Source organism: Camarhynchus parvulus, chromosome Z (genome assembly GCF_901933205.1).
Source record: "Camarhynchus parvulus chromosome Z, STF_HiC, whole genome shotgun sequence".
NCBI classification, from domain to species: domain Eukaryota; kingdom Metazoa; phylum Chordata; class Aves; order Passeriformes; family Thraupidae; genus Camarhynchus; species Camarhynchus parvulus.
The window spans coordinates 1,545,273-1,794,913 of NC_044601.1; the positions used below are offsets into that span (position 1 = coordinate 1,545,273).

Here is a 249,641-nt window from a genome sequence, read left to right on the forward strand (position 1 = left end):
GTCCCTTCGCTTACTTGTTTCGTTAATTATTTAATTAAGGCCCGGGGTCGGCCTCACCGCAGCCGTGCGGCGCCACCTGGCGGTCGCGCGGGGGAACTGCCGGGGCGGGGCCGGGAGCCTCCCGGGCCCTGCATCCCGGGAATTCATGGAATACCGACAGCTGCTGCCCGCGCCCCCGCGGCAGGCTTTTCCTTTCCTCACCTGGCAGAGGGAAGCACGCCCCTGCGGCAGGCGGGGCCCGAGCCCGAGAGCGGCAGGCTCTCAGGAGCTCTCTCTCGCTCGGAAAAAATATCTTTGGCCGCAGCTGCAGCGCAAGGTTGAGGCGCCAAAACAGGTGCTGGTGGCTGGGAGCTCAGCAAGAGCTGAGCCCTCTTTTTCTCCTGTGAGCCGCAACTGGATCTAAGCCATGTTCTCCAGATTGTGGGGTTTCCTCCTGCAGCTGACAATGTCAACCATTCCACAGCTGCACCCGCCACAGCCTCTAAGAATTGGTCTAGGGGCAGCCCGCACCTTTGCACCTCTGCTGTTCAAGGACTAAGACCTATATATGCTGCTAAGTATCTTCATCTGTGACCAAAACCTCACAGTTTTGTCTTATTTAATAGCTGGGTGCTTTGGAGCATTTTGATGGTCTGTAGGCTGTGTCAGATCCTTAGACTTATCCCTTAGTATTAGCATTCCTTCTTGTTAATGGCAGGGATAAAGTGCGTATGGAGACTCTGCTAGAAACCTTGACATAGCTTGCTAACAGGCCCATTAGGCAGCAGTGCAATTCACCCCCTGATCCTCTACAGATCTCTGCTCTAAGTGGGGGGATAGACTTTCAGCACAATAATTGGCTGCAATTTGGACTGAAGTGCACAGGAGGGTAGCTGACCATTAGTGTTAAGTTGTGGGAAAGCATTGCATACCAAATCCTTCGAAAAAAACTCTTCCATTTCTAAAATTTTATGCCAAGCATATGTGGGCAATTGCCAGCTGACGTTCTTCTCTTGTGCTGTAAGAATGCTCCTCTCTTGGCTCCTCACCTTTACACTGCAAGCTCTTCAGGGCTGGGACAAACACTTATGTTTCCTTTTGTCTGAAAGAACAGAAAACATAAACCGGGTAATAATAGATACTAACTATTGCGCTATGATATTTGCATATTCATACAGGTGAAGGAAATGCAGGGCAGAGATGCTTGAAATTCCTCTCTCTATCTCTCTTCTTAAAATATCAGTTTTTCAGAATTAATGCTTCCACAGAAATGTCTCTTTAGGAAAAATGCATTTAGAAATGTATAATATAAGGTAACTGAGTCATAAGACAAAACTGAGAAATTCCATTTTGGAATTTCAGCTTTTAGCTTTTTTCTGTTTCAACAGCATATTGCATTATTTAAAATTTTTATATAAGAAAGCCCCTAAAAGCTGGAAATATACACTGGTTTACAAACCATTCAAAGTCTTTACTCACTCACTTTTTTAAGCTGTATAAGCTATTGCTGAAAGGAATTCCAATGAACTTTTGCAAGCAGAATAGATCTCCAAGGTTTCTTCCATGAAATATTTCTCAAATGAGTATACACTCAGATTTTGTTGTTGATGTCTGCAAGTGTTGTGAGAGACTTCATTGTATTTTATTCTAACTCTCCTTGTAATAGCAGGCTTCACTGATTTCTATGTTCACTTTGAACAATAAGGTCCTAAAATCTGTAGGATTATCCACATAAAATAATGTCATTATATTGTCTATTATTTATTTTAACATAAGATATAGGATTAGGGAAATTCTGCAAAGCAGCCTGCTGTGTGATTTGTTGATGAGTTTCTCCCTAAAGCCGGCAGAGAGCCAGACCACTTTCACAGTATTTATTCTCTGTTTACGTATGGACAGTATCATTGGATCTCATTCCTTAATGTCATCTCTGGGCCATGAAGGTCTGCATCCTGCCTCTTTAAACATGTCCTGTGGTACAGCTTCTTAATGTGACCTGACTGGTACCTTTTCCATGCCTACATACACAGTATGTGGAAAATATCTAAATTTGTATATTCATAGAACAGTAGAATGGTTGTCAGTAGACTTTTCTCCTTTAAAATTAGATGAGATGTTGCTGCAGTGAAAACATCCTTTCACTGTTTATTTCCTGGATGATACATTAAAATACTGGTACTGAGATAATCAACACAGTATATTTGAAAGTGAATAGAAACAGTAAAAAAAGGATGAAGAAAGTTGGGCATAATTTTGCACATTACAGCAACTGTTTCTAGTCAGATAACTGTGTTTTGTATAGTTATTAACTGGCTGAGTTTGAATAAGTAATCTGACTGGCCAGGGAAGATTATGAGCTCAATAAATAAAGAAAATTCAGACTGTTTATATATGCCGCTTTCTTTGCCAGGAAACAAATTAGCTTGAAGTGTGTAACAGAATAAACAAAACAGACTTGGCTTTCCCAGCATGATCTGTGAGGGTTGCAGAAACCATGTATAACTTTTAGATTCTGCCAATGATCTCCTGATGTCTCACACATAAAAGATATGAACACAGCCACCAGATTCTAGAGGATAGGGAAGTATGTAGCAATCAATAGCATAGTAGATTATCAACAAACATAACAAGGTGGCTTGATTTAATATAGGTCAATATGTACATCCAATTTAATATTCTCCAGTTGTCCTACACAATGACTGTATAAAAAAATCAATCACTTCCCCCCCCAAAAAAAAAATTTAGCAAAGTTGCCATCTGGTTTGCTAGTTACATCAATAAGATCTTGCAGGTGCTGTTACTGAAACAGAATGAAGATAAGTAGCAAGATAATTCCTATAATAACTCCTAGGTTCTGGTTGCTGAAAAATCAAACTCTAGCAAATGCTTTATGCAATCTTATTTAATCTGGAATGTTTCCATCCTGAATTTTCAGTCCCTCTGTTAATTATGTTGTTTGTACCATGCTTAAATCAGTTGTGCTATGAAGAGAAGAACTGATGGGTCAGGCCTCCTGTGGATGAAAGGACTGGTGCTGAACAAACATAGAAAAGTATACTGAAGAAGTGAAAAATAGATTCACAGCACTCCGAAGTGGTGTCAGTGAGCTGGATGGGGATTCTTCAACTTCAATAGTTTAAGATGGAAAAAATCCCAGTTCACTCATAAGAAGAACAAATTTAAAAATCAATTCTCTGTGGACATAAACACATATCCTCACAGGGGAAAAAAACCAAAAACAAACCAGGCAGTTTTGAAATATGGGGTCATTTTGTAGTACTTTCTATATAAATATAGCATACAAGGGTTTGAAAGACATGCTTGCAGCAGCTATACAAGTCATACAGTTATTTTCTTTCCATTTTAGGATCAAGTTTTCTTCACCCATAGCACCTAGTAAATGAAAGAGTAGCTTAATGCATTAGTCTCCCTTCTCTCATGCAAGATATTCCATCATTTCAAGAAGAGAAGGGAGTGGCTTGAGCATTTGTGTATTCAAGTGTGTCAAAAACAAAAAGGCTGTAAGGGAAATTTGGAACTTGGAAGACAGTACAGTAATTCAGACTTTACTGACAATTACATGAATACAACTCCCTGGATCATACTGTCTTTGCCAGAAATGGAGTCAGGAGTAAAAAATGCATCAATGTTGTCTATTCTTCAACCTGTACCTCTGCACCTAAAAGCAGAATTTTGTTCAATACTTATAAATACATCTGTCAGATCAATAAGCTAAGACAAACTCCTCTTTCGTTATGTTTTTTGCTAAAAGGCCAGGCTGAGGACTGGAGATTCTGAGACACAGGAATGGTTTTCCTTATGACTGCTTGAGAAAGGTAAGCTTTATCTTCCCCAGGCTTGGAATAGTAATCTTTTTATTCTCTGAGCAGCAGAAATCCTCATGCAAGTAAATTCAGAAGGCACTTCTGTTGAGCTTTTGAGAAGCTTTCCAATATTTTGTCTCTTTGTCCTTGACCAGGCCAGGATTTATTTTTAAATTTAATCATTACCATTATACCTATAATGACAGCATGGCAAACCTCTTAACTTACCTGGGTCCTAATGTATTAAACTTGTAGGATATCTCTCAGGCTTTGAGATCCCTTTCAATAAACAGTAGCTAGTCCTAAATTCCAAATTTGTTTCTTTGTGACAAATCAGTTTCCTGGAGTTGCATTGGGCACAGTGAGGCTTGACTGCTCTGGAAAGGAAGGCAAGCCAGGAGCCAAGTGTGACAGCAAGTCAGGTGGCCTCACTGACAAAATCACGGAGCTCAGAATTAAGGTCAAGGGCTGCTGACCCCAGTTAGGTACAGCCCAGGGTGAGGCTGAGCTGGGAAGTTCATCCCAAGGGTCCAGCTTCTGGGCCAGATAGGGGAAGGTCCAGGACTGTGCCCAGACCAGCTGTTGCACAGCTGTGGCACCAGCAGTGAACCCACAGCTGGAAATGTCCCCTGGGGGAACTACGGGGGCAAGTGCTTCCCTCCAGCTTTCGTCACTGCACGGGTGGGAGAGGCCACCTTGGACTCTAACAGCTCTTCACCCTTCACTTCAACTTCTTTACTCTGTCAACTAAATACCAAAGATGTTCAAACTCACAGACCTGACAAATTTGACTTTGTGCCAGAATTTGGAGATGTAACACACATACATAGATGTACATGCTGTACTTCCATCAGCCTCAGAGAATAATGACAGAATTGCTTCAGCTACTGTAGGCTTTGATACCAAAAAAAAATTATAATTCTGTTCTGAAAAGCAAAAGTTATTCATTTTGGAACAGTTGTTAGGACTTCCAATTAAGCTGGTTCAGTTACTATAAATGGCCAAAATACAGACTTTTGAAACTAGTGGCTGAAACATTTTCCTATATATTTATAAACTAATCCCAGAGTCTCTTCAATTTTTTTTGGCTGGAAAACCAAATCAATCACTGTGGCAGTTTTCATTTCTCTCAGTGTGCTTACAGGATGCAGTGTCACTATTTTACTGTGTTACAGTATCACACTGACACCCAAGACATTTGGAAGAGGGGAGGATTCTTGCCCGGCTACAGGCTCTTATTTCACCCAATTTTGTTGGAACTTTCGTGACTAGCTTTAATGTTGTTGCATGCCTACAACTTAGCAAGTTTGAAGCAACAGCTGTAGCTGCTACAGTAGATGAAGAAGAGGCACAAAAGCATTTTTCTTTTAACATCCTTTTGTTCAGAACAGAAAAAGTTGGCTGCTTCTGTTTAAAAACACTGTCATTTAGGAAGGAGGTACAGGGTGAGATTTCCACAACCATAAGGGAAACTTTGACTTGTCTTGTGCATAGGCCTTCTGTATCTCTTTAAATACTTTCCTGATGAAGAACATTTTCCTGACTAAAGCCTTTTGAATTGCGATCCTAATATGTGCTGTATTGATGGATTAACAGGATTTATATTTGTATATTGATTAAGAAAGCCTCAGATCTATAACTAGTAGAGTACCTGTTTGTGTAGCAGCTTTCTGTGAAATTTTGGAGGGTTTTGTGGGGGTTGTATTGTTGCGTTTATGACCCTATGTGCTAGGGTCTATTCTTTGATTCAACATATCACTGCCAAATGAATTGAATTAATCAGAGACCTTGTTGGGAATTCAAATTACAAAGAGCTTTTATTTAGAAATTTCCTTTAGAGATAGACAGATTGCATGCAATATTTTTTTTCATACTTAACAGCCTGTGTATATCCTGATATAATAACATGAGATACAAATATATGTAGACTATTCTGTCTCTAATGAAACTTTAATTTGTTATGGTTGCCTAGGGAATTTTTCTTAGTTAGTATTTAATTTACTAGTCTGAGTTATCCTGCAGAGCTCAGGTTTTGCTACACGATATCAACAGGTATTTGAGGAGGTCTGGATGATAGGAACATGGCTGAGTCTGTAATCCATAGTTTAACAGGTACTTGTGCAATGCCCTTCATAATACACTTTACCTGTTGGTCAACCTGAAGGGGTCAGGCAATTGGACAGGATGATCATTTTATGTCCCTTACAACTGAAAATTCTAATTCTATTCTATTCTATTCTATTCTATTCTATTCTATTCTATTCTATTCTATTCTATTCTCTTTTTTTCTATTCCAATATAAAAAATGCATTTATTAACTGTGACAGTGGTCACAAGGGTTCTTGAGTTGGGGAAGAGACGAGAACGTTGACTCCATGTTCAGAAGGCTTGATTTATTATTTTATGATATATATATTACATTATAACTATACTAAAAAGAAATAGCAGGAAAGGTTTCCAGAAGCTAGCTAAACTAAGAATAGAAAAGAAAGAATGATAACAAAAGCAGCTGGCTCAACCCAGAGCGAGAGAGCCAGCTCTGCCGTGACTGGTCACCGGATCCAAACATCCACCGGAGACCAATCATGGATCCACCTGTTGCATTCCACAGCAGCAGATAATTATTGTTTACATCTCGTTGCTGAAACTTCTTGGCTTCAGCAGGAAAAATCCTAAGAAAGGATTTTTCATAAAAAGGATGTCTGCGACAATTAACCAGTTAGTAATTGCTATGAATAACAACCCATGTTACCAATAAAACAATCATTTAAATACTGTTATTCTTTCATGCCTGGTTTAAATGTCCAGCACAAATGAGGACTGTCCAAGCAACATTTTATATCTTATAGTTGTGTTTTAGCATCCAAGTGGATTATCTAGATAATGTGACCTGGAATAAAACCATATTTCATTTGTTACTTTTTTTTCTTTGTTTTTCAAGGTGTAAAAGGATCTGAAAGAGTAGCTAGTTTGTCTGAAACAGCAGTTTGGTATGCTGAGTCCTAGTGCAATGCAAAGGAAATTACTTCAGCTGTAAGAAAGAAAAATAATTTTTATTAAGCTAGTTTTGAGTATTTGCAGGACTATTTAATTGATTTTAATAAAGGAATTAATGTTTTGTTACATAGAAATTGCCATAGTGAGTGAAGGAAAAACTTAAATCTTGTTAAGTCTTTGTTAGAGCAGCTGGAATAAAAGGACCTTGGGGAAGTACTCTGAAGTACAAGGGCAGGAAATAATCCAATCATGGAGAAATAGTCTTCTTAATCAATTAAAATAGTTTGAAATCTAAAATTCTGGACACAGATTTATAATAATTCCTTCCATAATTGTTAGTATGCATGTGTTATTTATACTAATGTAAACTTAGATGTTGACCTTATCTCCATAATTTGCAAAGTATACCTTATATTCTGCTAGACACTTGTTCTTAATGACAGTTTTAAATAACACAATTTGTAAGTAATACTTCTTTGCAGATCTCTTGGCTAGTTTTACAACATGTCAGCTAAATTATTTTAAACAGTTCAAAATTTTCTACCTTTATTAAACTGAACGTTTCCTTGTTCTTGTGTCACATGGGATTAAATTTACATTATCTGTGTTTTAAACTGGAACACAATACGCTTTCCTAAACTTACAGCCATCTGAATGTTCTGGAGACAAGATTTCACTTGCAGTTTTGTATTTGTTACTGGTATTTTTTCATCTTCATGTGCTGTAATTTCAGAGTTTGGTGGATGCCTCTGAGTAACTGTACTTAAATAAATCACTTTTAGTGTGTACATACAATAATTCTCATCCTTCTAAGAAATATTTGCTCTGCTGTGAAGTACATATAACATCTTGTTTGCTCAGAAACAGCCTGAAGTAACCAATTGTGCTACATTCCTAACATAGAACAACTCCAATTGAAGCTGCTGTTCATGCACACTGTAGGGATACCAAGCACCCAAGCACCTGAAAAAAAAAAACAAAAACCCACAAAAAAACTTGAAAGCTACTGGACAAAACTTCTGCAGAGAAAATGAGACACATCAAGAAAGCACATAGGCATGACAGTTAATGGTTTACAATAGAATTTTTTTTACAGGAATTGTATTTTCATGCCTGCCTTTCAGTACTCTGTCACAGTGTTCTTTGAAATCCTCTGTGAGGAAGGATGCTCATAAAAATTTTTTCAATCATTATAAAGAATTATAAGCTAAGGTTGGAAAAGGAGGTGGCACTCCTTGATACAGTGATCTTGTTATAATATTATGTATGCTTTTTCTGGGTGCAGCATCAGTATGAGAAGCTACAGTTTGGCTTCCTGAGGAAAAACCCACATGGTCTGAATACTGGAAGATTTTAAAAGTTATGAAATACTAAATGCTTACCTGGACAGATCTTTCTATTTATGTGTTTATTTAGTGCTTTGAATACAACATGAATGATAGCATGGATGCGTCAGTTGCATCACAAGGGTCTTATGCAACCATTAAAAATTCATTAGAAAAAAATTAATGGACTTTTGTATTTTGTTTTTACTGGAGCGTAACCATCAATCAGCAAAGCAAGTCTTCAGAAAGAATTCCCACTTGTTCCTCAGCTGAAGATACAGCAGCAAGGTGTTTGCACAGTAGTAGCATTCCTCTATTTAGACAGACATTTTCAGCCAAAACTTCTTGTATTGCCATGGAATGATGAGTCGATGCACCATGATGAGAATTCACAGGGGATCATTTTAACCTTTAGTGCCTCATTTCTCCTGTTTCCTTTTATGCCGGTCTGTGGGTATGGGGGGTTGATTCCTTAAGAGGATGTTTTTCAATAGAAGCCTGAGTTGAAAAGTTGTATCCTTTGCTGCTGAAGGATTTAGGCTCTACTAATAATAGGGATAGTCTACAAACACTAGTCTATCTTGACCGTTTTGAATAATTTTCATCATTGCCTCAAAGCATCTGAATTTGGCTTGCCTTTCTGCAAGTCTGTCTGCATACATTCCTGTAAGCAGCCCTCTCTAAAAGTTTTGAACCATCAGCTGGTTCCTAGCAAAAGTAATTTTAGAAAAAAAAGAACTCTGGAATAGAATAGAATAGAATAGAATAGAATAGAATAGAATAGAATAGAATAGAATAGAATAGAATAGAATAGAATAGAATAGAATAGAATAGAATAGAATAGAATAGAATAGAATAGAATATGCCTCACCAACAGAGAATACAGCAGGACAAACCCCTCTGTTGGCTGTTGGGCTGTGCTGTGTCTGACACACCCCAGGATGGGGTTTCCCCTCCTGCTGACTGAGGGGGAGCCTGCTGTCCTCCAGCACCCTCAGACCCCTTTCTGCAGAGCTGCTGTCCTGCCAATCCTCTCCCAATTACCAACACCAGGATTGTGCCTGGTGTTACCTGATCCCAGGGTTTCAGTTTAGTGTCATCAGCAAATCTGTCAATTCCTGCATCCAGATAATTGATAAATACATGGAATAAAACCAGCTCTAGAACTGAGCCCTGAGGCACAGCACCAGCAGCCAATCAGACACATTCCCAACAACCCTTTGATCCCTGCCCTTTACCCAGCACAGCTTGTACGTTCTCTTTGGACAACTTGTCCAAAAGAGGGACAGTTGTGAGGGACAGTGTTAAAATCCAAAAAAACCGACATGCACTTTGGATGAAGCCTTCCCTTCATCCTCTGGGCAGGTGACCTTAGCACAGAAGGATAGAAATTAGTTAAGCAGGACTTTCCCCTTCTGAGTCCATGTTGACTGTGCCTGAAGATTGTATTGCTCTTTGGCTGTCTTTCAGTGGTACCCAGTATGTTCTTCTCCATAACTTTCCCAAGTCCTGAGACCCCAGGTCTGTCATTCCCTGAGTCCTTCCCCACACCCTTTTGGGTAAACTGGAAAAACACAGCCAACTTCCAGTCAGTAGGGACATCCCTGGTCTCCCAAGACCTCTTAGATGATCACAAGGGGTCATGCCATAACATCCACCAGTTCCACCAGTACCTTGTGATGAATCCCACCAAACTCCATGCACTTGTGGACATTCACCTCATACAGACCATCCCTTACAAATTTTAGTGTCCAGGAATAGAACGTGACTGTTCCCACACTGGTGGTACTAACTCAGGGGACCAGGCCACACAGTTTGCTAAAGGGCCTGTCAGTTTACTAAAGACTGAAGCAAAAAAAAGAAGTCATTGAATGGATCTGCTTTTTATTCATCCCTATTAGTCAGGTGACCAATCTTCAGCACATGTAAACTTTTGTAAGTTCTGCAAAAAATTAGCCAGTATGTACAGGAGAAAGAAAACAAATTCAGAATTTGTATGGAGCATGAATTCCCCAGTAGCTGTTCAGGAGGCTGGCAGCTGGCATTGCACATACTGGCCAAGGTATTAGAATCTATTAGAAATTAGCTGCAGTGCATCCTGTCACTTCTCTTGCTTAAACTGGAAGGACATGAAAAATTATGACAGAAAATACAGAAGAGCAAAATGAGTAAAAATGAGATCTGAACTGATAATGTAAGGGAGGAAGGAAGGGGTTTGATTTTTTTACTCTTTTTGCTGAATGGCAGCACAAATATGGGCTACATTAATAGAAATCATATTTCTTTAGGCCCAGTGATCACTTGTATTCTTCTTTGGGGATAAAGTTTGTTCTCTTTCATGGTTTCTACATTTCAATAGGTAGATATTGGTGTTCCTAAATTATTCACTCCTAACTATTTAGAGTGTACCCAACATGGTAATACTGAACAGCGAAAAAAATTTGATGTAGATGGAAGCAGGTTAGGGTGCCGTTATCTAATACTTTTTTCTTTTTCTATTTTCCAATAACTGATTTTGTTTATCATCGGAACAGATGATAGGAATCAGATGGTAGGAATACTTGTGCAGATAAGAGTGTCAAACAGTGTCAGCTTATCTTAGTTGAAATATTCCACACAAAGGTGACATTGAGAGATTTCCCTGATGAATGACTAATACTAATAAAAATTAACAGTCAAGTCTGTGCTGGTTTTGACTGGGGTTCAGGTAGTTTTCTTCACAGTGTCTAGTATAAGGCTGTGATTTGGTTTTGTGCTGAACACAGGGTTGATTATTCAGGGATGTTTTTGTTGTTGCTGAGCAGGGATTGCGCAGAGCCAAGGCCTGTCCTGCTTTTCACATCACCTCCCTGTGGAAAGGGCTGGGGGTGCCTGGGAGGCTGGAGGGGACACAGCCAGGACAGGTGACCCCAGACTGACCAAAGGGATATTCCAGACCATATGGCATCACAGTCAGCATAAAGTGCGGAAAAGAAGGAAGGGTGGGATGTCTGGACTGATGGTGTTTGTCCTCCCAAGTCACCTTAGTGTGATGGGATGTGCTCTGCTGGAAATGGCTCAACAACGGGAAGCAAGGAATTCATTCCTTGTGTTGGTTTGCTTGTGCGCAGTCCTTTTGCTTTCTCTGTTATAAACTGTCTGTATCTCAACACCTGAGTTTTGTAGTTTTCACCCTTCCAATTCTCTCCCCAGTCCTGCTGGTGGGGAGTGAAGGAGCAGCTGCCTGGCGCTGGGCTGCTGCGGGGGTTGAAGCACGGCAAACCCTACAAGGCAGCGGTGAGAAGCGGCAGCGGTGAGAAGAGTCAGTGATGAACATCGGTAGGTAGCGGTGAACGGCGGCCGAAGGCCCGTCCGGGTCGCCCCAGGCGCAGCGTCCCTCACTGCCGGCCCGGCCCGGCCCGGCCCGGGTCCTCGCCGCGCCCCGCCCCGTGCCCCGTTCCCCACTCGGGATTGGCCGCTGCCCTCCGCCCTGGCTCCTGATTGGGCGGCGCGGGCGCTGCTGGCGGCGGGATTGGCCGCGGCGGAGGCGGCGGGCGGGAGGCGGTGTCAGGAGCGGGCGGGGTGAGTGCGGCCCCGGCCCCGGCCCGGCTCCGCGGGGCGCCCATAAAAGGGGGCGGGCGGGGGCCGGGGGCATCGGGCAGAGCCGCTGGCAGTCCTGGGGACGGTCGTTTGTGCTGTGGAGCAGCCGCCTTGCTCCTTCCCTCCGGGACGGGCCTGCGGCCGAGGGCGGGGGCCTCAGCCGGTGGGTCAGGACGCACCGCGGGTGGGCCGTGGCGGCCCCGCGAGTGCCCGTCCGTGAGGGGCCGGGGCCGTTTGTGGGCGCGGGGCAGCCAGCGGGGCGCGCAGCGCAGAGCAAACACGGGCAGGCCTTCGGGGGCAAAGGGCTTGCAATTAATTTCTTTTCTTGTTGCTGGTTTGGTTTGTTCTTGTTTGGTTGGGGGGGTTTGTTGTGTTTTGTAGTTTCTCCTCCCACACCACCGTGGCGGTGATTCAGTACCCCGGGGAAAGGGGAAGTCCCGGCGCGGGGTCTGCGCTGTGCCATCCAAGCACCCGCGGGTGTGAGGAGAGCCACTGGCGGAGTGACATCGCTGATGGCGCTCCAGCGAGGTTGTGAAACACTCACACTTCTCTCTTTGCTTGGGGAGAGGATGTCCGAGCCAGCAAAGCAACCCTCAAACGCAGGGTCAGAGGGAACGTGCTTTGGGCCCAGGATCCAGGGGAGATTTGTCAGTGCCTTTTCCTCCGCACGAGTGAAATTAATTAACCCGTAGTTACACTGCCCGGGATGGTTCTTGCACCTGTGGGAAAGCAGCACCTCCTGCTGCACCTCTGGAAGTTCTCTTGAATGCTCGTGGAGAGCAGTGTTGGCTATGGTGGAGCTGAGTGTTCTCGGGGTGCCCTGTCCTGCACATGGGCTTTACTGGGTACTGCTGGTCAGTTAACACTGAAACATTTGGCTTACGCAGCATGTTACTCTCTGTGGTGCACAAAAACTTAGGAAGTTTATTCTAAGTTTAGAGGCTGTGTACTTCAGGAGATGTGTTTGAAAGCTTAGAGACTGTGTTTAGGTCCTTTTTCTATACTGTAACATATTCAGCACATTTTTTTTCAGTGTAGTTCTTGATTTGCATTTGTCTGTGCACACAGTTAAGCAGTTTAGAAGAATGACTTTTGATTGGATTTTTGCCACACTATCTAGAAAAAAATGTGTACTGTAGCAATGAAGAATGGTGTCAGACTGTTAGTGTTCTCTTTAATGCAGAAATGAAGAATACATACTTTATGGATTGAAATTTCATTTGGGAGAAGTATGCTTATTTAAAATTGTGTAAGCAAATGTACGTAATAAAATAAGTTTTCTTGTAGCTGAGTCAGCCTCTCACAGAATTTATTTTTCTCTCACCCACTAAGAAAGGAAGAAGCCTGGAAAAAAGTTATTAACAAAAATCTTTATTTTGAAGTTGCATTAAAATGCAGGATGAGAAAACTTCTGTGAAATAGGCCTGTTTTTAAAATTTCCTTTGCTGGTAGAGTGAATGGCAGTTTAGTAAGGTGCAAGAGTTCTTGACAGATCAAAACCGCATCTAAATAAGAAATAGCCATGAGTTGTTGCCTTGTTAAGATAACTGATCCTAGGAAGATGTGTGCCTTTACAAAAGTAGTTTAGCATAGCAAGTGAAAAGCACTGATAGGGTGTACTGAATGACTTCCACAAACACTGTAATGGGTATTTGTTGCAAAAAGTTGATCTGGCATTGCTACCATTTTTACACAGTAATCTCCCTGGTGGCCCATGGTATTTGTTGAGCTGTGTTTGTTTTGATTCTTGGATTCTTAGGAAGGCTTGAATGAAACCAGAAGTATTACTGTGCTGTACAGCAGTAGGGCTGTTTTTGGGGCAGGCAGGTGGTTGCGGGGTGAGTCACATTCATTTGGTGTCTGAGGTAATTGGAGGTGTGGATGTTGTTTGGAGCTGTGACTATATAACTTATAATTCTCTCAAGGCTTGTCCTAATAGTATTTTGAAAAATATGGGGAACAAATTGGTTTTAATTAATTTAATTCACTGATACAGTAATAAGCCCCCTGCATTTTAGTGGCTATGTGTGTAAATCCAGTAGAGCCCACTTCAGTTGCAGTGGTGCTTCAGCAATCCTGTATCTATATGTTTGATAGTGTATGTTTATAGGTTCTAAAGGGCTACTTTGCATTTATTTCAGTTGGAAAATGTGTTTAAGGCTTCAGTTACTAATGTGAAATAAACACTCAAGTTACAGAAACAACTTGGAATGTGGAATAAGCAGATAAACCCTGACTACTAGAGAAGGACAATGAGCTCATCTCAGCCTTCTGTTCAGAACATCCATGGACAGGGGGTACTGTGATTGTCCCTAAAGGAGATACTCACTTGAACCAGTGTCTGGAACTTCAGCTTTTGATAGCCTGGGCTCAAACAAAACTCACCATGCCGTTTATTAGGGTAGTGTCCTGAAGCTCTTGTAGTGGTGCTGTGCATGTTTAATAGGGGGGCAGTTATTTGAGTTGTCAAGGTGCAAAATGCAGTAGTTCTTACAAGAGCCTAGGTTGTCATACAGGCCATACCTGGCTGTCTGTTTATGTGGAGCAAGGCAATGACTTATTTATATGGGAAATTGAGGTAATTATTGATGAGCTCGTAGTAATGAGTGCAGTACTGTGCTAGGATGACAGAGTGGATGGTCATGTAAATTGCTAAATGCTCATGTGTTGTGATGGGAAAAATACTTATAAATTCTGCTGCCAATGGCATTAATCATTCTGAGTAGTTTTAAAACAGCTTTTCAAATTTGATTAATTTACAGTGTGATGTTTTTATTATGCAACATTTCAGGTAAGTAAATATGTGACTGTGGAAGATGAGAGAATTCCATGTGGCGTATGTGTGTGTGTGTCCTTAAAAATTATTAAAACAGAACCTGAAAAGTTTCTGGTTGTTCAGATTCTGAAGTCCCCTGTGATTTTTATGTATTGCTGTAACATCATCAATATCTCTCTGCCAGAAGCAAAGCAGGGAAAAGAAAATTCAAGATCATAACAACTTTGAGATTTAAGTTATGCTACTAGTTGATACTGTAGAAAAGTGTAATACAGAGAAATGATCGTGAGGGTAGATTGTGGATTATTTCTTAGGAGATTAGTGATATTTGGTTATACCAAAGTGTCCTATCATGTCAGCTTAGTGTCAGAATGTTCCAAAACATTCAAGAGAAGTTTCCCTAACCCAGGTGCTTTTAAGCAATAGCAAAGTCTGCCTTTTGTTTTGGTGGTGCTATAGTCAACTTCATATGTTAACTAGATCTTTATTCATTATGTGTCTGGTGAATCAGATATTTATTGTTTGGAGCTTAAAAAAATTGTGGTGTAGGGTTCTGAGAGTACTGTCAGGAACCTGCAGCAGTATTTCTGAGGCCTGAAATTTGGCTCCTAGGTAATGGATCTGTAATATGCTTCCATGATTGTAATAAAAGTGCTTTAAGTGCAAAGTGTCTTTTAAAAGGAGATGACAAAAAAAAAGACTTGTACCACACCAAATAAACCCACTGCAATTTCATACAGCGTGTTAATTGTGTAACCTTTCAAATATTTTTGAAAACAAAAGAAGTGTAAAAGTAATAAAAATTAATTTTGCTTTATCTTCTGTGTGAAAACAAGCAAATAGTTATAGGTAGTCACGTTGTAGCACCCAAAGATTTCCCACTCCATCTAAAAGTAGGTATGTAGGACTGTGACTCCTGCCTGGGGGCAGAATAAATATCTGAAATTCTGGTTAGGGAAATGACTGTGGAGCTGGTAAGGACCTCAAACTTGTCAGGCTTATTCTCTTTCCCAGCCCTTCCTCCCAGGGATTCTTCACCCGATGTTTGTTTGTTTGAATACTTTTCTTTGGGCTGTGTTTCTGCTGGATATTTTTCTGCCTCCCCAGGCATTCTGTTTGTGGGATACAATGTCCTTACTGGTAGAAACATTTCCCTTGTGTCATTTCCGTGTGTTGTTTCTATGTGTCAGGGAAAACAGTGATCTTTTTAGAAGCGGGCTGTTTAAAAACTATATGCAGAGCATAAGATCTGATTTACATTGTTGGTCAGGATACAAGTGTTACTTTTCCTGTCCCGTAGTTTTCACTCTAATGCAGCTCTGTGTGTTGCTATTTGCCAAAACGGAGGGAAGCAATGATTTGACTTTTGTCTATTGTGGTCCTCTATAATCCTCCACTGCCTTTCTGCTTACCTGAACATTGCCAATTGTTCCCCCTTTAGTAATTCCCTCAGTTGTTTTTTCCTTTGACAATAACCTCTCATGCTTCTCTTTTTGAGAATGATTTTGCTTCTTCACAGGTTTATTGGAATCACTTCAGATTCTGTTTCATGACACTTCAGGTGAACTCTCCTGTCTGTTGATTGGATCAGAGGCTTTTGTTACCCTTGAATCCAAGATAAAGAATTAAGGTTATGAAAAAAGAAGAGTTTGAAGTGCTGAGACCTCACTGTTCTTCAGGGAAAAAAACCAAAACCAACAACAAAACAAAACACCTCCAAAATTTGAAAAAAAGGTTTAGAAGTTGCTTTTACTGCTTCTAATAATGGATAAGGTTTGATTACCTGTTTTAGGTTAATTTTGCTTTAATAAAGACAGTTATAGAAGATGATAGCAATGCAAAAACACATCTTCTGGTCTTCTAGTCTGATGAATTATATCTCTCCATCAAGTAAGAGTTTCCAGGGCCTGTACTTCCACCTTGGGATTCTTTTGTCATTTCTAGTTGCAGTGTTTATCGGGAGGAAAGGAAGTGATTGTTCTGGTTTCTTAAAGTGCTTTGGGGTCATCTGCACTGACAAAAGTAAAAGTGTACCTTTTCTGCTTAGAGTGTAGACAAGTTGGCATTTTGGTGATTATTCGCTTCTATTTGAAGTGTTTCACCTCCAGAGACATGCTTCCTCCTCTGGGAAGTTTATAATCAGAACTTGAATAAGAATACGAGATGTGAAAGTCATAAGAAGAGAGGAGAGATATGGGGGTGGGGAGTTGGTGTCTGCATTTCTGTATGTCTTCCAACAGGTAGCAGGTAAAAATCACTACTTCTGCACCCTTAGTTTAGTACACCTACTTAGAATACAAAAGCTTCTGATATTGGGGAAGGAGGGAGATAAGAAAGCTTGCCTGATGATTAGCAGCACATAATAGTGTTCTGTATTAGCAGAATAGATTGCTACAGGGACTACTGGTGAAGTTAGGCTTTTTATTCTCAAAGTTACAATGCTAGCTTTCTATGGGAGGATGGGGCTTGCTATTACTTGGCTAGTGCATGGGCATACACATTGTCCTCATCTTTAAAAGCTTCTAGTACTGCAGTTGCTTAATCTTCCCTCTTGAGATTTAATGTGTAATTTCTGCTGAAGCTATTAGTAGGATAAAAGCTGTAAAACTGATTATTACAGTGGTAAGGCAAAGCTGTCAGTTTATCAGATCAAACAGAGGATTGAGGATTTTCATCAGGGGAGATGAAAATGATGCATTCAAACTATTTACAGTTATGTGTAAGAAAGTAAAGAGAACGGGGCTGAAGTCAGAGCAAGTCAGTATAAAAAACATGGAAATAGTGCAGGAGTTGTGCATAGCACTGAAGGAGATAGACCCTCAGAAAATGGTGTAAAATCAGTACTGGAATGGCTCAGTTCTACCACCTCAGCTGTGCTAATGCAACAGCCTACTGAGCTTCTTAAAAATGAAGACAGACTTAGACTCTCAAAGAAAAGGATCTGGCAGAGCTGAGTAAGTTAATCCAGGCTGCTTTAGAGCTTGACAGCCAGCCATTGCAGTGACACCTGAAGCTGCATCAGAGCAGCCACCCTAACTCTGGCTCCTTGGCTGAAGTCAACAGATGGCATACATCAGCCTAGGAGGATTCTGTGCTCTTGTGGTGGTCAGAAGAGCCTGGATGAGAGGAGATGTGCAGGATCTTCAGCTGTAGGAGGATGTTTAAGGACAGAAAGGAACTGCCTCAGGTTGGTTGGTTGTTGGTTCAGACACCACCGTATGGAAGGTGATGGCTGGGCTCCACTTATTAAGGGAGTTCTGGACTTGAAGAATTTTTGTTTCTGCTTCGTGACTTGTCCTGTGAATATATCCAATGCATTTCTTCTTGTCCTGTGAATATAACCACTGCATATCAGTGATTGCATATCAGCAGCCACTGATACCTTCATGTATACACTTAATTCACTCCTGTTTGTATAGTGACAGGACTTGCTCCATTTCAAGTCTGGCAAAATTTTTTCCTAACTTGGGTAGAGTTGTGAATTGTTTATGGTGTTTATAGGAGGTCATTATTGAGATTTGGAGTATATAGACAATGTCCAAAATAGTAATCAACTTCTTTCTTTTGGCCTTCATGTTGACTAATGCTTTGGTAAATGCAGAAATTTAATTATTTGTAAAATTAATAGTAATATTAATAGACTGTCATAATTCAGAACTTCAGTTTTGCATTTATGGCACAAATTTCATGCAAAACTGCAGGCTTTTAAGGAAATACAAAACAGAAACCATTTAGTAGTTAAGTGGGAGGAAGCTGCTCATTGTTTGCTGGTGATCATTTGCCTCTTTTGGGAAGAGTCTCAGATCACTATCAGAATATTTTGATATGATCATGGCTTTTGGAGGTCTATTTCTTTTTAAATGTAATGTGAGAGGTAAAAAACACAACTAAACAATATTCTAATTTAAAATTAAATCAATAGTGGACCAGTGTGACAGCTTATTGAATTTGGGCTACAGGCTACTTGCAGCCTCAGGCAGAGACAAGGAACTAGATTGAGTAAAAATATTGACTTGGTGGAATCTGTAGCTCAAAGGAGAGTTCAAAATGACCTGTAAGGTTGATGAAAAGACAATGCCTGGAAAGTATGTCCCTGAAGCATATTCCATTTGTCAGTGTACTTGTAGCTGAGCTGATACTGCTTATGAAAATAATTGCTACTGTGTTCTCAGATATCCTAGTCAGGAGACTTAAGTCATTTCTAAACCAGAGAATTTGAGGAAGGAAGGTTGAATGGATTGGATCCATGAGAAAAATATTTGATTTTTGCTTATCATCCAGTGTACAGTTTTAAGCTGTGATAGAGCTAAATTTCTATATGAGAGTTTGCATGGGATAACATTCTGAATGTTTACTGAAAACAGTGTTGATAACACAGGGATGTTTTTGTAATTGCTAGCTGAGCCCTTTTCTGCTTCTCACTCCACCTGTGAGAAGGTTGGGGGTGCACAAGGAGCTGGAGGGGACACAGCCAGGACAGCTGACCCCAACTGACCAGAGGGATATTTGAGACCACGTGGCGTCAAGCTCAGCTGGTAGCGGGAGGAAGGTTGGCCAGGCTGCTGTGACTTTGTAACTGTCTGAGCATTGTTGGGTTGCTGGTGAGCAATTAGGGGTTATTTGTGTTGTTTCTTTTCCCTTGCTTTCATGTCTTTGTCTTCTTATTTATTGTTTCCCTAAAAAACCCCAAATTCCAAAACACTTTATCACAGCCCATGGGTTTTTTCATTTTTACCCTTCTTAATCTCTCTCCATATCAACTGGGTTGGAGAGTGAGCACCTGTGTGGTGCTTAGCTGCCTACAGGGGTTAGATTCTGGTATATGGTTTTCTGAGGCTGAGATTAATACCAGACCACAAAAGTAAATTTTAACTGAATATTCTTTGCTTTGAGTATTAATCTGCTAGTGTATGTAGTCTGAAGCTTGTAAGCATTGTAAAAAATTTAAATAATTTCAGTGTTAATCTGCCCATAGAGGCAAGAGAAGAAAATTGTGACAGTAGTATGTTGTTTCACTTATTTAAATTGAAATATTCCTCTCATTTTTGGGATTATTGTGTGCCTTTGTTCTGTTAACTGAAATGAAGTAATGGTGCTTAGCAAACTGAAAATTCTCCTTTCTAATTATTTTCTTTTTTAAATTCATCTGCACTTAAAAGCTTTCAATACCTGCATGGAAGAAAGAGATGTAGAATACTGGTTCCATGTAAAAAAATTGGATAATGCAGTTTAAAAGAATTTGAATACTTTTCCTGCAACATTTATTTGTGTTGATCAGAGCTATGATTTCATTTTGATTCAGAAATAGTCAATTAAGGGGGAGGGTGTGAAGAATATGAGTTGGTTTTAAGTTTTGCCCATTTGACAGCCAAATGAATTCATATACTTCTGGGAATAAATGCAGATGTATTTTTTTTAAGATGGTAACCTAGAAAACAGTAATCGTGTCAGTATAACATGCATTCCCTTTTAAAACTTTGAATGTGAAATTCTGTTGTTGCCTTGTAGGAGAAAATATTTTCTGTAATTCATGGATATAAGAGAAAAAAGAGCAATTTTGGAGGATAAAGGATTTATTTTTATTTCTGTGTCAAGTGTTGAGATTGGGTCCAGAATGTGCATGCAAGTTTTTTTACAAATGCTAGGAAAATCTGAAGAACATTTTAAAAAATTATTTGTTAAAACATTGCAGATATACTTCTTAGAAATATTTGAGGCTAACTTCACATTTCTTAAAAGAAAAAAAAAAAGCTAGTTAAATAGTTCCGGCAGCAGAAGGAGAAACTTGGAACTGTTTCCCTCCAACTTCTTGCCCAATCCCCTCTGGGCCCTTCAGCCACATTCTGCCAAGCTTTTTCCTTCTGTGTAATAGGGCTACTGTAAGAAGTCCCTCTCCAGCTCTCTTGTAGCCCCACTTTAGGTTACTGGAAGGTTGCTGTAAGGTCTTCCTGGAGCCTTCACCAGGCAGAAGAGCCCCAGATCTCTCAGCCTGTCTTCATAGGAGGGGTGCTCAAGCCTCAGATCACCTTCATGGCCCTCAGTCATGCACTCCTTGACCCAAGAGAGCTGCTGCTCATGTCACTAGTGCACAGGATGTGATGGAGTTGAGGAGACAGGAGGGAACAAAAGGTAATGGAGAGGAGAGTAAAGGGAGGTGACCAGGTTTCAGTGGGTGAGGACAGGATCCTGCCAGCATCCATCTGAGCAGGAAATTCCAGTCCTACATGTGGCTCTGTAAATCGGTTTGAGTTTTGGGGGTTTTTTTGTAGTATTGTGGTCAAGAACATGGATGATTTCTGTAAAATAAGTTACAGTGCTACATTGTGAACACTTGAAGGCATGCATCTACTCTAATCTTGAACACTTACATCTGGAAAAAGGGGGATTTTCCCCCCCCCCCCTTTTTTAAATCTGTGGAAGAGGACAAGTTGGTTAGGATTTGATTAGATTCTGGGGCTTTCTGTGCTACAGCCTGTAATTTGCTGTCTCTAGGGAGTGGTGTCCTTAGTGCAGTGTTGGTAGAAGTAGAGGAAGCACACGACTTTGTCAGTCATTAAGGCAGTGCCTGTTAAAGGCTGGACCTACGTGTTTGTGAACTGTGCATTTTATGAGACAATCACTCTCATTTTTTAATCAGTTCTGGTAATCCAAAATGCTTTCCTGTTCATGATCCTTTTGAGGAATTCAGGTGGCTGTAATAATGTTCTGGAAGTATGGAGGTGTGTGTATAAACTTCTTCAGCCAGAGACATGAATAATCACCTCATTTTCCCTATACCTTAGTTATTTGTTCACTGGTGTGTTGCTTCTCTAAGACTAGTCAGTTTTGCAGAAATGCATCTTGTCAGGGACTATTGGGTGAGCTTTGAACAGGTCTAATGAGCAGACCTTCTGAAGCAGTACCCATTCCTTAGGCTGAGCTAGCCTGGAAGAAATACCTGAGAGAGGATATTGTGTTTCACAGCTTCATTGTGTGAAAGGTTTCTTGTAAATTGGTCTCCGCATTCATGTGGCTAAATGCTGCTCGTTTTAGGCATGTAGGTAAATAAGTGCATGCCTCCATCTCTTATTTTTTAGATGTTTTGTATTTAGCTAGAAGTAAGCCTCTCCTGAAAATCAAATGTGACAGCCATACCTCCAGTAAGTGGTGACAACTTCCACTGTCTTGATCCAGTAAGTCTTCCCCAGGACAGAAGAATAATAACTGCCTGCTCTATCTTCTAGAAACAGTTGAATACATGATGAGAGACTCTGTATGCGAGAGCATTATTTGGAACAAAAAATGTAGTGCATTAAACAGATTTTGCACATTGTGAACATCAGTTTTTTAAAAATGAAACATTTGCATTCAGAGAGCTTGACTCTGTTGAGTGGACATCTGGTTTTGAACAATACCGATGTTTTAGAGAACAAAATGACATTAGGAGTTATGCAATTTTGTTGTATTTTTACCTTGTTTGTTTCAACCACTTGTTTGAGAACAGATTTCTGCATTGCTACTCTGATTTACTAATTTAACTATTGGATTTTATTATGCAGATTTGGATGTGGCTGCTCATTGTCAGCTCCTTCTGGCAGTCTGCTGACCAACCATGTTGTAATGAAGGGAAATTTCAGAACTGTCAGAGCTTGGTTGAAAATAAATAACTTGCTGGTTGACTTAATAAAAATATTAACTACTGGCTGACTAGATAGCAAAATGAATTGTCAGTCCTGTTATTTGTTGCATTAGTTGCCAGGATTTTTGTTTTGCAAAGATGCCAGAGTTTTCACCTTTCTAAAGATTGCAAAAATGGTATAGTTAATAACAAAACAAACAGGTTCTGGTTTTTAATGTAGGATGGGCAGGTCTGGACAAATACTCAAAAATATTTCCAGGGAAAATTTATGTGTGATCAAATTACATAGAGCTTCATAGATGAATGAGGAAAAAAAACCTCAGATACCTGCTAATTTTTTACCTTCTTCCAAGGTTCAATTTCTTTCATATGTCTCCGCACATAGATACTCTTTTTAAGTGTAATGAAGAGATTAGTTGCACAGCCAGGAAATAAAAAAGCTTTCATATTTTTCTAAGTTCATAGTACTCTATATTAATGGTTGCAAACTTTATCTTCCTTGTCTTTAATGTTAACTTTTTAATTTGGTGAGTTTCAAGAACAGAAAGTTTTTAATTCCGTATCTACTAAAGATTAAAAGTGACTTAGAGGGACACAAAGAAGTCAGTGTATAACTGAAATAGTGAACTTCTAATTGCATTTGTACAAGCAACAGCTTTTGGGCATGAACCCTTGTGTTAGATTATTAATCCTGATAATACTGCTGTATTAAAATCTCTCTTTATTACAATATTGGCAGCCTTTTTCCACCTTTTCTCAAGTTCCTTTTTACTCCTTATCCCGTATTTTCTTGGTAAAAGCTGTAAGTTTCATTAATATGAAAAACTGCTGCAAGAAGAAGCAGTGTGTGGGCAATGCTTTGTATGGTGATGCCTGAACATACTACCTCTAGCAGTAAGAATAAAGCCTTTCCTCTGGGACTTTCATTTTAGAAGGTGTGGTTTGATTAATTATACTTTTCCAGTCACAAAGATAAGCTAGCTAGAGCTGCTTGAATTGTGCTGTATTAACTGAAGGATTTTTCATTGTAGTGATTGCAAATCTTTTCTGCAAGCTGATTTATGTGTTGCGTCAGATTTATGAACAGAGTGGAAAAAAGAAAAGCTGAGACATCTGGGATTGATTTTTAAAAAACCAAATTATTAAGTCTCTGTTATGTACTAAAAACTTGTTAAGATGGGGGTACAATCAGTGTTTGTCAATATTATTGTGTAGATGAAAACTTAGTTACAATGCTTTCATAACATATGGGCCCAGAGCACTCTATGTTCTTAATAATCATGTTGTAAATGAAGCTTAAGACTTTAGAGAAATAGAAAATTCCTAGATAAAAAAGTGTATCAAAGTTCTAAGGGAGAGGGAAACTGCAAAGACATATTGTTGTTTAACAAGTATCTCTGTCTTTTTCTTTCCTCCATAATCTTGTGTAGCAATGGGCCAAGGACTTGGCAAAACTGCCTGGCCCAAACCTGCAGGAGCATATCAGACTACTACAGGTGGAAGAAGACTTTCCTTTGTTGGGTTTAGACCATTTTTGAATAATCAAGACATAGATGGACATCAACAGAACGACAACTGCAAACAATTAGGATTGGAAGATGTTCAGAAAGAGAATTCTTTATGTATGTATATATCTTTGTGTATGTGCCATTTTGTTGCAAACTGGGATGCTTGGGGCTGGAGGAGAAAGGTACCCTGAGAGCCATATAAGTGGCTCATGTTATTGAGCCGCTTAAATAACATGAAAAGTACATTTCCTGTGTCTTTAATTTGCTTTTATGCTAAATTTCATTCTATAAAATATAAGTAATCTAATAAATCTATATTAGGCTATGTAGTTTTGCTTGAAGAACATTCATAATGAGTTAATGTGTTCTAGTAAACTAGAAAACAATAACATTGTTTAGTTCAAATTATTTTGTCTCCAAATTAAAATTCACATTTGGAAGAAAATGCCTATTCTAACCTTCTGTTTAGAATAAGGCTGTGAAATATTTGATGCATCATGAACCAGGTTGTTCTCTTTGTCAACCATAGTGAAAATTAGTTTAAGCCTCTAAAACATCTGTAAAAGTTCCTTTTTTGTGTGTGCATACCAGTTAGACCACTTCCCTTTCTTGTTGAATGCATATTGGATGTTAGTATTTACCAAAATGCCTTCTGTGACATTAGCATCTGAATAATTAATAGAGGAATACATAATACCTTATTGGATTAGAAATATGGTCCCATTTCTTTGCCTGAGGTTTGCAGCTTAAAAAACCTTATTTGATATAGCCTTAGGTCTTCGAAAGTGCCTGGAGGGAAAGGACCTGGGGGTACTTCTCAACACTGGCTGAGTATGAGCCATCAGTGTGCCCAGGTGGGCAAGGGCACCTGGCCTGTGTCAGCAATAGTGTGGCACCAGGGCAGTGACAATCCCCCTGTGCTGGGTACTGGTTAGGTTACAGCTCAAGTAATGTGTCAGGTTCTGTGCCCCTCAGTGCAGGAAGGACATTGAGGGGCTGGAATGTGTCCAGAGAAGGGCAGCAGGCTGGGGAAGGGTCTGGAGTACAAGTCAAATGAAGAGCAGCGAGGGAGCTGGGGGTGTTCAGCCTGAAGAAAAGGAGGTTCAGGGGACCTTCCTGCTCTGTACAATTGCCTGAGTGGAGGCAGGAGTGAGGCGGGTGTGCTTCTTTCTGCCCAATAACAAGTGATGGAACAAGAAAAAATGGCTTCAGATTGCACCAGAGGAGGTTTAATTGGCTGTTAGGGAAAGTATGTTCACCAGAGGGTTTGCCTGTCATTGGAAGAGGCTGCCCAGAAAAGTGGCAGTTGTCAGTTCCTAGTGGTCCTTAAAAGGTGTGCATACATAGTCTAATGGTGGACTTGGCAGTGTTAGATTTATGGTTGCACTTGATACCTTAGTGGTCTTTTCCAGCATAAGTGATTCTATTGCTCTACTAGGTAGCTTTCTTCCCCCTCCTTCCCTTATAGACTATTTTGAAACTGCTTTCTTATTCTAATTTTTTTTTCTTTTTAAATGATATTGGTATAGTGCTGTTTTAGCTTTGTATTCAAGGGTGGTTTTAATTTGTTGCAATTGAAGTGCGTTTACTGTTGTCCATGCTTCATACATTTTCTATACTTTCATCTAGTTAAAGTCTATATCCTGTAAGGCAGTGTTGAGTCTGGAGTGGCGTCTCTATATAATGCTACCACATTTCTGTTTTCAGTTACACAGAGATGCATGCAGTTATTTTATGGGTCATTAGATATATGCAGTTTAAGGGTGTATTATTTCCCTGTTCCTAATACAGTTGCTTTGTATGTAAATTAGTTTAATAACAAAATGCCTTTCCTTTACATGTGTTTGTATGTGTGTTACAACTCTTCAAATTTATCTTACAGAACCATTTTGGATTGATTTACTTTCTTTGTCTCCACTAGGCTACGTTTTTCCCCATCTGTTATTATATTTGGGTGGATAGGTATTACCTACTACCATATTTTCTAAATTAGAAGGAGCTCACAAGCTTCATTGAGTCCAATTCCTGGCCATAGGACCCCAAGAATCCCCAAGAATCACTCTGTGTGCCCGAGAGCATTGTCCAAACACTTCTGCACTCGGTCAGGCTGGTGCTGTAACCACTGCCCTGGGGAGTCTGTTCCAGTGCCAAACATCCTCTGGGGCAAGAGCCTTTACCTGATACCCAGCCTAAACCTGCCTTGACTCAAGTTCAGGCCATTCCCTTGGGTCCTGTCACTGTGTACCCCAAAGAGATCAGGGTCTGCTCCTCCTCTTCCTCTGTGGGGTTCTTGAGGACCCCAGTGAGATCTCCCCTCAGTTTTCTCTTCTGCAAGATGAGCAGACCAAGTGATCTCAGCTGCTCTTTGTGTGGCTTCCCCCCATTGGTTCTTCACCATCTTCTTGGCCCTCCTTTAGACATTGTCTAATGTCTTTATATCTTATATAGTGGTACCCAAAACTGCCCCCAGCACCTTACATGAGGCTGCCCCAGAGCACAGTGGGACAATCCCCTTCCGTGCCCAGCTGGGGATGCTGGGCCTGATGCCCCCAGGACAGGACTGACCCTCCGGGCTGCCAGGGCACCGCTTACACATGTTGAACTTCCCATTGACCAGGATCTCCTGTGCTGCTTTCCAGCATCCCAATTTAGTGTCATCAGCAAGCTTACTTAATGTACCTTGAGTCTTATATCTTAGTTTTTTATGAAGATCTGAAGAGCACAGGGATGAGGATGGAGCCCTGTGGAATTCCACTAGTTACAGGTCACCAGTGTGATTTCACTCCATTCACTGTCACCTTTTGTGCCTGACCCATGAGCCAGTTACTCACTCATCACATGTGTTTTATGCATCTGTGTGCTGGGTGTTTTGTCCAGAAGGATGCTGTGTGAGGCAGTATCAAAAGCTTTGCTAAAATCTATAAAGATTACATGAACTGGTTCCCTTGATCCAATAGGTGGGATAACTTGTCATGAAAGGAAATTAGGTTTGACAGGCAGGACTTGGCCCTTATGAAGCCGTGGTGGCTGTGACCAGTGGCTGCATTTCCTTCAGGTTTTTCACTGCACCAGAATAGTCATCTCTGTTATTTTTATCAGTGACTGAAGTGGACTGACAGGCCTGCCTTTCCAGGGTCATCCTTGCCCTCCTTGAAAACTGGGACAGCATTAGCTATGGTCCAGTTAGCTGGGACCTCTACAGTTTCCCAGAATTGTTCAAAAATCATGGAGAGAGGCCTTGCTGTGATATCAGCTGACCAGTTGACTACCCTCAGATGAATCCCATCAGGCCTTATAAACTTACAGAGATTCAGCAGGAGCAGCAGATCCCATACAAGTTCAGGATTGACTGAGAGTTGATCATTCTCCAGCTCAGGTACTGGGACCTGCTTGGACATCCTCTCTTCATCAGTCTTGAAGATGGGCAAAGAAATCATTTAACAATTCTGCATTGTCTCTGTCCCTGTCTGTGAGGTGACCATCCTCATACTGTAATGGGCTAATGTTATTCCTGCACTGCCTTTGCTACTGACATACTTAATAAAACTCTTTTTATTGTCCCCCATGTTTCTGGCCTGCATCAACCCCAACTGAGCTTTGGCCACATTAATTTTCTCCCAAGCGTGGCAGCAGCATCTCTGTATTCCTCCCATGTCACCTGGCTTTTGCTTCCACTGGCCATACACCTTCTTTTCTTGCTTTAGCTCCAAAAGAAGATCCCTGATTATCCAAGCCAGTCTTTTGCCTCACTTGCTTGACTTGCAGCATTTTTGGAATCACATGTTCCTGTGCCCTTGGGACATGGTCCTTAAAAAGTGACCAGCACTGACCCTAGCACCTTCCAAAGCATTTTCCCAGGATCTCACTAACTAGTTCCCTGAACAGCCTGAAATCTGCTCTCCTTATGTCCAGAGTTGAAGTTTTTACTTTTTCTTCTGTCACCAGAGACTTTGAACTCTATCACATCATGTTCACTGTGGCCAAGACTGTCACCAGTCTCTGCTCTATTATCAAGCAATACATCAAGGAGGGCACCTCTCCTAGTTGGCCCCTTTAGTACCTGTGCCATGAAGTTACTATCCAGGTGCTTTAGGAGTCTAAGAAACTATAGAAGATGGGTAGAAGGAAATATTATTTACAATATTAAAAATATGGCTGGATTTGGTCCTTGGTAGCTTACATATATGTGACTCTACTTGAGCAAGAGGAGTGGAGTGGATGATCTCTAGAGGGGCCTGCCTACCAGCCTTGGCTCATAGCAATTTTGTGGAGGAGCTTCAATATTCTAATTAAAATACAGTATTATTTCCTAGAAACCAGACTCCTAGTGCTGAGGAGCATAGCTCTCATAAGATTCCAGTGCCAGGAATTCACCAACCTAGTAATGGAGCCTCATCTAATGATTTAGATGAGATTTTGGACAAAAAAATCTCAACTATTGCCTTGGTTAGGAGCTAAAAAATTACTTGAAAAGTATTGATTTTGTAGTAGCAGTAGTATACATGTTTTTACCTTCTTTAACTCTTGCTGCTAGATTTGATATTTATTGTCCTTTTATGCAAGAGGTGTTCAGGTGTAATATAACCAAAATGCATTTGTGATGAAGCAACTATTACCTGTAATACCACATTCAACCCTGCTATTTTCTTCTTAAGAGGAGTTGCACTCAAGGTGCAGGTAAAAATTACAGGTCTTTTAGTATGTAATTTATAGTAGCAATAAGTGACTTTATCTGAGTGTGGCAGAAGGCACAATTTAGCCAGTTAATGAATGATAATCCAGTATGGAGAGAAATGTTCTTTCAGTTTTCCTGTTATCTTATAATTCCCTTTTATATAAACAATGTAAAAATTCTGCTTGTGTATGTGTTCCTTTAATATTTTTTCCCTATCACATCTGTAGCTGGAATTGTATAATTTAGATCTATTTCTGTAGGCTTAGTTTGTGTAAATGAGGAAATAATTATATTACTGAAGAATGACTGTATCTCTGATAAATGTTTCTATCACTTTGTATGGCAGTCCTAGTAAATTATCCCTTCTTTTTAAATGAGCAGTTATTGTAGACAAGAATATTTGTTGGTTTTGATTATTCCAGTGCATTCTTTCTTACAGCTTTCTCTGAAGATTCTAGTCCATTGGTTCAAGTTTCTGAGCCTTTGTCAAAAGATGCTGGCACTAGAGAACCTGTTTGCCAAAGTGCATCAAGCCAAACATCACCATTTTCTGTATTCTGTTATGGCCTAGAAGGCAACCAAACCTCACGGGACCTGATGAATCCTTATGAAAAATCTGAGGATGTTGCAGAATGCACGTCTGGAGGGCATAATGATTTGAATGGTAAAAATGGAATTGCTTTTGTAAACATTGACTCCTATGAGCCAGATAGCAGTGATGGAGAGGAAGAGGATGCTCTAGACAAATATTCTTGGATAAGAGAAGCAGCAGGTCTAATTCAGGGAAGACTAGATAACATACTTTCTCAGTGTGAAAAAGACATGGAGTCTATTAATGACTTACAGTCCCGACTCTCTGCTTTCAACCACAGTGTTTATAAAGAAAGTTGTGAAGAAGCAGGACCAATGCCTTTGGCATGTCCAAACAATAGGACACCTAAATCTGCTGAAGATGAAGCTACACCAAAAATTAGCCTGGGTGATGACAGTTATGAAACACAGCAGATAAAGCATATAGTGGATGTAGGAATTGGAACCCCTGTACCAGTTGCTGATGTATTAAACATCCATGATGGAGACTCTGACCAAGAAAATTCATCTGAACTAGTAGTGAGACCTAAAATTAGAAAACAAAATACTGCTAAACATCTCCCTAGTGATGATGAAGAGGAAAATGATTCCTGGAGGAGAATTGGAACTGCTGATGTCCAGCAGTGCCATCCTGAGTGTCCCTTCAGAGGTGGCAAAGATGAGATGAGTTCTGGTATGTTCTTTCTCTCAAGAATGCACAATCAAAAGAACATAGAAATAGATTTAAGAAGAAATGCACTAGCTCGAGAGCAAAACAATGTTCTAAGTGACAGTGCTTTTTGGAATGAGTTTGAAGACCACAACACACATTACTTAATGTCCCACAAAGATGAAGACAGGTAAAGTTTTATTTTTCTATCTGTTTTAGTATTGAATCTTTTGTGTAAATAGTATGTGAAACTGAACAATATGTTAGCAAATGAAACATAAAAACTTAAGGCATTTCAGAATATGATCAGATAACAAGATGCCAACTTTTCCTTTCAGTTATCCTTCACTCTTCTGGTAACGTAAAAAGCCTTTCCTTATGTCTGCAGTCAGAGCATCTTATCACTGAGGAATATTACTTGTTTATTTTTATTTCATTTTTACTGAGTAGATGGAAGGTAAAGACTGAAAGCCTTGTTCAGCTTTGAAAATTTCTTTCTAGGCTTACTCTTCAGAATTTGTTTTTCTGCTTCTAAATCTCAGTATTCTACATGGCAGCCTATTTATGTTATTGTCTCCAGCCTTTTGAAAGAAATTGTTCTTCCTTGTAATATCTGAAGAATAACTTGATAGGGTTTTTTAATTCCATTTTAATGGAAATTCTTCAGACTACTAGGTGTTTCCAAAGTAACTATTAATTATGACAGTTTTAGATTTACACATTGCTCCAACCTTGACACAAGAAGCAGTGTTCAGGTTTCTCCTGCTTTGAGCTCTTCAGCTGTCCTGGTTTAGGGCAAATTTGGGAGGAAACTCCAAAAGCGGTCCCTCTAGAAAGCAGATCCAGTGGCCCTGCCCCCAACTGATTCGGGAAAATATTTCCTTGGAGCAAAGTGGAAAAAACTTTTTAATTAAGAAGAAAAGTATTCACAAGAATAAAAAATGAAAAAATACTAAAATTCAGAGAGTCCTTGTTGTGGAGTGTAACTTGGCTTATCCAGTCTCAGTCCCTCCGGCGCTGGAATGCAGCATCCCAGGCTCTGATGGGCCACAGGTGTGAGCTCCTGGTGTTTTTCTGGGTTTTCAGTCCAGAGCAGGCTTGAACAGTTCCAAGAAAAAGAAAAACCACAGTCCAGGGAACTTCTCTGCTTTAACTAGCTAAAAGCTACCTAAAAGCAAAGGAGAGCTCTGTCCTGCTGTCTGTCCATCCACAGACATCACAGTCCAGGAGCAGGAATGTGGAGGGGTGAGTGCAGTGTCTGAAAACAAACTGCGCACTTCTTCTTCACCCCCCTTCACTCTCAGAACCAGTCTCAAAGGCACAGAACTTAATATTCAGCATAAACAGAACAGATGATTGGGGATGCAAGCACCATATAATCACCCTAAGACATCATCCAAAATACAAGATAATTTGGATAAACCTTATGTTGATTAACTTCTATTCATAAAATGTTAGCTTAGAACTCTTCACTGTTAATTGGAATTCTATAACTGAGCTATTTGAGGGTAAAAATATTTCTAACCTTATGAGATGTAGTAGTGTTTGAGATGGCTTTTTTCCCTCTTTTTCTTGCAGTTTGCTTTCATCTTGTTGATTCTGTTCCCACTTTACAAGACATGTCTTCTGGATATTGATGTGGCTCTCTGTTGATGTACATGTGCTTGTCGTTCATAAGCTTACCTGCTTAGTAGATTGTATGTCCTGTATTTTTGTAGAGAGAAGAGCATAAAAATTAATTAGCATAAAATCTTGTCTTTAAAACTTAAAAGTCGCAGACTTGCAACTATGAGAGAACAAAAAGCATTTTAAAATAGTAGACTTAGGGGCTTTTCTTTTTCGAGGTGTTAAGTGTAGGGTCCTGCACCTGTGGGGGGAAGACACCCAGTAGCAGCACAGGTTGGGGGCTCACCCACTGGTGAGCAGCTCTTCTGGGTAGGACACTGTGGTGCTGGTGGGTGACAAGTTGGCCATGAGCTGGTCATGTGTGCCCTGGGGGCCAGGAGAGACAGTGGTATCTTGGGATGCGTGGGGAGGAGTGTGGCCAGCAGGTCAGGGAGGTGATCCTGCTCCCCTTCTTGCCCTAGTGAGGCCTATCTGGGGTACTGTGTTCATATTTGGTTTCCACAGCTGTAGAAAGAGAAGGAGCTACTGAAGAGGGTCCAGTGGAGGCTGCAGAGATGATGAGGGGTCTGGGGCATCTCTCTTATGAGGAGAGGTGGGATCTGGGTCTGTTTAGTCTGGAGAGGACTGACAGGGGATCTCACTAATGCAAATAAATAGCTCCTAGGTGGGTGCCAGGAGGATGAAGCCAGACTCCCTTCAGTGGTGCTTAGTGACAGGACAAGGAGTAATAGCCATAAACTAAAACACAAGAAGTTCTACCACAGCAAGAAGAGCTTCATGTTGAGGGTGGCAGAGCACTGGAACAGGTTGCCCAGAGAGGTCATCGAGTCTCCCTCTCTGAAGACATTCCAAACCCACCTGGGGCCATTACTGTGTCCCAGGTTGGACTGCAGAAGGGTTGGATAGCAGGGTAGCAAAAGGGTTGGACTTGGATGGTCTTCAAAAGTCCCTTCCACCCCTGGCAGAGTGCCAAAAGGGTTGGACTGGATGGTCTTCAAATCCCTTCTAAACCTGACAATTTTGTGATTCTTAATAAAGGTACTTGCAAATGAATCCATCACTTCCTTGTAAGGTTTGCTTTTCAAAAATTTTTATTGATGCATAGTCTTTTCCCTTTTTGAAATACTGCTGCTAGAAAATTAAAATGCCATGAAGGAAGTGTCATGTGTTCTACAATTGTAGCATCGGCTTCCATGATGCACGGTGATGGGTTATTGTAGCATGACAAAAAGAAACATGGATTGATTATTAGAAATGTTCTTGATAATGACAGTAACTGAACCAGTAAATAGGAATCATGTATTTTTAACTTAGAATCCCCATAATTTATGTTCTAAAACCTAAAAATACTTATGTTTATGAAATAAATTGTCAATGATTAGTCTGCACAAAGTAATATGTTCACTCTTGAAAGGTGAAGTTTTGTGTTTAAAGATTTAAACTATATTTTGTGTTCATGAACATAAAATAGAGCTGAATAAAAAGTGTATTTGACATACATGTCAAACTACATCCTTCAGGTCAGTTTTAGCTTATTCCCAACCCAGGGAGAAATTCAGCTTTTGATTGCTGCAGTGTGGGCCTCCAACTCACATTTTCTCTTTGAGGAGGTGCACAGCTTTTGTGGTATTAGCATGTGGAAGCTGTGTGGGAAGGAGAAAGTCTTGCATGTTTCTTAGAACCATGTATGTTCGAAGGGTGATGGAAGGTCCCAGGGCAGGGTTGGAGGGAGGAGGATCATGTCCATTAGCTCCATCCATTTAATTTTGGACTGTGTGCCAAGTACAGGTTAGGAAGGTGTTCAGTCATGGAGAGGGACTAGTGTCAGCAAATCCACATGCAGATGCTAAGTTCATGTGCTATGCTTTTGGCAAGTGACAAGTCTGTAACTCTAAACATTAAGTAATGTTCTGCACCCATGCAGAACTGAGCACAGTTAAATCCTGGGTCCTTAAATATGTAATGTTCTTCTGTTGTTTAGAGTTAGTGACTTCAGTTATATCCTTTTCTGGTTTGAATTAGTGTTTGTGTATAAACGTTAAATAGAACAAATTTGACTAAAAGCAAAGTAGGAGTGTTTTAAAGTGTGTTGGAAGTCATTCTCAGATTGTAAAATAGAGACAACTGAAACAAGGCATGAGTATTTCAGCTATATACAATTTTACCTATATACAATTTCATCTAAGATGAAATTGTATAATATATATTAAAAAACTTGATCAAACAACATAAAATCAAACAACATTCCAAACCAAACTCCCAACCCAAAACCAAAGAACCAAACAGATGAAAAGGTTAAAAAAGTCAATATTCAGCTTTAGATGGTGTAATGCATTAGATGAGATGCCCAAAATTAATGAATATTCTCATTTCCATCACTTTTCTTAGTCATCGAAATTGTGGTAGAAAAATTTATTCCTGCCTCAAATTAAAATGCTTATATATAATCATTGTCTTTAACTTCTTTATTCTTGTAAAACTTGCAGTATATACTATGTAGTTTTTCAAAAGCACTGAAAATTCCTGAAATTGAAAGTTCTATTGGCATACATTTGTGATTTTCAATAAAGGGAGGAAATTTAGTGTGGTTGTAGGTGGGGGAATAACAATACACTTAAACATACTGGGTTTAGCAGATTAGAGAACTATGCTGTGGGTGTTGTGGATTGCTTTATAAAATGAAGTTCAGTAAGCAAGTTGGCTGTTCACATGTACGTTTTCTCTAACTTTTTGAAGTGACATAGCTAGTTGACTTTTTTTGAATTTTGATAATTGTTACTGTAGTGAGTGAATCATCTAAGTGCCATTACCAATGGTAGCAGTAGTTTATCCTTCATAAGATTGTGCTAGCATTACTATTTTGTTTCAGCTGCTCAAAGCTTATTTATTGCCCTTTCCTATGTGGTGGCTGAGCAAATTGTCTTTTCAAAACTCCCTGCCGTTCATGTTGTTTGGGGTAGTGAATCAAATAGTTTGAAGTAATGCATTATATCTTTCTATGATAAAAATGGTCATTCTATATGGCTTATATGTTCTGAGATCTGTGACTTTATATTTGTTTGGCTGAGAGGTAAGGCTAACATAGATTATTATTTGTTAATCAAGCAGATTAGAAAAATGGCAGCCACTGCTGCCATTTTTCTAATCTGGGAGAAAGATGTGTATAGTGAGACTGGTTTCTGTTTCTGAGTTGTTTCCTGTACTCCACATATGGGGCAAGGGAAGAACAAAACATTTTTGCAAAGTAGGATGGGTAGAATGTTTGAATTTTTTTTACAGACTAATTTTCTTTTTTAAAAAATAACTCTATATGCACTTGATTTGTAATGCATCTGTAGATAGCACAAGATTAATTTCTCTTAGAAAAACAGTTGCCTATATTGAGAGCAATGTTGATAGAAAAGTAGGAAATTATTTTCTTTCCCCTAAAGCTGCATTTGAATTCATACTCTGTTACTTGTTTAAATTGCAGCTCAGAGTGCAGTGATGGAGAATGGTCTACATCTGTGCCTTCCTATTTTACTGCTGTGGAAAAAGAGCAGTCCTCAAGTGATGAAAGCTGGGAGACTGTCTCGTGCAGGGAGGAGCGTGACCCTGGTGTGCAGAGGAGCGGTGGTGTGAAAGAGGAGAGCACGGACTTCTCTTTCCAAGAAGAGTATGCCTTTATTTTATTGGCTAACTTCCTACAGCTTCTAGCCTCGCCAGTAGTGGGGTATTCACATAGAACTACGTAGAATAACATCTAAAAGCAGTTACCATGCTGGCAACAATCATTTGCCTACATCACAATAATCTGAGTAGTGGTATGTATTTCAAATCAGGGAAAATATGACATTTCATGCAAGCAGTTCTTTGTCATGAAACATACAGAAACAATGAGAGTGCATTGACATGTAATGTCAATATGGCTAATAGACTTAATATTGACTTTGAAAAGCCAGTTAGACAAGTTAATTGTTAAGATACACACACATGTTACATACACATGCTTTGATACTGCGTAGGACTCCTGGAAAAGAACTTGTTTATCTCTCTGCTTCATTGCTTCTCCAATTCCGCTGCTGCTCCTTATTTTCTGCAGCCCTATCTGTGGTTAAAGAAAATGTGAATTTCTTGCTTGCTCTAGTAACTTAAAACTTACTTTATTTTTTCAGTCATTCAACTGTAGCTGCCTTTGCTATAAGGCAAAATTTGTAGCTATATACAGCTAAGAGGAATGTTCTTGGCTTTTTTCTAAGCATCTAATATTGACTCTAATTTGGATCTTTATAAAGCAAAGGCCACACTTGAGTGTTCTTTCAGCTTCTTAGGTGCACAGTACCTATTGCTAAGCAGTCCTGTTTGTCGTTAATACTTTTTTAGTATTCTCCACATTCTTGGGTCTTGAAGAACTAGTGTGACTTTATGAAAACTTCATAACAACTCATCTCTTTCAGAACAACAATAATGGAGGTTTTTAACTTTATTTGATATGAACAGCATAAAAATGTATGCATCTTTAACATAATTTGTGTTTATTTTCCCTTCTATAAGGAAAGTGGGCCTCACAGCCCCATGAGACTCTGCATCCAGGTGACTTCTGCTCCTCTAGAATATCCAGGAATGAGAGGAGTCTTTCTCTTGCAAGATAGCTTCTCTTGCAAGTAATAGCTCTTTGCATCACATTCAGGCCAAGCTTTGCCATGGAGGCTGCTCTGGGTGTCAAGACAATCTTTCTCCTTAATGCCTTTAGGAACTTGTAGATAAATAAGATGTTTAGTACCAAATTTATTAACCCTGGCAGGGATGCTGTCTGTACTAGGGGAAATTTGAAACAAACTGCTTACTGTACTGCTGGCCTTGAGCATTAGACAAAACTGCCACAGAATCGTGGGTGTTATTAGATTGTGAGCTCTGTGAATTTATTGAATATTTATGGCAAATACTTAATTCCTAATCTGTGACTCTGTAGTCTGGGAAACATGCCTGTTTAGTCTTTGTGTTTTGTTTGGCTTTTGTTGCTTATGTGTGTTTGTAAATTCTCTTAGCTTTTTAGTTTTAGCTTTTTATTTATTTATATAAAGGGAGCAGGCATTATTGGAGGAAGGTGAAATTCCTTGGTTACAGTACCGAGAAGAAGTAGAAAGTAGCAGTGATGAGGAAAATGATCCAATTCGTGATTTTGTACATCTTGGATTCTTCTTGTTGGATGGAAATAACAATCTTGAGGATGACTCCAGTGTGAGTGAAGACCTGGATGTGGAGTGGAGGTATGCATTTGATAGTTGTCTTTCATTTCAGAGGTTTTGTAGGTACTATTTTGTTTCCTGTATAAGATGTCAAAAGTACCTATGGCTATCAGTATGCAGTTGCTTCAAGGACTAATAATCTTCCATTTTAAAGTTAAAGGTATTTCAAGTGCTATGTATCTTCTAATGAGAGAAAAGGGAATACATTTGCTAAAACAGGCTGTGATTTGAGAAAATTTTGGTGCCCTAATATGCAAGGCACGAGTTTATTTTCTAATTTAATTTTCAAGTGGAAGCGTAACAGAAATAAGGCAATATAAATGTAATCAGCATTCAAGTCAGTCCTATTTTATAATTGGTCTTTTCCTCCTTTCAAACTGGTGTAAGTTAGTCATTATAGATCTATTTTATTTCTCTTTGAAATGCCATACACTTACCCAATATTATAATAATTTTGAATGCTTCACTCCGTTTTCTGTCATTAGATTACTGAAGGATATTGCAATGAATTTATTATTAAAATGCTTCAAATACCAGGAATAAAGTGATTGGAGGCACATACAAAATAGTATAATGTATAATAGTATAATGTGTTTGTTTTAGAATGTGATAGACAAAAGGTTTTCCAGCGAGAGACATAACACATGCTCTCTTCTGGTTATTAAAATATAGACTTGAGTGCAGACATACCAACTCTGTTGTTTTCTCCTTGTGAAGTTATGTTGTAGAAAAGCATAATAGGGACTAATGCATGAGAGTCCAAACTAGAAGTAAGGCCTATATTCTTACACTGTCAGGCAGTAAGCTAGCAATGGAATTGTGTGATAGGGACAGAAGCTGTCTTTTAAGTGTTGGAGGTTAGCCTTGGTAAGCTTCTTAGTTACTAAAAACAGGAACAAAGATGTTGATGGTCTGTTAAGTTTGATCTGCTGAACATATGCAGACCTGTACATCATTTCACTTGTGCCTGTTTTAAGATTTAATTTCTGAATTTCTAAAACAGAGCTCAAAGGACCTGCCAAGCCATGAACTGTGACACATGATGTAATAAAAATCTGATTGTTAGTTGTAAAACAACCTTAATAGCAATACATATGAAACATATTAGCTGACCTTATACCCTTTCACAGTAAGAACTCACATCAGGATGTTCTGAAATATATACTGTGGGAGTGTGATACCAATGTGCTGGGACCAGAACTGCAGAACTGCCTCTGAGAGGCTGGGGCTGCTCCATGTGGGACAAAGCTTGTTCCAGCTGACTCCAGTGGACCCGCCATAGGGTGGGGCCTCTGGGAAAGTACTAAGAAAGGATAAAAAATGCTGAACAGCAAGCAGTGTGTGAGAGAGAAATGAGGATGATGTGAGAGAAGCAACCCTGCAGGCACCAAAGTCAGGAAAGAAGGGGGAGGAAGCGCTCTAGTGCTGGAGAAGACTGTGGTGGAACAGGTAGGAATTTGCTGATGGAACTGTGTCTGGGGCAAACCCATGCTGGAGTAGCTGACGGAGGACTGCAGCTTGTGGGAAAAACCCATGTAGGAGCAGGGAAACAGCGTGAGGAGGAAGTAATTGCAAAGAGGAACTACCCATGGACAGACCAAACCCCCTGTTCCTTTTCCTCTGCCCTGCTTGGGATAGGGAAAATTAGAGGTCTCAAGGATTAAGGAGTGAAGTTGAACCTGGAAATAAAGAGAGGGCTAAGAGAAAGGTGGTTTAGTTTTTTCCTTTGTTTCTTACCATTCAAATCCATTTTTATTGGCAGTAAATTAATAGAATCGTAGAGCAGTCTAAATTGAAAAGGAACCTCAAAAGATCATCTGGTTCAACCTTTCAGTTAAATTAAGGCTTTTCCTGAATTGAGTCTGTTTTGCCTGTGGTGATGATTGATAACTCATGGCCCTTTTTCTTGACCCATGAGCTTTTTATCTTATTTACATGTCCAGTTGAGGCAAGGGAGGGGGAGATCAGCTGGCTGGGTATTGGGCTGTTATTGACAGGTGATGTGCAATAATTTGATATATCCAGACTTTGTGTTGTAACTATTAATTTTGAAAATAAGACCATGTTTCCTAACCCATGTTTTTCAGACTACTTGATGAGTTTGGTGATGGCCTAGGACTTGGTCAAGCCATTCCTTACATGGAACCTCAATTTCTCACATATATGGCACTAGAGGGACATTTAGAAGCTGTGGAGGTATTAAAATATTTTTGATGGTCTTATATATTTGATGTTGTAACATAAATATTTATAGTTGGATCCTTTTTCAACTTAATCTGAAAATCAGGAGATTTTTGAATACTTTCCTGTGTTAGCTTGAACTTTTGGGTCAGCAAACATGAAAATACATCTTGAAAGTTCTTTTAAAGGATGTAGTACGAAGTCATTTATCATTACCTGCTCCTTTTAGTATATGCATTTATTTCCTCGTAAGGCAAAGACGTTACTGGTTTCTACCAGTGTAAACATATGCCATTTAATTCTAAAGAATTTTACCAAATTCTCTACATAACAAAGGAAAGCTTATGCTTAAATCTATGCCTGTGAGTTGTCCCAGCTTTTTTTTTTTCAAGAGTATATTTGGATTTCTCAAATTTTTATTTATTAGTAGAAGACTCCTCTGTGTTTGAGTGTCTTACTCAGTATATTTTAAATTAAAAAAAGTTTTAAAAAACCCCATCGAGTAACAAACAAACAAAAATCTCCAATCAGGAAAAGAAACCACCTGAAAAAAAAAAGTCTTTTATCTTTAACCTTGATCTATCCCATTTCACTTGTCTAATTTTGGATATAGACCAAAGCATTTATTATCAAGAACCAGCATGGTTATGGTCTTTTTCTTTTGTTTTTAACTTCAGGTTGGTCAATGTCAGAGTGAATATAGAGCTAGCTGAGATCCAGTTTGATGCAGTGTGACAATTCTGGCACTGCCAGAAATCTCCCCTGCAGGGTATTTCTCAAAATAAGAGCTAAATGATGTGTAAATATAATATGGTGTTACAACAGCTGAAATGAATGTTTTGCAGGTTACGTAAGTTTAGGGCAGCAAGGGGCAGTTTGACTGCTAGCACCCACTTTAAAGGGGTGAACTGGGCAGGCTGTATGTCATAGTGTGCTTGCAGACAAAATATCAAGGGCACTTTGAAATGCTCTCTAAAGCTGGCAGACAGTGGAACAATCTAGATAATGGGGTTTTTTCCCATGAATATGTGCAAAGTCAGTGATTTTCTGAATATGGTTCCCAGGTCTTTTCCAAGTCAGTTGATGGGGCCAATCCTGTAAGTTGGCAGTCATGCAGTTTCCAGGCTTTGTACGTCCCCCAAGGTATATGGGAGGTCATCATTCATGATCGAGTATCACAGGGCCTTCTCCAGCTGTGTAGGATCTTCTTAGCATTCCTTATTTAGACACACTTCATTAATGTGGAGAAGGTCTGTTGATACCCTTACTGTAAAAGCAGTGTTTTGAAACCGTGTAGAGAAGATTCTTGTCTCTTTCATAGTGGCTGGTTCTCACTACATCAAAAAAAACTGATGAACTGCAAAAACAGTTGACCTCCTCCTTTGCACCAAAGTGAGAGGATCTGTGTAGAGAGGGGAAACTAATCCCATCTTTTTTTTTTTTTAATCTGCACATTAACACTTGAGGAGGAGACTGAGTTTATTACGACTCTTAAGTTTTTCTTTCTCATTCCTGTATAACAACATTTGCCTAAGTATTCTGTCAGAAGAAGTGTGTGCAGTCCTGTCAGAGTGACCTGTAAAAGTAATCCTACGTGATTACGTGCATGGCTGGTTGAGGAAGTGCTGTAATTATGTTTGTGTCACCAGGAACAGAGTGTCACTGAACACTGTTAGCAAACAGGCAGATGACTACAGAGGTACCTGTGGTACAGGGCACTGCGAATGCGGAAAAGCCGATTCTCTCACGTAGCATTTGTGCTTGAAAGTAGCACACAAGCGTGTGATACTTTATGGTGGGCACAGAAGTCTTGGCCTACTTGGAGTTAGTCAGCAGAAAGTGATAACTGAGTAATAAAAGGAAGAGGACTGTGTAGACTTGCATGGATTGTGACCACAGAGACAACACAGGTTCTGAGTAAGAATTCCAAATATTCCCTTCAAATCTCAAGCAGAATATCGAGCACATATTTTTACGGTATGAAGTGGTTACTAAAATTGTTCAGGAAATATAAGCAAAATCATTTACTATTCCTTTGAAATACTTGAAAGGGATGTGATGCAATAAAGCACCCAAAATTCAAGTGTATCTTAATTGGAGGGGAGGGGGTGGGAGAGCTCTATCCCAAATAATTATGACATTTGGACAGGAGAAGTAGTGAAAGTATTAGATACTTGTTTTGAAAAGCTATGTTGTATAGCTTTTTTAGCTCTCTGGGTTCCTAAAACTTAATAGAATATATGTGTGATTTTAAATATTTTTTTCTTCCATCTGTTAGAAAGAAACTACATAGCTGGGAGTGTCTGGTTTACTTCATTATCAGTACAGAACAGGCTAGTTGCCTCTGCTGCATCAGTGACTTAATAAGTATTTCCTGTACCATTTCACAGATGTGAGGAGCTCAAACCCTCATAGGCTATAGCACTCTTGTTTTGTAGCAAAATGTCCAGCATTTTGTTTTTGGTACATGGAGGAGTAAGCAGTCATACAAGCAATAAGAGGAAGTACAGGTATTTTGAAGATACATCTTATAAAAGTTATAAAACAGACACTGCTTTGGATTTGAAAATGTGGCTTTCAGCCTCAGAGTAAGTGTGTATGGCTTTGTGTCTATAATGTTTCTTTTGTGTAGGTTTCAGAAGCAAGCAAGTAATACAGTGCTTTCTGTTTGAGAACACTCATGCTGGATATAAACAGAGAAGTTTGACACATAAATAATATTGCAACCTTCTGTATCCCTGCGATCTTATCTGATTTTTCCAGGTGTAGTAGTTACTCTGATTAAGCGTAGTATTTTTACCTACTGTTTATTCTCAGACCATTGCAATTGGAGCAAAAACCAAATACAAATACTAAAATCATCTTCATGTTAGTAAAGTAGTACTGTCTGCTGTACCAGAATTTGATGGGTATTAGCTGTAAAATTGGAGCAATATACTTGTTTTGTAGGGGAACTTGCACACAACACTAAGAATAACCCCAAGTTTTCCCTTAAACTGACAGATTTCTTGTGGCAATAGGAGCTGTAAATATTTCTTGCTCATGCTGCTCTCTCTCTGCCCCAAAGGTTTGACTGTAGGTAAAAACCTGCTAGTTTAGGTCTGTGGTAGTGTGGTAGCTTGAGGTACCTTGTCACTGTGATCCAAGTCCAAGCATGTTTTCAGGTAGTCCAAGCATGTTTGCAGCTGTAGTAACTTCAGTGAAAGTTTAAGAGGAAAGACAACTGGAGAGGTTTCTGTATAGACCAGTGTTTCTCTAGTATATAGAGCTTTTTAGTAAGTGTATTCCCAACATTACAAAAATATCACACTATCTTACACTTCTTACTAAGAGAGTTTTGTAGCCAATGGTGCGAATAATTTTCAAGCTGATTAGAACAGTAAGTAGTTGTATTTAAATGATGTGACTAATTCAATCAGGGTGTGAACCCAGTGTTTCTGTGTTCTTGGTTCTTCAGTTTGCATGCTGTTCAAACAGGTAGTACATTTCTCAGCAAATACAACCAAATATTCTGAGTTCTGTGATTTTAACATTTTTTTTCTTCTGGATATCCTCTGAGTGCCTTTACACAGTTAAATGTATGATGTACACAGCAAATACACATGGCAAATATGGTGTAGACTTATAGTCTTAAAGGTTTTGTATGGTAAAAAATTGAGTTTAAAAAAAGTTACTTCAGAGCATTTGGTCTGTTTTAGGATTAGAAATATCTACATAGATCTTGGGTTTTTTATTTCTTGAAGTTTACACTCTTAGTGTAGCCAAGGTACTTAATATTTTTTGTTTGTGCCTGAGTAATTTAATAATTGAGGCCAGGAAGCATATTAATGAGGCATTTATTTTCAGAAACACAATGAAAGGACAGTTTTAGATTGGCAAGCTTTATTACATTTTCAACTTGCTGCTTTTTCTGTAACTTTATAAAATTAACTAAAGTTCACTGTAGATTAAGTTGTGACTCTGTCCTCATATTCTAAGAATGCTTTAAAAGCAAGGCATTGCTGTTTTCACCTTCAGGATCATCTCATTCATTAAAAAAATAAAAATGGTGAAATGGTTAGTTTGAAAGACATATCTTCCATTTTAAAAAGTAACACTGCTAGAATTGGATTCCTTTTCATGCTTGTTTGTTTGTTTTGTATGAAATGTTACATTTGTGAATAATAGAACTTGATCTCTGCTTACCCCTTTCAGACTGCTCTGGCACAATTGGAGTCTCTTACATTTGATGTTGAACAGACTCATCCACCAGCTACAAAAGAAACCATAGATAGTCTGCCACAGATTATTGTCACAGGGGACTACAATGGTATGGAAAAATAAGGAAAAAGTAGTTTCCACAAAGTTTGTAAGAACAAGTTCAACTTTCTCTAATACCATAGATGCAATATTTAAGTATACTTACTACATAATGCTGTCTTAAAATCTTTTGAATCTGAGTATAATTTTGATCCATTTGGAAAAGTAGTCTTTAATGGAGTTACTGTGACTGTATTTTGTAACCATTAGTGATACTGTTGATAATATATGTATTTGAATCTGAGCTCATCTGAGATGTAAAACAAGGTATTAACGCTTTTTCTTCATCATGGGTTTAGGTCAAGAGCAGTGTTGTACTATCTGTTGCAGTGAATATGTGGAAGGTGAAATCATAACAGAGCTACCCTGTCATCATTTGTTTCACAAACCTTGTGTAACTCTTTGGTTACAGAGAGTAAGTACTACAGGATTGGTGGAGGGTTTGGGGGCAGGGGGGGTTGTGTATATTGTGTATTCTGCTGGGAAGAACAACTTTTAACTCTTTGGAAATGTGGGATGAAATACCAAGTATTTATGAAATATTATTATTTGAATTTATGCATTTTAGAACCAAATTCTAGTGCAAGTGAGGAAAAAAATTTATATTTGTACTCTCCTGAAGGTCAGTTGCTTTAATAGAGGGAATATTTCTGTAAGGGAAAACATGTTTTCCTTTACTAAGAATGAAAAACATGGATGAGTTATAACTTGTTTTGGTACAAGAAAAGCTTTCTTTGCTATACTCCTGTATTGAAGTAAAGACAATGGAATCATTTTCTCTGAGAAGAGCAAAGGGTTTGATCTGTCTTATCACAATGTCAGGCCCACTTATTGTGACAGAGGCTGGCAGAGGAAATAGTGAAATGCTTGTAGATTAACTTTTTTAAAATTACCTTTATTAATTCTATACATTATTAGATTTAATTTTCATTGTCTATAATCACTTTGCTTCCAAGTGTCTTAAAAAGGCTTGCACCATGTTGAAGCTAAACTAAAACAACCATAATTAATGAACTGGTATGTTTTTTTTAGTTGCACTTCTGCTCTCCTTTATGTGCAGTACAAGCCTGGACTTGGTAGTTCTCAGTGAGCTTACAGTGTAATACAATTTCCTCAAGAGTATAAGAGAAAGATTAATTGGTTTTACCATTGGGGTAAATATCAGAATACCTCTAGGATGGAGGCCTGATGGATTTCATTGATGGGTTTATAATTTTTTTACCATGATAATGTTGATTACCATACTCATTTTTCTTGTTTTACACATCCTACCTTTTCTGTTGTCATAGTAAACAGCTATTGCTGAAAACTAGGACAAAATACTTCATCTTAGATTTGGGCTGTACCTAACTTATTTTTAGTCTTTTACCTCAAAAAAAAGAAAAGCCCTACCTGTAAAATCAGTGCTGTGAAGAACTTGCAGAGAACCTGATGCATTTGCTATTTAGCTGGTGTAAAAGCAAAACAACTCTTTCCTCTGAGTTTGTTAGCTCTAGGTAGCTGTCAGCTCTAGGTAGCTATGCAGTCAAGTTTGAGTTTGAGGTGATGCTGTAATGGAGACCCTAAATACTTTATAAATAATAACTTTTAGCTTTTCAGTAGAATTGAATGCAAACTGTGCAAATGACTTGGTTTTTTTTTCTCTTTTTGTAGTCGGGAACATGCCCTGTTTGTCGTCATGTGCTTGCACCTGTACTTCCCGAAGCAGCTGATGACACTGTTTTTTTTATTTGATTGATGATTCAGCATCTTCTGTTAACATTGCTACAGGATCCTCAGACTAGGGTCGAAAATAAAATCTGCCACCAAAATAAAAATGTAAATTTTGCCTGTTTTAATTATAATGTGAAAAAAAATCACTATAAAATATTGATATATAGTCATGGATTGGCTTGGGTTGGAAGGAATTCTAAAGAAGATCTGGCTTCAACTCCCTCTGCTGTGGGCAGGGACACATTCCTCTAGACCAGGTCGCTCCAAGTCCCATCCAGTCTGGCCTTGAACACTTCCAGGGCTGGGGCATCCACAGCTTCTCTGGGCAGCCTGTGCCAGGACCTCACCACCCTCACCATAAAGAACTACCTCCTAATATGTAATCCAAACCTACTTTCTTTTTGTTTGAAAGCATTCTCCTGTGTCCTGTCATAAGCCATTGTGAATAGTCCCTCTCCATCCTGCTTGTAGAGTCCCTTCAGGGACTGGAAGGGACCTCAAAGCTTTCTCTTCTCCAGGCTAAACAATCCCCATTCTCTCAGCCTTCCCTCACATGAGAGGTGCTCCACCCCTCTGCCCACCTTGGTGCCTCCTCTGGGCTCTCTCCAGCAGCTCCGTGTCCTTCCTGTGCTGGGAGCCCAGGGCTGGAGGCAGCTCTGCAGTGGGGTCTCAGCAGAGCGGGGCAGAGGGGCAGAATCCCCTCCCTGCCCTGCTGCCCAGGGGCTCTGGCTGCAGCCCAGGACACACTTGGCTCTCTGGGCTGGCAGTGCCCATGGCTGGCTCCTGTCCAGCTCTCACCCACAGCACCCCCAAGTCCTTCTGGGCAGGGCTGCTCTCCATCTGTTCATGCCCAGCCTGGGCTGGCACCAGGGATAGCCCTGACCCAGGGGCAGCACCTGAGCTTGGCCTTGTTAAACCTCGTGAGATTCCCATGGGCTCGAGCTTGTCCAGGTCCCTGTGGATGACATCTGTCCCTCAGGAGTGTCAGCTGCACCACTCAGCTTGGTGTCATCTGCAGATTAGTCAAGGGAGCACTTAATTCCTTTGTCTGTGTCATTAATGAAGACATTAAACAGTTCTAGTCCCAATAGGGATCTTCAAGGGCCACCAGCTGTTGTTGATCAGGACTCTGAACCATTGAGCACCACCCTCTGGACACGGCCATCCAACCACTTTTTAGCCCACTCATCAAATCCATTTCCAATTTAGAGAGGAGGATATTGTGGGGGATGCTGCCAAAGGCTTTGCTGAAGTCCAGATAAATGGCACCCCTAACACTTTCTTTACCCACTGCTGTAGTCACTCCGTCATAGAAGGCCACCAGATGGGAAAGAACGTGAAAGCAAATGGAAAAAAATAAGCTTGTTTCTGTCCAAGTTTCATGTTATCTATACATGCACTAGTACATTGGAAGCATTCAGATTCTGGCAGGTGTTTATAAGTTTGTTTTGACCGTTAGACAAAGAGGTAACATTTTTTTTCTAACTAGCCATAGCAACACTAATTAACATAGTATGAAAAGAATTTCCCTCAAGTCAAAGGGAAAGTTCTAAGGTTTTTGGATAAAGTTACATGGTAAGCTGCCTCAAAAGTTGAAGCTCTGTAGATGCCTTCCATGTTATACAAGGCAGAAAGCTCCTGTTTTCCCTTCTTTCCTTATTCTGTGCTTGACTGAACACCTGAGAGAAACAAACTTTTTTAATAAAGTAAGACTGCAAAATGCAAATACTCTCTGTCTCTAAAAAATAACTCCATACAAACCACATAACCTGCTTATATAAACTGTGAAAGTGTTTGAATCAGAGTGTCTGAATTGAAAGAGCCCTTACACATCACCTGGTTCTAACCCCCCTGCCGTGGGAGATAGGTTGTTCCAAGCCCAGACAGCCTGTTCCAGTGCTCACCACCCTCACAGTAAACAATTCTTTCCAATATCTCATCTAAAACTTCTCTCAGTTTAAAACCCTTAGCCCTCCTCTTATCACCCTGGTTAAAAGTTCCTCTTCAACTATTCTATAGCCCCCCTGAAGGCTGCTCTAAGGTCCCCCTGGAGCATTCTCATCTCTGGGCTGAGCAACCCCTAGCTCTGTCGGCCTGTCCTCACAGGGCAGGTTCTCCACCTCCCTGGATGTTTTTGCAGTTCTCCTCAGGTTCTGCTTGAGTATGTCTATGTCTTTCTGAAGCTGAGGGCTCCAGAGCTGGACATAGCTCTCCAGGTAGGGGAGAATTCTCCATGGGAGTGAAGCAGGAAGGCAGAATCATCTCCCTTGACTTGCTACCCACAATCTTTTAACACAGCCCAGGACATGTTTGGCTTTCGGGACTGCCAGTGCATGTTGCAGGGTCATATCAAGCTTTTCATCATCCAGCATCCCAAGTACTTCTAAGTGCTGTTCTCAATCCATTCTCTGCCCAGCCTGTGCTATATGTTGTACTTGGAATTGCCCTGACCTGGGTGCAGGACCTTGCATTTGGCTCTGTGGAACTTGATGAGATCCACACAGGCCCCTCTCAGGCCTGTCAGGTGCCTCTGGGTGACATCCCCTGCCTGCAGTGTGTCCATCACACCACACAGCTTGGTGTTGTCAGCACATTTGCCGAGGGTGCTCTGATGCCCCTGCCTGTGTCACTGACAAAGGCGTTCAGCAGGGCCAGAGCCAACAATAACGCTGGAGGAATCTGCCAGTCTCTGGTCTCCACCTGGGACCATCAAGCCATTGACCACAACCCTTTGAATGTGACTGTCCTGTCTGTCAAATCTATGTCTCTCCCATTTAGAGAGAAGGCTATTTTGTGGCCCAGAAGTCAAGGACTCCTCTCAGGGTGGTGGATCCTGGATCCCAGACTGGGCTTCTGTTCCCACTGACAGCATGTCTCTGCTTGAGTGCACTGTCCAAGCACTGTGGCCTGTCTTTCCTTTCCATTTAATTCCCTTTTGTCATCTTGTAACTCCTCTGTAATCTTACCTGCACATCTCTGCAACTCATCTCACTCCTTGGACTAAGAATAGAAACTGATCCCCTTGAAGAAAGTCGTCAGGCAAAAAATCCATTTCAAAGCCACCCTTTTCTTTTTGAAATCTCTACAGGTTTTCTGCAGTTTACCTCCTCTGAGATACAGCTCTAAATTGTCTGTGCACCATCACTTCCTATTTTCCTTTTGAACCTGCTTCCTTCCTTTCTTCCTTTGCAGACTCTCCAAGCCATTCACATTTCTTCCTGGTGTTTCTTGCTAACTTTCCCTCTTCTTTCAAACTGCATTGTATGCCATATTTGGTTTATGGTGCTCATTCTACATGTTACCAGACCTTCACCCCTCAACACTGGAAATTCCTCCAGGGCCTGATTTCTGCAGCCCAGGCTACCTCCTGTTTTGGTGTCCCTCCTAAATTCCTTCATACTAGTGAGAAATGAGTCAAGAAATTCTTCTCCTCTGGTCTGTCTTCATCATTTGGACTAGAAAGCTACCCTCGATGCTCTCCTGTATTTACCTGGACTGCTTGCAGTTGGCCGTGTGATTTTCCCAGCAAGAATCTATGTGGCTGAAGTCTTCTATTGGGATTGTGGCCTGCAAATGTGATTCTTGCTGCGGCTGAAGAAAGAGCTCTTCACCAACGTCTCTCCTTGATCAGGTAATGTGTGGTAGACACCAACCTCAAGGTTTCTGTTGCTGGCTTAGTCTCTAATTTGCATAAGCTCTTGACTTGCTCATTGATGTTCTTCAAAAACATCTTTGTGCAATCAATCTCATTTTTGGCATAGAGGAAAATTCTCCCAACTCTCTTTTTTGCTTGTCCTTTTTGAATAGTTTGTAGCCATCAGACAGCACTCCAGTTGCACAATTCAACCCAGCAAGTTTCTATGATAGCAACCAGGTCATGGTTATGTCTCATCTTCTGTAAAGAGGTCGGTACCAGCTGAACTTTTTATCACTTTCATGAATTCAATGCAGGGTCACAAATATGTGAGACTTTGGAGGCTCTTACACCAACAACATTCAACTAATAGTACCTTTGTGTTTGCTTAAGCAGTTTTTCCTTTTCCCTGTTGGATTTGTCAAACCTGTGGGATCTGAAGTAGCTTAATCAATCTGAAGTTGATTCCTCATTTTATTTCTTTTCTTTATTTTTTTTTAATTCCTCACAATTATTTCCTCATTATATTTCTTTGGGGATTTTTCTGCTTTATCAGTTGTCTCTGGTCTTGCTTTGGAGTGAAAGTGTTCAGCTGAAGCTCTCGCTATGGGCAGTTTTTCATGTGCCTGAGCTCACCAGCTGTGGCTGTTTCAGAACTGTGCACCACTGTTCCTGCTTTACAGCTTGGCTCTTAGTGAGCTGTTACCTCTGGGGCGATCTGACAGCCTTGGAGCCCCAGGATGTGATGCTGCTTTGGCCCTAGCGTTTTCCTCGAATTTTCATACTCTACATTGAAAATTATCTGCTACTGTCTTTCTGCATGGTGTCATTTCCCCTCAGAATACATTTCTGGGGCATCAGTGTTCTGGCTCACCTTTCCAGGCTTAAATTTATTGATCATCAGATTGACTTTAGAACGCACTGAAAGTATTTTCTTTCTGCTGCTTTTAACATCTTCTCTTGAACTTATTTGTGAGGTAGGTGATCAGACTTTTAGGGACAGCATTTAGGATCAGTTGTTAAATGTTTAGCTATTTCCAAGATACTACCTTCTTGTTGTATTTTTAAAGATATAAAAATTCCTGTGTTATTCAGTTTGTTTAAAGAATTGCAAGGTTGGATTGCACAAAAACTAAGTATTGCAACAAAATAATTCTTCTGAGCATGAAGAAGAGAATCGTTTTTGAGAGCTTTTTACTCCAGAGATGGTTTACCCATTTTAAATTAAAATAATGATAATTAAATACATTTCACTGGAGAAGGGAAGTGGCTAGAACTTGCTGACATGATGTTATGATATGATTTGGTATTCGTGCCCTATTTTGCAAAGCACAGAATTTTCCTAACTTTGGGGGATTTGGGGTTTTTTTTGTTGGCACTAGCAAGGCCTACTGAGTGAGCCTTGGAACTCTTACTTTTTTCTGGTTTTTGGGGTTTTTTTTCGGTTTTGGGGGGTTTTTTTGTTTTTGTTTGGTTGGTTGTTGTTGTTTATAGAAACCTCCCCTGTTTCAGAATTACTGCTTTACAGTTTGAATCCTAAAAGCTGTATTAATACTGTAGTGATGCTGCTTGGCATGCTGCATAAATACTTTGGTGTATTCTCCGAAAATTCCAGTTTCTCTTACTTGAACAGAAAAGGGATAAAAATGTGACTTTCTTAGGCTTTTGGACAGAATTTGTTCAATACAGGGCTTCCTTGAGTCGATTTTTAGTTATTAAAGGTCAAGAAAATTTATTTATACTGTAACCTCCCTATAAGATGCCGCTATTTCCACTGAACAAAATACAATGCCGTAGTTGGCAGGCTCGTTCTTTCTCAGAAAGCCAAGGCAAAGACTGGAACAAACAAAATTCAGTTTCCTCAAACACTTGGCTGCTCTTCTACCTTGAAAATACATTATTTTCTTTCCAGTTGCTTTTTGTTGAGACAGATGTAATGAGGTTTTGTTGGACACTGAGGGTATACAAAGAGAGCCTTCTTTACACTGAGGCTTGATTCATTATGGAGTAGGGCTCAATTACTGAATTGTAGAACAGCTGGCAAGGACTAGTAGATAAGGCCCCTTGTCTTGTGTTACAAATAGACAAGTGGGCTGACAGTCATCTCTGCACAGCCTTTGGATGTACAGACCTGGTAATGAAGGCTTAAGCCTTTGTTTAAACCTTTTAAAGGTGTTCAGGAGCCTTGAGGTTCCCCTGATTTTTGCTGTCATGTCATTGAAATCCAGTGCAAACTAAGCCTGGTACTAGTCAAAGCCCAGGAAGTGCAAGGGTTCATCATAAGCTCATGCCACATTCCTTAAATGCAGTGTAAACAATAATTGAAAATAAAAGTTCTCTTCCCTAAGTTTGAAGCAAAGTTTTTCAGATGACTTTGGGTGGAGAGAGAGGAGCATATTTTGCTGAGAATATGGTATATTTGGCATGGATGCAATTCACTCCCAAAGCATATTTCCAGGTACGTTATCTTTCTCTTTGAATTTACAATAGAATCATTCCTGAAAAGGCCCATTGTGGTTTAGTGAATTTAAGACTATTGCCATAAGGGACACATTTTAAAGCAGCAGCATCAGAGTTGTTTATTTCATAAAATGAATTCGTGCAACTGTAATAATCCTGCTCCACATTTTCCTTTTAATAGGACAATCTCTCTGTGATGGTGCACTAACATGAGCACATCTGAATTGATTCAATGAATGCAGTAGGTATCCTATTCTGAAAAATGCCAATGATGGAAAAACAACCCTGGCTCAGTAATTTCAGTTTTATTTTATCTGCACATTTTTACAATCCATGCTTTTTCCCACTGTATTTTTGCTTTTTTTTTTGTGTCGGTGAGTGCTTTAGGATATACATAATCGAAAACAGGAAAATATGTTTGTTGTCTGCAGTCCTTTGGTCAATGTGGTACACACGGACAACTAAGATGCATACTTATTTAGACAAGAGAAGTAATATCACTATGTGGAAAATAAGTCCTTTTGTAAGTTAATAAGCGAAATATGTATTTCCAGATTTTATTGTCCTAAAATTCCACATAATTGTAATTTTTTCCCAGTCTTAAGTCTCTGTGTAGATAGACAATTACTGTGCTCTGAGCCATGCATGATAAATAATTACATACAAAACAACTAATGATGGTTATTAATGAGTAAGTATGAGGATTTAATGATGTATTGAGGCCAAAATGTAAAGGGCATGATTTTCATTTATACTGGAGTTGCTTTACCCTCCTGAGGCAAAAAGAAAAGGCTCTCCAGAAGATGTAAAAGACGATTAGGTAAATAGGAAATAGGAAGGAGGATTAGTCTAGCTGGTTTCTTCACCCACCTTTAAATCACGGTAAAAACAAGTCCTCCTTTCAGTTGTGAAGCAGAATTGTCTTTAGCTTACCAGGCAGGAACCTTTGAAAATATGTCAACAATGAAATTTAATGTGATGATGAGAATTACGTTTTCCAAGGCAGGTTAGGTATTTTATGTCAGATTTTTTAATTGACAAGAACCAAGGGCTACAATTTTAGTGTTGTAAGTGCTACTGATTAGTGATAGTTAGGACCTGGCTGATCTTTCATAGCTTTGTATTAAGAAAACCTAAAGAGGAAATAAATTTCTTAATAGGATATAAAAATCATTGGTGAAAGTATTTCTTTATTGTACATTGAGTACTATGCTAATATGTATGACCTGCTAATTTAGAAGATTGTCTCTGTCAATGGGTAGAAGTGTTTCCCTGTGGATGAGTGGAATTCCCTCCTCTTACTAAAAGCAGAAACATAAAAAATGCTTTCCTAACATTGCTTTAATTCTGCAGTAGGAGGATGTCAGCTGCAGAAACACTGACACAGATTTGAAAATGCTTTTTGCATATTCCAGACATCCTTTTATAAGGTGTTAACTTGCTTTGCTAGTCAAGGAAGATGTTCTTGTCAGCAATACTGTAAATACATACCTCTTAAGCTATTTTAGTGAAATGAATTGGAGCCTGGATACTGCACATGCCTTCGTCTTCTTTATTGTTTTAACTCCCAGAATCACAAGTCATGTAAGAAAGAAGTTTTGCTATAGAGATTAAAAATGTGATTTAGTCCTCATTATTTACATTAAAACTCCATGAGACTGTTAGGCTTTTCTTCTGATATGAAAAATGACTGAATGGACCAACACAAAGCAAATCTAGCATCTCACACACAAATAAAAAAAAAATAGCCTGACTAAAGAGTTTGCTCCTAAATGGTGACCTTTTGGGACATGAATGAATAGCACCATTTAAACAGAAGTGATGCAAGAGAACAAGGGATCCTCAGCAGTGTTTGTGACCTGCAGATAGCCACAGTCGTTCAGTTATCTTTCTCCCTGTGGCACAGCAAGTGTCTTCCTTGGAGCTTTTGAAACAAATTTCTAGTTTCCCAGGACTTTTGGTGAAGAAATGCCCTTCAGGTCCGTTCACTTCATGCAGTCTTCTTTTGAAAGTGGCCAGCAGGAAGGGGAGAAACAGGAGCAGAAAAAGTGTGGTCTTTCAAGTATCTAGGCAACCTACAGTATCAACCAAGACCAAATTCAGTTGTGAGTAGAGGGAAAGAAGCCAAAAAAATGAGTGTGTGGCACAAAAATGCTTTTGGCAGCTGTGTCCCACAGCAGAAAGTATGGGAGCTCCCGAGGCACTGCTGACTGGCCCACTGCACTCCTCTAGCTCTTCAGGAAATGTGGAGCCAGATCACTGAAATAGATTCAAAATCTCTTGGTCTAAATCTTACATGACCTATGAGACAGTTTTTTTTCTGACTGAGAGGAATAATTTGCATTTATTGGTGTCAGGGACACACAAAGGATGCCTGTGTGCCCTGCAGGTTAAGGGTGTATTCATGAGACACATGTGACTTGCAGAAGGGTCTTTATCTTAAATTATCACTTCAGAGTGTGTCACTGTACACTCTCCTGCTCTGAATCAGTTATCATACCTAACTGGAAAAAAGAAGCATCAGTTAATTTGTAGAGAAAAATTAATTTATGTTCTGTCACTGAAAGTGATTTGATGAATGACAGTAATCAGAGGCATATTATTGCTGCTACAGTCAGTGTGTGTTAGTGGGGAAGTATCTGAGGGTAGCATTTTCTCCTTCTATAAGAGGGTGCCTCTGTGAGCATAATTCAAGCACAGAGCACCAAGAGCAACCTCTGGATGTTTCATTTTCATAATAAATGCATATTCAAATTGTAACTTATATTCTAAACAATTATAGATTATTTTTATGTTTTAGGGTTTGTACTTGGAATGCCAGTACCTCTAGCAGCTGTTCTTCTTCTGTCTTGTGTTAGGCATGACATCATGCATATGAGGGAGACAACTAAATTTTTCCCCACCCACCTGCTGCATTTTGAAGTTATCAGAAAGGCAGTATAATTAGTTAACTTGCATTAACATTCTGGTTGTCTTGTTATGCTGTGAATTGGAGCACAATGGAGAGTGCAAGGTAGCCTCAACTCCTTTACAGTACCAGAACAGATGCACTAGGGAATGTACTGCAATGCAGGGTAGCAGCTTGTCAGAAAGACTTTAGACAATATTGCCTTAGAAAAAAAAAGGAGGGGGAGCATGTCAGGGCTGATCCGGTTTTTCATAGATTTTTTTGCATAGTTTCAATGTTCATTGGATAATTATCTGAATACTAAGAGTTGATACCACAGGGCTAGACTGAAGTACAGTATCTGAATAAACTGTTTGGGGGTTTTTTTTACATAATTACCTGCCTTGAAAACTGAGATCACAGCTATGTACAACATATGGTGGAATTTCTAGTTCACTTTAAAGCTCCAAAGATCAGTTAGAACTCCTTTCAGGCTTTTCATTATCCAAGTAAAAAATATATCAAATATTGATGAACTTCTTGAAGCATTGTGATCTGTCATTACATCATTTTAATTAAAAAACCCTGGTCTAAAAAATAAATGTATATATTTATATTGGATACAGTTAAAACTGTTCTCGTGCAGCTTTTTGCTATCATTCTTACGAATGCTATTTATGTCTTCCTGTATCACATAAATTAAGCTTTGATGAAGGTCTAATTCTTCAAATTCTTGCTGCTCTTTCCATGCATAAAATTCAAATATATTTGCAGTTCCCAAATGCAAAACTCTGTTGCTGTTATATGACACACATACTCATTCAGATGCAAATTAGTTTTTTTCTTTCCTGAGGTAAAAAAGGAGTGAGAAAGCAAAAAAGTAGCTGAGCCTTTGTCTGTTTCCTTAAGTGAGTCTCTTGTCCTCTGTATGTGTGACAATTTGACATATGAGGTGATGACTAATTTTGCAAAATTTCAGGAATATAACTTAGAATGGCAGAACTGGCTGAAAGATGTTGTGAAAGTTCAGTTTGAAATTCTAAAATACATATTCATTGCAAAGATGCTTACATGCCTGCAAGGATTTGCATTCCTTTCTGTGCTACTTAAAAAGCTAATGGAGGATAGTACTAGATGCTCAAGTGTTTATCTTTCAGCCTTTAAATGTCTTTATTATGAGCTTTATTATGTTTTCTTAACCATGACCAATATCCTTTTTTTTGTCCTGAGCATCTGTGTAATACAACTGGGAAGTGATTTATAGTTCAAAGTAGGGAAGCAGAAGATTGAAGGCTGTCCCTCAGTACCTAAATACAGACTGCAATGTGCAAGGGAAAATGAAAAGCTTGGTTATTTTCCTGAAATCTTAGTAGTGACATCCTTTTCAGGCAATATTCCCACTGAAATCAGTGTACTAAATTAATATTAAATAGATTTAATTTTTTCTTCACAACTGTATTATTCAATGCAGAAGCATCTGAGTTCTTCTAAAAGCTTTTATTTGCTACTACCTCAAGGCATATGCCATTTGTTTTCTTTAGCTATTCATAAAACTTCAGTTTGTGGCTTTTATAATTTTGACACAGTAAATTCTAGAGCACTTGATAAAGCATTAGGGGTCATTGTAAGCAATGAAAAGAAAAAAAAAGAAAAGAAAAGAAAAAAGGAAAGGAAAGGAAAGGAAAGGAAAGGAAAGGAAAGGAAAGGAAAGGAAAGGAAAGGAAAGGAAAGGAAAGGAAAGGAAAGGAAAGGAAAGGAAAGGAAAGGAAAGGAAAGGAAAGGAAAGGAAAGGAAAGGAAAGGAAAGGAAAGGAAAGGAAAGGAAAGGAAAGGAAAGGAAAGGAAAGGAAAGGAAAGGAAAGGAAAGGAAAGGAAAGGAAAGGAAAGGAAAGGAAAGGAAAAAAAGAAGGAAAAGAAAAACATTGCATTTTCTAAATGCTTGTATAATATAGTGTGGGATTACATGAAGTGCTAGTAAGAACTGTGCAGCAGGAGTGTATGGTCTATTGGAGACTGAAATGTCGGCGAAATAAATGTATTTTAGATACAAATGGACAGTCTTTGCTTGGCAGCTGTCTCAGCATGATCAGATTACAAAGTGGTTGAGTGATCTCTGCAGAGCTTTCATAAGGGTTGCGAAGGAGGACAAGGCAGAGTCTTCATGGAATTTGACAGGTAGCATTGCAGTGACACTTTTCTTCCCAAAAGCATCTTGGTGCTGGGGACAGGAGGCTCTCTGGCACTTCACACTATTGCAGTGTACACTATTGCTGCACTTTGTCTGGCCAAATATTGGATTTCAGAAATCATAGTGTAGCCATAACTGTGTTGTTAAGTGTGCTACATCCTGCAGAGAGGTTTAGACAAATTAGAGAGACAAGCAATCACCAGCCATCTGGAGCTCAGTGAGGGAAAGTGCTGGATGCTGCACCTGGGATGGGCAACCCTGCATGTATGAACACACTGGGAAATGAGAGGTTGGAGAGAACCACTGTGGAAAGGGACCTGGAAGTCCTGGTTGGTGGTAAGTTGGATCTGAGTCAGCAGTGCCCTGGCAGCCACAAGGGACATCCCTGTCCTGGGGACATCAGGCCCAGCATCACCAGCTGGGCAAGGGAGGGGATTGTCCCATTCTGCTCTGGGCAGGGGTGGCCTCACCCTGAGTGTTGGGGGAAGTTTCGGCTACCATAACATAAGAAAAACATTGAGCTATCAGAGGGTGTCCAAAGGAGGGCAATGAAGATGGTGAAGGGCCTTGAGGCAAGCTGTATGAGAAAAGGCTGAGGGCGCTTGGTCTGTTCAGCCTGGAGAAGAGGAGACTGAGGAGGAAACTCACTGCATTCACAACTTCTTTATGAGGGGAGGAGGAGGGGCAGACACTGATCTCTTCTCTGTGGTGACCACTGACAGGACTCAAGTACATGGCCTGAAGTTGAGTCAGAAGATGTTAAGATTGAATATCAGAAATAGGTTTTTTTCACTTGGAGGGTAAAACCTTGCCTGTGCGTATTTGGGCACTGAACAGGCTCCCCAGGGCAGCAGTCACAGCACCAAACCTGCAGCATTTGGACAATGCTGCACACATGGTATGCCGCAGGGTATGTGCAGGGCCATGTCTTGGGGCATCCCCATGTCTTGGGGATGGTCCTGTGCAGGGCCAGGGGTTGGATTCAATGATCCTTGTGGTTCTCTTCCAAATGAGGATATTCTGTGATTCTATGATTCAATGAATCAATTATTTTGTGATTTTCCTCTAAGTCTAGGGCATACTTTTTTAAGGTGAGCTGCCAGAATTGTAACACCTGGTTTAACGCCCCTAGAATACCTCTTTTCTTTGGTATCTGAAAGCAGGTGGTTTGTGCCATGGTGTCCTCAAAGGTGGCCTTTATTGCTCCATGTAGCCAGCAAGAACTTAGTGTGCACCATTATGGGACAATACACTCATAACAGGTCATCACAATATACTACTTCTGTGCTGTCCAAAAATCATGCCCCAGATATGTTTGAGAATCACTGAAGTGACATTGACTGGAGTAGACAAGGAAGGATTTGCAGAGTGCAGGGTAGAAGACCATATGCTTCTGGGTGCAGCCATAGGGTCATGGTCCATGAGCAGAACATTCACGAGGTCCTTTGTAGCCTTCTGTCTGTTCTGCTCTGCCAAGTGCTGCGTATGCTGCAGTGCTCTCCAGGGTCAGTTGGAGGTGGCTTGCATGGAGAAACAGGGCTTTGCATTATTCCCAAATGTACAGAAGGAAGGAGGAGACTTTGCTCCCTGATGCTCAAAAAGGATTTTGGGCCAACAGACACTTGTACAAATTCCAGTCAAGAAAACTTTTGCCCTTCCAAGAGTTTTAAAAGTCAGAAAAGAGTATTTTTTTAGTCTCAATATTATGTTGTAATAGCTGGAAGGATACAAACCCCATGTTGTTTAAGAAGTCATTAAATAGATGGGTTAGTGTTTATCATGTATTTAAAAATTAGTACATTTCTGTAATTTCAGCAATGTGATATTAGAGTAACTAAATGCAATTTAGTACATTTTTACATCTCTTCATGTAGGTACACAGGAGAGAGCAGTAAAACATTGACACTAAGATGAGAGGGTGGGAGCTGATGGTTCACTCACTTAAATGTATACTTTTTTGGCAGATGGGGAAAGTGCTGTCCTCCAGCTATGCATCTCTCAGGTCTGCCAGGAATGGTTACAGTTTGGGTGGTCTCTACTTTGTTTTTGTGAAGGGATTTTGTTATGTGTTACTGCTGCTTCCAGATGGTATCATGTATGAAGATGATGTAACATCACAACAAAACTTGAAAACTGAAGAAAGTGTTTCTGTCAGTTGTGCACTTAAAATATCTTCAGAACCAGAATATTTTTCTGTTTGGGTCTTTTTTGGCTGTAAGTCTATTTTCACACATTTTTTCTCAGAACAGGACATTTGAGGTGAAAAGTTGTGATGCAGTTTTGACCAGAGCTGAATATAGTTATGGGTTGCTCTAGCACAGGCTCATGCAGATGTCTTTTTTTTTATTTTTCAGTTCCAAAATTCAAATGTTCATTTAAAAGTTGGTTGTTCTTTCTGCGGCCCTGGATTTTTAGCTCCACCATTCACCTTCTAACACTCCAGAGAAAGGTAAAAGGCTGTGACAGTGATTGCTAGGGGAAAATACTAAGATTAGGGGTAAAAGAAATCTGAGAATAAACTGTAGCACAGTTTCTCCTCAACATGAGGCAATTTAGAAATAGTTCATGGAATTCAAAAGCATGATTGGATACAAATGTATCACATGCATTGGTATGTGTTATATTTTGCATGTGACTGTAATGTTCTGTTCAATGCATCTATGTCCATTTTTTCTGCATATTTGGAAGTGCTTTCCCACACAAAATGAAATAATTTTGTTTTAATACAGTGCAGATGAAAATACAAAATTTTTATTGTTTGGTTACTGGAACTTTATTGTTGACATTGGTCTGATTGGTCTTAAAAGAAGAATTTAGACAGATTCTTCTTATATTTGTAATAATTTTTTTTTAATTGAACAAAATCCATGCATGTTTTAACTGCATTGATTTCAGTCTGGTTTTCCTAGTTTGCTTTGGCATATTAAGTCAAGGCAGTGCACTGTGTTTTTATACACTAGACAAATAGAACTCCGCAGGTGTAGGAGAGAAATCATACTGTCCTTATCATAAACAGTCCTGTGGTGAGCATCATCAAGAAAAGGAAAAAAGCACTGTGCTGAAACCTGGAAAATGTTTTGCTGCAAGCAATGAAAATGAAAGATAGAGAGCACATACCTATTACATCTCTTGTAAAAGTGGCAGAAAGTTAAATGCTTTCTAATAACCTTTTGGTCATTATCATGTTTCTGAGCACTCAGATGTGTATGAGGTGAAAACCTTTCTTTTTTGAGAGCAGGAAAAATGAGACACACAAGAGAGGAGGAACATGGGTATATTATTTGTCTTTCACTGTCCTCTAACCTTCCCATATTTCCAGTATACTGTACAGTGCATCAACTGTCAATATTGGATTTCCTTACAAGGTCACTGAAAATGCATTCTGGGTTTGAAAAGTAGGTTGTATTAGCTTTGGATGGATGTATTATATTATTTTCAGAAATGGTAAGAAGGAAAAAATATAATCTTCCTATTAATCCTCATGTGAAATATATTATCCTCAGTTGTGGATAAGTGGGCAATCATCAGCCTAGTGCTGCCAAAAAGGCAGAGAGGAATGCATTGATTTAATCTGTTGGTTTGGAGCTATTCTTTTGGATTTTTTCAATTTCTCTTACTATTTATTATTTTGGATTTTTCTCCAGTGAAAAACTGGTTTCTTCCTCCATTATTCCTGTGTTGTGTTCCGTCATGAGATTTTTCAGAGGCCCCTTGTTTTCTCAACTTTTCCTCTATCCCCTCTTACACTGTCTATTTTTCTTTCCCAGCCACAACAAACAACACATTTCTCTCCGAACAGCTCTCAGAAGAGCTGCCCCTTTAGCCTGTTCCTGGGGGAAGGAGGAGAGGAGGGGCTGGGTGCAGCTGCCCAGGGAATGCTGCAGCACTCTGTGCCTGTCCCTCTCTATTCTGCTCCTGTCTACTCCTGTAAAGCAGAAGGGAGAGGGACAGGCAATGCTGCCAGCACCAGCAACAACTGTGGGGCTTCTGCCCAAAAAGAGACACCTGCAGACCTTGTTAAATTTATGGGAACAGCTTGGTTGGACAGGTGACTCTTAAAATTTTTCTTACTCTGAAAATTATGTTGTAACCATGGTGTTTCAGTGGAGTGTTAAATCACTTCACAGTAAGAGATTTCTACATGTAAATGTCAAATCAAATGGCTCAATCCACTGAGTGGCAGATGTATTTTAGTCAGCAGTGCTTTTATGAAAAAACACTCTTAGGATTGCTCTTCCTGTCAAAGCTCCCAGCCTGAATCTGGATGAGGGAGCCACATCTCTTTGGCATAGAAAAGGGCTTCTGAGGGGCTGCAGGAGCTTGGGTGGGCCAGGACAGGTGTGGGGATGAGCCCCTCAATGCCTGCCCCAGCACAAGAGTAGAAAATGACAACAAAAACTCCCCTTCATGGCTAAAGAAAGGATGCAATTCCTTGGGCCATGAGCAGCAGCTTAATCTTTGCCAGAGGGTTTCCTGGATGTGTGAGCTGCAGCATGTGGCCCAGCTTTTGCCTGCCATTAATCAGCCTCTAGGTACTTCCTTGGCTTGTGGGAGTCTGCTTTTCTCACTTCTCCTCTGGGATGCTGGGCTGCCCACTGGGTGGAGAGTAACAGCCTCCAGAGAGCACCCAGCTGTTGGGAGCCTGGATGCTTGGCAGTCAGGCAGTTCTTTTGGCTCTGAAATGGAGGAAATCAAGGAGACAAGAGAAAAGGAAAAACTCTAAAACAATAAAACAAAAATAATAATTATATATATATAACCAATAATAAAACCAAACACTAATACTTCATTTGGAAAAAATGCAGGGAGATGTCTAAGGTGAAAATACAGACTGCTTTAATTATAACTGTTGTTATTTATTTATTTGTTTGTTTGTTTATTGTCTTGCTTATTAGAGCACTGATCATCACAACTCCCCCTCTCAGCACCAGGCAATGGCAGGGGCTGTGGAAGGGGCACTGCTGGTTTGGGATTGAGAGCTAGTCTGCACCAAACCCTCATGCCAAACCAGGGGAGGCGATCTGGTGAGGTGCTTCAGCACCTCTGCTTGGTAAAATCCTTCAGGCATATACTCATGGGGTTTATGTGATAAATGTTTTCAATATTGAGAAGTGTAGCACAAGGCTTTTTTTTTTTCCTCTGGGGGAAAAATAAGGATTTTCTGCTGATTTTCTGTGCTTTTGTGCATCTTTCCTATTAGGTGCTCCTAGAAAAATAAACACAAATTAGCTTATGGTAAAACTACAATTTGCATATTTGTAAGATGTACATGAATTGTTGTCTGGCAATAATGAATGCCTTTTAAGCAGTAGCTTTTTGAAAGGAGAGGGAACAATTGTAACCCATCTTTTCTTCCTCGTGGAGGTGGTCATGACATGAGGGCTGGCCTTTCTGAGTTTGGCAGCACCTCTGGGTTAGATGGACTGTCATCCACATTACCAGCTGACAGACCAGCCACATCCAGAGTCGCACTTCTTGTGTAGAGGCACTGGAGGAGGTGAGGCAGATACCTGGAGAGGGTTCACCTGCCACCCTAAGCACAGATTTGCCTCTATTCTTTACTGCCTTCTCTGTGGTTGGGGGTGGGGCTGCAGGGTGTGGGATACAGGATCTTGAAGTTTTTTTTCTCACAGATGTTCCTTTTTTGTTCCTTCTTTCCTCAGGGAAAGAAGACCGTGGCTCCAGCAGCTTTTTCTCAGACTCCCTGATGTTGCTTAACCAGTCCACTTCCCTTCAAAGCTCTGCCATCATCTGCTTGGTCACACACCTCACACAGGTGTCCTCACTCTGCCTTGCTCAGCTCCTGTGGACTAGAGGTGCAATACATCAGCAACAAGAAAACCAGCCGTGCCTGAAAACAGTGACAAAGAACACCGTCCAGCTTGGGACAACTTCTTACTGCAGAGGTGATACCTGCTCTCAGCTCAACACACAGTGCTGCGTCTCACCAGCTTGTTAATAGAAAATTATTGGCAGACGAGGTTTCATAAAGCATATTGCAGCACAAACCACCATAATAAAGATCTTGAACAGTGTCAATGGGTCACAAATAAAACCCTGGCATGGGTTCCTTCCCTAACACATGAACATACACACAAAGTAAACACACCTCAGTGTTACTGGGCCTTACATTGAATTGAAAAAATGCTGTGTTATTTCTGCTTTAAGATTCAATGCAGGTCAAGTGACTAGCTGCATTCAGGCAGTTTCAGGTTTCTACATAACTGTAAACCATTCTGCTTTTAAAAACAAAACTAATCTAGGAACCTTGGGGTGCTTTTTCTTCTGTTTTTTTTTTTTTTCTTCTTTTTTTCATTACAGTTTCATAACAAGTGCTGGAAAATAAACACTTTTCTTCTTTCAATACTGAAGCTGCTGCTTAATGCTGCTGTCTTACATAATTTAACCTTAAAAACAATCAAAATTTTCTGCTGTAATTTCAGGCACTTCAACATGCTCATATGATCTCCAAGGACAGAAAGAATGATTACTATTCAAGGAAAAAAGTCCACTGCTATTTTAATTAAAAAGATGCTGTGTTTGTGCTGGAAATTACTTCAAAGTTTAAATTAAAGATGAAATTATTTCCTTTAATCAAAGTTATAAAACATTTATGTTATTAGTGTAAATACCTAAAAGAGATGAAAATTATTTTTTTTGCTTGTTCCAAATCTTTGCTGAGAACTGGAATGTGGGGTTTTTTTTCCTTATTACTTTTGGTTATTTACAGTATGTAACTCACAGGTCCTGTAGCAGGAGTTCTACATTAAAAACACCTCCATCTCATACCACCACCAGCTATGAATTTCTACTTATTTTCTTTTCTAAACCTAATTTTTCAGAGGACTTTAGCTCTTGTCATTGTTTTGTCCTTTCAAGGAGACACCTTGACACAGTATCTGACATAATATTGAGGTTTTGAGATCCTGAATATTTAGAGATTCTGCCCAGGACAGAGAGTCTAGAGATGGTTTGGTGGCAGGTGCTGCAGGGGCAGCCCCACTGGGCCTCCAAGGAGGGCTCAGGAGTGACAGCTCTGTTGCCTCATACATCAAGCTCCTTAGCAGCCACTGCAGTTCATCTTTCCCCACATGCGAGTCTGCAGTCGGAAGCCGCTCCATGCAATGACATGAGCTGTCACACAAACCTGGGCTCTGACTCAGATGGTGTCTGTGCCCCTGCAGTGATGACTCAGGCACGTGTCAGCTCAGCTCTTGCCTTGTCTGCTTCTTCATTGTTCTTGCCGATAACCTACCCCAGCCCTGAGTGTCTGGCAGCTTCCACTATTCCACTGAACGCCTGCAAATTCCAGAGAAGCATCCTCTGTGCAGGAGGAAGTGAGACCTCACATACCACAGGCCCAGCACAGCATGGCAAGTACTACATTACTTACCAATATCTTGAATACTGCAGGCAGTAACACCCTTACTTAGCAATTGCAAACCTGCTAGAAGGCCTCACATGCTTTTCTTTTACCAGTGATTTGCATGCTGTGGAAAGGTCGGGAGAAAACACTTCTGAAAAACTGTCACTCCAGTTTCAAACAGAGGAGGACTGAGTCATGGGAGAAACCATTGCTCCGAGCTTATACGCTGAATTGTGACAGAATCAGAATTAAAATATCCTGCTTTTATTCTTCTCAAGTGTTGCTGCTGCCTTTCATCGGTATCTTTTCTACTTTCTGCACTGTTGCAGATTTTCTTGACTTTGTGTTTCTTGGTGGTGTTCTCTCAACCAATAATGCAAAACTGCTTCCTCCCTTCACTTATTGCCTCCAATTCTTTCAGGTCCCTTATCTCCCACCTCATATTAATTGATTCATTCCCCTCTCCAGAGTTTAGCACTATCAAAACTAATTATTGTTGCAGAGCTCCCTGTATGTTTTGGGCTGAAATTGTGACTTATTAATAATTGCACATTTATTCTGATGAGAAAGCTAAAATACTTGAAAAGCTGAAGTAACGTGATTAACTTTTAAATAGATCTCCATTTCATCCTATCCAGATTTTTGATGACACCATGAAGTCTCAGTAGATCATATTTTCTTCAGGCTGCTCAGAGAGCCTGTGAGTAAGAATGCCTATGAAAATGCTTTTGAAGGTGCTGGAGTCTATCAGTGCTGGTCACTTTTGAGGCACCACTTTTTAAGAGCACAGGAAGAGGCAATTCCAAAATGTTGGAAGTCAAGCAAGTCAGGCAGAAGGCTGGCTTGGCTGAGCAGGGGTCTTTTGAAGCTAAAGCAAGAAAAAGGAACTATGTGGCCAAAATCAGGAGACATGGGAGGGAAACAGATACTCCTGTAAGGGAGAAAATTCACGCAGCCAAAAAACTGGAGTTAAAGCTGCCAGAACTGTGGGTTACAATTAAAAGAGCTTTTTCTATATAGCTCAAGAGCAAAAGGCAGTGCTGAGGTAACATTTCCCATCACAAGTTAAGGGTGGTCACCTCCTGAACAGGGACAGAGACAAAGCAGATGTGTTTAATGCTGTCCTTGCCTCTGTCTCCAACACTGCTGATGGGCTGAGGGGTCTGAGTGCCCTGAGCTGGGGGACCACGACTGTGAGAGTGACAAACTCCCTGCTGGCCCTGAGCCTGTGCAGGTTCCACTGCTCCAGCTGGATCCCTGCAAATCTATGGGGCTTGGTGGGATTTGTCTGAGAATACTCAAAGAGCTGCTGATGCCATCATGAGCCTCTCTCAATGATTTTTGAACATCCCTGGGAATCCATAGAAGTCTGAGCTGATTGGAAACTGCTGAACATTGTCCCAGTTTTCAAGAAGGGCAAGAAGCATGACCCTGGAAACTGCAGGCCTGTCAGTCACATATTCAGTGGTGTCACTGGCATAATTATGGAGAAAATTATTCCTGAAGGTATTGAAAAATGCCTGAAGGACAATGCAGCTCTTAACCACAGCCAGAATGGCTTCATAAGGGGAAAGTTCTGCTTGTCCTGATTTAATTTTGTGACAAAGTAACCCACCTGTGGGGATCAAGGGAAACCATGCAGTTTTGATGCAGTCTTTTGGATTTCAGTAGAGATTTCAATACTGTCTTTTCCAGGACCCTTCTGGACAAAACATCCAGAACACAAAACACCCAGCCCACAGCTGGATAAACAGATCAAGTGATGGGTGAGTAACTGGCTCATGGGTCAGACACAAAAGGTGACAGTGAATGGAGTGAAATCACACTGGTGATCTGTAACTAGTGGGATTTCATAGGGCTCCATCCTCATCCCTGTGCTCTTCAGATCTTCATAAAAAACTTAGACACAGGATTCAAAGGTAAATTAAAGTTTGCTCCCATTCAATTGGGAGATGCTGAAAAGCGGCTGGAAAGCAGCACAGAAACAGACCTGGGAATCCTGGTCAGTGGTCAGTTGGATTCGAGTCAGCAGTGCCCTGGCAGCCAGGAGGGTCAGTCCTGTCCTGGGGGCATCAGGCCCAGCATCACCAGCTGGGCAAGGGGGGATTGTCCCACTGTGCTCTGGGGCAGCCTCATGTAAGGTGCTGGGGGCAGTTTTGGGTACCACCACATAAGATATAAAGATACTAGAGAATGTCTAAAGGAGAGCCATGAGGATGGTAAAGGGCCTCGAGGGGAAGCCATACAAGGAGAGGCTGAGTGTACTTAATCTGTTCATCCTGGAGAAAAGGAGACCAAGTTACATTGCAGTTACAACTTCCCTGTGAGGGGAAGAGGAGGGGCAGACCCTGATCTCTTCTTTGTGGTGACCAGTGACAAGACCCAAGGGAACGGCCTAAAGTTGACTCAGGGGACGTTTGGGCTAACTATCAGGAAAATTGTTTTCATCCAGAGGTTGTCTGGGCACTGGAAACAAGCTCTCCTGGGCAGTGGTCACAGCACCAAGCCTGACAGAGTACACAAAGTGTTTGGACAATGCTCTCAGACACATGGTGGGACTCTTGGGCATGGTGCCGTGTGGGGCTGGGAGTTGCATTTCATGATCCTTGTGGGTCCCTTCCAGCTCAGAATATTCTATGATTACATGATATTTTTTCTACATTTTCTTTTCCAAGCTAGAGATGCTCTATTTCAAATGTTTTTTAACTGCTTTGTATATGTGTATAGTATGGTGCGATGTGTTTTTTTTTTTTTACATACTTCTAAATTATTTTAAAGAAGCAAAAATCCAGTGATACCACTTAAATGTTAGTTTGGGTCTCTTGACCAGGCAGTGAAATTTTGTAAGGCATAGTGTTGGCTTTTACACTGATAATGTAGGACACCACATCCTCTCTAAAGCTTTCTGCTCACATCAGTCCTAGGTGGCACAGAACGAAATTGCAGGCCCAGAAACACACTACCCAAGGACTTTTAAATTCAGAGCAGTGCAATTGTTGAAATATTGAGAGGTAATGTAATCTGTCTTGTTTTCGAAACTTGTGTGTGACTGATCAGCCTCTGTATGCCTTGTTCCACTAATGTCCTTGTCTAAAATCACAATGCTCTAAATGACCCTGGTGGGCATGGCAGTGAGTGCTAAAGCTGTACCTCATGGTTCTTGCTAGTTCACATTTTGATCAAGTGTGAGTAGTATGTGACCTACAGCTAACTAAACATATTGTTTCTCACAGGTCCAGCTGAGTCACTGAAACATGTCTGCATGTCTCGGGATACCAAACCTGTGACTTGAAATACAGGTTATTGATTATTGCTTTGGAAAAAGTAGCCAGCGGCAATTAATGAGACATCATATAACTTCTAAACTAGATGATGGCTGTACATGATAATTTTCAGCTGAGATGTTGGCAACTTATTAGAAACAACTCTGAGATAAGATAAAGTGTGTAGGATTTACATATCTGAATTTGTTTCTAATGCTGTCCTTCAGCCTAAGAACAACATACTGGTTTCAGGAAGAAAGGATTATTATACCAGAAGTAAAATGGTAAATTTGTCTTGAACTTTGTTTTTTAAGGTGACTTTGAGGTGTTTTTGAGGATATGGATCCTCTTGTCTAAGCCCTGTAATATCCTTCCCTTGAACAATGTATGTGCCATCTGCCACAGTGACAGCATCCCTTTATCTTTTGGGTAATCATGCTGAGATTGATGCTTGTACTGAACAAGGAAATCCATGGGTTTTCTAAATTCTTTGGTTTTGTGTGAGGAAAGGAAGCAGAAGGTGGTCCTTGCACTTGTAATAAGCACAATTGAATCCTACAAGGGCAGTGAATAATCCTGCTATCTTTGTCTGATCTCCTCTTCTTCACCAAAACTAAAACCGAAACCAAAACCAAACCCGAAACAAAACTAAGCTTTCACCAAAGCTGACCCAAACTTAGACCTTGGTGACAGAAATTATTGTCCTCTACTTTGTACAGCCCACAATGCTGTAAGATGCTTTTCTTTTCATGTACTGACTGGCACACTCACTGCATAGTTCAAGTCCTGGAATAATCATACAGAGGTTGTATTCCATAACAAAACAGTGATAGTGCTTTCATATAGTGGATTTTTTTTTTTTTTCCTCAGCATTCCTGTTAGTATCAAAATTTTATGAAAAAGTTCATTGATTAAAGTTAAACTACATGCAGGCAGCTGCGATATTGTTAGTTATTGCAGGCTCCCTGGGGGTGATGTTTAGCACAGAAATCCTTCTGTGCAGCCTCTCCTGTGCAGTGATCCCCAACAGACCCCCTGTTTGCTCTGACTAATGACAGACTAGCCTTCATTTGAGGACAAGCTGATAAAAGCAATTTTTAAGTGGCAAATAAAAAAAAAAAAAAGAGCTGCTGAGTTATTTGATACAAGGAATTCCTGAACTGTTGTTGCAAACCCTAGTTAGAAATAGTGCTTGAAATCCTAAATCAACAATTCTGACCTGTTGTTGGATGATGCAAATGCAGGGAAAAGGCTGTTTTACTATTCCTTTACAATCTAGGATGAATGGAAAACAAAAGCAGAGGACATCCATCACAGTCAGAGAAACCAGTACTACTTTTGGAGGAGGAGAAAAAACTGTATTAATTTTTCTCTAAACACCCTGTGCTGCACATTTGTCATATATCTGTATCAAGGAATGGTATAAAGAGACAATACAGAAAAGCATGTCAATTCACTAACTCAGCCTTGCCCTCAGAGAAATGCTTGCTTACATACTTTTAGCCGTATCTCCTAAAAATGAAACTACAACTTTTAAAACAGGATCTTGACCTCTAGCAAGAATAAAATATGCTGCCTTTCCTAAATACTTTTCTCCTGCTGTAACAGTAGTAGCGCTGATGTGGCTAGAGCAAGGGACAGCAAAGACCTAGGACAGCAAAACTTCATAGAAGCAGACAGTGATAAATGTCCTTGCAAGGTACATCTCTCCTTCAGGGCAGTACTATGGACCCTGAGAAAGTAGTATCACTGTATGATACTACAGATAATATTTATTATTGATAAAGTTAAGAGGCTGTGCTTCCAGGCCTAAAATTTACCTCTTCCAGCCCTCTAATTTCCCATGTCTTCTCTTAGTTTTATCCTTTGCTGTGTCCAAAACAGGCAGCTCTTCCAAATGAGCTAGTGGTGTATTATGCTTTTTGATCTTCCTTCTTATTTTGCACTTTAAAATCTTAATGTTCCTTAATCCTCCATAGGATTGCTCGTTTTGCTGCAGAGCAAAAAATTTAAGCTGGTTGTTAAGTGGAGTGGGAATGCTGCTTCTTACGCAGAAAACAACTGGCAGAGAAATTCCGTTTCAGTAAGAATTTGTGCTGCTGTTGGGAGGACGTGTGCTACTTGATTAAAAGGCAGTGGGTTTCTCCAGGGTGCTGCTGTGTATTTCTGAGGAAGAATTGGTACCTTTGTCTGCAGTTTATAGCAGAGTGAGGGATGTTGTAGATTTCAGGAAGGGATGAAGATTGTTCTTGGAACACTGTGTTGGATACCAAGGATTGCACCTCTACTTGTTTGGTTTGGTTTTCAAGCAAGCAGAATTTCTTAAGAGATAGTTCTGTGTATAGTATGGTGCAATGTGTTTTATCCCTGGTGGAAGGTGGAAACGTGAAAAGGCATGGGCAGGAAAGAGAACGTTGAGGGATAACTGGCAAATATCTTTGTCAACCAGAATGGAAACAGCTTGTTGCATGAAGTATTATTGATGATTTTCAAAGGCAAGGACATGAGAACCAAACTTTTGTGGGTTGCCAGAGTTGCCCTAAGGATGCTGCAGGAGCAGGGAGACATGAAGTATGCTCTGGAAAACTTGTAGTGGAAAACAGTTGGGAGTAATTCAAACATAGCAGAGGATGTTTTTCCTTGGTTCAAATACAGAGAGAAAAAAATCAACTTCCTTGTTCCTTCTTCACATAAACCAGACCTTTAGTAGGTCAGTTAGACTGTATTTACTGTAGCATTGATTTCTGGCCTTTTCTTCCTGGAATTACTGTCTCATGTTCTTGCAAGGGTCATCCCAAAGAAGTAACCAAGTTGGAACAAAATTTATTTCAGCCTCCTTATGCTAGGAGTTAGATAACTTCTAATATATGTAGTTTTCCTTTTTTTTTTTTTTTTAATGTGTGGGATATTTTTTTCTTCCTATTTCAATTCCCAGTGCTAATGCCCCACTATTCTGGACAGTGTTTGCATGTAGCTGGAGCCTTCTCAGTGACAACATAAGCTGTGCTGGAGCAAACAAGGTGTTGAGGGTCCCAGGCAGAACACTGACATGCAAGAAATTAATGAAAAACAGTGTTAAGAGCAGGCAACTTTTCTATAACCAGGGCAACCCTAGCATCCACTTTTAAGTGCATTGCATCACTGCTATTTACCAGGGGTGCACAACATCTGGCAGCCACCTTATTTCACATTTAAAAATTAACTTCAGCAGTTCAAGAGTGTTTTGGTTTGGTTTGGTTTGCTCCTTTTGAATTTCATTTATCATCGTGCAGGGTTTGCTGGTCCTTCTCCTTGGCTACTCAAACTTTTCCCAAAGACCTATTGGCTTGAATGGTCTTTGCTCCCTCACTGCCTAAAAATGTCTCACAGTCTTTCCTGGAAATCTGTTAACTATAAAGCTGTTTAATTCCACGGTTCCTGGAGACTTTGGGCCCCTGTGTTATGCACTGGATGCATTTAAATTTCAGCGGGGATGTTCAGTTCAGTATTAACTAGCTTTGCCTCATCCTGCAGTCGCTGGACTGTGAATTTTGCCTGCAATATACCTACACAGCAATGACTACAGTGAAGTTTTTATCTCTCATTCCCCATCTGAATTTGGCTCATTGTTTCCTCTTCCTTAGTTTTTTTTCCCCGAGCTCTTTGAACTTCCCTTTTATTTTTTGGCCTCCACGGTTTATTTGCTCTGCCTTTGGTTTCCCCCTTGCTTTCTCATTGATTAGGCTTAGTCTCTATTATGAGGTTCACTTCTCTGAGAAAGGTGACGAGAGATTTGGGACTGTAGAAAGGGAGTGTTACACTGGTTTGCATCCTCTACCTGGTTCTGCGCATGCAGCATTCTCCTCTTCCCAGCATAAATGAGCAAATCCAGAGCTGTGGTAGCTCCTCTCCTTGTTGCTGTGTGGCCATAGGGTGGCTGATATGGGGATCTGTCTCCTGCAATTCCCAAATCATACAGAAACGCTTCCTTCAGTGTGCCCAGAAAAGGTTATAAGAACAGGAACGTGTCTTGGATTGGAGAGAGAAGTGACAGATCTCTTAGGGTAGGCTTTTTTCTGTCTCTGCTTTCTTTTCCCTCCCAACAGAAATGCAAAAATTCTGGCCTTTTTAACCCAAAGAAAAAAAAAAAAAGCAATTAAAAGGTGTGAATCTAGTTATTGCCTTGGCTTAGAGTGAGTTTCTACAGGGAATGAAACTAACCTGGCAGGAATTGGGATTATATGATTTGCATAGGACAAAGCCATTGCTGCTTTGAGTTTTGGAGGAGCTGATGGCATGTTTTTCTAGACTGTATGTGCTTCTCCAGTTTTGCAAATTGACCTTTTAGATTAGTCAACAGTGACTCATGATAATTTGCACTTTGACGGGTGGCATTTTATACAGAACACTTATTCTTTTTTTTTCCTTTCTCTAAATTACTTGTCATGATGGCCATAGACTGAGCAAAGTTTGGGTGAATACAGTCATTTAATACATTCCAGACAATTTCTGTTTTACAATGCAAGAAACTAGAATGTCCATGTTCCTTCCCCTCTCTTTCTTGCTTGTGTTGGCTGTTATATTGCCTCTTGCATGCTACAGCAAAAGTCCAAGTAAAACCAGAGCTCCACATTTGTTAGCCAGACAGGTCTGTAGATGCTGCTTTGCAGGCAGTGTTGCAGAGGGATCTTTAGGTGTAGCTGGGAAAGGGGATTGTGCAGCTCCCTGGAGTTCAGAGGTTTCCTTTCCTTCAAGGCTTTTGTAGTGTGGCATGCAATGATAGCAAACCTTCTTGAGGCTTTTGCATGTTTCATCATTTTCTTCTTTCAAAATCTAGGTGCTCTTTCAAAACTGGACAGGAGATGCTACCAAGTTTGCAAATTGCAGTCATGCAGTACCCTAAAATACCATTCCATTTTGCTGTAGGTTTTGTGTCATGAGGAGGAAGAAGGCTGGTTGGTAAAAGAGAAACATAGCAGAAACCCCCATTTTTACTCTCATTTTGCTCCAATCTTTTCACTGGACAATATCTGTCCCTGAAAAGCAGCAGGGCTCTTGCCCTGAACCTTCTTCATTTCAAAGTGTCCAAAAGGGCCTTTAGTGTGTAAGACCTGTTTCAATCTGTTGTTACATGAGGTGTCTGCAGTAACATAAAATAATACTTTTTTCAGGAAAAAGACATAATGTAAAAGGAACAAGGTTAGTTGATGAAACAAAAGAATAAGGCAGGAGTGCAGACTCGCTGGCTGGCTCTTCTGTGTCCGTTTAACCTGCGGAAGGGGGATTGGTTGGATGCTCAGCTGGGCTCTCAGGAGAAGACCCCTCAGGCTCCCTGTGAAACACAGCAAGGAAGGGCCTGCTCTCTCTCCTGTCCATCACTGCAGCTCCACACACTTGACACAGCTTACAGTGAGCAGATGTTCAATACACCCCAAGCCACTTATTCCCACAGCCTGCACAATGTGTACGCTGCAGAAATGCATTGTCTATGTGGGAGCTTCAACTACTGTTAAAATACTTTAAACTGCTGTTCAGCTACTGTTCTCTGCTGTTCTTGATTGGTGGTTTAATGATGCTGGATCAAACCCTGAAGGGAAACTGGCCAGGGTTGGAGGAAAAGGACTTTATGACATGGAAGACAATACCAGCACAAAAAATGAGAGGATGAACTGGGGAATAGGTAAGAAGCACCTTCTAATCTGCACAGAAGGTTCAAAAACAAGTTTCCAAGATAAATAGTGAAGTATTTAAGAGCACTTATTTTGTAAGACAGATCTCGAGCAGTTGGACTCAAACTGAAGTTTCATGTATGTGGTGGCTGAAAGTCAGGATTTTTTTCTTCTTTTTTCTTTCTGTGCAAAGGTTTTAAGACTCATGTGCCCTTTTAAAATTTCCTAACTATGCACACAATATTTTGTTGGAAGGGTTGTTGCAGTTAATATTGGACTTGATTATAGTGCAGGTGTATGTTTTATGATGTTGTTGATGGATGTCTCTTAATTGTGCAGGACGAGAAACCATGAACATAAGGACATGACAATTTTCATAATGAATGACTAAACACTATAAGAAGTACTTGAATAAATACTCAAAAAGAATTTTAATACCTTATCCATGATAGCAGGAGCAACAGAGGAGGAAGGAAAGAGAGAGCATACTTACTGTGGTTTGTGTGCTATTTTTTATTTTAACATGTTTTTTTCAGTAGATTCTCTTTACTCTCAGAAGAGTAGAATTGATTTTTCAATGTGGTTATGGGGCATCTGAGAGATTTTAAATTATGTTGAAACAAGGGAGAGTTGTGAAAATTGACTCTTGCAGATGGTATCCACATACCTTTAAAAAAATACATTTAAAACTTCTGTGTCTTTCAGGTACTTATCTAGGTGCATGTGGATGTGGGAAGGAAGGGGGTTCCTGTTTGCAAGGAAAATGTTTTGGAGTAATTGGTGGGTGCAAGGTGTGCACATGTGTCCTGCAGGGAGTTACATGGGTAGTGACAAATCAACAGCCTTGAAAGGTCCTTGACAAATCAATGCCATGGCTTGACTGGGATCTAAGAGAAACATGTAATTTTCTTTCCAGTCTTGAAACCTGAGTCTGAAGGCTACAGAAGCCTTGAAATAACTTTCCATCATCAGCCAGGCCAATTCCAGTTACAGCAAGGGACAGTCAGAGGAACCTGGAGATGGAAGACCACTCAGCTACAAGATGCACCGAGTTTGAATGTTCTGCCTGATACAAAGCAGAACATTTGTGGTGTAAATGAGCCTTCCACGACCCTTGTGATCTCAGCAGCTTCATCAGCACCTGCAGCAGTGAGAGACACTGACTGAGGCAGCCTGGCTGGGATCCCTGTTTAGGGCACTGGTTTCCCCAGAGCCAGCCTGGTAACAGCATGACTGGAGGGCCCACCCAAAACCTCCTTAATTCCTGGATGCTACCACATGTGAAGGTGACACAAAAATCCCTAAATTCAGAAGCAATCTAACCTTAACAGCATCTTTAGTGGAAGAGTTGTGTCTTTAGCTTACAGCTTCAGAAGGTGAATGCTATTTTCACTCCGTATTTGAACTACTCCATGTGGATTTAATAGTGTCATAGTAGTGATAGCAGAATCACACCTTTTCTCCCCTCTGACTCTTTTGTAACGCATCTCTGAAGCAAAGCTTACAAAGAAAGAAAAATAAAGTGCTTAGCTTTGATCTTCATGAACATGAAATTATAAAAAGGCAAGACACCTAGAATACTTTAAGTAGAGTTTCTTCCTGGTTATGTTTGCTTTTCTGCAAGCGCTTGCTGTTCTTTGAGGCCACATTTTACTGCAGCTGATATTGGATTTCTGTACAATCCCTGCCCGCATTTTTACGCATGAGCGAGGGGTGTGCGATGAAGGGCGATGGACAAAGCCAAGGGACCATCTGGAGAGCAGCTGCCACCTCCCTGCTCTGAGCCAGGGTGGCCCTGACGGCCAGACCTGGCTGCCCACTGCACCCACCTGCCCCAAGGGCTGGCCTCTGCCCCACAGGCCCTGGACAGGGGGCTGGATAGGGGAAGGCTGAGACCCTTTCCCAGGACAACCCTGCCTTGATTCAGTGTGTGCTGCTTGCCCAGTGGCATCACCCTTTGGCTGGACAGCAACACTAACAGTTCATGCCTGGCTTAATTAAGGCAAAACCTACAAATTTACATGGAAGATAACATTTCTTTATTTTTCTCAACCTATATTGTTGCACTCTATTTTTCCCATCTGTGCTCAGTATCGCTGAAGCATAGTCCTGTCATCTGAGCTTGACTTAAAATGTTAGTATTTGAACAGGAGGGAATTAGAGAAGCTCTGCCTCCTCCTGCTCACCTCTAATAATAATTTGCTCTGTACCATTTTTTAAAAGTATGTATGGATACATAATAAGATGACACCTGTGCCTTGTAAGAATGGATTTCTCTCAAACAGAAATAATAATCTATTGCATGGCTCAAGCACTGTAGCAGAGATCGAAAGACGATTTTCAGGATAAAAATACATATAAAATAAACAAATTGAGAGATTGAAGTGAAATCTCATTCTTTGAGAAACACTGCCTGTGTTTTGGAAAAGAAAAATAGACAGAAATCGTTGTGCTTTGAGGTGTGACCAAACTTTTCTGCTGAACTTTCATGTATTTTTGACACTATGACAAGCAAGGAGTCAGCTGAGATGGGAAGGATGAATGGAAGCAGGTGGGACATCCACTGTAATGTTGCATGGATAATTCCAGACTCGTTCTGTTGCGGGCTTTGAGCAGGGGTGCTCTTCGGGGGCCTGTGCTTCCTAACCCCACCCCACCTACCCTCAGGAAATTCAATTGCCTTCCTTTTCTGCTGGAGCAGTGACAGGGCTCACACCCAGAAGTGAAATGCCTTTGATGCATCGCCCACTGTGTAATCAATAGCAAGGGAATTCAATGTGCTCACAGTGCCAAGGGGCAAAGTAACAGTTATGGGAAGGGAGGGAATGGTACCAGCAGTAACATCCCTGGCCTCCTCTCCCCCTGGCTGTGCTTGCCCACAGGGTGACCACAGAAGAAAAATGCCTGATTGAATAATGTTTGCACAGAAACCAGCTGTGAATTCCTTGGGCAGCACAGTTAGGATGCAGTTTGTCAAGTGTGTCTTTTGTGATTGTAGCCCTAACAAGAGCTCTGCTGATGTGTTTTTCATCCAGCAAAAACTACATTGCCTTTATTCACCCTCTGTTCAAAGACCAGCTGTGAGGATTGCACTGAATTGTTGAATAATCTCTGCTAATGCATAAGTAATACTTGCTGACTTATGTGAGAGTCCCATTTCTCACTGAAAAAACATTTCATTTTTATTAGGTAAAGTAAAAAAACCCTAATAGTAAAGACTACAACTCAATACCGGTTTAACTTTCATTTTGCTGCTCTATTTCCTCTCATAATCACGTAAATTGGTGGCTACCTTCTTTAAAAACAGATGTAAAAACCAAATACCCAACAACAACAAAGAACTAATCCTACCAGAAACCTCTCACAAAAGATTAACTAGTACTTGCAGCACAGAACCCTTGCTGATTGAGGAGGAAAAGACTTGGTGGTGGATACAGGCAGACCGCTGAGGAAAAGCCCTAAATATGAACACCAGCATCAGGATGCCATCTTGAAAGAGGTGATATGCAGGTCCTTATTGCAATGCTCATATTTTTTCACGTTGCTGGAACATTTTCCTCTAGCTTTTATGGTGAACATTTCCTACAGAGCCACCTAAATCCTCAGACACTGGTGGGTGTACCCAGTATCAAAGTACAAATGACCTTCTGCATGCACAGGCAGGGTAATGAGGAAATTTGACAGGGCACTTAACTGTGAGCTTCTTAGTGCAATTGGTGCAAAATGGGTCTTCTGCCTTGGAAGGCAAGGTGCCACAGGTGGGCTTTCCACCCCTCTGCCCTCCCCTCCCTACAGCACAGACCAGCTGCACACATCAAAACTGAGTTTGAGAAGCAGCTCTTACCTGTGGCTCACAGCCCTGTGCATCACTCAGTTTGCCCATGCACTATAGGTTATTTACCTTATCAGCCTTTTTCCTTTATAGCTGTATTTGTGCCCAAGCTGCCTGGTTATAACCTGATTCATCTACTTACAAAAATAAAATTTTATTTTAAAAGTATCTGAAAGTTGGTGGCTCTTTTTGCTCCTCAGAATTTGCATAGGTGGGCAAATAAACAGCCATAGGTATGTAAAGAGTTTTCAAAAAAACCAAAAACCCTAAATATCACAAACATCTGAAAATTTAGCATCTTTTTAGCAGGTTTTTTTTTAGTGTGAGTAATAACATTTACATAATCAGAGAAGAATCTGGTGACTGCCAAGTCTTTTGTTCATGACATCAACTGCTGTCAGAGAGAATGATGAAAGAGCAGCCTTTTAAGATTTTAGTGAGAAAGTAAGACTAGTGTTCCTTTTCAAGTCCTGCATAATGCTTCTTACTAGCTTTCACTGGATTGCCCCCTAAATAACAATTAAAGACTACTGCCATCTATCCAGAATTCTTGCTAAAGGGACTAAGAACCATACAGGAAAATATATTGTTCAGAAGGACTAGTTTGTCCCTGTATTGACTATTTCTGTCCTTTTCTCTGAGGACTTGATCTCCTCTCTCCAGCTTGCGAAGTCCCAGATTTTCTGGGGAGCCATTCCCTTTGGCAGTCCTGCCACAGCCAGGACTCTGTGACATGACATGATCCAAATGGCACACAACGGGCCAGCCTCCTGTCATTTTTCCACTTGGCATCCTGCAGTGTGCTGTTTATTCTCGAGCACAACAGCAAAAGAAAAAGACTTGGAAATGTGCTTTCTGACACACAAATTGGCCTCCCTTTGGAAAACAACCTTGCTGTCAAAAGGGTGGGTGCAGATAAGTCTGCTTGCAGCACATGGAGTGTCAGTGCCACTGAAGTGCTATAATGCCCTCCTCAGTCCTAGATCCTGGAGCATTTCTCCAGAAATGAGACAGAAACACAGAAAGAGCAGGCTCATTCCTAGTGAGGCTGTGGTAGTGTTTTTGAAGCAAAGCAAGCTTCCCACATGAAGAAATATCTTCAAGGTTTAGTAACAGATTGGGTCTTGTCTACAGCTGCCTTTAAAAATGTATTTTAAGACTAATTACTTAGTAGTCACATAATGAAGTTGTTTAGAAATTTAGAAAGAAAGTACTTCAAGACATTTTTGTGAATTATTGATGTTAAAAAAATCAGTAGTCGAGCTGAGAACAGAGGAAAAGCACAGCTGAATACTCAAGAAGCAGAATGCAGAAGTGAAGGAGCTACCTGGCTGCTCTCAGTACAACAAGGCAAACAAGATCCAAGAGTTGCCTTGGATGTGCAGAACAGAGCTCTGGTGCCCTCTGAGAGGAGCAGCTGCCAAACCCCAGTTTGGGTCCCTGCTCCTTGTCTTCACACCTAGAGCAGCAAGAGGAAGAGGAGAGATGCTCAGGCCTTTTTATCCATGCCTGCCTGGGCACCTGGGATGGCTGCCAGCTGGAGGGCGGTGCTGCAGCAAAAGCCATTGCCAGTTTAGGAACTGCCACTAGAGCAGCTGCTGTGCTTGCTTGGGGCTGCAGCTGTTGGTGTGTCAGGAGCATAAAGCTCTGTTTCCCAGCAGAGCCTTGCCAGCTTTTGGTAACAGCCAGGGGCCTTAATCACATCCTGGATGGTTGCTCGAAGGTTGGGAGACCAGAGTGGTGTGTTATTCCAGACAGGGCTTCCATCCTTGCCCTTAGTGCTGGAAACAGAACTTATGTGCAAAGGTCTCTGCATGGTTTTCTTTGGTTCATATAAAGGTGTGATGCTACAAGTCTTTACTCAGTTTATTGTATTCTATGTGGTGAAAAGAGGGAAGTCACCATATAAACAGTGATGCAATGGGACCGCTGGATGCTGCGTTTCATTTTGCACCTCTCTAGCTTCAGAAGCTGGAAGTGTCAAAAAAAGTAGTTGAGGGTTAAAAGCTGAGCAGACAGAATGATTGTTGTCAATAGAAAGTGCTGGGGTGGAGCAGGCCCACAGTGATGTCACGGGTGTTGTGTGCAGAATTCCTGCAGCACACATGGAGCACCAAGCCCAGCACCCTTCCTATGAGCTCCCACAGGTGTGCTTTTTCTCCTGTCTTATGTTGTTGCTGAATATGGTCTGCACAGCTTCTGCCCCTGTTGCCACAACTCTCTTTAAACACCAACATGATCAGAAAAAAAACAGCCCCACAGATGTCTTGGAGCCAGCTCTTAGCAGTGATGACAGCTCCCTTAGTGCTGTCTTACAAGTACATCTGATAATAAGAAATGAAAATGTAAATGCCAGTGAAATCTCATGGGGCACACCCAGGAATCTCAGGGAAGGCTTGGTGTTGAAAGGACATTTCCTAGGGGCTGCAGTAGGGCAGCTGAAGTCAGATTTATTCAGAGACTTCTTATTAAAAATAAATGTACATCTGAGTATGAATGTGCCCCTGTAAAGAGGCTCTGTTTCTGACGTTCCACGTTCTGCTGCTTCCCTTCCTGCTTGCTTTCTGTGCCTTGTGAGGAGCAGCAGGCCTGTCATGCCTCCCCATTTGAAGCATTGCAGTAGCCTATCTGACCTCAAAAGATGTGTCACTGTGCAGCTTTTGCTGGAGGCTATATAATGGATGGGTTATTCTCAATGGGAATATGAGAGTCACAAATCATTTCCACACAGAGACCCAAGAAATCACATTATAGACTTAAAGGCCAGTGGAAAGTCAACAAAATGCCCTTGGGCCTGAGCAAACTTTTGTCCTGGATCACAGAGATCACAAAGTTTGAGAGAAATAGATGTGGCATTGGAAATTGCTTTTATGTTTCTGCAATGAAATGTTTTTGTTCAATATAAAAATAAATACTTGCCATTTAGCTGAGATTATCAGTTCGTTGGGCCAGCAAAAGATAATGTCCAAGGCTGGAGCCTCAGGCTTACTGGTAGCTGTCTCCAGTGAAGGATCCACAGGGTCTGGCATGCATGAGCTGCTGGCCTGGGTGCCTGACCATGGCCTGGGAGCCTCCTCCCAGCACAGGCTCTCTCTGCTGGTGTTGGCTAACACAGAAAAACTTTGGGTACTCTAAGCAAAAGCCAGGCATTAGTTTATCTTTCAACAAGTGAAACAAACAAGACTTGGTCATATCAGTTTCTGAGAGGAAAGCCAATCTTCCTAATGCAGGGTATATGCGATTCATTATTCATTTTGGTGAAACGCAGAGTGCACCTTGCTGTGCAGGCCAGCTGCTCATTTATAAAATTGATTATGCATTCTCTAAAGCCATCTCTAGGGAGCAGCTAAATTGCATCCATTGCCACCAAAGTCTTTGATATCCCTGTGGCTGAAGAATATTATTATAACAAGGAATAAAAGAAAGATAGGCTATGTTCTGATTTTTGATGTTTGTCAGATTTTGCTTGCCTCAAAATGTTTCAGGAGAATGTGTTTATGGCATAAAAGCTGCCCTTAACCTCACAGCAGGAGCACCCCAAGATGTCTTAGAAATTGAAGGCTACTTTTATTGTAAAAAAAGGTAAGAATTTATCTGCTTTAAATTTTTCCTCCATAATAATCAGGTGCTTGTTTCAGATAATAGCATATTGACTCTTTGATTTTGTTGCTTTAATCTGACTTCTCCATTATCTCTGTGAAGAGTAAAACAGAGAGAGGAAGGACCATTGGCGATGACAACACTGTATGAAAAGATCTAGCAGTTTAGTATTCACTCTATGTATCAAATAGATGAGCATAAAACTGCCTGAACTTTGACTTTTCTGTAATTTTCTGGAACAATTATTCCCTGAAACTAATCCTAAATGAACTGTTCACCCTCCCCTCAATTAAAAGCTTCCCTATACCAGTGCAGGTGAGCATCAGAATTTAAAGCAGATACTGCTTACAAGTTGATCATGAAGAAACTGCAGAAAAATTAAAAGGCTGCATGAGTTTTCCCATTTGCTAGTTTTAAATTCACTTAAACCTTGCATTTCATAGTGATTTTGTAATTAGACGAGTTATAGCTATAAACCTAATAATCCCTGAGTGACAGACTGTGGCATATGTTGTTTATGCTTTTCAAAGTCATCTATAGTCTCTGGCTTTCAGGAGCTGCTTTAGGTGGTATTTTCAGCTCAGAGGAGGGACAGGGCTGTGGAAGGATGCAGGATGCTGGAGCTGCCAAGGTCCAAGACAGCTGTTGGCACAGACATCAGTTTTGAAAGGGCAGTTTGGGCCCCTTGGGGAGAATATCTGGTGCCACCTCCATGCTTAGCCAAGTGTCTCCCACACATTTCTGGATTCAGCGTGTCTGTGAGCCTCAAAATGGACATTTCCCCAGTTTAGTAGCCAGAGCTGGAACTGGGTCTGCAGGGAGGCAATCTACTTTGTTCCAAGGCCTTTCCCTGCGGCCCTAAAAGCCAGGGTCACAAGTGCTGGACAAGGGCTTTTCTCTCTGCTCCTCCCCGTTGTGAAAATACAGACTTCATGGGGCTGGAGGAGGTACTCCAGGGAATGATGCAAACACCTACGGGGTGCCGACGTTGCTTATTTTATTTTATCCCTCCACCCTGCTGTAGGAGCAGCCCTGACCACCTGCTGCCTTAAACTAGCACATCTGCAGCTCTTTCACAAGAGACAGTTTCAGACTCGTGGGGTTAGAGTGTGAAGTGTGACTGCTGCTGTAAGCTGCACCCTGAGGAGATGCATGAGCACTCCCTCATACCTAAAATTTCACTGTGATCTCTCTTGTGCTGGCTTGGCCGGGGCAGAGATGATTTTCTTCACAGCAGCTGTGTTTTGTATTTGTGGTGAAAACAGTGTTGAAAACACAAGGATGTTTTAGTTATTGCTGAGCAGGGCATGCACTGAGGCAAGGGCTTTCCTGCCCCTCACACCACCCCAGCAGTGACCAGGCTGGGAGTGCAAAAGGACTTGGAAGGGCTTTTTCCATCGTTTTCCTCCTTAAATATTGTTGCTGTATTAAAAAAAAAAAAAAAGAAAGAAAAAAAAAAGGCATCCTATCCTAAGGCTCACAGGGCTTGACAAAGCCCCAGGGCCTGGTCCACCTGAAGTATTGGAAAAAGACAGAAAGTCAAGGTATCTCTCTGTAAATCAGATGTATAGCACAAAAATGACCCCAGTTCAGGCTCAGACTTTAGATACCTGACCCTCTGGGTCCAGAGCTGTGAGAGAAATGGTGCTGTCTAGCTCCATCGTATTTCAAGGTTCTCTAATTATATTTAGCTAGATCTACGTCACTGCATTCTTTTTGTTTCAGACTCAGGGCAATAGAGTAGTGGAAAGGATTTTTGAATGCACAGGGCTGTCGGTTTAGTTGAGTGAAGGTCTTTATGACCCTTGTGGGTAAGGGCTTGGGATGTGTTTGTCTGGCTTTACAGGGGCTTTGACTTCCATGTCTTAATGTTAACTGGATGGGCTTTCATAGCTACTGACTGCAGATTAAATTTCAGCAACTGGATTATCCTACTAACCCTTCTCTGTACTTTCTCTTTAGTGAATTGCACTTGGCAGTACAAGCTTTTAAGATAGTAGAAAAATATTTCAATATACTCCAGGTGTTTCTAATGCAATCTCATTTTTATTTCAGCTGTCAGAGAATTAATCCATCTTGAGTTGGAAATGTCTCCTGAAGATACATGCTTCTTCCCATTACAGTGTGGTCAAATGCCACCCTGCTCCTTTGAGGATTCTTTTGAAGATTCTAAGCTAGTTAGTAGCTTGATTTTTCTCTCCCAGACTCCTTTTTGCAGCAGATTAGGTCATTGAAAGCTATGGGAGCTTAGTTATTAGAAAAATAGAGCACAGTGCCTCATTATTCTGTATTCCCAAAACAGAGCTATTTCTTTAATCCTGATGCATTTCTGCACACAGTTTAGCAGCAGTGCCTTTAGTGCAGCAGACCTGCAAGGAATGGAGGGTGATAGAGGAGGAGATGAATACTGATGAAATTGCATCAAAAACCTCTGTGTGTTGCAGTGTTAGTGCTGTGTGCATGTGTCATTGGCTTGTGTATTTTCTGTTGTTATCTGTATCATGTCCCTTGAGGTGTAAAGTGTACAGTGGTAATCCAGACCATATCAGTGAGGTTACTGTATTTTTGCATTTTCTAATGGCTGGAACAGGAGTTCAAGGAGGATTGAACAGTAGCTGCAGTGTGTGATGAGACAACCCTTTAAACAATTTTCATATCAGGAGCTTATCAGAAAATTCTGGCCCTGGTGAAAGTTCATACTCAGTGCTCTGTAATGGCCCTTGAGCTCTACACTGAGTAAGTGCATCTTATTGCAGATTTCTGCAGACCTATTTTCAGGGGGTAGATTTACCAGACATCTTAAATATGGCAATACTTGGCTTTTGATCTCTCTATGGTCCTTGGCTAAGTTAAGCTTCCAGAGTGTGGAGCTGGTGGAAACACAGGGATCTAGGAGAACATTTATGGAAGTCAGCAAACATAGTGTGCCTCTAAATTGAATATGCTGAAAAAAATTCACTCCCCAAAACAACTCTCTCCCTCCCTGATTTTCCACAAATTCCCCTCATCACCAGGCTGAAGGCAGGCACATTCTTCTACTTGGAGTCTTCAGATGTGAGCCTCTTCTGTGTCTCTGAGCAAGATTAATCTCACCTTCATTTAACAAAAATGTTATTTCTGCCAAACATCAAGAGAGGATTTTAACCCAAGTATCAAAACACCTTTGCATGCGCAGTATTTGGATCGAAAAGGGAGAAAAAGAACTGACACAGCTTTGACATGCAAATGCTGGCTGTCTGGAAAAAGAACGCCAAAACAGAACTGCTACCCAGGATCAAACCGTGTGTGCCCAAATGTCTTCTGTGTGCAGTTTTGCCAGCTGTACAGTATCAGCAACATTAGGGCTCACAAGTCAGCAAGACATAAAAAGAGCCAAGTGAAGAACTTGAGCTGAAATACAAAATAAGGTGTTATGGTCACCTGGGAATTGGGGAGTATCTACCTTGGAGCATTTTCTTACTGCAGGCCATGAAGTTTGCTAGGATAAGATGTGCCTGCATGGCTAAATTTGCCACCTTAAGAACAGGGAAATGCTATGATCTCCCATTTAAAGCAGTCCTTGTGCACCAGTGTCCTTTAGGATCTTGTGAGAAGTCTTAATCAACTAAATCTTTTCAACAGCAAATCTTTTAACTGTACTTCTAAACTGGAGAAACTGCAGGACTGTTCAAAGGCCCTGATCTTCAAGGCTCCTTTCTTTAGCCTCATTTCTACTTCACTGCAGTGACACTTCAAATGAGGAAATCTGATCACCCTGTGCTGCTCAGTGTTTGGCAGCCACAGGTTTTCAAACAACATATTTCTATTATTTGGAGGCCAGGCATCACCAGCAAAACAGATTTAGCTGCAGTAACTTTTTCTAAAATAATCCTGCTAATAAATGAGACTCAGCAGAACTGTACCAGACCTGTGTGCAACCCCATGCTGTGCTGTCTTCTGTTCCAACACACACTGGGGAAATTCAGCGGACGAGCTTTGGACTTACACATCATCCACTCATGATTACTGGGAGATGGTGGGGAAAAACACCTCAAAGGGTTTGTAAAAAGGAACAACTGTATTCTATCAGAAAAAAGAACTGACACAGACCCCAGGTACCTCAGTCCCACTTAGTGCCTGACTGAAGAAGGAGTTTATAGCAATGTAAGGCAATTTACAGCTCTGGTTCCTAAGTCTTGCAAATCACAGTGCTGTGCCAGTGTGCAGAGTGCTTAACAACACCATGTAAGGTGCAGGTACCCAAAATCACATCTTTCTATCTGGTTTTGGGTCTTCACACAAGGTGCACTTGCAAAGAGCATTAGGCAGTGGAAGAAGTTCTTCGTATAGGGTATTCACACGTTATGTTACCCACAGGATCTCAAAACATGTTTGTATTTTTTAAGGCATGATAATGTTCTCATAACAAAGTTCTCAGCCCATTTCAACATTTCCTTTTCCTTCTGTCCTCTAGGTTACTTCTTGCTTCAATTTCTTCTGATATGCGAAAGGCAAACAAAAGTAATGCAAAACTGCGAGTGAGGATCATACAGAAAGATTATCTCCAGAAATTTCAAAAAATATCAAATCAAATTGGGTCTCCCCCTGCTGTGTGAAACAGAGTTATTTTGAATTTTGTCTATTCCCAAAAGCAATGTTACCAGAATTGGTCTTCCACTTGATTACAGAAGCAAATGAAGAAACGCAACTTGTAAATATCAAATAAAATGAGACTGCTTGATACAAATATTTTACATTTATTGGAAGAGTACAGTGAAACGGGGACTGCAGACTCATTAGTGGTAAGTGGTCCAAAGGAGAAGACAAAGGATTGTTCAAAAAAGGTCTGCAGTTTACAAGAAGACTGAAAATCTCTTACATAACAGCCTAGGAAAATAAAAAGTTAGCTTGAGTTCTAAAGTGTAACTTTAAAGTATATAAAAAATTGGCAAATAAATAAAGTTAAAATGCAGATCTATTTAAAATTATAAAGGACCGACAACTGGCAACTGTATAACATAGTTATAATTTTCAGACTTGATTAAAAGCCAGATAAATTCAAAAATGTTGTTTCTCTTTTTTTTTAATTTTATTTTACATGTACTTTAGGGAAGAAGGACCCATTTCCAGTGTTATGTATTATCGATCTGTTTCACAAATATATTATTTTTAAACAAAAAAGAGCATTAAAGGTGCTTTACCTGATATTGCTGGTGTGTATTTTGGCACAAAATTGAGAACTGGATACCTAAAGACATCTGCAAATGGCATCTGTGTCCACGCAAGGCTACTGGTGACAAAAGTCTGGCTTGTGATGGCAAGCCAGTGATGTGAATTTCCCTCCTTCCCTGACACCCCTGTTCTGTCTCCAGCTGCCAACAGTTACACGAAGGAAAAGCAACACATGCAATTTTAAAATCAGCAGTCCTACAACCCCAGCCCAAGTTTCATCCCTGGAAGTCCTTTAACAGAAGGTACAAGGCAGGTGTTTAATGCTGGCTTTCACTCCTCAATATTTCTCTGTAGGAGTCTGCCTGCCTTGTGTGTCCTGTGTGATGAACCTGTATCATGGGGTTTTCTCCTATTACGTTTTCAGCATTTTAGTGAAAATTAAGTGGGAAGCTTGCTAAAAAAACCAAATTAACTTGTGATTTACAGGTAATGGTACAATTAACACTGGAAACAGACATGTAAACAGACATTTCAACTGAGACCCAGTGCAAGAGCAGTTCCCTGTACACAACAATAACGCTTATCTCCTGGAATTGCAGGGTTCAGCACTTCATAGTGGTGGGGCTGTATAATTATTTCTGTAAGTAAATGTTGTATGACATAATGAATTCAAATTCCTGAAAGCAAAATGATGAAAATTAACACTGTCTGAAAAGGTCTGTTAAGAAGAAGGAAGTTCACAATAAGGCTTTGGTGGAATTAAGTAATTGTTGTTGATTTGGAAGATGCTGTTCCAATTTGGCCTGACAGCAAAATGTCAAGGAGCATATTTAGCTCTTTAATTCTCCCTATGTGAAGCAGGATGTTCTGTATTGTAAACCAGACAGTAACAAATGTTGTTCCTCTGATGTATCTTATGATGTGGACAATTTGTGATATAGCTAGGGTCTGCAATTTCGTTAAAAATGTGATTTGAACAATATGCTTCACCTTGATTCATGGTTACTTCCATTTTCATACAAACACACTGCCTTAGGTTTTAAAGTACAACATCACCACATTACTTCTGAATTAAACAAAAGCAGGAGTGTATTCAGACTTTTCTGTCACCAGAATGATTTCATTGATAAGTGAAAGGGTGCCATCTGTGATACATGGAGCCTTCAGAACTAGGAAATATTTGAGAGATGCAACAGTAAAGATTATTACAGCAGAGCTCAGCTGGAAGTGTAAGATTACTGCAACCCCCTTTAGAGAGCAGGAAGATCCTTTGAGAATTGAGGCAACAGCTCAGAGTCAATTGGTTATATATCAGTTATCCAAGAATTTTGCATTATTACTTGCATGTAACAGCAAAGGAATTCTTCATATGTTGAGAAAGACTGAGCTGACTGAAAAGAGCACAGTGCACCTTTTTTTTAGTAATGGAAAGTTCTGGCACATACTTTCAACATCTGTAATGCAAAGGGAATCACTGATCTGATTTTTGTTTTAAAAAGTCTAATTGCCTTATATTGATGAAGAGTTTCAATGGCTGGCTCACTTACTGTATTCGCAAAATTTAAGTACTTATCTATAAACATTTGTGTTTCTAAAACTAGATGGCAGATCCAAATAGTAGCAATTCAGGATTTTTCCAGGTGTTCTCTGCTCAGTGTGAATCTTAGGTTACCATACTGGTTCAGAGGCTGTATTTATCTATAAACAATAAATCAATTTAGTTGTATTTACAAGGCGTTCCACTCTGGGAGACAGAGGAAGGAAGAATCTAGTTCATGGCTCTTCTATGTTTTCAATTTATGACCTCAGTCAACTAGATTTAAGGGTTTTATTTGTCAATTTTTTCTAAATATGCCTTAAAGTTTTTTGTTTGGAGAAGGCATATGTATCTGAGATCTCTAAATGCACCACCCTTCCATAGCTACATTCTCAAACACCTGCAAAACAGCAATTTAGCTACTGAACTAATTAGTTTGGCTCACACCTCCACCCCCAAATAAACCATCTGAAACTGCTAATTTAAGTCCCGCCTAGATGATGTCTGAGAAAATGGCACTCTGAAATAGCCAATAATATACAACTGCCTGAAAAAATCTGAGTTAACACCCAAGTTCTATACCTGGACATATATTCCAGCTGAAATTTTATATCAAAGAGAAGGGGACATAATGGTAACTTAGGGTTGTTGGTGGAGGTAGCATTCCCTGGGAGAGAACAGTAAATACACCTCTGAAACTTTCTGTTTTATAGAGTAGCACTAAGGCTGAATAACAGATATTTCTTTTGCTTATTTGACAGAGAAGCAAAATCAGGGTGGATTCTAGGGTCAAAACTCTGAAAGTTTAAAGTCAGGGGCTTCCAGCCCTGTTCTATGTGGCACTTATTATAATGAACACAATGACTCTGATAACTGCATGTGAAAATACGTAAAAATGTTGGAGCTACCAGGCAGATCTTGCTGGAATTTTCAATGAGAGAATCTTCCCTTCTTTGAAATTTCAGGTCTCAGCAAAGTAAAGTTGGTATTAATAACATACTAAAAAGCAACTCTGCAATGCATATAGCAGCTGGAAAGAACACTTCAGTACCACTTTGAGGAAATAAATGGTAGTAATACTTAACTGTTCATAATTTGACAAGTGAATGGATTCTTCCATTTCAATTTGAAGCTTTCCACCTTTAAACTTTATGTGTTTATAATGGGAAGCTACCCCAGGGAATAGTTACTCTTAGAAAACCTTGATAGGCTCCTGAGGTTGATTCACTTTCCTAGTAAGTTGTTGCTGGTTATTAAGGACTGCTTTTTTTGTTTGTTTTCAGTAAATCTGCAAAAGGGGACTGAAAGAAAACATTTTTAATAGAGCTGATATTTCAAATTAATCAGATCTCTTAAAAACTCATGGTTTTTTTGAACTTCAGGAATACTGGACATGCCCTATGCTTGCCATGCACCTTTTAATTACTAATTGAGGTCCTCTATTACTAATTACTAGAAGTGAAGGACTGCATGAAAATCACTCTAAGAGGAAAAAAATTTATAACTTCATTGGTAGCCTGACTTGCCTAGGAAGAAAGCTTCTAACAATATCTTTCCAACAATATCTGAACTCCTTTTGTGCTTTACAAGAAGAAAAAATTAATTGGCAAACTCTTCCTTTAATAGCAAACTATTTTTTGCTTAGCCATAAAAATGTTACAAATCCAAGTGCACTGGCACAAACAAATATTTCTAGCACCTAAAAACAGGACAGCTGTTACAGAAAATGGACTCTCTCAGCTTCTTTCTCTTTATTTAATCTTTATAATGAGTTATTGTTTGTGACAATCAATTATCCTCAGAACTGCTGAATACCATGTTTGATAACACTATTTACACACTAGCTTAGGTCTTCAAATATTGCACTCCCTCAAATCTGTGAGTAGCACTGACATTTAAAGGATATGACAGCAAGAATACTGGAAACAGGGCTAGTATTTAATCACTGTTGTTAATATTTGTGCAGCAGCACATCTGAGAAAACTGCAGGGGAGACATTTGTAAATACTTCTGAGGCTTGGTTACACTGTAACCTCAGAAAAATGTGTGGGATTTTTCTTCTTTTTTGCTTTCTTTATTACCTTTACAATGGGTACAAAAAGGGTAACAAAATAGTTATAAAGAGATAACAAATAGGTAACTTCATAGTCAATTTTAATCATGTGCTTGCATTTAAGTAAGCATAACAGGTGGTCAAAGGCATTAATGAAAAAAATACTTGAGTAGGAATAACCTAATATTTCCTTAACCAGTTTTCTCTTTCCTGTCAGTGAGAATGGGCTTTACCAGCTGCAGTTCTCACTGATGGCCTTCTGGTGATGCACTTCCCAATAACGATTTCCAAAAAAGTTTTAAGCAATTCTGCAAAAGGGCATAATTTTGTTACGAAGAAATGCAATATAACTGTAAAACAAAGCTGATAAACAAAAAGCTAGTTCATTGTTTTTTTTACAGAACTAATGAAAATGCACATTTCAAAGTTAATGCCTTTGTAGGATGCTAACTCTACATAACCACCCTTTGCTAAAGCAAGGTTTGTTTCCAGACAAGATACTTTCCCTATTTTACTTTTCATAAAATAAAGAAGCTTAGAAAACCTTATGACTTCACTGAGGACTGGACTTGGAAGCTAATATGCACTAATTTTCTACTAAAAACAAACTAAGGATGCACTTCTTGTCATCAAAGCAATTTTCTTAAAATAATGAATGCAATTCCTAGGAAAAACATGAAAATAAGAGAAAACCTGTTGAATTCCCTCCCACATTACAAGCTGAGGATAACAGTATTTAGTTTCCTACGTTTAACAATATAAAATAATTCAGGATTGTCTCGGGGTCCCTCTGGTTGTGACAATGCCAGTGTAACAACCTAACCTGAAATCCATACTTGCAAAAGAGGCTGAAGCTTAACTTCTTTCTAAGTTCTGTTTTTAAGTTCCCTAAACACAGTACGTGAGCCAAATGACCTGGCTAACCTGGTAAGATTAACCTGGCAAGATTAAGTCATCAAAAGGCCATGGAGAGAAGATATTGCAGCTTTGCTTCTTTAGTGCCATGTCTTTCGTTTAAATTTCATGGCGTGGCAGGCTTGGTTGTGAATGCTCCTGTGAGAAGCCTACAGTAGCTGTAGGTATCGATTCCACTTCCTAAATTGAATAGTTTCAATATTTACAAGTCAGACATGACAAAAAAATTCTGCCACAAATTGTTAAATTAATGCTACAAAAAGTTTAAATAATTGAAAAGACATGTACCTGTGTTGAAATTTATTCTATACTTACAAAGCCATTCTGGTATTCTCCCAAAGTATTACTAGTTTTGAACTGAACTGGTGCCTACTTCAGTAACAGTAATAAATTTTCCTAATGTTGCAGAAATTCCCTGTTTTAAAAAGACTTCAAATTTAAACAGAAGTGTGATATATATGTATGGAGGGTAACAATTCCAGAATAAAATGTTAGCACTGTTTTTATCCTTCTATGAGAGTCAGGATGGTGACTGGTTAATTTGTGACAAATACAACAGTATTTTATTTTATCTCAATGAAGCAGTATTTCTTGCTGTCAAGAGGGCATATGGCAAAGAAACAGTCTATCTTTCTAACAAAAGAATATTAACTCTCCAGAAAAGCTACGAATGCTGACACTGTTATCCTTACTTGCAGACTTCAGGGATGCATATGTAAGGAAACGCAGTTGGATGGATTTTCCCAAATGATTGTGAAACATTTCTTAGATCTTAGTACACTTGCACTTGCATTAGCATACTAGCAAATTAAGGCACAGACTCTGTGTACTACTTAGAAGCATACAAGCTAACAAGAACGTTTCCTATTGCTCTTGAAAAATATCTCTGGGCTACTTGAAGTACAGAACTAAGTAAATATATCCAGTACACTTACAATGAAGTTTTAATTTATGCCACCAAGTTTTCCAAGCACTACACTTTAAATGGGTATGTGTATATAAATGCTTCCTTATCTCCAAGAAAAAAAAATCACTTAACAAAATGCAAGAAGCACTTACCATTCCTTACAGCTGGATACTGACAGTACCACCTCAAATGCAGGTGATGTGACCCCACACAACCATTCACTGTTGCAGTTGGACACTAATTCCTATGTAACAAATTCTTCTAGACTACACATATTTTGGTCACACATAGCCCTAAACCACCACTCAGCACTACTGTAAATACACTTTAGAGAGCAAAAGATGATGTGGACAAGAGAAAAGCCACCCTAACAGAAATAAAAATGTAATGTAGCCACTGACTTTACTACATCTCATTCCCACTGTAACACTAAAATATAAGGCTAATTAACATTCCAGATGCTGCGTTACTTACAATCCCTGTTTCTTACTTGCATTAGCAGCAACTAGTATCCCTTGATCTGAATATTTTAGTAAATTCCTAGAAGTATTTTAAGCACCTTAATGCTGGAACTCAGACAGGGATACAGTAACTCGTTCCTATTTTTATTCAGAGCCCTAGAAAACAATTCCAGCTGCAAAGAGGACCCAGAGTCAAAGTAACAAATGGTGCACTTCCTCCCTCGCCTATCTAGTAAGGTTTTATTCTTTCTGGCTTTTTTTTTTAATATATATTTATATGTATATATATATATATACAAACACAAGGTTTATATTCTTGGTGCATTTAAACCTTGTTTATCCCCAGTCTTTTGATATTTGATTGCAATAATGTAAGAAAAATAGAAGGTTAGTATTTCTACTCTGCTGTTCCCTGTCAGAGGCTTTAAACATACTTCTTTCCTTTTGGTTGTTTGAACAACTTCCTCATGCCATACAGAAGTAGTATTTTCCTTTGGACACTATGCATGAAATGTTCTTTTGTTCAGAATAAATTTTTGCATGCTCCAGCTGCATTCTGAGAATTTCTACCAATTTAAGGGAAAAAATCAGGGTAAAAAGCAAATCTAGCAGCATATTCTTTAGCGCCTCTAAGATCAATGATATTTGTCATCTGCTGCTATCATTAATAAACCTCTTTTTCTTGGCCTAGTACTTTCACATAAATTTTGGAAGGCAGACAGTTTGCAATGTTTCTTAGCATGTGCTAAGAAATACACTTTATATTGGTCTTTTTTTCCTACAATAAACATAGGTCACCATAAAAGAAACATGCTACTGAATTCTGATGGCACTGAAGGAGAAAAAAGGCATTATTTAAGTAGATCACATAAAATGTCAGAAGTATTTCTAGCGTATGGTAATAAATGCACAAGTAATTCAACTACCAAAAAAATTCTGGATTTTTCCTTTCAGTAAGCACGTTTGCATTCAGAATCTAACTGAGCTTCATGCTTCAAACCAAGCATCACCTAAATACATCAGACGTAGAAAAAAATTTTTAAAAAAAAGCTTCTAGTTGAAATACTTGCCAAAACTGTCGTCAGTTTTAAGGCCAACATGTATGACGATCCCCACATTAATATGTTGACATACAGGACAGGGATAGCAGAGTGGGAGCACAGCTTAAAGTAGAATACTTCTGAAAATGTCACTAGCAGTTATTTGCTGTAAAACAGATAAAAGCCACAGTCCCTTAAATTTATAGTATGTGCTTTCCAATGTACATGTAACCTAAATTACAGTACTAACTGTGACTGGATATATAGCATTTCGCAGTATATACCTTTAATGCAGGTGCAGGCACCATTCAAGATGGTACACCAGTTAATTTCAAAGTAATCCTAGAAGAATATTGCAAATAATGCTATATAAATGCATAGTGTTTGAGGGAAACAATTACTTCACTGGAAAATAAAGTCCCAGACATTGAGTTTGGCACTTCTTCATCACTATGTCACTTTCTTTTTGATTGAAGACAGCTCTTTCTGAATCTCACTGAATTTTGGCCGGTTTTCTGGCTTGTAGTCCCAGCATCTCTGCATTATTTTATATATTTCTTCTGGACATTTTTGTGGCGCGGACATTCGGTAGCCTGGTACACAGAAAAAGTGGAGAAAACTTTTAGTACTGAAAACAGATGCATATTGACAAATCTAAAAAGATAAGAGCAAAGTTCAAGACCATTTCATTTATAAAGACCTTCAAGGCAATATGAGGAACATCTTAAATACATATCCTATACATGAGAGATAATTATGAAACTAATTAAAATTCAGGTACCAGTGACATTCAAGTTGGGCATGCTGCTCATCCCTAATAGCAGCAACTCACAGAGATGTCTTTCTTGTATCTTAGGAAGCAGCTACCCTCTGGTTTTCAGTTGTATTTTCTTACTTCACTGCAGTGAGGAAACTGATAATAAAAATGAAGATGTGAGTAAATGTATTTGCTCTTTTTGAAGATGTATCCACTTCTATTCTCACATTTCTTCCCTTTCTTGTCTCCTTAAGGAAGTTTTTCCCCATCTGCACTTGAGTCATTAATTTTTCCTCCCTCCATTTTCTTAACTTTTGGATCTTTCCATCTTATCTCAAATCTCTTTCTCTTCTGGTTTGCTTAGATAGGCAGTGGCTTCCACACTTCTCTGCTGCCATCAGCCAAGGCATTCTCTGACTTGACAATGAGCAGGAGAATGGACAATCAGTTAAGTAAATTAGCAGCTAATCATTCAAAAGTTGCAGGTAAGTGGCTATTCAGGCATATCATCAATTTCTTGGATCACAGTGGTTTATTCACAGCAGTGAAGACAATTTCTCAATGAGTAGGAAGCTGGGAAAAATGCCAGGAGGACTGCATGTATGGACAAGGAGCTCCTGGACAAAATCAAACACAAAATCAGGTAATGGCAGGAATACCAAAACACTGTCTGAGCCTCCAGGGATGAAGTTAAGAAAGACATAGCCCAGAAGGGCTTGAATCTGGCCAGGCATGTCAAAAACAACATGCAGAGCTTCTCTAACTATAGAGGGGACAAAAGGCTTGAAAAAAATGTGTGCCCACTGCTGAATGAGGCACTGATCAACTCAGCAACATAGGACAGGGACAAGCTGAGGTACTGAACACTTTCTTCATCTCAGCCTCTACTAGCAAGACCAGCCTTCAGGAATCCCAAGCTCCAGGGATCAGTGAGAAAGGCTGGAACAAGGAAGATGTACCCTTGGCGGAAGAGGACCTGGTCAGAGAATACTTAAGCACACTAGATTTAGTTGCGTCCAGGGGCTCTGATGAACCCATGAGTGCTGAGAGAATGGCCTGATGTCACTGCCACACCATTCCAAATCATCTTTCATACATTGCTTCTACTACAGGGAGGAGTACCTGAAGACAGAAGTAAAGCAAATGTCGCTCCTATCTTCAAGTCAGAGCACCCAAGGAACTGCAGGCTGGTCAGCATCACCTTGATCCCAGAAGGTGATGGAGCACCTAATGCTGGAAACAATTTCCAGGCAGTACAAGGAAGTCATTGGGAATAAGCATGCAGAAAGTCAGCATGGATTCACTAAGAGCAAGTCAGGCTTGACCAATGTGAGAAACTTCTTCAATGAGACGAGTGGCCTGATACATGAGGGGATTTCACTGTAAAATCCCCACAAAGACACCTTTGAATTTATGGGCTAGATGACAAACCAGGGAGGTGGATAGAAAACAGGCTGTACAGGGAGCCCTGAAGGGAGGTGATGAGTGGTTCGAAGTCTGAGTGGAGCTCCAGGGTGCAGTCCTATGTCGCACCTGTGAAGGTGCGGGGGCTGTGGGTGAGGGGCAGGCGCCCCCTCAGCGATGGTGACACAGCAGTGTCACCCTTGCTGGTGGCACCGAGCCGTGAGGGGGTGCTGATACACCACAGGGTGGTGGTGCTGTCCACAGGGACCGGGACAGGCTGGAGAAAGGGGCTGACAGGAGCCTCAGAGTTCAGCATGGGAAGAACCAAGTGCTGCAGCTGAGAACAGGCCCGAGCGCCAGCACGGGTGGGGAATGCCCCGTGGGAAGCGGTTTGTCAGGAAAGGCCCCCGGGGCTCCTGCTGGACACCAGCATGAGCTCTTCCAGCAAAGAATGCTAATGGCACACTGGGCTGCACAAGAAGGAGTGCTGCATGCAGCAGGTTGAGGGAAACCATCTGCCCAGCCTGTTCAGTACTGGCTGAGGTCACATCTGGAGCACCCAGGCACAATGGAGAGAATCTCATGAAGGATCACCAAGGTGATGGAGGCACTGAAACATCTCTCTCTCTTATGAAGGAATGCTGAGTGAGCTGGAGCACCTCATCCTGGAGAGGAGAAAGCTCAGGGGATCTCAGCAATATATATAAACACCTGCAGGGAGTGTCCAAAGAAGGAGGTCCAGGCTCTTTCCATCCCCAGTGACAGGACATGGACGTGATGAGCACGCACTGAAACATGGGAAATTCCTCCTGAGCATCAAGAAACACTTTTTTCCCTGTGAGGGTGACTGAGTACAGATTGTCCAAAGACAATCACATTCACAGAGACATGCAAAAGCCATCTGGATGTGATCCTGCTGAGCTGGGTGGTTGGAGCAGACGACATTCACAGCACCCTGCACACCTCAGCCATTCTTTGAGTCTGTGATTCCACTGATTGTCAGACAAATATGGCTCAGGCTCCAGGATTTGATTTGGCCTTTAAGGAGAAACTTTATTATCACCTACAGTGCCTATAAAACTATAACAAACACTGACAATGTATGTAAATGAGCAAACAAGAGTTTTTTTTGTTTTCTTGCCATTGGTTTTTGTTTTAAATAATTTGGAAGTTTTACTAGCTTAGAACATATTTATAAATTATACAGTAGTATTATGTAGGGAAGGAACAGTTCTGAAATGCCACTAAAGACAATGAAAATAAATCAAACCCCTGAACTCCTACTCACAGTTATTTGCTATTTTAACCTTTTGATTATTTTGTAAAAGAGAAATGCAGTTTGCAATGCTCAACTAGCTTACCATTCTCCACCATAATTGCTAAATCTTTCTGTGAAATGATTTAATAAAGAAGATGGAATGATAGAGATTTTTTTCTGGCAGTTTAGAATATTTATATCTGCATTAGCATAATCTTAAATAATTCATTCTGTTCAAGCTTCTGCTTTGCACAGCAGTAAATCCCTCCTCTCCATCTCACCTGTTAGTTCTGCAATAATGAAAGTCAGCATGCTGTAAGTCTCCCAACCTTTAAGTTACTGGTCAGTGTATTCCTTTTTTTTTCAGAAGGCCTATATATATCACCCTACTCCTCCCAGAGAGCTAGTCAGCAGTTTAGGAAACCTCATATTGGTTTTGCTAAAGCTGCTACAAAACTTGTATGTTATTTCTTGGGCTATTTTACACTGAATCCTTACTATTTATCCAGCATTTGTTTCACTTTTAATGAATAATTACCTTTCTCAACTTGCTCTCGTGCTTGTTGGTTGGTCATTCCAGGGTATGGGCACACTCCTAAACTGAAGGTCTCCCACAGAAGGATTCCAAAGCTCCATACATCACTCTCAGACGTGTATCTCCCTAAAAAAGGGAAAGCAAACCTTGAATTTAACATACAGAGAAATTGGTATTTCAGATAATTATGGCCCAAATTTCCTGTGAAGGTAAAAGGGTTACACTGGCAATCTTCAGGGAAAACAAAGCAGTAGCTACTAATAAAACATTCTACAGATTTCACAGTCTCCAGTATTTCAAAGAATGGACAAATTATATTAAAGCAAAAACTCTGAATTAACATAAGCTAACCTTAAGTTTTACAGTTATACACAGACCACTCCATTTTGTCAAGCAAGTTAAGAATTTCTTTCCTTCTTAATGTACAAAAATATTTTTCTTTTAATATAAAAGGACAAAAATGTCAGAGTTTTCCTACTCATTTACAACTGCTTTCAATTTCAAATATTCTTAAAAAAAATTACCTTTTCTAGTTCTCCATTTTAGCATGGCAGTGTTTATTCTGAGAGGAGCTACCACCAACACTGCTTCTAAGTGTGAAGAAGGCCTGGTTCTTATGCTTTGAGAAACTGAAAATCAAAGTAAGGCTGGATGCTGCAAAACTGACACACCCAATCAGTTTAAGAAAAAAAATAAAAATCAGGCCTGCTGGTTCAATTGCCTCCAATTATGCTTCAGAGATAACAACATAGATAATTGATAGACAAATTAATCCCAAGCCTCTTTGTGGAATTGTAGCTTTCTATTACAGGGAGATATTTTGGAGCAGATATTTCTATCGTCCCTGATGGATTCTCATTAGAAAATTAAGACTCCTAGCCTTTTGCAGGAGAATCAGTGAAAATGTTACCTTAAAAATCGACTTTCAACATCACTTTCAACATTTTTCATGACTGTTCTTCTTTGTTGCATACTATTACTTTGTATTTACATATCTTTATTCTCAAAAACAACACTTGTGAATGTATTGTTTGTTTATCTCTAATCATCAAACAAGCCAAACTAAGCCACTTCTGACTAGGAAAAAAAGGAAAACACAAGAAAACTATAGTGACAGTTGATGACAGTGACAACTGTTCTGACGTCAGAAATCTCAGTTTACTCTTAGACTAAATATCACTTCCAGCTGTGCTATGTTAGCTTGTGTGCCTCATGGTTGGCAATTATGAATATTCACTATGCTCTTTGGAGTAAGATTAGTTTTCTTGTCTGTGTATCAACTTCCCTCAGTTGGGCATCCAGTAATTTAACACTTTTCACTGAAAGCATTCAGCAAATACAAGATAGGTGATTAGCTGGTTTTTTTTTTTTTTTTTTTTTTTTTACAGAAAGTACAAGTTCTGTACAGTTAATTATATTTTATGCTATTACATTATCTGAGGGAAAAAAAAAAGATCTGTTTAGGAAAAAACCCCAAGTCCTCCCCACGTTACTATTAAACATCACAAATAACCCCAAATATTTTAGGGAGAAAACATACATATTAAATGTATTTTAATTTTCAAAGATCAGGAAGCAAAAATACCCCATAATCATCCTAATATGTGCTGATTTTGGTGGGGTAGAATTAATTCTATTCACAGTGGCAGGTACAGGGCTCTGTTTTAGATTTGTGCTGAACTTGGGGTTGATAATTCAGAGATGGTTTTGTTATTGCTTTGATGGCACAGAGCCAAGGCCTTCCCTGCTTTTCCTTGCCATGCTGGTGAGGAAGCTGGGGCTCCTTGGGAAGGAACACAGCCAGGACAGGTGACCCCAAAGAGACCAAAGGAAGATTCCAGACCATGTGACATCAGGCTCAGTGTATAAAGTGGGGGGAAGAAGGAGGAAAGGGGAGATGTTTGGAGTGATGGGGTTTGCCTTCCCAGTAATGGTGTAGGATGGCTCTGAACAGCACCCACAGAACCAAAGTTTCCATTTCTCAAAAACTCCAGTGGCATCTGAATTTTGCTTCTGACTTCTGACACAATTTGTGTCAGAACCACAACATTTGCCCTAGTCTGGTTTCTAGCCTTCACAACTTGTGTGTTTTTTTAAATTAACATACTTTAGTGACCACTCTTAACTTGTCATATACAGTGACTTCAGCAAAGACTAAAAAAATAACTTTTTTGTAGCTTCTCAACCACACTGGCATCCATGTAATGGCCAAATGATCCTATTGCTCATTTTCCTCCAATCTTTGAATCTTGATATTCAGGACTGACCTGGCCAGTGGTTACCAACTAGTTTTGAAATACTGCAGATTTAATTTTATTTCATTCTGATATCTTAAAAACCACCAATCAAACCTACACAATTCAATGCAATTATTACAACCTTATTATTAGAATGGAAAACAATAAAACATAATCCAGTAAGTTTTACCAGTATCTTTCAAAGGAGTGGAAAAAACTATCCTTCAAAAACACAGAGAAATCTTTCATGACATTTTGAAAGTTGAATATTGACTGCTGAACATATTAACGTGTTTGAGAGAGCTCATTTCCCAAACATTACGGAAAATGACCTATAAGTGCTGGAATATGTATATGCTTTAGGAAACACAAAGTAAGTCGATGTTAATCAACAATCTCCTCTTCTCCTGTACTGTGCAGAAAAAACAGACTCAGCAGTACAAAGTGAAGGTGTTGTCACAAGAGCCTGTTTCCTGCTAAATGCAGCCAACTGGACCACATATGGGTATAAGGATAGGTTTTCAACATACATCAAAAGCACTGTGTGTATTTCCAAAATAACAAAAATAAAAACCCAAACCATCTTTTATAGCGGATCAAACACTCAAAAGAGCAAAGCATTCACCAGTTAATGTTGGCAAGGCTAACACCTCTTAGAGTAACTGGTAATACAGGATCAATTACTAAAATGAATTTACTGTCAGCCTTTTAAAGGGAAGATCTGCATTACTGTGTTATGTCATTAACTGCTGCAAAAGTGCTAATGAGAGGAAGCATTCTGCTATCAATCATAATTCACAAACTTATGATTTCCAATGCATGATTTCCAAAAAAAAGCTAAATTTAAGAGATGGCAGAAATATTTACAGACACTTCAAATTAAGAATTCAAAAATATTTTATTCTGTGTACTCAACTAAAGAACTGCTTTAGAGAAGTACATTCAAAACATGCCACCATTTATTAAATGTGCTGCTTCTCCACAGCCCCCTTTACCTAGAAGAACTTATTTTTATAGTTTCATATAAGCAAAAAAAGCTAAGAGCAGCAGCTTCTGCTTCTATTCTGGAACCAAGAGGTTGTGGACCACTTCCCTCAGTGATAAGTAATGAATTTTTATCCCCAATATAAAAACCTAGTGATACACAAAAATGCAGGTAAAGAAAAACTGCAGTTAAAAAAACCCTGAAAATAAAACAACTACTGTATCTTTCACCAATGCAATGAATCATCTAACACAGTGTTCTAGTACATTAGCATTTTCTACTGTTTTCAATGAGGGACTTTAAATATACAGAACTTGCCATTCATTTTGCTAACAATCATAATTTAGATGACTGACGAGGCTGTCTACAAGAATGAGTCAGCAACAGAACCAAAGCACTCTGCTATTGCTGCATAATAGCAATTCTGATGTTGCTGCCCTATTGTTTTTCAGCAGCAAAGCTGCATTTTTTACATAAATCAGACTGAAATACTAAAATTATTTTAAACATCATTAATTTGAATGGGGGGAAAGAATTGTATGTACATACACTCGAATATTGCGGCTCTGGCGCTCTTTGCTGTACTTTGGATTTTATTTTTTTTTTCCAAGAAAATCCAGTTATGCTCTTACCATAGTTCAGAGCTTCTGGGGCAGTCCACTTGATTGGAATCTGCTTTAGGCCAGATGATGAGTACACACCATCGTCCTCTTGCCGGGACATCCCAAAATCACTTATTTTCAAGATGTTGCTTTCACCTACCAAGCAGTTCCTTGCAGCCAGGTCTCTAAATTAGAAAAAAAAAAAAAAAAAGGCAAACCAACACATTTTTACAGGTCTGAAAGTAATTGGAAGTAATTTAAACTGACCAAGCCCTTCAGCCAAGACAGTTGTACCTCTCAGAGGCTTATTTACAAAAGAGTAAAAAAACACTTCACAGCAGTCATGAGGAAACAGAAGTGAGGGAAGGGGAAAAAAAAAGTCAGAAATAATCCTATGAAAAAGCAAAGGGAGGAGATGCTCGAGATGCTCAAAGTGCCTGAGCAGAGAATCTCCTGCAGTCCACAGAGAGGAGGCACAGCGCAGCAGGGAAGGAGTGTGAGGCTGAAGGACAGGGGCTGTTATGGACAGTTCAGAACCTCCATCCCCCACTCACCCCTCAGGGGAGGAAGCGAAGAATTTCAGAATGAAGGAGCGCCTCAGAAGAAGGGAAAGGGAAAAAGTATTTCAGTTTTTGGCTTTTATTTCTCACCATGTAATTCTACTTTAATTTGCAATACATTAAATTCATGTTACCTAAGGTCAGTCTGTTTTGCTATGCTGCAAAGGTGATTTCCTTGTCTTTATCTTGACCTCCAAGTGTTTCTGTCTTATTTTACTTTCCTATCCTGTTGAGGATGGGGATTGAGAAAGCATCTGTGTGGGTGTCTGGCAGCCATGCAAAGTTAACCCACCACAACTGCCCTCCATTTACTCCTCCACAAAAATAAATCCCAGATTAATGAACTGGATCCTATGCAAAATGAAACAGAATTTGAAGAAGCATCCTGAAATGTGTTCAGGAAGTGTTTCAGTGAGAAACCTGAGAAACAGCTCCATCTTCCCTCTGCCCATTAGAGTTTTTATCAAAAGTTAAAAGCTACTCAGCATAGAAAAGAAATTTTGGCTCAGTGATGGATGAGAAGCTCAGAAAGTCAACTCCCTCCCTTCACCTCAAATGTTTTTATTTTTTTAGATCAGACCACATGCAGTAATACCTGATAAAAGACCTACTGTAACTTCTCTACATGCTAATAATATATTATCAACATACTATATGTATGTTACATTTCAGTGTTTCACAGTTTATTAAAATACAACATAATAACATATATATTATTCCCATGGTAATGTAATAAAAAGGGAGAGACATGTCAAGCAAGAGGATTAATTCCATACCATTATGAACATCATGGACAAAATATTTTTTAAACTAAACTTACTGTGGTTTTTCTTACCCAAATAGCTAATATGCTCACAAATGGCTTACATGCATATTCCAGAAAAACTACATTAACTTTGATGTTTTGAATTGGACCTGTAATATAGTTCTGAAGTAAATCCCCTGAGCACTTAATGCACATTCATTGGTTTTTGAAGGGTGAATTTGGTGCATGCAAACTACATTGCTCTTGGAAGAAACTAACTTAGAATTCAGCACATGATGGGCACAAAATTTGTTTTTCTAGCTATAGAATTTTCTTTCCAAGGAATTTTTTTCTACAGCTAATGCAGAAAGGTTTGAACCAGTGGCAAACAGCATCCAGCATCACCCACGGTAATGACAAAGGACTGAACTACATTTAACCCAAACTAAAAATCTTGAGCCATATTTAAGGATGCTGAAGCTCATATATCTGCTTTAATCAGCTCATCCATATACTGGGCTACGTTATTCAATATGTAGACAGAGCCTAGGTATGACCCTAAATATCATAACTTGATTGAAGAATTTTAACATATTTTACTCACACAGCTTTTCTGCCACTAAGAACATTAATAGCTCTAGAGCTTGAGCGATACAAACAAAGTTATTAGTTTGGTTTGGGAAGACGGACCACTAAAAAACACATCTGAACTCAGAGGCACCAGCTGAAGATGTGCATAAATGCATAAAACAGCTCAGTGTGCACTGTGTTGCAGAGCTTGATATTAGCATGTGGTATCATTACATACAGCTATATTGGCTAAAGCAAGTGAGCAGCAGAACAAAATCAAATTGTTATTGTTTATACACAAGTGTGTAAAAAGTATCACCGTAGAACTTCAAGAATTTATGACTTAGGTTCCAGTCATACTTCAGTAATTAGTTTTTTTATCATGTTACTCAATAAAGTCTAGATTTTGCAACTGATGCACGTAAGGAATGGAAAAAGTAATGAGGCTGTATCTCAAAGAAAATTTACAGTTAATTGAAAGTGCAGTCATCCCCCTACCTGAAGTATGACCTAGCATTTAAAAATATTGAGTCAAGTTAAGAAAAATCTATATACTGAGCTGACTTAGGTTTATTCCTCATGCATAAGTCTGATTATTTGGGAAAGTGGATCGTAAATAATATGCACAGTATGGTACTTATAAACAAAGACTACACTCAGTTTGCATAATTTTTGTCAGTTTTGTACACAGAATATATGAGTTTTCTTTTTCATTCAGAATCAACTAGAGAAAAAGCTTTTCATCCCTACTGAAAATTGACTAAAACACTTCCATGAAAATCAACTGGCATTCATAGAAGATCATAAAGATTGTGACACTCTGTTCAGGCTATATGTAAATTAACACCAGAAAGAACAATTTCATGTTTGCATATTTGAGTCTCACAGTATTAATACTTTTTGCCACTTTTAGCTAAAACTCTCCCATTTTTTATGCCATAATACTCTGTATTACTTTCAATACATCATTTCTGTTAATAAAGTCTTGTGAGCACTTCATATATTTATTTCTGACATAAGCAAATTTGCCTTCTTCTATCATCCTGTGATTGATATGCTCGCTCTGTCACTTATTTAGAAAATACTTTAGATGTGATAATTTAATTCCTCAAGCATATAAATGTCACAAAGTTATATTATCTTGTTAGTATTTCTACTGTCATTTTACATCTGTTTCATACCCTCAGTGATTTGTTGCTTAATTTTACGGATAATTTTTATATGTATTTGCATGCTTAAAAACATTTTTTAAACAGTTACACTGAAAGCTGTGGGTACCTCAGCTTTTGGGGATTTTTTACTATTATTCTGAGGGTTTGGTTAAGATTTTTCAGTATTTTTCAAATAAATTCTTCACTGTTCTTCACTTTGTCTGACAGCTTCCTTAAAAAGGATGTTACTTTTCAGTCTAGACGTAAGAGAAAAATACAGGAGATGCTTACAGTCAACAAGATTTATTACAGAATTTATAGCCAGAATCTGGAAAAAAAATTGCATCAGCAACTATTACTCCCATTAATTTAAAATAATTAACTATGACATTAATTTTCTTCCAGTTTCCATAATTATAATTATTTTCTGGTTTTTACAGATAGCCGTCCTAGTATAATAATTTTAAGGGGTTTATAAAGACCCTTTACTTCTTAACCTTCCACAAGAAATCCACAGTGGAGTTCCACTCCATTTGTAAGATAAACAACATGAGTTGGGGGAAACATGAAAATATAAACACAGAGGTCTGATGACCAAAATTAACTATGAGAAGTCAACATTAAAGATTTCATCAGTGTTAGGTATTTATAGTAAATCATGACTCTTTCTACATGGACATTAAAAAACCAAACCGAATCAAACACATAAACAACAAATCCCCCAAAAATAATGACAACTAAACTCCTGCACACCAGCCCCCCAATCAAAAAACTCCATGAAAATCAACTACAGTCTATTTGTCTTCTTTCCCCTGAAAAACCAGTGTATTCTATTTGCTTTCTCTTCCTTCTCCCTAATGCTCTCTAAAGCCAACATCCTGAAGAAATACAGAGATAATTCTATGAAAATAGGTGTCTCTGTTTAGGAATTTTTTTTTTCTCATAAAGCATTTGCTACTTAAAGCAGTAATTTCATAAAATCAGTATTTATCTTTAACACAGAAAGCAATAAAATATTCTTTATTTACATTGTGAAAGTTCTACAAATTGGGCACACATTCCACTGAGCTGCTACAGAGTAAAGCTCCTTAGTAAAAGAGAAGCTGACTCTCACTATTTAATGTAAAGATTATGTAAGTTCCTAGTACTGCTAGAAACAAACTTTCTTCCCCCCAGCTACTAACAAGTAAAAACTAGTATGTAATTTGGAAATTTCCTTTTTAAGCCCTGCTCTGCAGTTCCTGTAAGTACAAACAGGGCATCTCCTAGGGATGTCAAATATGGGTCAAATCTGCTGAAACTGTAAGAAAGAGGTCATAGGACTTTGGCTAAAAACTCAACAGCCAGTTCAAGGAGGAAGTAGGGGCAATTCCTCTGTGCTGGGAGCTGTTACCACCTGGATCCACATCTGTCAGTGAAGACATAAACCTACTAAAGCTTTCTCTAAGGACATTCTTACACTCCTGCCCCCCCTTCCCCTCCACATCCCACAGGATCTGCAGAGAAAGTACTACCTAGCATTGCAATGGAATTCCATGAGTTAAAGCAAATTAAAACTAGAGAGCAAACTCCTCATTACTAAACCAGCAGCACAGACTGCCTCTCTGAACTAATTAGCCATTTTATATTCCATCCCTGGATCATGCAGTCAAAATACTCTAAGGTGATAAAAGCAAGTAATTAATTAGTGAACAGGATCAGTTTATCTCCTCTGCACATTAAATTCAATGAAATTAGTCTATTACTTAAACACAAAAAAAGGGGTAGGAAGTGAAACTATGAGATAAATTGCTGGGTTTTTTGTGAACTGTAAGATACTACCTCACCTTCATACACCTGACGTAATTTCCAGTAATGTCTAAATCAAAATACAGTAGTGCCTAAATCTATTTCAGAACTTTCTTGATATGCATATGCTAATTTTGCTGTATGTGGAGGGTACAACAAATAACACGTGCCTAGTAACAGACTGGGAAAATATTAGAGGGTTAGAAGAACATCCTTTCATGAATTCTGTGTTTTCTTCCCCCTTTTAACTTTGATTTAATTATTTCTTTACATGATTTTTGTTATTATGAAAATATTGGAGCCATATTAACTGCAATGCTAATAACTGCTGTCAGCTCCTCATATATAATGCAAATCCATCTTCATCTCCACAGATGAACGGCGTTGGCAAACCAGAGAAACTCCAAGGTGGATACAGTGGATACAGTAGTGATTTCTCAATAATGTCAGGTGCTCTGCTTGCCATCCACAGTTTCGGATATTGCTCAGTTCCTCTCAACTATAAAATAAGCAACTTTACCCACCTCACAGCATTGGTGACCTTCAATTACTCTTTATAAAGCACTTCGCACTTACGCAAAGGACTTAAAAATTTTGCAAAAGGAACTGAAAAGGAGGAAAAGTAACAAAACAACACCCAAAAAATTGTATTCAGTAGCTGAACACAACTGTCAACTTATTTACTGTCCGCCAGCCAGATATGACTCAAGGGACTGTACAGATCTACTGACACATTAGGAAACTTTTATCTTTGAGGTTTTTTTGGTAGGCTACTGTGTGCCCTCCATTTTCCTAGCAGGGCAAGTTTTCTGTACCAGCAATTTTAAGAAAGATAAAGAAGGGAATAGTAGACAATGAGCACTTTCTGAGGAGAATCAAAGCAGTAGACTATGAAGATGGAAATGAAGCAATAAATTGCTGCATCATCTATTCCTCCCTGTTTTTTCCTATTTCTGAGGTTGTCTTCACAATGTCTGCTCCTGGAACAGAAACATTCCTATCAGCACCATCTAAATGGTTTTTATCTGCATTGTTTCTCAACTGTTTTAGAACTTAATAGTTATTGCCTGTATTCTTCTGAACAGTTATTTTGATGAAAATGGCATCACAGTCATTTTGGTCTTCAACAGTCCTCTATGCATTGATATCGCTGCAGATTTTTATAACCAATTTTTCCTGTGCACTGCTGATTATATGTAACATGCTGAACAAACTGTCCTTTTTTTTCTTCCCCTTGTGCTATATCTTGAAACAAAGATTTGCAATCCAATTTCTTTTGTGTGTCCATTTTAGTGAAAAACTAAGGGTCTGGACAGTGATCAGAGAGGAAGACAGGCAACTTCATGGAGATCCTACAATATTAGAGTGACCGGAAAATGAAATATACATTCTAGAAATCCTTAATGACAGAACAGACATAGGAATAAACACCTCTGCTGGGTTCCATGCAACCATTCCTAAGCTCTTGGACATCAAGAGAAACATTACAGGACATAAGGACAAATATGTGTACATGTAGGAAATGTGTAAGGCTTGTAACAGTCCTGCAAAGTCTCTTTGATATTAACTGAATTACAGGGGAAACTAAGTGTCCAAAAATTAATTATCCAAGATGCACCAGAACACAAGTTTACATTTTGTGCTTGATAAAATTACAGTGGACTTAAATTACAATCACAATGCCATCCATTTCCATAACCAGTCATATAAGTAGATTGTATTATTCATAGGAAGAAAAATACCATTTTCAAGCAAAAATTTACACTGTATCATTCATAGAAGCAGCTAAAATGAAACACAACAGTAGAGCACAAAATTTTGCTAACAGGAGCATTTTTAATATAATATCATGGCTTTATTCAACATATGTGATAACATAAGTCTTGTTACAATGAGTGTCCTTGCCCTTTTAGACCAGAAGGATCACTCAATTTAGTTCTTAATTCTGAATCTAGTTTTGAATTAATCTCTTCCTTATTCTACTAGTTCTATAATAATTCTATAATTATATCTTATTATATAATATAATATCAAAATGTAATTGATATCTCTGGGCAGAAGCATTAAATACTGGTTTAACTTGTTTACAAATCTGTAATCATCTGAAGAGGCAGACCAGATATGGTCAAAGGTCACATTCCCTTGTCCATAATACATCAGTGATAGAAAAGGCTACATGCTGGATTAAAAGAAAATGTCTGAAGCAGAGTAGCTTCTATCACTGATTTTCTGATGATTAAGATTTTTTGAAAATATACTTTTCATTTTATTAAATAAAACCATTTTCTAGCGTTAATATCACAATGTATTAAGTTCAAATGACAATGCAAAGCAGAGCATGTAGAATTGAAAACACTTCAAGTGTGATAGAAATCAAGAAATTCAAAAGCATGATTATAATATGGGTCACTTTTTTCCCACCTTTTTCACTAGAATGAAATAAAATTGCACAATAATACAGTATTTGCAGGGCTTTTGAAGTCCTAATGGAAAAGGAAGTATTTCAAAGGCTTCTCAGGCTACATTTAAGTACTTGCCACAGGTGAATATCAAAGTTCATCTGAGACAGGTAGCAACTCTATTGCTTTTTCAATAGCCAGAACCAATAATGTGGTATGCAACAGTAGCTGTAGTTTAAGTTATCTCTACATGCATTTCCATCATTTAAATTTAATTTTGTTCCTACAGCAGAGAGGCATGGTTCAAGATTTTAAAAGTAACAGACAAGCATGGACTAGTGTTCATGATTTTTCTAGATCCTGAAACACTTTATTAATGAAGGTAAAAAAAGGTAAAGGTAATAATCAGGCTACAAAGAAATGAAACATCTAGCACAATTAAGGTACAAGACACTACATATTCATGAAAATAATACACAAGGAATAAGAGAGAAACCAAATACATAAGGTCTAATTAGAAATGAGGAGGAAAAGACAGAACAAAGAAGTTGCAGAATCAAGCATTGCAGGACAAGAGGATTGTGCTGCAGTCCTAACATCAGTGGCTACAAAGCAAAAAAAAAAAAGAAACCCCCTGCATTTTTAAGAGACAATCACAAAGAAAGCCAATAGCAAAGGGAGGAAAGTCAGCCGCATTTTAAGACAATTATTCATCTGGGGATGTTCCTTATTTAGGGAGAAAAGAATTTAAATAGATGGCACAGGTAGCTTATGCCAGCTAAGCATTCTTAGTAATGGAAACCATTGACAAAGATGTACAGTAATAACCCACAAATTCATAATTTTCCAATCAGAGAAAAAAATTCTAATTTGTACTTTACAATATTTCTCTACCTTTAATCAATGATTACCAACAAATACTTGAAATATTTCAATATCTTAAAAATAGCCTGTTTTGTAACTATAATAAAAAAGGATGAAGGAAAATAAAGATCAGGAATAATTTACTAATTGCCTTAGACAGCTAAGTAAGATCCACTGTTAGCTTACAGAAATACAAAAGAAATTTCATGTGACTAACACATTGCAGAGAATTATATATATAGAAATTTAGAGGAATAAAATTAGCTATTAACTTCCTGTAAATTAACAAGACAGTAAATAAACTGGACCTCTGTCCTGGTTTTTGTCTCTATTACTTAAAATCCCCAATAGTTTTCCCACTCAAAAATAAAACTTTTATGTGGAAGAAAATATTCTGCACTTTTTTCATCACAAGAAAAGGAAGAAAGTGATGGAATTTTCATGGAATTATGGTGGGGTATCCAAGTGGGAGATGTTGAAGAAAAAAAGGAGATGACACTGCTGATTAAGGATCATGATTACATCTCATATTGATAGCAGGAGATAGGACAGGACTTCCACAGCTTTTGGGAACTGGATGAACTCACATGTCACATGCATATTCACCATGGTAGAATTTCACAGCTGGGCTGAACCAAGGAGGAGATGTTAGTGAGCCCAGAGGCTCCAAGTTTCATCACGTACTGAACTCTTATCTTTTTTCTTCTATTAAAACCTTATGCTATCTGATAGCAAAAGTCATCTGCTTGTTACAAGAATGTCCTTGCCCTGGAAAATCCAGAGTTCTGTATTTAGAAATAGCCCCTCTGCCTCTGGTTGCTCTCTGTGGAAGCATGTTCACTCCTGCATAGGGTTGACTTCCTACAGATCTGAATGTTCCTTGTCCTACCAGGATTCAAAGTTTGTTGGAGGTGCAGAAAACACTTTCCTGTGCTTAATGTAAATACAGGAAGAGAAAACTATTAGAAAACTATGGCAAAGCTATGGATTTACTGCACCTGGCTATTATTCTGAAATATTTCTGCAGAAGAAACTATTCTGCCACTATACTTAGGAAGACAGGATCCTCTTTGCCACTTAATGTTACATTCATTTTAGCATTTGTTGTGGGCAAAAGTTATAAAATAACTGAAGTCCAGCTAGTCATCTGCTAAACATTTAAAATCTTCCTGCTTAAAGAATCATGGGCAAGAAATTTCTTAGAAGGTGATATAATATAGGGCAACAAACTAGAGTTGCCTGTTTTCATTTAATAGCTTTGTTAATGATCTGAGGGAAAAAACAGGAAAAAATTCCTGTTAAACTCAAACAGGAATTTAATTACATTTCCAGATAATATCAAATTAAGAGCAGCTGCAAGCAACAGTAAAGGCAAATAAATAAAAAGAAAGAAGGAAAGGAGAGAAGGAGAAAGAGGGGGGAGAGAGGGACAAAACATATCTGTTGGAATAAGCATTAGACATAGCCTGTAAAACAGGAACTATTATATTTTAAAAAACTAAGCCTAAATACAAACATTCAGTAAAAAACAAATACTACTAGGCATTCATATAGAAAAAAAAAGAGAACCTAAAAAGATATGGATTCCAATTAAATACGAGTAATGGAATCAAACTGAGCATCAGAAAAATAAAAGCTCATTATCTACTAGATTGTGAGAAATCTCTCTAGGAAAAGTAAGAAATTCTATTTTATTAATGAAGTTACTTAATAAACCAAAAAAAGTTTGACAGGTGTACAGACCAACATCTGTTTCAAAGGGATGGATTAAGTAAATGAACCCAACTTTTCACTGATTTTAAGTAAACATCAGAATTGTCAGATGCCCTGGAATCTATTGTTAGTATCAGGCATAAGTAAGTACACAACAAAAAGGTAGTGGTCAAAGAGGGAGAGACTCAAAGAATTATAAATTTCCTGGCTTAGTGCATTTGTTCATTTTATCATATGCAAAGGTGACTTTTTCAACCAATCACATAATTGGAGAAACAACAAAATTCCAAATGCAATGGCACAAACTACTAATCTCTGTACAGAAAAGGTGTTGCCAGTTGGGTACAGGCAGATTCCTATGAAGTTAGAACGACACAGCTGCTGCTGAGTCTCCTCAGATTTCCATCAGGCAGCTTCAGGCATTTATTTGTGGTTAGAGGTAGTTTCACACGTCAAATGTGGCCTCACACTGCCTGTAGCAAACCTATCACACAAATTTTGGCTTCCTCAACTGCAGGCTTTTTTAGGGAGTATCAGTTTGTCCTTCCTCCTAACCCAGGCTGGTGTGAGCAGCACATCAGTGGCACTTCAGAGCCCAGCTCCAGGTTCACACATCTGCAAGGGGCTTGGAACACCAGCAGAGGTGAAATGCGCAATTTAAAAGAATTGGTTAAAACCATCAGAGAAAAATACTGGCCCACTGTCAAATCTAAGAGATTACCAAGCTCTGTATAAGTTACTGTAAAATACTCCCCAGAAGGGAACTGAAGCACTTAAATTTAATAGCTCCTTGATAGTTAAAAGAAGCGGAAACTGCCTGCTTAAGGAAAAAAATATGTCTTTATGTTTGATGTAGAAAAATCTTCCATGACTTTTACAGTCTTATTTCTAAGAGTTCTGTCTACCTGACTCCAGAAGGTCATAATGCTCTCTTGTGGTTAGAGAGATGCTTATTGACTTACAAAACTAAAAACAACTGGTTTCAATTTACAACGTAAGTCCAGCTGTGTTATAGAAGATTCACAATATATACAGAAGTTTAATAACTGCTTTGAAATAAATATGTATTTAAAAACAACCAGGACAGAGATATATATTTGTAACCACAATACTTTATACTTGAGTTCTCCCAAAAAAAGACAATAGCAGCATGGGAGACCCTGTCATCTCAGTTTTGCCCTTCACTTGGGATACTCAGAATTCTCATGACGAGGGAGTGGGATTTCATGAATCCATTCATGACCATGCAAGAAGCGTGAGAAACTAGTCCAGATAATCTCATACAAGAGAGCATGGTCTGTACAAGCAAAGATGGGCAGGAAGGGTGGCTTCCTGGAAGCAGATGAGAAGTCAGAGAGGTCTAAGATACCAAGCAGAAAGGAGAGTCAATTAATTTGTTAGTGGATAGGCCTGGAGATGCTTATAACCAACTAACTACCCTAAGATGCAATATTCAGGGCAGTAAAGTTCAAACCCTTTCTTTTGAGCAATGTAGGCTAATTATCTTACTGATCTCCAAAATCCAAATTATTCCAAAGCAGAAACGTTTCAAATCAGGTATTTTTACTTACAGCATCCTAATTCCTTCATATAGTTTGGGGTTTTTTTTAAACTGGGGCTTGGCCCTTATTCCACTCATCTATTTTTATTTCCCAGCAGCCAGGACACTTGATGAAGTATCTGACATCCATCATTGCCAGCAGCTTTTTGTCTGGCTTGAATGACTCAGCTGAAATCTGTGAGCATTTAAATACAGCAACATTGATTGAAAAATTCTCACAGTTCCATGTACCCTGAAGATCTCCATCTATCTTCCAAACCAGTTAAAATGCCAGTATGCTCTCCCTTGCTGTTTACTACCTTGCATAAGGATTTTGAAAAAGCCTTTGACAAAGAGTAACTCCTTATTTGAGTCAAAACTCATAGTGATAAAATATTGTTTCATAAAAGTGTATCCATGCACTACAGTTCTGCTAAATGAGGAAAGAGGCTGAGAACAACAGAGCAATGAAAAAAAACCCAAAACATACACCTAGCTTTCTGTGTGTTTTATTTTACTCATCCTCAGCAAGTGAAATTCCTTTCAGACAGTTTAAATTTGATCACAACATTTTTTGTGAGCAGTACCTACTAGAACTGAATTTACCTTTGAACCTAGCTTAACAGCCATAAGTTTCTCTTAGCTTTATGACAAAAATTCCCTGATTTTACAAAAAGATCTAGAAAACAGCCCTCTCTTTATTATTTGATATGTAGACCTATAGGCCATGAAGTTTTCCAGTTCCATAAACTTTAAAACCAAGTTATTTCATGGATACACACTAAAACCCATCACACGTCCTTCTTTCATCTGTTTTTCACTACATACACAGCCAGATAACAATGCTGAATATGATACATCAGTGATAAGACTGTAAAGGTTGGAGGCACTTCTAAAAAACCTCCTGAGGCAGTGATAAAAACCATGTAAGGTATATCATCATTAGTGCTACCTGGAAAAATAGTGGATAAACATTTTGTCAAATCCACAAAACAGGAGTAACCCAGTAAGCCTATATATACATATTTGTGTGTATGTATGTGTACAAAACACAGAAAAGAGGAATAACTTTTTCTTCTGGAAAACAATTTGGGAATTAATTATTTGTTACCACATACAGCCTAATAATTTCTTACTAAAAGAAATTTGTTTCCAGTCTGAGATAACTGTGGTATATTCCTCTTTGGAATGTCAAGAATTGGTATCAGGAAGCCAATAAAATATTGAAGTGATACATAATATCTTAGTGCATTGTATCTTAGATATACATCTTTTTCCTTTTCAAAAACAATGATTAGAATTTTTTGCTGTAGGAAAGAAACCAGGAAAATATCTACACCCCAAAGAAAATAAATTGGTGCATGAAAGCATGTATTAGCTTCCCTATACAAACACTGACACACCCTGTGGCCAATGACTTGTGCTCAGAGCCACCCTAAACCTCACTTCTAAAGCAACTGCTGCAGTTCACTGCCTTCTCCCCCTTCTCCTCCTCCCTCAGTCTTCTGCTTTTGTCTTATCCTATCATCTAATTCATTGTTCATCATCTACTAATACCTCCTTTGCCCACTGCACAAATGGTATACTGCAGCCCATCTTTCTTAGAAAGTAATTACATTTCACCCACTGCTCACCACTGTACCAGGATTATGAGAGTAGAGAAAGTATTATTTACACTATCCAGAAGAGCTATGTGACTTTATGGTCAGCACTACAGCTTCCACTAACACTAGCAGCATGTTATTTTTATCTTAGTTTCAACAGGCTGTAGCTTTCATTTTTTTCCCTTTTGCTTTTTAATTAGAGAGAGCATGTTGCTTTCATGCAGTGAGTAGATTTATTATACTAAAAATGTTATTCAAATTATTTTACTGAGTAATACTTGTAGATGCCTAATATTTATCAACAAGAAAGTGATATTGCAGTAAATAAAAACAAATACAGTACAATAATGTTACACTTAAAATGTTACTGTTTGTTAAACAGAATGAGAGAGTCTAAGGAAATTTGCTTTAACTTCTTTCAGCCTTATTTCCTTTATTCCTAGAAAAGGTTACTCATTTTTAGGAGAGAGCTTTCTGCATCAGGGATATCTCATGAGAAATAGACTAATTCAACTCCAATGGCAAGAAATAAAGTTTTCATATCATGTAACTTCTGTGACAAAAAAAAAAAGTCTAAATCTCCTCTCCTACAGATTGCTTACAACCTGAGAATACTGATATAAGCCTTTTTATAATTAGCTTTCAATACTTAATGTCTCTCCTCACTGTCTATAAACTACTAGTTATATAATAGTTACTAAGTTCTAATAGCCTCATTTTGGTTTACACAGAACAACTGCCCCCTTAGAATAACATAGATGCACTTCTAAAAGAAGAGATCATGTAACTATAGTCATCACATACAACATTTTGTTACAGTATCTGGCAATATTTTGAACTTTGTGTTAGTTTTTTGGATTCTCTGATGATTCCTGGAACCCAAACAGGAATTCAGCATGGCAGAAAGACCAGACCATTATCTGAGATTTCAGGGAACAGATTCATTGCTATTTACTTAAACCTGTAAGAGCAGAAATATCGGCTAGTAAGTAATACAACCTTACCTATGCAATATGTACTTTATCTATGCAATAAGAAGAACAAAAATACTTCCTTCTTAACAAAGGAAGAAGGATAGCATATTTTTTCTCTCACTCACAATCTTACCCAATTGTGCAGTAAAATCTAGAAGGGCAGGAACAATGTAAAGGAAGGTGTGAAATCTCAGAAGGAAAAGCCCTGGACTAATGGAAGGTAAAAGAACTTCAAGAAGTTTAAGGTTTAGAATCACTTTCTTACAAAATTTCTAGGCAAAATTTGCAATAAAATGAAAATATCTCCCTTATTGAATATTTTAACACACACTTCAAAACATTAATCTAAAGAACTCTGCTTAACTGATCATACTGGATTATCCCTGATGCCATTCAGTTGATATACAGGCAGTGTTATCTTCAGACATATAATGGAAGCTAAAGGAAATGTCAATTAGGCAAAAATAGAAATGAAACATTGTAACAGCCTTTTCAAAAGAAAATACAAACATAGAACGGAAAAGGTAATTGCCCTTTATTTATTTAATATGAAGAAACGTCAATTTGCCATTTGAAGCTAAGGAACAGCATAATCTAATATCCTATACTAACTAAACTGGCCTCTGGGAAAATTAATTCTTATTATTAGCCTCAGAATGACCACAGTTGAACAAGAACTTTGTTTTCTACTAGTATGAATAGATACATTATATTTTAATATTTTAAAAGAAGAGTAGTAAGTGGTAGAGATAAGTAGTACTGGAAAATCCCCACGACAAATAAAACCTGTCCTAATAGCAGCTTAATAAACTATCACATTATTCCTAAAGAGGAAAAAAAAAAAAGCACCAGAGCTTCCAGTTCTATCTTTAATGTAACAATCATTAAGTTAATGTAATACCTCGTGTAGTCTACTGCATGTTTATTTAATACAATAACATGAAAAAGCCACAATTCAAATATGTATTTCCTGCACATTGCGACCACTAACTCCTCTGGTAACAGCACTACCTTCAGCATACATCAGAATATATGAAAGATAGAATGGTCTTAGGGAGACAGAATGATGTGGGGATTTACAGTAAACAAAAATGTATGCAGACCTTTCTTAGATCACACTCTGGCCACCCAAACCCACATAACTGTTACTCTAATTTCAAGCTTTGTGCAGCTATGGCAAAGCTCAATCTGTGATGCCTAGTTTGCTTTTAATATAGCCTGGGGTGAATTTCAAATGAAGCACACAAGGGGAAGCAGTATCAACCAGCAGAACAATTGCACAGCGTCCACAAGGAAAAAACTGTATTTCTCTTCCTTTTAAATTCTTTTGTTACCAGGCATGTCAAAATTCAATAGCTTAGAGAAACAGATAATAGATTAGAAGAAAGTTCAATTTTTATTCAGAAGCAACCCTTCGCCATAGCTCACAGGCACTTCCATTACAATATACTTCAAATTCAATACTCACTCTAATTTATTATAATGAGTTTAAAGTATACAATATTCATGGGCTTAGATACTCATGTTTCCTGGGTTTTTTTTTCCTTTAATGCTTTCAGATTAGATTCATACAGGCTCACTAAAGAAAAAAATAATCACTCTGCTCTAATAAGATCTCAGACAACCAGAAGTACTAATTCAGAACTGATCCACATTTAATTGTAAATGTACTTCTCTAGGACCAAACCACACTTACCAATGTAACAGCAGGGGGAAAAAAAGAGGCAGGAATCTCTTAAAAATCTATTCTTAAAAGCTGAAATCTGGTATATAATACTCTAAAAACGATTTCTAAATGGCAAGCTTAGTGAAATCCAGCAGTGTTCAGCTGCCTCTCCTGGATAACAGCAGTTGGAGTGCCCCATATTAGTTATTTTAGGGCTGGAAACACCTCATTTTGAGTGAAAACTTAGACAAATAATTTCCTGGTGCATTTGAAGGCAGTGACACATTTGTCTTTGCCAATATTATGGTCTGAAACGCAGTTTTAATAGCGACTAATGAAAGAAGGATCATGGCAGACCAAATGCCCCAGCAGCACCCACGGAGTGCTGGCATTAATGTGCTGAGAGGAGAGCAGCACCACTGTTCTGGAAACAGTGCTTCCTTTATTTGTTTAGCAACAGCTGGGAGTCCCAAGAGCAGCTCTCTGAACTCAGTTTTTTCTGGAAAGAGTTGGCAGACAAGTCCTTATTTACCCACAACAGAACTGTGAGAAGGAAGGTTTCTGTAGTCTTGCAAACAGGTCTTTCATTAGTACACTTATGACCAATAGAATGAATAAAAAACAATAATGTGTATAAAACTGGCAATGCTTTAATTGCACAGCATCTTTATAATCTAATAAAGTCAGTGGAAATACTCATTTCGGTGAAAGACCCTCACCAGTTAAAAGGTGACAGAGAAGGTTGCATAAGGCATGCCCATATCAAGAAATAAAAGCTCAACACATGGTAATGTGCCAGTCAAATTCAAAGTTTGATTAACAATTATTTTATACACATGGCAGAGTAAATTTTAGTAGATTTTTTTTAAACTAACAATATATTTTATATAAAGTGGCCTGCAGAAAGTAACAGTTCATCAAAATTTCCACCATTTTTCTCTTTAAACAGAATAGAAATATTTCTAACATTTATATTGGAAAAAATTATTTGAAACATCATTTTATATAAAGCAGAGACATCTTCTTATAAAAAAGGATCAAAACTATGATTATTCACTACATTTACAGAGTGTTTCAACTGCAGCACTGACTGTGATTCCCTCAAAGACTTATTCATTGAAGCATGATCAACAGATATTACCAACACAGTAGTACATACTTTTTCATTCAGTTATAAATAAATTTTCTGAAAGAAAGCTATAGAAATGGAATCTCAGATCATTGTTTTATACATGTAATTCTGAAGGAATCATAAAAAGATAATTAATAATGGCAAATTCATCCCTGCAATAAACCTCAGAGAGTTGAGGTGGTTTACCACCAAAATGTTGTCTTTCTTTGTAAGTCATACACTAGCAGAGAAAATTACAGAAACTGCAATAAAGGCCTCAGGCATTGCAACTGGCCAGGAGGAAATACAATATTCAGAGAAACAAGTGCTCAAGCTGCTGCAGAACAGAACCAAAGCTATCATTCCAAGGAGCACAGGGTTGTGTGGAGCCTCCCAAGGGCACACACAGAGAAGTGTTGAGCTACTGTCTTCCATGGGATTTAAGTAGAGAAATTGAGCAGACAGGTTGCTCCTCCTTCTTAGGAAGGAGACCTGTTCCATTTTGGAGCTAAAGTGTCACTCTCCTGCTCCCAGGAGGCTCCAATCCTTCCTGAAACACACAGAACTGAGCAGCACCTTTGCTAAACTGAAAAGGATCACTTTTCATGCTTTTCATGGTAGCTGAACTGTTGTTCCAAGTAGAAACAGAAGATTCACAGGAAATAAAAGACATACTTAACTATTTATTATAGTTCTTAAGTTCATGGTTATGAAAGGGTTCTGACACTCTTTTTCCAAAATTCTATACATTAGCAGTTACCAGACTTGAGAGGAAAAAAGTTTTCATAGCAGAGCAGATCAGCTAAACTAGATTAGTATCAGGGAAGCAAGTATGTTCCTAGCAATTTATATGTAATTAAATTAAATTATACATATCGAATGAAAACTGTAGAAATACTGAATTAGTATCCACAGAGTCAGGATTTCATAACATGACAGCAAACCAGATTTAACACAACATAGGTGCTTTCACAGCTACAAAACCAAGGCAAACAGAAGAAGTAGCAATATGACTAAAAATGGAAAAACTAGACCAGAGAACATGACCTTCTTGCCAACCAACACATCTTTAATTCAGAATACTGGAGACCTCCAGAAGATAAATTCATTGACTGAAAGGAAAATTTGACATTGAATGCAGGGACCTTGGTCCCTGTTTCCTCACACTTCTAATGCATCTGTTGCAAATAAGTCAACATGATCTTGTAGAAGACATCCCTGCACATCCAATAAAGTCCAACAGAAATTGCGGCTTCCCTCCTATCACCCCCAAGACAGCTTCGAAAACTAAACATAAATGATGGACAAATTAATTCACCACAGGCAAAGCAAGTACTGGAAAAGAAGGCCACTCCCAAATGCTTATTAAGCCAACTCAAATTATCACAATCTCCATCCTTATCTTCTGTTTCTAATTAACAGAAAAATTGAACTATCTAAACAATAGCATATGGTAAAAATGAAAGCAAGAAACAATTCTTCAACCTCATGTTAATTAAATGGAGATGAAACGACTACATTCTTCTGTGCATGTTCAACCACTGTTTTCATTTTTTTAATAACATCTTTTCATGCAGCTTTTTTCCCCCTGAAAGTGCAGTCATTTCTGTTCTTTAAAAAGAGAGAGCAAAGAACGAGTGATATCTGGATGCTAGAGAAAATGCAAATGTAGATCAAATAATAATTCAATAATCACTTACATGTCAATGTAAGCATTTTCACTTACTAATATAGCTAACACATAAAAAAATGGAAAACAAACAGCACATTAGTTGTGGCACTGTCCCAACTACTGAAAGTGTAAGTTAAAGTGTAATTCAGACAATAATTTCTGAAATCCAACACAAATTTGGGTAGAATTTCAAAATATAAAGGCTAGGTGTAGCTACTGCAGTTACAGCTAAAGAGTAGCATCAAAAATAATGCGAATAAACTGATGAGTAGCCCTAACTTCCCTTAGCAGGTAGCCAACTATGCATGGTACTAAATTAGTCACCTAAAATACTACAAATATATATGTGGTATCTGAAAAAAATCCTTAAATCAAAGAACTTAAATTGAATACTGCAAAAAGACAGCAGCATGAAGCAAACCAATTTCATTTTACTGCCATCTATGTAATAGAAACTATTTCCAACTATACATTACTGATCTTTAAGCAGTAGTAATCAAGGCCTATGGACCTTTAAACAAATGAAAAGACTAAGGTTTTTTAACCACTGCTTAGTCCATTGCCTCTAGTTAATTTTCTCACCTCTTTTTTACCAGAGAACCACTTTCAGTAGATGAACTTTCTGACAAAAAAAGAACAAGTTTAATGCTCTTTCAGAAAACCACCATTCTTTTCACAGAATGCTAAAGCTTCTTCCTGCTATGAATTAAATTGTTCCATTCCCACTTACCTCCTGTCAACATAAAACTTACACATGACCAATCTATCCTACCTGCCTAAAATGGAGGCAGCAAAGGCTCCCAGATTCCTTGTACAGACCATGCAGCCACATGGCTGCACTTCCAGTGCTTGGGAAATTCCAGTGGGCTTCTGAGTTAGAACACCCAAGAACTTGCTCATGCAGCATAACACAGCTGGATTTTTCCCTGTTTTTCTGGGCTCCTGTAGCAGACAGGGGTTCTGGACTGATGCACCTCCAGCCACTCCCCAGGGTGTCCACAAATCCTGGATCAGTGCTCAAGCAGGAAACAGACCTAGCAAAATTCTATGTATGCTAAGTCTACCAAATTACAGTTTAGCCATTGGTCAAACGCATTTTAGAACTTCATGAGCTTCTTTCCCAGAGTAAGCATTTGTATTCAGCCTGTGTTGGCAACTAAAAATAAAACCAACCAACAAAAGTCCCTTTATCGTTACTGCAAAAATCACTAAACTTGGTTGGTTGTTTGCTGGTTCTGAAATTTTCATTATGTTTACCAATTAAATTTAGAAGAATTAACTCATAAATAAAGTAAGCACATCCTATGGCTAACCACATAAAACAATAAAGAATGCTTTATACCTAAGAAAATAAGACTGGTAAACTAATACTGGAAATGCATATTTTGATTTATAAACCTGTGTGTTTTATAAAAGTAGGAAGTTCTCCTGAACACATAGTTTGCTTGTTTGGTTACATTAAAACTATTTTTATTCAGAATACGTTTCCTAAAAATTCTGGTTTTTCCTATAGGAAAGTGCTAGCTCTCTATGATAACCTTCTCTGACAATCTGTGATAATTAACAAATTTCATTAATATTTTAGAAGTTAAAAAGTAAACAAGGGGGAAGAAGTTATTCTCTCTTTGTACTACAGTAGGTGTAGCCCAGGCTGTGTGCACTGGCACATCTATGGCACTAACAAAACATGTCAGATTTCATCTCTTTTTCCTGACTTGGGAACTATATGACACATTTGCATCCAGATTTTCAACTGAAAATTATGAAAAACTGAAACATTCATATGGTAAGTCAATACTCCACATATCTTCTCTCAGAAACACATTCTCTAGATCACTATTATCCTTGTAAACAAATTTTAGAAATAGCAGTTCCTATTCACCAACCAGCAGAGCAAATTTCTAGAGGTACAGTGAAGCCACAATGTCATCTACAGCTACTACACATCTGTGCAGGAATACCCTTTTTCTGGTGTTAAAAATAAAAAAGAATTATAAAGGTATTTACATTTTAGGCAGCACACTACCATTTAATGAATAAATATTGCAAATTTCTTTTCAATAATTGCAATAACGAACTTCAGTTATCCAGCCACTCTTTTTATCTTTGCTGTAATTAACTAAGAACAGAAGAGCTTAAACAGGCACTTCAAATTTAACGTTGATCTGAATGTTATTAAGCACTAGAGCATTTATGAGGCAAGAATAAATCACTAATGCTGTTACTTGCTCTGATTTTTATGCCATTATATCCTTGACAAACAGAGCCAGGCTGAAACACATTCTGTCATGACAGAATGCTTACAATCCCTTTCTTGGATTTCCCTAAGGGAATACTACATAGTTTTAGATCACAGGTTAGGGTTTTTTTCTCTCAGTGTTTTTTATAGATCATGATCTTGCAGAATTGTTTTGATTAACTCAATGTGCAGGATTGCAACTGACCCATCCACTGCTGATGAAAATCTAAGAGAAATGCCACTCAGGTCTCTGATAAGAGTATTCACCAGAAAGGTGTTAAATCCCAAATGAACTGATTATGTAAATGAGGTGTCACACAATTCACCTACAGATGTTCCACAAAGTGTAAGGCATCAACATCGGAAACAAAAACTTGTTCTCTCTAATTTTTCTGTGCAATAGATCATCATAATGTTTATATCTCATATTTCAGCCACAGCATTAAGCAGGATATGTACTGTGCTATTCTGAGAGAACAAAACAGGTGGAAACTAATTCCATGCCCTTTGATACAAATGGAGTATAAACAGCAATGGCAGAGTCAAACTGGAGAAGAAACAAGAAAAAGGAATGGTATGAACAGAAACAAGCAACTCCAACAGCATAATGCTCCATAATCTTCCATACTTCAGAGAGAGCACTTCAGAAAATTAATATTTTAATATACAGAATTTTAGCTCTTAATACTTAAGGTATTAATTTAATACCTTAACTTCTCTGTTGGCCCAGCAAGTATCTGTAAATTTCAGACACAACATAAGACTCACAGACTGCTTCTTACTATGATTCATTCGCACTGTATGAATCAGGCTCCTTATAATGTATATCATTATGGTGAAAAATAATTTTTAACTTCTATTAATAGCACCAAACTATAGACATCAAATAATGTAGCACTGATTTGCTACCCAAATTAGTATTTTTGAATTAGACAAGTAATAATGACCAATTCTTCAAAAAAAGTATTTTTTTGAAATCGTAGGGTTCACTTCTGTGATAGTAAACACCATACACCTTTAAACACCTTGCATTTCTACTGAGCAAAGGTACAATAGTGAGGAAAAAAAATCTTCCTTACCTATGTATACAATTTTTAGATTCAAGATATGCCATACCAGAGGCAGCATCTAATGAAAATTTCACCAACTGTTTGGTTTTCAGCTCATCCTTCTTTTTTCTTAGGAATGACAGGAAATCACCTCCTAGAAAATCAGACAAATGGACAGTGAGACAGACTGATAGGATATACACTTTATTTCTCATTAGGCATGCAAGACCAACCAAAATGCAGGTTATTAGCTATTCTCCTCATCCCAAGTTTGAGGCTAGTCCAAGAACAAGGAAAGAACTCATCCCTTAAATATTAGGTGCTTGAAAGTGAAAATTGCACAGCATGCTTTTGATACACCTAGTCTTCACCAACGTATATTACATACAGACTCACAAACTGCTGACAAAAACAGATAATCTGTGATACACATTCTTCTCTAGTCACAGAATTACTAATTGTGAATAAAGAGGTTAGGTCCTGTTAGCTACATGAAAGTAAATACTTTTTAACTGATCATTTGCAGTGATGCTTCTCTAATTCTACACAGATGTGTTGGAGGAGTAACAAAGTGATTTCCTTCTTGGGCAATGTTAACTGGACATTTCACCAGGGCAGTGGAAGGTGAACAGTTATTACTCTGCCCTCAGAGGAGCAAAGCCACTGTCCTCTCATCTGACAAGCGGGAAGGGTCAGGGTGGAGAGTTTCCAAAAAGAAAACTGTGTTAGCAAAAAGATATTCTGAAAAAACGATTTAGGACAAAGGTAAGCTGGAAGAATATTATACAAACACTGCAAAGCCATGTTCTAACTGATAGAAAAGTATTAAAAGACTTTTCCAAAATACATTTTTATTATTCCAGGCAATGACCAAAAAAATCACAGCAGACCTTTTCATATCACACACAATTATTTGATAGTGAGTAGCCAGTCATTGCCCCAGTATTTGTTTCTGTTAATTTAAGACTGAACTGACTACTAGGATTTGTTCTTGCAAGCTGTTACACAATTTTATCTACTGCCCTTTCTTAGAAATAGGAAATGATGGTATTATATTAAAAGTTTCATATGTGATTTAATAGGCTATCTATATTTATATTTCATAGCGTAAGAAATAAAGTAAGACTATATTAAAGAAAAAAGTCAGATGTTATGAAGCCTTCAGACATTACGTTGTAGCTGCCCTTTACTCCCAGACTGGGTAACACACAGATGAGAGACCAAGAGGTGACTGGATAGCCTTAACTCTAAAGCTAATCAGAAACACCCTATACTGACTTTCAAACTGCAATGAAAAAGGACAGGTGACTAATGCAAACTGGACTGGGCAATGATACCTTTTCTTTAATCTGAGAGGTTACTGACATAGTCTGGTAACTGGGAAAAAGTAGATATTGCTGGTGGAAAGTAAAATAAACACTCCAATAAATAATGTGTCATTTCTTGTACATGTAAACAGAATTATTCTAGTTACAGCAGACAGCTAAAAAAAACTTTCAAGCAACTCACCCCTCCAACACACACAACAAACTGACGAAAATTTTGTTATTTATGTGCTGAGACCTCACTGCTCTCTACACGGGAATCATCTTTGAATGAGAAAGTATGACTACAAGCCTTTATGAATGTGCAATCTTCCCTTCTTCACAGACTGTGGCATTACTTTAATAAGAGCAGTAAATCAAGGCAGCTTATAAAAATACATTTAAGACCTGAAAAGATATTCAAGATCTTAAAAAAAACTCTACTGTTAATCAATCATTGTTTCAACATTGAAGATTAAGAATTGCTAGCAACTTCATGTAGGATGAACTGAGAGAGAGATAAGCTCAGTTTGATATTCTGGGAAAATAAAATAGATAAAAGACCAAACGAACAAAAAAGGACAAAACACAAACAAGCAAAAAAACACGCAGAAACAAATGCCCCTAAAATCTTGCAAAAATTCTCTATTTAAAAAAACTTGCTATAACAACATCAATGTAGACTATAATTCTCACAATTCATAAAAATTCTTCGTATAAATAAGTTAATGCTCTCCACAATCAACAGTGAAACTATCTGTTCTCAAGTAGCAAGGTATTAAAGACAATAAGGAAACTTAAACCAAACTTTAAACAAAAGAAAACCCAACCATATTCACTAAAAATTTTTAAAATAATACATGTTATAAATTCGTTCCCAATATGCTCAAGCAATCACACTAATATCCCAATTTTCAACACTCTGTTTCTGAATGATATTAAAAGCTGCTCAGTTCCTAACATCAGAATATGTCAAACTCACAAAGCACAAGCCTGTTACTTGCCAATGCAATTCACTACCATCAGGAAGTGATTTAGACTTGCTGATTTTCATCGTGTGGCATGCATTGTATGAAATTCTAGAGTTTCCAGCAAAAACAGCACCATATGTCAAGCTGTATACAGTGTACTAGATGCCTATCACCAAATTTTAATTATATTACTTTAATCTGTCTCAGGGTTTTCATCTTCTGTTTTCCTGTATCTGTCCTTGCATAGAAATGGCAAAAACATCTTCTAAATATTCTGTTTAATATTAATTTAAAAGCAGTGTTAGTAGCAGACAAAATAAAACAGCCAAATGACACCCATCTCACTCTGTACAATACATGTAATGTTTAGGCTAAATCTGATTATCATCATCATTGTGATACTAACATAGGCTTAAGTGTCTGTCCTCTAAGTAACAGAGTTACTCCTCAGTAAATTCTGACTTCTATTGTGGTCAATGTTCCAACTATTCATCTTCACAGCAAAGCATCTGCATGAATATCTCCAAGGCTGAAGAGTATTTCTCTAGAAACTCTTCAGTGCAGAGCAGTGGTTAGGTAACATCTTTATGTACTTTTAAAAATAAATTTTAATATGAAAAGCCCTAATTCAGCATTTGCAGCACATAGTGTCAGAGCCTTATTTCCAATGTAATAGCTGTTGACAAAAATGAAATAAACAGACCAATGAGACTAGGAAGATTACGTAATAGTAAGCAATGCTTTCTCTTTTATGTGGAATTTCCACTGGATTCTGCACAGCTACCTGTTATTCCAGTTAATGGCCCACAACACCACTAGAAAATGAGGTATGCTCTAGCAGTGCTAAGAATTATCAAAAAAATTAGACCATTTTATATATATATTATCACCTAGCAGAGATGGTTTGCCTGTTTTGGGTTTACAGGAAGATAAATAACAGTACTGGAGTCCCTTCCAAGTACAACAGAATTATTTTACTAAGTAGAGGACAAACTATAGTTCATAAGCAGAAGCTCCATGAGAGCAGCCTGTTATAACTGGGTTTCTGAACACAGTCCTTCATGTATTTTGCTGTGAATGGGAACTATTTCTCATTACATGCTGGAATTCTGAGAGTGTGAAAATATCACGCATCAGCAATTCCTAGTATTGGCTGCGCTTTACAGCATAAACTTCTTGCTGTACAATAAGTGGCATATCATGGTAATAAAACAATTCACTCCTTTGCACACAAAAAAGCAAGCTGTTGCTTTGGAAGAGAAAAAAGCCCTGTGATCTATGGGAAGAAACCAAAAATGCAAGAAAAAACAGTGAAAATTGTTAAATAGGTTTACAAAGTATTAAGTTACAGCAATCTCTGATTTGACTGGCATTTATAATCACCTATGACCACATATTTCAGTGTTTCCCTGAGCGAGTGTCCACAGTGACACCTACCTACCTGCTCCAGTCACTCTTGCCATCATTCTGACAACCATTCTGATGCTGAACACAACTAAAATATATTTTGAAATGAAGATGGGAAATATACACATACACTGTTTATATATTGTATCTCTATCTAGTATCCTAATAATATTATAAATAATTATACAAATATTAATAAACGTATTAATACAATACCAATTATTAGAAACAATACGGAGTTATATGTATTCTTATTCACATATAAATTTTAATAAAGTGGGGTAATTTCCTTTGTTAAACAGCCTTTTTAACTATGTTTGTTTAAAGAGATTGCTTAATTCTTCTTATATTTATACACACATTCATCATGCAGATGCATCTTGCTTGTGGCCATACATCCTAAAGGTCACCTAACCCAGGGGAGCTTTAGAACTCAGGTATTCCTAATTGCTTTACAGGCCACTGCAATATTATTGAAATTACATTTATCTGCACCTGTATTTATAAATCTGAGAATTTAAATGGTCAGTATTCCAAGTAGCCTTAAAGCAATTTAGAATTTCCTTTATTGTCCAGTATCTCAATCTCATACACATGGCATCAAAAACATAAGCCCAAATGGAGTTACTTAAAACTATGAATTTAAAATAGTAAACATGCATCTCCAGGGAATTCTAGGAGGTATGTTTTTTGAGCAGGTAAGACGTGATTTGACAAACTATTTAAAGTACAAGGGTTTAAAAATGCTAAAACACATTTTCAATAAAGTACTGCACCTTCACATTTCAATTAATGCATCACTTGTGTGCAATGCATTACTTTAACATTTTTTGTTCTTTTATTTTATATATGTAGTACCAGAAATACGATATATTTTATATATGTAGTAATAAAATATAACTTTCTGTACAGTACAGAAATTGTAAATAAACCCAAGGTTTATTTTTCTAACTGCATACAGAGTACTATTGTGAAATTCAGTTAAAACTATATTTTTCCTGTAAAGCAAAGCAAATAAAAGTTGCTATAACCATGCAAAGTGCTGCCAATGTAGCATTAACAATGGCAGCACTGAAGTATGAGTAGAAATATCTGTATGTGAAAACAAAAGATGAAGAAAGAAAAAAACAATTAAACTAATGGTGTGCACTGAGAGCCAAGGACAGGAGCAGCAGCAGCAAAGAAGTAAACACAGAGAAAATGTGGCTTGTACCAGAGCTGTGCTGTGGATGGCTTTTTAGCAGACACCTGTGATGAGATCAGAGCAGAGATGACTCACGAGCACAAAATAACTGCACTGTGATAAAATGAAGATGAGAAGGTTACAACACATTTATACGTGCTATTTCACTTCCTTTTAACTGGATGACAGACCAAAGACATATGATTATCAAAATAAAGGAAATATTGACTATGCTCAGCAGTCCTGCTTTAGATTTCAGGTGGATCAAATAAGGTAGAGCATGAACCCAATATCCCATGTGACTTAAGTGCCTGTCCAAAACAGAGTCTGTCATCACCTGTCAAAAAGAAATCAGAAATCATAGCGAGACATCAACAGCTAGCACCCCTTGTCTTCTGTGCTGCCAAAACAACACTACCCAGACTACTTGGACTCTTTATGTTTTATATTGTGGCTGTAAGGATACACACTGTGAGTGTAGAGATAAAACCGACTTCAGAAGGTGCCTGAAAGGAAGACCTCCCCAGGTCTTCCATTCTTCAATAAATAATTCCTGTAAACTGATTATGCTCAATAATCCATAATCAAAGGCCGGAAAAAGTATTGCAGAGATGTGATAGCTGATATGAAACAGAATGTACATGAAGAACAGAGGATTTTTTTAATCTAAAGAAAAACAATTAACTTTTTTTAAACACAGACACATTAAACACCTACTATAGCAAAAACTGCTCTAGGCAAAGTAAAAAGAAAAAAAGTGAATAACAACAAATAAAAAGAAAGAAGTTGAATACAGAAGTTTTTGCAACTACCAAAACACTTCACTAATTTTTCATGTTCGGTTGTTTTTATTCAGTTTAAAAAATGGAATTTCTAGTTTAATCTACTTGCTGATTTGATTTTGTACAATACTGATACAAAATATAGTAACATCAAAGCCTAGAACATGTGAAGAGATAAAAATCCAACTATAGTCTGAAATGCTACTATAAAAGGAGACCAGAGCTCTGGTCCTTTTTTACTAAACAGTAGCTCTGAGACAAAAGGAATTTTTAATCACTACTACCTACAAAGGAATCTGACTTTTCTTAATAATCTGGAATCCATAAAGCAAATAGGGAGGAAGAGACCCATATGCACTACAGGGGTATGAGCAAGGCAAGGAAGAAGGAACAGGGTCTGTACGTATCTGTGTGCGTACTGCATGAGGGCTGGTGAGGAGAGGGAAAAGTTGGACACGTGGAGAGAAGAAATCTGTGGGAGGTGTGTGGCTCTTTGAGTAAAACGCCCAACAACAGGAGATGGTACAGGCAGAAGCACAGACAGTTGCAGAGACACAAGGACAAATCAAAATGAGAGCTGGAAGCTTAAGAGGATAAAGTGAGAGAGAAAACCTAGAGAAGCAGACAGGAGTCTGTGTGAAGAGAAACAGTAGGGTAGACAGAAAGTGGCTTCACCAACGAGTAATAATGAGAAGATAACTTATCCGACTAGAGAGAAAAAGAGAACAGAATAGAAACAAAGCCAGATAGTCACTATCACTGCAGTTTTTCTCTAATTGGAATTTGATGGATCCTTCTTTTTTTTGTTGTTGTATTAATTTTGGACAGTGTGCAGTAAAGACTCAGGATGTGAAATCAGATAGGACTCAGATCTGAAATCTGCTCACAAAAGACAGCTACAGAGGACGTTCAACCAACACAACCAATGGGTGAGATCATGCAAAACTTTAATAAAGTTTAAGGGACTCTCTAAAGAGAAGTAATTAGGGAAAAAAACATGAATGATCTCTATAGAGATGCCACTGCCTTCAAAAGTAGGAAAGAGGAAAAAAAAACCACTGAAGTAGAAAACAGAGCAGCTGAATCATACAATTAATAGTAAAAGTTCAGATATTCCCTAGCATCAATCAGCATTCCAGGCCTGAAATCAGTGGCATCTCAGAAACAGGAGGTCTAATCTAAGGCTCAAGTAAGCCATGATATACATTGTCTTCAGCTGCTCTTAGCATCTGCTCTCCTTTATCCAAGAAGAGAATTAATTTAGCAAAAAGCTCAAGATAATAGGGATGTTGTATTTCATATTAATAAATAAATTATACACATCTCAGTCTCAGAACTAAGTTTTTAGTTATAAATGGGTTTACTGGTTCCAGCGCAAGTAACAAGAGAAATGCATCTAGTCAGCTGTGATTTGGTGCTATACTCCAAATTATCACTACATGCAGGAAATAAGAGCAATTCCACAAAAGTAATTTAAGATTTAGTAAATTGTATCAGCTCCCCAGTACCACCTATAATGGATCTGTAGGTACTTCTACACTTTATGCCCTGGAGCTTCTTTTCCAAAAAAAGCCAAAAAGTGAGCCTGGTAGGTCAGGAAGACACCACACTTTATTTGCACGTTTCTGACATAACACACCCCTTGGAAGTTGAAAAGTGCTCTAACATACAGCAAATAGCAATAGGAGCCACATTGCAGAAGAAAAGGAGTGAATAAACTAAACCAGACCAAAGCCAACCACAGGTAGGACAGCACGAACAGGGTTCAGAGGTAATCCCACACTTGGGTTAAGAATCATAGAATCCCTTGGGTTGGAAAAGACTTCCAAGAACATCAAGTTCAACCTTCAACCAAACACCACCATGCTCACTAAGCCCTATTTCAAAGTGCTAGGTTTAGTAATTTTCTGAGCACTTTCAGGAGTGGTGGCTGGCTACAGGCACGGCAGAAATGGCCGTGCTCATTCCGGGTGTGCCTGGGAGTCAGGGCACATCCAGCAGTGCCGCACCTGAGCTCATAAAACCTGCCACCTCTGATTTGTTTCTGCATCAGTGGCACAGGCAATTTGCATCCCAAATGATCCAGAACAGACCTCTACAGGTTACCTTATCCAGCTGCAAAGACAGAACTTATGACCTTGCTGAACTCCCCCTTGGAAGCTGGCTGCACATATCTGGGTATAAGTTGAGTGTAGCTGAAACCTAATTCCAACAATCTTCCCACTGGATTACTGGATACTTCCATAGCTGTTTACATGCACAGGCATAGCTCTACCTCTTTCCAGCTGCCAGCATTCAGAACATACCAACAAGAGTTAGCTAAAACAACAAACAGAAACTCACTGTTAGGTTAAAAAGGAAGTTGCTTTTTTTTAAAAACAGGTATCTATTATCAGAAAGGAATTCTACAGTGGTATCAGGAAGGCACACTGGTACCCCAGTGAAATGTAATGCATTAGGAGAATGAAAAATGTCCATGAACACACTGGGGAGAGGGGGTGAGAATCAGATCAGAACAGATCACTGCTAGAACAGACTAAATACGGTATGTAGCCACAGAATGGATCAGGAGCCAAGAGACAACTTCTGGGAAATTGTTTAGAACTATCTGAAGTACTGTACCTGGAACAGGAATATCATCTAGCTTTCATAATGTCATAATATATAATATCCTCATCATGGATCATATTAGCATAATGCATATGCTAGAGGAAGCTATATTAAGACTCAAGAGACAAGACAGACACTTCAATTGCCTATATTTGAATGCCTGACGTAGCAGAAATAAAATTATTCCAAAATATTTTTGAGGTTTTAATTTTAACTATGATGGTTATAAAAATGTTTAAATATACAGAAACCCAAAACAGAGAAAGCAGGCTACCAACTTGAGATTATACGTTTCAGCTTCAAAAAGAAGCAGGTCACAAATCATGTGACTTCAAGCTTCCATCTACTACCTTGAATCAAGCACTGGAACACACAAAGATGTTTGCATCTACTTTTAATTAGACAAATTTTTCAGAGAGAGCTGGTGCAAGCACGATGATGGTGCTTATCTTGCAGACTCTTTGCTGGAGGGGCAGAGGCACCATGCAAAAATGGTACTCAATAAAATAAGCTGCTAAAATAGTTGCATGAAGTGGTAACTGCACCACAGGATTCCACATCTATCCTCAAAATGCCCCCTTCTAGAACACATATTTCATGGACACGCCAAGTTCTTACCTCTAAATTAAATTCTCCTTTCAGGACTAAGATTCAAGTAAATTGAAATTAACATAAAGAAGGAGAAGAAAGAACGTTGTAGCTTAGGACTGCTTTTTGCATCTTATAGATTACATTTGATCTTGATTTGTTCTTCCCCTAAAGAAAGAGGAAAAAACATTCAAATTTTTAATGGGACTCCTGCAGTTCCTTTTTGATTACATGGGAGATTGGATGATAAATTACAAGCAAATGAAAATGCAGTTTAATGATCCTGAGTACTGCAATGAATTAAAACACACTTTGTTACCCATGATCACTAAAAGAGAAGTTGAGGCCAGAAAGATAACAGTTAAAAAGGGTAAAAGAGGAGAGGATTTTAGTTTCTTTTTTTTCCTGGTATTTTTTAATGAAGAGATTTTGAGTTCACTCTGAAAAGAAAAGAACAGGAACCAGGCTCTGCAGCCCCTTCAGCACTTTCCTGATAAATCTCCATGCCCCACCAAAATTCAGCATCCATTTGTCTCAGTTGTCAGTCTGGACTCTGGCAGTATTCCAGGCAGTCTTTTTGATCATCATAGAAATTTGCTGAAAATGAGCTGTTACAAAAACTCCTTATGCCCTGTGTGGCATAAAGAGACAATGGCAAATAGTTCTTTCACTGTTCTGAATACCAAAGCAGTTCCTCATAATTATTTCTCTTTCTTCAGTTTTAAGGTCAACAATGCAAGATAAAGCACAGAAATTCCACTGGGACAACAGACACAGAGCAAAGAAAAATTAATAAATTAACACAGAAAATATGAGTATTATGCTCAGTTTTTCAGATTGACTTGGCATTACAGGAATGTAACATTCTTTCTTACACAGCACTGTAAACCCTTACACAAAGTTCTGCTCTTTTTCATGTGGGAAACAATCCCTAACAAAGGATTATCTGCATTAGAAAATTCCAGTGGTTGCAAATCCACAGCAATTCCCCCTGAACAGCTTTAAAACTCGTGCTGCACATTTACTACATTACTTTTCAGTCAGGTTAGTCAAGTCCATAGGACAATACAAACTCATGGCTCTGCACTACCATCAAGCATTTGGCAAGTCTCAACATACGGGGTTTCTTCCCCCAAAATTCACTAGCAATTCTCATTTTAACTTCCTCTATCTTTCTTAGGATAAACTGTGTAATTAAAGTGTATCACAACAGATAAATAAAATGTTACTGTATTCAGTTATGAAACAGTCCAGTATTCCTATTTTTAGATCAGAAGATACCAGAAAAAAACTCCACCAAACGTGACCTTTGCAACAAACCTTATCAAACCCATCTTAAAGAGCATTTCACTATAAAGCCGTAACAATCAAGAGGAATATTACAAGGAAAATAACCTATAGCAACCTACATGATGTTAAGAGTCATACAAGACACTAACATGTTGCAACAGTCTGATTTTTGTAAGCAGCAGTCTTTTTAACAGTCCTAACATTTTCCAACTAGGAACAACTGTTGTCATAGAGAAAGAGTCATAAGTCATAGAAGAAGGGGAAATCGCTACGGTACGTTCTCCATTAATAACAAAATGTTTTAATAGAAAGATAATAATTTCCAAGTAGAGCTGTTTTCTCATTTCTTAGTCTACTAAAAATTTCACAGAAGAAAACCAGGCCACTGTAAAATTCAGGGGGTTTTATGATTACATGATCGTTGAAAAGCGATCCAGCAGCTACAGCATTGGGCCCTTATAAAGATCTGGGCTGTCTATCCTTTTAGTTAGTATTTCAATATCATTTAGGTAAAAAAGAATAAAATCAATTATTTGCAAGAGTGCCTTAAAGGTTATCGCAAATTTATCCATTATGCAACCACAAAAATTTATAAACCATCTGCTTGGCTAGACTCCTTTTTCACAGCAGCTAACTAGCATAACTTAAGCCTGCAAATCAGATTTGTGTATAGATCTCAAATTACAAATACATAAAATGTTAATAAGAAAAATAGTAGCAGCTTATTGATTCATTTTCCTTGGCTATCTTGGTCATTTTGGGAAGGTGAGGGGAGGAAAAGCAGGACAATTTGTTTAGGATTAAAAAAAAATTATCTTTTAGTAACTGCAAATTGCTGAATGGTGGTTTTAGGTCACATTTCTTGCATACATGTAACTTTCCATATATACATGAAGGAAATTGCTGCTACATACAGATTAGCTTCTGCTAGCATACAACAAAGAACATTTTACTTAGTTTATTTCTTCAACAATTAAAAAAAATAGTTTACAGAAAGCAATACTAAATCTGAATTCTCAATAAATAAACAGTGCACACATTCTGCATACAAGATGTTCCTTCCCATTTGCAGAGGAACCTGCAAAAAGACCTGTAGGAAAAGACTCGGGAGAGAAGAGACCTGGCCCTCTAAAACCCAGCCAATGGCAAGGAGATCAGATGCATTTTTCTCTATGTGCACCCCTTAAAGAGAGATCTGGAGATCTGTACAACACATAGATACATCACATTAAGACCTTTCCCTAACTTCTTGATAGACAGATTGTGAAAACAACCAAGTCCTTCCTTCTGTACTGGAGTAATCTATGATGGATTGACACTGGGAGGACATGTACAGTGAGACCAGTATGGCCAACAGCCAGTGAACAGTAAGTAAAGGATGCTTTTTTCTCACTAATATGTAGTTAGTTATGGTCAAGGCCAGGTGAGATGGGGCTCTGAGCAACCTGTTCCAGCAGGAGGTGTCCCCTGCCCACGGCAGGGGGGTTGGAACTGGAAGATCTTCAAGGCTCCTTCCAACACAAACCATTCTATATATCCATGACATTCTATTTTTTTACTATTTCAGTTAATCCTTCCTACATCACCCATCTTGACATTCTTTATTACAGGACATGTAACTTACGTTAACACCCCCTAAGAAAAGGGGTAATTGTCTTTGACAACTTTGTTTCTCTGTTACTTGCTGGCAACATTTGGGGTATTTTTGCATGTACCAAAGGATGGACACATAATTTAAGATGCATCTGCAACCTTTCTTTACTGTTTTCACTGACGCCTTTATCTGTATGCATGGCTTTTAATCCCATTTACACCTTCAGCAAAGATATGTCTGCAGAGCCAGTTTATAACAGAATCACCAACAGAGCAGCACCTCTCCATATAAAGTGCTAAGTTTCAATATACATTTTTAAGACCTGAATAAATTAAGACTCTGATTTGAAATCATAATTTGGAATGCAAAGCAGAATTAGCTGCTATGGAATCACACCAGAGGAGTCTCAGAAGACACAGTAGGTGTGCAGCCTATGTGTATTTGGGATATAAAAATGGCAGAAAAGATGCAAGCATTGAAGTCAAAAATCACAGGAGAAATCCCTTGTTTTATGGAGATGCTTCTTATTTTATCCTCAGGGAAAAACTGTCAGACATTTATAAATTACATGTGTTCTCAGGCATACATTCACAGAACACAATTCTAAGTTAAAACTTGACATTTTTAGTTATTAAACAGAATGTCAGAGTTAAACTGCTTAAACACCTTCAAGCATAAACACATTTAAAACAAAACAATGAAGATACTGAGAAAGTTTAGTGTCAAGTAGAAGACAAGTTTACCACTATCCTGTTCCTCAAAGGGCAGTGTTAAATACCAAGTCAGAGCACTATTAATTTTTTTGTTGTCTCATCCAAACTTGTCACTAGAAAAATAGAGAAAACAACAGAATCGCTGCTTCTCGACTCATCTAAGTGATTTGACATTTCTCTGGCATCCGTATGTTTTCTGCTCATATGGTCAGTCTTTTGGTGTGCCAAGAGGTAAGGGCACGTGGGGAAGTGTGGTGGCTTGAAGGCAGTCCCTTGTTTATCTGGGTGTGCAGGCAGAGCAGCCAGCCCAGGGGGTTTACAGACCATTGAAACAGGGCAACAATTCTCTTTGGAAGAAGCTTCTTTCTGAAGCAAATTCAATCCCAAGAATGTTTGGATAGACTTGAACTGCAAAATAGGCATAAGAATCAGAAGAAAGTTCTAACTCAATTCCTCCTCAATTGCATTAGCATGTTTCAACAACTTGTACAAGGCTCTGAAAAGCCTGAACCAGAATGATAAAGGTGTTAAAAGATCAGGATTTACTTTTATCTTGAGAGATGTCTGGAGAAGCTGATTACTAAAATACCCCTTAAAACTGAGGACACTGATTTCAGTCTCCATTTTAATAAAGTTAATCATGCATACAAATATAATAATCTAGTATAATCTAATTTAATAAAGGCAGAAAACTCCACAAGGTCAAATATTTCATCAGTGCTCTCACTCTACAGCCAGTATTCAAGAATTATAAGCAATCTAAGTCTTCCTGAATAAAATGGTTATTAAAGAAGCTTGCTGTATAATTCTGAAGATAAATCCAGTGATATATAAAACTAATACAGTGTTGCATATTAAGCAGCACTAGAGGCTACCAAACCAACACATTTTGCAGCTGCTGAGAAAATCAACAAAGAGGTAAAATTGCCCAAAAGCTGTTATCATCCCAGTAATTTGAAATTCACTCCAGCCATTGCTGAATAAAATGAACCCAATTCCAAAAATAAAGCAACCTTAAAACAAAACAATACATTCTGGTAAAAAAAAAAAAGTATATTAATAAAGATGACCCAAACAAGAGTTATTAAAATTGATACATTACCCAGACATGAAGTTTCTTTAAATATTTCTTAATATTCACTACTGAACTCTATTGTTAAAGGAAATAACATTTTCTATCTCATCAGGAGAATAATGAAGCTTCTGTTGTCATTAAAGGCTACAGTAAAATTCTCAACAGATTTGTGGAGCTCAACCACTCCAAAGCTAGTAGAACCCAGCATTTTCAAAGATTTGCAACACAGGTGACTTTTGAGGTCAGCCATAGGAAGGCAGAATAAGACAAATAGAAAATAATACATTTCACATTATGGAAACCATGAAACCTATGGAAATATGCTGCAAAAAAACCCGAGAAAACCAATTACCTGGAACAAGTTCCATAACAATATATATAGGCTGTCGCTGAGTGCAAACTCCTATAAGTTTTACAATATTAGGATGATCATATTGTTTGAGTATCCTGCAAAACACACAAGAAGCTCATTATATTAATAAATTTTATTGTACAGGCTGATTAAACATTACAGGAGAATATCTAAAACCTTTAATGTTACTTTAATGGAAGATATCATTATTGTTATCAAAGAAAAATATAATTGCTGTTATCAAAATCAATGATTTGATAGAATCTGTTAGATCAATCACCACTCTGTTTCAAATGAACATCACAACTGATTCACTAATAAATAAAAAATTATTCTTATTGTAATTTCACCATTTGTCTGTGTGACACTTATCTATATATAACTAAAAAATGGCCTGATAGAACCCCTGTATATAATCAGAATTTCAGTGGTGGACCAGAAGCAGAGTGATATCAAAAAAGTATGCACAGCTTGCCCGCATGTTTCCCTGCTGCACTGTTCAAAAGAACACTTGTTCCAATTTTATTTTGAGAGATTAATTAATACAGTAAGTGTTAGAAGACTATAAGGACATCAATTTTGAGAATTAAATTAACAATTTACATCTTTTGACACAATGCTTTAATAAGAACATTTCCAGCCTAAAACAGCATGCTATGATTTTCAAGTGAAAAGAAGAGCAAGAAAAAATTCTACAGAGACCTTGTAACTTGAATGCTCCTTCTGATATTTGCTGACTCAAAGCACCTCCTCTTTTTCCCTTTTTCCCAAGGATCAAGAGTAAAATACTAACCTACACACACATTTAGCGAAAAATAACACATTCCATTTTTTCAGACCATTTTTTCCCATTAGTGTCAAGCTGCTTAAAAAATGACATATCTCTGCTGTTGCCAAGTTGCAAGTTTTTTTAAATTATTCAATGGATAGGGTGGCTGATCCTCATTCTATAAATGCAGATGGTATCTTTTATTTTCCAATACTCATCACACTGACTTGGGAGTGGAAATTAAAGCATATGAAGCCTCAAAGCAAGAAGGAGCAAGGTAGTTTAAAATGGGCTTTGCACATTGTGTCATGTCTGTAATTGGAAAATAAGCATATAATCTCATGCTGATTGACACAGTATAAAAAAAGCTCTACTGGAGCAAACTCTTCTTACAAACAGAAAATTACTGAATGGGGCCTACACCCCACTAAGAGAAGCAATTTGGGCACATTTGATCACCTCTACTAGCCATAGATATAAGGCAGGAGTTAGGCCTGGTATAATCACACTTAAATTAACAACATCTTCCAGTCTTCTTATCCCCATCCTCATGGTATATCTTAGAAGTTCTAAATGAAAGCACTTAAGACAACAAAATTTTATTTTACAGGCATGGCTTGCCTTGTCAACAAGATGGTTTCAGCAAGTGAAAATGCTACTGCATTCACACGTTACAAATGCCAATGTTTAGTTACCAGGGTGACAGCTGTGGAATGTACTGAGGGAGAGAAAAGAAGGAAAAGTTTGACAACTGCTTTTTTGAATTTTTCAGAAGGTCAGGTTTTGTAAATGCATCTGGTGATAAAAACTGAAAAAAAGTACCACAAGTAGTTTTAGAGAACTTACCTGGCTTCAGACAGAAATTTTATTTTCAGTTCTTGAGGAAGATCTTCTTTGCAAGTTTTTACAGCAACAGGGGTTTTATCCTTTAACGTTCCTTTATACACCTCACCAAAATTACCCTGAAATCAGGAGAAAAATGATCATTTTAAGTAAATAAAATCTTAAATGAATTGCCAGAAAAAATAATGCAGAGAGCTACTGAAAGTGGACCAGAACTCTGGAATGTGTTTATGAAGCCAAATGAGATTTTCTTTCAGTATCTGTCCTAATCAAAGCCATTCACTCTGATGTAGTACATCTATTATATGGACACAGCATATGAGTCCTGTTTTGACCTTGCTGGAAGGAGGAAAAAAACACCATTAATTAAGTAATTAGAATTTTCTCATAAAACCTTTTAGTAGCTTTTCAAATCAACTGACATTGACTGTAGTACTTTGTTCTTCTTATTGTTACTCTTGCCCTCTTTCATTTTCACACTATTGTATTTTGTGAATAGTTTTTAACTTGCAGTCTGGAAGAGACCAAAAACTGATCTCAAAAACTGTGACAAAACACACCAAAATAACAAACATTCTCACATACAAGAAAGAAAAAACAGAAACTATGAAGAAGGAAAACACTGAATATTAATTTTTATCATAAATTAAACCCACTGCAAAATGTATTGTTGTGTATGGTGATCCAGAATTTCTTTAAAACCAAGCTCAGCACTGCTCTATAAAGACAAATCTGTAAGGCTCTTATTTGGACAAGACTTTAGAAAGCAGCTCCTTTTATCATCAGACATTTTAGGTAGTGAATAACATACCCCCAAGGCAAGTTAGGTTTTTTTAGCTTTCATAGAAGAAAATTGAAGTACTAAATACCATAAAAGACCCCACCTGATGCATTTTTATTTAATAAAAACAAAAGGAAAATTAATTAGGACACAAATTGAAAGAAGAAGGAAATTGTGAGGTATAAAGCGCTGGTATCAATGAAATAAACCCTCAAGAGAAGGAAACAAGAAGAAAACTACAGATCTCATACATCTAGTAAAGCTCTGTATTTCCCAAAAAATAAGCACAACTCAATTTTGAAACTATGTCTGATTAACTTCTACACATACTACACTTCTGCGTCCTGGTGTCTGGGGCTGCATGTGACTTCAAAAAAAGTCTGCTGGAGATGTTTGCCTTCCTTTCCTGAGTGATGAAGATTTCATTACATCATACAGCTGAATTTAGTGTTGCCAAAGAAAGATGACAGAAAAGGGAAAAAAAGAAACTCACAGATGGAAAAGAGTAACATGATTCCAGTAACAAGGGAAGAAATGCAGGGCTGAACACGCCTGCAGAATTATTTTCTGTTTGCTGGGACAGGGAAGATGTAGCTGGCAAGTGAGGCTCAGGATCTCTGACAGCCCTTCTAAAGCACTTCCAGAGGCTAGCACATTACCTCTCAGATCTGAAATGGCATGAGAAGCCCAAGGTAAGCAGGTGAGTTGCTCCCACGCCACTTTTCCTCTACCATTCTGGTCAGAAGTATTTAACAGTGAAATCTGAATCCATCCTGAGCTTTATTTAAGTCTTGAAAATGCTTTACTTCTTTATTGACAATATTGAAGTATTATTAGACAGATGATTTTTAGTAAAACACATTCCAATTCTGCAATTTTCATGTTGTGGGGTATTATTGAATTAATGCTGAGTAAATAAACTGACCATTCACTCCTGAGGTACATATTTTCTAAAGCTTGCATCTTTTACACATTAAAATTTTGTGATTTCTTCCTCATCTTTTCCAGGCCACTCAAAGTTTTGTAGACTCTCTGATTTCTCACTTTTGTGGTGAATGGCTATAGTTTACTTCACATCTTGTCATACAGATGTTGATATTCCTGTCATTCTTATCTTTTTTAGTATGACCACATCTTCTTAGAGGTGAATGCATAAGAATCATGCTGTGTTCCTATAAAGTTTTTAGTCTATGCTGTATTTCTTAAAGAACATCCTCCTATAATTAAAATTCTGAGCTGCCTTTACTGAATGTCAAAAATGCTTTGTGCCAAAAACATGCAATACCATGTAAATTGAATTTACTAAAAATGCTTTTCAAATTGCTTTAAATGTCTTTACACATCAAAACTAATTAATATTTATTTTTTAACAAGTCAAAACTTTTTTTGTGGCTGGAACATCTTAATTTTTCTCCCTTGATACCATCCTGTTTAAGAATGTGAACATCCTGCAGTACCTGTATTTTATGAAAGCACAGCTCAATATGGTCATACTTTTTGTCATCTTAATCTCCCAAAAAGCTTTTATAGTGGGAAACAGAAGTTTATGGAAATATTTTATTTCCCCATTCTTGAATTTCTTACTGATTTTTTTTAGGGTGCACCATAGTAAGAAGGCAGTTAACTAATTTGATTTGTCTCTTCCTCATTTAATCTTGTTTTCTCAGTTTTTGGAAAATCTTTTCAAACTACTCTGTGTCCAGAGTAGCACCCAAAATGGTCTTTGCAGGTGCAAAGGTGCCAAAAAAGTGAGGAGTTTGCCTGATTTTAAAGATCTGTAGTTCCTAAGCAGACTTTGTAAACTACATGTTTATGAACTACACAAGATTTATTAAGATTGTGAAATTATCTAATTCCATCAATGAATGAATGAAAATAATCATGCACAAGCAATTAGCATTTGTTTTAATAAATATTTAGTCATCTCATCATACCAAATTTTATACACAAATGCATAAGCATACACCTATTTCTCTATGTGTTTTTATTTATATTTTGCAACGTTTTTCTCCAACTACAGAAAGAACAGCCACATCATGCTTTATAGAAATCTAGTTAGCTCAAAACACTTCCAAAAGAGAAAAAAAAAAGTATGCTAGTTAAATACTTTCAGCACAATCATTATAATGTTTACTACCAAGCGTGACTTATGTCTGCTTAAAGCGTAAGGTTGTCTCATGTATTAGTGTAAAAAATTGACATAAAAATTACATACCAGAGCCATTTAAAAGAAAAGGTATACAGAAATAGTGTAATAATTACAGTATACTTACTCAAATGTTATTTAGCTCACTTTATTACTTACTTTGCCCAGTAATTCCCCCAACGTGACATCTTCATGATTGAGAACCCACTTCTTATCCTATGAAAAGGAAAGCAGAATTTTCAGCCTGTGCAAATATGCAAGATACAGTTTCTCTAAGACACATTTCAGAAATGGAGCTGAAGAAGTATTACATTTAGAACACTTAATCACAAGCATACTAAAAAATTTTAAAGATAAGCATTTATAGTTCAAGAGTTTAGAAATCTTGCTATACAATAAAATAGTCTGTGATATCATATAGCAAATTTTTATTAGAAATTAAGCCTACATGATGGTATGTAGATAGATTTGCATTAGGTAAAGTTTCACACAAGCTCTGGAAATAATATTTAGCACCCTGATTTTAACAATTCGTCAAGTGAAAATTAGATAAGAAAACTTCATTTTAGTATACAAAGAAACTTACTACTAAATTAAAAAAAACTCCCACATTTTTCTCCTCAGTGCACATGGAAATGAACTGATCTTTTGACTTGTCAACAAGACACATATTTGCATCTCTTATATCATTTTTGGAAGTTGGAAATATTACAGGCAACTACTTGAAAAGATAACACATGGCAGGTAAAGCATTTGTCCAGGAATTGACCATCCCCCTGTGCTGGGCACTGGTGTCCAGCTCTGGGACCTTCCATTCAGGAAAGAACATTGAAGGGCCGGAGCATGTCCAGAGAAGGGCACTGGAGTTGGGGAAGGGTCTGGAGCACAAGTATGATAAGAGGCAGCTGAGGGAGCTGGGGGTGCTCAGTCTGGAGAAAAGGAGGTTGAAGCTAGGTGGGGATAAGTCTCTTCTGCCACATCCCAAATGAAAGGACAAGAGGAAATGGCCTTAAATAGTGCCAAGGGAGGTTCAGATTAAAAATTAGAAAAAAATTCTTCACTGACAGAGTGGTTAGGAATTGGAGTAAGCTGCCTAGGAAGGTCATGGAGTCACCCTCTCTGGAGACTTTTTGTCGAACATGAATTCAGGAAATCTAAAAAGGGTTGGGGATCATTGCTATTGTGATTTCTACATTTTTGTTCATAAGTATAATGTCACAAGCGTGCATCCCAGAGACTCTCTGAATGCCTCCATTAACCCAAACTCCCAGCACACAACACCTCTCAGTCCCGTCCCAAGAATTTCTGTACCACACTACCACGCTGCATGATGGAAACCAATCTTTACTATATCTCTTCCCTGGGTGGGAAACTGTGAGACTTAGGAGGAAATTCTCAATATAGAATAGTTTATTTTTCCCCTATACACAAGATTATTGCTTAAAACTACAGCCTCACTGATCAAACACCATGAGAAACGTATTTCCTTCATCTCAGTTGATACTTTTTGCAGAATGAATGTCACATTCAGAAGCTGTTATACTACAAATAGATAGGAATTGCCATCAAACTGCACACTCTTTCAATAATAATACTCAAATTTAAGAAAACAATTTGCAAAGAAATCTGTAAAAAAAAAAACCCACAAAAATTACTACTTAGAGGTATTAATGTAAGAGTTTTAACATTGAAAAAAGTGTGACAGAGCCAAAAAGTTAAAGAATTAAAATTGAATGGATTTTTTACTGCTTAACTACAAGGATTCTGTACTTCAGTGCATAACTTTTTGAATAAATTGACAATATGACATTTCAAAAGCTTGTTTATGAAGGAAAAAAATCTGATAATTCCTGAGAGAACTAACCAAAGAAAATAACAACATAAAGTGGAATCAAATTATCTGTTGATTTATTATCATTGCATCTGTACATTAATCTGTACTTTTTATGAAAGCCTTCAGTCAATTCTTATACCACTTTAACTCATTTATTAATTTATTGTGGTTCTGCCAGATTTTTCACAATCATCAAATTAGTCAAAGCTTGATCAGCTTCATTTGATATTACTCCTATAAACTGCACAAAAGCAGTTCCTTCAGTAGACAGCAAGAAAAAAATCTAACAGCAGAGAGAGTCATATACATCATGCCAATGTACAATTCTGACATTAAAAAAGAAACAAACCAAATTTTCTAATTTGCAATATGTTAGATATTAATTTAAATAGTGTTCAAAACACAGTGTCATTGGTCAGATAATTGCCTTTAATTAATAAACTATAATATGAACAGTAAGGTCAAAAATAACAAGACATTCTACTGCAAGTTTGTTGTCTCACTAAATCTACTTGAATTGCTCTGAGTTTAATATGACATCATTCAATAATCTGAATACATGTCAATAATTAAAGACATCAATAAGGCACACTTATCAATGTCAAAATCAATGTATAAATATTAGCACTCATAAACAAAGGTTATGAAATAAGTAATGTCTCTGTCTGATCACGAAGTTCATCATCTTCTCTAACTGCTTAATTCTGATTGTGAATAGAATGTAAGGATTTTTCCAGCTGTCAAATGCCATTACTCTAAGATTAATCAACTGTGCAAAAGATAATGAAAGTTACAAAAGAAACGTGACAGCAAAATGGGACAAAAATATTCTTGAATGTAGGTATAGATCAACAGACACTTTAACGCATATCAGTCCAAGTCACAGAAATTTTCTTTTTAATAGAGTTAGTTGCTTCTAAATCAAATGGAGCAAATCCAGTACATTTTGTACCTAATCAAAATAATCTGAATGACAGCAAACAGAGCTCCTGAGACTATTAATGCCCATTAATTTCACCCAGAAGGAAGCCATTTATGATACAGCCCTCTTCTTGTGACATTGCTATCTCTTTACCTTGTGCTTGTTCAGATTTTTCTCTTGTTAATTTTGGACCACAGAATATAAAAGCACTTCAGAAAAATTCAGTCACACAAATTAGCATTTGAGCATACTCATCTGTAATCTTAATTATATACCTTATTTCCAAATGGAATAACTTGGGAAATCTACAAGCTTTACAACATTCTGCTTTATTTCTGTCTTCTAGCTTCCCCCAGGAGGAGAAATTGAATTACATAAACATAACACTTCAAGCACAGGTTTACTAATAAGATGATGGGAATCCTATCAGTTTATCTTACTTTGGAGGTACTGCTACATCTGTTGGTCAAACTCTGAGAAACAAGTTGTCAACCAGACAGTTCACAAAGGGGAGAACTTGGTCAGCCTTGACAGTTACCCTTCCCCAATAGCCAGGCACTTGATAACCCACATCACACACAAGGTTTTCTATGCAGCAGCTTGCTAGTGACTATCTTTCTAGACTCTGGGCAACCACCCAGCACAATTGTCTGATTTCAACAAAGATAAGCATTTTCAAAGAGAAGAGTTATTTCAGAAGTTAATTGTAAGTGACAAAAACCAAACCTCAAACAGACCAGTTATTAAAGAAATAAAACATTCAATTGTGAAAAGCAATACTTAGAAATAATAACAAATGCCTCCTTTTACTCATAAAATAAAGTATTCTGGATATACACTATTCTTTTCCTGGATACGCAGCATTGCTTTTACAATGTTAGGGTGTTTCATGGTTCCCTAGGCCATGATAAGGTTCAAACCTTGAAGAGTTAGCAAAGATTCAATTGTTCATCAATCCTTACTTCAGTGAGCACACAGTGGAGTTGTGTGCAAGGCACTGAGAACAGTCTGAACAGCAGATGGTTGCTGCAAAAAATGGAATCTCAATTTTCCTTTTCTGAGCTATGAGACTGAAATGTTATCACTATTACCCTAAACATCTTCAAAATACATAAGTGCAGTTTTTATCCCATCCATCTCCCTTCATTAGGAGAGGCTACATCAAAGAGATCACAAATTACTATACCAGGAAGAACGCTTACAAATCATCTGCAGTAAATTATAACAGCTTTCAATAAAATAGAAAACATAATCATGATCTAATACTTAGTGTTCAAATTCCCTTAGCATTATTTTTCTATAATTCTCAGTAATAAATTCAATCATTAAGAATCCTAAAATGGTACTTTTTCAAATTAAAAACCAGCAGTAAAGCAATTAGAAAGTAAACTTTTAAAAACAGATGTTTTGAGAATTAGGTATGAATTTATGAGCCTCAGCTTAAATATTTGGTTCTAAAAATCTTACAATTTCTAAAAGGAGAGAAAAAAGGGAGGAGGAAAAAAGCCACCTGTGTTTGTATTCAATTTCAGAGAACCACCAAACAACACCAAGATTCTTACCCAAACTCCAAAGCAAGATTTTTCAAAGAGGAAGAGTGAGGAAATCCTGATCAGGCTCCAACACAGTGTGAGCAAGTAGGATTTTTTGTTATCATCGCTGTTATTTACTCATCTCATGTTCTCTGTCACATTATTTACTCTTCCTAGTTCAGAAGGCACCATCTATAACAAACACTGTCACTGTTTTTCATCTTAATTGTAGATGTAGCAAAGTGAAAAAGGATAAAAAACTCTATAGGCTGGAAACTTCATCTGATTTAGGGAGCCCCAGAAGGAATCAACCAAAACTTATCGCTTTAAGAGAACTCAAAACATATGACTTTCCAATCTTAAGAATCTACCCCAGAACAGCATGTGGCATTTGTGAAAAACCTAAATATCCTTCCCCTTACCCTCATCCCAGTACATTAATCCTTAACATTCTTCTAAAAAAACTCAAAATAGAGGGATATTGTCAACATCTCAGGAGTCAAGTGCATAAACAAACATGATGCTTGTTTCTTCATGGTTTAAGCAGAAAAAATGCATCAAAAATACTTTGGAAAGTATCATTTACTCTCCTTCTTCCAAGTTAAATAGGAAATATCAGTAGTACAAATGACAGCAGCTAAGAGCTATTTTTCCACATCAACAAAAATGGAAAGTTAATCTTTCATTTCCAATACTAAGGATAATTGGAGTTAAATTCTTTTTATGGCTAAAAAATCAGAATCGTAGACAATTTTCATCAGATGGGTATTCAAATCTCACTTATCAGAACTTGATGAACCAGACAAAAAAAAAGTAACAGCTGTGTACATGTGGATAGGGCTTATCAGCATAGGAATGAGAAATTGTCTTTTTAGAGAAGTACTATTTTTGATGCCACCTATGCCAGTAGATCTAATGTTCATATCAATTTCATGAATCATAAACTATGTGTTTCAAGTCCTTCAGATTAAGTACAGAAATAAAGGTAGCTGATGGGAAAGATTTTTCATAAGAAAAAGTGGGTTTTTCAGGAGGGGTTTTGAAAAACCTCACTGGTAACTTCTTTAAAACTGTTTCAGAATAAAGATTCATGAGCTGTAAAAATTGTTATGGAAGCTGCTTTGCATTATTAACAGCACTGTATTAAGCCACACTGATGAAACTCAATGTGAGCTGTAAAAGAGAATAATAGCACAGACAGGTTTAGCTCCTTGGGTAAAAAGGACTATTTTAGCTGACTTCTTACTGTTACATAAAAACTCTATGAAGTTCAACCCTCCTGCTAAACCAAATTGTGAATTATCATATAACAGGAGGAGAGAAGTAAGATTTGGAAAAGCTACTGTGCAATTTATGACCTGCAGAAGTGACCTCAGATTACCTGCACAGCTGTTCTTTGACCATTCTTTCTTGAAGATCAGTAGACAAAGTGACTGTACAATTCAACATACAATACCAGCTTTCCTCAGGGTTTTTTTGCAGTACCCTAAACTTATGTTTTCTTTTTCATGAAAGGGCTACAATGATGCTAAGAATATTTCAGGAAAAAAACAAGAAATAAAGAAAAATAAAGAAGCTTAAAAAAACAACTGAGAAAAGAAAAAGATGTAGAATGTGAAATACTTAAGCACAAGAAAAGGAAAGTCAAGTTTATGTCAAAACCTTTATATTTCAAGCACATTAAAACACACACTATTCCTCTCGACTGAATACTCACCTACCAAAACAAGGTACTCTGAATCATCTGTTAACCAAATATATTCCAACAGAAAAATTGTCAGCTCTGGATCAGGTATGAACAACAAAACACTCAAAGGCAAACAAAACCATGGGGTGACATGATTTTTCATTTAAACATTCCATGTAATTTAAACAGAGAGGAATGGAAAAGCAGAGTCACATTATGCATGCACAGCACCCTCCCCAAATACTCAAATTATTAAAATAGGGTAAAATATTTTCACATATGTGCAAACACATTTTCACTTCCACCCACACATGAAAAGGTTATGCCAAATGGGCTTGGGGGAACGACGGGTGTTTGTAACAATGTCCAAGACAGTCTCCTTGAACTATATAAGACACTTAGCCACATACTTAGTTCCATATCCAGTTGTTTCCAGTTGGATTTCTTTACCCCAGGAAGAGAAAGGCTTAATTCATCCCTCAAAAATACTGTCTAAGTTTCAGTGGTCAGCATGCAATACCTTTCAGAGTGCTACAGTTCCACATTAGACTTTCCACTAAATTACTACCTTCTTCAAAGCAAAACCCCAAGATTTTTCATCCGATGTTTTTCTAGCCACACCTGATAATTTTGCATTGTCTTTCATAATCTTCAGATAGCATGTTAAAACCACTGAGCTGGAACAGAAATAACCTGTCCAAATTTCAAATAATCTGCTGTATTAGCTAAATTGTGACTGTGAGAGCACAGGAAAAAGGCAAAGCCGCATAGAAAGGAAATTGTAGCCCTAACTTACGAGATTTCAGTGTACCAGTGAGCTTGGCCTGCATTCCAAGCAAGATGTTGGCTTTGAATCAGAAGTCATACAACACTACATAGATGCCAAGAGTTTAGAAAGAACATGCTGCACTGGGTTTTTTACATCAGATGCATACAGTTCTTTAACAAGATTTTGGTATTTTCTCAAATACCACCAAATCATTATTCAGATAGCAAAAGCAATGATAAATCTCTTAGCAGCAGAAAAAAAAAGCTGATCAATGAAGGACACACAAAGGGAAGCAGCAAATACACCAAATGGGTCTGCTAGATATTAGTAGATTCTATTATTACTTTAGTAATCTTCTAAATGCTGTCTTCAGCAATCTTTTTTTCTCCTGTATTAGAGACAAAATTTTCCTGCGTGGTCTGTTGAATCTACAGATTCTAGAGACAGATTGATTACACAGTAATCTTTGTTACTGTGTTGGCTCTGGCTGGGGTAATTTTGTTCGCAGCAGCTAGTATGGGGTTATATTTTGGTTTAACATATTTTTGGTTAAAGTATTCTCTTGACAAAGATGATTACACATAAAGCAATCTTTATAGCATGCATGTGTGCACATCCTTCTCTAAAATTAAACATGAAATGTAAACGGTAAACATGAATCTTTTGAAGAATTTACCATCTATTCTAGAAGCTGTACAAGTAGCTGTGAGGAGACAAAGTTAAGACAATTGACGCGAAACAGACCAAAGGGATATCCCATACCATACAGCATCACTCTTAGCATATAGAGCTGCTCAAAAAGAAGGAAGGGGGAAGATGTTTGGAGTGAAGGCAGGTCGTGGCGCCTGAAATTGTGCTCCCCCAGTTGCAGAACTTTTGTTTTCCCCCTTGTTGATCTGCATGAGGCTCCTGTCAAACCCATTTCTCCAGCCTTTCCAGGTCCCTCTGAATAGCAGCTTGACCCTCGGGTGTATCAGCCCCTCCTCCAAGACTGGTCTCATCAGTAAAACTGCTTGTGCCCCATCACCCAACTTGTTAATTAAGAAGTGGATGAAGGAAGGATTGGACACACTACTGACTCTAGGGGTAGAGCAGTAGTTACTGGCCTCTAATTAGACTTGCACAACTGATCACCACCCTCTGGGGGTGATCCTGATTTTAGTAATACACTATGCAAATCATTGGCAACTCTATTAGGAAGAAATCCAAGCAACAGAAAGGATAGAATTGGTAATAGCATTTACTTCATTATGAATTGAGCATGAAATCCATGCACTACCCTCAATAGTAGGCTAAGTACAGTATTTACCTTGCAAATAAGGAATCCTGAAGCCTTACCTATTCTCACCTCTGAATTCCTCCTTAATCAACATTTAAATAAACACATCTTCTTGAGAATTCAGACACTATTACATACGTCAGATGCACTAACCTGATTTAAGAAAAACATACCCTTCTTGCCCTGTAGCTCCTTTTGTGTGCATCCTTTATTCCTCCACAGCTGAAATGTCATTTCGCTCCTTTTTTAACATTTTGTTCCACTTAAATTGGCGGAGGCCAAAATACTTAAGCAACCACAAGCTACTTCACAAATGTAACTCTACAAAGGAATTTAAGAGCACAGACACTCATTCTTATTCTTAATCTACACTGTTTTCTGACCCATGAGAGTCTATGTTTAAGACTGTGTTATGTGCTTGTCAGCCACATGCTATGAAAATACTGAAAACTCAAAGCATTATTTGCATTCAAGTCATCCTGACTGCACTAGTGAAAACAGGAATAAGAATACAATTAGAGGACTACAAGAAGTTTACAACTCACAGTCTAATAGAAAATAATTATTAAGGAACGTCTGAATTCCAAATATAGGGAAGAAGTCAGGATCCATAAAAAACCCCCAAGTATGTTAGTTCTGCAGAAAAGCTGCTGCAATCACACACAATTCCAATATAATTTTTTATTGTACTATATTAACATGTGGTTATAAAGCTTCTGATAACAGGCCCAGTTTTTAAAAGTGCTCCATAAGGCACAATTTACACCCAGAATATTACAGAACACAGTCAATCCTTTGATTTTCACATGTATAACCAAATGATCAGCAGCAAAATCTAGTAAATCTAAATAATCTTTGATGAAGGATGCTTTAATTGAAGTAGTTTATTCTCTTAGCTATCAGTTATCATAAAAAATTCATCTTAAATCTTTCATTTAATAATTTTACCCTTTCCTAACCGTACACTTTTTTAAAGAATGAATGGCTTGCTTCCATCTCTTGCTTTATACTTATTTTTTCTGCTTCCTACTGTTTCAGTTGTGTTTGAGATAACTCATTTTATTCAATTTGCACTCCACACAGCAATATGGCATTCTGTAATTTTTTTATATGAAAGCTGTACAGAAAGTAGGAATGCGCATGTTGCCGAGGTTTCATTTAAAATTTCAAGGACAGAGGTTTTTCTTTATGAAATTGGTCAGAAATTACATTGTGTTTGTTTAAATGAAATTCATATACTTGATTAAATACTTTTTTTTCAAGGTTTGAGAATAATGCTTACACCCTTTAGGAGGGTTATCCTTCAACTTTAATCTAAACCTGATCATGGAAAGAAATACCAGAAAAACAAGACTGAACCAGAAACATTCAACAGAGCAGATGTTTATTGCCGTGGCCTCTAAAAAAAACTATAAAAAAACTTTGATCACTGAATATAAAACAATCCTTATTACTCTTTTTTCAGGTAGCCTTATCTGCCTCCATTATTATAAAGCATTTTAATGAGATTTTTTGAGAAAATAAATCCTTTCAATTTTGAAACTAGTCAATATACCTGAAACTATACATAAATTTGGTTCAGTTCTTTGTTAGCACAAAGAGTAAATTACTCTCTTTTTTCCCTTTTCTCTACAGGATGACATGCCTTGACAAGTACAGGCCACCATTAAGGATGATGCATTCCTTTTGTTATCTGACAGAAATATTGCAATAATCTCAGCTAAAAAATGTTAAAAGCAAATCCTGTGACACTTCTCCAAATTCTGAAGGAATGAGAATGTAACTGAAATGTACCTCTAATATTAGGATATGAAACTCTGCTCTCAAATGTCAATAGCTGCAGGCTATTGATTAATTTCATGAACATACAATAAATACATTCATTTCCTGTAAGTATGTCTTTTGCATATTATAAACACTCACTTTCAATGGTGACCAATTTCCTTAAAGAAAACTGAAGATATATTTTGACATTTAAAAATGCATGTATTAGACTTCAACCACACCCATGAAAATTACAGCTTTAGGCCAAAAACCAACACCCAAAGATCACTACCACCAGGTGCTTTTGGCATTCCTACAGAATGCCTGGCCAAATTGGTGGGTATCATACAGGTAAGCCAGGGTGTCACAGGAATCCTCTTTGGAGTGACAAATCTAGCCAAGGTAGAGCTGCAATAACTGCATCACTCCCTGCTACAGGCTGCTTCTGCCTTTTGGATTCCTGCTCCTCAAGAGTTGTCCTCAGGTCAAACAGACTCATGATCTTCCCCACAGGGAGCACCATTACTGCCACTGCTTCCCTCTGCAGCACCTTAATTGTCTCCAGCCATGAAATGAGCATCTATAATTGTGTGACAGCATTACTTTGTGATAAACTTGGCCTTTGTAAGTCTCCTTGTTTCTATTCAGTATCTCCCAGCAGGCATAAGAGTGTTTCCCTGAAACTGAGACTGTTCAGCAGCCTCCTTCAATTCCTCCTCCTATGCTTGGCTGGCCTGAGGGGCACACACTACCTGTACTCTAAGCACATGCGTTGTCCGCAACAGCGAACCTCAGCTCGCTTTGCTAAAATAAAACAAACCCCCCAGAAAAGCCATCAACAAAAAATTAGCATCATTTCAGATGTTTACTAATGGATTTTCATGATGAAAATCTAACTTAAATTTACAGCTCTTCAGAATTTCCTTCCAAGTCTAACTCATCAATACATCCATACCTGGCAAGACAGCATCAGATCTGCAGAGAATTCTCACATCACTTGCTTTATCAGCACTAGAAACACTAATAAGAAATGCCTAGGTTTTTTCTTTCAGCATTTTTCTTTCACCTCACCATTTATGATCCATCATTTTCCTATGTACACAAAACATATCAGACCATATCACAGGCTTCTTTGTCACATAAAAATAGATCCAGAATTTTAAAATTAAAGTTACTAGTAACAAACACATGGCTTAACTCATTTGACAAAGCAGCAGTTAATTTTTTCCATTAGCTCAGAATTTGAATTAACTACAGAGCATTCATTTACCATGAGTATTTCAGCACTAGTGAAATAGTAGCAGATCTCCAGAGCAAATCAATTGGTGCTCAGAATCTGAAACATGTATTTGGGAGAAAAGCATCATTTCAGGCTAAATCTTTCCTGGTTCTGAAAAGTGAACTTCCTCCCATGAGCAGCTGTGCATCCTGGGCAGATTTGTTTCAAAGGTGTATTTACGATCCAAATGAAAACCTCATTACAGGCACACTTAAATAAAAATGGTATCCCTTATTTTTTTGATCATTGTCTTTTCTAGTATTCAAACTGAAGCACATTCACACCTTAATACAGGTGTAATCTGTAAAAATACAAAAAGAAATTATATTTCAAGAAATCGATCAACCTCCAAAACAGGAGGTCAAAGATCTTAGAAGGTTAAAATACCTCCAGTATGGTTAAAACAGCATTTTTACGTAATAAAGTCCTTGGGTGTGCTTTGAGTTACTCAGCGGCTTTGTGTACCAGTCAATCCATCAATAACCACCTGAAGAACATAATGTACATTTTTTTCAATAAGATTATAAATAAATATGAGACACTCCTCCATTAAAGAAGTTACTAGCAAATATCTTTTTAATGCCATCAGTTTTTCTAATTTAAATTCTATTATTACAGATTCATTACAATTCCAAGCAGGCAACTCAGTCTACATGAAATGGGATGTGGGACAGGCCTTTTGTGACACAATTAAGCCTGTTCCTTTCAAGGGCAACATCACAGAAGGTGAACACTAATTTTACTAATATAGTAAAGGAGGATGAATGACTGTGGGAAGGAAGGAAAGCAAAAGCAAACTAAAAAGAATAACTTTTTTTTTTTGCCGTGAAGTTTGTCATATTTAACTTTCAATTTCTAAATAGGTTATTACAGGGACAGCAATTTGCATAAGAAGATTAAAGATTACATGACATGACAATGACTGCTCTGCAGCTATAATGTGAACAAAGCAAAAACAGTCTTTGCAGATGCGAAATGAACTTTAAGGAAATGATTAAAGACATCTTGGTAACAGCACATGATGCATAAATTACCCCCAACACTAGGTGTCAGAGTGCATATGCTACTTCTGAAAACGACCTGAAATGTCTCCACTTTCCCATATGAAAGCCAGAGTTCCATGAAAATTAAAAACGATAGGTCACAACAATCTTTTGCTTCACTCTGAAGTACATCTTTCAGAATACAGCAAATAGTTTTTATCATATGGGAGAAGTAAAACCAACATAAAATTATAGCTCAAACCAAAACAATTTAAATATTTTTGACAACAGTTGCTCTTATAAAATTCAAATCGTGTAGCTAACACTCTTTTCAACACTGCCTTGTTTGGCTCAAACTGCTGGTCAGGAAGCACTAAGTGTACCATACATTGGTTTTACTTTACACCAAATATTAGTAGCTATAGAAACTGACATCCTATTTCATAAATTCACGAAAGCCTATAGGCAATTGTAACATGTATATTTTAAAAAATCTATACAATCACTTTCCTGTCACTCAATACTTTTCTTAGTACTAAGTCACCCTTTCCATTACTTCACATAACATATCAGAATGGAAGTAGAAAGGTTTACTAACCCCAAAGGAAGTACTCTTGAATACTAAGACTGATGCACACCAGGACAAGGTCAATCATATGAAAAAACAGATGCAGCCTGTGGATTTTATGGATAGATGCCAATTGCTTGCGTAATTTTTGTGAAACCTAAGTACCTGAAGTAGTTGTGCACCCAGATCAACTACCAACTAGCACAATCCTAGAGGAAATACTATTATTTCCACTAATTTTTAGTTAATACTAAATAAATAAAATTAGTATCAATTTTTAGCTGATACTAACTCAAGTCAACAAACCCAGGGAGGAGTGGACCCACGTCCTTTTCCCCCTGAATAGAGGAAAAACAAAAGGCCTGTTGGAAGTTAGTGGTTTTCCTTTCATTATCTTTCTCTTAGAGAATTATTTCCCATTTTGTTGCTAAGAGACATAACGACCAGGTACTTAAAAGAAAAAGAAGTTGTCCAAGGAAAGGTGTGGTTGGCTGCTCTCTTATCTGAGGGTTTCTCTTGGAAGGGCAGAGATATCCTAAGAATTGAGCTAGAAATAAGGAGGGCTGGGGCAGCTGCGAGCTCCATCTTGCTCTCTCAGCTCTGGAGAAGGGTCAGAGGGGCTGCCTGCCTGGGGGGGAATTTGCTGCTGCCACTGGAGCAGTAATGGTGAAATGACCAGGAATGCCTTTTGGTAATATGTTTCTTCTATAAGATAGGGACTAGAAAAATTATTTGGCTATAGTTCCACAAGCCTATGGTTAAATTAAAACTTAACTCTATGAAGAGAAAATACAAAACGAAACAAAAAAGGAAGGAGTAAGAAACCCCCTATCTTCAAAGTAAGCAACAGAGAATGAAAAATGAATGCTGTTTTACAGATAAGGTGTTCCAGTTTATCGGACAATAACTAAGATTATGTGATACTATTCTATACTATTGTTCTACATTTGTTAAAACAGGGTTGCTCTCACATTATGTACAGTCAGAAAACAGAAAAAGCATTACACATTTAAAACAAACACGGTATTAAAGAGAGAGAGAAATTTGCAAACAGTCTTAAAAAAATTTCATTTTTAGCTTGACTACCCCTTATTCGTAGCTTAAACCATTTGTATCAGAAAGAATTACACATTAAATTTAATGTCCTATGCTTTCTCATGTGATCTACAAGGAATGTAAGCAATAACTTATGTCCAATGAAGCATCAGTTTGGTAATCAGCAAGATATTAACCTAAAATGTGTATTTCCAATGTCCCATTCTTAAAATTTTAAAATTATATAGAACAGTTAAGTGCAGATTAAGTGCAATTTTGAGAAAAAGAACATGCTTGACTTTCTTAGGATTATTAGCAGGAAAGAACTAGGACCCTGGAGTAGGTAACTAATGGTGAAATATAAATTGTCATACTTCCTAAAATTTTGATGAACACAGGCTTGAAACCAGTCTTGAAAAAATAAATATATTAAGAACAAAACGCTTACCCATAGTTGAGATGCAAAGATACTAGTGGAGTTGGCTCATGAATGAAATACAAGCTAGATAGATATTAACTGTAAAACTGCTGGAAGAAGTCAAGGAGACTCTTAAAACACTGATACAATTTAATATTTAGTCCTTTTTATTTCCCTCCTGAAAGACTTTCTGCAATAGCTTCCTGATTAAAAAGTAAATTTTTGTTTCATATTTTCATTTATGCTGAAATATCAGTACCTTCTCTTGTGTCTAAGTTATTTTTGTGATATAAAATAGGAACAAAAAGCAGTTGTCATAAGTCTTCTAAAATTTCATGAGACCTTCTCCATTGTATAAAATAAAATTTTTACTTTATAAAAGGAAAGGCAATGAACTACTACTTTGAATTACTTAGTAGGGAAATCCAAATGTGTAACCAAACATAAAAGTATGAGGATACTTGATAAGGAGTTGAATGCCATTCTTCAGAAATAGCAAAAATTCATGGTAAGAATCAGAGTTGTTTTAAGTGAATGTATTGCACAGAGGTGAGAAGTTTAATAGAGATCAGGAACAGTCACAAAATTGATAAAAATGAAATATCTTCTGAGAAGCTCCACAGAAGCTTATTTAAATAGTAACAGAAACCCCCAAAGTTACTGTCTGTTAAATAAAGATTCTAGAATATATGCATTACCTTAACAACAGGATTAAGCAGAACCACACCCGACTTCTTTGTAATAACTTGCTTTGTTGTGTAATGATGTTCTATAAGCTGAGGAATAGTTGGAAACCCAGTTCCCTCAAAACGATATTGATTCTGTATGGAGGCAAGAAGAAAAACTTATTTTTCTATAAGCAATAGTTTGAACAAGAAACTGCGAAAGTGCTTGACAAAACCTTCTTCATTAGTAACAGCACAGAAAAAAACGTACACTTTTTACAGAGTTATTTTAGATTCCTTTTCTGACCTATTGAGTACCATTTATACTAACTTAACAGGAATGATAGTTATGAAAATGATAAATTAATAAATGCAAAATTACTGCATCCGTCATTTAAGGCAATATGATAAAATAACTATTCAAACTCTTAATTTAAATAGATAGGTCAGTTAAAATCAAAATGATTACAGAGTGAAATAAAAATATTGTAAACCAGAAAAAACAACACCAACTTCTTATTTATTTCTAAAAATTACAGCAAGCAAACTAAAAAATCTATATGGTAAAATACAACAAGCAATAAAACAAACAGGAGATACACAATACTATCCTAATCTCATCTTCCTTCATTTATTGTCTCCTAAAATTAGTAAATCCCTGGCATAGAGTATAGAATGCATGATTGATCTGTAAAAAGAGTATTTATTAGGAATGTCTAAACGAGCTAGAGACAAAGGCAGGTGATACACAGGCTTCAAAGAGAAGTTGGGCAGGACCCTGCAGCTGATTGTGAAATACGATGAAGTCTCCTGCTTTCCTAAGTCTCAGCATCTACAGACAGAGAGCTTTCCCCAGAAGGCAGTAGCTGCCACAAGCCGGCCTGACAATGCAGCAATGAACAAGTACTGCAATTTTCAAAACTCAGAGCACAGGTGGTGGTTCAAGTTCATTTGCAGAAATGGGCAATGAACACCTCTGCCACTGGCATGCTTTCTTTCTAGCTCGCAGGGCTGAATTCCTTACACAGTGCCTTCTAAGTTCATTTGTTCCTTAAGGGTTAAAGTATTAACTTCCTGAAATGTGTCATTGCTGTTGGTAAAGACAGCAGGGTCTTGTCAGCTGTTTTTAACATTCACAGATCTCTATCATAAAAATGTTTCCATAGTCTGAATGTTTTGTTGTTTGTTAAACAGTGACTCAGCTTCGACTGACCACTAACACTAGTTCCCATCCCTTTAAAATAAGCTCCTTCATGCTTCTGTGCTGATGATCCAAAAAATCTGCTGTCCTAAGAGTCTCCTCAGCACAACCACCACTATTGCCTATTATTTCCTCATTCCAGATCCAGACACTGCCCGTCTGCTGCCATTTATGTAAAACCTTTAGAGTAGCCACTGTCCTTTCATTCTGTGTATTTACACCCAATTGTGACCCTTACTAAGATCACTAACAAACAAAAATTTTTAAATGGCACAGCCTCAAATAAGCAGAAGTGAAAACAATGGTAGCCTTGAATGACAGCAATGAATTTTGATGCTTAAAGCTGAATGATGAATTAATTTATCACACACATAATTGTATCAAGGTTAGCTTTTAAAATAATGGTAAAACCAGAGAGAGAACACTTAAACAACCGAAGGATTGCTGTTAAAACAGATGTCCTGCTCTAATCTTCAGTACTTGAGTCAGAAAAAATATGGAAACCTGTCAATGATCCAAGAGTGTGGTTTGACCAGTCAGAAACCCAATTCCACATTGTTCATACCAATGTAAAAAAACAAACAAATCCTTTGTACTAAATTCTCCTTAAACTTGCCTACAAAAATGTCCATTAATAAATCCCTCTACTACATGATCCTAACCCTCCCAACACCTATTTTCTAGAGCTTAATAAAGCTAATTAGCTCTCTAAAGCTGATAAGCTTTTTCCTCATTCTCAGAAAATTCACTAAATAGGAATGCATACAGTGGACTGAGCATCTTTAAGGAAAAAAGAAAGTGTTAGCTTCCATAATTGACAAGAAAATCTACTACAAATTAATCCCAAGAGCAGCTGAACATAATGCTTGTACATTAATAAATGTATAAGCAGGTAAATATCTCGACCTGACAATGCTGGGACTGTCCAGGCCATGCAACAGTATCAGTCTTACATTTCAAATTTAACTGCTAGGTACTAAGCTATGGAGAGAAAGATAGCTTCTTTTGTTTTGTTCTGCTTTGGTGGAAACCCTCCTACACAGACACACAAAAGAAGAAGTCAGCTTACAGGTAGGCCCTGAAGTAACAGCTGAAACTTGGACTTGAAAGTCCAACCTATCTTTTTCAAGACATACTTGCACATACAGTGATTTGCACAAAATTATTTCAGTTAGACCATGTATATAATGTGCTTTTATTTCTGCTGGGTCAGATCAGGGTGCACCAAGCACCTTGTATGACTCTAGGTATAGGTAATTTTACTGCTTTTATTTCCTCATTTAGCAGCCTGACATATCAAAATACTTTAAGGTCATACAATCAAAATAAAATAAACACTGATTGTGTGTTCACTTCTACAAGGAAAATTCTAGGTGAGAATTAATGAACACTCTCCAGCATGACAAGTGTCTATAATCATTAATCCTAGAGAAGCATTGCAACCTCTGTGAATCTCGGAAAAATATTACTGCTCCTCAAAAGAAAATAAACCAGGTACACAATACTGAGTTACCCTAGGCATGCTGCATCATCTGGGGATTCAGACAATGAAATTCCCTCTGTGTAATTCCATTATTTTGGTAATTATGCAATTAAATTTGAGAATTTTTCTGCACATGCGAAACTTTATTACAAGAGACTGAAAAGACAGCACTACTGAATCAAAACTGAGAATGATTTGCTGCAATTTCATACTTCAAGAAAAATTTCTAGCAATGTTATGGGAGCTGTCACATTTTGAATAAGTTTAAAATTCTGCAAGGTAAAAAGAAACTTACACACATTAAAAAAAACAAGCAATGCATTAAGAATAAAAAACCCACACCATATAAAGGTAGATAATAATTAATATATTCTTCATTAAGTCATCGATTTTTCCTCAGAGCAACAAGGGGGTCAATTCTGGTCCTTAGAAGCATACATACTGTGCAACAACCAAAATTGTTTGTGTTATACTGAACAAAACAATAACCAAAGGACTAAAAAAAAATAGGCATCGCAAGTGCAACAGGGACTTCAATTCCCATGTTTATAAAAAACAACACAGATTATTTTCTTCTGCATGGCTGTTTCAATTTTTCAGGAAGAGTGGGATCTTTACAGTCTGAACTAGAAGTAGCTTAATTTGCACCAACTATGAAAATGGTTAACCAAGCAATCAATAACCAAATGTAATGCATAAATAAAGAGTAACAATTTCCATATTTCAAAACATTTGCAGAAATATCTTGGCTTTTCAGAATAAGACAAAAGATACTGAATAACCTGATACTTCATAATTTTCCTTTGTTTTCCAGAATGACCTTTACCCCTGATTACAGCACTGATGGAAATATTTCTAACAGCTTTCATATTTGCACATAGAGGCTAAATCCATTTGCTATAGCAAACTATGTAGATCCTAAATTGAATAGTCAGTACTATATCAGAGACGTACATCAGCATATTGTATGATAAAGTGTCTCCGTTGTCCATCTGAAAACACAGAAAGGACATATTCACCAGGTTTCCCGTGGCTCTCTCGCACCAAGAAGTCTCCTTGCTGTTTTAACAGCTCCTGGGCTTCTATTCTTGGAATTGCACCATGATACCAGTCTTGCTCAGCCAATGGTTTCTCAGTGGTTGAGATTACATCAAAGAACTTGGGAAAAATATTGAAGAAAAATGTTACTATAATAGTACACTTTTAGAATTTACTTGTACATGAAAAGTATCACAAACAACAATAATTTCTGTTTTATGTATCTAAATTATGTATTTCTATTAACCAACAAGATCAAGGCTCTTACAGCTCTTACACTTGCACAAAAACATGTCGGTCACTTTCTTTTCTTTTTACCTGAAAAATCAATATATCAAAAGCAGAAGTTTAAGGAATCATCTATAAACCATGCAATATTTTTTATCTGGCTTGCTATTTTTTGTAAGCCATACTGACCAACTCTTTCTCACACATTCTGACATGCTATTAACAACTTAAAATTAATCATTTCTCTATGCAGACAGAAACTTCTCAGACACAAAACCATAACACATTGACTCATACAAAGCACTTGAATTGGATAAACTGTTTTCACAGAATTCATCAATTGCATCCCAAATCAATTAACAATTATGAGCCTTTTTTCCTAACACGTACCCTGTAGTGCAGAGTACACACTTGGGTGTAGTGTCCTTATGAGCTCTATCATAAGACACAAAGATTGTAAGGAATTGTTTTCACTACATGGAATTGTCTGCAAATGGAAGCTACTAGACATAAGAGGAAGCTAATGAGTTTTAATGCATTATTTCACACATTAATTTTAACATGCCTACACTGTTTAACAAAATACTGAATAAAACTTTATATTTTGTCACTGACCACTTCAGACTTATTTGCTCCTACCTTTGGGTAGGAAGGCAAGCCCTCATTTAAGCTGTATGTAATTCAAAAGCTCATAGAAATTCTCACAGCCAGAGTGGTAAAGCTCTGAACAATGTAACACAGCACACACTGTGAGTAGAACAGGTATGTGGATGTTTCCCAGACTCCTGAAGTGCACCTGGGTAACAGCACAGAGATCTCTGTCTCAGTGAAGCACAATCAAACAGATGCAAGCAAAGCAATACCATTCTGAATTAAGCTCTGCTATTGCTCTGCCCTGCTAACACCTCAGGCTGGAGGCCATCTGTACATTTAAGGTTCTTCTCAGAAGATACTTAGAATACAATGCCTCGCCTAGTCCAAAAAACACTAGGAATGATCTCAGACTCTGAGAGTGGAAATGAGCAGACCCAAGAATGGGAATCTACGCAGGAGTTCTTGTTTCCAAATATCTTCAATTCTTTAGTACTTGCATACATTTTTAGCTGTTAAAAACATTTCTGTTGGCTTCCAGTTGCCTAAGTTATACTTCAAAGGACCAATTTAGTCCTTTGTCAGGATCCTTAGTAAGGATCTTGACAGAAAACTGGAGAACATATTTAAGAACCTGACAGACCCTTGTGGTCTCAGGTATCAATAGACAGAGAGAGAATCATCATGGATGAAATTCTCACCAAGGAGAATTTCAGAGCTGAGATTTGAAACAAGTGCTATAGAAAGAGTGTGCTCTGTTACAGAGTCAGAGATACGAAGCACTATGTAAGAAATAACTACAGCTTGAAGGCAAATTGCACAGAGTTTTTAGAGGCAAGAGCTGTACTCCAAGGTTATGCGTTTATCAGCACAATGAGTTGCTAAAAAGCAGAGATATTGATTGGCCAAGAAGACAGTCATATCTTTCAATTTCATCAGCAGTTAAAAAACATCCCAGGGGAAAACTGTTCACCGCTGTTAAATGACATTATGACATTTGCTTTCACAAATTTCTAAAAGAAAGAGAAAAGCTGTCAAAATGCTAGACAATGTTATTTACTTAAACATTTATTTCAAGTAAATTATTTATTTATTTATTTATTTATTTATTCAAAAATTCTGAGCTTGACTTGAAAGAAAACCTAGATCTCTGTTATGTTCAGAGCAGTAAACCCTTTAACAGGAGCAGATTCCTACTTGAGAGGGAATGCTCCTAAAGATAAAAGGGCAGTACAGGGTTACAAATCTACTTCATGGCCTTCATGAAGGAAAGTTTTAAAAAAACAACCTGACATGCAATTTATTTTATATCTTAAAAATGAAGCCACCAGGTTGTAACATCTGCTTATGCACAAACTGGGTGCAGGCTGAGGCACCATTCAGACAATCAGGATCAAATCCCAAAACAAAGCATCTTAAGAGCCTTTATGACAGAGAAAGAGTTTATGGAAGGAAAACAGAGCATTTTAGACATAGATAACAATGGTGTTGTCTATAACTCTCTCATAAATTTTCCCTCTCTTTGAAATTTGATTGAAATATTATTTATTACTTCAGAAAGAAAGAGTGGAAATTCCATGAAGTTTTCTTTGTTGATTGTCCTTCAATTTACCTTACCTTTACTTTTTATCATATCAAGGTGGTTTTTCTGATTAAGTAAGCGGCAATTATTTTTGTCTTGAGTGTTATTAAAATCACATTATTTTTATGAACAAGTCTTCTGATTCCAACATATTTTCTCTGTGATATAATATTGACCCTAACTGGCTATAGAATAAAACTATGGCTGAAAGCCCAGAAAAAAGAGTACCAGTGCAGGATATATATCTACTTCAATATTGATTTCAATTCAGTTTACCACTATTAGTACTAATATTTCTACTGCATTTTATGGTTAGAATTAGATGACAGATTAGTCTTTGAGGAAAACAGAGGAGGAAAAAAACCCCTACCTGCACAAAATGAAATTCCCACCTCTTTTCTTTACACTCTACTTAAATATCAGCCAGCAAGTTAAGATGACAAGTTTATATTCTAGACCATAATGTTTTACAATCTCATTTGGGAGATGGATCTCTTGCTCATTTGTATGTACACTTACAGAAGCACTCAATGATTCAATAGCCTAAAGGAAGAAATACTGCTTCTAGGATTTTTGTTGTTAATTTTGCTGGGAGGTAACAATAATTAACCAAACTGTGCAAAAAGAAAGGAACTCATACTGCAAATTTCAACTCTCTCTCTCCCCAGCTTTTTTTTTTTGCCTAACTTCAAGATTTCCATTGCCCTTTAAGATCTCCATTTATTGCCATATTTCACTCATGGATTATTGGGTGGGGCTGGGGAGGTGTGTGTTCTTATATATTTAAACACACTTTTTCTTCTACAAGGAGATGGCCTCATGTATTTCATCATGCTGTCCTCTTTCCTTACATTGAGCCCCTTTCTCTGGCCCCTTCTCTCCCTGCTTAACAACACATTAAAACATATGCTCTTCTCCAACAGTAAAATGAAGCAGTCCTCAGCTGCTTCCCTTATTTCAAGAAAAAAACTGAGCAAATAGCAGTGTGTTATTTCTAACTCAAAAAACCTGTATATTATTCCTGCACTTGCACTAAGAATTAAATAAAAATAATAATGGGGATGATATTTTATTGCACTAATAGCATGGTCAATATTGTATTTTTGTATATATTCTGAATGTAAATGTTCAGTAATCCTTTATTTCCCATGTTTGAGCAAACAAAACATTTTCTCAAGCTATTTTTTCTCTCACAGTGTAAAAGAGTAGCACTGACACAAATAAGAATGTAAAGCAATAAATTTAAGTTGATAATTTGAGACAATACCCTATGGAATATTTCGTCTCTGGGTACCTGGCTCATTCCCACATGCTAATAGTACACCATCTGAAACAAGCAGTAATTCCACCTATTATCCTATAAACAGTAAAAAAAAATCCTATAAACAAAAGCAGATGTTTGTGTCAAGCTCAAATGTCTCATTTCAAAAAAAAAATGCAGAAGGGCAGAAGCTGGCATTCATGATGCAATTTGTTCAGACTCTTCATTCAGATTATTCACAGCATTTCATTACCGGTACATGAAAGTTACCTCCACTGTGTTGTGTTTCTTCTTCTAATTTCATTAAACTTACATCCCTTGCTGTTACAGAAAATTGGCTTGTATTTTGTCCAAAAACTATCTGAATCCTTCACCCTGTTTCTTTCTCTTCAAACAACACTTTTTTTACTGTATTATCTTCTCATTCTGAGAGCACATATAGAATTTCAATGTCAACCCACAAAAACTCCTGCCTGCTTTTAGAATGGCACGGTTTCCCTATGACATTTTCCAGATGACATACAAAAAATTAGTCCTCTCAAATTTATACAAACAAAATTCAATTTATTTCACCAATTAAAAATACTGAACAGTGTTTATAATACAGCACCACATTCAAATCATTATATTGTTCCATTTCTAAAGTTTTAATATATTTAAAAATTAAATACTTAGAAATACTTTAAAAACTTTAAATGCTTCAAACCAGTAATTTGAAAACAGGTAGGTAAGATCAGTTTAGACTAGACTACATGAGAGGATCAGTACCAGTCCTTTTCCAAATCTGCTTTGACATCCTTTTTGTACTGGTCTATTCAAAAAATAATTTTTTTTAATGGATGTTAATATTACTTTATAATACACATTCAATAATAATTTTGAATATTTTGTTGATGGATAATAAGTTTTAAGTACTAGTTTATATATTTAGTAATTAATCATGCTTATGTAGTTGTCAGCAGGAAATAGCTGACCACATTTATTAGCTAAGTACTAATTCGTGAAGCAAATTTGAGCTGTATACATATGGTGAGCTTTTCTAACACACAAAAAAACACTAAATCAAAATACAAAGCAAAAGTAAAAATTAGCTGAAATTTATATATTGTAACTGAAGTAATTTAAGTGTCATTTAAGAAACAGGTAATTAAGACTGCACTTGTTACTAGATTTTACTTTCTGACTCAAATGAACCAACACCAATCTTACTTCTTCCAAATATTTTCCAAGGTTTCACCAATCCTATCTATCACGTATCTACAGCCAGATTTACATCAGCTTCCATGGAATGAAATCAGAGTGTGGCATATAGACTACTTAAAATGACACTTTAAGCCAATTGACATTTTGACATTGACTTTCCCTGATTTAATCTAAGCATTTTAGTTCAAGATTTTTTTTTCAAGGTTTTTTTATCTCAAGATTTTTTTTCTCTTCCAATTTTTCTCTGAAGCAGTTTCAGGTAAGTTTTTTCTGTGGTTTGTGAAAGCTTTTTGGTTTATTTTGAAGTCATAAGTTTTGTAATACATAGAAACAGAGATGAACACTGTCTCACCTACATAAAGAACAGAGTTCACAGAAATACACATTTTAATCAGTTTTTAATATTAAATGCTGTGTTTTTACCACAACTAGAACTTTAATAAAATGAAGATCATAATAATGTGGAGATTTGGTTTAACATCAAGGATATTTTAATATTTTAGCAAGGTTTTTCCTATTACTTTTCAAGTGCCATGCAACTTCCATGTTTTTCAGAGGAAAAGCCTTTCTACCCTAATTTTATCTCATGATTATATTTATTTTTCCATTCCTTCATCACTATGTACAGTTGTCCTCTGTACACAACATGTATATTCACACATATGTAATTGTTATCTCTTCCACCCCTTCTGAATACTATCTAGCTTAAATATGGTTTGCTGTGCCCTTTAATGGGTCCTTGGATGCAATCCTGCAGCACAAAGTAGAAAACCCATTGCTTCTGAAGTTTTCTCAAGAATGCTACTTTGAGCTTGTATTTTAGGTGACAAGATCACAATTAAAAGGCAATTTTAAACAATTTTTAAAACTTCACTCAACTTTCTTCCAGGGTTTTTTTTCCCTTTTGTTTGGTTTTTGAGTTGTGGTTTTTTTTTTAAGTTGGGAGGGTTATGGTGATCACATGTTCAAGAAAAAGGCAGAAGGTTTTCAAGTTTTCAAGTATGATCTGATGGATCCACAAGCAGAGTCTCAAGGATTCTAACTAATCTTGCAAGCTTCCATATGAAACAAACAGAAGGAAATACAAAAGTAAAACAAACAAGGACGTTTGTCCAGCAATTACAGAATTTTAACAAAAGCAAACTGTATCTCAGAGATACTCAACAACCATTTTTAGTGGGGTTTTAAGCAAGATTACTTCAAGTAACTTATATAGCACCAGCAGTAGTAGCAATAGTAACAATATGCTTAAACATCGGAGCTTTTTATAAAAAAATATGGGTAATACAATTACTGCAACAATGGTCAAAATTGGTAAAACGTGTATGGCCATCTAACCTAATACAGATTATTATCATACAGTGCACTTCAAGAAAATCAGCCTCATTGGGAAGAATACTCTGAACGATATAGCACCACTCTGGGAGCTGCAAAGAACATACAAACAATCACAACTGTGATTCTCCTGAAGTGTGGCAAGTTGTTCTGACATGCCATTATACCATGATATTATCCTGTATGTTGATCAGTCAAAACAGTGTTTTAATGTAATTTTTGTCCATTCAGATGAAAATGTATGATGTTTCAAGGAAAAAGAAATCTTATTTAAGCTGAAAAAACAACAGACTATATCACAGCGCTACAGTATTGGTACTACTTACCGATGATGAACCCAACATGGATTTTGGAGACCTTATAATTCCAGCTATGGAATGACGTATAGTGTCAAACCTTGACACTTTATCCTTCTTGTCCTAGGAGAAAGGCCATAATCTTTAGTGAAAAAAAGCAAATCCATGAGATCATTAATTTATTGGAGAATGGACAATATAGAATCCTGAATTTCACTTAAATAAAAGATAGGGGCTGAACGGCTATTGATACAAGCCAGGAAGAGTCAAAATCAGCAGGATTAAGCAGAGATCAATTTAACCACTTACAAATTCCATATTCACTAAAATATTCTGTGCAAATATTTGAACTATAAAGAAAACTGAAATTCTTTTATACTCCAAAAACAAGAGACATAAGTCTCAGTTCTCCTGAAATACCTGAAATTTTAAAGGGACAATGATTTGAAAATATGTAATAAAAACCCCCACATAGTAAAAAACCCTACATATGTGCATTATCCTTACTTAATAGATTTTTAGGTTTTTTTCCCTTTATTAACAGGTCCTTCTCTAACAACAGACTACCTGTAAATATTAGCACCCACTCGTGCAGGTAATAGGAGCTATTTCTCTTCTGGCATTATTGGAAACCGAAAGTGCCACTGTCACTTCTGACAAGCCACTGCCCAAATTTAAAATTCTGCAAGAAGAGGGTTCTGACTGGAACACTGAAACAGCCTTTAAGCATCTCTAGTTCAGCAGAAGTCAATATAAATTCCAAGGTCTCAAAAGCTGACTTAGTCCAAAGACTGTATTTTTCTTCATCTCTTACTATCAACTCTCAAACTAATAACAACCTTTTAAAAAAGTATTTTTAATATGGTTTATTACTTGTAAATCACCTTCAGAATCAGCAAAGATACTTCAATGAGTACTCACAAAGTAAATAAACTTGAAGCAGAAAAATCACACATTAATAACCTCATTCTAATTAGCTTTAGGTTAACTCAAAACTGTAAAAAACTGATAATGAAGACAGACTACAACTGTTTGCCAGTGTTACAAAGAAAAATTGCTTCCAAGTTTCCAATGTACACCTTTGAGAGTAGAAACCAAAGATCTCACAATGTAAGAAATGCAGCTTCAGTTTATTCCAAGATTTCCAAATAAGCAACAAATCTGCACACCAGATTTAGCAGCCTTTGAAAATTATTTCCAAATAGAGTTTATTTTACAAGATACAAGTTAAGCGCTCTCTTAGCAAAATAATGCTATTTATTTTTTAGCAGAAGTCTGCAATTTGCCTTAATTTGTACGCTATTGAATAAAAGAGTGCAAAAACCAGCCAAATTGTGAGAACTCTGATAGGGAGCGCATCTGTCACAGAAATACTCATTAACAGGGTGCCCACTTACCCATCAATAACCTTTTTATACATTTTATCAGACTCAAAATTGTCATATACTAAGTAATTTAATTTTAGTAAAACAGCTCTGTGCTGAAACCTGATTTTTATTCTTATGATGCTGCTGAATTAAACTGCTTACACCAAAAAAAAAGAAAAACCAAAAATACCCTAAAAAAAATCAACAAACCAACCAAAAAGAAAAAACCACAGAAAAACCCAATAGCAAAAAAAAACCCAAACAAAACCAAAAAACCTCATTAATAATTAAGACACAAAGTCTGCATTAGCTTGCATGCTGGTTGTGGAATGATCTACTCCACACATCTCCTCAGAAGTGAGCCATGAGATTTAACACCAATTATATGTATATTTCTTACATAACAGGAGAAAATAAGTTACCAAAAGATGTACAAACTCCACTTCCAGAACTCAAGAGCTCCCTTTCTAGTGGACACTAACAGCCTGCTTATCTAGCAACAACATCAAACTACAAGTAAGGTTCTACATTCACCAATTTCTCATTAACAAAAATATATTAACAACAGGGAGCTTTTTTGACTCAAAATATCAGGCTCACGCCCTGGGACAACTTTGATAAGCGCCACTGAATGACATACAAAGACAAACTGCTGCATTAAATAGAGTATTGAAATGTGGATTTAAGGGATAAACTTTGGCTTTGTTCAAAATGTAGCACATTTCCTGTTCCAACTGTAGCACATTTATAAACAGTATTTAGCATTTCTACAGTTCTTTCCCCTGACATATTGAAACTAGTCTATATCTTACAGCAATGAAGATTCAGAATTTGCACAGCAGGCAAAACCAAACATATGACAAAACACAACTGTAGCCAGTACCGAGTTTATTTATTCCATTCCAAGTATTTTTAGGGCAACCTAGATAAAGCTAAAGAGCTACAACAGTGGTCTTCTGACTTTTTCTGCCATTGCCCAGCTGCAGTGTGCCTTAGAAGGAACTATTTGATCTTGCAGGAAACCTGTTTTTCACTCAGAATATTATATAAATCAGTATAAAGGGATTTTTTAATGCACATTAAGTATTTTTTTTTCTGAACTAGTGTAAAACTGCAACCCAGAACATCCCATCTACTTATTTTTAAATGTATTTATGTACATGTGTGTGTACTATCTTACTAGTTAAATCAGGATGTTATTTTAAGTTTGATTTACAAAATAAAAGCAAATACACATCACAGCTGTCTTTCAGTGATCTCTCCCCAGCCACATCAAATTTTGAACCTCTTAGTCAAGACACTCTCAATTCAACAAAGGATTTAGTAGTTGAAAGGATTATTTCAGGGTATTAGGTAATTTAAAATTTCTGAAGGGACCTAGTAGAGAGCAGAGGCACTATTCACTCAGAAAGTTCATTACAATTCCACACAGTGCTCATTCCAACAGACATCATGTCACCAAACAGAACAAACATGCCAAATATGAAGTCATGACAAAAGTTGCAAAGTTATAAGAGATGTGACTATCAGACTAACTAACCTGATCTAGACGCTGGAAAGGTATTAGGAATTCTGCTTCAGGGATGCTATAGAGAGCATTATGGAGTATTACACCTACTAGCATACAGAACACAGCCACTAAAGCATATTAGCTGATTCAGTTTCATTTCAGTTCAAACTAATTAGTTTCAGAAAAACAAGAAAATGGTAGCATGATTTCTCACTTTATTTTATACAACACCAATTTCACTAGAAAGCAAACTAACCTGTAGAGCATAATAATTTATGTAATAACTGAATTACTACAGAAAAAATTGTACTCTACCATTAAAAAGTTAGGTATGTATGCAAATACAAGCTGTCATTAGAAAACATTTTAACCCATTTCTTTTAAGTGTGTTTAAACACACCTGTGTCATGGGAACACATAATAAAAATTATGAAAAATGCATGACTGTTATTTCCCTTTTTAGGACTAGCCATGTTTCTAACGACTCTCCAGAACAAATTGATATTAACTATACCATAAACTAGACACAACCGAGGCGGGGGATATCATCAGGTTTATCAATGACAAGCTGTGGGATGAGATGCCATCCACTCACACCACTGAGATGCCCACAGCCTGGGGTAGGCAGGCAGGTCAGCAGGAGAACACCTGAAAGAACACCAGGGAATTTCAGCCACCCCAGACACAAAGTCAGCCTTGCTGGGAGCCCACTGAAATGCCTCTACACAGCCACAGATAGCAGGGGAGTAAACAGGAAGAACTGGAGATGCGCTCACACTTTCAAGGCTATAACCTCACTGGTATCACTGAAGCATGGTGGGGCAGCTCCTGTGGAGTGTCAGAATGGAAGGATGCAAGGCTGTTCAGTTTTCTTTCCTTCTTAAGAGGGGAAAAAATTACTTCAGCTTTTTTCAAGAGATGTCACAACAGAAGACAACCATTCTGACACTCTTCCATTCTTTCTCTTCTCACAAGTGACAGAAAGAAGAAATTAAGCATAAGAACCAAAAAACAAGAGCAGGATTCAGGTCAGTTGAAAACCATGAGTGAAGCACCTGCTATTTTACTTGAGGATTTCCTCAACTGCATCTTTATATACGCCCAGAATCTGGTCTTCTGTGTTTCCTATGTTCTCTTTGGGGGATCTTGTGCAGTGTGAGATCCTGCATGGTTTAGTGGATTTTTCACTACAATTTATCTTCCATGGTCATGCCCTTTAACTGATATGTTCCCGTGGACAAGTGTCTCATTTGCCAAGCACACAGTCTTGTCACTGAGCGCAATCACTGCAAATCTTAACAGTGTATGAGAAATAAAACAATATACCCAGCAGAGTGACACAATCAAAAAGGCAGACCAGATGAGTCATTGTCACATCAGTATTTTCAATGAACATAGGCAAGAAAAAGCAACAGGGAAAAAAGGTTTTGCTTAAATTGAACTGTGTGATGTAAAAGCCCAGAAGAGTTTTTTAGCTGTATAAATCCAGGACTAGGGCTGTATTTTAGATGTTACTATAAAAGAAAAATAGTCTATACTCTTTTTAGAAAAGCAATGAAGTAAGAGGCTAGAGAGAGATCTAAGAAAAAGATAAAACAGAATTAATGCTTCTGAGGGACAGGCAAATAGTAACACTACCAATCAAAAGGGGAAAATTATCAGCAAGAGACAAAGGACAATGTAGCATATATTGAATATGCCTAAAAAATTAGTCAGCCATACATGTACAGTGATATAAATAAGCCCATACTCTAATATTATTCCATTCAAAGAAAAAAAATGCCTCACGAGTCAGATGTGAACTGTCCACATGGATACAGAAGTTGAATGTGGGCTTGCAAATTAAATCACAGAACCTTCACAGAAAACTTAGAGGAAATGTGATGATGACTCTACAAGTCAAAGAGAAAATGCTCTCAGAAGAAAAGGGATTTCAATTAGAAGAAATTAATCAGTGATATCTAAAAGATGAGAATGATATCACTGTTTCTGTAATTTGGCTAGGGAACTGGTCCTCAGATATTTTGATGAAAATTCAGTAGAATACAAGGGCTCTAAGATAAATTTAGACAGGGAAATTCCAACAGCTACTGCAAACGATGTTCAATGAACATACAGATGAAACAGGCATACAGACAGCATCTGCCAGATTAATTCATACAGTTTTTGTAAAGTGAATGCTAGCTTCCTTTCTTGTTTGAAGAAACACATTCCCTGATGAAGAAAGTGCTGAACAACATTCATCTCAAGGCTTTAAATTTAGACAATGGGCAGAACAAGGAATATTTTTGGGTTTTTTTGAAGTCTACAGAAGTATAGAGTGAGAATGAAGTTTTGTGATTTACTAGCAGAAACTCTTCAAAACAGAGAAAATAACTTTCTGAAAATGATCATCTGCATTAGTCACTTCAAAAGTGGACATTAGACGTTATTAAGGAGTGGCCCCAAAAGCATGTCACAAATTTATACTGTGACATTAACTATGGCCTGCCAATTGATCAGTGGATATACTACCCACAAAAAACTTTGTGTGTCTGTTTTACAGCTGTTTGCACTTACTGAAAGAGATGTAAATGCCAACATATTAAAATTTGAGCATACAGCAGAACATGGCCAATACCCGTAAAGCCTGTGACTTGGTTTCAGAAATAAGACTAATCTTGTTCCTCAAAACACTCTTCTCTGGCTTTTTAGGTTTTTTTTTTTTTTTGGTCCTGCTCATGACAGAACTAAGTATCTCAGAAAGACCACATGTAGAAAACCAGACAAAGAATCATGCCATCTTTACAAAAAACACAGAGTATTTTAATTATTAACATGGCACTCACACATGCAACCAGTTGCTAGTTGGATATAAGCTGATTGCTTGAGTTGAGCAGATCATCTCTTTGGAGCCCCTTCCCAAGAATTATAATATGCATTTTCTTAGTTTACTATAGTAGATATCTAGAACTGTGCAGAGCCATGTAGGTATAATACACTTATTAAAAATTTAAATATTCAAAGCTAATTAAAAATACATTGTACACAGTGAAACCAATTAAACAACATAGGTATTCAAAAATCACTTTATGATAAGGTAGCATTTTCTGCTTTAAACACCTTCCAAAGCAGCAGAAATTATGCATAATTGATGTATAAATATTATAAAACACTGCACTGGATGCAAATTAATGTTATCTATCCTGCATTGCAGGGGGCAGCCTGAAAAACAAGACTTACTAGTGCGAAATTTGATAATTGTTATAATTTCTCAGACCAAAAGCATATCCTAGACTATGCCAGTGGAGTTATAACCTGTAAGAAAAGGAGAATGACAATTCTTCAGAGCATGTCTTTGTCCTCCAAGCACCTGTAGTATAAGATAAGCCTTACTGATTAAGATCTGATGTTTCTACATCCAACAGTCATGGAAGGATTTTCCTTCAATATTTTTTAGTTGTTTTCTGAATCTATGTAACTTATTACAATGCCTTACTGTAGCAACCAGTTGCACAAGTTAATTACACATTTTTGAAGAACATGTTTCTGTGCTTGTTTTGAATCATTTGACTAATGTGGTTATTTGATGAGCCCTACTTCTTGCTTCTGCAAAGACAGAGAAAATTCATTATTCCTTATTCACTTCCCCCATGTATCCCCACACCCAACACATCTTTATCACAATCCCCTTCATTGCACTTCTCAAGTCTGTAAAGCCCAATCTACTTATTCACTAATTCACAGAAGCTCCTCCACGTATATGAGCATTATCATTTTGTCTTTCTGAATTCTCCTACATCAGTTTTCTAATTAAGGGAGGTGAAAATATAATCGGTTACACAAAGCCAAACTCTTCTGTGGTACATAGCAAAAGGACAATTTGCATTAAGAAAAACACCAGTTAAGATACTGAAAAAAAACAAAAACCTCACCATGAGTACAGGGATCAAACACTGAAACAGGTTTCCCAGAGGGACTTCCATCACTGGAGCTGCTAGAACCTCAACATGCATAAGGCACTTTGGAGCCTGGTATAACATTAAAGATGGCTCTGCTCTGAGCAAGAAGCAGGACCAGATGAACCCCCTGAGATCTTTTCCAAATTAAATTATTCTGCAGTTCTATGGCATTTGGAAAGCAGGTGCACATCAATTAATACAGCGATGTTATGTTTTCTGCTCTCTTCTTTCTTCTTTTCCTGAAAATTTCTGGCATGCTTTTTGATCACTTCTAGTGACCTCACATCTTCAGGAACATTTAGACCTTATTTTGAGTGGTAAATCAGAAATCATTAATGGTTTATGTGAAATCAGCCAGTATTACTACAGGCTGGTCTACAGGAATGTAGTAACACAATACAATGTCAATATTAAAAGTTTTTAAAAGGCTGTTAGAAATAATACGTCCAATTTGTAAAAAGTTCAGGAATTTATTTAACTTACTATCAAAAACATTTGTTTTCATTCACAATAAAGTTTTTTTCTCTTTTGATTGCTTTTATGTGTTTCGTTTCTTATATATCAGATTTTGAAGTTACAACAGTGGCTAGAAAGTAATTTAAATTTTTTTTCCAGGAAAACAGCAGCAAGAAAAAGTATTAAGCAAGAGACTGGTGAAATATTTGGAGACAAAAACCTGAAAAATCTTTGGCAGATTTTACCTAGGAAAGGTTCGGCTATCAGCAAACACTCTGTGTAAATAGATTAATTTTTAAAAAAGAATTATGAATACTACAATATGATTGACCCTTCACTTTCTTTTTTAAATCCCTATCTATCATAACAGAATGTACAGTTAAGTTGTCTGCTCTGTTTTCTGTTTTAATTAAGACTTTCAGAAGGCTAATTTTTCAAGCTACATATGAAATGTCAGGGAAATGTCACCTTCATCTTTTAAATAATTAGCAAATCTTCCAAACACATGAACATGTATTAAATGTCTTAACGAAAGTCAAGCACCTCTTAATGAGGGTTAGCAATAATGTTTCCAGAAACACAGTCCATTTTAACTCTTATGTACACGTAACAGCACTTTTATTTTTAAAAAGATGATACTTGGATTTCACCAAATTATCATCAAGAATGTCAACAGTTCTCTAGAGAGAAAGATCACTAAATGTACCTCAACACCTAAGCTGAGGCTCTGAGATCTTGTATAAAAACTGGTTTTGTGGAAGGAAAAAGTAGCCAGACAAGGGCTTTTGCAATGCAGATAGGCCCCTGAAATTAAGTATTCCTTCTCTGTTTAATGATTGTATCTCTACACCACTAAATCCCAAGACACCTGTATTCATTGATCATATAATGATGCCAAGTAAATTACACCTGATTTCAATAAAGGCATTTTAACAAACCAATTAAAACTTTTGAAAGCTTACGGACAAATTTAGAATAAATAAATACTTCTTCAAAAATAAGTTTAAATGCTATTACCTTATTTAACTTTGGAAACATATAACAGGTAAAATTAAGACCTCCATCCTTTAAAAACCTCAGGCTTGTATGTACATTTTCAGATATAAACTGTTTCTCTGATTTCAAGAGCAGTGTTATTAATCCACAATGCCATTATTAACTGAATGTACAAAAAATTATTATTTCTCAAAAAATCATTTTACTTGTTTCAAGTAATAAAAAACTATTACATTTCAGTCTGCATGGCTCTTATTATACACGAAAGGGAACTATCTTTTCATGGCATGGTCCTTCTCTTCCTTGGTTGCCATTGCCACATCACAGTAACAGATCTCCAGACATACTCACAAGTTCTCTCTTGCTATAGTTCTGTGCAAGCTCATTAAGTTGCAATGGGAGAACATAAAACAGACTACACTGAGTACCCATAGTTGTACTGCAGTACCTAATGTTCACAAAAGCAAGAAAGCCAGCATCTTACATCTGCTGGCAGCTAATAATTCTAAAAACCAATGGCATGAAAAAAAACAGTGGCATGGTGAACTGGCTGCTGGTGAAGGTCAGCATCTGATAGGACAACATGCTCAACATTCAGGCTGTGCTGCTGCTTCAAGAAAACCAAGACCCACAAGTCAAGAAGTAGAGAATAAATGTGCATCCACAAACCATTTCAATGTCAAGATTCTTAGGAGAATTTTTCAATCAAAGAGACTAATTTTATTCTTTAGTACTGCATACATCCAGCTGGAATCGTTTCAGGGTTTTATGACCAGAATTCTCAGAAAAACAGAGAAATGCAGTAGTGCTTGATGCTGCCCCAGAGTTTTAATCAAGATCAACACTACAGTTGCCATTTGGAGTGGCCAAGTCTTCAACTTGCAATATATTTTTGAACTGGTTATATGCATCTATGCACAAAAAGACTGGTCTTGCCATCCTTCTTCCAAGTTAAAAAAGAAAAAACAAAACAAAACAAACCCTGAGCTAGAATGAAAATCCTTGCTAAGGTAATGGAAGAAATTGATTTTTTCTACATAAACACCTGTTTTGCAGCATTACTCCTACTTGGAAAACTGCATCTCTAATGAAGTAGACTGTGATAAAACAGCAACCAAGAAATCAGTACTCCTCCACTACAGATGGGAATTAGCATAGGAAATAAAATTTATGTCCTGATGCTTTCATATACTCATTTATTCACAAAACCAAGTATAAAGGTGGAGAGTTGTTTTGGCACTTGTTCAAAAATTACAGTATTCTGTAATGGCACTTCCTCAATAGAATGATGAAGTTTTAGGTGTACAGTAGTTAGCTTCAGTTTTAAAAAAGTCAACATCAAGCTTTTCAAACCAGAAAATATTACTCAAGGACCAACAGAACTTTATTACAACTACTGGCCTAATAAAAGAACTACAGTCATGACTTTGTGGGCTGGTAACAAAAAGCCACAAGTGAAGAACCTCTGGGCTACATTTCACAAGAGGCATGCAAAATTTTCCAGTGAAAGTGCCTCAAGAACTAAGCTATGCATACAGTTCTCAACACAATGAAGTCAGCAGACCAAGCAAATACAAACACAATGTCCAGGACATTTTTACACAAGGATCCAGACTGGTAAACATAAAGTCTTGCAAATAAATCTCCAAAATACCTCAACTCCTAATGTTCTCTGCAACAGTCTGCAGCTGAAGTAAGGAAGTGATGAAGATCACCCACAGCTACCACAAGCATGTTGACGAATTCCTGAAGAGCAGTGTGCATGCCAAAGAATGCCATCTGGAACTGGAAATTGTCTTTACTAGCCACGAACTTAAAATAACAGTAACAGGCTTGCCAGAAATCCATATATACTTACACATCCTGCAGACTGAGAAGCACAAGCCATTCTCCTTTCCTCATTACAACCTGTGTTAGTTATTTTAAAACTATAAAACCCTACAACAGGAAGCCAAGCCACATTTCAGCAGAGAACAAAACAAAAACAGTTCTCATTCTTTTATTCCAGATCTGCACAGGCAAAGCTTCTCCAGTGTCACTGAGTACAACGGCATCAGTATCTTCACAAAATGTGATCTCATAAAGTAAATCTGCATAGCAGTTTGTAGGTGGGGGACTATAAGTCAGCACAGAAGAGAATTACAGCTATGAGCTGCAAAGAGGTGATTTATTTCTGCCATTTCTGGAGGTTAGTTAGAAGACGCTCGAGTGAAGTACAGAGAATGGAGAACTAAGGCAACAGGTCAGTGAGAAGGACAGTTTGGGGAGTTTCTTCCTAGAGATTCTGAAAAAAAAATTCCTGACCTCAAGTCAAACAAAGGTTCCATCCAAAACATGGTTTTCTAAGGAGGACTGCATCTCTTTAAGTTCAGCATTTTGTATCCAAAGACATGGGAAGACAACTGAATCAACTAACTGGATGCTGTACCAACTGCATAAAAGGAAAACTAAAGCTATGGGAGCAAGTACTCTGTGCATTAGCAAATGAAGCAGCTGATGCTGCTTCCAACTGTGCCAACAGGGGGTTATTCAGCCCAAAATATATCTAAATGCAGTATTTATAAACATGGCATGAACTGACTATGGCATTTGTTAGTGACTGCACTTACTACATCGGTCAATAATTTTAATTAGAATGCACTACTCACTAACAAGAGGAATGACAGTCTTTCCAGATCTCATTAAATATATTCAAACACTGATGGATTTGGTTGGTTTTCAGCCACATTTACACTCGGTAATACCTGCTAAAGATAAGCGCTTTACAAAGCCAGTGGTGGAGTCCAGATCTTAGGCATTTAAGTCAAGAAAGTCTGGTTCCTGGAAGGGATTAGATGTATTGGAGTAGCTGAAACCTGAACAACTGTAGGGGAAGCAGTGGACAAAAGTCAATGTGTAAAGAACAGAGAATAAGAATAGCATCACTATATTGCATGACCCTGAAATCCATAAATCCTCCTATGGTTCAAAAGACGTCAAAAACTAAACACCCAATAGCTGCAGGATCCCAGGCTGCAGGCAGGGACCTGCAGCCCAACTTCAGCAGAAGTCCATGCCAACCTACAGAAAACACTAAAACTAGGGGGGTGAAGTGGGGAAACCACCAAATTTTTCCCTAACTTCACAGGAAGTTCTTACAGGCAGCAGAGATATCCTGTCTGCCCAGCCAACGACCATGCCATTGTACCAGAGGGGCACTGTCTTTATGTTTGTCATCACACTGTTCTGACCGGTACAAAGTTACATTTCTTCACTTCTGCCCTCTACACACTGGCATCTACTAATCAAGTTTCCTCTTATAATTCATTAACTGGCTCGAGCTGACTCACTGACAGGCTCTAATGAAACCACATGGCAAATGCTGTGTCAGGCACCAAGAAATGGCATCATATGTTAAGTCATCAGGCAGGATGTGAAGCCCTTTTCTTCTCCCAATAAACAGTGTTACTAAATATGGACTGGTGATTGCAACCTGTTTGGAAAATCCTACTGTGAGAGGGCACATTTTGTTTATCACAACAAAACAAAGTTTCATGGAGTTGATCCTGAAGAGCTTCAGTCAAATGGGACATGACAGGTTCTTAGCCAGATCCACATTTACATTAGATGTGTTAAACAATAAAACTGAAACTTTCATAACTGGAAAGAGCTTGCAGTATGCCTAGATTCAAACCTGATCAGGCATTTCTGTCTGACAGCTGTCTGGCAGGGTTGTTAGAATGTGATGTTTACTTTTGGTCTTGACAGATACTTGTTTATGTACAAATCAGCCTGCATGTTAATAGATAAAATGATAGACCAACTTTGTGACAGCTTTAACACAAGTTTAGCACCATAATTGAGGTAGGCTTAATAAGTAATCTTTGTAGGGTGCCAAAACAACAAATATCTGCCAATTTTAACAACAGAACAACAAAAATGCAAACCCTCAGAACTGGCAGTGTTCAAATTCAACTCTGAGTGAAGCCTATGGTCCACTGAACTCATGCACAGATCACAACTACAAACCTAGACACAAACAAGATTACTTTGAAAATATAAATATCAATATAAACATGGAGGACAGAGTCAGTGTGTAAGTCTTAGTAATTGTATCAAATAAAAGATTTCAATCCTATTCAAGCTGAGGTTCATAAATTTTATCTAGCATGATGAACCAAAATAAACAAGGCAGCACTTTTTCTACAGAAATGCAAGACTTTGAGTTATTAGTTCAGTCAACAGAGTTTCTTTTTTTTATTTCAATCATTATTTATTAAAAAGCATCTGAACAACCAAGCAGTGTTCCCTCAAATTTCATAAGCTGTATTTATTTGGCATACCCAAGCTGCTTGTTGAATCAAAGACCAGTCTCCTCTGTGACAGAAGAAACTCCTTTTGTGCCCACACACCCCTGCCCTAAAAAATCAGTATTTTCTAGTTTATAGGTATAGTTATACATGATTCAATGCATCAACTTCTTAAAAGGTATGTTAAAGAAAGTAACTGATTAAATACTTCAGTCATGTTGGTTGAAAACCCTATTTTCCTCACTATTTTTATTACATATTATAAAGCTAAAAATTTCATTGTCACACAGTTCCTGAGACACCAAAATCAAATTGCACATACAACTATCCACAAAACCAGTGTTAATTTACATGTTATATATAAAAATCCCTATGGAGTCAACAGATTAAATGGACAAAAAGCAGCAGCAGTCTCAAGCAGACCAAAACACAGCCACAGCTTTGCATACTACTACAAAACAGCCTAAGAAGAAAATAGCTGCATTTTTGTCAAAAAACTACCTCATTTGCCCATATAAAAATTAGTCTAAAACAAATCATTCCTTCATTAATGGTCCTTATGTAGTTGTCACGTATTACTGTGGCCTGGAACTTGAATCATCACTAAATGAGCATAACCACATTGTAACAGAATCCTATTAGGTAGGAAGCGTTTATAATTCCACTTGCAGGTTTGGCTTTCCCCACCCCCTACAGAGAAAACATCATCTCCCCTTCATGCTCTAAGAGCCAACAAATTAACATAAGAAAACTGAATTTATATCAGCTGCACTGAACTTTGATTTTCCTTGAGGATGTGTGTTTCTCTTTCAGACTAACAAAATACAAACCTAAAAGGTTTTTAGTTTTTTTAAACCCAGAGTTACTTCTTTAACTTTTCTGGTTTTATAAACCAAAAGTTACTTTTTTTGTTTGTTTGTTTGTTTCATTGTTTCTAGCTCAGAAGTTACTTTTAAAATGTTTCATTTTTAGAACTCTCTAAATACATCTCCCCTCACTTAAAAGCCATACAAAAACATGCATCATTTTTCATTACAATTGCCTGTGGCCAGCTCAGTCACATCAGCTCCTTCTGTACTGCAACATTCACTGCATTACACTGAATTCAGTATAAAAATCACCATGCTCAACTGCTCTAAACAGCAATTAGCACAAAGGACAAAAATTTCAGCTTAACATGATACAGACACTATCAAGACTGTCAAGCATCTCATTTTAGTCCCCCAAACCCCAAACCAATATATTTGTGTTTCCATTTTATTTTCATTTTTATGGCAGTTGCTAAGTAAATGCTACAGGTTTCCAGAGTGAGGTAATTTCAGGTAGATATTGTGAAAGTCCTCATTGTTACAGAGTTCTAGCAAAACTAAGTAAATTTAATCTAAAGGGGAATGACAGAAGTTTGTATTATATATAAAGGCAAACATTAAGTGATTTTATTTCATCTTAGTATGCATAGCCAAGATCTAGGAAAAAAAACAAGTCATTCTGAGGCACATCAGAAACAAAAAATTGCAGATATAGCTCAGGTATATTACTTGTATACTTTTCTTGGATATTATATATATATATATTGTATATTTTTCTTATGATACCATTTAGGCTGTGATTTAGCATTCAATTTACCACAGCAGCAACATGTGTTGATGAAGTCAGTCTCGTGATGATGAGCCACACTCTCACAGAAATACTGTCCCATGAAATTACACTGACAACTGCTCTGTCTCCAGCCCTACATGAGTATGCTGTAGGTTTCTCAAATCCTATGTTTGGTCCTGTGTCCTGGACAGGCTTTGGACCCACACAATAGTCTTGTCCTCAGCACGGTCCCTGACCTCTTTTCATTTCACTCCTGATAGGATTCCTAGGCACATTCTGAGCCCAACTAAACACTCTGCTGCCTCTGGAGCTGCCAGTGTCTGGCTCTGCCACTCGATCCTGTATTTGGTTTCTTTCCTTTTTTCCCCTCTACTTTTACTAATCTATACTCTAGCTTCTAGACACCAATCAAATCTTGCTTTCTTCAGAAACTTGACAAAACCATCGGATTTAGGAAATCATTTTTCTTGCAGAAATATTTTGCTGTAACTTCCAGAAAAGAACCTGCTTTTGGTCTACAAAATCTTACAGTGCCCTAAAAGTAAAGACCTTCAATCATTTTCCAAGAATTACAAATGTCCACACATCTTGGCTGTGACTCCAAGCTTTCTTTCCTCTAGGATGAGTACATCAGTTTCAGAAACTCCTGGATATCTGCTATTTTCTTCATGAAAATGTCACTGACTTTCTCACGCTACCCTAACACAACAGCCAAAGAGAAATTAACTTTCTGATGACCTGTTTCTATACTTCCCTTACAAGAAATTGAGATAAGTATCCTAGAATTTTTTGACAAGATTACAGTGACTACCACTGTCTCACACAGAACTTTAATTTTCCCTACTATTAAAGACTATTTTGAACAAAGAACAACCTCCATGTCTCTTGGAAAGAGGGCTTCACCTGTTTGAATATTAATATCCAGTGTTCCTTATGGTCTACATTTCCAAGACAACTACATGGGACTGGCAGACTTGAGTCACAGCTTCATGTTACAGGCAGGATATCTTAAGCAATCTAAAATCAGGCATTAGTGCTGATGTTCAAGCACCAGGATCCCAAACTGGCCAGAAATGTTTTACATCTGACTGCTAGATGACAAAAGAAAAAAAAAAAGGATTATCTGAAATATGCTATTTCACTTACCTCACTGTTAAAAAGCACCCACAGTAAAACCCAAAAAAATAAAAAGGAGAACAAAAAAATGGCTCTATAACTTAAAGACAGTGGTCTGAAAACTGGATTGCCATTCTGGTTTCTCAAGTCTGTAGCAGGCAAGAACTTCCCCACATGGCAGAAAAAAACCAGAAGCTAAGCATAAAATCATACACTTCTATCTGGCAGAAAACTACTAGTGACACTAGATTAAAAACACAAATCCTAATTCTAATAATTAATTTACAGCAGATTTTAGGAGTTTTAGAAGCATAATAATTGCCTTTAAGGACAATGGTATTTTTAATCAGGCACTTAAAAAGGAAGAGAGAAAAGCAGAGAAGTGATTTAAAGCAGCCAAATTCTATCACATTGCTTCCTGTGCACTGCCTAGAGGCTATGAGAAGTGAGCAATCACACTAATTCAGTCCCATCACTATGAAAAAAATGCAAGAAGGCAATGATGTTGATTCTGGCAAAGAATTACTACTTTCCTCCCAGCAAACAGAGAAACATATGCTGGATACTCGTATGTGAATTCTGTTTGAAAGGAAACTTCTGTGTGAAGCTTTCTTAACCTACAGAGAAGATTCATAGTGAAATAACAAATTCCCAGTGGGTATGCAGTTCTGAACATTACTATGGTGAAGCCTTCCTCAAGGAAGAAATAAAAGGTCTTGAAATATTTTCGGCAGCTCAAGAGAGGTCTAGGTATCTCAAGTGCTTATAACTCTCCTTCATACAGAGAGAGTAAACTAATTCTGCACTTCAAATATTCTAAAGAGTTCTGCTTCTGCGAACGATCCACCTCCTTCAATTCCTCAAAAATTTTGCTTATACTTCTAATTTCACTTTTCCCCAAGACCAGGTTATTTCTCAACACATTTTTGATAGATAATATGCTAACCTTAAAAAATACTTAAGTTCTGAGCCTTAGTGTGCGAACTTAGTCCAGCCTTTTACTTCAGAAGTCTCTAGGCATGTTCAGTGGCAAGAGTCTTGACAGCTCCACTGACCTCTTTTCCTGTAAATTCTGGACAGTCAGTTGGACAAAGTATGACTGATTTTATCTGCCTACTGACTTATTATCTCCTTTTGTATTATTCTTCCCCTGATATATGTCCATCAGCAGTTGGGATTTAAAAAAGAATCTAGAACATATTCACTAAGAGAGAAAGATGAATAGAATTCATCTTCTCCACACTTCTTTAAAGCATCTGACATTTGGGGCACTTTTGATCCATGTCAAATTCTGGCTGTAAGCCAGAAACACAGGTCCAAGTCAGCAAGCTTGGAAAGTGGCCATAAAAAAACTGAACTTCAGCTGTCCAGGCAGCCACCAAATAAAACTGTTTATTTCCAGGTCTTTAATAAATAAATAGGCAAAAATTTCTACAGCATGACTCTACTGGCAGCGCTTCCTCAGCGGAGACTAAAATAAAAGAAAGGATAAGGATACCTCTGGCCCTGGGTCTATTGACAAGAAAGTTAAGATCTTGCAATAACATGGTGGAAGTGTACAAGATTTATAAATATATAAATCAAATTACTCTGAAGGGCTCCCCTACCATGCTCTAATACAATCTTAGTTTTATATAAATGTCATGAGCCTCAAATCAGTAGAGAATTACTTACACAGACAGATAAGGGAGATGTTTGGTGATTACAGAGCATAAGAATGTGTCTACCGAATCAGTAAGAAAAATGAAAAATTTATCTCTACTGTTACTTTCTGCAATTGCTGCAATGGCCTGTCTCAGAAGGCAATCACTTCCTTGCATCTGTTTCAAAATAAAGAACCTGCACAGTCTGACACAGCAGGGGAAAAGGAACCCCCAAGAGTGCGGCAGTTCTCTCAGCAGATTACATTTCAGGACCTTGAGATCCAACATCTAAAATGTATGCAATGAAGCATCTTTAAAGAAATCACAAACTCCTGCAAAGCCTCTTTCATATCTGTGTAACTAACAGTGAAAAAATCAAAACATACAAATTGATTAAATTTGTCAGTTACTATTTTAGTGAGAGTTATGAACACATTCTCTTCAAATACAAAGCTGCAGAACAAGACTCTGGCTATTGGTTTATTGATCATACTAATTAGAGGACCAAGTCTTGGATTCTAGAAAGCAAGGATGGAAAGATAAAACATTCACATTAGGTAGAATAATTTACAAACAAATAAAGTAGCACTTCAGCTCTGTTTCATGTATTTTGCTGGGTTTTTTTCCTTGCATAATGACTGAGATCTAATTTTTTAATTACCACAACCTTTACTAAAAGCTGGCATATCTTATTTTTAAAGCTAAGGATAACATCTCTGAAGCCTTTTAAAAAGAAATAACAAATAACAGAAGTGATTAGATATGAGGTGAATTTCTGTGGGTTTTTTTCATTATGCTAGAACAGATAAAACCATTTCCAATTGTGTACAGTTTTAAGCCTGGAACTCTACTGGCACAAGGCATTACAACATCCCAACGGCTGTACCACGGTGCTTCAGCTTGCTTTTGCCATGGGCATCTCTCCCGAGTTCATGCTAACAGCTTTGCCTTATTCAGTCATAACTAGTCTTCTGGCACTGAGCTCCACCTGCTGACAAGTCTCTCAAGTGTTGCAGAGCTTGCACACCAAGTCTCAGTTTTGTCAACCAGCTCCAGGAAAATGCTGCAGTATGCAAAATAAATCTACATGAAACACTTCTACAGTGAGAACAGTATGTAATTTCAAACACATATTCTTAAAAGTCATGAGTTTATGCCTTCATAATTTTTTTATCATGTATGGAAAAAAGAAAAGATATGTTAAAGTGGTACAGAGATTTCACTATATGATTGCTAAACAAAATAAATTACTATTTTATATTAACTGAATTGATTGCCTGGTTTAAGAACTCCCTGAAGACTCCCTATACAGCAATAATTTCCAAGGCAATACTGATGTTGTAAGTTTAAAGCTTTACCATGAAATGCAAATTATCATAATTGTATGTAATTACCTGAGTAAATGTTTAGCTGGTACTCCAATATTCAAAAATTAATTATGTTTTTATTTCTAATCTGATCATCAGACATATAAAAATTTTGTTGCTGTTGTTTTCTTCATTTGAATTACCATGGACTACTGCCATGCTTTGTTGATCACATCAACAGCAAAAATACACCTTATGTAACTCAAGACCAATGACAGGCCATACATCTACTGACTGAACACCTAAATGTGGAAAAGTTAGGTCAAGCAGCTTCCAGTTAAATTTTATGAAGTGACGTAACACCTTGGATACTACTGAATTTTTGTCAAAATATATCTATTTACATGGAATAACCAGCTTTTTTTTTTTAGAATCTTCATTCTTAAAGTACAGAAAAAAAAGTGAACTATAAATCTCCCATTAACACAGCGAATGGCATAAATGCATAACTCTAAGGGGCTAAAAAACAAGATTTTCAACTTATAATTATAATGCTGATGGCACGAGGTCGGTCTTGCATGGATAAGTCAGTAGAAAAGTATAATTGCTAGTAACAATAAAATGTTTCATTTTTCCATATACAATGATAAAACTGCTAAATGCAATGTTCAGAAATTTTTGTTTCACTCCATGTTATATCCTGATTGAAAAAAAGAGAATGATTTAGCAATTTCCTTTTTTCCTTAAATGAGTACATGGCTACCAATACACAGCAAATATACTTCAAAGAATATATTGACTAAAGCAAACCATATGGAAGACACTATCAGAATACAAAACTCCCTCCTTTTAATAGAGGCAAAAAAGAACAAGGAAACTAAGTAAAAACACTCACATAACATTATACTGTTTATAAAAACATATCTAAAAGCATTTCAGAATTTCACTCTGTTAGTATTCTATTATACAGTTACCTAATATAAGAGAAGGGAAACAAAACAATTTGCAAACTATTTCATCATGAAATTGGCTCTATTTATATGATATAAATACTTAGGAGATATGAAACAAAATTGCTTTGCATATCCCTCTTTTATATTTTAAATTACAAAACAAAAAAAATACTTGCGACTTGAGGACATGAAAATTTGCTTCATATGGATGCTAACAACACAAGCCAACTATGATTTTCTAATTCTTAGGGAAAAAAATTGCAAAACAAGTGTTTACAATTAATTTCTGAAGAGTAATAAATAACTATATTCAAGTGTATCAGAGTAACATTTAGATGAACTGCTCTCAGAAAAAAAGAAAACGTAATTAATTTATAGCTGAAGAAACAGTCATCCTCTTGAATGAAACCAGGATGAGCAATCAGCAGCAAGAACATTTAGTTTCTGATATTTTACAGTCCTATATTTTTAAGGAGTTTTACTAAAAAAAAAAAATTAATCCCAATTTAAAAATCACCACTATGTTTATTTACAGAAACAACCCATCAGAGCATTATTTTTCCATCTTGAGATATAGTCAAGACTGACAGATCAGGGCGATGCCAAACATAAGCACAGACTGAGGGAAAGAAGAACACATCAAGAGCAGCCCTGCAGAGAAGGACTCCTGGGTGCTGGTAGACAAAAATGAGCTGACACCATCCACTTGAAGCCCAAAGGGTCAGCCACATCCTGGGCTACACTCAAAGCACTATGAGCAGCAGGATGATGGAGGTGACTATTTTCCTCTACTCTGCCCCTGTGAGATTCCATCTTGAAAACTGCACCCAGGTCTAGGGTCTTCAGGACAAGAAAGAGATGGAACAACCCCAGAGGAAAGTCACTAAACTGATCATAGCGCTGGAGCACCACTCCTATGACAACAGGCTGAGAAAGGAGTTGTTCAGCCTGGAGATGGAAAAGAAGATCTCCAGGAAGATCTCACTGAAGCCCTTAAGTACTTGAAAGAAGCTCACAAGAAAGATGGAGGGTGACTCTTCATGCTGGCGGACAGTGATATAAGGGGAACCAGTCTTAGGCTAAAGGAGGAGAAGTTCCAGCACCTGAGCAGAGTCTTACTCTGTTGGGAACACAGCTCTGGCACAAGCTGTGGGAGAGGAGACACCCCCACTATTGACAGTGACCCCCCATCACCACCTTAATCCTCTCTGCTCCATTGCAGGGTGACAGCAGCAGCCCTTTCTTGTGCAGAGAAGACAGACCTGACTACTTCTGGCTCACTGGAGCAACCAGCTGGGGAAGAGGCTGTGTGAGAGAAAAATGCCCCAGAGTCTGCACTACCTCTCAGCACTTCTACTGTGTAGCTCAGGTGTAAGGACTTATCCAATATCACAGGCATCAAATCATTTAACAATCACCTCAAATCCCTTCTCAGAAAGCAAGGACAATAACAACACCATCAGGCATGCTTAGGTCCTGTCTTTTTTCAAGTCTAAAAGCTGGCACAATTCCTTACGGAGGTGCGGAGCTCCTTCAGGTCCGAAGGGAAAAAATAGCATGAGCAGCAGATTGAACAGGATCCAGTGCAGGCTGCAGTAGATCACAACCATCTCCTTTCTGAGGCAACATGTGCGGATCCCAAGGCAGCCTCAGTACCAATGGCCTGTGTGTAAATGCTGTGTCCTGTACATGTAAACGCTGAACTTGACTTAGCTGTGCAAATAAATATGCCTGCTTTCACAGTTAACCCTGTTTTCAGTCCCATTCAGTCCCCTGTACAAGACAAGGACTTCCACATCTGGCACCCAAAAAATAAGAGTGCACGTCCAAGAGTGGCTTAGCCCTTCTGGCAAGCTTTGCCTTGAAGAAGCAAGGAAAGTGGTAATTCTGCACAATTTATTCTTCAGATGGATCTTAACATATCACACTTCATGACAGGTCCTCTCTGCAAGGCAGCTTGAATAATCTGCATTATTTTCACAAAAGGTGAAGGCACTCCTAGCTCTCCGATAACATAGGCCAGATGGAACTGTATAAACTAGAGCAAGTTACTTAAAGTACACAATCCATGTTAAAAATTAATGTTAACATTATCTCTGGCACACAAATGCACACCTGATTTATTTTCTCAAGTTGCCTTAACAGTAAATTTTACCTACTGGTTTAAAAAATAAAACAACAAAAACCAACATTATCCGCTATTTCAGCCTACACAACATCACCTTAGTGTGTTAAATATTTCTGCCTCCTTTTGTACCAACTTCCTGATTCTGTTTTACCTTCTCCCTGAGAAGCTGCCCTGACAGCCTCTCATCATTAGGTCCCTTTCTAATTGCTCTCATGGCTTTTCTCTGCAACCTTGCATTGAATTAAAGTGCCAAGATTTTGTGAAGTGGTGGATCTTGCTGTAGTGGAAAGTGTTGACAGGGGTTGGAACTAGGCAATCTCGGACGTCCATTCCAACCCAAACCATCCTATGGCTCTATGTTCCCCCTTCCCCTGCCCTCCTGAAGAGGCCACTGTGCCCTGAGCACAGAACCAGCCACCCTGTGCCATCTGCCCAGGGGCACTGCAGGCCCATCAGTGGCTGCACTGAAGGTGATGAGCCCTCTCACCTTGAAGGTGACACTGGAGGTGACACAGTGCTGGCAGCGATGGAGCCGCTGTGTCTCTGTCCTGTTGGCCCTTTGCAGGCCTGTGCTCAGCACACAGGATTATTTTCTCCCACTCACTGAAACAGAGGTTTAGACACCAGAAAGCAGATTTCAGCAACCTTGAGCTGAAGGGAAAGAGTACCACTCTTATGACTAGACTCACCATCTCAACTAATACTAGCAGACACTAATCACTAACACTACTACAGGATATGGTATTAAGTAACTAACAAGACAGCCTGCACCAAAAAGACTCCAAGACTCCTATTCTTTTGCAATCATTATCCTGATCCTTCTTTTCTCTTCATCTTTTTGTACTTTTTTAAACTCCTTCTAGGTCATGACAAGCATACAAACTTCGTAAAATAATGTTTTGTACCAGTGTAAATGAGAACCATCTCATAGTGCCTTGTAAATATTAAACAGCAGTGGAAGCAAGAGAATGTTGACAATCAAGTATAATTGTAGAATGGGAATCAAACGGTTCCACAAATAGACAGAGGAAGAAAAACAGCTCTCCCCTCAGAAACAACTATTTAATTATCATTTCACAGAGCTACTGCCCCACGGGCCAGAAAGAATGTCAGGCTAAACCTCAAAGAAAAAAAGTCACAAATATCTCCAACATGTCAAAACTAATCCACAAAGGCAAAAACTGTTTGTCCTTTTAGTAAACAGGTGCTGTTTGTTTGCTTTTTTATTTGGCCTACAAACTCTGCACACAGATGCACACAACTGAGAAAAGGAAGTCACACAAAATATTAGTAAAGTAAGGTACTTATTTAAACTATAAGAGGTCTCATCAGACAAAAAATTTTCCTTTTCATTGTTAAAAGCATGTCAACTTTTAAAAATAAGTTGTAAAGAAACCAACGCTCATTTCTGTTTGAGAAAAGAGTAATTACAGTACATAAAATTAATTTCTCAATTACATAACATGTGCAGCAATTCCAAGAGCTTTTGCTGTTAATTTTCTACCTACAACTGTAAATTTATTTCTTCAACACAGCCAAGGAAATTACCAGTAGCTACTCAGTCACTTATACTAAATCTATGTAAGGGTTAAGACTTTTCTTCATTAAACAGTGTAATGAAAATCTAAGCATCAAGAGTAGAGAAGATGAATCCAAGTCCCCACACACAGATCGTTATGAGTTACTGCCACTTAAAAAGAAAAAATATCATGCAACTGAACTTCTTGTCCAAACAAGTCCCCAGAAATGCAAAGTGAAGCCCATTCACTTTAAATCACCTCAGTGAGTAGCTTGATACTCCAATTCCAGGTCTGAAGTACAAAGGCAGGGCTACACAATTCAATAAAACAGATGTAAAACCTACCATAGAAGTCACTGATCTGGCATCTTCTTCATAATTCACTACAGGTGGTGGCTCTTTCCCATCATTCTCTTGAACCTTTTGTTCCAGTAGTTCTTTCTGGGCTGCAAATTTTGCCTCAGAGCATCTTAACTGCTGGACTGTTTGCTTAAGTTCTTCAAGCGCTTGCTTTTGGCTCAGCAAGAGTACAATACTGCAAAGAAAAATAAAAATTTAACAATGTACATGCTTCAATATGGTCTATTTGCTTCATAAAATCTGGGGAGAAGAAAGCATGACAACTCCTCAACACTATTTATTCAAAGGTGAAGCAATTCTAGAAAATTTTCAGAGCAACAAGATAATAAAAGCAAACACTCATTCTCTTCTGTCTATCACAAAAAATAATGTTTAATAAATATAGGTGGAACTCCTGTTTTCATCCACTTTTGACTGAATTGATAAACACTGGGGTTCCCCTCCTCCCTTAGAGAATGAGAAAATTTTAGATAATTATTTGAAGTGATGAGAAATTCACTCCAATCAGTGTTGTTGTCGCAGTAATAATTTGCAATATTAAATTCCCCTCACATCCACTATAAATTCATATGGCATCACATAAGAGGTATCTGTTTTTTCCTCTGCACTGTAAGTATTTCTGGACTGGGTTATAACTGTCTTATGAAGCTAAATAAATGTATCTTTATGAGGAGCTAAAAGCAACTTTTCATCTTCTGCTTATTTTTATAGCTCTTCTCTGAATACTATACTCATGAATACTTGAGACAGTTGTGATTAAATCATATTGAAGGACACACATGTAGAGTATCTGCAGTTACCCAGATGACTCTATCATCCCAAAGAACTACCAAAATCAAAGACTGACAGAAGCTGCCTAAGAGACAGTATCATTCACAGTATAATACAGACACCCTTATAAGCACTCAACCAATGCCCAGTGACCTGTGGTCTACAGAAGATGCAGAGTTCTCACAGTCTACAAGAACAGATGAAGGAGGTAAATGGACCAGAACTATGAAGAATGAGGACAATATGAAGAAAAATCACAGTATTGTGTTACTCTGTATCTTCAGGATAATCCCTTGAAGACAAGCCCTCCTGCAAGCCCTACCCTTGAAGAAAAAAAGAAAGGCAAATGTTGTTCATGCAGGGATTGATCCTTCACAAAGTGATGCTCAGCCAAATGAATACTCAAATGGGTTTCAAATTAACAGGGGACCCACCTGTCATAAAATCCTCTTTGGCAGGAAAAGATACAAATTGTATTGATACAGGTGGGTATTATATCAAGTCAGTAATAAGCAAAACTCCTCACTATCAGCAAAATGATTGTTCATCCAAAAATGGTAAGCGTGAGGCATGCAGACACAATTCTCAAATCTGAAACTGAAATTTGGCATGGACTTGCACATATTTAAAAGCATCAGAGAAGCAAATGAACAACTATTCTGAAGTTATCCTGAAGATAATGTGTTTTCATCTGGTCTCCTTTGTGAGAGAAAAAGGACATCACCATGAGAAAATAACCATGAGAATAAGGTTTCAACCATCAGCAAGGCTTTGGGTGAATACACACTGGCTGGGGTAACATCCCCAAACACAGAATGGTTTCAACTGATCAGGACACAGCAATAATACAACATACCCTGAAAAGTCACTCACAAGCTAGTCTCTTTCTGAACTGTGGCAAAATGGATTACAATCTGATTTGGTTTCCCAAATCCAACTTTCAGTGCTTGCCACTCCAGTCATGCATGAGGAATTAGAATCTATAAACTAATTTGCCCGTGGCTTGCATGAGTGCAAACTGCAAAGTTCTTATTGCGAGTAACAGCTACAAGCAACTTCACAGAATGACATCTTTTATGAAGGATCCCCACAGATCACAGCAACATTTGAGAAAGTGGTAAAAAGGTGTACTAAACCAAAACCTAAATACTCAATATGCTACCATGTTTTAAGGGCAGATGGTATGCTTGACATATACATATATAAATAAAATACAATTAAAACATTTTCTGTGTTGGAGGTGATATCATCATTTGAAGATGGAAAGGGATATTAGTGCAGGGATAGTAGTACCAAGACATTGCCACAAGGTATGACCTTATGCAGTCATTATTAAAACCAATGCTACAGTTGGACAAGATATTCTGGGGACAGTTAACATCCTGAAACATCCTGAACAATTGCACTGCAGCTAAAAGGTGAAAAGGGAGTTTGTTGGAGGCAGGCATGATCAATGACAAATCAGAACAAGGATGATTTCAGGGAAGCCTTTACTGTACAGCTAGACATCTAAGCCAGATTCCCTGCCTTTTAATAAAAGAAACAAGTACTGGTGCAATTTGAACCGAAATCATCTTCTCAACACCACAAACATCTGCTAAAGGATCAGTCAGAGAAGCCTTCACACAGTAAGAAACACAGTGAGGGTCTAAACTGTTTTCAGGGAGTGATAACTGGTAACAAAACAATACTGAGGGGAAAAACCCAAACACTCCATTAAACTCAGCTAGTTCAAATACAGTTTATCCTTTAAGTAGCATACAGCAAAGAAGACAGGTCAAGAACCAAAAATTGGAAAACACACTGTGAGTGCATGTGAACTTCACCACAGAAAGGACACAAAATATCTATTTGAAACACTGACAACAGATACATAAAGTTTTGGACAAGAATTAAATACTATACAATATTTCATGTGACAAGGTTCCATCAACAAAGAGCATCAAGACTTTTTCAGTAAATGAAGGATTACCTAAAGAAATTGCACTCCAATTTACTACTGGTACGGTAAATGAGTATTTATTACCAAATTAGTAAGATTAAGACTGATTGCAACAAGAATCAGAAAAATATCACTACAGACAAAAGGTTTCTCTATCTGTTATACCAGCACCAGTTTAGAAGAGTATGTGAATATTTTTTCTAAGCAAAGGTAGAAGAACTAAATACCTAAAGATGTTGCCCAAGAATGATTCTTTATAATAATGTTTTATTTATGGTGCACTAAAACACTCACTAATCTCTCACCTTTGGCATTTACTAAGAAGTACTACAGGGTAGGAGATTTACATACTTTACATTTACACTTCTGTAAAGGAAATGTAAAGAAGAATGAACTTAACCTGACAAGCTGCAAACATATTACTGCATAAGAAAGTCTTGCACAAGACTCTGAAAGCCTTTCACAGAATTACACCTCCACAAGGAATTCTGCCAAACAGAGAGGCAACTGAACTTACTCATCTTCTTTGAGCAAGCTGAATTGAATTAATGAAAGGTCCAGCTCTTGAGCCAAAAGTTCTTGCCAAACCATGGCAACTATATTAAACTTATGGAGCTCCACAGTTCTTCAGTGAGTTGGGGTCTGCAGTGGGCAAGGTTTATTTCAGAGACAAGAAACTAACTTACCGTTGTTTTCCACAGTAATTGCTAAACACAAAAGCAGAACAAGATTAGTGAAGGTTATTTCTTACTTAAGTTTTAGGAATTGCATTATAGACATTTTTCCCCCTCAAACTATTGTATTTTGAAATTTAAATTTCAACTTACTCAGATTTCTTTTCACATGTCTTAGATGACTCTTCTATTTTTTTCTCTAGTTCCAAAACAAGTTCCTCTTTGCTCAGAAGGGTTTGCTGCGTTTGCATCAGTTCTTCTATTACTGTTTTTAACCTGTAAACAGATTTCAGAAACCCAGCCTGTGAATGCATAAACTGAATATATTTGGGAACATTGTAATCCTTTTCCTGAAGATGTAAAAGAGCATTATTTTTTAGATTATGTTGCTCAGTGCTTAGTGATAGTTCTTTTTTTGTGTGGCTGGACCTTTACATTGCTAATCTGTATTGTTAGAGATTCTGTGTGAGCCTCTGTATACACACAAGGTTACAGAATGATCTCCTGTCTGCAGGTTCTCCTACCAAGAAAATATTTTTTCCAGAATATGTGATGAGTACCATGAATTATTGCTTTCCTAATATATTGCTAATTTATAGAGGCTTAAAGAAAGACAAAAGCCTTCTGACTCATAAAACATGTGTTAAATAAATACACAGAATCAGTAGCTGGGTTGTATTTACTTCTAGAAATAGCAAAAGTACAAATGATCACTTTCTGTGGTAATAGTGACTGTATCTTTCTTTACAATTATCCTTTTCAGATTACAATCTCTGCTAACGGTTAATTCAAAGTAAAGTACAAAACCGCTCAATACTAACAGAGAAGGAGTATTACACTTTAAAATTATTACTAACACTTCTTAATTATATTGGTAAATACTCCAATAACAAAAAAAAAGTTCAATGAATGTACAACAACATTTGCATTCTAAACAATGCATGTAATGGCTTACATAATGACAACTTCTAAAATGTGTCTCAATCAAGACTGTTAAATCAGAACAATCTCTTAAAAATAAATAAGCATATACATCTTGTTTCCTTTTTGTCATTTATCTATACATCTTTAACTATCTTACTTTATTTGCCCTGTATTTTCAAGCCCAATTTCCATAAAATTACTGAAGTAAAAAAAGCGGAACACAAGCAAAATATATGTAGCAATTACCATTGCACAGATCTACTGCCCAAAACCATTCCAGACCAGGGAGTGGAACACCCAACTCTCTAAATATCTAGGAGGCACATTCCACAAGTCCATATATACTAAACTGAGTTATTTGATTCTAAACACTGAATCAGTCCTCTCCTCCCAATGTATTTTACACAATGTTGATTATATATGATCTGTACCCAGTTGTGCACTTTATTCTAGGAGACTAGAACCACTAAAAAAAGCCATGGAGTGAATGACGAAAATTTATTTCCCAGAAGACAAACCTTCCACATGTGTTTATTTTCAGATAAGATAAATACTTAAAACATTTCCCTCAAAATAACATGATTACAGCTCTGCTTTCCATATACATTTTTATCAGTTTTAGGCAATCAAAATCTCTATGCTGAACTTCCCTATGTTTCCTTATACTGGGTCTCCAACTTATTACCAACCAACTTTTTTATTTTAATACTCTGCTAAAGAAAGTAATTAAAAATTTTTAACTGCTTTTTGAACAACTTTCTAAAAAAATGTTTAATCAACATTTTATTTGCTTAACAACTGATTTACAGGAAGCAGATGTTTTATCTACTGATCCAGCATCAACAGTCATGAAATTAAAACCAAATTGATAAGGCTTCATCAGTAGAAGGAATGAGTATATACATGCAGATACAACATCTTAATTATTTCATCATTTCAAAAATATTAGATCTTATATTTTATATTGCAGCATCAGATTAAAACATTCAGTTGATGTCATTCTTCCTGAAACTCCTGAGATACTTCAGAGAGATTTTTATTTATCTTAGAGAGAAGAAAAAGTAGTAGGTACACCAAAACTACTTGCCTCCTTGCACTTCATATCTATTCTTTGTTTAAAAAATAACTTTCATTCAAACCGGCTACAGCTGACAACACTGCATCTGTCTTGTATCATCTTGGCCCTTGTTTGCCAAAGGAATTTTCTCGTGGTATCGTATTTGCCTTCTGGATACAATCAGCTTACAAAAGAGTTTCTATGACTTAACAGTTAATCACTCTAACACTTGAAAAATCACACAAAACCCGTACCTAGAAAGCTTCCTTTCCTGTTTCTTGAGTTTTAAGCTCTGTTCTGGTGCAACTATCAATTAAAACAAATGCTTGATCTTATATATGTAGTGGGGAAAAAATAATCCAAAGCTTTATTTATGTAGAGAATGGAGCATGGTCTAAAATGACCACTACCACTTAGAAATGAAATCTTGGCAATACTGTTTATGATTCCCTGAAAACACTGACTTGATGACCTGCACAGGTCAGTAAATCAAACTGAATGCTTCTCTAGGATTTGTTAAAACCAAAGCAGAGTAAGAACACAGGAAACCTTGGAAGGCCTCCCTCTAAACTGGGTATCTGGATCACCTGTGAAATTCTAGGCAGGCATCTCAAAACCAATATAGCAACCTTGAAAACATTCAAACAAAGACAACCAGATGGATAAAGGATTAGTAAGCTTTGTGAAAGGACAGATTAAAGCTAAAAGATCGCTCTGAAAAAAAAGATCACAGAACAGAAGCTGAACAGAAATTTACATTATCATAGGCAGAAAGGAACAGATTGTTCCTCTTCTCTTCCAAAACAAAAGTTTAAGAGCCATAAAATGAAAAAAGATAAGAGCAGGTTCACAAGATAGGAAGTTAATTTCTGAAATTCCTTGACCAAAAATTCAATGCACAACAGATACTTTTACACACTGAATCTGACTGAAAAAGATCACAGAAGTAAAGTACTTCCAAGGATATTATAAACTACCACCACGGCCATTAAAGACATTTATCTCAAAATATTTCAGAGGTGAAAATTATGGGAAGCTGAGGAAATAGCATTATATGATCATCCTGGTTTTGTTCTCTCAAGATTTTTTGCCTGTTGTCTAACATGAGAATGAAGAAAGTTGAGTGTCTGTCTGTGGTCTGACCTATGAGGGTTTAACTGTTTTTCTCAGAACTCTAAATCTATACCAGAAAGTGAACACCTTAATGACAGCAACACTTAAAAGGGCTACCTGATTTGTGTTCCAGAAATAATGCCACACCATAACATTTCTCCAATTTGCAAAACCATTTCAAGTGGATGAATGGTTTGCAAGAGAATACTATGAAAATTGTACTGAAAAAAATATATATACATGCAGGTAAATATATGGACATATATTTATAACAAAATCATGTATTTCATCAGAAATGTTTATTAGAAAAGCAAGATTTCATCTCTTTTATTTAGATATGCTGCTGTCATATTTCTAAACAGCTGGATACAAAAGGCAAGCCAAAGGCAGAATGTTTAAAAACTTTTAATATTCCATTTAAAAGGGAGGGTCAGTATCTATATATTTCTTGCTACTGTGCTGAAGTACATCAAGATGTACAACATCTCAGAGTTTAGGCAGGAATAATCTCAATATAGTAATGATGCAGAATATATTAAAAAGAGAAGGATGTTTAAAGGAATTGGGGGGGTTTAATTATCATGGGATCTTTTCATAAGATAAAGCTGCTTCATGACTAAGTAGGCAGATACTTCATATTAAAAAAATATTTCAGTACTTATCAAGGGAATAGATTTACAGAAAGTAATCAAATCATATAGAAAAAAAAGAGAGGATGATTAACAGTCTTAAAAAGGAATTAATAAAATCCTGAGTTTCTGTCATGTTGAGAAAAAATGGGGATGAAAGTAACCTGCAGAAGACACTGCTATATGTTTACATTTGAAAATACTTCACACTAATTTTGGTTTTCAGAAAAGCCTACAAAAAATAAGGATCATAGTTTGATTAAGGAAGTAAAATTAAAGAAAAGAAAACTAAATGCAAAAATCCCCACAATATGTCATTGATGTCTTATTTGCATCAGTTTTACTTTCTAAGGGGAAAATATTTCAAATAAGTCTCATGTAAACTGAAATACAGTAGACACAGCAAAAATATCAACCAATGAAATTCTGAATTTCCCATTTCTAATGCATGATTAACAGTTGCAATCTCACAGATGACCACGCAGGACCATTTTATGTCAGAAGTTGAGGCCAATAATACACAAACATAATACTCTCAGCAGTCAATTCATTCCCCATAACAAATGATCAAAGGTAAACTTGGTAAAAGTGATGAAAATATTTAACTAGGCAATATATTAACAAAACACAGAGAGGTGGTTCATCACCCTGAATAGCTAAAAACTGTGAAACACTATACAACAGCTACATCTGTGTTACTAAGTTAATGTATTCTAAAGGTTACAATAATGAATAACAATCTCCTTTTTAAAACAAAAGCAAACACTTAAAAAACAAGATAAATAAATTTACTCATGAAAATTTTCTACACGGTGCTTTAAATCACTGACCACAAAACTCTACTCAGTGGTTTCATCAAAATATTTTGCTGGTTTTCCTAGGGTAGTGAATGTGGAAACACTTTTGGGAAAATGGCAGCACCTTCCCAAGGAGGACTCATCATAGATGTAGGGCATTTTATTAACTGGCACAGAGAACTGCATACTTTGAAAATAAGGACAAGTTTTTGAGGAGACTAAGGAGAAGGATTTTGTGCAAAGAACAGTACAACCAGCATGGGAAACAGTCTGCAGCCTGAAAACACTACACGTAGAAATTGGACCTTAAAAATGGAGACAGCCATGCAAGGATCTAAGTGAGCATAGATATAACACAGAACAGCATTTCCAAAGGATGAAAGATTTGTATAGACTTACATAACTTGCAAACTTTCTGCTGTTAAATTATTCCACATGATCTCATTAGCTTGAAGGTTTTCATTTTCTTCTAGTAAAGACGTATCAAACTCTATTTCTTGTTCAACAACTTCTGATGACCTAATTTAGTAAATAATTGTTATAATTTAAAAATCAACATGTATCTTTGAGTGAATCATCGAGCAAATCATTAGGGTTTGATGTATTTCATTAACTAGATTATAGCTAAATTATATCTGAAATATAAGGATAGATAGCAACTGGATACATATTCTTTTTCCTGTAAAAATACATAATTCTAAAATCTTATGAGATAAAACACACTACAGTTCTTTGAATGAAGCTCACAGCAAAATCAAGATTCTCAAAGACTACCAATGTGGACAGGTGCCTGTTATCTGCTTCCATCACAAACCTGCAGATAATGACCATGAATTCACACATAACAATAACAAAAAGAACATGAAAGAAGTCTTAGAGCTATTTCTTCATACAGTAAAACAGAGTAATCGTTCAGTAAATGGGAAATACAATTTTTAATACATGCAGAGCATGCGTTATCTGCATGCTCTGAAGTCTCAACCTGCAATAACTGCAGAACACAAACATATCTAGAGTTCTAGAGTTGACTTTAAACTAGAACAAGTTTAGCCCAGAATGCAAATTGCATCCAAATAAACAGCAAACTGGCTCACATTGAGTCTAGACTGTAATGTGTAGTCTGCTGTCAGTATCAAAGTCCTGGCTATTCTCATGTAACTGGAAATTTGTTTTTCTAGAACCAGCCAAACAGACTGCTCAGCCAGCTTTCTGCATGTGAAAAGTAAAACAATTTTCAAATGAGGATGAAGTTTTACAAGAAACAAGGTAAAAGGAATCAGACAGAAACAAATTCCTCTGAGCACTTAAGCAGTTGCAGTTTAATGCACGGTTTTCTCAAGAAGAAACATGAGATAAAAATGCTTACCTGTGAGTATCTATGAAGTCATTATACTCAGAGTTAGGGTCTATCTGTTCCACCGAGGTCTGGATCTCTTTATGGACATTCACAATCTCTTCTGTTACAAGACTGGTGATCTCGCTATACTCATCCAAGATCCCTTTCCTAGAAAGGAAAAAAAATTCTAGTGTATAATATGGCACTGAAGGCATAGATGGCATTGAAGATGCTTCAAATTTTCAATTTGCTGCTTTGACAAGGTCTTGTTCCAGCTGGCTAAAAAGGGAAAAGTATGACAATATATTACACAAAGAAACAATGCATCACCTGAGGACTTTCCTCTACAGGCTTAGGGTGGCTAAAGTCTCTTTAGACCATACTCCTTCTGTTGATTTCAGTGCACCAACACACAGCATAGCTAAACTAAAAAATGGAGAGATTACAAGGAAAGGGAATGTATATAGCTCAATGATGATGCTCTTCTTCACACAGTACATGCCACGCTTGTTATAACCTACACTGAAAGTGAGTAACAACCACTCACGTTAAAATTTAAAGGTTTTTTAAACTTCAACAAACACAACAAAGGACTGAATCAGGAAAAAGGGCAGCACTGGGAGCATTGCCAACTGCCAGAGGCTCATCCTTAAAATGCCTGCTCCACCTTCTATATCCCTGTATAGTCCCATCAGCCAACCCTGGCCCCTCCCAAAGCCAGTCTGTCAACTCTTCTTCACCATATATTGGTGGAGACTGCTTTCTTGTAACTTGACTGGAGGTCAGGTGTTGTCATGCTGTGCCCCCTAGCAACAAGCTTTTCCATTCCCAAAGGCACCATACGAGGGACATAAGTACACACCCTCCCTCCACATGACCCTGACAACCAAGGCTGTCCAACGACAACAATACAAAGGGGAGGAAAAGGGGACTACGGGGGAGAACAGAGCGTGTCAAACCAACTACAATAACATAACTATACATCAACAAAACTTCTCCTAACATACACACAAATTAATCTCTTAATTGTGAGAGCCAATCATCACATTACCCATTCATAACACTGAAGATTTTCATATTTCATGGCAAAATATATTCTGGCATAGGGCAAAATGATTTACAGAAGTGTGTGCATTTCCTTTCAACACTGGCTTTCCATCTTGTTCTAGCGTTTTTTATATATACTATTCATCATTCAGACAAAAATAGGCATAAATCACAAGTAAGCATATATTTACAAGAGGAGAGAAAATTAACCACGAAGTTGCTGTGAGAAAGTACAAGCCACACAACCCTGTCTTCATCTGCTTCCAAGAGTGGGAAAAACCAAGTGGAAAAGGAATGGCAAAGGAAGAGGTGGTATTGTGACACTACTCTTAATAGCATCCAGTGACACATACTCAGAACACCCTGCTATTCTCCTTAACTTTTAGTTTTCCTTCATAATGTACCTTCATAATTATTTCCTATTTCATTTTTATCTCTGATAAATTTGCTAGCTTGCCAGGATCTGAAGCATGGTGGCCACTCAAAAAACACTGATGAATTTTGGCTAGCCAAACATGCAGAGGAAAAAGTGCAAATGCATTTTTTTCTGGATAAGATCTCAAGTTGTGTTTACTCTGTAAAAAAAGAATAGTGTGATAGGATTTTTTCAGTGCACTAATTCTGAGCAGAAAACAGGCAAGAGAAGGCATTAAATCTTGTCTTTTCTGAGAATATCATGTGTGAAAAAGTTCCAGAAAATACTTCATGGAGTGTGATGAAAAGATAGGTAAACATCAACAATAGCAATGCCATATCTTAGAGAACCTATATCAATTACAATGACAAAAAAGAGGAAAAATATCATCAGCAATATTAATCTATACTTTTTCAGGTCTAAAAACTAATTCACCTGCAAAATTAGGGTTATTGAGGAAGTTTTGTTTCACAGAGGTTGTCACACTACGCTCTACACCTGAAATCAGCATCTCTATACATGCACCAAAAAAAAGTTATTATAATAGAATCATTTTCCAATACATTCAGAACTCACAAAAAAGTCTATGTAGTGAAAAAAGTATTTTTTACAGTTTTTTACTCCAGGAAGAGTAAAGATAAATTTCATTAAGCTCTTGTTCCATCATAAATTTCCTCAGTTAATTATTATAGCTTGTGATTCTAAAACAACCACCTGAATTAGACACACACATTCAACTGTAGCCTTTTGCTGTGATCTTACATATAAAATTAAAAGGACCATACAGGGAGTATTACAAAGCTTTACTTCAATACCAGCACCTGAAGCAAAAAAATTAAAATGTTACTGCACAGGGAAGCTAATGATGCCTGCACCATATAAAGTGTGGAATCCCCAACTCTCCCTCAGTTCCTGTGCCCTGAAATCAACACGAATTCTGACTTCAGAATAGGTAAGAAAATGAACTAATAAAGAGTGTTTCACATCTAAATTAAGAACTTACAAAAAAAGCTAACCACCCCTTTTTTTAAGCTAAGACAAGGAGGCAGCATGGTGGTTACAAACCAGAACGGAGGGCTAAAAGTCCTCAGTAGCTGTTCTCAGATATCATCACTTTGCATGTACTATGTATTGATGTAAGAATGATCTTTTAGGAAAGAGGTCATAGTATTTTTAAAGGGAGACTCCTTACAGAGAGATCAAGTTTACATAATCCTGTTAATCCTCCCACCCATACCATTAACTATGCATCTGATTGTGGCTCCTCCACAATCACTTTCAAGACAGTTGGGCAGTTTAAACCAAATTTTTTGCTGATGGAATTTCATAATAATGACTACTAGAGAGGCAACAAACTTGCTATAGTCTATAAACTGAAGGAAGAATCGTGAGGTCAAATTTAAACACCGCAGTCCATCTGTAAGAATTTATAAGAAGATGGTGTCTTGTTGATAGGCTTAAGCGAGCACTCAAAACTACCACCTGCATCATTTGGATAGACTTTTTTCAACTGTTATCCCCTGATATATAAGTAATTAATCACATTTTCTTATTTTCAACTATTCTTATAGATTAATTAGAATATTACACATAGAAATTTTACAAGTTAGAAATATTTAAGAATACATCTTACAGGGCTTTAATCATTTCTTCTTGCATCTTCTGAAGGGAATCAAGTAACAGAGGAAGTGTAGTATCATAATATTGGTGCTGATGTAATTGTGCTCCTTTCAGGGCCAACACATACTGGTTATGCAACATATGAAGTTTCATAGTGGCTTTTTCACACCGATCTTTGGCTTTCTCTGTCTCCTTTCCTGAGAGAAAACAAAACAAAAATTGTGATTTAAAAAGTATACAGGCCTACAGATGACATACCTGGTAAATTTATGTCAGGTTTGCCCCTTTTTCTGCAGTAATTTTCAAGGTACTTCTCTGAGGAAGGTAAAATCCAACCACTTCCAGATAATTAGTATGATCAAATGTCTAGGTTTTCTAGTTACTAAACTTCATAAGAAAAAGGTTATTTTCTTTGAACAGAAATGTAAGAATTTCTTATCTAAAAGTATACAAAAACCACAAGTATAAAAATAATACAATATCAACAAGAAAGCAATCTCAGATGCATTACTATCTCAAAGCTTTTATTTACAAAATCATATCTTTAGAAGAGAAAGATGTCCTCCTACACTAGATGCACTAAAAATATATTATTTTTCTGTATTCAAGCATTCCTATTGCTACCTATAATCCTAATAAAGCAATGATGCAGTCAGTCTACATATAAGCAGCTGAACCCTCACACGTGTTACTCCTGCTCAAAATGGGCAGCCTCTCTCCTACATCTTAACATTTCCCTATCACATTGATATCCTGATCAGGATTGGCTCTACAGCCTCAGCTTTGTACCACTGACACTGGAATTCCTCAAGTTCAAGCTGACAGGACCAGTTGAGAGTCGAATTGCAGAGCTACAAGGTACTTCATGAGGTCACCTATTCCATTCTTTGCCACAGTAAGTGCACAGCTACGTGAAGTATGCTATCAACACTTTTTCCACCACAAATCCAAAACACAGTCCTGCAACAGCTACTGTGAAGAAAATAACCATAACCACAACACACACATAAGCTTTTAATCACATCCTTGCTGTCTTCTTGATATTTACCAAGTACCTCATTACTTTTTCAGGAACTAAGACCATTTTAAATTAATCTCATATCTGCAAATATCAAGCGCAGAGTCACAAGTACCTGCACAGATAAACATATGCTACCTAAAGCAATCTCATTCAGACCACTGCATTTCTTAGAAACTTAAAATAATTTATGTAAGTAAAAACACGTCTACTACCCATCACAAAGCAGTTGAGAAAAAAGAAAATGTAAGCATTCATAGCTAAGTGGCAAAACAGCTGCTTGAAAGCAGACCTTGAAGAGCTGTGTCATATAAGGAATACACAAGGGACTGTGAACTCAAATAAATCAAAAGTGAGCAACATTAAAGGCAGGCACACTAAAAAAAAGTTGAGGGAAAACCAGTAACAAATGCCCTTTCATATACAATGGAGTCAGCAACCTTGTCAGAAAAAGTAAACAACAGTCACCATATAAAAGGAGCTGGTACAAGAAAAGATTTTTTTTTTCCTTCTGTGATCACTACCTCAGACCTTCAGAGATTTCCAGGATGAAATACTACTTCGTGAAAGAGTCAAAGAACCCCTTTTTTCTAAGCTGTCAGAAAAAGAGGTTGTTGAGAATAAATGAAATGAGAACAAATTATGAGGACTGGATGGTGCTTAGCTTAACTTCAAAGGTACTTGAGAAAGTTTTAGCTAAAATGTTATGATTCGTTTATACAGGAGGAAGTAGGCACTCAATGGAGAGTCCCAGGAATATCAGCTGGACTCTGATAGATGAGGTGATGATGATGATGATGAAGATGCTGTCTGAAAGTAGCAAACAGGGAAACCAAATGTGAGGAACTGGAATAAAAGCTGTCATAGTTTGACACTGGCCAAACACCAGGCACTCACAAAAGCTGCTCACCCACCCTCCCCCGCCACAGCTGGGCAGAGAGAAAATAATTTAATGAAGGGTTCATGAGTTACGGAAGGGGAGAAAACACTCCAAGGGCAACACAGGTTTAACTTAAAGGTACAAGGTCAATTTATTACTAACAAAATCAGGGGAGGATAATGAGAAGTCAAATAAACACTTAAATACAACTCTGTCCCCCCTACCTCTCCCTCCTTCCCTCAAACAGTGCAGGGAGACAGGGTGTGGGGGTTTTGGTCAGTCCATCACCCAAGGTTTTCTTCCGCTCCTCCAGGAGAGGAATCCTTCCCCTGAATGAGGCCATGCGGTCCCTTCCCATAGGAGGCAGCTCTCCATGAACTTCTCCAGTGTGGGTCCATTCTCACAAACAACAGCCATACTGCAGCTGCTGCAGCATGAACTCCCACCATGGGCAGACACTCCTCTCAAAACTGCTGTGCCATGGGTCACTCCATGGGGTGCATTCCTCCAAGGACAGGCTGCTCCAGCCTGGAAGCAAGGCCCCTCTCCCCACTGGGTCTCCCACTGGATCACAGCCTCCTCCAGGCATCCATCCGCTCCAGCATGGGCACCTCCCCATGGGCTGCAGGTGGATCTCTGCATTCCCTGTGCACCCATGGGCTGCAGGGCACAGCTGCTTCACCATGGTCTTCATCACAGCCTGCAGAGGAATCTCAGCTCCAGTGCCTGGAGCACTTCCTCCCCCTCCTTCTCCACTGACCTCAGTGTCTCCATGCTGTTTTCCCTCCTCCACTTCTCTGGGTAGGAAAAAAAACTGTGTTCCCTTTGTTTTGATTTTCCTCTTAGATAGGTCATCACAGTGGTGTACCAAACTCTCTAACTGGAGAGCAGCATGTCCATCTTCAGAGTCATCAGGGATTGACTCTGCTGGACATGGTGGAAGCTTCTGGCAGCTTCTCACAGAAGCCTCCTCTGTGGCCCCTCCACTACCAAAAACCAGGCCATGCAAAACCAACACAAAAAGCTTCAGAGGTACTGATTAAAACAACAGTAAATTATAGAGTGAATATTTAGAGAGGTGCACATGGGTAAAGAACTATTCCAGTTCAGTAATCCAAATGCACACAGAAATGAGATCTTGGGGTCAGTACAGCAAGATTGATGGAAGCATAAACTCAGTGTTCAGCAGCTGCTGAACACAATGTTAATTTAGCAAAGGAGTAGACTGGGTTGTTATGCTACTGATTAAATCCACTTAAAAGTATGCAATCTGTTGACCTCAACGAGAATATATCTGACATGCAAAAGGTTTAGAAAAAGGCATTACCATCAGAAAGGTGGGAAACAAGACAAACACAGGAAGAGTTGCTACAGTGAGGGGTCCTGAAGCACTAGGACTCTGAGGAGGAACACGTAAGAACAGACACAGTTAAAAGATCTGCACAACCTCTTTCAATGTAAAAACCGTACATTTTATGGCATTATATGGAAAGAGTAAAAAAAAGACCTTCTTCGGTGAGCACACAGCTAATCTATGTATTCTTCTGGTAAAAGTTATCATAAGCAAAAAAAAAAAAGAAATTTACATGGTTTAAAGTGAAGGGACAAGTGTATGCAAAAAAAAAAAAAAAAAAAAAAAAAAAATCCTGAAGAGTTACTAAGAACTAGGACAGCACTTCTGACTCGGAACTCCCTAGATAACAAATTACCATGAAGCCAAAGCACGTTTCTATCAGTTTGTACTCTCCTACGGCTCTCTAGACACTTGCTACTTCACACCACTGTCAGCTACATTTCAAACAGAGATTAATAAAAATCACTTTAAAAGGATATTATGTCTTTCATTTAATTGAAAACAATCCAACTGCTGACCTAATTTTGTACATTGAAGGTACAGATTTCTTACATTACAATTTATCTGAGTTACTCTGTACAACAAAGACAAAGCACATCTCCAGAGCTGTCATCAGAGAAGAATTTTTTCGTGTAGGTATGAATGAAACAATCCACTTTAAAAATTTCTGTAGAACTGTTTTGGAGAGATAACATTCACAAGGCTATCTTAAACTTTAGCCAGACATAGCAGGTTTTGTCTTCGGCAAACCATCTAAACTTATGCTTCATATGGAGACTAATTCCCTCCCCCCAGAAAAGCCCACAGCATTTATTTCTAAATAAAATGTAGACAATTTATAAGGAGGAAAACAATCCAACACATCAGAATAACATCCCAGAAGTTAAATACCCCCAAATATGCATGTCTGACATCAGCACAATAACATAACAGGATGGTAAAATCCTATTTTCCTATCTGCCTTAGGAACTAAATTCCTCCTGTATATACATTATTCCTGACCAGAAAACCTCAACTAATTTCAGAGTATCATACAGAAGTATCATACACACTTATTTCTAAATACAGTAGGCTACAGAGTCAATCTGGTCATCTTCAGAGTAAAACATAAACACCATAAGATCTTTCTGGAGAAGGAAAGGTATGTGGAGCATGGGGAAATACTGGAAGGTGACCGAAGAGAGTTTGGAAGGGAAGGGAAAAAGTCATCTACAGGTCATGTACAGTACAGGATGAAGACTGGATGAAAAAGGAGAGGACAAAGCTGTTGGAAGCCAAGGCTGAAATGTTTTGCTTGCCAGTCCACAGTGAGATATGCTGTTCAGGGAAGCCAGAATATCAGGCAAGGTGGCAGCAAAGGCAAAAATGCTGCATTAGTTCTTGGGTTATTCTGTGTTTGGCTATTCCCAGTCATGCCCTAGATCAAATATTCTAAAATTATCTCCATATGCCATAGTTTAAGAGCTCCAAGTTGTCTATGCATGAGTTTAAAATACCTTCCTTATCAGTTTTCAGCTTATGAAATATTAGCACATCTGAAATTGTACCATGTACCATCAGTATGGGCTTGTGACCTGTGAACTGCAACAAACCACCTTCAACAGCTAAACTAAACTGAAAATTTAAACCAAAATTATCAAATCCCCATAACTGGCAATTTAGTAATACTATATCTCCTTCAGAAACCTCATTAGCATCTAAACTATCTGATTTTCCCATCTGTTTTAAGGCCTAAACACCTTTGCTACATATTATTCCTCCAAAGTACACCTCAACTAATTGTGACATAAATCAAATTATCATACTCACTCAACTTTAAAATAGAGCCTTGGATCTATATTTAATTCAGGGAACACAGTTACAGTATTATTTTCATATTGTAATTTACTTTTTAAAGCAGCAAAATGCAGTGAAGCAGCATACGCAGTCGTTCTCCATGTCAATTAGCACAGAGCAAAACATCCAATTTTCTTTATCTCTACAACGAATTTCATAAATAGATATAATTATAATTCTACTGCCATCAGCTGTTGACAAAACTGTTTAATGTTAATAGAAACTGACGGGTATACAATATGTCACAGCATAAACTGTACTGTGAAGCTTGCAAAATTCAATTATGAAAGTTTTATATTTACAAAGAAAAGGCTGGCATTCTTTCTCACTCATTCTGTAGTCTAGTATTTCAATTTCTAATAGAAACTCATTTAAGATTTTACTGCATACAGTACAACACAGTCATCCAGGAAAAGAATGTTTTAGTCTATTTTCAATTAAAAGGCAGATTTGCCAATCCGAAGTTCTTGCAATCATAATTATTAGACTCTTGTGGCCTAATAATCAGCTAAAATAGAAGAAAAATACTGGATGGGACAGTAAACTGAGAAAAATTTCAGCTCATAATGTTCACTTCATCTTTTTTTAAATCGGCATCAATGTACAGTGCAAATGCCTCAGGGAAGCTGACCTTAAGGAAATAAACACTGCAGATAGAGAAAGTTTTCACACATATTTTGGCTTTACAAGAAATAATTATGCCAGTGAGCTCAGGTTTTTCCCCTTTTTCCCAGGTTTTCCAACTCCTTCCAGGTAGACCTTCATTCTGAAGTGATGACAAAGTTTTCATAAAAGACACAACAGAGATCATTATAAAGGCTTAGCTCACAACAGAAAACTAAATTTCTAGATTTATAGCTTCTGGTACTGAAACGTGAGCTTCAGCACACAATGAACACCATCCCATGTAGACACACCAATGACACAATATTACACAAGGCCAGTTTTTGACAATTAATTTAATTTATTTTCAAAAGGAGCCAATGACACATCTGATGTCACAATATATGATTACATCCCTCCAACAGAAACACAGTGAGAAACTTTAAATATGCTAAAATTTTGGAAACAGAAAAACAAAATGAAAAACAGGACAAGGTGACTATCTGCATGAATAACAAGAAGGAAGAAAGTCTTTAAACGTAAATAAAACTGTGGCTAACAATCCACAGAAACTGAGGATTAAAAACATATGCCAGGAGCATAACCATCTCTTGTAGTTCAGGGACTTCAAAAAGTAAATCCAACCAAATTTCTGGGTATAAGTAAGTACAGGAAGAGCAGCAAAGGCAATGTCATAAGAAATGTGGGCAGCAATGACGCTGCCAGGGGAAACCTGGACAGTACCAAAAGTGACTACAGAGTTCTAGGGGCAGACATGAAAAGCACAAGGGATGAGGCTGTGTCCTCCTTAATCCTGCCAGTGAAGAGAAAAGGTGCAAGGAGAGCACTGACAATCCCGGCTGGTAAGTAGCTGCAGAACCAGTGTCAGCCACATGGGTCTGTATTCTACAACCATGGGACCCTTTTTGCAGACCACCATCTGCTTGAAAGATAGGAAGCCCCTTCCTAAGCAGGGTAAAAGTATTTTTGTCAGTAAGATGACTGACCTGATTAGGAGGGCTTCAAACTGGTAACTACACAGGATGGAGAGGGTGACCCACAGTCCTGAGGAAGGAGACTGCTAAGGAAAGGGTACGGTAAGATTGGAAGGGATCAATCCCAAAGAAAACAGAACAGGGAGTGCAGGTGGGCAAGAAGGTCTCTGCAAAGCACCAATGTGAGTAGTCCCACAAATCCTTTCCAGGACCTCAACATGCTGGCATGACATGCCTGCGTATTCCTGCATGTAGTGTAAACGTGGTCAGTTGGGTGTCTGTGTGCACCTATAGGACCAGGACGTTGTCAGGATCATGGAGGCAGAATCAGAGCTATGCAACGCAGAGTTCAGACTCCTGGGGAAAAGCAGTCCAGGAAGCCAAGGAGAGAGCTGTTCTTTACATGAGAGAGTAGCTGGAGTGCATGGAGCACTGCCTCAAGATGGATGAGGGCTGACAAAGAAGGAGCGATCTTGTGGGTTAGGATTAAGGAGAGAACAGGTGAGGTCCCACAGAACACTAAGCAGCTTGGCTCCAGAGTTGCTGCAATTTTCTGGATTAAAATCTCACTAAGTATCACGGTATTTGATTTCAGAAAATTTTTAATTGGAAAAAGAGGAGCAAATCAGAGTTTTTCCTATTTTTCTTTTTTCTTTTTTTTTTTTTTAAGGAAGTGTCCCCTGAATAAGTATGGAAATCTTGAGCATGTAATAATTTTTAAGACAGGAAAAACTTTTCTTCTTCAGTTTGATTTAGAAACTTTTATTTTTGTAAATACCAGCACTAAACTATAAAGCTGTCAATATATAGTGACCTACAATGCATTTCCCATTGTTTATGACTGCAGGTTTTCAATAATTTTCCAGAACTGCATTTCTTTCCATCTACACATTTTTCCAGCATTTTCAACAACACAGATAATTTCTGAGTATTTTGCTGTCTTTACATTTGTTTATCAATACCGAAAGTCCAAAACAGTCACTTCCTTATTTATTTCAACTTTGGAGACATACCTTTTCACAGAGCATTATTTAATAGTGCCTGGAAAAGAACACTCCATTACATTATTTGCTTACATTATAGTAATGAACACACTGAACACATTCTTTACACTCATGAATGAGATGGCCATAGTTTTCAAATAGCTCTTTTTCTAGAAACATATTTTTTAATACAGTAAAATATTTTTACATTACAGAATCATAAAATTTGATTCAGCTGCTCCATAGACTGAAACTGGAGTGGGACAGGGTCTTTATCTCAATTGAATTTTAGTATGGACTAAGCACTTAAATTACAGCAAGTAATTTAAAAGCCTAGATATGACGGGGAAAAAAAAGACTACTTTTATACATCAAACCAACCTAACTATGTATACTTATGTAAATTTATTCTCAATACAGTACATTACACAACTTACAGTTAGTTCTTGAGAAAAAAATAATTGCACCCTGCTTTTGGAGGCAACCTTCTAACTTCTCCAGTTCTATTCCCTCATAGTTTGTTCAATTTCCCAGATTTTTATTGTGCAATAGGAAAGACACAGGTTGTAGAACTTGCCCTGTAATTGATTGTTCTGTATTACCCACTTAACTGATTTCAGGACCTTCCTGATCCAAATTAATTAAATTCCATATTTCATACTATAATACTAAAAACATCTAAATACCAGAGGTGATTATGACAATCACTTCCTTACACAGTAGTTCTTACTGATCCAAAAAAAACCCTCCAGTGACATGACTTTTGAATCATTTGGACTCCCATACTGAGCCTGGCTTCACTTCCCTAAAGCTAGGCTAGGATATTCCAATTGGAAGGGGCCTACAAGAATTACAAAGTTAAACTGCCTAATCAATTCAGGGCTAGCAAAAAACCAAAGCGTGTTTTGGAGGGCATTGTCCAAATGTCTGCTAAACACTGACAGCCTTGGGGCATCACCCACCTCTCTGGGAAGCCTGTTCCAATGTTCAAACACTCTCTCAATGAATTAGTATTTCTAAATGTCAAGGCAGAACATCCCTTGGCACGGCTGTGAGCCCTTCCCATGGTCCTGTCACTGGATCCCAGAGAACAGAGATCAGCACCTCCCTCCCTCTCCACTTGCCCTCCCCAGGAAGCTGCAGAGAGCAGTGAGGTCACTCCTCAGCCTCCTTTTCTCCACAAAGGACAAACCCCAACTCCTCAGCTGCCCCTCACTGGACAGCCCTTCCAGCCCTTCCACCAGCCCCACTGCCCTCGTCCGGGTGCATCCCAGTGCCTGCACACCCTTCCTCAAGTGTGAGGCCCAGAACTGCTCTCAGTGCTCCAGGTGAGGCCTCGCAAACACTAAATACAGAAGACCACCCCCTCTGCTGACTCTCTGGTTGTTCTGTGTTTGATGCACCCCAGATGACATCTGTCACACTGCTGACAGATGTGGAGCGGGCCATTCACCAGCACAACAGGTCCCCTTCTGAAGGGCTGCTCTCCAGCCACTCCACTCCCAATTTAGACTTTTAAATATTCCTATCTACAAAGCAATTTTTATGCAAACTGCTGCCATTAAACTAGGACAGCTTTGACTGTTAGTTCTGTCTCTGGAAACATGCTCAGAAGTTTAGTGGGTGACCAGCCTTATCATCATTCTGCAAAACAAGCTATGCAAACACAGTGGTCTCAACACAGGTTTTACAACACCAAAATCACAAAGACAGACAGAAATAAGATAGGATCTTCACCTGCAATCTCAAAGGTCTTTTCCCTTTTATGTCTTGCAAGATTGTTACATTAATGTGTTTCTTCAACAAGTAAAATCACTTACTCCTTCCTCCACTCAACCAGTTTCTTAGAAGAGGATAGGTTTCTCCCAATTATTACTTGACAAATTAATGATTGAAAATAATAAATAGTTTTGCAACGGGAAAAAAAACCCAAAACTATTTGTGTATATTTAAAGAGTTCAAATTTACAGAATACCACATCTAAATTTCCGAGTAAAGAATCAGTTCACCAAAGCTATCAGCGTAATCTTAAGTAAGTAACATAGCATAAAAATAGCAAAAATGAATGTTCTGTCTTTTGAACTGCTGTCAGATACTGTCAGGGCAAGCTGTTAAGCACATCTAGCCAATTCTCCACCCTGTGCCTGCTGGTCTGTGAGGAGAGCACATCCTGGTGCTGCATGTCTGTGTTAGAGGAAACAGTATGTCCAAGCTGGTCTCACACTCCATAAGAAGCCACCACAAGAAGTCTTTGCACTCCCTGGGGCTTCCTGCTCTAGAAGCTTTATTTTACACGGAAAAAACAACCCTACACCTTCCAAGCAAAAGCACTGGTAGTAAATATGTGTTGAAACACTTGCAGCAGAGCATTAATTTTAAATCTATGCAGGTTGCTGGCCTCTGTGAGTAAGACAGACCAGTTCAGCCAGTGCTACTTGTTTTGTCTTAACAATATGAGAGTTTCAGTCAAAGCTAAGCTTAAAAAAAAGTCTTACTAGGAGTTTCCCTCATTGCAGCAACAACTCCAGGCAACACATAGCACCAGGAAATGCAGCTGTATAATAACAATTTTAAAGGCATCTGAGAATGAATGCATCAACCACCTAATAAGTATTTTCTGACCACTTGGCTATTACAAAGAATAGTGGGACAATAATTTGATTTAATGAAAGCTTTCTAACAGCTCCCTTATTTATCATGGATGTGAGCTTATGCTGCTGTGAAACTTCAGTATGTGCCACAGAAGTCACATCAATTCTGAAGTATTAAATCACCTGAGTTGCAGGGTAAACATTCTTACAGCAGAAGCAATGTGGTATAATGTGGTAGGTGTACACTTAATATTTCTAGGCTCCTCTAAATCACAATGTTGTCAGGGAACACAAGCCTAGAGAAATCTAGTGAAATATTCTTTATGCTGCTGTAGCAGCATAAAATGAATTATGATATTAAATACTTAGAATCCATGTTTTTTTCCTTTACTATTTATTTCAGACCCACTGTGTCATGTAAGAGCACTGCAAAATATTTTCTACATTCAATAAGTACTGAACCAGGAATAAGACTATAATAAACACCTGTAATTAATGTATTTACACAAAAACTGTAATTTTTCTAATGAGTATGTTGTATTAAAATTCAGTATGAACCTCCCAAAGCTACACTGGCTCTGTTCCAACTTGCTATATTTACTGATATATGAGCAACCCTTTTACACTTCAACATCTAACACCAAAATTAGCTACAAAAACAGATGCTAAATTTTATTGATGCACTTCAACTTTTTAAAAACCTGTAATGAACTGAGTAAATTATTGTGTCATGTTATCATTATTTCCTTATTTCTATAGCAGTAAGTAATGCTTAATCAAAAGGTTCAAGGATGAAAATATTTGAAACCCCCACAGACACACTAAACTATACTTAGAGATGCACAATCCTGCAGAAACAAAAATAATCGTGCAAACAGCGAACTTAAGTGGAAGCAGTTACTGGTTCAACCAAATGAGATTCAAAATGTAATGAAATATCACACTTGACATTTACAGTTGTCCTAAAGTCTCTATTTTGTATTCTTAATACATTATTCATTAAATTATTTCAGAAGATTTGTGACTTCTTTGGTGAAACCACGGTTTTTCCATCTGGCACAAATTTTGGCTTGATGTGTTTTTCTACAGCAGCAACATCAACATACCACATTCTAATCACCTTGTTACTCAGCATCACTGATTAGCACAGCCCTGTAAATGCAGACTCATATATACTCTGAGACTGTTACTCTGGTCTGCTGTTGGAAGATGTTCACACTGTTTTTTGTCAGTATCACACATATAGAATGTTTCATAGGGCTGTCCATTTCATTATAGAAAAATAATATAACAAGCTCTTGTCTTATATTTGTTCCAAAGACCCCTGCATGCCCTATGACCCCGATGCCCCAGTTCTGCACAGGAACATGCTCTGCATTCCCACTACACATACTTTGGGGAGTTTTTTTAACAAAGCTTTCTAATCCAGAAGAGACTACAGCATCCAATCTGTCCATAGAGTCCCAAAACCCGAAGCACGCCTCATTAAAGAGGCACTGGACTAGTTCAGCTTGCTGACTTCATCCTCTCTCTGCCTGTTGTCTCTTACCATACATTAAAAAACATAAGAATGAATGTCTGGGGGAAAAAAGGGCAGAAAATTATCATGGAAATGACTAACATCAACCAGACTGCCTGACACCTGGAGCCTCCATGCAAAAGAAAAACCAACCAGACTGCATTTGTGATTCCTGTGGTAATCACTGGTCCAGAAAAGAGCAGCTATGCATGACTTACTGGGGTAAGGGCTAGAACAAACAAAATAAATCACTCATTTCTGATTGAACCATTAGGCAGAGACTAAGGCAGTGCAACCCAGCCCAAGGTGGAAGCGGCAGCCAAGTCTCAGTGGTGCTCCCTCTGCAACACAACTGTCCCACTGCTTCCCCTGGGGCACAAGCAGAAGCAGTGCTAGCAGAGGGTTCCCCAGAACAGCTCCTGGGACACAATCTCAGACACTTTCACCTTCCTCCAAATCTGCACAGCACAAAGTCCTCCATAATGAAGCTCCTGCATTCCTTCAGAAACCAATTCCCTTTTCCCAACTAAAAAACCATCCAAAAATTCCCACCACATGCTTTACCCATTGCCCAAACACTAACAAAACCTGTAACTAACCAGTACCATTATTCAGTCCTTAACACTTACTAATCTTTCCAATGGTCCTCCTAGTGTGCTCACCAAACAATAAAAACACCTGTGACCCTGCATCAGGGTGCCATTGATTCAAAGGGACTACCCACTTCATGGTGAAAAGTATCACACACAGAAATTCAAGTTTACTTGAGACTACTTCCTGATTCCAGAAAATCATAACATCACTTGGAAAGTGATGTTATGTACAAACTTTGTACTGTACAAACTTTGCCAGCCTTTACCCTTATCAGTTAATATCCTCTACTATGTGTGTTTAGCCCAGAGTTTAATATCACTTTTAACAACTCAACTAGAAACCTAGGAAGCAATTGTCTTCACAAGCTGAAGAACCAATTGTACCTTTCACTATTAGCTCTAATAAACCTACTCTCTCACCAGAAAGCAGCTTTGCTATTCTAAAACAAAGCAGAAAAAGTTACTACATTTCAAAATCACTACTCTTGCAAAACAGAGACATTTGTCAGACTACTTTGTGTGATTTTCATTCTTTTCCTGGGGACCAGCTCACGCAGGTGCTGCACAAATTTGCACATAACCCCCAGGGTAAAGCTAAAATTCTATGTCTTAAGAGGCAGTTTTCCCCTTTGGCTCCAGAGAGGCAAGGCCAGTCACTGTCTTACAGACTTGCACAGTCCTTACAGAGGAACAGACTCTGTTTAAAACAACATTTTACATAAATGAACCTGGATGGGCTATTTTAACACATTACTTGCAAGAGCTGATGTCAAAAGATTTTCATTTTTTAACAAAATGATTTTCAGCTCATTTTCAATAATTGTTTATGCCCTCCCACTGTTCTGGTAAGCACTGTTTCTTCTCTTGTTTTCAATAATTCTTGAAATCCTGAAAGACTGAAACAGTTTGTACATTAACAAAAGTAACATATCTTAATAGCACATAATGTGAATCAGCTTAGCTTACTGAATAGAGAATACCCTGGAATAATGAAGCATTGTAATTTTAAGACTTCCCTAACTTTTCACTTCACCAGCAAACCAGTTTGACAACATACAAGTTCAGAAATACCATGACTTGGAATAATTCAAGCAGCCCAGCTGACCTGCAGCTGATAAACTGTAGTAGCCCATCAAATGCACAAGTATTTATAAACAGGAACAGGGCCTGGGATGCAGCAGGAAAGAAGCAATTCTGCAATTTTTGAGAGAAAAATATTTTTATGTGCATCATTGTTTATCAAAGCAAGATTTTAGCAGAAATTAAATTAAGTATGAATTATAATAAGACAAACATGAGATAAAAGCCCGAAAGAGAAGGTCAAAGAAAACCATAGGAGATAAGTGTCTTAAAAATAATTTATGTTTGCTGTCTATCTGAAGAAATATTAATTCAGTTAATCAAAACCACATCAAAACATCACAGCTGCTGACAGACAAAACACTCTTTTATTCCAGTGGGAAAGTATGGTGCTTCAGTAATAGAGAATGACCAAATTAGTAACAGGAAGAGAGGCTAAAACAGGCTAAAAATAACATACTAAGATCCGAACATCCTATTATATTTTCCATGATACATACAACATATTCCAATGCTAAGTAGTTGCTTGAGAATAAACCAAGTAATCAAATTAAGTTACATACAGAAAACATAGAACTGGATGAAACTGACATCAAAGTATGCATTTTTATTTTTAAGTGTTTATGAACTTCAGTGAAAGAAAAAGAACAGTAAAAGTTCAACAGTGCTAAGCGTAACTTATCTCCTGCTGTTTTGTCCAAATTTGAGACAAATTTGGAAAGAAAAATCTCTCCTCACTAAGAGCTACTATAATTATACTACAACAGAACCAAGAAGATTAACTGTCATTTAGACACTCATACAAAACCTGAAGATGGATCTTGGAATTGCACTTACATACTGCCAGTCAATTTTCACTAAAGGAAGAAAAGAAAATCTAAGAAGGACACATAAGAACTACTATTAGCACAATATTTCAATACATAATAGAACAAAGGCTCTCTTTTATCTCATCATTCAAGCACAATTCAAGAGGAATCAAAATCCATGCAGATTGAGCACATCACTCCCTAAAAAAAAATCTCTGTGTGCAAATGACTTATTTTCCTTTTTTAGATGAAGTTGATGTGTTACACTGACAAGAACTGATACTGATGCCACTGTAGCAACAATAATAATTCACAGGCAAGTAGGCTGCAGCTACAACGCAGGTGAGACCAGAGTCCATCTGAGCAATGTCAGATTTCAAAAACATCCACTGAAGGAACACTACAAGAACTTAAAAGAATAACCATTTATATTTTATTAATTTTTAAAAGGTTATACCAAACATACATTATGACAATCAGCCTGGCTTACTTAAGATACTAAATTATCTTTTATATTGTAATCAAGCAGCTCAAAATAAAAAAATTACCTTATTTCATTGTCAGAGTTTTAGCAGACTTGAAAAAAGCATTAATAAATATACAAAATGAAGTAAATCTTACCTTTAGCCACAGCTTCTTTATACTTTTCTTTGGCAGAATTTACTTCTTTTATTAGTTGCCGGTAGCTAGATTTAAGTTTCTCTAGTTCTGTCTTTGTGACCTTTAAAAAAAAGTGAAACATTAAAAGCATTAAAAATACTTATTCTTGACACACTAAAAAAAATAGCATTAGTAAAACAGAATTAACAGAATTTATTATCCAAAATAAGGATGCTACACTTTCCACTGGATTGAGAAAATCTTAATAGGATATTGCATGGTGCAAATTACATGGTGTACATAACATGGTGCAAAATCAAAATCAATAAAAGTATGGAATTAAGTAAGAGGCCTAAGACACAAATCCCCATTCACATCAATGTAATTAAAAAATATTTAGAAAATCCAGCTAATCATCAACATTATTCTATTCCAATTACAAGGCAAAAAAAATCAAAAAGATGCTTAACAAATCATACTGGCTTAGAATGTCCTATGCATAGGAAGGATTTTCTTTTGCACCTAATAAGAAACAAAATTTTTAGACATTACAATTCCTACAATTGACTACGGAACAGTAACTTGGCATGAAATAATCCTATCAATAGCAACATTTAAACCCTTAAAAGGAAAACCAAACCAATAACCAAAAAACCCAAACAAAAACCCAACTACAGAAGCAACTAACCAAATAAAAAACGTCTACCATGAAACTGAGCACTGAACATGACATTTTTGATCACAAAATTAAAGTTTTCTCTTCTACCGCCAGCATTCATTCAGTGTGTGACAAAACTAATGCACTGTTCAGAAATAATCCCAAATAATGAACTTGCAAACAAAACCAGCCATCACAATACCTAATCACCTACCATATATTGTAAGAAAAACAAAAAATTCCAACCAAAACCAAAAATCCAACAGAATAACAGACATCAATTGGAAAATCATGGAAGAGAAATTATTAACTACTTTTAATGAAGGGCTCCTCTCAGTGAATGTGTAGAAAAAGAAGTTCATTTTACTGAAAAACTGTTCCTCTTGCAGCTGGCAGGAAGAAGGCTGAAGTTCACAATTTTCCCTTTTTTCATGATGCAAGGCCCAGATAACACTACTTTCATCAACATCTGAAAACTTAATGAAATTCCTTGAAGATCCAACAAAGGGCTCTCTACAGCTTCTATTTTTGGGCCAACTGTGCAATATTTAATTTGAAGGCAGAAGCTTTTCTTCACATCAATCACATATACTCATCTCATATTTCTACAATCTGTTAATTATATATATCTGCTGTTATTATACACCAATAGAGGCAATATAGGAGAAATAACTTTATGACAATTTGTATTTAAAGACATCATCACAAATGGAGAAAAAGATGCAATTAGGAAGTAATTAAGACCTTAATAATAAGAACAGCTTCTCTTACAGAAAACTGAAAAATAAAACAGGGCACTAGCATTAGGAAACCTTTATAATAACTACATTATGATTCTTAATCTAGATTGTGTTTTTCCAACACATAAAACCAACACCAAGAGCATGTCTGTTCCCAAAGAATACTTAAGGAATTAAGACAGTCAAGGATTACTTTAAACTCCATTTTTATTTCAAAAGGTCTTACCCACCTAATTAGCACAGTACTCTACTTTTTTCCCTTCAAATTTCATGAAGAAAGAAAATTATTCAACATCTTAATGGAAAATGGAATAAATCTACAAGATACAAGTCCATTACATTTGTGCAAAAGCCATGTTATTTACAATTCTTAAGAATCTGCCCCAGAAGATTCCTCATTGTAGAGGTGTCTAGAATAAGAAAGGACGACATACATCCATTTCAACTAAACACATTTTTATGCCATCTTATCCTAAAAATAGGAGCTACACAGACACTGATGTTCACAAACTTTGCATACTGCATTGAGATATAACTGGCATTTTACCTCTGTGCATAACATAATCAGAAATAATACCACAGAACATCAGAAGTCTTTTGAATTTCAGGGAATCATTACTGAAGTGCTCCAGGTACACAAAACCTTGAACAGCGTCAGCTAACAACAGGAGAATGCTATTCGAATACTTCTTTGCAAATTCAGGAAGGGGAAAAAAAGAAAACAACCCCAAAAAAACTCTAACCAAACAACAATGCAAGCTTAATCAGCAGGATGCAAAATACTTTCGTGGCTATGCAACCCATAATAAAATAAAGTTAATATGGTTTGTAATAATCATTTGGCAAGTGCTCAGTATGCATTATGGTTTTTTGGAAAAGTCTTATTTTGAAAAACAATTTTATAAGAGGCTCTATTAGAGTTTGGCCTATTAACAGAAAACAAAACATTGCATAGTCTCTTTTCAAAGTACACCTGAGCTTACAGCACTCTTATTCCATTCAGCCTTTCTTTCTTATCTTTCTTTTTCTCTTTCAGCAATTCTTCATAACTTCTATTATTTCTAACACATGCTACCAGTTTTTCCTCTTCTTCCATTCTGACTTTTTTGAGGTGCACCAGTTCATAAGTAGCAGTAAGTGGTTATTTGGCATGAAGTTTTATCAGATAATGACAGCCTACTGACCATGCATCAAAAAAGACATCCTCATACTCCCTTCCTGAGGAAGATGCCAAGATTCTAGCACACTATGGAAGCAATCTTATTAGAGCCAATGTATTTTACTTAAAATAGTCTTAGTGTAAATACAGAATAGCTCCAAATTCTTCTCAGAACTGGCCCAAGAATCTTTTACTCATCAATCTGTTACAGTGTTACTGCTTTACTCAGATGTTACATTTTAATTACACTACTTCAAATCGCAAATTCTCTGCTGGAAGCAAGATGAAAACAGTGCTTTTCCTTCTCTCAGTAGACCTTTCAGACTATTGCTCTGATTTTTGACATCTGTAGCTAAATTTCCCCCAGAGCATCTGAAACTGTGATTTCTGTCAGCTTTACTGACAAGATACACCACTTTGAACACAAGCAGGATAACAGACATGTCATGGAAAACACTCTGAAGAGTTTTACCTGCAGTCTCAATGTTTAGTTTACACCTGCTTTATATTTTAGAATAGGGACTAGAACCCTGACCCCTCCCAAAAGAGTCTGGACTGCCAAGAGTACTCAAGAACAGTTTACAGCGCCCTGGTCCCATGAATGTCTGAAGTGGAATTAGAACAGGAAAAGAGATGGAATAGAGAAGTGTCACACAAGAATTCATTATCCTCTACTAGAATAACATTTCCAGTTCCATCTGTCCACAGAAATTCATATGGAAGAAACCTTTCCATCTTTGCCTTATCAGCTAGCAGGAAAGAAAATCTATGTAGAAAATGATTAAAATTTTAAACTAAGCATTCTACATATCACCCACTACACTTTTACCACAGCATGAACAAAACCCAAAAAACCCACTCTTAATTTAATATTTTTAAATATAGAGAATTATAATCAACTTATCAAGCACAGATGAATAAAATACCTTGTACATCTCTGCTTCAATTTGTTGATGAACACCTACGAAACTCTTCTTAACTTGCTGCTTATCTTTGATCATCATTGTAAGCCTATGCAAGGGCCCAGAATTAAGATCCTCTGCATGTGTCTTCATTATTTTGCTCAGCTGTTCTGTTTGCTGTACCACAAGCAACCAAGACTATAAAAAAGCCAGAAGAGAAAAGCACTTATTTATTTCAGCTCACAATAACCACACAGTTAATAATAACTGTGGGAAAAGATGCATCATGTTTAAAAAAATTCAGTAAAGCAATTAATTTTAGGCTTACCCAAATGCATTTGAGATCCTCCTGCAACAGCAAAATCATGCCTCAATCTCACTCATAAAATCATAAAAAAGCACCAGAGAGAAAAATACAGTATTGAATATTCACCCTTCAGCACTGTCCCAGTATTTCTGTACACCAAAGAAAGCACTGCAGCCTTATTTTTTTTAAATATACCCCCAACATCCCTGAGAACCTTGTTCCAACATCCTTTGTCCTCCAGTTTCCCCCCACAGCTGCTCTGCCCAAGCTGACTTCCACCTTTGTCTGAATACCTGACAGCAATATGTATTTGAGGGGTGGTGGTTTAAGAGGACACCATTACATCAGCTGCTTCACACAGCAGCATCAGTCAGACCACCAGTATCAAAGCACAGACACAACACCCATCTGTCACTGTAACCCAGCATCCTTCTGTACCCTTGCTTTAATAGCTTCCTTGGACATTCTGTCAGTTTTCAGGACAGCTTAATGTGCTGTGAGTGGCTTTGAATACAGATACACATCTACAGACATCAGAGACACAAATGTGAAATTAAACTTCAGTTCAAATAAAACCTTGGTTACCCTCAAGATTGCTGTCACACACTGGATTCCTTAAAGGTAACTCCCTAACAATGAATGCTGTGCTATAGCTAAGATTTCAGAGTGGCTACATGCCACAGAGTTACAAGGTTTTGAAGACACCTAGCATATGAGTTCTATTGGCATTTATCTTGGCTCTTAATCTGAGATAAAAACTTTAGAAAATAATTTGTTTCTTAGCTTTGAGGTTTCTTTATATCCTGTATACAAACCTATATACCTAATATTTCCATCTCTACATGACAATGCTGCAACAGAAACTGGATTATACAGAACAGAACATAAGACAATTGATGCCCCTATATACTGGGCTATCTTTAAGATTTCTTCCAGCTTGTAAATATCCCACAGATTGGCACAGAGATATCTGGACTGCTTAAAGTGTGGTGTTATAAAATGTCAAGGCCTAAAGCTTTCCTGCTGTGGCTGGAGACCATTTAAGAAGCCATACTGCAAAGCTGCATAGGATAAAACAGCACTGAACACTTGTGAAAAGAGCAGGCCTTCCTGGTTACATAAGAGTTCATAAAAGTGCTCTCAGAGGTGAAAATGTAGTTAGAATCACCCATTTTCCGTAAGGCTGATTTGTTACTGATGAAACAACTACTGTCTGAATCCTGAAAAATCACACCAAAAGCATTTTTCAACAGTACAGGTATTCTAAGGAAATGCTTAGTTTATAAGTCACTAAATGAGCTTAAATAGGCCAGAAACATAGCAATTACTTCCCTTTCTATTAAAAAGAAAATCATGTATTTCCCTGTTCTTCACATCACTGTTTCTATCAGGAAAAGGGGAAAGCGATCTTTCCATAGGGAAATATCAGTAAAGCAGGGTTTCTGTGCTTTATATTATTGTATTTTATTATTTTAAATTAGGAGAAGATGACATGAAAATGCTTCAAAATAACAGAGATTTACATGGGACAAAAAAGCTGGGTGGGAACAGCAGAAAAGGTAAAGAGCATTTCCTTCCACAAAAAAATGACCACAGCTCAACAAATGCAGTAAAATACATTATTGTTTGGTTTAACACTATTTTTCAGACATATACACACACAAAAGAGCAGTCTGGAAGCTGTTAAAAACACCCCTTTTCTAGCATTACCAGTTGCTGCTACCATGCCCTCCAGCAAGTTTGTTGTCTCCACATGAAAAAAACCAGAAGACCGATTTTCCCAAACACCATTTCTTTCTAAGTGCTCACTCTTACTGTACACTTAGAGATCAAATCAAAACAAAACAAACCACAACAACAAAACCAACAAAACAAAATCCATTAAAAATTAAAAAGCTTGCTATTGGGTTTTAATGCCACAAAATGCCAAATAATACCATAATAAAAAACCAGGTATTTTATATCTTAAAAGATGTAAGAAACTAGACTCATTCCCCATATTTCCATCATTCATTGGTTCTGTAAAATGTCAGGAAGAGAGAAAAAATATCACAAAAGATTAAAATAAATTAGAATGAGATTATTAAATAATCAATAATTCAGGCTTTTTAACTGCCAAACCAGTAACATAATGTGTCACTACACAACTGCAAAATCCAAGGTGTCAGTGAAATTATAAGGCAAGCCCATGTAAAAGATCTGCCAGTCCATATGAATATTTTTGCTGTTAAAATGTGGAAAACAGAGAAAACATAGAAATCAGGGATGTGACAGTGAAAAATTACACCTCCTTAAGAGAAAAAAAAGGGAATGAAAAAGATGCTGAAGGACAACTTGAGCACCTTCATTCAAAACAAGATTTCAAAATGTGACATGCACACCTCTTTTCAAGGCAAAAAGAAGATGGCTTAAGTCAGATCTCCAGATTTTTTCTATTCATCTGCTCACAAGAAGTGCCATGTTATTAACAGGATCTGTCCTAGACTGAGATACCTATGTGAAGGTTAATGGTTGTTTAAACCTTATAATGCTAAATACCCTGTGCCAATGAAAAAAAAGGGCAGTATTTCAATTTACAGGGCAAGAATTATTGTGAGGGAGGGAAGCAACAACAGAACGTGTTATATATAAACACTGCAGTTTACATAACAGTGCTGAAGCAGCCCAGCTATAGCAGCCTTCAAGTCACACACAGCCACCTTAAACCTGTATACATCCATCCTGCCGCACAAGGAGCACTCCTGTTTCTAATGCTACACCACAGCCACTGTCCAAGCAGCCATCCAATAAGCCCATGACATAAAAACTGCTTTGTCTGAAATTTAACCTGACCCAGAAAGGGTGTTTTCTGCAGAGAGAAAATGAGGATTCATGCCAGACTGAACGGACTGTGTAACCTCTGCTACAGAACAAGGGCCAAGAACTGAATAAGCCATCAAAACAGATTAGTCTTCTCTTGTCAGTAGAGAATCCAGGTCTGGAGTAAAACTTTCAAACAGGTTTAGATAAGGGAAGTTTGCTTCATTATTACATTTACTTGGAGTTGCTCTAAATCTAAAAGCCAGTAATTTGGAGAATAGCCTTACCTTTTAAAAAAGTCCACACAGTTCTTTTAAACAGAATACAAAATAACCTCACAATTATGAGAAACATCCTGAATTAATGTTTTGTTCTTACAACACATGCTGCAGTGTGAGTAACAGCTGGAATGCTAGGCTTTGCCTTGGTTTCCTGGCATTTTTCTATTTCTGTCACAAATTCTATATAGCATAAACAATAGCTCCTATCTTAAAAGAAAAGCTTACTATAGCGTACTTGATTTCCAAAGCACTAAACAAAGAAGAAGGCTCAACCCATTTATGTAAAATACTGAGTTTCAAGAATCAGCATAGATTCTCATTCAGTTAATTTTTTCAAAGCAAGACTAGAGCTCAACTTATGCATATTTCACTGAGAAACTAAAATAATCAGTTTTAAATACTTTGCCAACATTAACTCTCAAGAAACTGAATGGATAGGAATCCATCTCAAACCAAAAAAACAAAAGTAAACCCAAAATCCAAGGATATTCCGAATTCAAACTTCAGACTTACCTTGGACACATTGCTGATATAATCCAACTGACAAGCGCTCTCTTTATCCACTTGGTTACAGAGATTCTGTAAAGTGGATGCATATTCTTTATCACTTTTTACTCTCATTACCATAAATTTCTTCACTGTTTCCAGCAGTCGTAGTTCCCAGTCTTGGAGTTTTAATAAAGCATCATGAGAATACTTCAGGTCACCTCCAAACCCCATTTTTTAAGGCACTATATACCAGATAGGGGAAAATACAGGCTCTTCACCACATCTGAAAGGGAGAACAAGACTGATGAGACAATTATCAAAAGAAAAAACTTCTGGTGAGACAAAGAGCAATTACTGATGCCTGAACCCTAAAATTACCTAATCATAAGATTAACCACATACATTAACTTCCTCAGTATAAACTGAAAGGAGGCTCAGAGCACTTTTTTAACAACAAACTCTGACTGGAAAATATTTCAGCCTTAGAATTCCAGTTTACATTTCTGCAAAATCGTTCCTTCCTAACTTAAAGTACAGTATGAAAGAAAATATAACAGCATCTAAGACAAACACTTAAGACCAATCTACATATTTAACCAAATAAGCACACCTAACAGTATCTCCAGACAAGCTGTCAGCTGCACTTTTCTACTCCTGGTGACCTGAAACATTTGTTTTCCACGTTTACTCTCCTATGAGCACAGAAAAATCCACACAAAACACCAGTTCTCAGGCACTGGGTCTGTGGGAAGTTGGTGACTATTTAGAACCTAGTTTGCTCCTAAACCCTGCGTTAACAGGCCATTAACCCTGCAGATTCAACCTCCCAAAAACCAGAAAATATCCCAAAGTACGTTTCTCATCCAACCATACACTGTTCCCCTGGGTCAGAGTTCTTTAGTTCACACCATTTTACCCTAGGACAGTCCAGTCTTATTGTACCACACTGACATCAAGTCAGAGTAGTAGAACCAATTGCTAGAGTTAGCTCTGAAACACCTGCATCTGATGCTGATAAACACACAGCTACATTGTGAAAGAGCTGAAACCACACAAAGAAGTAATTCCTACACACTCTTGCAAAAGGTTTTGTAATGCAGGCTGAACCCTCTTTTCTGTGTACACACCACCTGTTCCTATACTAATCAGCTTCAACTAGGTAAGATAAACTCATATAAACTGCAACCCTTATCTCTGGACTGCAGTGCAGCCACAGCCAGTACACTGCCTATTCACTAATTCCTGCACTACAGCAAAGTCTTGATTCTTTTTAACACAGAAATACTAATTTCTTCACAGACTTTACACATTACTACTTAAATTAGCAGCTTTCTACAAACATTAACAAATTTATCTTCCTAGCAGTCCATTGAGGGAAGTAGGACTAATATTCTTATTTTGCATTAAGAACTGATACGCATAAACTAATGTCAACACTGTGGCAGCTCATACCAATATGCACAAGGCTTAAAGACAGACTTTTCAGAGTGCCTAGCATTTTTAGGATGTTAGGTATTCAGAATAAATAAATATGTTACTGGCTTCAGTTACTGCACGAAATTTCTGAAGATTTTGCAAATCAGAACCTCAAGCAACCTCTAAAATAAGCCTCATGTACTATGTGTTTATTCTTAGAACACAAGCCATGCTACAAAACAAAACAAAGATCCAATAAAGAAAACTAGAACAGTGACACATTACTATGTATCTACACAATACAGACAAGTCAAAGCTGTATGAGTAACCTTAAACCTGTAAGCTTTCATAAACTCTAATTTGAAGCTGTATATTTTAGTCAGAATACTTCTTGATGGCTAGGAATTCAGTCATACACAGCAACAGTAAATAGTTTATGTTGGTTGTATTTATGAACTATGTCATTATTAGTAGCATTATGAAAATACCTCCACAGTTAAAATTGAGGAACACTCTTGCAGAACCACAAACATTTTAGCAACATGAACTAAAGAAAAAAAACCTTAAAGTCCCTGTTTATTAACATGACTAAAGCTGCAGTAGCAAATTTTCAATGTCCTTTACACCTAAACCCATTTTTATGACTTTTCATCTTTCTCCTACCTCATTTTAGCACATTACCAAACTCTCCTAGCACAATAGCTGTGAGAAAATACAGTATCCTTGTTTTCTTACATCCAGATTTAGAAGAGATGGGAACTGAGTCTCACAGTGAAGTTCGGCTTTGTATTATAAGTAAACTAATGGCTTGCTTACTTTTACCCCAGCCTCTGTTTGTTACTGAGAGGCAGTATGGCAAGGGAAGGAGGAAATATTCTCAGCATGTGATATTTCAGTCTGCTTCCAGTGACTTACAAAGGAGATACAGGGATTACAAAAATCAATAGAACAAAAGACACAACAATATCTCACTCCAGCCTGCTAAGTTCCTCTACACAAAGCAGTAAATAACTTTTTTCCAATTCCACTATTAGATGCCTGGATACATAGGGAAAAATTGTACACATACTGGACTCCCATCTTTGTTTTAAATTATTCCTTTCTCTGTGACAGAAGCAGCACAGCAAAAAATTGTTTTGCAAAAGTGGTAAAATTCTGATTTGCTAAAACTAACAAGCACAAAGACTGAGAACTGATGACTCCCAAATGGGTAAGCCAGCTGCCATGTGACTTCCATGTAAATTGAGAAAACGTTCAACCAAGACATCCAGCCAAATTCAAGTGCTTCATTTGGAGGCAAAGAAATTATGAAGAAGTATTCAAGACCTAAGCCACTTGACTAAGCTTAAATTTTGATAAACTAAAAACTAATTCTGTTGCTTTAAACCACTTCTGATTTTTTTATGTTTTTTAATATTTTTAAACAACAGAAAACAGTACAGATGACACAGACATTAATTTGAAGTCAGAACTGTAAGATTTACCTAACACATGAATATTCAAATCTGATTTTCAAATACTCTTAAAAAACACAAGCAAATTTTCAAGCAGTGTTCAAAAATACAGTATCTAGCACCAAGACAGACAGGTATTTTTCCAAGTTTGATATCTCCCTCGTTAGTGACCACAGATGAGATGACAGCTGCCCTACAGGGCCAGAGCAATACAGCAGAATATTTCAGTCAGAGGGGACCTACAGGGATCACTCAGGCACAGTAATGCATTTAGATTAGCCCTGTGTCTCCCACCATTGCACCAGATGACATTTAAGAACAGCAGACTAGCTGGGCTGCTATTCATGGTGTGATTCTCCTTGTGCTTCCCCACGTTCACAGCTACTGGATTATGGGATACTAATATTCCCATATTTTTTGGCTTTGCCACACAACATTAAATAACTCACACTGAAAGACAAAGATTCCCAGACAGATTTTGTAATCACAGACCACTGGCAAAAAAATCAGCAAAACCAGCAAAATCTGAATGCAGAAAAGATTTAATGTGGAACTGGTATGAGATATGGGGAGTTTGAGACACAAGCATACTTGCTTCTCTAATGTTCAAGAGATGAAGATACAGTGTGAGAGCTATTCTGGGGTAAAAAAAATCTCAAAAAAACATGGGAGAGTATTTTATCTTAAAGGAAAAACCAGAGATGGCATGAGGTTTTAAAACAAGCTAGACAGAGAAGTGATAATAACAAACATGATATGCTAAATTCATACAGAAATAAAAACCTTCAGGAATTGCTTTACTCTTACTGTGAAGAGATTTCTTCTGCTTCTGGCAGATATCCATGAGGTTTATCTCTTTTTCCATATGTGAACAAAGCTTGCACAATTTGACAAGCCAGTGAAGTTTCAAACAGAATTGTACCATGTCTTGTAAAAGCAATAAAATACCAGTACCACCAAATAAGACAAATGAGCTTGAGCTATTTTTTTATATTTTGAAATATAAGATATATATATATCTTAAAAGATCTATAATATCCTATATTATCTATTATAGACATAGGTACAGATGGCTAAAAAAATTACTGTACCTGTAAATTAGTCAAAAAATATTTGTTAAACTCAGGAGTAAAATGCATCTCACAATCAATTTCAAGAAAGTAGGACTTACTTTCTTTACAGTGTTACATTCAAAACAACAAACTAATCATTCACAGGGAGTACACATTGAATGTACTTTTAATAATATAGCATGAATGAGCAACCAGATCTTAAACTGTTCTAAATTTAAGCAGAGTTACCAAAGACAATTTAAAATTTCTCTCAACCATCAACACAGTGGTCCAGTCAGATTCCAAACAAATCAATGTTAAATTTTTTCAGCCTAACAGCAAGAAACTTCAAGGAAGTTGCTAGTCACATAATCCTTCAATATTGTAACACTCCCCTCAGGAAATAAAACCAGCATTCCAGCTAGTCATGCTGTTGGATTCCAGCAGCAACTCTGAAGAAAGTAGTTTCCATAACCGATGTACATTTAATTTAAAGATTGCAATCTGTCTGTGACACATTAAAGTGGCCATGCTGTGTCAGACCAAAGGTCCTGCGTCTGACACTGCCTGAAATCAAACGAGCAAGGAAGAACAGAGCAGGTACAATGCAACATTTTCACTTGTAACAACTGGTGTCTTCCGCTACATATTGCGATCACTTATATCCAAGGTTGTGACTTTATAAACTTAAAACAATGATGCATCTACATGCATCAGTTGGAACTTGTGGTTTCACAGTACCAGCCACAAGGCAGGCAACTAAAAAACCACAAACCCAGAAAGCACACCTGGCCCCCAGCTAAATTCAGAATTGGAAAGCACATCACAGATCTGGATTCTCCCACTCTTCATATGCTGACCATGAATTTAGATTATTCCTAAATCTGCATGGGCTCCAAATCATAGAGAATACAGCATGTCTTTTATTCTGCAAACACTTTCTACAAATATTAAAAATATTTCAAAATCAGAAAAGAAAGAGGATTTGGATTCAGGAGACAAATTGTTAAAATCAAGGCTTCTATACCGAACTAAAAGCATTTTTACAATAGATCATCAATTTGTTAGACAGCCTTTCTCAATTTCTCAATGTGAGGCTTACAATAGTTATATTCCATTAAAATAATGAAATAAATCATTCTTAGTGTTCCATCCACACCTTAAACAAAAATTAGGCAGTCAAACAACTGGCATTTCTGTTAGTGTAGGATCCATTTCTGGAATGCACGAGACCATGAAACACAAAACACATGCATTATCTACCCTTTGTTTACACTAATCTCATATTCATAAGATCATCTTTGTATGCATAGATATGATGCACACAACATAAACTAGTAAAACTAACCCTTCTGCAGAGCTTTTGTCAACAATAAACATCTGAAGGGGTAATAAAAGTTTGCCTGATTATTTCAAAGCTGATTTGAAATATTGCTCCATTCAAAGCAAAGCAGGCACCTAATTTTCAGGAAAGCTCTTCTGCAAAGCATAACTTAGCCCACATACCTTAAAAGTTTTCCTTCAGAAATGTCCTTTAGTACAGTTTTCCTATGTCAGCAGCTACTTCCTCTGATTTGCACCTACTGAAATACACTTTTTTTTCTTTTCTGGGGACTCTGTGAAAGAAAAACATATCAAACTTCTTTTAACTATCTCACCGTTTTCAAATACATTGCAAAACTCAAACTTAGGTAAGTTGCCCTGCATTTTCAGATTACCAGAGGCTACCTTTTTTTTTTTAAAAACAGACAGTTCAACTAAAAGAAAAGAGCAGATTTCTCAAATGACTGCTAGCAGTAGTATGCTATCAGTTAATACACATAATTTTGAGTGAAGAAATAATTTTGCCTCTACACATGTAAGAGAAGATTTTTCTTTAAGTTCTTGGAATTTCTTATGACAAGTGTACTGTAGCTGAAAAATCAAGACAATTTTATTTATTTATGAATCTTGCCCTCGGTGAAACAAAACCAGAAACCTGTTAAGGAAAACGAAAGCACAGAAGGCCCAAGTCTGTTATATGAAAGACCAAGTTAGTAGTGGTAATTTCATAGGAGTGGAAGAAAACAAGGGACAACAAGAGAAAGGAACCGCTCAAGACACATAAGTTTCTATCTGGCTCTAACTACTCTAACATCTAGAAGAGTAGGAGGTCAGGAAGTTAGGATGACTAGCAGGACCAAAACTTCAAACTATAAATCAGGACCACAATTTAGGTGAAGCAAACTGACACAGAAGGGTTTTGAGGGTTTACAGTACGGAAAAAATATATTGGGTTTAAAGAATGGTAAAGAACAAGCTCTGCACACAACTTACAAGTGTAAGGTATACTGTATAATCTCTATGTGTGGACCCACGATAAGCATTCACTCACAATCTCACACCACAATGTCCAGCTTCAAATGAGACATTCCGTTAGAGTTCAGCAATGCCCTCACAGGAAAAAACACATAAAGCAAAACTGAAAGAAAGACGTGTGTAGGGGTGAAGAAAGCAAAACTATTTTCAAATTGTCCATTATTTAAAACAAAGCACTGCTCACAGACACATTCATAAAACCTCACGAAGGGACAATCTTAGTTCACATTCAAGCAGGCATTATTTAGTATTCCCTTCTGGTTACTTAGTGATGTTTGAGAAACAAAGAACTGCCTAATAAAAATACAAAACTTCTATTCTCCATGACCAAAAATAGAAAAGACTAAGTGATGCTAAGATTCAGGCACTGAAAAGGAACAGCAGCTATGCAAGCAGATACGAAAGGGGAAAAAAAAACCACAGGAGGTTACAAGCATTATAAAATTCATCACATTTCTAAGAAACAGTTATAAAATAATTTGTTCCAAATTTGCAAAGCCCAAGGGTAAATCTCCACTAGCAAAAAAAGTACAAGCAAGAGCAAAAAATTAGAGTAAACCTGGCTCATCTTACTAACATAAATACAAACTGGGTGGAAGAAACACCAGACTGTCACTGGACAGGAACATGAACTGTAATCCCCATCCAAATGGGACTCGTGAAAGCGGAGCAAACATCACCACCAGCACCTGGGCACATTCAAGTTTCATGCAGATGTTAAGAACTGCATGTGGTAAAATGAAGCCCATAAAAAATTCCATTTATCAAATGAAACAACAGATTGGAGCCACTTCAACATAAAAAAGTTCTGCTCCCTGAACACAAACAACAACACACCTTTATTTCTCTTTTTAAAGAACTAAGCTATCACGTATTTTGGAGTGCAGAATTTTGTTTGTCAATAAGAAAACCAAATGCAAACCCAACCTTTCTTTAGAATTCCTGTTGCTATTAACTTTTTACCTATGTGCATTTTTTCACCTGTACACAGGTCATTAGTAGAACTTAAAGCTGGTAATGCAAGTCCAATACAGGTCTAATTGACAGGCACAGACTAGCTAGTACATGGAAGCAAGATAAAAGCTTTCCAGTGAATTGCACAGCCATCTGCCAGAAGACAATAAAATCTCACCAAATTTCCACTGTTACTTCTGAGCTCAAACATAGCAGAATCTGATAGTTACAAACATCTTGCTGCCTCAATGCAATAATTCACCAGCTAATGAAGGTATAAAAGACAAATTTATAAGTAGATAAAGACAGAACAGAAAACTGAGATGATCTGTTGTTTTCTGAAATTACTAACAAGACAGTTAAGGCCAATCCCCAAATCAGATCCTCTTCAGATTTAGGATATATAAAGCATTTTCTAAAAATGAAGCATCCAAGAGGCAATTAAAAATATCAAATCAACAGTAAGAATTCACCAGTCCAACACTATTGAGCCAAAGCATTGAAATTTCCAAAATATTAATTCTGCAAAAACTTAGGCTTAAGGTGAGCCAAGCAAAGAAGTATCAAGAGAGGAAAATAAATCAAATTTTCTTCAGATGGGACAAGGCAATCAGAAGCACAACACAGTCTGACTCTGATACTGCACAAGGTGGTTAAAACCATGCCTAAGAATCTGTAGACTGGAATAATTCAAAAGAAAAAAAGAACAATGCAGCTTTTACAGAGCAAAATCATGTTTCACAACTTGAAGAGTTCTATGAAGGCATCAAGGATCCTGTGGGAAAAGGTGTTGGAAGTAGGAAGTTTCTGCTGATGTCTCTGATAGTAAGCTACTAGAGAACTGAAGACTTTGCAGGGTAAGATTAAAAGACAAAGCCTGACAGGGGAAAGAGCTCAGAAGCCTCTCCATAATCTGTGCCAGGACTTGGACTGCTCTTCAGAATGGTTACCTGCCTGTACATCATAACAGAAGCATCTGTGCTTTATACCAAATTATTCTGATTCATCAAAACCAACAGATCATTACAAAACTTGCAAAACCTCAGAACACTGAGCAGCAAGCACAGAAAACAGCAGATGAAGTCACATGTCAATAAATGCAACATAATACACTGGTAGGAGTTATTTAATAACAGTACCAGAAAAAAATGTAGTAGTCTCTGAACACACAGCTTCAAAAACATTTGTTCAGTGCTTTCAAGCAGACAGGTTAGAAACCATCCAGAATATTAAACTATTTTTTAATGAAGGGAAGGGAAAACATAACATAGCCTTATGCTGCTGATATGTTAGTGGTATCTCTGCATGTTAAAGTTCTTCTAGCTAAAGAAAAACTTACAGCACAAAAGAATATATAGATAATATTGATCATAGCGTGGAGCAGCTTACACACAAAGAGAATTTTTAGCTCACAAAAAAAGGTAAGAATGACAGGTGTAAGATCAAAGTACACCAAAAGAAAAATCATTATAGCACAAAGTGATATACTATGTCAAATGCCTGAAGTGTTTTCCAGAAGAACTTGAGAACATCAAATGAAATTTTTAAAAAGTTGCTCTTATGTCATTCTTTGCCCAGAAAATAATTAAATTAGATAATTCTATGCCTAAAGACATTTCCGAGACCATGAAACAAAGAAGTACAAATTTATTATAAAAATTCATTTTAAAAAACAGATCTGTAGAACAGCAAGAGTTCCATCTTAAGATGTCTCTAAACTGTAAAAGCAGAACAGGAACTATTACTCTATATTTATGCCAACAGCCCCTTCTTATCTGACAGTAGCGAGTACTGAGCTACACGGATTTTACTTGGTCATGTACTAACATCCTCAAACAGTGCACTCTCACTCTCCCATTCCTGCACCTGCAGGAAGACCACATTTTTTCTTAGCAGTTCCTGCAGCTGTGATGTTATTAAAAATAAATGCAAGTAAGAAGCAGTGAGCTTCATCAAAGAATAGGATTTACACTTAGCAGCAGTCAAAAAAAAAAAATCAAAACAGATAGAAGCCCAAAAAGATAGACCCCAGATTCTTTACCTAGAATCACAAGACACAATTCTAATTTTTTTCATTCTTTTCTTTTGAACCACTTTCTAAACCACTGCTGTCCTCTAAACACCCTGCAACTGGTCTCCATCTCACATAAGAAGTCAGAAGCTGAAACAGCAGGACCAAATGTAGGACCAACCAACCCTGACAAGAACAAGAAATTAGTTCAAATTACTTTCAAGCTCCTTGCCCATGTGCTTACCCTCTTTCTAACAACCTGATAACATATCCTTATTTGTTCATTATCCAAAAATTCATGTTCTTTTTCCACATAACTTCATCTTCCACCACCATACATCCATTCTGTCCAGCCTACAGACAGCCAGTGAGCTTTCATACTCACTGACCCCTGCTTTGTTCCAGATGACATCTCCAATTTTCCAAGACTATTAGAAACAGTAATCTCACTCTCCTCCCCATCTTCAGCTGTTTGCTACTTCCCATGGCCTGGTAACTTGTTCATCATGTTTCTTTATCATCTCAGGCCTTCTGTGAAAGAATGGGCAAAGGGTAGAGCTGACATCTGGTAGCAAACCATGCGGTAAGTGCTTTTTAGGTGCAGTTACTTAACCAGCTTTGTTTCCACCCGGCAGAAGTTTCTACCTTACAGTCACAGCTAAATAGCAAGACTGAATCTCATCAGGCAGACAAACAAGAAGGTGAAGGCAGATACAGGTTAAGAAGAAAAGAGCTAGTCCAGCTGACAGAAGTCACATCCTGTCACTAATGCTCCAAGACTCTTCTCTTGTCTTGTTGACTCTGAAAAAGTGACAGAATCAGCCACACACCCTTCTTTTGCTTTCAAAGCTAAACACGCCTAGTTTCCCATTACTTTTCATGTGTTTACAAGAAAGAAAAAGCTTTCCTTCCTCTATTTTTCCAAGAATTACTTTCCCTAAATTCAGCTCCAGGACTCAAGGAAAGGCAGAGAAAAGCACGGCCTCAATAGAGAGTTCCTGACTGACAAATTTTTACTGACCTCTCAACTCTGCAGTGTTGCAACATGTAAGGCCACACTAGATCCTAAAAGAAAAATGGATTGAGCAGGATAAGGCTGCTAAAAGTGACTATCACAGGGCAGGTAGTGTGCATCTCCAGCCCGGTTAACCAATTCTACCAGCTAAAGAGAAAGACTGTTCCAGAATTACAAATAAATAAATAATGTTAAAATGTCCAAAAATTGGCCACAATTTGAAAACAGAATAAAAAATACATCAGTGACTCAAGCTCACTTAAAGTGTGTATTATACAGTGTATGAAAGAAACCTCTGAGCAAAAGAAAAGAGAAGCTAAAGAAAATTAAACTATTGCATTTTCAAGGGACTTCTTGTCTTAGACAACTAGTGAAGGTAGAAACAACTTCTAGAAAAAGTCAACACTGAAATTAAAAAGTACCTGTAGTAACCATCTCAACTGAAGAGTTATTCTAAGCATGTTACCTTACATCTTCGCTGATTTCTCTTAGATATTTAGATTTCAATTAGCAACTAAGTTCTTTAGTCTGAAGGTAGGAAGCAGTCTCCTGTATTTGAAAAAATACCCCAAACCTCTGAAAGTGGCATTTCACATCTTGATATCCATCAGTCTTGAGATGAATACATAGCAAGTCAGAAGTAACACACACATAAAACCCACATGCAAATCCGGAGTCCCAAGGCTGCCTATGTAAGGGGAACAAGATTGAAGAATACTCCTACTGGGGGTCACTCATCATCACAAAGCTACACCTAAGACTTCTCCTGAAGACTTCAGGTCCCAAAATTCACTGGCTGCTGCCATTGCACATTTCAACTTAGAAATCCAAAGTACTACCAAGAAGCTTCTCCCAGTAGCACTGTCTTAGCTCTCAAGATTTAAGAACAGCCATAGAAAAAGATAAATCCTCAGGATGTGAAGTACTTTATAAAGAGATATTTAATTTCTTCCTATGGCCCAATATCAGCCAGAATGTCTCACTTCAGACAAAACAATTAGGCAAGACATCTGCCATTAGTCTGTAATAAATGGCAATGTGGTCTCCTCAAGAGAAACATAATCGAGTTCCAAGTATTTATTGCTCTTTGGAAAGAAACTGAAAGAGCAATCTGGATGTTTCTTCCTCTTTCCTCCTTCATTAAATTAATTACATCCTTCTGGTTCATTAAACCCTCTACTTAGTTAACTCACTGTTCATTCAGTCTTCTCGGGGTCACTTATTTCCTCGGCATCATTGTACCACATTTAATGTAGTTTGATTACACAGTATTTTGGATAGAAAATATTAGCCATGAGGACCATAGGTCCATGAGATGGTTCTCTCTCTTCCTAACTACTGATATTCCAGGCTGTTGCACTGCAGGAGATACAACCTATTGTGTGGTTCAGTGAAAGGTGTTGCCTCAAGCCTTTGTTTGCTGTTCCTGAACTGACTATTCCTTCCCATCTCCATATCGTGATAGCTCTCTGTGTTAAATGGGATACAGTTACTCTCAACAGAAATGCAGATGACTGAAAGATGCATTTGTTGAACCTTCTTACATGCCTTAAGTGTGTAAGAAATTTTATTACATACATTCTAATAATATATACCAAAATGTAAAACTACCTATTCTTTTCTTAGTTCCAGTCAGTTCAGTTTGGGTATCATTAGCCATCCTAGGTATAGAGAACACTCCTTTTGAAGAATATTACTCTCATTTGAAAATGTATGAGCTTTAATTAATGGATGCTATTACAAACAGGTAAAAGTGGTAGAGGTTTAATCTTCCAGATGTCTGGACAAGTGATCCTGAAGTGCACGTGCACGACTAGATTCTGCACATGGAAATTTATTTGCATACACAAGATTCAGCCTATCTGATCTTTACTGCACTAGATTATTATTTCATATCCAGCCTTTCCTTCTGCCGTTCAAAAGTGCTCTTTCCAGAGATTATACCAGGCAGCCAATATTTCAGTTAAAAGGACAATATCCTTCATAACATAGTATCATTCGGAAACAAGTTAGAGATGACAATATTGTTGTACTGTAGACAAGGGTTATTTAGCTCCCTCAGAATTCTTGTCTTACAGTACTCTGAGATACCCAAAGGGAATTTGACTGCATCTCTAAACCTGAAATCCCAATTTAATCAGACAAAAATTCTGTAGAGAGATCCAAACCACACTATTGTAATGGCCAAATGTTGACAACCAGCTCTGCTTAATCAGAGCTTTGGAAATTACAGCTCCCCCCCACCAAAAGCAGACTGACCACACCCACACGGCTAACCCCTACATCCCCACTTAGGCCCCCCAAGCCTGGATGGGGTGACTGGTGATTAAATACCAGAGCACAAGAAATCACTGTGTCACAGCCCACTGGGCTGATTTTTTGCACAGGGTATGCACTGCATGCTTCCCGGAAACATGAAGCCTTGGGACACAAGGCATGTAAGGACAGGATACCTCCTGAAGACTCTTCTGCAAAGGGCACAAATCTCCTGGAATGAGTTTCCATTGTGTCTGAAGCAGGGCCTGGAGTAAACTCCCATCAGTTGGCTTCCTTTCAGAGGATACCACCCGGCTCCAGGGAAGGACAGCTAGAAGCCATGCAGCATGGAAAACTCAGAGACCATGGAGGAACACAACAACTGACTCGAACTGAGATTTTGACCTCAGTAAGAATGACATATAATTACCTTCTCTCATTAAAAAAAATCATTTAGATAAATTAGATTATCTGGATGCCAATTAAATTTATTAAAATAGTAGCTTCAAATTTACTTAACACATTCGCTGATGAGAGATTTTGCGCTCCAATTTCAATATTCACCTAATCCAAAAGGCAAAACTGGTATTATATAGCTTTCCTCTATCTTTGTTACAGACCCTTTAGAACTGTTTGCTTTTTCAGATGCACACTTCAACTGACAACATTTTTCTGTATTTGGCATTTTCTTTTATCTGATGAACTTCAGTTTGTCAACCATATCATGAAAATTTCAGAAAAGTTGGGAGGTAACACAGCATTCACAGCATTGACATACAATAAATATACCTAAAATAAACAAGGATGTGTTCTTCTGATTCCATGTTTTCTATTTCTTAACCAGTAAAAAGCTGCTGTAAAGTTGTATGATTTCTCTTAACATTGCAATTCTCACATTTTTGAACTTAACCACTTTGTCTGACTGTAACCCTTATCTGTACTTCCTGAAACTTAGAAAACAAATGCTGTGGCTTATTATTTTACACTCCTGAACATTTGAAAGCAGAAGCCACAACTAGGAAGTCAGATGCTATCTGAAAGACACATGAAATACAGAAAGGAAGCTTTAGCATAATTCTAAAAAGCTGTACTTGAGCAGACAAAATAGTAATACGCTGCAGTGGTCATAATTTAACAAATTTATACAATGTAACAGCAGATAAAACAAGCTTTATGTATTCAAAAATCAGGATTTATCCTATGATGCTACTCCTACTTGTTTATATGTTTACCAAAGGTGAATTTTGTGATTTACAAGTGCAGCAGCTAACAACGCCCACCAGCTCAGCCATTATTAATAGGTTATTTGCCTGAGTATTAAAGCACCAAATATTCAATAAAATAATTCCTGTCTTATTAAATAACCATTAAATCTATGTCCTTTCCAGCTCTCTATTACAAGAGAGAAAACAACTTATAACTCCCACTCTCAGTTCAAACAGCAAACATTAAAAATGTGATGACAGACAATACAAGCTACAATATGCTGTCAATGTATGGAGCAAGATTTTCCAAATTTTCTAAAGCAAAAAGTTAGGCATAAACAGAACTGACAAAAAGCAGCAAAGCTGACAAACCAAGTATGAAATTAAGAGACTCACAAAATGAGGATGCAAACCCACATTCCACCCTCTTTGGAATATGCACTATGTGATTGTGTAATTACTTTCATAGAGCTTTTCTCCAGAAATGCCCAACCCATTTATTAGAGAGGATGGAGTGCTCGGAGTATGATTCAGCACTCTGTCAGAGGGGCTCATCTTCACAACTCTTATCAGGCTCATTGATATAATTGTGCGTCTCCCATTTACTAAACAGGCAATTTCAAGGAACAAATGGCTCATGATTAATCCACTTTAACACTGCTCTGGATTTAACTTCTGCTTCTGGCAAAGAGTGCTTATGTAATACGCAACAATTCACAAACTTTTCACAGGTTGCCACTACTTACAAGATAACTAGTTTTTCATTAAGTCTTAATTATGGTATTTAGTTTTACGCTTAAGCGTAATTTCTGAATGTCTCAGCTCCTCATGTTGAAATAAATAACTTACAGAATCACAGTATGAAAAAAAAAAGTTGTGAGACTCTTTAAGATTAAGTAATGACAATTGCAAGACAGCTGTCTTCAGACCAAGACTTGAATGCCATATTGAAAAACGCCAAATACATGAGGACCATTAAGAACTTATTAAGTATTTTCTTACTAGCTCATACTAAGAGAGGGTTGCAAGTGGACCACAGTATTTTGCAGGCAGTATTGTACAGCATACCTAAAGAACAGATTAACAGTACACACATGAATGTTCTATTTCCCCCTCAACAGCTGACAGCATGCATTTGTTGTAATAGAGAGCTACATGGCAGAAAGCTCTCACAGTATGCAATTAGTGCTGTTACTCCACATTCACCCTGTCAACAACCTGAAGGAATTATCTGGTCCAAGCAGTAACTGTGCCCTCAGCAGAAAATAAGAGCAGCCACACCACAAATCCTAACAAAATACCCTTTTTCCTCAAGGTGCAAACCCACAACATCAACAACGTTCTAAAGAGCCAACTAGTACACTCCAAAGATCGGTAATTCTGTGAAACCCACACATGGGGACAGAAATCAGACACTCAACTGCAGTAAAGTTATGAGTACAGAGAGTTGTCTCTACAAATTGCTAAGGCACACATCTGAGTTTTGTAAGCAGGTTAGTCAGAAACCCAGATAAGAAGAAGAAAGTTTGAAATTATATGTGGTTAAAGCATCTGGCATTTTCTCTCAAGTGTAGAAAGCAGCAATGCAAGGGAAGCTGGTTACTATAGAGCAAACAGAAATCTGAAATCCAAAGTAGAATGATGTCATGAGCTATAGTTCACTCACTCGAGATTAAAAACAGCATTAAGCCCTAAATTATTGGGAATTTATTTTTATTATCATCAGGGAAAAACACAGGAATTTAAAAATTTCCTTTATTTCAGACTCCTTACACCAAACTGAACTCTGCACTTACACTTGAAAGAGAAAATAGAGAAGAATTACTGTAATGGTCACAAATATGATTTCATGCTACAAGCTGACAGCAATCAAAGCCTTCCATCCAGTGAGGCTGTCCCACAAGAAAAAAATTATAATCCCAAACACAAAAATAAACACCATTTTAGAAGGACTCTTGTTGGTTTTTAAGAATCCTTACCAAAACTTCCTATGTACTGTATCAGACCATACACTCTTAAAATAAGAGGTGACTATCTTCTCTCAAACCCTGGAAACAGAGCTATGAATTTCACTGATTCACTACTCCAAAAGAGTTTCAAAAAAAAACCTTCGTAAAGAAATGTTACATTTACCTGACACAAATAATAAACAGCATAGACTTCCTGCATATTTTCATGCTCCAAATTTTAAATCCTTTAACTCCCTAATAAAATGGTGAACACTCAACAATTTCAAGACTATCTCTGTCGTAGAATAAAGCTCTCCACTAGGTTTTTGAAACCCATTTTCACAAGGCAAGTACAGCACCAATATAATTAGGGCAAGACTAAGTGGACAGTTTTATCTTAGAATAGGAGCATATATACAGTTTACTTCCTGCTGGAATGCACTTAGTCTTTCCTCCCTTACTGCTTTGCTTCTCCTCCCCGCCAGAAAAAAAAATCTCTTTTCCTAGAGCTACTTCCCACACACTGCAAAAAAAAAAATCCTCCTTGCAAACTGATGACCTCATGCTCCTGGCCCATCTCCTTCTATGGAGCAATTCTGGACTTGCTGCCAGCTCTCTCCGCCTTCAGCCTGACATGGCAAACATATCTTCCTTCACACTGCTGCTCCCAGCTTAGGGAACACCGAGGACAGGCGGCAAGTGGGAGGTCAGACCAGGCAGGGAGAGGGGATTTCCCATGGACAAAGAACAGGCCACCAGATGCCTGCCCCACTTTTGTACCACCAAAGCACCTCTGCTCTCCAGTGCAGGAAGAATGACACCGAACTCTGAACATTTTAAGTGTGGAAATGCATTCCATGTTACTTAACTGCAGTGCACCTCCTGTAGCCAAACCTTTCTTCCCTTTTAGGCTCTTAGTTAAATACCTCTAATCTAGTGAAGCAAATGTCACTCCCACTGTCTTAAAAAAAGGCCCATCTCACCTTCGCATCACTGAAGTTCTCTGATATTGAAATTGGCCCGACGTCCTGTGCACACACTGATACATTCTTTTATCTTTTTTGCTAGTTAATCTTTAAGCTCTATCAAACAACTCCAGAGGAACTGAAAATTTCTATTCTCTATACTCTGTCCATCGCCTTCTCTAGCCTGTCTCACTTTCAAGTATCAGAATTATTTCTACATGATCACTTTATACAGTGGCAATCCACATACCAATTGACAAAGGACTCAGCTGTGACATGAAGTTACAGTTGCAGAAAATCAGGAAATCTGATGGATAACTTTTGCTCAGCTAGCAAGTGACATTGTACATAGGAGACCTAATTTTCTCCCTCAAAGAAATATCCCCAAAGCCCAAGTTTACTAGGGTTAACATTCCACACACGTGTATTTTAAAGTTCCAACTGTACTGACAATATTTGTCAACACATTACAAGGAATTTATAAGATGAGGGAGCATACATTGGTCTCACCAACAATAATCATTACTCTAACTCAACCTACAATGTGTCCATCATTTGCAATTTGCTTTGACTGTGAGCAGATTATGTGTGAATGTCTCATCTCCCTGAGATTCTCAAAGACTACCACTTACATAAAATAAACTGTAGAGGCAATCTCCTTGTTAGGTATTGTTAACAAGTAAAATTAACTTATTTTAATGAACTTATTTTAATACCCAATAGGTTTTTTTGGTCCAGTTTCACGCATCACCCAACTTTTTTCACACTGCCACTTCTTGAAGGAATCAGCAGTACAACAGAGCAGACCACCAAAGCCACTCTGAGCAGGTCTGCTGCAAAGCAGGGAAAAGTTATTTCACCTACATGAAAAGCAGTGATGCCCTCCTGCAAAGAGAAAATGAGCTGGCTTGTTTTAAAGGTCTTACAAAACCCCTGGTGCTCACACAGATGTGTCATTTTAGGGGTGTGTATGCTCACGTGAAGTCCAACCAAACAGAAACATACTCCAACATGGAAAGGGATGTTTAATGCCCTTCTGTGCAATCCACTCGAACAACAAATATAAGCATTCAGTACACGTGCAAATCCCAAAACCTCAAACACACAAAGCATTAGAATGCACACGAAGAGCGCCAGGGCAGCGACACTGACCAGGCCTCACCGGGCAGGCTCCAGCACTAAGGCAGAAGCTCCCGCAGGCGGCCGCTGCGCCGTACAGAACTGTCAGGCGGCACCAAGGAGGAAGAGAACTCAAAACCCCAAACCGCCTCCCCGGGGCTGCTGCATTTATTGGGAAGCAGGGATGGTCACACATCGTAGCTCCTGGCGGCGGCCGGCACGTCCTCCCGTTACTCCCAGCACTTCCAGCCCGGCCGCAGCACGGGAGGGGAACAGACACGCCCGGCACCGCCGGACCGGGGCCCGGCACCGCCGGACCGGGGCCGAACCCGCCCCCTGCCTCCCCCCGCCCGGACCTCGGCGGCGGACCCGAGGAGGGGGCGGGACCCGCGCCCGCCGCGCTGCCCCTGCCCCGCCGGGGCGGAGCCGCCGCCGGGCGAGCGGCGCCGCTGACACCTCCCCGCGGGACGCCGCCGGGACGCGACCGGATGCGGCCGCCGCCGCCGCCCCGGCACAGCGGAACGCGAGCGGCGCCGGTGCCCGCCACGCCCCGCCCCGCCCGCAGGTAGAGCCGGCGCGGGGCCCGCCAGCGTCCCCGTGCCGGCCGGGGGTCCCGGCGCTCCCGGGGGTCCCTGGCCGGGGCAGGGCGGGCGCGGCGCCGGCGGGGCGAGGGCGGCCGGACCCCTGCGCGGGCGCGGCGCCGGCGGGGGCGCGGGCGGCGCGCGCGGACCGTCCCTACCTGACAAGCCGAGCCCCTCCGCCGCCGCGCGCGTCACGGGCCCGCCCGCGCCGCGTGACCCCGCGCGGGCCAATGCGCGCGGCGCCGCCCGCCGCCCCGCCGGCCAATGGCGGCGCGGTCCGCCTCCCGCTGACGCGGGGGGGGGCGGGGGGGCGCGCTCCCGCGCCAACGCCTCCCGCGCGCCTCCGTCTCCCGGCAACACACCCCGCCCCCCGCGCGCTCCCGCTCCGCGCCCCCGCGCCGCTACAGCCTGAGGGGGACACCCTGAGGGACAGCGCTGGGGACACCCTGAGGGACAGCGCTGGGGGGACAGCCCGGGGGACATCCCATGGGACAGCCCTGGGGGACACCCTGAGGGACAGCTCTGGGGACAGCCCATGGGACAGCGCTGGGGACAGCCCTGGGGGACATCCCATGGGACAGCCCTGGGGGACACCCTGAGGGACAGCGCTGGGGACAGCCCATGGGGGACAGCCCTGGGGGACACCCTGAGGGACACCCTGAGGGACAGCGCTGGGGACAGCCCTGGGGGACACCCTGAGGGACAGCGCTGGGGGACAGCGCTGGGGGACAGCCCATGGGACATCCCTGGGGACAGCCCTGGGGGACAGCAGTGAAAAAAGAAAGGGGGTGGAAAAGAGAATTGGGTGTGGAAGGAAAAACCAAAGGGGGAGAAATATAAGGGGCAAAATTTAAGAAGGGGGAGGGGGGGAAGAAAGGGAAAAAGAGAAAAGGGGGGAGAAAAAGAAAACAAATTAGAAAAGAAGGGTGGGTAATGGAAGAAAAAAGGAAGGCAAAAGGAAGAGGGAAAATGGCAGGGAAAAAAGAAAGGAAAAATGTGGCAGGAAAAAGAAGGGAATAAAAGAAAAAAGGGGGAAAAGAATAACTAGAAGGAAAAATGGAGGGCAAAAAAGAACAGAAAGAAAAAGAGAGGAGGGGAAAAAAAGTGAAAAAAAGGAAAACCAAAAAGTGGGAGGAAAAAAAATCCCCTTGATAGGTTTCAGGAAAACCTATTAATATTAAAGCTTTTTATATTGTCTTTTATAATAGATTAAGCTCAAAGCAAATGAAAAAATAAATTTAATGAAGTAGCAATAACAATATCTGATTGCATGATTTATTTCAGAGATACTGAAGAGCCCCTTAACAGTTTAGATTAAACTTACAAAGAAATATCTTTTTTTTTTCTTTTTTTTTTTTTTCTGAGAGGTTGGTAGTGGTTGGTATTCAGGACCCTAAAAACAGAGATGTGCACAGAGCGCTCATATTCCAGTTCATGGCTTCTTTTTAGACCCAAGAGTTTAAAGAGCACTAATGAAACTTTGGTGTGTGCAGTTCTCTACCTCTGTTTAAGCCATTCACACATTTTCTTCCCAAACAGCTTATAAAAATATTTTCCTTTATTTACCTGTTTATCAAATAAGAAAAAATTACATTCCTTTGTACATCGTCTCTATGCACCTTGAGGCAAATTGAGGCCTATATGCAATATTAAACAAATTTGCATGGTACTGAAGGGGAAAAAAAGCTATGTAGAAAATGGGGGTTTAAGATGTAATTTACATTTCTAGATTTCCAACTGCATTAGATCTGGGATAAATATCTTATATGCTAATACTGAATTTGCTGTAAGAAGTCATCAGTTACAGTGTTTTATGACAAATGCTGGTGCAAACAGCATGAGCCAGTCTTGGTTCAGCTATATTCAAACACAGACTATTTTATTGGGCAGGTATCTTATCAGTCTCATGTGCCTGCAGAAGATGTTGCATGATTTTTGTCTGCAGTTCAGTAGTTTACCTGGCCTTCAGGCCCTTCAGCTTTGTGAAAACTGGTAGGCAATGGTACAAGGGTAGAAAAACGTTTCCTCATTAGTTTTCTGATTAGAAATTTTTAAACTTTATTGAAGAATCTACTTGATTTTTGATGAAGAGAGGATTCTGTGTGCTTTTTTATGTAACAGGGTTGGCTTTTTTTCCCCTGAAGCTTTCATATATTTTTAAAATAAAGATGAAAAAGAGATGTTCCTATACCATAGTCACTGCAGTGTAGTGTAGACATATGCAAAATATTTTGAAAATCAAATTGTTAATTTTATATAGAAAGTGCAGTTATTAATTGAATACAAAAAGTTTTAGAAGTTTATCACCACTTGCAATTAAAATCCAAATTAGCAAGTTGATTTCTAAAAGGATCCTCCCTATCCCAGTGTTCCAGTTCTGCACACATTCCTTCACTCAGCCCAGTACATATTTGCTTTGCCCTTTTCTCCCAAGCCTGACCCAGGGCCCACTGCCTAAGTACAAAATTGGAGAGGCTGCTTCCTGCAAGTATCCAGAAGAGACGAAAAGGATCAGGGAAATGGACGTGTTCTTGCCTCAACAAATTCTGTCTGTACTTTCTTCCAACCTCTCTCCTTTGCTCCTGTAACAGGATGCTCTGCCTAAGTGGGGGTAAAACAGCTCAAACTTGATCCTATTTGAAAAAATCATCAGTAGTGGATGGGGAAGGGGCCTCATACTGTGTTTAGTGTTGAAGAATCAGCCTGGTTCATCAGTCCCAAAGTGAAACATTCTGAGGATGTGACGAACATTTCCTGACATGAACTGGCGCTGGTGAGGATGTGCCAGGTGAAGTTTCTGTCAGAGGCACTGTCAGGTCACAGTGCTGATAACCTGCATCTGCTAAGGTGATGCTGCAAGCCCAGAGACACCTGACTGTGAATCACCTTGTACCACAAAAGCCCAGCCCTTCCTTTTAATTGCAGGGATTCTAACACACCATTTCTCAGAGCGACTGTGGATATTCCACCCTTGAATGGGGATGCCCCTCAAGGCTACTCCTCAAGGCTGAACAGAAGAAATTTTCCCTCTGTTGTTGGTGTGGGTAACATCAATCTCTGCTTAGTAATTGTTTTGCTGGCTTTAATATTAGTCCTTCAGTATTCAATAAATGGTGCATTGTACTAGTAGTTATAACTATGTTCACTGTGTAGTAACAAATTCTGATTAAGACCCCTTAGTCTAGGCATTTTTATCATCAATTAAAATGAATAATTCTTCTATATTGTCTTGCAATCCTTAACTCTGCAGGATAAAGCTGAACTACGGTTCAATTATGCCTATAAAAATCTCTGGACATAAACTCTTGACCAAGTCTGGGACTGGGTGTGAATCCAGCCACACCTTGTTCCCTCTCTGAGGAGAACGTTACAAAGCTAGAACCTTTTTGAACAGCATGATGCAGCAGGAGGGTTTCCCTCATAAACCTTGTTGAAACTTTCCATTCTGCCCTTAGCAGCTCCTAATGTTAAACTCCTTCACATTATATCTTCATGCTAGACCAGAGGTGATCAGCATCAGTACTTAAAACCTGCTGTTTTGGATGATTGTGGCATTGAAGCGTTATTTCAGACCTTACTGCAAAACTGCCTCCCAAGAAACTCAGCAGAACCTGGATGCCTGCCGGGTTCCATGGTGCAGGTCCTCAACAGCTACCAGGCAGATTACTTCGTGGCCCAACCACCTAAAACAATAGCAGCTGTCTGGTAAAAATACCTGAAGAAATTAGTTCAGTATCCTGGGTCATTCTTCACCTCTCACATTACTCATTTTCTGTAAGCTCATGCTTCAGTTTGTTCTGGCTTTCCAACTGCCAGAGAATTGCCAGTCTGTCATAATCTATCCACACGCCCTTGTGATCCTAGAAATACCAGAGATTTGCTTCTTAAATAGTAAAACTTTTGTCCTATTCAGATGAGCTATAAGTTTCAAGAATTCTCTTCCCTTTGTTCTTCTGTTTGCTGCGACTCCGCTGGTACACTGCAAGTCTGTAATTGTCAGCATATTTTCTTTTCTACCTTTTATCTAGTTTCTTTGTTTATGGCTCATTGCCTAAAATTCCTGGATGTGACATGCAAGTTCTATACTGCTGATACTGATGTTGAAAAACCTCAAAGTTATTCTTAGGAGACATACTGTAGCATTATATTCCTTCAAGAATAATGACTGTAAGCTAAATTACATGCCTGGAAGGGAAATATAAATGTAGGAAATAGAGAGATGGAAAGTTCCTCATTATCACTCCGTCATAGTGCTGAAGTAAAATGGGAGTCATTGCAAAATTCAAGATTAAATAAAGCTCCTGGATATACTAAAGAATTCTATTATATACAAGTCAGCAATACAGAAAGATTAATATAGATATATACTCAGAAGTAAAGACTTTTAAGAGATTTCTGTGAAAGATAAAATAATAAATTTTCAAAGAAAATCCAACAAAAACATTAGCTCAGGCTTTTAACCTGCAGTGTGTTTCCTTGATCCCCAACAAAGGCATATTAATTCCTTCCTGTTGAATTAGATTTGCTGCAGTACCTTAATCAGTTAGGCATGAATGAGTGTCTTTTTCTGAATTATTGAATGCCTTTGAAAAAAATTGCAGTTTACCATTTTACTCATTCTTTTCTTATTTTCTGTCACTATCATTGTAAGGAAATACCAAGAAACCTTTAAATAACTATACCAAGTGTGTACTAAAGCACCAGAGCTTTCATGTCAGAAAGAGAATTATGTTGCTACTGCTCTTACAAAAATTATTCTGGTTTTTCTATTGCTTATCCAGATAATAACATCATAAAACTGAGGCATGTTAAAGCAATGAAGCAAAAAGCATGTGAATATGGAGCTAAGCAAACAGCTGAACTCTCTTTTTACCTCTGCCATAGGTATTCTGCTTATGCAAAGCACTGCCTGCCTCAGTATTTCTATCTGTAAATGACAACATCAATACTTTCCTTGCAGGATGTTAGAAGGTGTAGATCGTTAATATTTACAAAGCATCTTCAAATTTTTGTGTGGAAAAGGTGAAAAAAGTGCAAATAATAGTAAGCAGAGTAAGGATATTATAGTTATTCTAGCATTGATTATAGAAGTCATTTTCATATTCTTTTTAGAGATTTTCATTATGACTTGCTATTTTTCTCCTCTCTACCCTTCTTTTTCTCCCACCCCCATTTTGTACTTCATATTTTGAATTTCAATGTCTGTTGCTATGACAACACCATGATCTGACTAGTGCTGCCTTCAGACCCTTTTCAAATCTATGCTGTGCTATTTAAAAGTACACATTTTGTGTTTATGGGGCCTGGAGGTTTCCTTAGAATAACCTGACAAGATTTTCCCAGCTCTAAGCTATAGTGCAGATACATATTGCTAAATCCTACTACTTGCCAATGCTTTTCCATCCCAATTCACATTAATTTGACTATTTTCTTTTCTATGGTGGCTAAATAAATGATGGTGGAATTAAGAGAAGTAAGCATACTTTTACTTTTATTTATTTCCATAAATATTTACATATATAAACATATATGTGTATATACATATACAAATAAGCAGGCTCAATGTGCACATACACAATTTGTTTTCCATGTCTGTAAACTGTAATCTCCCACAGGACTTCTCAGAGAAGTCAAAGGAACCACCAAGTTCAGTTTAATTTTATAGTGAATTAAAATTCAGAAGACAAAAGGAAAGATTCCCAGTGGTGTGAGGGAATTCAATGTTTTTTTTTCTTGAAAGCTGCTACTGATCCTTGCTAATGCCTGAGTACAAAGAGCAAGTGTGCAGTAGTAAAGTATCCACTCATAATCCAGAGCTAAAGACACACATTCAAATTTCTGATTTTGCATTCGAATTTCCGATTTTACATTCAGACACCCGATTTCCTAAAACTGTTTAAAGTCCTGATAAATTTGCTGCTGTTACCATTAATTGGAGTCATAAGCTTCAGCCTAATAGATGGTCACAGATACACTGCTCAAATACTGGAACGCACTCACAGAAATCAAACAGGGTTTAAAGAACATCCTGTCTCAACTTGTGATCAGGGAGGAGAACTATAGATAAGTTCCTGAGCATTTAGATCAATTAAAAAATAATTACAGAGTTTATGCAATGTCATCACAACGATCCCACATTACTGATATGACAAGCCCAAGTTTTATCCTGGGATAAAATTTTATCCAAGTTTTATCCTGTGCATCAGGTGGCATTACAGACTGACACACTGATTTAATTTTTCTACCTCTAGCTCTGTGGAGCAGCATTGCTAATCTATGTTATTATGCTCCTGTCTTATTAAATAAAAAAATAAAAAATAAAAAATTATTTTAAAAAAACCAACCAAAAGAAAAACCCCAAACTACCAAACCGGCAAAACCAGAGCTCATTATTACTCTTAAGCTAAAGGAATAATAGTTCCTCAGCTAAATGTCTCTCCTTGAAAATCATGGGATTTACATCTTGCTACTGACTTATTCAGACTGGAAAACAGGGTAAATGTTCAACATTCAGATGATACAGAAGCCACCTTAAAAGATTTCAATGGTGTTAAAGCAAATTCATTTTCCAGCTGCAAGAAAGCAGGCCAGCTGTGTGTGAATGTACCCAGGTAAAAGCCCACTGAGCTTTCTGTTGGTATTTTATTTCAGACTGCAGTTCATGATTTTAAATCTTTGGATACAATACCTGAAGTCAGCATTGATTCCTCTGCCACCCTCTGCCTTAGAGGTATTTCCCTCCTGTCTTCAGCATTTCCTCACTTCTGCTCCCAGAAGTGCACCAGAAGTTTATGCACCTGTTCTGCAAAAGATATAAAGGAGATAACCAGGCTTTAAAAAAAATATTGTCACTTTAAAATGTACACGATTTCATTATGTAAGTCTTGTTATGATTTTCCAAACAAAGTGTGTTCCCTATCTGCTGAACGCCACAGCCAGGAAGGTGTTGGGCTGGCACAACTCAGCCACACAGTGAGGAGTCGGGGAAGGAGGACGAGTGTGCCAATTCCTCAGGCTACTATTGCCACTCAAGCATGCCTTTCCTGAAGCAACAGGGTTGAATGACCTCTTTGGTGTCATCATTCCTCTCCAAACCTGGGATAGGAAAAAAATTTTTCTGCTCTGAGAAGACCAAATTTTAATGCACGTTCTAAGCTACTTTATATGATTAAATAAATCATGGCCATCACTGTGAATACGTTTGTATAAAACAATTTTCAGCGTATTAGGAAAACCCACCTTGAGGACAAATTCCAGCTTAAAGTATTCCTGCATCTCACAAACAGTGTACATTCCTCCTCCCGTGCTGCAATATGCTACCACCCTAGGTTGTGCTGACACAGCTTTTGGTAGGATTACATTGTGAAGAAAACTGATAAAACTAAATAAAATCCTGCAAACAAACCACAAAAAAACACTTTAAAACAGAGCTTGTTAATCCATGGCCTAGAAGCTCAGTCTTTGCCTTGAGACAGCAGAACAGGTTGATGATTTAATCATTCTGGATAGGTAATGTTTATATCTACTACAGTAAAGAAAAGGAGTCTTTCTAAAATATAAGCAGCAGCAGAAGATGAAGGTAACTTTATTAAAATTAAAATCCGCAAGAAGGCAGTCATGAAACAGAGTTTATAAGATTACATGTTTCTTAAATATTGTTCCTTTAAGGCAAAGCTTTTTTTTAGGGTGAAGAGTTTATATAAATTTGTCTCCTCAGCACCATGGCTGATTAAGTGACTTGACATCTCTATAGGAAAGTGATGGAGGTGTTTCCCAGAGCCAGTGTACAAAGAGATGCAGCTCTTCCTCTAAACCTCTCCCTAGATGTGACAAAAAAGGTTGCACAGATTTGATTTGTGAAATTGGATTACTCTTCTGTTATTTTTACCTTTCTGGTGTCAAGGGTAATTTCAATATTAAAACCTGTTAAAATATTTTTCTCACCTCCTCATTTTCATACTTGGGAGTTTTTTTCTCAGTGGGGTATAAGTTGCCCCATATTTTATAATTTTGGCTATGCTACATAGATAAACCTCAAGGGAAAAGCCAAAGTATTATTGTTGTCCTGATGTCAGAAACATGTTGTTAAAATCCTATGTCTTTTTGTAATAGAACTGTCCTGTCCAGTAATATTTTTTCAGTACCTATTAGAAAGAGACTACCTGGAGGGACACCATGTCGTTGCAAAGTATGGAGCTGAAAAATTTAGAAAGAGACAACAGTAGAGCTCCCAAGGCAAAAAATGACAATTTTGCCATTATTTACTTTGAAGCTTTTATGGAGAGACACAGGGATTTCTTTAGAAGTTCTCTAAAGCCAAATTTCTGCTTATCAGAAACTGCTTTAGATTCGTGGAGCTCAGTCGCCTGAGATACTTTACGCAGCATTGCTCTTTTTGAAGCACAGGCTATTTCACAACTAAAATTGTCTTTTAAGTATTACTCAGCACAGCAATAATAACTGGGTACAAAGAGCTATCTGCCATACAGTTTTTGACTCTCAGAGTCCATTCCAAGCAGGTTCTAACTATGCTCACACATCTTGCCTGGAAAGACCAGCTAGTCAGGTCTGTGAATAAGCATACATACATTAACAAATAGATTCTCTCAGAAAGTGGGTTGGCGGGGGGGGGAATAAAATTTTAAAAATATTTTAAAATAAGAGAAATAGAGAGACAGAATGCACATCAACAGTTTTCTCAGATCTTAATACAAGCTTGACTGCTATCTGGTACCAGCAAAATCATGGCCAGCTGACTAGATCCTAGCCCTGGAAATTAAGCTGGTGCTTGCTAGTGTATCCAATATGTTGTGCCACTAGACATATAATGAGCATTTAGTAGATCATATCACATTTATACAGTTTAGGGCTGCCAGGCCTATGCCATGTCTTAAGGATGGGTGAGTACACTCACAGAGTTCCGTGGACCTCTAGCAAGTGAATCACCCTGAAACCAGCAGTAGGATTTGCAAACAAGGGCTTTGTGCAACAGCAACCATTATTCCACAGAGCAGGAAGACTTTCCTGGGAGGTACTGGTACCCTGCCCATTGAAGCCAGCGTGTATTGGCGCTGACAGAGTGGGAGCACTTCCAAAGGCCAGCACTACGGATTCTGCAGCTTGCAGCAATATGAAACAAATGAAAAATAGGCAGATATCCACCTTCCAGCTCTGAATACCTGTAGGTGAGGCTGTAAAAAATGGATTACTAGGTTTTTACTTTTTTTTTTGCCCTTGTCTAATCACCAGCAGTAAATCAGTTGTGCCCTCTGGAATCCATAGCGGGATAAAACAAGACCTGACTTGAT

At 37.9% G+C, this 249,641-nt stretch overlaps 2 protein-coding genes across 8 annotated transcripts; one reads left to right on the top strand and one right to left on the bottom strand.

Moving 5' to 3' along the window:
- Positions 1 to 11,676: 11,676 nt before the first annotated feature.
- PJA2 (praja ring finger ubiquitin ligase 2) lies at positions 11,677 to 61,480 on the top strand. 5 transcript variants are annotated; one of them, XR_004061497.1, is made up of 10 exons: positions 11,700 to 11,867; positions 23,529 to 23,720; positions 28,721 to 29,711; positions 34,620 to 34,802; positions 36,211 to 36,396; positions 38,463 to 38,571; positions 42,751 to 42,865; positions 43,155 to 43,270; positions 44,509 to 44,673; positions 61,400 to 61,480. XR_004061497.1 is itself a non-coding variant. In XM_030968697.1 (9 exons), the coding sequence occupies exons 2-9, from the start codon at positions 23,531 to 23,533 to the stop codon at positions 44,587 to 44,589; spliced, it is 1,971 nt and encodes a 656-aa protein (XP_030824557.1). In that variant the 5' UTR covers positions 11,677 to 11,686; positions 23,529 to 23,530; the 3' UTR covers positions 44,590 to 45,222. The 5 variants fall into 5 exon arrangements, 4 of the variants coding, with proteins under 4 accessions (XP_030824557.1, XP_030824559.1, XP_030824556.1 ...); XM_030968697.1 differs by lacking the exons at positions 11,700 to 11,867; positions 61,400 to 61,480 and adding an exon at positions 11,677 to 11,686 and having other exon boundaries at positions 44,509 to 45,222; XM_030968699.1 differs by lacking the exons at positions 44,509 to 44,673; positions 61,400 to 61,480 and adding an exon at positions 58,091 to 58,429.
- Positions 61,481 to 83,951: 22,471 nt separating this feature from the next.
- Positions 83,952 to 240,514, bottom strand: FER (FER tyrosine kinase). 3 transcript variants are annotated; one of them, XM_030968860.1, is made up of 20 exons: positions 240,492 to 240,514; positions 227,427 to 227,536; positions 222,023 to 222,281; positions 218,147 to 218,320; positions 214,685 to 214,784; positions 199,816 to 199,999; positions 196,751 to 196,888; positions 195,784 to 195,903; positions 191,018 to 191,140; positions 187,463 to 187,652; positions 164,324 to 164,416; positions 157,714 to 157,917; positions 154,109 to 154,231; positions 139,500 to 139,556; positions 136,417 to 136,532; positions 134,802 to 134,896; positions 120,963 to 121,086; positions 99,318 to 99,472; positions 95,467 to 95,589; positions 83,952 to 92,102 (listed from the first exon to the last, which is right to left on the bottom strand). In XM_030968860.1, the coding sequence occupies exons 3-20, from the start codon at positions 222,227 to 222,229 to the stop codon at positions 91,960 to 91,962; spliced, it is 2,469 nt and encodes an 822-aa protein (XP_030824720.1). In that variant the 5' UTR covers positions 222,230 to 222,281; positions 227,427 to 227,536; positions 240,492 to 240,514; the 3' UTR covers positions 83,952 to 91,959. The 3 variants fall into 3 exon arrangements, 2 of the variants coding, with proteins under 2 accessions (XP_030824720.1, XP_030824719.1); XM_030968859.1 differs by lacking the exon at positions 240,492 to 240,514 and having other exon boundaries at positions 227,427 to 227,808; XR_004061501.1 differs by lacking the exons at positions 83,952 to 92,102; positions 95,467 to 95,589; positions 99,318 to 99,472; ... (2 more) ...; positions 136,417 to 136,532; positions 240,492 to 240,514 and having other exon boundaries at positions 139,503 to 139,556; positions 157,779 to 157,917; positions 227,427 to 227,796.
- Positions 240,515 to 249,641: the final 9,127 nt, after the last annotated feature.

Coding starts and splice junctions, on each gene's coding strand:
- PJA2 (XM_030968697.1), top strand. CDS start 23,531: ATGGGCCAAGGACTTGGCAAAACTGCCTGGCCCAAACCTGCAGGAGCA. Junction 38,572..42,750: donor GACATTTAGAAGCTGTGGAG/GTATTAAAATAT, acceptor TACCCCTTTCAG/ACTGCTCTGGCACAATTGGA. Junction 43,271..44,508: donor TAACTCTTTGGTTACAGAGA/GTAAGTACTACA, acceptor CTCTTTTTGTAG/TCGGGAACATGCCCTGTTTG.
- FER (XM_030968860.1), bottom strand. CDS start 222,229: ATGGGGTTTGGAGGTGACCTGAAGTATTCTCATGATGCTTTATTAAAA. Junction 187,653..191,017: donor ACATGTGAAAAGAAATCTGA/GTAAGTTGAAAT, acceptor TTTTCTTTGCAG/TATTGTACTCTTGCTGAGCC. Junction 136,533..139,499: donor TGGGGGAATTACTGGGCAAA/GTAAGTAATAAA, acceptor TCCTGATTTCAG/GGTAATTTTGGTGAGGTGTA.